The sequence below is a fragment of the Dreissena polymorpha genome, chromosome 5, assembly GCF_020536995.1.
Source record: "Dreissena polymorpha isolate Duluth1 chromosome 5, UMN_Dpol_1.0, whole genome shotgun sequence".
NCBI classification, from domain to species: domain Eukaryota; kingdom Metazoa; phylum Mollusca; class Bivalvia; order Myida; family Dreissenidae; genus Dreissena; species Dreissena polymorpha.
This window is the reverse complement of record NC_068359.1, coordinates 98,021,264-98,309,621: the sequence shown is the minus strand read 5'-3', so window position 1 is coordinate 98,309,621 and position 288,358 is coordinate 98,021,264. Positions and strand designations below refer to the sequence as shown.

Sequence of the window (288,358 nt, the reverse complement as noted above, 5' to 3'; positions counted from 1 at the left end):
TTTCTATGAAACTTTATTTTATAAAAATCGGATCATTATTGACCAAGTTACAGCCGCCTTTCTATAGCGCCGTAACATTTTCGCATAACTTTGCTCGATGATCGTATCCGTTGATACTGGACACGTCGCTATCTTATCGCAATCGTGATACATCGGCTATCTTCGGACTCCTCCGATTGATTTATGGAATCCTAAGTGTTCTTAACAGTTTCTCGACCACGTGACCCCGCCGCGAGATAGCTCGATAAGACGCGAAGTTTCCAATCTGTGTATTCTATAGGTCTTTGGTTAGTTTAAAGAGTACGAGTTCAAATTCCAAAATGATCGGGAATCTAATAAAACAAAATTACTGTGTACGGAGGATGATATTTGACACTGTTACTATCCAAAAACTTTTATATTAACGAAATTAAAGGAAATAACTAACAGAAGGCTAAGTTCACTGATAAACAGGGATGAGGTATTTTTCACTAGATTGATACTCTGCAGCGAGCCATTGAATCGGCGACATAGAATACCGCTGCCTATATGTTAAGAATTAATTGAAGGCAACGATATTGAAAAAATTAAAAGAACATATTATTCTGCAGTCAGTTCATCAGTATGCCAGTACAACCTCCGGCATATGCCAGTGCGTCTGCAAAATAGTAATACATTAACTAAGATAATGATGCATGTACTACAGTCATGTTACTAACGTACAATATTAAATACAATTTTATCGTAATTTGTGTTGCTGTAATAATGTTACAGTTTTATCACATCTTACAACATTTGGCCAATCTTGATAACAGCAGTCCATTTAGCACTGGGAAATCAACAATTGGCTACTCGAGCCAAGAATTATAAGAATTGATTGGGTCAATATTGACCACAATTGACCATTTCGGACAGTACTGACCGCAACTGACAATTATGGAAAATACTGACCACAATTGACCATTTCGGACAATACTAACTAAAAACTTACCATTCTGGTGGAAGTCGACTCAAAGAACCTCGTCGGGTAATCTAAATCTAACCTTGAAGTTTTAGTCATTTTACTTCAAGTTTTCGTTTTTAACATGACTTACAAAGGTGTGCGACATTTATCGTTAATGTTGCGACATATATCGGCAGTTGAAATTTTTGAGACATTTTTCGTTAAAGTTGCGACATATATCGTTAGTAGGATTTGCGACATTTATCGTTCCTTGCGAAATTTATCGTCAACGTTGCGACAAATCTCGTAGCCTGCGACATATAACGGCGATGCGACATTTAACGGCGCTACACCGTGCAAAACCGATGCTATAAATTAACCGATTGTACTAAGCGACCAGTTAATGACCGCATTGGAACATGGTGAGAAGGGTCTCTAAGCTAACGTTGTGAGTGGTAATGACCATTCTGGTAAAAATTCAGCTACGGGTATACCATACTAGTTTTTAAAGACAAGACATCGTCAATCATACAATAAAAGCCGAGCTCTGGCTAACTTCAGAAGTTTGAGATTTCTGAATGGCTTAACACGCTGTTATCTGAATCAACGCCAGCTATGCATCCAACTTGCAAAGTATATGTAAATATGTTACTTTCTACAAAACGTAGCAAAACATGTTTAACATGTAGAAAGTATATACTCTATAGCCCATTGGCCGAAAATACTTGTCCTGCTCTGTACGCCCTAAAAAGGGGGAATAATAAAATTATACTTCGTTGAACATGGCTTTTTCAATGATCTACAAGCGTATATGGTTATACACTAGATGTGCACGTTGATGAAATTCAATGAACAGGTGTTAATATCACAGAACAAACCAGGCATTAAACCTTTATGGATATCGGACAGCTATTCCCTCTCATAACCGACCTCATAACTGACACCTACTGTGGGGACGACCAGAAAATACTCCATAAGCATTAATCTTTCAAAAAACTAGGTCCACCAATGATCAATTGGAGTGTAAGCCAATATTTTAGTAACTATTTGTTTAACAGTCAATTATTCACGCTCAATTGATTTACTATGGTATATTATTAACGAATTACCAAATTCTTAAGTTATACCCTCTATGTGAAAGTTTGGTAAAGATTAAATTAAAAAAAATATAAACGCGTTATATAACATCCACAGCCTTATTGTTGATGGCTTGCGGACGATGGATTCTATGGAATCCGGACAGTAAATGAATCCACGTTTTGTCACATTAAAAATTAAAGAAAACGTACACACTCCCAACAATGCAATAGTTTTCGCATGTTTAACGCTTTCAAATTCTTTTAATTTCAAAAGATGAATACTCCTAATTGAAAAAATATCAGTGTGTCTCTACACGATTAGTTTCGCTTACCGTCGTTTATCGTCTTGGTTATTTACATTGCAGACCTCATTTGAAAGTATTTTACGAACCTAAACAATAAAAGGATTAATAATCCAGATGTTAAATGTTGCAATATGAAATTCAAAATGATATTTATTTTAACAAAACAGATTAACGACTTATGCATAAACAGCTCATCGTCAAATTAACAATATAACAAAACTAAATACATACACATTTGTCAAAATAACAACTATTTCGTTTATTAATTTTTACTAATATATGCTTTTTTAAGAATGTTATATGTAAGAGTAGGCTATTTATTAATTTAAAAAAAAAAGAAAATTGATATTTAAAATCCGTAATTGATTGAAACCAATTAGGAAGTTAGATTAGATATACAAAATTTCAATTCTGGGGAATAATATTCTCTATATATGTTCGGTTCTTAGTTTAAATGCTTACTACAGAAATTAGCAAGACTTATCGGCATAAATTTTCTGGTATCATTCAATAATTGTAAAACAATGAACATACTTGGTCTTCTTCTGTAAACTTAAGGTATATATATTTCTATAATTATCATACAAAGGGCATATCAAAACAAGATGGTACTCATCTTCAATTTCATTAAGTGTACTAATTCACAAATAATTTTATTTCTTGGAATGTTTTAGTGCCTATCAGTTTCTATAAATAGAACAAAACCTGGTTCGTTTAGTCATTTCTTAATGTTATAATGTTTGCTATGTCTTACATTGAGAATAGTCCTGGATAATCAGCTATAGGACAGATGGTCGTTGTTAATGGTTTTCGGACGGACAAATAGCAAGTTAACAATCAATCATAAAGCAACAACCATTCACATATTACAAAGATGATTTCATGTTTTAAAACGTACCAGAATTGACACTAACCATATTCTTATGCCCAATATCAATGCCACAATGAGAGTACGGAATCAATATTAGCTCTTTTCGAAGCATATAAACATATGTCAAACTATGGTCACGTTGGTAATCATTTTGTAGAAAGTGTTAAGGGTTTGGTACATACATAGCTTACTCAAAGCTCACTCTCAAAATTTAATATAAAATCTAAGAATTTGTGCAAGTTGTTCAGGGTAATATGTGTTTCGGCAGTATAATGGTTGAATTATGAGCAAAATCTAAACTACCCACTTTTATGAGATTTTTTTTACATGTTATACTTTAGAAAACATATTGCATACTTCACTGACTGGCTTATCTCTGTTACAATGTCGTAATATCTCCCCGCAAACAATGTTTATCTTGAATTGTATCCGTTTTCCTGTATTATTATGCATTAGTAAAATGTTCAAACAAATATAAAAAATATAAAAGCCACATTACGAACATTTAAAAGATAATACTTGGTATTTGTTTGAACGCCATCGTAATCATGGCATATTAACTTTGGGTGAAGTGTTTTTTTTTAAAGTAATTAATTTTAATATATTTAATGTTTTGTATCAGCAAATCTAATTATCTTGGTACTCGTGTTGAAAAAGTTGTTCGGAGTTTCTGCCATGTTAAAACAAACAGACGCTGAGAACATCAAGTTAGTAATTAATAGTTTTCGAACCTGTTTTGTGTCAAAAAAAGGAACATGTGAATATCGATATTCTAACTCTATTGTTATTTTTTTTTTGCCAACTTGCATGCAGAACAAACAATTATAACGTCTGCAAAAGACGATGCTTTATATTGTGTGTAAGGAATAACAGGTCACAATAAATCGGTTAAACATAACTAACTACAATAGGTTTGATTAGACATTTGCATGGTTCAAACGGGTTTGCTTGTATCTTTATTTGTATATTTCTCCCTACTCAAAAGTATTTCAGTCTTTAAGTACCCGCTGAAGGACATGTATCCGTGTATCGACTTTATTTTTTAAACATATTTGTAAACATACAGGACCGGTGTTAGCAGTGTGTGAGTTCTACTTCCCGTGCTGGGCCTCACCTGGGTGTTCGGTACGTGTGCAGTCAACAAGGACACGGTCGTCTTCCAGTACTTCGCCATCTTCAACAGTTTGCAGGTATATGCGACACAATAAATATCGCGTTCAGTTGAAAGTGCACCTCACATATATTGCAAACTATGAATAGCCATTCAAAGCATTCAAAGGGATTTTTATATGGATGTGTTATGCAAACATCTCTTCTACTGTGTTACCTAGGGGTTGGAGTCGCATGTAGTCATACTGAGCTAAATTTTATCACGAAAAACAAATTGTACCTCAGGATATGAAATGAATCCACATACTAAATTTTTAACTATTTTATATATACTTTATATATAATAAATATATTTTATATTCGTTCACAAAGAATTCGTATTATGTTACAGGGGTTCCTTTTATGGTGCAGTTTATGTTTGAAAAGAAAGTAAGTATCAATAAATAAATATCATCCAGTCTTTGCATGTCCATAATTATGAAAGTTGCTTTAACAATAAAAGGATACTCACGAAATATATAGGCATACCATGAACATCAAATCTAAATGTGTGTTTGATGTTTAATAACCTCACTGTCCCATTTACAGGTACGCAACACTCTCCGACAGAGCAAGGTACCATGGTTCACGACTTCAGTCGTTCCTGCCGGTGACACAATTGTGAATTCCACATAGGTTCTAGAATACGATTCAATAGGTTTTATGTAACTTATTTAGACGACGTTTTAATAGTCAATCTCATCCACATCAGATAACACTGATCTTAGACGACATGGGTAAAAAGGCATTGAAAAGCAAGATACATATATGATTGAAATCCGTGCGCGAAATGCCTTTGCTTAATAGGTTCAATCATTCCATTTTACTTGGATCGATATGTATCCACTATTTTAAATAATTATAAGTGTACGTTTATTTAAATGTGTTTTCGTGTTTGGTTGTTGTTGTTGGTTTTTTTGCATTAATAGAAAACGGCATCTCGCAATATCAGTGCGTCAACATAGAAACCAAACAGTCATCACATAGTCGGAGTACAGGACGGCTGCATTTAGATGACTATGTTCTTTTTTACATCATTTTATTATTGCGAACCTTATTTACATTCAAGCATTATTGTGTGGATGATGTGTGTATTATTGTTGTTTTCGAAATCTTAATTGCATGATGCCAACGATGAAATTGTGTCTACGTAGAAACAAAGCAAACATCATTTAGTATATGACAGCAGAAAAACGTCCAAGTCGTTATAAAGATGTTTTAATAAGCGTTAATATAATTATTGTGCATTATTTGCAACCGCATTAACATTTGCATTGTAAGGCTTATCAGTATATAATATGACTTTAATTGATACCGTATTTCGAAGGAATCTCGACTTGACAAAGCGGTTTATCAGTAGATTATAACCACAAGCGTGTATATAGAATAAACATATTTATTTCTATTACATTAGATACGTGTTAACGTCAGTCGCTGGAACGGTTATGACTAAATAATGTATTTGATTGTTTTATTATTCATTGAATTTTGTACTGTCAAACAAAATAGATGTTTGTTATAAAACACACAAGGATCCGTCATTGTTTGCGAAGTTAACACAAAGTCTTAACCCGTTTACATTCTAGTCAGAACGAACAATTTAAAAGACGCTTTTTTAGTATTACAAACGCAGTCTTGATCAGACATATTTTGTTTCTTATAGATGTGTTACAATTGCGTGAAAATGTCCAAAATTACTGTGTTATACTGTTTCTGTCCGTGATATTAAAATTTATCCTCTTTTTATTCGCTGTATAAATGTGTTATTCAATAATAATAAAAAAAGGTGAACCTGTATCGGTATGCAGAAAGGTAAACACCGTTTTCGAACAAGAAAAGAAATTTCGTTAAAATGTATGTAACTAGGATCTAAACGATCTAACGACATGTGTTCAAGACCAATATAACTTTGAGGGATCAACCTAGAGTACACACCCAGAAGGAATTAAGAGAATTACAAATTAGGTGTGCTATTGACCATTCAAAATCGCATTCACGTAAAAGACGTGTACACTGGTAGGAAATCACCAGTATCCTGAGCAAATATATGCATATCACACATATAAATCTTCGTTTCTGATACAAGTACTGGTGAACGTGTCGCTAGTGGATCGATGTGTTTTATTTTCAACAACATGAATCTTTTGCATGCCATTTAGCCATGCTTGTAGGTGAGATAATACATGGCATAAGGGTTATTGAAGTACGTGTTAATTAGTGGTTCTATTCCACAACCTTACACGTGTATGGGTGTGTACTGTTGATTTCATGTATGCATATGTAAATGTAAGGACTAAATTGCCACATTATACGAAGTGCTTTTGTGTATTGTAAATTCAATGTAAGTTACCAATGACACACTTAAGCCCAGTATGATGGTAATACATAATAAAACTCATTTTGGGGGATTTCGTAAGACATTCATTACATGCATATGCATATTTTCTTTCGTTTCGATTTAGAATAAATAGCAAACGTGCAACTGTTATTTTTACAGTACAGCTCAAGTAGAGCGTGAAATCGCGAAACACTTATTAATAACTTAATTAGTGTTGAGCTAAAGCGCTTAACATCCAAGCGCGTGTTTGTTTATTAATAGCATGCAGACGTCAGTATGCAAATATCTTGTGTATTTGGTTGATACAATAACTGCATTGTGTAATTAAAAAGACGTCAGTATGCAAATATATTGTGTATTTGGTTGAATCAATAACTGAATTGTGTAATTAAAAAGACGTCAGTATGCGAATATCTTGTGTATTTGGTTGATACAATAACTGCTTTGTTTAATTAAAAATATATGTTATCTTATTAAATTTCGTTCATATCAAGTCCTAAAGTTGCATAGTACCATTATTATTGATTTTTACGCTGTATTTGATGTTTCATTTTCCATCACGGACCACGACGCCATTCTGAAAATGTCGGTTAAAATTAGAATTGTTGGTTTTCCACTTAGTGTTTCAGAATCATGAAAATAGTCCGAAACAAACACTCGTTGATAAACGCAGCTGTTTAAGATTCATGCACACTTTCAGTATAATTTAGTATGATATATTTACAATAATATGCATCTTGACACAAAGAAAGAAAGTGTATCACTAAACAGTGCGCTTAAGCAAAACACTTTCTACGGACAAAGGATTCATATAAGATAATTATCGTGTTTCATGTTATTGCGTTTAATCTATTCATACTGCAGTAACATTGGTGGATATAACGCTTAATAGAGAGTACAAAATAAAACGGAAAGGTAGGCTTAATGATATAGATTAGATGTTGCATCTTTAACATGAACCGCTATCGCGTTCACTTAGTTTACGCTTTAGGATTTCACAGTGGTCTATTCATGTTGCGGTGATAATACAATTGTTATAAAATACCTATAAAACAAGGAGAAAGGTACATAATCAATAATTATTTAGCGATGTTGTGTTTTATATTTTGGTAGAGCATGAAGATAATAACACAATATACGACGATGACATGATTTTTTTTTTGTTCATACGTGTTGATCATAATTATGCAATGTGTTTACCGTTTCTTCGGGACATATATAATGGCAACACATACTTGTGGTATTTTTCAACATTCGGATTTTTCTGGGGCTTTCCTTAGTCGTTTGATAAGGTTCTATTGTTTCTAAATTTAAACTGGAACCAATGAATATTTACACTTTTGATGATTCAATATGTTTGTGTTATTCGATTTATGTACGATTAATCACTATACAATTCGGCTTCGTATGCTATGTGCGATTTGGATGGCTTCGATCAATTTGGTGACTCGGGTCACCTCGGATGTTTTTGGGTGACTGAGATGTCTTGTGTGGTTTGGGTCATCTATTGTACCTCGAGTGACTTGGGTAACCAAGTGTGTATTGAATGACTTGGGTCACCTAGGGTGTCTTGAGTGACTTGGATCACCTAGGATGTCTTGAGTGACTTGCGTCACCTATGGTGTCTTGAGTTACTTGGGTCACTAGGGTATCTTGAGTGACTTGGGTCACTTAGGATGTCTAGCACCTAACATTTGAATAAGTCCACACTAGGAAAGAAGCTAGATAACCATACAAGATGACCATGATGGCACAAAGTGTTCTTGTGTTTAAAATCTTAAAGCTGTGACAGGTTTGATATTCGGGGCTTCTGAAAAATACTTTAGCGTTTCCAAGTGGGTTAGAAGCTCTCTTCAATTTTACACACGGGTAAATGTAATGGGGGTATGACTTGGGGAGTGAGGAAGATGTCACAGATTTTGATACATTCAATGTAAATAGCAGAACAAAACGATTGTAATAAATTGTGTGCAAATTGGTCAATGATTTGTTTAGTTATAGTTATATTGCATGTTTGTTAGTGTGGACTTCAAATGATTGCTGCAATTAAGTGATCAAATGTAAAACTAATACATGTGTATCTCGAGATTAATGCAAATACTGTGTCCAAGCAATGTTAAAGAGAACTTTTAACTTTATATAAGATAACTAATGTTGATATTGGATTGCAGATTTTCAATACGATCATTTTACAAAAGTCATTTGTTTTTACATGACCGTCACTCTTGTCATATGTAAGTTGACTTTTTGATGTGTACAGTGTGGAATGATCCCCTAATTTACCATCAATCTTGTAATATGTAAGATGACTTTTTGATGTGTACAGTGTGGAATGATCCCCTAATTTACCATCAATCTTGTCATATGTAAGATGACTTTTTGATGTGTACAGTGTGGAACGATCCCCATAATTTGCCACCAATCTTGTCATATGTAACATGACTTCTTGATGTGTACAGTGCTGAAAGATCCCCTAATTTACAATCAATCTTGTCATATGTAACATGACTTGTTGATGTGTACAGTGTGGAATGATCCCCTAATTTACCAGCAATCTTGTCATATATAACATGACTTCTTGATGTGTACAGTGTGGAATGATCCCCTAATTTACCTTCAATCTTGTCATATGTAACATGACTTCTTGATGTGTACAGTGCTGAATGATCCCCTAATTTACCATCAATCTTGTCATATGTAACATGGCTTCTTGATGTGTACAGCGTGGAATGATCCCCTAATTTACCATCAATCTTGTCATATGTAACATGACTTCTTGATGTGTACAGTGCTGAATGATCTCCTAATATACCATCAATCTTGTCATATGCAACATGACTTTTTGATGTGTACAGTGTGGAATCATCCCCTAATTTACATTCAATCTTGTCATATGTAACATGACTTCTTAATGTGTACAGTGCGGAATGATCCCCTAATTTACCTTCAATCTTGTCATATGTAACGTGACTTTTTGATGTGTACAGTGCTGAATGATCCCCTAATTTACCTTCAATCTTGTCATATGTAACATGACTTCTTGATGTGTACAGTGTGGAATGATCCCCTAATTTACCATCAATCTTGTCATATGCAACATGACTTCATGATGTGTACAGTGTGGAATGATCTCCTAATTTACCATCAATCTTGTCATATGTAAAATGACTTCTTGATGTGAACAGTGTGGAATGATCTCCTAATTTACCTTCAAATCCATCATATGTAACATGACTTCTTGATGTGTTCAGTGCTGAATGATCCCCTAAGTGTGGAATGATCCATTGATTTACCTTCAATCTTGTCATATGTAACATGACTTCTTGATGTGTACAGTGTGGAATGATCCCCTAATTTACATGCAATCTTGTCATATGCAACATGACTTCTTGATGTGTACAGTGCTGAATGATCCCCTAATTTACCTTCAATCTTGTCATATGTGACATAACTTTTTTATGTGTACAGTGCTGAATGATCCCCTAATTTACCATCAATCTGTTCATATGTAACATGACTTCTTGATGTGTACAGTGTGGAATGATCCCCTAAATTACCTTCAATCTTGTCATATGTAACATGGCTTCTTGATGTGTACAGTGTGGAATGATCCCCTATACCATCAATCTTGTCATATATAACATGACTTCTTGATGTGTAAGTGTGGAATGATCCCCTAATTTACCATCAATCTTGTCATATGTAACATGACTTCTTGATGTGTACAGTGCTGAATGATCCCCTAATTTACCTTCAATCTTGTCATATGTGTGTACAGTGTGGTATGATCCCCTAATTTACCTTCAGTCTTGTCATATGTGTGTACAGTGTGGAATGGTCTCCTAATTTACCTTTAATCTTGTCATATGTAACATGACTTCTTGATGTGTACAGTGTGGAATGATCCCCTAATTTACATTCAATCTTGTCATATGTAACATGACTTCTTGATGTGTACAGTGTGAAATGATCCCCTAATTGACCATGAATCCTTTCATATGTGAGTCTTCAGAGGCTGTTAGCAGTAGAGTAACTTTGTGTTTTCAGTGTTAAATATGTTTAATAACTTTTTTCTCTGAGTGTTATTATTTTAATGTAAGCATGACGCGAAATTGGTGTATATATAAGTAAGAAACATTTTTTCCCAATCTGTTTGTATAAAAACATTGGACATATATCATCCGAACAGTTTAAGTTATTTTCACCGATAGTTACTACGCATGGCCACTATAATATAATTTTTCGTATTTTATTCAATGTATACGTTGAGAAAGTGTTTTCGTTAGAATCTCAATACATGTCACCCATGAAAGTTCTCTGACGAACTTTCCTTCAAATCGAGCTAATTGACTCGCACCAATAATCATCGTTTCCTTAACTGTCTTCCAAAATCAGTTTTTCAGGCAGCCGTCTAAAATGTCCTTCTTACAGTAGGTAGCACTATTTGTTAAATGTGTTGTTAGTTCTACCGATTGCACAACGTGCTCTGTATAAAACGAGTGCAGTTGAGTTTCATTCAGTTACATCCGGTTCATAGTGAATGCGAATATCTGTTTGTCTGTCTGTCTGTCTGTCTGTCTGTCTGTATGTAAGTCTGTATGTCTGTCTGTCGATCGGTCGGTCCGTCCGTCCGTCTGTCCGTCCGTTTGTCTGTCTGTCTGTCTGTCTGTCTGTCTGTCTGTCTGTCTGTCTGTCTGTCTGTCTGTCTGTCTGTCTGTCTGTCTGTCTGTCTGTCTGTCTGTCTGTCTGTCTGTCCATCTATCTAATGAGATTTTTATTGTTCAATAGCATACAACTATCTTGGGATGTTATCGCACAATTCCTTCTGAATGTGTATTCCAGGCTGCTATTCATCAACGCTATATTTGTTTTCAACGTAAGTAGTGAGATCAATTAGATCTAAGTTAAATACATTTTAAGGAAATTGTCTTGTTTGAAAACGGTGTCTACGTTGGCAAAACCGATGATCGTTCACCTTTTCATTATTATCGTATAACACATTTATACAGCGAATAAGAAGTGTATCATTTTTAATATAACGGGGAGAAACAATAAAATACATTACACAGTTAATTTGGACATTGTAACGTATTGATAACATTTTTTATGAAACAAAATATGTCAGATAAAAACTGCGTTTGTAATACTGGAAAAATGTCTAGCAAATTTTCGTTCTGAATAGAATGTAAACGGATTAAGGCTTTGATTGCACTTCGCAAACAATGACGGATCCTTGTGTGTTACAATAGGTTCACGTATAATTAATTTATTTAGTATATGTACAAATAAAGTGTACACATTGGTTTAGATAAACGACCGCCTCAATATGTTACTGTACCATTTTTTTAAATAAAAAATGACTTTTATTGCAACACTGAAAGGTTCCACCAAAATTAAATTCATTTTAATCAAATAGGGATATATTCACTCAATGAGTTGTTTTGACATATTTATTAAATATAAGAGAAGATAATTCTAATATAACCAGGGCTGTTGGAAAGAACAATACTATTCATGCAAAACTATATCAGACAATATTAAAAGTAAGTACATTAAATAAGAAAACATTATATTTTATGTAATTTATATGGAATAATAAAATATCAAATACATTATATAGACATTAACGTTCCAATGACTAGCGCTAACACGTATCCAATGTATAAAAAATCAGCATTTTTATTCTAGATACACGCCTATGTTAATAATCTACTGGAAGACAGGTTTGCAAATCTATCGCAGCATTAACAGACAACTTTGTTATGATTGTTATCATACAAATTTGTATACAGCTTGCGTTGTCATGTCGAGCGTCCTACGAAATAATGTGTCAATCAAAGCAATATTATATATTGATAAGCCTTAAAATGCAAATGCCCATGCAGTTGCAAATAATGCACAATGATTATATAAACGCGTATTAAAATATCTATATTACGACTCGAAGCTTTTCTGCAGTCATACATTTAAAGATGTTTGCTTTGTTTCTATGTAGACACACAGTGCCGGATTAAAGCCTAGGCTGACAAGGTTTCAGTTTGGCCAATCGTAGGCCAGTTTCCAAAATTATGATCTTTATTTATTAGGCCATTTGACGACTTCATCGGGATTGCAGAAGAAATTTTGTGTGTGATTTTAACATTTTCCCGATGTATAGCCAATTGTTACTGTGTCGTTCGCTTTTATTTACTGTGCTATAAATTTTCTGTCGGTGTTGTATATCCATTCAGAACCATTAGTTTCTATGTTTATTATACGACTTTCCCGTATGGTCATGACAACATCTGGACCGTTAAGTTCGCTTTAATTTACGGTGCTATCTTGATGCAGCAGTGGCGGGCCTCTTAAGATATGTAGAGCAAAACGCTTCTTCTTTCTGTTGTCGTGCCTCTGATGTATGTCCAATGGTAGAAAAGCCAAATACTGGCTTAAGTATGTTGTTAAAACCGTGTCACGGTTTTCAAGCTCAATTTACCATAAGTTTATAAGATGCACAATTTTGTTCATGTATCATTCCTTAAAGTCAATTGAAGTCTTATCAAGATGACATTGCGGCGTCTTTTGTTGACGAGTTCGTTCAGTTCAAAGCCATCTTAGAAGCGGACCAAGACAGAATCATCACCCACATGAGTGATCTGCTGAAGTTAGATGGAGGTCAACTACAGACAACTTTCTCAAATGTTGCCATCGCTGTACGAACATACTTAACAATGCCAGTTAATAACTGTCAAGGGGAGAGGTTAATTTCAATATTATCACGCGTGGAAAACTATCTGAGGAACACCACGAGTCAGGAAATGTTGACAGCATTAGGCCAACTGTCTATTGAATGTCAAGTCCTCCGAGAACTAGACTTCACACAGCTGATCGATGACTTTGGCCTGCTGAAGTGTTGTAGAAGAGACTTATAGGCTTGAATCTGTTACATGTATCATGTGCGTTAAGTTCAATTAATAAAATATTATATATATATATATATATATATATATATATATATATATATATATATATATATATATATATATATATATATATATATATATATATATATATATATATATATATATATATATATATATATATATATAGGTATATATATATAAATATATATATAAATATATATTGTACCTGTAAAACGTGTACAAATGCAAGTTTTCTGATCTTTGTAGTTGTAAAATCGAGTATGATTTTCAATATACAGAAGGGGACCAGAAGGAAGGGGCCGCGTAACATGTGCTGCCTTGGGCCCCAAAAGCTTAATCCGGCCCTGTACACACAATGCCATCGTTGTCATCGTACAATGTAGATTATTTCAAACGCGTTATATATAACCCTCAATAATACACACATCATACATACGATATTGCTTGAAGATAAATAAAGTTCGCAATAATAAACCGATTAAAAAAACACATAGTCATCTAATATTGTCGTCTACACATAGTCGTCCTGTATTCCGACAATTTGATGACTGTTTGGTTTCTATGTCGAAGCAATGATATTGCGAGATGCCGACTTCTATTAAATAAAAAAATCATGAGTTACACCATCAATTAAACGTACATTTATAAATATTTAAAATAGTGCACAAATATCGATCAAAGTCAATTAGAATTATTGAAATATTAAGCGAAGGACTAAAAGCATGACACGAACGGATTTTTATCATATATGCATCTTGCTTTTCAGCGACTTTTTACCCATGTCGTCTAAGATAAGCGTTCGCTGATGTGGATGTGATTTACTATTAAAACGTTGTCTAAATAAGTAAGATAAACCATAATGAATCATATTCTAGAACCTGCGTGGAATCCACGTTTGTGTCCCCGGTACGAACGACTGGAGTCGTGAACCATGTGACCTTGATCTGTCGTAGAGCGTCGCGTACCTGTAAATGGGACAGTGAGTTTATTAAACATCAAACAGACATCTATATTTAATGTTCATAGTATAACAATATATTTCATAGTGTCCTTTTTATGTGAAAGCAATTTTCATAATAATGGGCATGCAGAGACTGGATGGTGTTATTTTATTGATACTTACTTTCTTATCAAACACACACTGCACCAAAAAGATGAGGAACCCCTGAAAGCAACCTTCATAATAATGGGCATGCAGAGACTTGATGGTGTTATTTTAATGATACTTACTTTCTTATCAAACACACACTGCACCAAAAAGATTAGGAACCCCTGTAACGTAACAAAAAATTATCTGTAAACGAATAAAAAAAAACAATTCGAATAATTAAGTGGTTGGTTTAACATTAAATTATATAGAGAATAGTTAAGGAATCAATATGTGGAATCATTTCATAGCCTAATGTACAATTTAAGTGATAAAACTGAGCCTCAATATGACAACATGCGATTACAACCCCACTAGGTTTCACAGCAAAAGAGATGTTTGCATAACACATCCTAGCGGTGAATACTGATGTTGCATTAAATGGTAAATCATAGTTTGCAAAATATTTGTGCTACACTATCAACCGAAAGCGAAAGTTACTGTGTCGAATATACCTGCACACTGTTGAAGATGGCGAACAAGTACTGGAAGACGAGCGTGTCCTTGTTTACTGCAAAAATACCTAGCACCCAGGTGAGGCCCAGCACGGGAAGTAGAATAAAAACACTCCGCACACCGGCCCTGTTTTTGTACAAATATGTGAAATAAAGTCAAAACGTGCATACATGTCCTTATTCAGTGGGAAATTTTCGACTGAAATACTTTTGAGTAGGGCGCAATTTCAAAATAAAGAAACAAGCACACCACTTTGTTCCATGAAAACGTCTTGGCAAACATATTTGTGTTAGCTATGTTAAACAGATTTATTGTGACGTGTTATTTCTAACACATGTCGTCTTTCACAGACGTTAGAGTTTTCTGTTCTGCATGCAAAATAGAAAAAATAGAGTAACTTGTATATCGATGTTCACATGTTCCTTTATTTGACACAAAAACAGGTTTTATAACCATTTTTTAACTTACTTGATTTTCTCAGCGTCTGTTTTCTTTGACATGGCAGAAACTCCGAACAATTTTTTCAACACGAGTACCAAGATAATCAGGTTTGCCTGATAAATGAAACATTAAATATATTAAAAACATAACACTTCACTCAAAATGAATATGCCGTGAATACGATGTCGTTCAAACAAATACCTAGTATTATCTGTTCAATTTTCGCTCTGTGGCTTATATTTACATGTACTTTATATATTTTGAACATTTTACTAATGCAGAATAATACAACAAACGGATACAATTACAGATTAACATTTTTCGCTCAGAGATAGTATGAAATTGTAACAGAGATAAGTTCGTCAAGGAAATATGCCATATTTTTTCTCAAATATAAAATAAAAAGAAAATCATGTGCGTAATTTTAATTTTGCTCATAATTATTGGAAAATCAACCATACTTGCACAATATTTTGCACAATAGTTAACATGTAATGTTAAATTTCGAGCATTATCTTTGAATAAGCTCTGTATGTACCGCATCCTTAACACTTTCTTCAAAATGATGACCAACGCGATCATGGTTTCGACATATAATTATATGCTTCGCAAAGAGCTTATAGTGATTCCGTACTCACACTGTGGCATTGATCTTGGATATAAGAACAAGCTTCAATTCTGGTACGTTATTAAAACAAGGATCGACATTTAACAAAGAAATGCTCGTTATAATATGTTTATGGTTGTTGCTTTATCATTTTATGTTGACTTTGACTTGCGACGGACAAACTATTCGTCTTTCTACCATGACCACCCGTCCAACAGCTCACCCTCCAGGTCCATTCTCAATAAATGACTTATAAAGGGCATACTTTCAAAACGCATTTATCAATAACACCCATTTATAAACATAAGAAATGACTACACAAACCATGACTATGGCAAGAACTGGTCCTGCAAATGCCCAAAACAGACCTGACTCCACCGTCAACCAACAGCTGCAATATGAGACATACAGTGTGTTTCAATACGACTCAATCCTTGATAATATTATAATTAAACACAAGCTGTATAATTATAGCATTTAATTTAAATTTGCTTAGAGCTTTTAGTTTTACATCCTGTGGCGTATAGCAATGCCGCAAATGCGTGGCAAAGCCTTCTAATGATAAAATCAGAACATTTAAACGTCGCTCACAATCTTTCATTGCCATAACCATCTAACTGTGTCGCGCCCATGGAAATACCAACAATTATGGCTGGAATACCTAAAATAATGCAGATATGGGGTAATAACATTCGCATCAACCAATATATAATAGTACTGTTAAACCTCGCTAAAATGACCACTTGTGGTTTAAATAGCTAGGCGGTCTTAATTCTGAGTTTTCACGAATTTGATATACAGATAATACAAAACCGTAAATATTCCATTCCCTTTAATCTATTGTGCATGCAATATAACATCGATCAATTTATACATTGTACAAAGATAGAATGTCCGGCTGTATTAAGAGATTAACAACATAATGATTTAACGACGTACTTTAAAAATAAAACTTCTGATACTCCTGTTCACCTACCATATGCTCCAGCCAAGAAGTAAGGGATACCATTCCACTTTGCAAGCGGTTTCATAACCATCAACGCAAGATCGCCTCCCTCAGCCAGCATCAAGCAAAAGGCCACGAGATACACGTAGTGAAGCAATACCGCAGTGAATGTACAAGCGCCCTAAACGTAGACTATTTCAGTATCAGTATGGGTAAAGTGTAAGTTTACACGGTTTATAAAAGTGTTGTGATGTTCTTTGACATAAAACATTTCCAGACGTATTGATCATTCTGGGTAAAATTTGCGAGAATCCGTATTCTATAAGTATCTCATCATACTGTTTATATAACTGTAGTTAAACGCACTATAATTTTTAATAAGAATGGACCTATTTTGAGCATTTAATATTTCAAAATGGTTACACTTTGTAATATGCAATACGCGTAGATTTGATTTTTTATAAAGTATACGTTGATATTGTAATAAATTTACAAAAAAGGGAATCCGTGACTCTATTATACAATACCATCGGTTGAGTACGTTTAATTCCAATGAGGAACGCTAGATACGCAAAGAATAGTGCTCCACACAGGTTTAACAGCAAGGTTGCTCTGTTTGACTTAACCATCCTTGATTGCAAAAAAACAACAACAATATGATATAGGTTTTATAAAATTATTAAAACAATGCAATAAGGGATAATACATTACAAATTGTTCTCAATCAGACGAGTGTTATTTACCTTTCTTTGTCAACGGTTGTGTATATAAGAAGGCTTCAGGAGAAGTTAATGCATCTACATGTATGGCAATAATATATTTCTTGTTTAAACGAACATAATCTTCATTACATTCCACTTTTCCACTTAAAGACATGTTGTATATGTGTTTACCTCCAGAAACAAGCGTAAATGACAGCAGTTGTAAATAGACCACCGAGAGACAAACTGCAACCCACCACTGTTATTGCACTAAGAGCCTGATGGTGGATCTGTATTCAAATCATGACGAATAATATAAATACCATGTAAGTACTAAGTATATTGGCTACGGAAACAAATAAAACTATTTAAGTCATTTAATCAAAAATTATGACACCGTTTAAGAAACAGAGAATATACAATCATGTGATACTCCAAACGTTTATAGATACTATTACATGTAGGGACGCACATGAACCAATTAAATGACCAGATAATTATGATTGAAAATACAATATTATTTTTTTATTGTTTAATCGCACAATAGCGTAAGAGGTGGTACTCATTTTTTTAGCACGTACGTTGTTGTCGTTTAGGCCTTGAATGGTTGTAAGCCCTTATTGTAAAAAATATTTTTTTGTTTTGTTTTTTTATTATCAAATATATTACGAATTTATTTTCGTACAACCTATTGGACGAATTATGCTATTGATTCGCAAAGGTTATATTGCACTTATACTATAGTAACAGCGATAATCGTAGATATTATACACAGTGAAATTTCTTTATTTCATAATTGTAAACAAACGACCATAGTAACAGAAAATATGGTGAAACTTTCCTAAGATTTGAACGGCACTCTAAGATCGCATTGGCTATGTACATGGATTGCTTTCATTGTTTCCTAGTAAACCAGATTCACATAATATTGATCATTGGCCATGATTTCTTTTAAACGTACACAATGGCTCGAATTTTCTAATTTGCAAGACACCAGCATAAATATACCATGTTAATGGTAGTCGCTGGACTCATCAGAACAGCAAAGTTTGTGAGATGATTGCATGAGCATGTTACACGTCCCGCCTGGTGGTTATATTCTACCAGTTTGCATCCTTCGCTAGACCAGAATCCTTGATCACTGTAGTAAAGCGCTTTATTTACTTATACAAATATGGACTAATATATTGCAAAAAACAAAAAACCGGCAAGCAGTAGTGCACAAATATCAATACGCTAATGCTGTCTCCCAACTAATCATAATCAAATCGCGTATATTTTATAAACAAATATACCAAACAATCTACTAAGTTGAATAGAGGTATGTTTGTTCTAAATATACTGCGATAGGAACACTCTGCCGGTTCACAACCGTTCTGTGTAAAGCCAGTGAATCGGAAATTAAAATGAAATTGTTACCTAGAATTGTCCTTTTTCCAGAAAGAGCAAGATGGCTTCTCTAAGCAAGTCTGTTGAAATAAAAATGTATAAAAAGGAGCATACAATCACACTGTTTAATAATCTGTTAATAGGAACAAAGAAACCAAAATTTCCCCCCTAAGACCAGTATTGATATAACCAGTTTAAATATTTAAAACCGTTGTTGCAATAACACAATAGTTACGCGTAAACTTACCTTAAATAGCTGGAAGACTAAGGTCATATCTAGCCGTTCAGAACTATCTTTCCTGGACTTGTGGATAGTAAAAGCAAGTACCGGGGCATTGATCTCCACGTGCCTTTGTTGCAGTTGTTGGAGATTTTAAAATATAAAACGGAAAGTTGAAAATGTATTAATTCGATAGAAATATATGTTGGTGGTTCCTAATGGGTACATTTTAGTTTAAGAGTTATCACTGACACCATTAAACATTTTGTGTGTGGAGGTTTTGTATGCTATGACTTCAGCGGAAATCATAGCATCATGGCATCAACATAAGTTAGTTCATTAAGTGTGAGATAGTCATCGTTGTTTGTCGGTTTCGTGCACTATATTATATCAGGACCAGTTTAACATCATATATAATTTTAACACTCAGTGACACAATTATTAACACAATTTTTTCCTGTAAACAACCGAAATAACATACACTAGATAATAATTGCGGCAACTTACGTGGCATTTTCATTTCTTGTTGACATTATGGAAGACAAATTTCTAAAGAGAGAACCACTAAATGTTAGGCCGCCAGCTGAAAATAATTCAAACGTATTATCACTTAATTGAAATATTATCAACTGATTGAAGTTTTTGGTCATCAAAAGGGTCCATCAAACATTATAATAATTAATATTATAATAAAATAATTCGCAAACGCTATGTAATGATAAGTTTTAATAAGCGGATTACTTTCGATACAATTAACTTCAATGCTGGTGTGTCGATTGCTTGTCCAAGATGGAAGGTTCTCATTCTTCTCAGTATCCGGAAACTTGATCATTGAACATTCATTCACAGTGCTTATTTCAATAACTGAAATTACATTCATAGTTTACAAATCCTGATATGGTTTTAATACATGACATGTTGGTGAAGAGTAATATAAGAAACAATCAAATGAAACGTTGATTATGGAAGCTTCGAACTTACGAATGTTTTCTTTTGCAACGGTCAGGTTTTGTTGCGTCACAGATATGTTTTTGGTAACTTTAGATATAAACTCATTTAATACGTTGATCACTGCTGCTGCACCGCCCTGCACAATACAGACATTAATCTACATAATAGTTTATAAAATCGGATAAATAGCATACGTATAATATATGTGTAAAATAGTATACAAAATGTAGCATATGAACGCAAATGTACAAATCATACAAACAGAGAATAATGGGTTAGTGTTTGATTACAAATCAGTTTATATACATGTAGCGGTGATAAGGAAACCTAAATAAATAGGGTGGTCCAGGTTTCTGTACCGAGCACATAAATTTATCTGTATTTGGGACGATATTGTATTGTATTTACCCCATCACTATCGCATGTTTCTTCATTTCATTAGTAAGCAAAGAAAAAGAATAAAATATTATTTAGAAACATCAAATGGAAACACACAAAATGTCGTCGCAATATTGCGCGTGTTTGCTGTTTTCAACAACATTGTAATACACCTTATTGTATGAGATGGGGTTTTATCACCTTAATATGGGTACGATGAAGGGATAAATTAATGATTGCAACCCTTTTCTAGATTACATGCGGCAAATATAATCACCTTGTCCATAAGGGCGCCCCACGATTGAGTGGCTCTCTCGCTTATGAGGATATCCACCACATCAACAAATGACTATAAAAGATAGATCATTATTTATCAAAATAATTTATAAGAACAACCCCGCAGCGAATAGAAAATAATCACTTTAAAGATCAACGGACGACGATTTAAAAACCTTTAATATACCAATTGTATGTGAGCTTATAATGTGTTCATGCATATCCATGCCGTTATTCGATTAAACCCAAAATATTAAACGAGTATACACCCGATAACTATGCCGAAGTTTCGCACTTCGTGATCGAGTCGACATTTTTGTTCAGATCGGAAGTGACGTAGTCGAATACCACTTGCTTGAAATCATTTAAAAGAATCGATATCAGCTGTTGTCATTGTAAAGTTCGACATATATATTGAAGGTTTTCTTAGTACGCACACATGACGGCGTATCTCAAGTGTTTTAAGTATTTAATAATGATTAAATCAGACAATTATAAATGACTCATAATGAACAGATAATATTAGTACCAAAAACTGATCGATGTACGAATGCCAAACCAACCGTTCAAATTTAACACTTCAACAATGTAGTCAAAACAAATAATGTTGATTTGAATTGAATAAATCTTACGTAAATGTTGCGTTATTTAAACCAGAATGGTCTAGACTATTTGTTTCATTTATTTTGCTATTATCCGGACAGGGCCAGTTTGTTAAAAATTTTATCTGATATTTTATATATTAACGATTCGTCTTAACAATAAGCCGTGATTTCATATAAATATGACGAAACTGAATTGTTCTAAACTCTCCACGATTGAGGTGAATGTATATCATAAAGGACAGATACCAGGTCAAAATTTATTTATTTTGCATTTTATTTCATATCTAGTTGTAAAAACTCTCCTGCTAGTGCAGTATGTTAAATATTATGCTACGAAGATAACTGCAGACAGATTATCTGCTTGTTATATTAGTTCCTGTGTCAGATGAAATTGATAACAGCAGATCACTGATAGCATGACTTCAGAAACAAACAGGATCGACTATTATATGACACCAGCGTGGTTAATGGCAGCTGTAAGGTGTTCAACAAATTCTGCCAACTTGGTGCAACTTCCACGCCTTGTTGGTATAGTGATTTGCACCAGTACAGACACTTTAGAGACCAACTTATTTTGTCAAGAAACCACCACATTGAATGAACTTTATAAATGAAATGTAAACATAATACACTGTGTTTTTTTTGCCTTAATAGATAGCAGCTAAAATCAGTATAATTGATAACTAATATTGAACAATATTTACTTCATTTATGAAAACATAATGGAATACTATAAAATCAGGATAGATTTACACTACATGAGGAATAATTGGTAAATGACACATGTTGGCTACTAATTCATATTTATTGAATAAAGCTCATGGACCTTTGGCGACCTATTTTGGGAACATGGCATTTACTAGTGAAATTTAAACATTTAGCTGAATTATTATGTTAACAGTGAAATAGTAGTTTTGTTTGGTTCATACATTTTGAATGGTGTATGGTATTCCTTTATAAACTAGTATTGTTAAGTCTGAGTAATTCTGTTGATCTGTATAAAAAATACATAATAACAAATATTTAATTATTATTTGTAACTTACATCCGTCACATTTTCAATCGTGGAGGTATTAATTTCGATATGATTTACAATGAACTGAATAATCTGTGTCGCTGCTTCGATATCACCAACATGTATGTTCGGATGCTTAGCCGTCGTGTTGTCATTATCTGGGCTGGCCCGCATTGCCGTCCGCAAACCTTCAATTGTTTCGGCAATGGCAGTTGTTTTTATCTGGAACCAATTAATGGCCTTATGCATTTTCGTTAAGTTGCAAACACATCTCTTAACCGCATTAAAATGTAAAAGATTACATTTGAGAATTTTCACATTTAACAGCAGTTATAGCAGTCAAGAAAACAAAATGCTACACAATCCCTACCATTTGCAATAAATCGTGTATTGCCTCCTTTGTGCAGTTGTATACTGGTTGTTCATAAATCCCCCTTGCATTACACTCCCTTGTCACTATACCTGATTATCGAGAAAAAAATCATAAATATTTAAATGACAAAAAAAGACTGTGCATTCATTTTGAATATACGAATTATTTGTAGATATGCCGTATACACCCTTGAAATTCGTACTGTAAATCAGCTACATATAAAACAAGTTACCCTTGTATCCGGTTGAGCAGTTGTGGCTTTCAACAAACTCTGCAGCAACTACCCGCCACGTTTCGTTATTGAAATCAATATCAGATTCGCATTGGAGAAGTGTTGTGCCTGTATATGTATGAAATCAATGATTGCCAAAATTTAAGTTTGAATGTAGTAACTTTGTTAACTAGGACATACCTGCATAATTGTAATGCATATTTGAATTAGTAGTAGTAGAAGTAGTAGTAGTAGCAGTAGTAGTAGTAGTAGTAGTAGTAGTAGTAGTAGTAGTAGTAGTAGTAGTAGTAGTAGTAGTAGTAGTAGTAGTAGTAGTAAGTAGTAGTAGTAGTAGTAGTAGTATAGTTAGTAGTAAGTAGTAGAAGTAGTAGTAGTAGTAGTAGTAGTAGTAGTAGTAATATAGTATAGTAGTAGTAGTGAGTAGTAGTAATAGTAGTATTAGCAGTAGTAGTAGTAGTAGTAATAGTAGTAGTAGTAGTAGTAGTAGTAGTAGAAGTAGAAGTAGTAGTAGTAGTAAGTGTAGTAGTAGTAGTAGTAGTAGTAGTAGTAAGTAGTAGTAGTAGTAGAAGTAGTAGTAGTAGTAGTAGTAGAAGTAGTGGTAGTAGTAGTAGTAGTAGTAGTAGTAGTAGTAGTAGTAGTAGTAGTAGTAGTAGTAGTAGTATAGTAGTAGTAGTAGTAGTAGTAGTATAGTAGTAGTAGTAGTAGTAGTAGTAGTAGTAGTAGTATAGATAGTAGTAGTAGTAGTTAGTAGTAGTAGTAGGTAGTAGTAGTAGTAGTAGTAGTAGTAGTAGTAGTAGTAGTAAGTAGTAGTAGTAGTAGAAGTAGTAGTAGTAGTAGTAGTAGTAGTAGTAGTAGTAGTAGTAGTAGTAGTAGTAGTAGTAGTAGTAGTAGTAGTAGTAGTAGTAGTAGTAGTAGTAGTAGTAGTAGTAGTAGTAGTAGTAGTAGTAGTAGTAGTAGTAGTAGTAGTAGTAGTAGTAGTAGTAGTAGTAGTAGTAGTAGAAGTAGTATTAGTAGCAGTTGTTGTTTTGTTGTTGTTGTTGTCGATTCAATTGTCAATTTATTTAATAAATGTTAACGCCTCAGACGATTATGTTAAATATGTTAAATAATTATTATATTAACAACACGATAATGCGAAACGTTACCATCCTCACTAATACTGAACACTTGGCTTTTCTGGTCGCAGCCTAAACTCCTTTCTTCACGATCAAGTACAAATTTAGGTTATTCAGATGTTAATCCCTGAACTTATTCCGGCAAGCAGTTTAAAGGGAGTTAGGAAGTACAATTTCAGGGACAATATATTCTGTAGCGGAAAACATACAAACTTCTTCTCGTAGCGAAAAACACACGCTTTTTGCGATAATTTACACATTTAGCTAATTCATCTATGGACATTGTGAAATTTTACTAAACTCCGCCGAGCGATTTAAGAGGGCTTATTATCTTTTGAACAATAATTATTATATATTATAATATCTTTTGAGCAATAATTATTATATATTATTATATAATTATTATATAGTTGAAAAAATACATTTAACCTTAATTATTCCAAAACTTGTTGGAACCATTTTTTCTGTACGATTGTCTACAAATTTAGGTCATTCTATCGTGAAAATTACAGAGGTGTCCCCTTGACGTTAATTTAAATTGAGAACCCACGATTTTGTACGGACTTAGGGACGTACGTATGGGCACAGGCAACTATGAAAGTGCATATCAACGGCAATCTCCCCTTTATATAAACATGTTTTGCGACACTACATATTCAGACTTTTTAGCATAAATATATTTATACAGTAACTTATAACGAATATATTCATACAGTAACTTATAACGATATATTGATGAAATCGTTAAGAAAATACATACCATTCCTAACTGATTTTTCCGGTACACACAACCAGGGGTAACGCTTACAAATTCCGTCAACAGTACCTATAACGGGAATTTTAATACATTATATCTCATTAGCAATAATGCGCAAGACATATAGCGTTGTCTCCTATACATTTTATCATAACAATTTTACTTATGATAACTACTGATTTTTCCGCACCCGTTTTAAGTGTTTCAACTTTAAAACGTGTTTATCTTATAAAAGAATCAATATTTAAATGAGCGTTTATGAAAACGAGACAAATGTGTCAAGCAACCATATAACACATACTTTTTACGTTTAATAAAATACCGTATTAACCTTGTATATGACCAGTAGAAGCACTCCACTTTGTGGAAGCATAACAAAAACTATACGACACATTAAAACAAGTTATTATATGTGCCCAATTGATATAATAAGAATAAAAAAGCATATCACACGCGTTCAATCTTATGTGATACAGTAACTCTACCTATTGTAGAATATGAGCCATATGATGATATGCATTATAGTGTTAAAAAGCACAGATGTTCTAGTTTTATGACAAACACAAATAGAACTTCGAACGCAACTTTATATAACGCTTGTCTAGAGAGTGTGCGTTCAAAGATTATGAGGTCTTTGGTTTAAACATATTTATTCATGAATGTGTTTTACAACATAAGTTACAAGCATCTTAAGTTTATAGGATTGGAACGTAAGCTAGGTTTGTAGGGTTCCTTTCCTCAGTAATATTTTTACAAACATATGAGGTCTTCCGTGCCAAAGGCTGCATTATGTCTTGACCCAGAGTGTATCCCAACATTCCTACTTAGTTTTATTACTAGGCTTATAAAAAAGGCATTAAATCAATAGATATATACATAATTTGTTTTTGTTTTTCTTTTGGAGATTACTAAAATGACATATCGAATTACCAATGTGCATAACAATGATCAAATGAAATATATTTTGATAAAAAACAATTAAGAGATTTCTTCAATATACTTACGGCTGCTTGCTTGGCGTCCACATCGTATTGGCTCCCATTCACCATGGGGCATGCATTTTATGCCGCTGTTTGTTGTATTCCCGACGACATCAAATCTCGATTGGCACAATAGTTCACCGTACCGTTCGTGTTCGTACGACTTTGATCCTTTCACTGCAATATTCAATTCCTGTTCTTTCACCTGCTTGGTCAGACAGTCTGAAAGAATTTGCGAAATTATCACACATGTTTTATGAGTGCGGTGTAGTTTATGACATATTTATTGTATTTTAACAATCTTTAGGATGGTTGATCTGTTAATTAGTAATCATTGGGCTCTTTCACGAGAATATTACTTTTTAAACATTTCGAGTAAATTTGCCTTCGATTTGCTAAACGTTATCAATCGCGATAACTTTCCAAATCATGTTTTATTTATTGACTTAATGAATTTGATATAATATAAGACAAATAAATCGCATCAATGAATATTTAATAATTAATTATTCATTTTCTGATCTATATGTAACGATAAAGGTGAAATTTGATTGTGTACTTGTTTGTGTACTGGGACAACTTGTACATTGGCACAGGTGCGAAGAATGCTTAAACCATCTGTGTTTCAAATTTTATGTTAAGAATTGCATACATCATTGTCGGACTTAGGTACAAACTAAGCAGAAAAGGAAAGATATGCAGCAAGACTGGCATTTGTGACACTGTTCGTCCTCAAAACCAATTTCATACCACGTTGTATTTATAATTGTTGTATGTTTAAATGGTTAAACAAGTATTATATGATAAAGTGTTTAAGAGTTATAGCAATACGATAAATAAGTGGTTTGCGTTTAAAGATACAATGTTATTTAAAGGTGTTTTTTTCTAATTTCCTGACCATCACTCAAAGGACATCGTTAAAAAATACTTACCTTTAGGGTTACACACAACACCAACGTCTTGTTCGTGAGTACAATATCCTATAGTTGTACCCCAACCTCGATTGGTACAATTCTCAATAGATAATTCAGCACCACTACACTTGACTTTGTCCAGCCAAATTTTTTCCGAACCTTTCTTGAAATTGAAGTTGTACAAAAAATGGCCTTTGTTCATTCTATAAATCGAAAACATTATATTAGGTTGTAATTTCACGGTGTTAAGTCTCTTTACATGACTTTTTGATTGGTTTATTTATTGCTTTAAAAATTTAACTATAGACAAATAGTTTGTTTTAAAACTATTAAGTGTTTTTGTAGTTTCGTTTGCTTATGTCGATTAAGAAATTATCACAAGAAATTTGATCAAATGTAACTGGAGAGTTATATATCTACTATTAACCATTCAATTTGTATTATCAGTACAACAACTTCATTTGTTTTTGTTTGTAAGAGTTGTTTTTAATCAAATATAAGGTAGCGCATGTCACTGTATTGAACCATTTCGATTTAAATACAGTTATGACTGTCACAATACTTACATCCCAGCAAACACATGACGTCGGGTAGACGTCAGTTTACCGTCGGATTCTCGTTGCGTCGTCGGCGACCAAAAACCCGACGTCTATCCCACGACCTACCCTGACGTAAGTTAGACGTCGGAAAATGTCGTCAGAATGACGTCGGTTTTTTAGTCGGTATTTGCAGATTTTGTATATGCATAATCAATTATAAATAAAACTGGTATAAAACGAAAAATTACTTAGATCATTGACCAGTGCTATTTCAAATTTATGGAAGGTAACTCATCTACCGATTATCATCGCACAATGTTACAGCTCTTAGAATCTTTTTTAAGAATATGTTTGCTCTCGCAAGCGCAGACGTGCGGGATTCCAAACAGGCGGCGACAATGTTTCCAGACATTTTCAAATACAGCTCTTCACAGTTTAAGCAAATACAATATTTATATAGCAAAGTTCCACTATTTCAAATAAGGAACAGGTAAGCCTTAAATGAGATATTGAGTTGTGCTAGCATGAAAAGCTTTAAATGTTTAAACTTAACTTTAACCGCACGTCGATCGATTCCCAAGCATTGTTGTTGTTCCCCACCCATCTAAATAAACAGCGCTCGGCCTTTGTCGAACTATTATATAAAGTTGGCTAAACATTTTAATTATCGTAGAAACTTAAAGCACTTTCCACTTGCAGGGAGTAGAAATGTTTAATGTAGCCATATTAAATTTGGTTATTTGTTATTTTCTGGCAAAAACAAAGTCCATTTGCCACGCTGTGAAAAGAGATGTTAAAAATTAAAATGATAAAAGCAATGGATGGATGTTTATTAATCATGATTTTGAATGAACATGAAACATTGCCCATCGACAGGCTGCTGATGCGGATTTCTATATTTCTTATTCGTATGTACCAGTCAATTCATTGCCCCCCACCCCCCACCCACCCCCACCCACCCCATCCCCTATCCACAGGAAGGGGTTTAAATGGGAAAATTGATTATGGTAAAATATTAAATGTAATCATTTAAGTTAATTGGCAGATTCAACATGTTTCAGGTTGATATGCTGTCAAACGTTGGCGGGGAAAACATAAGGGACATCGTAAAAAAGTTATGGGAAAGTAAGTAAAATATTATGTATATTATTATTTGGGAAACAAATCCTAATCTTGTTAAGTTTTCAAGAGTGCATTTTGCACAATAATGTACTGATGCTGTGTACATGTATTTAATAACTCAAACATACCTACCGACCTTATTGCACTCCTTACTATTAAGACCTTTGTGTGTATTTATGATATGACAATGTATTCGTCATTCTAACCTTTTGCCGAAATAAAGTAAAAGAATCAAGATAATTTTTTTCATTAAGGATTTATAATAATTTATGATATTGGATTGAATTTCCGGGGGACATAGACGCTCATGTAAGGCAGCCATGAAAGCTGGCTTTCAGAAGTTCCGTTGTTCTACCTAGGTGTTCACTCGAGCCTAAAATAATTTCCGAAGGTGTTCTTGTGGTCTAGCTGGGGTCATTTTTAAGCTGTAAAGTAGCCATATAACTACACGGTGCGCGAGATTTAGGCTGTATTCCCGTGAGACATTAAGCCCTTTAAAAAGGAATGGTATTTTTTTTTAATAACTTATATTTTAGATTGATGAAGATTCAATGAACTCTTATTCAAGTTCAATATGATGGGCGCCAAGGACAAAATGATGTTGTTATAGAAACGTTCAGTTAGAATATACTGTGTATCAGGATTCTTTTTAAGATCTTTAAAAATAATGAAAACCCGAGGTTGTCTTTTGTCTATACTGTCAGACAATTTTAACATGCAGTTTCTCGCTCTAAAACCATAGTGCTTCCGCCTACAACTTTGAACCATGTAAAAGCATCTTGAGGAGTTCCACACGCCACACTGGTTGGCACTGTTTTTGCTTCAATTGTATGGCCTAAAGCAAGATTGCATATGACCAAAGTATCGAGTCTTAAATCTGATAAAAAATTAGATATAAATAATTGACAGTAATCTATTACTATTATCACAATTTTTTTAATGGTTTATGTTGGAAGCCATAGTACATGGGTAGAAACTCTTAATATCATATTGATGTACATTTTTACACAATCAGGTACATTTAATTCATTTGAATATTAAGGATTATTACATTGTTTTTCAGCGAGTGTTCTCCAGACACAGAATACGGAGCAGTGTACGGAGCAGAATGTATGCCAGGCTTTTGCTCACTGTCTAAAATATGCCCCTGACATAAGAGGAGGTGGGAGAAGAAAGTGATAAGAAACTTTGATAAACAACTACACACAAACTCTTTTTTACTAGAAAATGTATAATATTATGCTTGATGAAGCTGTTTTCTTCTCATTTTCTGATATATTTGAATTGTTAGTAACTATTTAAGTACATAACAATGGCAAGAATCTACCATTGTTTGCAACTTTTAATACATTTAGTCAATTGAAAAAAATAGTCAGTTTTGCACTTAAAATGATTTCTCACACTAGCAAGGCTTTTTAATTGAAACTCGGCACACTGATGTTATTATCTAGTTATGTTTATTTCGAAAAACAACCCTCTTTTTAAGCATAATTTAGTCGGGCACATGAAATGCTTTCAAGCCCTGAGATAAGTGGAGCTGTTGCTCTCGCTAGGGTCTGCAGCTAAGTTGAAGATGGCATGATTATTGCTACCTTACTGTAGGCACTTTTCATATTTTTTTTCCCCAAAAGTAAATATTCTAGTGCTAAAACTTGCTTAATTATTTAAATTATTGTTTTCCAACACTAGTCAATCAACTGTGTCTTAGAGGCAGTTGTGTTTATTGTTTCTTTATTTAAACATATTGTATTTAAAACACATAACTCCGTTATGAAATGGAGCCCCTTGGTGAATGGAGTTGAATAAGAACTTCTGGTTAATTAAAAGACGAAATTCTAATCTTAGCACTTTAGTGTTTTATGACAAAAAGCCACTCGCTTGGAATATGGCAAGACATTCAAAATATTGACTATTCTGATTTTACAAACATAAAGACATCTGAGTTCAATCTAAGTATTGTGAAGTTTGGACACTGCTGGCTTTTATTACTAGTTTATCCATAGAATTTAATGAATAAACTACATTGAAAATGTTTTTATACGACTGCTTCATGAACAGTTGTTATGGCATGTTACACTTACAGTCTCAAAAAAAATGTGTACATGTTGGATAATTGATAATTAATTATAGAAAATGTTTATGTTGTTGCTCTTTGAATATATTTTTCAACACACACACACAATGCAACAGAGTCTGATACATTATCTTGTTGCTGACTTGAAAACTTGTTAACACTATGTATGTTAATTATGGACCATTAATGCTATATCTATGATTGAATGACAAGTTGAATGCATATGCTTTACCTTATGAGTATGTCCTACTACTGCTTATAAAATGGGCGTCATTTGTCTCTTTGACAAAGTTTGTTTACATGTTTAACTTCAGTATGTAAATTGGTACTTTCAGAAGAAATGTTAAAACCTGTGCTTGTTCATATTGTTAATAAAATTTTCAATGTTATTCTGTACGTTATTTTATTGATTTCAATCACCTTCGTGCTTACGTTTGTATTATTTGGCCCCGTGGAAGCAGGTGACAATTTAAACACACTGACAAAGACTATATGAATGAGCATTGCAGTTGGATTTTTGTTTGAAATGGGTAAAATGGTCATGCATTGGTTGAAAAAACGCCTAATTTTGGGGTAATATTATAGTGAAAAAACTGGTCGTTTTTTGGTCACGATTATGGTCGGGAAAGTTGTTAATTTGGTTGCAAAAGTGGTTGGAAAAATGGTCGGGATTTTGGTCCAAAGTGGTCAGGAAAGTGATTGATTTGATTGGGAAAACGGTCGGGTTTTTATCTGCACAGGTCAGATTTTGTTAGAAAAATGGTCGAAAACCGACGTAGGGATGACGTCGGAAAATGACGTCTAAAAAACTTTCTTTTAGACCATAAGTCTGACGGTCATCCGAAGTCGGAACCCGACGTTAATCTGACGTCTGTCGGACGTCATGTGTCTGCTGGGATGTTGCAATAAACTAGATGTTAATAATTTATCTTCTTGCAAATAATAAAAGTTCAGTCATATTTTGCCACAATATTGCATCCTATTGATGATGAAATAATTATATTTGAAACTACACATTTAAAGACTAATATTTGCATAAAAATAATCATTCAAATATCAACAAATATATTACCCGAGCTGACTGCACAGAACGTCCAGAAAATTGTTGTCAATGTCGTAATCGCACACTGTCCCCCATTGGCCGTCGTGGAAAACTTCTACTCGACCCCAATTAACATTTCCGTCTGCTAGGCGGACGTTACCTTTAAATTTCGCTTTTGACAAATCAAGTCAGCGTGCATTTTTGGACACATTCGACAGACGTGTTCACTCGTAAGCATGTTGCCAGTATATAGTAATAAACTAAATTCAATTTATTTTTTCGTACGTAAAGCGAATCCGATTTTGTGGATGAAACCCGTTGTTTTCTATTAAATTGGTCACATCAAGTAATCTGTGCAATATATTGAAAACTGAAACCTCATTTTTAAAGGATTCTTGTTAAGTCAATAATTTTCACGAAAACAACGGAAACATTCCTAATTGTATCGATACTTGTGCAAATAAAGGCACCTGATAAAAACTAATTTTATTAATTTAAGCTGAAGATTAACACAAGATTCTTAATTACAGATGTTTAAGTTCATAGTTCAATAGAACATCTTTCTATAAATCTTTCAAAGTTACTTTGGTATTCACTCGTCCAGCTGTAAATCCTGTTTTAACTCTTGAAGAAATGTAATCAATACTAAGCGTAATACCTTAACCATAACAAAACAACCCTCAATAATAAAAATGTCATTGAAACGAAATTATAATCAAATTATTTTGAATTAGTTTGCATCGTTGGAAACCACGGTATATATTCCCTTGTCACTACAACAAAAATCGTGCGGGAGAACAACTGGCAAAAATTGCATTTTCAAATATTTTTATGATCCAACTTATGATCAATTAAATAGCGCTAACCCTCTAAATACTGCTCGACAGAAGCAACAATAATTTTAGCGGATAACTGTTATTATAAAATAAAACGCGAACGAATAACGGTCCATTTTAGAAAGCGAACACCGTCTACAGATTCGATTATGGATAATCAAAGATATATCTCATGAATTATTCTTCAATGCGAGATTTTGCTTGGTCAATCAACAATCTAGTAAATTTGAGTGAACGTGAGTTGCGACGTTTATTGTTGTGTAAGCTCTTATTTTTACAACTTTGCTTGACTCTGGAATACATCCGCATTAAACATATTCTTTTGGAAAACGTCGCTTTTGCTTGAACAATATAACTGTGCATTTAGAGTGTATGCTGTGTTATAAACATAAAATATATATGTTATATATCTTAACATATGGTAAAAAAATAATGTTTTCCAAATAATATAAGTGGAAACATAACATTATACCATTTTTAGTGAACCATTATACTTGGAATACTTCGTCAAATAAAAATACTTATTTACTCGTTTCTGTTAAATAGCATTTTAAAATACGGCATGTTGTACTAATTATGCTTGAAATCCGGAAAAATATGTTTGGTTGTTGCGGTCATTCAATTGTTATGCCAACCCGCATTGTTACAATCAATCAACTCATTGTTTCAAACTGCACACACTTAATAAAAAACATGCAATTTGAATGTACGGCTACACTAAAAACAATATTAAAAAGAATGATACTAAGAGCGTCTTAAATAAGTATGTTTTCTTCGCAGAGAAAAAAACAACAACATATTACACAAAACTGTTATATAAAAAACCCGGCTTGCTCTGGTTATACATAAACAAATACAAAAACTACAAAAAGTATACCTGAAATATTGGTCTTCGCAAGTGTAACTGTTAAACAAACAAGAGCATGCATTACTCATTGCTATAGGGGATAATATGATAGGTGCTTGGTATAAATGTATATTGTACATTTGGTTTACCAATTTAGGCCATTCTATTGTGAAAATTACAGAGATATCCCCTTGAAGTTAATTTAAAAGAGCAGTTGAGAACCCACAATTTCGTAAGGACTTAGGGACGTACGTATGGGCACTGGCAACTATGAAAGTGCATGTCAACGGCAATGTCCCCTTTTTATAAACATGTTTTGCGACAATAGATATTCAGACTTTTTATCATAATTATATTTATACAGTAACTTTTAACGATATATTGATGAAATCATTAAGAAAATACATACCATTCCTTATTGATTTTTCCGGTACACACAACCAGGGGTAAAGCTTACAAACTCTGTCAACAGTACCTATAACGAGAATTTTAATACATTATATCTCATTAGCAATAATGCGCAGGACATATAGCGTTGTCTCTAATACATTTTATTCATAACAATTTTACTTATGATAACAACTGATTTTTCCGCACCCGTTTTAAGTGTTTCAACTTTTAAACGTGTTTATCTTATACAAGAATCAATATTTAAATGAGCGTTTATGAAAACGAGACACATGTGTCAAGCAACCATATAACACATACTTTGAACGTTTAATAAAATACCGTATTAACCTTGTATATGACCAGTAGAAGCACTCCACTTTGTGGAAGCATAACAAAACTACACGACACATTAAAACAAGTTATTATATGTGCACAATTGATATAATAAGAATACAAAAGCATATCACACGCGTTCAATCTTATGTGATACAGTAACTCTACCTATTGTATAATATTAGCCATATGTTGATATGCATTATAGTGTTAAAATGCACAGATGTTCTAGTAATATGACAAACATATACACGTATATGTATAAAAACTAAACACAAATAGAACTTCGAACACAACTTTATATAACGCTTATCTAGAGAGTGTGCGTTAGAAGATTATGAGGTCTTTGGTTTAAACATATTTATTCATGAATGTGTTTTACAACATAAGTAACAAGCATCTAAAGTTTATAGGATTGGAACGGTAGCTAGGTTTGTAGGGTTCCTTTCCTCAGTAATAAATTTACAAACAAATGAGGTCTTTCCGCGCCAAAGGATGCATTATATTAAATCAATGTATATATATATATTTTGTTTTTCTTTTGGAGATTACTAAAATGACATATCGAAATACCAATTTGTAAAACAATGATCAAATGAAATACATTTTTGATAAAACAAATTAAGAGATTTCTTCAATATACTAACGGTTGTTTGATCGGCTTAGACATCGTATTGGCTCCCATTCACCATGGGGCATGCATTTTACGCCGCTGTTTGTTGTATTCCCCGAAGACATCAAATCTCGGGTGGCACAATAGTTCACCGTACCGTTCGTACGACGTTGATCCTTTCACTGCAATATTCCCATGTTTTATCACCTGCTTGGTCAGACAGTCTGAAAGAATTTGCGAAATTATCACACATGTTTTATGAGTGCGGTGTTATTAATGACTCATTTATTTTAGATAGGTTAATCTTCATTCTGTTTTTAAACAATCTTAAGGATGATCTGCTTATAAGTAATCATTGGGCTCTTTCACGAGAATATCACTTTTTAAACATTTCGAGTAAATTTGCCTTCGATTTGCATAACGTTATCAATCGCGAAAACTTTCCAAATTATGTTTTATTTATAGACTTAACTAATTTGATATTATATAAGACAAATAAATCGCATAAATTAATATTTAATAATTAATTATTCATTTTCTGATCTATTATGCAACGCTATAGTTGAAATTGGATTGTGTACTTGTTTGTGTACATAGACAACTTGTACATTGGTACAGGTGCGAGAAATGCTTAAACAATCTTTATTTCATATTTTATGTTAAGAATTGCATACATCATTGTCGGACTTAGGTAAAAAGTAAACGGAATAGGAAAGGTATGCAACAAGACTGGAATTTGTGACACTGTTCGTCCTCAAAACCAATTTCATACCACGTTGTATTTTATTATTGGCGTATGATCAAATGGTTAAACAAGCATTATATGATGTAAATAGTATTTAAGAGTTATTCCCATACGATCAATAAGTGGTTTGCGTTTATAGAAACAATGTTATTTTAAAGTGTTTTTCCTAATTTCCTGACCATCACTTAAAGGAATTCGTTAAAAAAATACTTACTTTTAGGGTTGCACATAACACCAACGTCTCGTTTGTGAGTGCAATATCCTTTAGTTTTACCCCAACCTCGATGGGTACAATTCTCAATGGATAATTCAGCACCACTACACTCGACATTGTACAGCCAAATTTTTTCCGAACCTTTCTTGAAATTGAAGTTGTACAAAAACTGGCCTTTGTTCATTCTATAAATCAAAAACATTAAATTTGGTTGTAATTTCACGGTGTTGGGTCTCTTTACATGACTTTTTGATTGGTTAATTTATTGCTTTAAAAAATAACTACATACAAATAGTTTGTTGTAAAAATATTAAGTGTTTTTTGTAGTTTCTTTTGCTTATGTAGATTAAGCCATTATCATAAGAAATCGATCAAAGGTAACTGGAGAGTTGTATATATACTATTAACCATTCAATTTGTATTATCATTACAGCAACTTGATTTTTGTGTTTGTAAGAGTTGTTTTAAATCAAATATAAGGTAACTTGTGTCACGATTCTTACATTTTGCAATAAACTAGATGTTAACAATATATGTTCTTGCAAATATTAAAACTTCAGTAATATTTTTGCCACAATATTGCATCCTATTGATGATGAAATAATTATATTTGAAACTACACAGTTATAGACTTATATTTGCATAAAAATAATCAATCAAATATCAACATAAATATTACCCGAGCTGACTGCACAGAACGTCCAGAAAGTTGTTTTCCATGTCGAAATCACACACTGTCCCCCATTGGCCGTCGTGGAAAACTTCTACTCGACCCCAATTAACATTTCCGTCTGCTAGGCGGACGTTACCTTTAAATTTCGTTGTTGACAAATCAAACCTGCATTCTTGGATACATTCGACTTACGTGTTCACTCGTAAGCATGTTGCCAGTATATAGTAATAAACTAAATTCTATTTATTGTTTCGTATGGTCTTGTTGAAAAGCAAATCCGATTTTGCGGATCTGTGCAATAAATTGAAAACTGTAACCTCATTTTTAAAGGATTCGGGTAAAGTCAATAATTTTCATGAAAACCACGGAAACATTCTTATTTTATCGATACTTATGCAAATTAAAGACGCATGATAAAAAAGTATTTTCTTAATTGCAGATGAAGATTAACACACGGGTCTTAATTACAGATGTTTAAGTTCATAGTTCAATAGAACATCTTTCTATAAATCTTTTAAAGTTACTTTGGTATACACTCGCACAGCTGTAAATCGTGTTATAACTCCTAAAGAATTGTAATTTATACTAATTGTAATATCTTGACCATAACAAAACAACCCTCAATAATAAAATAGCCATTGAAACGAAATTATTGTTAAATTATTTTGAATTAGTTTGCATAGTTGGAAACCGTGGTATATATTCCCTTGTCACTACAACAAAAACCGTGCGGGAGAACAACTGGCAAAAATTGCATTTCAAATATTTTTATGATCCAACTTATGATCAATTAAATAGCGCTAACCCTCTAAATACTGCTCGATAGAAGCAACAATAATTTTAGCGGGGAACTGTTAAACGCGAACGAATAACGGTCAATTTTAAAGAGCGAACACCGTCTGTAGATTCGAATATGGATAATCAAAGATATATCTCATGAATTATTCTTCAATGCGAGATTTTGCTAGGTCAATCAACAATCTAGTAAATTTGAGTGAACGTGGGTTGCGAATTTGATTGTAGTATAAGCTCCTATTTATACAACGTAGTTTTATTTTGGAATATATCCGCCATAAACACTTACTCTGGTAATACATGAACAAATACAGAAACTACAAAAAGTATACCTGAATTATTGGTCTTCGCAAGCACATCTGTTAAACAAACAAGAACATAAAATTACTCACTGCTTTAGGGGATAACATGCCAGGTGTTTGGTATACATGAATATTTTACATTTGGTGTGAACCTGTATATGAATTGATTTCCTGCTGATATTTTTAAGATAATTGTAAATATCCATAATCAGAAAAAAAAACTAAAAGCACATATACTAAACCCGATATTGAGGTGTAAAGAAATTGTTTTGGGTTTTTGTAAGAGGCATGTTACTAATGAAGAATCAAAATGATGCCGGTGTGGTATCCTTGGGAGTTTTGAGAAATCCAAAATGGCATTCAAGATGGCGGCCGTTTTCAGTCTTTTGTTAAAACATATTGTTATGAATTATTTTATGTATTATTATGTCATTTTAAGATTGTTATGGATGCTCAATATAAATGAAGAAGCGCAAACGTGTGTAATATAAACAAAATGAAGCTGCCAGAATCAAGATGACTGTTCAAGGATTGCGCATACAACCAAAATCAAAGTTTCTCATAAGAATAATGAATATGGAAAAAGTATTACAATTAATTAGCAATTAAGTGTTTAATAAGTGTTCCATAAAATGTATTATGAATTTCAAAATTACATATGCAGGTTATAGTATAACAAGAACATATCGACCTTATCATGACGATTGGAGAAACGTTATATTATTTTTGTGTACAGTAAGCAACTCATCAAAGGTATGATTTGTGTTATAAAAATACGCCGGTGTAATATAAGTAATAAAGCACATAACTTATCAATTGAAACACCATAATAGTTATAATTCATCCTTTGTTCATCGAGGTCATGATCAGCTCACATTTTTCAAACGTATTGGTATAAAGTAGTATGTATACAAGTTAAGCTCATGTCTTGAGTTGTTGTCTAGCATATCTTAATTTTTATGTTGATATTAGTTCAGTTCCCTTGATTGTCTTTGATACCGACAATTACATAAAGCGATAAGCTACAATTCTCAATCTTTCCTTTCTCATCGGCTAAGTAAGTTATCTAAGAGGTAAGTTTAGTATGATAATTGTTATATTGTATTATGTCAACCTGAACCTTTTAAAAAGCGCAAACGAATGTTCATGGTAGTTGCACTTGATTACATGAGCACCAAAGCGTTGAACATGGGTAATCGCTTGTTCACCCACATTTTATCAATCAAAGCACATTGAGTGGAGCTACAGCAACATTTGATGCTACTTTAATCGGTAAAAGAATGATTGACGCCTTGTTATTTCGCCAACCATAAGCACATGGATTCATTATGGGGGTTTAATGCGTGTTTGAATATACACGCCTGTATGTGGATACGTTTCACATTTTCATAGAATGCTTCCGTGGTTGGCGGCAAGCTTGTTAGCGATGGCATTGCCTTACCCGACTCGCCTACCCTGGCTGCCGAAAGGAATTGTTTTGCAAGAGACATTTCCTCTGTATCAGGCTTTCCATAGCATGCTGAGACAAATCTGGTAGCTTCCTTTACAACTTCTTTCATACCAGTTTTCATATCGCCTGACAGTCTGATGGAGTTGCCTGCGTTCAGAATCTGAATAACTGTACCCTTACCGATACAAATATATCCAGCCAAAGTGTCGCATCCAGAGATAGCGTGAGTAGCAAGTCGGTCGCTATATTTCTATGATTTTAGGCAGTTTTGCTAATGTCTATAAGCCCTCTTTATTCATTGGTGGTTCCATGATGACCAATAATGAAAGTTTTAGGGCAACATAGTAATGTAACAACAAAACAAACACGTCTGTATCATCAGCTACCAGAGAAATGCCAGTGATTTCTGCTTCTACAGCTTCAACCATTTGCCTTATCAATATAGGCAGCTTCTTCGTATTTTTTAATCAGCTCCATTTGATCATGACACATTTATATATGTCAATGAGCGTTTCATTATCTTCTCTAACGACCAACTTGTGTGTTTGAGTGCACAAGAGGTGAACTTCTTTATCCGTGCATAATAGGCCACGTCCTAATAGGGGTCTCCATGCACACCCCTGGGATTAGTTTTCACCTATACCAAGTTGTTCAGTAACTCAAGTAAATTTTTTTTTTTCACTTGTCCTCAAAGATAAACTCAATTGAAAGTGTTCATATCAACCAGTTTCCATGGCAACCGCGACTCAAAATTGGAAAACGGACCAGGGTTCTATATCACATCATTATTATATTATATCTTATCGTAATACAAACAAATTAGTATTTAAACAAAGGCTACACATTGTGCTTTATTTTAAAGATCAAATTATATATTTCTCTCATTTGCATATTCATGAATATTAATCAGAAACTAACAAAATCGGGAAAAATACTATTTATGACCATAACTATGTAACTATACAATAAAAATTGATGAACTTGGTGTCTATACTTAGGTTTCAAGGGAAAAAAACAACAAAAATGAGCATAAGACATTGTTAAAGGTTAATATAGTACGCACAAATCAAACATGGCGTCAAAAATGGCCGCCAAGATGGCCGCAAAACCTTTTTATGATCCTAACTGTGTAACTTTTCACTCAAATTTGATTATTTTTGTGTCTATACCCAGGTTTCAGGGGGCAAAGAACACATTTATATCATCAGACATTGTTTAAGTTTAATATAGTACAAACAAATCCAACATGGCGTCAAAAATGGCCACCAAGATGGCCACCAAAACCTATTTATAATCATAACTATGTAACTTTCCCCTCAAATTTGATGAATTGTGTGTCTATACCCAGGTTTCAGGGGGCAAAGAACACATTTATATCATCAGACAAAGTGTAAGTTAATTATGTAATACAGAAATCCATAATGTCGTCAAAAATGGCCGCCAAGGTGGCCGCCAAAACCTATTAATGATTATAGCTATGTTACTATCCACTCAAATTTGACGATTTTGGTGTATATACATAGGTTACAGGGGTCAAAGAACACATTAAGATCAGCAGACATTGTTTAAGTTTATTATATTACACACAAATCCAACACAGCATCCAAAATGGCCGCCAAAACCTATTTATGATAATAAAATATAACTATGTAACTATCCACTCGAATTTAATGAGTTTGGTGAATATACCCAGGTTTCAGGGAGAAAAAACATATTAATATCACATTTATATCATCAGACAAAATGTTAGCTTATTATGTTACACAGAAATCCAATACGGCGTCCAAAATGGCCATCGACACAATACGATGGACCACAAGTCCATAACTTGTTTCTCAAACGTTATGGTTGTTATGTAAAACGCCATAGTTTAGGAGACAATGAACATTTTAATCGAATTTAGGTTATCACTAAGCAGTTATATAATCATAAAATCTAATTTACGACATTTGCAAGAGAGAACATGAACTAGCACATGACTTCATGATAGGATCAGGTTTTACTAACTTTTGTAGACTTTTTTACCGTTGCTGAAAATCATTGAAGATTAATTACAGCCTGAATAAGCATGAGTTATTTCAAAAGGTTAATATTATACACTTTGTATTCCTTTGACTATTTCAAAGCGGAAGTAGATGGTGTTATTGTCCCTTTCGGAGTAAAGCAGGATCAAGATGAGCAAATCTGTATCCTCGCCCACCAACGTTGTGGTGCTACGACGGGATCGTTATACTGATAATTTAACAATTTCAACGTCTAAAATCCCTGAAGACAGAACAACATAGCATCCCACTTTAGTCAGAGTTGTGCTGATCAACTAACGGATCATGCCGGCCTTGTTTCTGTCACGAGGCAAAAAGTCTTCCTTTTTTACATGAGCATTCTGTTTCTGTGCTGACACTCACAATATGCTTCACGTTTGTTTCGTCGTCTCCGTTGCGTGTTGTCTTTGTCATAATGACATTCTTCGTAGCCATCGAACCCCACTGGCGCTTGTCCGTAATGCCTTTTTCTGAATCTTCATAAGACTCGGTTATTGCGTTATTTGAGTCGCCCTTCTCCATGGTCAACGATGAAGCAAAGTGCCACCATCATGCATCCGTTTCGTGAATACAGTGTATTACAGCCTCACATGATTTTTCAACAGCATACTCTCAAATTGCCTGAGCGATCTGAGGCTTATCTGCTGTACAAAGTATGTTCTTGGCTTCAAAGAAGGCAGCAGGATGGAAACTCAGTTCATAAGACAATACGACTGCAAGGGAAAGATCTCCAGATTTGGACACCACCAGGAAACGCTGGAACTGAAGAGCAGGATAAAAAGCACGATCAGAAGCGATCTTAAAAGCCAAGGTATTCCCAATAGCTTTGACACTGTATTTTCTCGTAAATTTATAAGCAAAGACTGACTGTCCAATCATATCTCTTATGATCCTTTTCCAAACCGCCTTAATTGCATCAACATTCATATCTGACCCAGCCACAGTCCCATTGACCATGTTTCTCAGAATAGGGTCAGCTGTGTATGGTGAGCAGGTTGTTATCTGTGTCTGCATTTTCTCTAGATCAGAAGAATCCCCTTGGATGCACGCCTCAGTTTAGTCTTTTTGTTGACTTGAAGTATATGTCAGTTCTGTGAAATCCTGCATCGCACTGTTGTGCTCGGATGTTGCAGATAGGGTCCAAGGGGTTTGCATTTCCTCGGTCATTCCACTGTGCGAGTTAGACTACATGAACTCTACAGAAACATCATTAATGTTTACTCAATAACAAGATCACGTCCTAGCCCAGCTCAGCACAGAGTGCTCCTACGAACAACGTGAAAACCAATACCGAAGTTTCGATAAACATCCGGGTGCGTTTTCTCTAGGTTTTTATTTGCTGCAGATACATGTTGTAATAAGCAGATTGCAGGTTATGTAACCAGCTGCAGCAAAGATGGATAGCATATCGGACACCGCCTGCTAATGCATCAGCCAACACACAGTACGATATGCTTAAATTTGTAATCATAAGCTGATAATTCATCCATAATATGCTTGTCTTTGAGGTCATGGCAAGTTCATGTTTTTTCTTCTCTGTAGCCCTCTTGAGTTTGATCAAAATCGCATAACATGCATCATCTGCTAGCGTCGGTTTTCCCCTAAGAAGGGAAGAGTACAAGTGGCATGATCCAGCAGTATCTGAATGTCTGGTTCTTCCTTGGTCATTTCGGCTGTAGGATTGCTATCTATGCGCTTTTAAACAAGAAGATGGTCTCATGAAGCCCTCTGGACAGCTTTTCGTGTCAAAATGTGCACAATTTCTTTTTCTCCATAGACAGCCTGTATGTTTTTGAGAGCAGTTTCTTCCATGAGGGATTCTTTGCTCCCCCCTACTAGTTCATACGTTAATGAAACATCCCAAATTCTGAACAACATTTTAACTACTTTGTGGCGCATCAATGATGATTTCGGCAGCCTTCCAATACAAGGGTTGATCAAACGTTACAATGGTGTGAATGTTGTTGCAAGATTGCAAACTAAGGCTTATGTTGACAGAATGCACGCTTTGTCCCCATTGTACATATTATTCATATGCAAGAATTTGACTGACAGCAACCCAGGGTACAGGCATTTCTAATGCAAGATACGCATCATTCCCAGCCAACTCAGTGATGCATGAAACTGTAAAATATCGATCCTCTTGTCCAAATTCAGAAATCTTGGCAGGTCCAAACGATGGCATTTCACATAACACCCATCAAGTCAAAAGTAATGGACTTGTGGTCCTTCGTATTGTGTCGTTGGACGCCATGTGAGAGTTCTGTGCAACATAATACACTTAAACAATGTCTGACAATCGCAATGTGTTATTTGCCCCTCGAAACCTCGGTTTAGATACCAATATCATTAAATGTGAGTAGATAGTTACATAGTTATGATCATTAATAGGTTTGGGTGGCCATCTTGGCGGCCATTTTGGACGCAATGTTTGATTTGTGTGCTATAAAATAAACTTAAACAATGTCTGATGATCTTAGTGTGTTCTTTGCTCATGAAACCTATGTATAGCTACCATAATAATCAAATTTGAGTGGATATTTACATAGTTATGATCATTAATAGGTTTTGGTGGCCATCTTGGCGGCCATTTTAGACGCCATGTAGGATTCTTGTGTACTATTGTAAACTTAAACAATGTCTGATGATCTGTAAGTGTTCTTTGCCCCTTGAAACCTAGGTATAGACACCAAATTCATCAAATTTGAGTGGATAGTTACATAGTTATGATCATTTATAGGTTTTGGTGGCCATCTTGGCGGCCATTTTGGACGGCATGTTGGATTTGTGTGTAATATAATAAACTTAAACAATGTATGATGTTCTTAATGTGTTCTTTGGCCCTTGAAACCTATGTATGGTCACCAGAAAAATCAAAATTGAGTGGATATTTACATAGTTATGACCATTTATAGGTAAAGATTTTGGACGCCATGTTGGATTTATGTGTCCTATTGTAAACTCAAACAAGTTTTGATGATCATTATGTGTTCTTTGCCCCTTGAAACCTAGGTATAGACACCAAATTCATCAAACTTTGTATAGTTACAAAGTTATGATCATTAATAGTTATTTTACCCGATTTTGTTAGTTTCTCAATAATATTCATGAATATGCAAATGAGACTAATATTAATTATGTCTTTAAAACACTTTCAATTGAGTTTATCTTTGAGGACAAGTAAAACAATTTACTTACTTGAGTTACTGAACAACTTGGTATAGGTGAAAATTAATCCCAGGGGGTTGCATGGAGACCTCTATTAGTGCATGGCCTATAAAGCATTACAAATCAGCAAATCAGAGAGATCAGCTGTTGTTTGTTCTCTGTGACACCTAGTATAACATTCTGTGGTGGTGATTCCATGTCACCCGTTAGTTTGAACACCCTTCAAACATTGAATTGTCTACCTGACCTTGCCATACTCTTGGTGCTGAACTCCATGTATCGGTCAAACACTAAGTAGACATCACATTTATTCAGATTTGTTGATGTCGTATATCAGACTTAAAGTTGTCAATAAAGTCATGTATCTTTCCAAGTAAGAGAAAGTGAATGACCTACATGATAGCACATCCTTCTATTACTGAACATGTGATCTTGTTTTCAATGTGCCGCTCAGAAACGTCTACTTTAAAATGATTCTTTAGCACCGATTTTGGTTTTCTTATTCTGAGTTCCCATGTTTCTGTAAACAAAGCAGTATGTCCTGGAGCCAATTTATGGTAAAGCATATTGTTAATGTGAATTGTCCTAGAACTAGCGAGTTTGCAAATCACTCTTAAATAAATCAGACACTTAGGTGTCTGACACCCTAATGTGCTTTCTAGACACAACCTGTGTTTTATCCTATTTAGATATTGACCTAAAATTGTCCGGCAATGAGTTTACAAATTAAATAACTTGGCTTTAACCAATATATTTCTTTATCAAAATTAGCAGACGCTGGTACTATTGTTCCAGTCATAATGTTCACTAGACTGGGTGGATACTAGCTTGGATCCAACGGATCATTAAATTCTGTCAACTTTCTCCGAATATTTGCTTTTTTCTTAGCATCAGCATTAATCCTTCCCCGTTTTTCGTTTTTGTTTTGTTCATCAGTGTCCACTCAATTGGAACTGCTCATTTCTCTCAGATCTTCTTTCATCCTGACTGCAAATATGCAGACTAAAACCTCAAACATTGAGAATTTCATGTTTAAGTCTCGAATCTATAATTCCTTTCTGGCCATGACAATATCTCATTTAAGTCGTTTTTATGAACATATCGCTCCATATGGCATTCCATAGCCCCGGAATATGTCTCATTACATGAGCACCCTTTAAGAACTTGAATTGTGCGCTTTCAGGCATTCTCTCCATCGACCTTCGATAATATAGGCCGTTTCTCGCGTAGTTTGGATGGGAAGCGGCAAAGAAATATGGTGACAAGAGCTAAACTGATGCCAAGTGCAGCGGCTAATCATCTTCTCTTTCTGCTCGAATATATATCATTAAAAGAAATACTGCCTAAATCAAACAATAAACCCACAATTTAGACGTTGTACTGGCAGATGCTATGTTATTAGCATACATGTCTAAATCATCGATTGTTTGAAAATTCAGTGAATACCTTACGCAACAATTCCTCAGTCACTCTTCGTAATGCCTGCACATTATGTGGATATTTCTTCCCGTTTGGAGACGCCAGCAAATGTTGACTCAAGCATCTCTTCTTGCTGTTTGAAGTAAGCTTCTCCCCCTGACCCCACAAAAGTCACCAGGAACTGCATACCACCGAGGCGTAGTATTGCTTGCCCAGATAATATTCACTGCAACTCTATAAAGATGTAGATCACCTGTAAAAACAGTTATGTCGTTTTCATGTCTGGGTCTGCTTGTTGCATATCTATAAGTTGCAAATAAATACCTTTGTCTTGGGTCTGATTGTATGCCCCTGCTCTCGAAAGAGTCGCGTATTTTATCAATTTTAGTCAGGACATGACTATGTGGTTAGTTTATCTTGAAGAAATCCAGTTTGCTTTGCACGATTCGCAGACACAACCATTTTGGCCAGAAGTTTCAGTGGCAAAACCTGTTTTTGTGTCATTTCTACTGGAATCTGTGGTTTCTGGTCCTAAAAATTTTTTACACAACATTTGCTGAATGAGCTGCAAAAAACATTCATGCATTTATTTTTTCGACTTCAAAATATTTCTACTAAAATAATAATGGTGAAAGCAACAGCAAGGAAAGTATCTTATCTTTAAACACGCTTTACTTATCAAATGGAAGTAACTTGTGTAAACCGTTATTTAATGTATTAGGAACATAATTTAGAATAATAATTATGTTTTGTAGGCCAATCTTACCCGATGTAAATCCAATTGGTGTAAATCATTTGTGCTTAACATAATGTGTACATGATGTGCACACCTAGTGTATTATGCAGTACATTTGTGTGTTAATTATGGGTTCTTAGTTTGCTTGTCTGTAATCTCTTCATATATATGTAAAATAATACATTTAAGGGATTGTAGTGGATAATATTTAATGGTTTTTACAAAATGCCATTCGAAAAACAGTTTGTTTAGTTTGTACGGCATGTAATTCCGATTAAATGTAGTGGAATGGAATACTTATTGCAATTATTTGCATACGCGTCCAGTTTGTAGTCGTCTTGCGTATGATCTGGAATTTGATTTCGATTCATTCAATTCCAAAACATTAACCATAATAAATTATTCCATTTTAGACTGAAAAGATCCAAAATAATGGATAAAGTCATGTCTATATCACCACATACGTTAAATTGCTGAAAACGGCGGTCATCTTGGACGCCATCTTGGATTTTTCAAATCCCCCAAAGATACCAGCACAGCATTATTCTTCATCAGTAACATGTCCCTTAAAGGGGCCTTTTCACAGATTTTGGCATTTTTTTAACCTATTCATTAAATGCTTTATATTGATAAATGTAAACATTGGATCATAAAAGCTCCAGTAAAAAATGAAGAAAAAAATTAAAAAAAGGAAAAGAACATTGCCCGGAGGAGGTTTTGAACCAGTGACCCCTGGAGTCCTGCCAGAGTCCTGAAGTAAAAACGCTTTAGCCTACTGAGCTATTCCGCCGAGTACACATTCTTGACGTATTTTATACCTTATATAAGCAATCTTCGTAGTTTCACAAAATTTAACGACAAAAACAGAACTCTCCAAATTATTCAATCGTTTCGCGTTGCAACGCTTTATAATTTTTAGGTTTTAAAATCGTCAAAAGATGCATATAATGGCTATATTAGAGCATGGTTAATGTTCAGTATTACTGTTTCCTCACAAATATCATAACTAAAACGAAAACTTACGAATCTAAAACAACTTTTTTCAATTTTGTCAATTTACCAAAGCGTGAAAAGATCCCTTTAACAAAAACACTTCAACATTTACTATACACCTCAATATTGGGAATATGGCATTTTCTGCAGGACAAACACAACTTATTTTGTTCTTAGAGTTTGTGGTATCTCCGGGACAATATTGATTAATAAATACGAGGTTCAAATTTAAATTCCGTGTCCATGCCGCTCACCTGTCTTGTCTTACACCTTGGATAAACACATATTCAGGAATTTAAAGGCATCTAAGATGTAATTAACCGTAAGGTTAATCCGTGTAAGATTCTTCATTCATTATTTAAATAATCAAATATCGCAGTAATACAATAATATCAAAATATATCATATCGGCAAAGTATATATGTAAATAAAGTAGCATAAATATAAAGCTATTTCAAGAGTTGGTAATGTGTATATAGTATTCCATCCAAAGGAAGAACCTGAAGTGGACGCTTTGTCTGCATGTCCGAATGCGAAATTCTCTGATTTGCACTTTTTAAAGTAACATTAATATTCAAAATCAACAAAAATTTCGTACAATTGTTCGTAAAATAAACTTAACAAATTAAAACTCGGTGTTCCTTATGGCAATTGTCGAAATTTCAACGCCAGATGTGGTCTGATAAAATAGATGTTTATAGATACAAAATGCTCGTTTTTATTATTGTTTTTCATATCTATTCATACGACACATGAACACTAACACGGTGTTCGTGTGTCGTATGAACAGATATATTCGCGGGAATTAATTGTGGCCACAAATAAATAAAAACGAGCATTTTGTATCTACAAAAATCTAAGTAATCATACCACATTTAGCGTTTAAATTTTGGCTATTGCTATAAGGAACACTGATTGTTAAGGTGTTAACTTTATTTTACGAAATACTTAACGAAATTTTCGTTGATTTTGAGCGTTATATTGACTTTAAGTTGAAGGACTTCCCTAAACAATGTAATAAATAAATATTTATTTTGTAGCTTTTCGTTTAAAAAAATCAATCGATGCTTATATTTTCTCTCAGGAGCCGTTGAAGATGAACAACAAATAAATTACTTGTTCATGATATAAATTTGTTATTTTTAGAGATAAAGAAACAAACATCGGTATCGTTACATCATTATTCTAATAAAACTTAACGGTGTTGAAAACTGTGTGAATTTGCTATTGAAGTGAATAGTTCGTGTGAGGTTCGGAGATATATAAGACCAGTTTTAACGTTAAATGCATTACATTTACACTTCCAAGGCAGTGATCACAGTATTTTATTTGTTTGTGTTTGCTTTGTAATGTTAAGGCATGTCAAGTGTATTTGGTTTTGTGTCATACTGTTTTGCCATTGGTCCTTTGAAATAAAAACGGATCATATACTCAAATAACGTTTCTCGTTCTGTTGCTAAAGTTTTCAGTTCTTCACATATTTATTCTTTTCACGTTGGGCATTTAACTTCAGTGTGTTAATAATGAAGAACATTAATATACTGTCAATAATGATCACGCCAATTTAACGCTGCTTGTGTTTTTGGTATTCCGTGATTTGGGAAGATGCTTATAATTCAGTGATTTAAGTAAATGTCCATGTATATTGGAAAATATATTATTATCATATGACCATTTGTTATGTTTTGAACATGTGTATAGTTTTAAACGAAATGTAAAATGTCTTATTTTTACTGTATAGAAATGAACACGAACAAAAGAATAAAAGAAAAACTTTGTTCTATTAATCAAATTGAAATTTAACAATGAAACCGCAGTCTACCTGGATCTGTGCTTCCAGCACGTGTAACACATAAGCCAAAAAGTATATATCCAAAATAATACATCCTTAACAAGCACATCTACATTTCAAATAAACATCCATCGGAATGTAGAGGAATATTTTATAAGCATCTGTACGCGCATTATTCGTTTTGAAGCGCTAACATGTAGGAATTAGCACTCGACATTTAGTCAGAGTATAAATGTCAGTGAATTAATTTGTGGCAATCAACATTATGTTGATATTTAGGCACGCTCTGTTATATTCATTCCCATAAGTATCCAGAACAATATTTCAAATGCGGATATATATTTGTATTGCCCCCAAATGTAAGTGACCTATATGTTTAATGTTTCCAAATAGCAGATCAAGATAGCAGCCACAGCGCTTTAAGCACTGACTTAACTCGATATTATGCAACACGGACAAAATGCCATCAATAATAAGTTATAGGTTTGGGAAGACTATAAATATGAAATGAAACTGTTGGAACACAATACACTAACAGTCCGTCAGTGAGTGTTCTCTTTATATAAGTGATTTTAAGCTCAAAAGGTAACAAAATAGTTACACTTTTTATTTAATTAATTATGCCACGACGTGTTCAAAGTGTCTCCATATATAAAACAAAGTTACAACCTGTGTATATCCTCACCACCGTGGACATAAGCGAAGAAAACATGATATTCACATATCTCCATCATCCTTGCCTCTATCTAAAACTATAAATAGTTGGATATAATAAACCGTGTATTCACGTGAACAGCTCTCTTCTTAGAATTGTTGCCCCTCTTTTTTTCTACAATATATCCAGCAACATTCGTTATTGCCATTTTAATAATACTATTAAGTTAATATATTCGGACATGAACACAACTGACATGACACATGGTACTTGTATAATCCAATGTGTGAGCATACAAGCTTGATACGAGAACCAATATATCGCATTTTATTTCCCAACGCTGTTAAAAATATTTTTATTACATGCCTATATGTTAAATTGAACATTTTCTACACGTTAAATGTATATTTCAAAATGTAAAGTCTATTAAAAAATACGATCTTCCAAAATCACATCTTGAACAGTTGTATATGTAGTTGAAAAATCGTTTACTCGAGCAATACATCATCCTATGATATCATTAAGAAAAATCTGTAAAGCAGATATTTTAATTTTGGACCTTTAAACAATTTAGCCACGTGGACACAACTCTTAAGTAGTTTTAACATCTAGATTCTATTGATTGTTATTGAAAATACTTCTTGATACGCGTCCAAGACGTTATACAATCCATACACGCGCATCGAATAATAGAAGGCAACCTGTTTCGAATGATGACTTAGGATTTGATGATATAAATAGGGGTAAAATAAAGTTGAATATTCGTACCGATTTCCATCTATTCATTAAACGTATCATTTAATTAAACAAGCATATTGTCTGTACGACTATTCACTAGTAAAACATGCAAAACATTAGACATAGGAAAATGGGAATGAGATAACTAACATAATGAAACGTCTCATTTTCATCACTCAGTTTGCCGTAATTACTAGTTCAAATGATTTTTTAGTCTTAACGATTACCTTTTAAGTCTATCCCAGAAAGAAGTTGCGCCGTTTCCAACACGTTGTTATTAGTCCTCACGACTTACTGAGTATTTACCACATGAAAGTAAACTCGTGGGATCAAGATACTCAACGAGGTAACGGCATAAATAAAAACAATCCATAAGTCATCGACTATGGTATTCAATATCATATGATGGCAACTCTTATTTATATGTATATCTATATAATTGTGTTTTATACCTTGACCGTTTCCAAAATACAACTATCTGAATAAAAATGTGTTTGAAAATAATTTATACAAAACATCAAAACGTACCTTGTAAGATACGATACACACATTTTTTAATAAAGATGATTCTCACCGAACACATGCACATTTGCAAATACAACACATGATTACTTGCAAACAGAAGTGCTATTAAAATGAGTGCTGTAAACTAAAATGTGTTTAGAACTCATAACGCCTTTGTCGAAATGTTATGTATATGCTTCCTCGTTAAGCAGTTATGCTGAAAGGTGCTGAGAAATGGCATTTGGTAAACCTAATTTTGCGATCAGGTTTTAATAATACTGACAATACAGATACATACGACCGATCTAGTATTTGTTTAACATCAGGCAATGATGTTTTACTATACAATGAATGCCTGTGCTGTCACGATAATATATATATATATATATATATATATATATATATATATATATATATATATATATATATATATATGCGGATCGCACATGATTATTAACATTCAAATAATATATATGGTGCATACATGCAGGACAATCTAAATAGGCGTCACGTTTAACCTTCTTTTGATTTTTTTTTAATGTTTTTTTTTCTTACATTATCGCCATGCTTGAACTCTTCAGTCGGATGCTCATTTTTATTGAGGATAGACATTCGAAGGTAGTACTTTTAATATTTTTTATATGAACAAGTTCCTTTAATAAAATATAAACTACACGAATATTGAAACATATGTCCACTCCCTGTTACATAGTTGCTGGTATTTTACGAGGACGATGGATCATTGGACAAAGCTAAGCTGGTTATTATCCGTGTGCACGGTGTACGACATTGTGTCATATTGTAATACGCATTCTCTGAAGTATGTTCAAAGTTTGTATTCAAAGTTGTGTTCTACAGATTATACACGTTTAAATAGGACAAAGTAAGTGGATAGCAGTTTTGGACGGCTATTCAACTTTAGTATGTGATTTATTCTTTTCAATGTATTTCATTAATTTTGTTCGTAACGTAATAACTTCAGATAACGTACAATATAAATGTTGTTTTAAATGTCATTATATTCGCAACGAAACCGTAGTTAAGTCTTAATTTTATGTATATGAAAGTAAGTACCATAATGCTTAGGTAAGCCTTGTAAATTGTATGAATACGAACGTATTTTCTAATAATACCGTTGTTAGATTTCTATTATACGAACGTCGTTTGCAATAATATCGTTGTTAGCCTTCTATTATTTACGTATACGAACTTCTTTTGCAATAATACTATTACCGCATGAAGCCTTTAAAAATATGAACACCAGTGTCTTATGCACTATTTCCGTAGTAAGCTATCTATAATTTATACATACGAACGTATTTTCAACAATATTAGTAGTTAGCCCTCTAGAATGTATCTGTCTTCACTTCGATTAACCAGTAGTCTTTACGACCGTTGGGGGCACCACAGTTGACCTGGCAACCAGCTCTCTCTATTCGTCTCTTATTTGTCCTCTTTGGACAGTCTCAAGGCTTCGCTAAGCCTCAACCCTGTCCATTGCTGACGTGTAATCCTCCCATCGTGTCCTTTGTCTGCCACTCTTCTACCCGTCTTGAACTGTGCTGTATAATATTTCTTTGCAACCCCTGATGGCCGAGAGACATGCCCCGTATCCTAGATTGCAGTTAAAGATGACAGTACTAGTTGCTTTGTAATAGAAGTGTTCATTACTTGGGTAATTATGTCGTTGATGTTGTACAGCCTAATGGTAGCTACATTACTTCATGCCATAACCTGTTGAATGCCTTCTTAAAATGAATGAAGACGTGGTATAGGTCCTCTTGGTGTTGTTGGTACTTCTCGCACAGTATCCTGAGGTTGAAGGCTTGCTCTGTTGTACTGCACCCTTGTCTGAAGCCTGTCTGCTCTTCAGCAACGGCCACATCCGATTGAGTCTTCAATCTTTTTAGCAGAATCTTAAACATGACCTTGCTGAGGTGGCTAATGAGGCTGAAAGTTCAGTAGTTCTCGCACAGCTGTAAGTTGCTTTTCTTAGGGAGGGTGATGATTAGGGATTTGTCCGTGATGCGGGACATCCTCTGTCTGTGTGTCTGTGCCAGATACTGTGCAAATGGCCAGTAAGGCGCTGCCATTTCTTCCCCACCTGCCTGCACCCGCTCTCCTGCGATTTTGGCCTCACCTACTGAATTTGCCTTTTTCAGCGATCATATACCAGCTTCCACTTATTCAGGAAGAAATGGGTGGTCGTCATTATTGGTTGCTTTAGGGACATTCTGGACCTAATGGCATTTTGTGGTTCTATTTAAGAACTCTGTCAATCTCTTTAGGATTTCATGTTCTGTCGTGAGACATCTTTGTCCTGGATTGTTGTTCGCAGCAGGAAATGTGGCTTCTATAATGTATGTCTACGAATATCTTTTACAATTACACCATAGTTAGCATTTGCGTTTCCTGTAAACAAAGGTCTTTTCTGTTTTAACTGCCTGCGTTGTATCGATTCCGGAATTGTCTTTTCCATGTTGAAAAGCTAACTTTCGCAGGTCGGTCTATGATACGGAGGACGCTCCGATTTTGTGTGTGAACGTTTATATTTTAACGACCGTTTATAGGCCCCGGAAAAAGAACCGAAGTATTCCGTCCTCTTGCGGATCTGTGCCCAGTGCAAGGGAGAGCTAACTAGGCGACAGGTGCAGGACCACGACTGGTACATTAAGAACAAAAAAATCGTTAAATTCAACAAGCAAATTAGTTGAATTGATATCACTGAACCATATCAGAGAGAAATCAATATTCAGGGTCAGTTTTAGGTACTTTAAGACATTTTGCCGTATTTGCCTTTAGGCAATTGTTGACAGCATAGTACTGATATAAATAATATTACATGCAAGTTTGTGCATTTTACTTAATCTGTCGAGTTGAAGAAAACGTAACACCGCGAGGCTCCGATCTTTATTCCGATAATTACGTTATTCATAATTTAAGGTTTAACAAATTGCTTTGCAGAAATATTACTCATGGTACGGTGCGTCTAAATTGTGTGCTTACATTGAATAAACAGAGTAAGAAAACAAGCATAGTTGCATGAAATTATATATTTGACACATAGGTCCTACGTCTTATTTTATTTTAGTAACGGAACAAAATAAATAGTATTTGAAAAAATGTTGTAAACGTACATTCCTTACGTTTAAAAAATGCATAGTGTATGTATTGAACAATTCCCATTCACTGTCATATGATTCTAAAAACACATTTGAAATTGATGTGTGTCTTTATCATATTCACACTTTGTGTATTTCTTCGCTCCTGCTAGACGTGGACAGTATTTATGCATTTTACATAAAATTGTATAAGTATGACAAAATAAAATTATCCATGGCTCTAGTAGACTTTGTTAAATATTCTATCAATAAATTGTCTTATTCATGAAAATATTGTCCTGGTAACATTTCACAAATAATTGCTGTAGATTTCGTAAGATATCTGACTTCCGATGAATACTTTTTCTTAATTTTCCCCACTTGAACTAAATGAACATAATGGATCATCAGTAATTTTTCTTGTATTCAAAAGACTATTTGGTCCAAGTATCATTGCAATGAATATGTATTGGAACCTCTGAATATTTACATCATTAATTCTAAAAAGAATAGTTCAAATACATGTATGCAAAACCGTTCTTGTCCATACAGTATAGTATTGGTTTGTATACACCAGGTTGCTTTAACTGGTGGTTGTTCAATATTTCGAATGGTTTAAGACTCTTTGAACCAGATTTTGTTTCAGTATAAGTTGCAATAATGGGGACAAGAAGGTTTTGAGGACAAGATTTATATTTTTTAAATCATATTTTATATAGAGCTATTGTCGCCCCTGTATAATTAATAAAATGTATTATCAAATTGACATTGCGTTATATTCATGAACCGAAATAAAGGGTTCTTTTTAATGCATCACATAAAATAAATTATTTTATCGAATTATGACTCAAAGATTAAACGTTTATTTTCTATCAAAATATCTGGATTGTTAAAACGTGTATAAAACAATCATTCTTCTGCGTTTACTTCTAATTTAACAAGTAAATCTCAGAATCGCAGATTTTATTATCCCCAACCAAAACGGAGGGATATAGTTTTGGCGTTGTCTGTCCGTCAGTCAGTCTGTGTGTGCGTCCGTTTGTCTGTCCCAACACTGTAAGGCCAAATTAAAAAAATTGATTTCAACATGAAACTTTATAGCTGTATAGATAGAAATGAGAAATCACTAGTTTATGGTTCAGCTTTGTTGTGTGAGGAAAATATTACTATTAAATTAATATAATCATTTTGCTATTTACAAAAAAGGTATACTAAGGTGAATTAGTGACTAATTTTACACATACAATTATTACATGCATTTTTTACAATTGTATGGAAAATAAAAATAAATTATTCGAAGAATTGTTGATGTGATTTAATTTCATAGAACGCTCGTTTCAAACAATATTCAACATTAAATTATTGGCAGTAAATGTAATTTAATCAACATTTTATAGACAAACAGACAAACAGACAGATTTTTTATTCAAGACTTATACAAAGTACATCGTCTATATATATATATATACAATCGCACATTTATATTGTCACGTGATTTTATACAAAAAAATAAATAATTTTACAATAAAAATGTTATTAGATAAATTCACTTTAATGATGCTAGAATTATCCGAAACAAATATTCGGAAAAGTTCTAAGTAAACAATTGTAAGAATACGAAAATTCAATGTTTATTATCTTATCTATTTTGTCTGCCAAAATCATACAACTTCCAGGCATGTTTATCGCATTTACACTCAACCTACGCACCGTCTTTTTGATTTGTGGTTTATAAAGTCGATAATAGACACAAATCGTCTATGATAAAACGGCCCAAAATGTTATTTGTTTAATCCGAGCCGCTGGTACCAAATGTAATACCGTTGAGCTACAGTTTCCTTCGAAGGTTCAACAATCTTCAAGTTTGTGTTGTTAAGTATTCTTTAGAGTACAAATTATGATTGATGTTCTAAACATTTATAAACATATTTAAACTTGTATCATACATTGAACTTTGTTTTCTTTTACGCGTTTTAATTTATTTATTTATTTACTTTTTTAACGTTTCTGTTTACGCGGTATTCCTACCCAACTGTATTTCTTAAAAGTGGCATGTATTTAATAAGTATATCAATTTGAACGTGACAAATGAGAATGATATTTTTAAATGTTGTTGGGCATTGCTTGAGCAATCGGTAAAAGAGTATATATAATATGAATTGGGAAAACATGTATTATTAAAAATAGTTGAAGATGTGTAGTTGTACAATATTCCATAATAAATATTCTCTGTTGTTTGCATCATGTTCCTTCTAAAATGTTCTTTATAAATGTAAAATCAATCATGCGTACTTGAATACGATACCCATAGAATTATTCATACTGCGTCCCAGTTTTCGGGTGTATCTTCACACAACCTTCACAAAACTGGTAACATAACTATCGTCAACAAGTGTGCGATATACCTAAATGACCCCAAAACCACTGGATTACTGGATGACACCTGACGAAATGGCAAATCATCCATACACAGTTTTACAACATTAGTTCCTTCTTCTTTCTTGGACCGTACAAATTGTAGGTCACCAAAATATGCGCTCCATTCCTTAATATAGACCACGCTTTCGTCGTACAGAAATTCCACTTCGTCTTCATTCTGTTCAATCGAGTGACAAAAGAAAAGCTTACTTATTGTCATCGGGTTGAAAGAATGGTGATGTTCTGTTTGAAAAATATGTGTTAGATTGGGTGAGAATTTAGGGATGGCTCTACCTTCCTCTGACATCAATCTTTTTATATATTCTGAAAGAGATAAATCAAAATCCATTAACTTTTGTCGGAATGTGAATGACCTACCATCGTTTGAGGCGGTCCATTTTATTTGCAAAAACTCAAGGAGTTTAGGAATTAATTTTGCTGGATCGACCTTTAAGACTGGAACCTCAAAATCTAAAACGAAATAGTTCAGTTTGCCAATATCAATCTTTTTCTCGAAATTTACTCGTGCTTGAACTAATTTCATGGGAATTTTCGAAACGGTAGGGTTAACGTAAAATTTCTTGACACTCAAGAATACATCAAGGTTTTCTTCAGTAACGGTTTGGGGCAATGTCATCGATTCATCAATAGTAACATTAACTGATATTCTGAAGTGATCTGCGATCCACTCTTTGGTTGCGTAATGACAGTGGCCATCGGCGTCGAGAACTTTTCCAACAGGACACAATATGTCTCTGCAATTCTCATTATTCTGAAAAACACACCACAGCGCATGTAATCAACAAGTGCGCCATATACGGTTTCTTAAAAGAACTACTTGGTGTCAAATTATATTTCAAATCAAACCTTTATGTCGATGTCCTTATCTCCGACAATGATTTAAACATTGACACACAATTTCTCTTTTTTCGAGTCTTATAATCATGCAATACGGATTATTATGAAAACATAACTCTTATGAACAACAAGTGGCTCACCTGTATTAACAATCCCTTTATATGACAATCGTTCGTATCAAATCGATTTGTTTTAAATGCATACCAACATGCAAAGCATTTTTCGTTTTGAAGAACACTATTTGGTCCCATGAAATGAATAAAATTGGTTTATCAATATGCGAAAACTGGTATATGTATGAATATTGACATAAAATGCTTCTTACCGTGGTTCCGTTCGGAAGTATCTCGCATGCCTGATCGTATGGTTCCCGGCGACGGGCGACAACACTATCAAAGTCAATCAGCATGGAGAATTTATAGAAGTTAGAGGGTCCTCTACGGATACTTTTTATACATGCGGTATGCTCGTTAGTGTTGAATCCATCCGAGCATATGTAACAAAGCACGTTCTTAGAGTGAATCGCTAGCTTTGTGACAAACTGTGAAATGAATGTGGACTGAAACGAACTATTACATAACAGACCAATCATATGTAAGTCATAAGACATGTCGTTTAGCCACGATAAAACTATGCGATCGGACGGTTTGAAGTAGCAAGGGGAGCATGCCTCTAAAACTGACATGTAGCACTTTTTCTTTGAGACGTAATATAAGTCGTCGTGCATGTATCTGAAGTAAACAAATCCCGAAAACGATGATTGAATGTTGGCATGGAGCATTTCTATGTCGGAAGGCAATGTTCCACGAATGGCAACGGTTGTCTCCCAAGATTTCTCATCCGTAGCCTCATTGCAAATGGCACACATACTGTTGATGTATTTCTTATTCCGGCTCAGCGAGTACAAAGGCAGCATGTGGCCCCATGGGTAGCGAGGGAGGTCAACGCAGTTGGTGGTCTTATTACACATTGTTACCATGTAGAATGACGGGTAGGCCATACTAGACAGTTCAAGAGAGGAGCTGATACATTCTTCTTGTTCTTCATCGTTCGCTGAGACGGAAGGAAGGGCGTTTGGGAAGCAGCAGTGAGTGTACACATCGAAATGGGCAATGCACGAGCAATCTGGAATATAACGATAAAAATATGGTATAAGCGCAACCCAAAACATTTTCATAACAGTGTTTACATAAATGTTTTTATTTTCTTAAAGACTTAAATAACGAATATAAAAAACTGACCTATTTAAGTATCAGTTAAATGTCTCCTAAAATACACTGTCTTTACACAAAATTTATCTTGTTTTAATCGAGCCTTAATTAAGCTTCATGTTTTGTGATTTGCTGCTTTGTAATTTAAAACGGTTTGTTGAAATGTTACATATTGTGATTTTAAGAAACTTTAGTATTAGAAACCGTTTAAAATGGATACTTAAAACTAGGGATGGCATCGAATACCAATATCGGTATTCGAATGTTCGCAAATTCATTCAATCGAATATTCGAATATTCGCATAAAACGGCTGGATTGATTTTTACCTTGTTATGTGTTAATTTACATTGGTTTGTAAGTTATATCCGTTTGCTAAATACGAGGCTGTTTATTTACGTTGTTATCGAATAATTGTATCGCTGTCGACTAATACTATGACCGATACTGTGATCGGGCACAAATAGAATGAAAAACACCGTGTCATAGAATTTTATTTTTTAATGATTCCACAGATTTGTAGCAGACCGCGCATATGTAAAACTAAGTTTACACACATTACACGTTGCGGTCTTCTTATCCACAGACCGTGTAAAGTATTCCATACTGCAGAAGGGGCTGGTGGCATTTTCAGATTTGAATTATGATTCCTTGATGATTGTTTAATTTATATCATCTGTTACTTTTGAGTAATTCACATATTTAAATGTCTGTTCAAACTGTGATCACGTAAACTAAATTATTATTCGCAAGTAAATTGAAGCCCTTTATTGGTACCTAATTGACAAACAACAGTTCGGGCCCTTTCCTATAGTAAGTATATTGCATTGCGCGATTTGAGTAATTCACACATTTTAATGGCTGTACATACTGTGATCACAAAACTTAATTATTATTCGCCAGTCAATTGAAACCGTTAATTGGCACCCCATTGGCAAACAACAGTCGGGGCCTTTCTTAGAGCGTGTATATTGCATTGCGCAATCAACACTGATACGGGCCGCGTTATCAGTTTGACACGAAGAACGTCACGTCAATCATGTTACTCCCAAGTGATTTCGGTTGCTTTTTAGTAAGCGATTCGCAGGTCATTAAATATTAGTGAAATTACGTTTGAAAAAAAAATGCGAATATGCGAATATCATTTTTATTATTCGAATGCTGACCATTCAATCGAATATTCGATTATTCGAATAATTTTGCCATCCCTACTTAAAACCTTACTTTTTGATATAAAATATCCAAAACATTTACAGCAATACAAAATCATAAGCATAGACAAGCATTGAAAATAAGTCCCGATTGAACGGGCATATTTATAAAGACGATGTCCGCCTGGACTGGATTTATGTTTTGAAGAGACTTCCTCTTAACGGAAACTTCCATGAAAGCGTCCTCTCTGATTAACCTTAAGCGTACAGTGGGATGATAATTGACACGCTGGTAATCCGGATACTTGGAAAACGGACGGCACTTCGATAAAAGAGAAAAAAAAGCCACACACAAAATATAAGTTCTTCGTTTGTTTTTAAATTTATATTAGTTTTTGAGACACGGTTCATGGTGGAGTTGATAAATTGTATATCCTTGTTTATAATAAATGAAGAATTTCAAGGAAGAATGATAGATTTTTGCAAAAATATGAGAACGTTCCCTCGGCAAACAGCATAAACTGGATAATCAGTACATATTGCAACAAAATAGACAAACTTAGAAATATTGCAATTCAGTGTTTCCTATTCCAGCATGTAGAATAGGGCTCACACGGGTCACAAATATTCTTCGGGTCGGTTGGACGGGTCAAAATATAAATACCCGAGATAATTCGGGGCGGGTCGGGTCATATAATACATAAGTTAATTAAAATAAAACTACATTAATTGTCATATGATGTTTTAGCGTTCTTAAATATTCAACTGTTTGTCAAGTTTATTGCTTAGATTATTATACTTTTTATTGTTCTGATTTATTTAATCATAAATGAAAAACTGAACTGCATATTACTAGTTATTAGGTTTACACAACGTTGTTGCACTTATTCACCAAATGCTAGTATGTCTTTGAATAGCGATTAAAAGTGCATACATGTATATGAAAAAAAAACCTGTCAAGCAAAAATAAAGTCTGTCTTATTTTCAGGAGAGAAGCCACAATAACTTTCACTATAAGCTTTAGCCGCCTTTTCTACTTTGAAGTCGATATATTTTATAATACATGTTTCGATTTTCTTTACTTGGCCATTTTGGTATGTGAATAACAAATACAACTCGACGTAAATGCTTTTGGTGGGTCACTTCTATTCATTTATGACTATTTGTAATAACAACACTGCTTAAAATGATAAAAGATGTGGTATTAATTCACCTTGTTTCAAAGGGATGATTTGACTACACGTTCAACCTGTAATCTTGTACTTCGTAGCTTGCGACCCGAACCGATATCGAGTACTTTGACTCGGATCCGCGGGTATTTGTTTTGCACTAATATAGAGTAATTACTGTGCTTCATATACTGAAATTTTGATGGTACTCAATGAAATATAAATGAAGATAGAGCATATTTTAATACGCGGTGTGCATGATTTCGTAGAGACTTTGATTGCCGATAAAGAGTACGTCGGATAACGGACACTCAACAAAACTGGGCACTCTGATATCAATGTTTTATCTTCTACTTGAAATGCGTTTGTTTATATTGTTACTATTCTTACCAAGGTGTTTGCTATTCCGGCATGTAGATTAATTCATGTGCTTAAAATACTTAAATGTTGTTCAATGAAATATGAATGAGGACAGAGCATGTTTTAAAAAGTGGTATGCACGATGATTTAGACACTTTGCGTACGGACACGTCTGATAATGGAGACTTTAAACAAATTTGGCACACTGAAATGTTGTAGACCGGTGAGAGTACCGGTGTAGTACCAAAGAAGTAGATATCGAAAGGATTGCATATAAGCTTTAGCGTTACAATCCCAATAAGAAAAAATAATTTAAACTTCGCGCTATAGTGGTCAGATTTTAATCCCCGAGATGTCGTGTCTTAATTAAAAAATGCCACGAAAAACAAAATCGTACTCTTATTCCAAAAGGATGAGAAAAATGAGGCAAATTTTCGGTGATTCGTATTAGTTGTTCGCTTGTGAACAACTAAGGTTGAGAGCAAGTTTTGCAAGCCAGTTTTGATTATTACCATTAACCTGATCACTGCCTGCAACCTGCATACGCGCCGAGAAATAATTCGCGGCGTTGTTTCAGTTATTACTTATTCAACTACAATCATTTACAAATTGAAAATTTACATGAATATCGTGTTAAATGAAATAATTTTGAAAGGATCATTTATATAAAAAGCTATACGTGTAGCGGAAGAGAAAGTTTATGAATGGTTACAATAGTCCACTACGTGCTACGTCAGGCAAGTGGTATTTTTCCGCAGCACAGTTAATTCCAAATCTGAGGCTATTAATAGACGACTTTTGCGAAACCTCTTCGATAGCGCTTGACTGATTTCTGGTAGTACAGCGGGAGGGGGAAAGGGAAATCAGATATTGCTGAGAAATGTTCGGAGGTTCGCAATAGACTGATCCCGCTATTCGCTCGAGATAAAAAAAAACAACACTTATAACCCGGTTCAAACAACACCGATGCATTATATCAACCAATGATGGTTACAGTATACTAAATAATCGTTACAGTATACTAAACAAGGGCTGTTTGTAAAACATGCATGCCCCCCATATGGGCTGTCAATTGCAGTGGCAGCCATTGTGTGAATTCGCATTTTGTCACTGTGACCTTGACCTTTGACCTAGTGACCTGAAAATCAATAGGGGTCATCTGCCAGTCATGATCAATGTTCCTTTGAAGTTTCATGATCCTAGGCGTAAGCATTCTTAAGTTATCAACCGGAAACCATTTTACTGTTTCGAGTCACTGTGACCTGTGACCTTGACCTTTGACCTAGTGACCTGAAAATCAATAGAGGTCATCTGCCAGTAACGATCAATATTCCTATCAAGTTTCATGATCCTAGACGTAAGCATTCTTGAGTTATCATCCAGAAACCATTGTACTATTTCTTGTCACTGTGACCTTGACCTTTGACCTAGTGACCTGAAAATCAATAGGGGTCATCTGCCAGTCATGATCAATGTACCTATTAAGTTTCATGATCCTAGGCCTAAGCGTTCTTGAGTTATCATCCGGAAACCATCTGGTGGACGGACCGACGGACCGACCGACGAACCGACATGTGCAAAACAATATACCCCCTCTTCTTCGAAGGGGGGCATAATAATCGTTTCATGTAGGGCTGTACTCTAAAAACATGGCATAGTTGACATGAAGGCATGTTTTACACTTTAAACTTTTGTTTGGGTTTTATCTTTCGGAGATTATGGTAGGGCATGAATAGCTGTTCACTACTGAATCCCTGAAATATGATATACTTGAAGACTACAGAAAAGCAGTGCACTGAAAAAGGTTACATTCCACTAAGAAACGGCCGAAAAAAAAGTTGCAAAAACAGTCGATTTTGATTTGTGTCAAGTTCTTTCTTGCATTGTAAATGACATATCTTTTATATTGCATAAATCGATTCCGCTTAGAATGGCCTTTAAGAAAAGGTATGGGTATGGGGGTCTCTATGTGCAAAATGTTGCGTTTATTTTCGCTTAAAGTTGTCGCTTTTACATTGAATTATACAGGGAAACTATTTAGTATATTATAACCTGATAGCTTGATTTAAATAATAGCGGTTGATACTGTGTGTGTTTTTATAAGGATTATAAACACACATTCGATTCCTTTTCTGATCAAAGGGAGAAAACCGGACAAACGCAATACCATTTTACTAAGTGATCAATAGAAAAATTATGTAATTGTGTAAAGCAAAACAAATGTTAAAAGGAAAATGTTTTACTGTAATATGCATATAATTTCTCTTTCAGTATGTTTCATGATGATACGTAATACGCTGTTAATTAAGAAAGATCGTGACAATCGGAAATAAATTATCCATATTCGCATTACACACATTTCATGCGGTGATTATGCGACTAACAAGTGACAACAACAACAATTTCAACCTTAATGTTAAACAAAAAAGATTATAAAGAAACTTAATATGGTTTGCTTGAACCCGCACTTTTCTTTCCAATACAATACAATGCTGGTTAATACCAATACATTTATTATAATAATTATGTTGTGGTTCATTCTTTGTTAGACTCAAACTTGAGCGACCGGTTAACTCACGTAGTGAGATACGATAGTAAACATCAAACTTTACACTTAACCTGCATTCGCACACATAAATGGTCAACTTGGTACTACGTTTCCTTTGTTTACTTTGTTTTGGTTATAAATAGACGTTTACAAAGGCTTCATAGAATTTTTTCGAGTAATACGTCTCGCGTATGTGTATATTTTTGTATAATAAAAATACGACGTTATAGTCGCGTGGAGTTCACCAATAGCTCTAGGTATAATATAGACAATGCCAAAAATGCTTTATAGTCGCTTAAAACGAATATAATGAACAGCTAATTATAATAAGAAATATCTTTTAAAAGATATTCGGCGAACATGCTGACTTTGAATTAAAGTTTGAAATGTATGTTTCTAAATAATTAAATTGAAAAAGAAAAATCAAATTAGTGCGTGTATGTTTTTTTTCACTTGTTAGTCGCATATTCACCGCATGAAATGTGTGTTATTATAGTCAAACCATACATTAGTGTCAGTAGATTATGCTACGGTATGCTAAATTATGCTACGGTAGTTCACAATATATGTGTCCTCTCATGGCTTATTGTGAGTTTATTTCTCCACAATCGAAATATATCGCGTGCTAATATGTTACACGCAGTTTTCTTTCGAAACATTCAAATCACACTTTCATAACCGCGTCATGCGAAAACAGGCCTTATGGCGTTATGGCCAACGTAGCTCAAATCCATCCTGTTCATTGGCGTAGTCTGGTCAGAGGCGATGCTTTCCGCTATATGTTTCATCTGACCAGACTGAGACATGCGAAGGCTGGGTGGGCTAAAGCTATGATGGGCGCATATGGCATAAGAACCATTTTTGCATGACGCGGATCTTTTTAAATCTCATTGCGAGTTGTAAATGGTATATTTTAGCACAGTTCATTTCGATATAAAATCGAAATAAAAAAGACAAATACAGCAAACTTACAAAAAATGATAGCCCATTCAGGCCTTCATGATCGATTTTCAGACGTGCTGACCGAGAACAACAAACATTTGTGGTTAGATAATTTAACGATTTTCTTCGTAACATGACACTATTTCGGTAGTGTTTTTTCTCATCTTGAAAGCAAAACTGTGTTTATCGATAGTCAATTATGTCTTCCCCCGACGATTTAGTGGCCGAGTACAGACCATGACATTCTGCGAGATGGATTTAACGCGTAGTTGTAACTGGGCCACAATTTGTGTCCATGTGTCGTTTGAACATGCAGAGAGTAGTCCGGAATTCCGTAGATTGAACAGTGTTACATCATTGACGTTGTGCACAGACACGGTGATGCAGCCAAATTTCAGGGGATTTCTCTCGAATCAGCCTATAACATATTCGAATGTATTAATTCATGCCTGCTGGCATTATGTTTAGGTCATTTAAGGTGAAAAGCTCGGTAAAACAGTTACGCCGAAAAAGCGCATGAGTATTCTATACCGATGTTAGGGTCAGAGACTGGTTGACACCGTGTGAACTACTAGGGTAACAAGTAATGCATAAACAACAAAGTACGGGTCAACAACGCTGTCTTTATGACTACCAAATTCATAAGTAAAAAGTACTGCACGCAGATTTATTTTAAATTTTTAATTTTATCAATTATCTTATTGTTTATTTGAATTGTATATGGTGTCAAAATTTTTGAAAATATTATTCCCATCATGAAATTATATTCTTGGTGTGAAAGGTATTCGATATTCCCACAATATTTATTAAATATAATGGTGATCACAAATTTTATTTTATATTAACTGGTTCTCATGATACCATGTTCATAATATTTTTAATGCTTTCAGAACGTCTAAAAAGAGACATGTTGTTGTTATTTTGGATAAGTTATCTCTAAAGATAAATATGATGAAAAACAGTTTACACACATCTCAACCTGTGCGTTAAGTATTTTTATTTAGCTGAAATATGTACTTATCATCCACTTCATGCTGATTTTCGATGCAATTTTATCGTCTTTTTTCATATAATCTCAACCGTTTTCCGCGAATTTCTTTCTTCGCAATACCAAGTGCTATACCATTAATCGACCAAACAATATTCCGTGTCCGAAAACACAATGAACAGAAAATAAATACGAAGAAGCTGAATAACTCACCTCTCGCGCGGGGCTTTCGTTGTTCTCTGTTATCGAAGTGCTATCCGTTATCAAAGTATCCGCATTACGGGCGTGATAAATGCACGTTCATTTACCCATTTATGCCTAGTGGACTCTCCCATCCTTCTAAATTGGATCAATTTATTCCAAAATTAGTTATGTCTAGTATATTTATTTCTTAAGTATTTTGTTTACAGAAATTCCTTTAAGCACACAGCGCAGACCCTGACGAGACGCCACATCATGCCTTTTTTCTAGACGCTAGGCATAAATGGGTTAAGCACGGTTTTATATAATCATATGTTATTAATTAGTAATTTAAATCATACGTAGGAGATACCATCGTGTAGGGCTAGTTCGATGTGGATAATAAAATGGTTTATTTGTGGTTTAACATTGGAATAAACACAAAAACCTTAGCAATATGAACTTTGTCTAAGAATTTATTTTTAACAGTACACTTTATTTTATTTATTCCCGTATATTTTACCCTTCTATTTTCTATACAATAATAAAGCTGAATTTTGAAAAAGGCAATACGTTTTTTAAACAGGACTGTTTTGCTTCAGTCGCAAACTAATTAAATTCAGTATTATTTAATTATCTTGTGTGTACCCTTTACTTACGTATTGTAGTTTCTCGTGCCTCACAAGGTTTAGATTGTGTTCCTATGGTGTGTATTAACAATCATATAATTTAATTATAATTAAATTTGATTTCACATGTATTGTAATGTTAATTTATTTATGTATTTAGGACGGACATTGCTATCATTAATACAAAACGACCTTATATTGGTTTAATTATTCACTTATGTATTTATTATTTTATCAGATAAACATTTCGCAAAGCTCAACCCCATTGTACGTACTTCGTTCGACACAGCTAGTGTGTGTTGTTTGGTTTGATTGCAGTCTTGCAAACGAATGAGCCCAGTGTGAATACTCTTAACACCGTCCCAAACTTCGCCAACATAATTTCAGAATGTCGATATACGATTTTCAAAATGATTTGCGACTCAAATACATATTGATTAATGTATATACATATTGGTTCATTATAACAATTAAAATTGTCGGTGGAAACACTGATAGAAATATCAAAGAAGGTAAGGGTAATATAATCGCATTGTTCTGTTTGGGTACGTATATTTTTTGTTTATTTCGAATAATATTTTAAAGCAAAATATAAGCGAAAACCCTATGGTGTTAATAATTTTGTATGTAGGACGAAATTCATCTTGGAGACTTTAAAGACTTTTCAATTTTAATAAGTGAAGTTTTTTGACTGTTATAACGATTCTTTGAAAAACTCTTTAAGGGTAAAAGATCAAACATATACTCATAAATTGCCATTGGATTTCCAATTTTTGAAAGCAATACAATTTTGATCTTTTTAATAATTATTATTTTAACATTTTGTACACGTGTGATTTTATATTCCGTTGAAAATAGTGTGTATAAAATACATAACTGAGTTAAGTTAAATAAAAAATAAGCATACTAAATGTTTTTCTTCTAAAATTCTTGTTGGTAAAAGGTTTAACCTTTCCCCCCCATAAGAAGCAAAGTGAAAAAGGCTCTTGCAAGCAGCATAAACTAGAAAAGCCTGCGAGTAACTCGCGGGCTGTTCAGGTTTTATGCTGTTTGCCGCTCATCAATAACTATGGGTTGGAAATGAAGCCTTTAAATCTGGAATTTAGTAAGAAAGATATTTTATTAAATGTAACTTTGTAAGGGACTACAAATGCGTCAAAATACGTATCAAAGTGGTAAAAATTTAACAATCACGTTGAGAAGAACAATTTCAAGGCAACTCATATTTAATGAAACGTATATAAAACAACATTTATAGTCGTACCATTTGTATAACAATGACCTTTTCAACCACTTATAAATACGCATTATTCTAGCCTACCTATTATAATGAAATACATTTATTATGATTTATGGATTTGAACTATCATGTTTAATACTTTTATTTTATGTACTTGTATATATATTTAGTATGTACTCTGTTTTATTTGGTTACTAAGTTTAGTATAGATTATATAGATTCTTTAATTAAGCACCGACTTAAAAAAATCGAACTTAAACAACAAGATAATAAAGAATTCTTTCCAGTACAGCATGGCGTCCCGTTGTCTGATTTTCTGAGATCAATGTCGGACAAACACCCTTCCCTGCCCGGACAAAGCTCCTGTTCGCTAAACCGAAAAAAAAATGACGGAACTGTATCATCAACCGATTTTGAGTTCGTTGCGTTCGTATTTTCACTATAAACGTAACCAAACGCCATTAAAACAAGAAAACATAGCCAACTGGAGGTTTCCATGGTGGTGCGCTATGCTATGAAGCAGACTGTATGCTTTTAATTTTAAATTGTTTATTATTCGTATTTCGCAATCTCGTCTGTTTGTGCGACTCTGACGTACATTGTAACTGGTGAAAGTTTATGTCACCTCCAAGAATACTGATGCTGGCACATTGACCGTCTTGAAAATAATCAAGTATTTAATAGCTGTCTGAGTGAAATATTATGAACATGCCAGCGTCACTGTACGCGATATACTCTCTACAAGTAAGGGAACTCTGTTTAATTGACAGTTTGTTGATATGGTGAAAACGTATTGGTTTTGCGACGCAATGTTAAAACCCTCCTTTTTCTGGAAGCTAATGCTCCTCCCTCTATCAAAATTGGCCTCAAGATTAAAACCAGAAAGGTGAGTTTTTGGTGACCTTATCAGATCGCATCGGTTTTGAAGCGATCTTGAAATAAATTTTTCCCTTCGTATTAATCGTACACTTTTAAGAGCACTAAGAATCAACCAACCGGAAGAAGTACAAGGTAATTTTTCATAATAACTTATCGAATTCAAAGACAAACACTGGGTCAGTTGAATTTATGAAGAGGTCATTATTGGCGATATATAAAGCTTTTAATGAGATTCAATTAATATGTAGAGAGAAGAATTGCTTTATTTTGCACTCCCTCACCTCTGTTGATCTCGTATATGAAATAAAAATATTTTTGTTTTTCTCTAGCTCGGTTCATTTTTGGTTGGTACAGAATCCATCAAACAAATGATTGCATGTAATTTGTTGTGGTCCAATAAAACATGTAATAACGTCTATATAATATCATGTTATGAATTGAAAAAGGGACACAGTGCATAACACACACCATTCATGATTTTATTTAAATATTGAAATAAAGTCTAAACAAAAAAGGTTGATACTTATAAAATACGATCAAAATGTGCTGACCGTTCGATTGCGGTCACCACTTTAATGTTGTATGTTTATTGTCATTTGTGGTATAGCACAACGCAAATTTGCCGAAATGAACACTTAGCTGTTAGCGACCCCCCCCCCGAAAGATCTTATTTCAAGGTAGATCTGAGGTCGAAATCAAAGCATTAACCGTGAATATCGCGCGGGCTGTGAGGTCGAAAATGAATTAAATGGATTCACAGGGGTTTAGCGTGTGGCTAAGATAATTGATAATACTCAGTGATATATATATATATATATATATACGTTTATAACAAGGTATTTAAAATGACCCGACAATAGGGTGCATCGCTTTGAACAGCCATAACTTACTTCATCAATTGTGCAACGATTTCCATGAACTCGGTCTTATTAAACGTAGAAATGAATTTCATTTCTGGAAATGTAAATATCTTGCAATATTTTTACAAATGCTGTGTAAAGTTTTAACAAATAACACGATTCACAACTCGCGTTACCTACTCGTCGACGATCTTACCCAATTCAAGTATGAAATCTTCACTGAGTGTGTTTAAAATGTCGGCCAGTTTAAATATATGTAAACATAGTTTCAAAAGGCGCTGGAAAGTCAGTTTTGATGTATAATGTATCAGCGAGAAAGGTAAAAATGTTTTTCATACGTTTTATTGAAATATGGTACCGAGGTCCGTGAACTTTGCAGGAAAAATGCCCTTTACTCCGTGAAGATTTCCGTCTTGGTTCGGATAAGATCGATGACGAGAAGGTAAAAAGCTTTGTGTATCGTGTTATTTCTTATAATTTGATAAGTTTTCATTCAAAATGATGTTTTCACTAATTAATATCATAGCTACACGCTAACCACTTGTGAATGGAGTCAGTAAACGGGCTGTCGATACAAATCAAGGACTTGATTTCTCAAAATACAACATGTGACAACAGTTTATAAGTTTATAAAGACCCTGAACACATCTGTGAAGTTAAATTGTGATATTTTTATAGTAGATCGAGAGGTGCAAGTACACATTCACCTGAAAAATAAGCATGATAATGTTTGCTACATTAGACGTAAATAATAAAGTTTTGGTTATTGAAAAAAATGAAGACGACCACAAATTGAATTTACATATATTACCTGTAGCGATTAAGAGTTTTCCCATGCAAACCTTAATTTTATGTGTGTGCGGATTATCATAATTGGGAGCAATCGAAATTGTCAATCTATCAGACATATCAGTAAAATCATGTCATTACTTTCATAGATAATGAAGGTCTTATTTAAAATATTTATATGAGAACACAATTCATGTTTCCTATTGCCAGAGACAATTGGTTTAATGTGCACATTGATTAAAAAAAGTTTTTTGAAAAGTGTTCAGCAGAAACATAGAACACAATCAGTTCTGCTTCCTTTCAAAAAGCAGTCAGTTTGGCACATTAAAATGAAATCTAAAATTATTATCACTTCTACAAAATATTGTCTTATCAACATTTGACTCTTCAGAAACCTGCTTAAGTGCATTATTAGCGTTAACTAATGAAAAATCAATCTTTTCAGAATCTTCAGAATTCTCTATGGAAAAGTTAAATTTGAAATCTTCAGTCAACACATCTGCTTGCGAATTTAAAGTGTTTGTATTCTTGGAGTCTGCATTCCCATTGGATGTTGTTGTAATCAGAGACTGGTTATTTTGGTTTCTGTCCACCTGAGCACCAGATGTGGCAAATTTTGAACCCAGTCTGTAAGCACTTTTTCTGTAGAAATGAGACTTTTGGCCACTTGCAGAAAGCTTTACTCTCTTGGCAGCTAAAATAAGCAAATACTTAGTTTAACAGGATCATCAAAATGACGTCAGGAATGAGTCGAACATTCCTTTTCATACTTTGGTCTGGTGAATGTGTCAGAATGCAGAATAATTATGTACGTAGTAATACAATGAATTTTAAAAATATATATATATATTTTTGGTAATTTTTATGAATATTCTACCAGCATTAAAACTTGTCAGACACCTGAGACTAATTGAGACAGGAAAACCGATTCATTAGTTTAAAGCAAAATATTATGATTTGTATTATTTATTGTAAATCTTCTTCACTGGTTTCATATTTTCTTTCAAATTAACTTTAATACTTAACAAAGAAGCAGGTGAAAAAAGAATAAAACAAGAGCACCGCCTTGCGGGTGCAGACCGCTCATCTATTTTCTTTTTAAAGGTGAAGGGACTCTCATTTTCAATCACAAAGGAGGGAGGAGTGGAGTGAAGAAGGGTGTATAGTGTGGGGTTGTGGACATTTATTACATTATCTTCCAAAAAAGCGAAAAAAAAAAAAAAATAAAATCGGGGGGGGGGGGGGGGGGGGGGGGGTTTTGGGTGCGATGGTTGGACGGTATTTCAAACATAACCGTTTTTAAAAAAAAAATGGGGGGGGTATAGTGTGAGGGTGTGGTGATAATTTGTGAGATGATCTTAAAAAAAAAAAAAAAAAAAAAAAAAAAAATCAAAAAAAAAATTGGGGGGGGGGGGGTGGGGGGGGGGTGGGGGGTATAGTGTGAGGGTGTGGTGGTCATTTGTGAGATGATCTTAAAAAAAAAAAAAAAAAAAAAAATAGGGGGGGGGAGGGGGAGGGGGGGGGGGCACGGGGGATGGTTTGGGTGAAGTCTATTGTGGTATGTCAGGTAAGAGTAGTTTCATCAAAGTATCAATCAAATCTAATCATAAATAAAGAAGTTATGGCAATTTTAGCAAAATTTAATAATTTGACCTTGAGAGTCAAGGTCATTCAAAGGTCAAAGTAAAATTCAAGTTGCCAGGTACAGTAACCTCATGATAGCATGTAAGTATTTGAAGTTTGAAAGCAATAGCCTTGATACTTCGAGTGGATCGAAACACAAAATTTAACCATATATTAAAAGTTACTAAGTCAAAAAAGGGCCATAATTCCATAACAATGACAACCAGAGTTATGCAACTTGTCCTTTTACTGTACCCTTATGATAGTTTGTGAGTGTTCCAAGTATGAAAGCAATATCTATGATACTTTAGGGGTAAAGTGGACCAAAACATAAATCTTAACCAAATTTTAAATTTTCTAAGTATAAAGGGCCCATAATTCCGTCCAAATGCCAGTCAGAGCTACATAACTTTGCCTGCACCGTCCCCTTATGATAGTTCATAAATCTTGCAAGTATGAAAGCAATAGCTTTGATACTGTAGGAATAAAGTGGACCTAAACACAAAACTTAATCAAATTTTCAATTTTCTAAGTATAAAAAGGGCACATAATTCTGTCAAAATGCCAGTCAGAGTTACATTACTTTGCCTGCACAGTCCCCTTATGATAGTTAGTAAGTGTTGCAAGTATGAAAGCAATAGCTTTGATGCTTAAGGAATAAAATGGACCTAAACACAAAACTTAACCAAAATTGTCAATTTTCTAAGTATAAAAAGGGCACATAATTCTGTCAAAATGCATGCCAGAGTTATCTAACTTTGCCTGCCCAGTCCCCTCATGATAGTAAGTAAGTGTACCAAGTTTGAATGCAATAGCATTGATACTCACTGAGAAAAGTGGAACTAAACGCAAAACTTAACCAAAATTTTCAATTTTTTAAGTATAAAAAGGGCACATAATTGTGTCAAAATGCACGCCAGAGTTATCTAACTTTGCCTGCCCAGTCCCCTCATGATAGTAAGTAAGTGTACCAAGTTTGAATGCAATAGCATTGATACTTTCTGAGAAAAGTGGACCTAAACGCAAAACTTAACCGGACGCCGACGCCAACGCCAACGCCGACGCCGACGCCAAGGTGATGACAATAGCTCATAATTTTTTTTCAAAAAATAGATGAGCTAAAAATGATTTTTAGTTTGATCACACCAACCATATTTGGCTACAAATTATAAGTACATGTAGATACCGGTATACAGAGTAAACTATGTTGTAAATGAAAAAAGCAAACACAATTCAAGCACTCTTTTCATTCACTCTGAATTGTATGTGTAAAACTTAATTACCACAGGTTCACCATCTGCCGATTAGAGCAAATTCATTTCACTTAATTTTGAACCACGGGAAACTTAAATCATACCTATTTTGAAACAATTATTAATTTAACAAAATTCTATAGAATATTTTCTATGTTTGTTATAGATGTCAAACAAAATTTCTTAGTGGTGGACTTTTATTGAATACTTAAATACGTTTAGGAACAAACAATCAGAGGTTGCATTAATAAGCCAGTACATTGAGGGAAGAGATCTTATAGAAGTAGCAAATTCAACTTACCTGCTGTAGATTTACGCTCAATTTCTTGCATTTTCTTTCTATAATCACCAAAAGCATTGCGCATGGCCTGTCTTTTCTTGATCATTGGAGCCTTGGAACTGACCAGAACCTTCAGGATCTTCATGGCCTCCATAGCTGTCAACAACAAAGATGGCCATGTTATACCGAGCCCAGTATCCTGGACATTATAAATTGTTCAGCTCATCTAAGAAGATAAGATTTGAATTGACATTAACCCTTTACCACTTTGATGCATGTTTTCATGCATTTGTAGTCCCTCAGAAAAATATATTTCATTAAACACCTTTCTTACTAGATTCAAGATTTTAAGGCTTCATCTGCAAACCTTAGATACTGATGAGCATCAAACAGCATAAAACCTCAACAGACTGTGAGTAACTCGCAGGTTGTTCTGGTTTTATGCTTTTTGCACATAGCCACTTTCACTTTGCTTCTGAGTGGGAAAGGGTAAAGCTATCGAGAATGTTGGTCAGCGCATGAACAATCTCAAATCTAAGCTATAAGAATATGTACATATTCTTCCTCACACTCAGGACTGAATAGGGGGCAATACAAAAACTGTTGATACCAAAAAGAGCATGATGATCAAAGTCATCTCAAACATTGCCAAACAATCCAATTTGAGATAGAATAGTGCATTTAAGTATGTTCCTGATATATGTAGGCCATGTGTCGATAGCATTACAATATAAATTTAATCATTGAAAATATATAAAACTGTTCTTTTTTTATTTTAAATAAATATTTATTAAATAAAAACTCGCTGTTTGTATTTCTTAATTAATTTATGGGTTACAAAGTTAATATGAAATTGAATTTTCAGTAAATGTCAGTAAATGATTTTTTATTACCGGTACATAATTTATATTGCCATATTTTGTTCGCAGGAGTTATTAATTGTTTTTGAAATGACAATTCTAGATTCCTGACCCGTCAATAATATCAAACAGCATCTATAGACAGATTGACCTAATTAACAGCTCTTTTAGTTTATCAACTAATTTTTCAAATAGTTTAAACTTTACCTACTTAACTAAATATATAAGTATTACTTTCTTTAAAGAAATTGTCAATATTACAATCTTGACATCCTCCAAACTAAATCTTAATTGTTAAGTTTCTATGTCTTAACTCGTCCAAGATATTATCAGGATGAATCTTCTTACCAAGTTTCATGAAGATCTGACAGTAAATAAGGAAAAATGCCACGCCCCTTGGAAGCCACGTTTTTCAAGCAAACATAATTATTTTCGAACTCATCCAAGATATCATTGAGACCAATCTTCTGACCATATTTCATGAAGATTGGACAATTAATGTGGCATTGAGAGTGTTAACAAGGTGTTACTATAGCTATATAAGGAAAAATGCCCCGCCCCTGGTGGCCATGTTTTTAAAGCAACCAAAACCATTTTCGAACTCATCCAAGATATTATTGGGACAAATCTTCTGACCAAGTTTCATGATGATCGGAAAATAAATGTGACCTCTAGAGTGTTAACAAGGTTTTACAATAGTCATATAAGGAAAAATGTCCCGCCCCGTGGTGGCCATGTTTTTCAACCATCTGGCATCATTTTTGAATTCGTCCAAGATATTATTGAGATCAATCTTCTGACTGAGTTTCCTGAAGATCGGACTATAAATGTGGCCTCTAGAGTGTTAACAAGATTTTACTATAGCCATATAAGGAAAAATGCCCCGCCCCTTGCCAGCCATGTTTTTCAAGCAAACGTAATCATTTTCGAACTCATCCAAGATATTAATAAGAAAAATCTTCTGACCATATTTCATGAAGATTGGACAATAAATGTGGCCTCTAGAGTGTTAACAAGGTTTTACAAAAGTCATATTTAGCCTTATTAGGAAAAATGCCCCACCCTCTGGGGGCTATGTTTTTAAAGAAACCAAAACAATTTTCGAACTCATCTAAGATATCATTGGGACAAATCTTCTGACCAAGTTTCATGAAGATCGGAATATAATTGTGGCCTCTACATTGTTAACAAGGTTTTACTATAGCCATATAATTAAAAATGCCCCGCCCCCTGGCGGCCATGTTTTTTATCCAACTGGCATCATTTTCGAACTCGTCCAAGATATCATTGGGATGAATCTTCTGAACAAGTTTCATGAAGATTGGACAATAAATGTGGCCTCTAGAGTGTTAACAAGATTTTACTATAGCTATATATAGCCATATAAGGAAAAATGCCCCGCCCCTTGGCAGCCATGTTTTTTCAGCAAAGGTTACCATTTTTTAACTCATCCAAAATATCATTGGGACAAATCTTCTGAGCATGTTTCATGAAGATCGGAAAATAAATGTGGCCTCTAGAGTGTGAATGTTCATGTAGAGGCTTCAGTTTGAAAAATGTGGGACCCCTTGCATTGAACTCAAATTTGACTAAACGAAGAGTGCCAGATTGAAAATGTTTACATATTTGCTTAAAAGGATGGTTTTTCTTCAAACTGCTACCAATTTTGTGCAGCAGAGTCTCATACCATCGACAAAATCAATCAAAATACAAAGCGATTTTAACACAAAAATATACATTATTTTCAAAAATCTGAATGATGTTTATTCAACGTATTTCGGCGGAAAATGATATAAGTAGTTAATAATATCAACATTGATGAGGGCAAGTTACGCTTAAATATAAAAAAAAATACATATCTAGAAATATCAAAACTCGAACACATGTCATTTCATGACGATGGGGGCAGCCATTTTTAAATTAATAAAATTGAAAGAAACATGCTAAAAACTCACTCATCGCCTAATTGACATTCCAAACGGTTGACGATGACAAATGCATTGGATTGTAATCTTTCCGTTGATGTGTGCAAACTGCATGATCATAACTCATAAACACTCCAAAAAATAACTTTGTTAGAAGCATTTCACCAATGTTTACAATTGTTGTCGAATCACATGTACTTGTATTATTGCGCACAAAATAGTACGCTTACAGACTGACAGAAAGATCGATACGAAACTCCGTTCAATTCATCACGGTATACTATTTTATTGATAATATATAATAATAATTCGCTTCAACAACCTAAATGTAAAAATAATTCTTTAAAACGAAGTTTTTGATAACGAAAGTGAAAACAACGGAAGTCGGATGGATATTATGTGAGATGCACTTCGGCTCCAGAAAAACAATACAAATACACTAAAAAAAGACGTGTGGGGGAAAATTTTCAGATGGAAAATATTTTAAATGGGGTAAGTGATTATATCTCTGTGTGATCATTTCTGTTATTAAGCGCGATCTCTTCCTGATTAATTTTAACAGTTGTTTTACTAGTCGCGACCCAACTGTCAAAATAATGATGTGTTTTCTCAGGTATGTGTATACAAATACCAGGTTTTCTCACTACTTCACGTGACTTCGACCGATTTGTAATGCACGTTTTTTCTACGGAGCACAGCGAGTGCCACGCTTTCAAAATGGGTAGAAGGAATCGATATACAAATGTATAAAAAGATTCGGTTTGCCAAAAGGAACACATCATTCAAAACGGTACAAGGACAGTAGTTGTTCAGGAAGGAAGAAAGAAAAAACCATGATACCTAGCTGTGTATTTCTATGTAAAACTATGATTTCTAGAGTCGTCTGCACACAACTCATTAAATGATGATTAAATCTTGTTATTGATGAGCAATATCTCCTTTTATCACAATGATTTCTACCCAGCCAAACCTATTTCTTTATATTTATTTACAATTGTATACGTCGTCTGCAATTTCTTTCAATTTGAGATGGTTTAACATTTTCCATTTGGTTATAGCAAAATTATTAAGCCCTTGAAATAGAATGATGACTCTTATTATCCACCATACCTGGATTTTTTAAAAGTAGTTCAGTTTAGTTATTTTTAGAACTTTGTTTAGGAAAATTATCCAAAAAATGCAGTTGAATAATAACTCATTTGTTGTTTTTTGGCAATAATTTTCTGTGAAATGTTGCTAACTTGACCTTGTATATGTATATAGCTTTGTATTTATTCAACTTACTGAAGTGCATATCCCTCCTAACTTTAGATTGAGATTTTGTAAATTAGTGTAAAATGTATTGGTTTTAAACAAAAATATGAATAAAGCAAAAAAATATTGAATGTCAAAAATGTGTTTATGTTATTCTATCCGTCTTTACCTTTAAAATGATATATAGTTTGACCATATTGTACCACATTGAATGAAGAAAAACTGAATCAAAGTTTTAAAGAATTTTATCCCTCCCATGAACCTTAACAAGGTGTTACTAAAGCCAAAAAAGGAAAAATGCCCCGCCCCTGGCGGCCATGTTTTTCAACCAACCAGCATCATTTTCGAACTCGTCCAAGATATTATTGGGATGAATTTTCTGACCAAGTTTCATGAAGATCAGACAATTAATGTGGCCTCTAGAGTGTTAACAAGATTTTACTATAGCCATATAAGGAAAAATGCCCCGCCCCTTCGCAGCCATGTTTTTCAAGCAAATGTAACCATTTTCGAACTCATCCAAGATATCATTGAGACCAATCTTCTGACCAAATTTCATGAAGATTGGACAATAAATGTGGCCTCTAGAGAGTTAACAAGGCAAATGTTGACGGCGCACGATGCACGACATCACAGACAAAAGGCGATCACAAAAGCTCACCACTAACACGTTGTGCTCAGGTGAGCTATAAAGCAATAACTCTTAAAACATAACGCAAGAGATATGTTTCTAGTGAACTGCGTTTACCCAGAAGTTTGACGTTGAAACTTTTGATATTTTTCAAACTGTGCTTCAGACAAGAAAACCTTAAATCTACATGTATAATGACCAAAGACAAAAAAATCTAACAGCAATATACCCCCCCCCCCCCCCCCCCCTCCTTATAACTTGGTTGTGCAGGAATATACTGGTAGTATTTATACCGGAAAAATCACTGATTACCTTGTTTTGAGTTTGGATTCTGGGTTTCTAAGCCCAACTCTAGTTGCTCAACACACCATAACAGCTCACGCTCAAAGTTTTCATCTGTACTCTGTGGAAACAAGAGAACAATTCCTACATATTATTGCAATCAAAATCTTATGTATCACACTCAAAATGCAATTTTTTATACCGGCATCTGTCATTTTGACACATTTATTTAAAATAGAGAAATTGTATAAAATAAAGTATAAGGCTTACATTTAAGCAGAGTTTCTTTTGTAGTAAAAGTAGGGGGTTGGTATCATTCTTGAATATTAAGGTAATATACAAATTCATATCAAAATATTTTCCAACCTCTTACTTCAAAAGATGTGTAGTCACTTAACAGCATAGTTTGCAGGACACACATTTGACTATATCCACTTCTTGATATTAAACCCTGTTTATTCATGGCATTCATTTTTATCAGCCAATTTCCCATCCTTGATGTTAAAGGTGTTTAAAGTTTCTACCATCTGCATTCTGGGATATGTTTCTATTTTGAGATATATGCTGTTATAACAACATGTATAGCATGTTAAAAAAGTGACACACAAATATCATAATATGACTTCTCACTGGAGAAAGAAATGAGCATAAAAATCTGCAGGCATCCATTTCTAGTTTTTTGGTTGCATGAGCTCCAACCTTTTGTGTCTAATACTTTAACTTTTAATTAAAGAACAGGTATCAACACAACACCGCTGACACAGGTCTACTACTTAAATAATACAAAAGGGCAATACTGCGTTGCAGTTTTGATTTACTCCTTTACCAGCAATTACACAATTCCTGACAGCCATGTCTTTAAAACGGTTGTGGCTAGTCATACGGCTCTGTACGTATAGCCTAGTTGCCGCAACTCATTAAAACAGTTTTCACACCAGTGACCTTACTTAGGAACGTCGACTAATTAAATAATCAAATAAGCAACCGTATTACATGAAAGGAAGCCGTAACAGATGAAGAATTTTTAAACTTGTATGAGCTTAAACAAGCTTATTACTGATAAACAGCACTGAATGACAATTCTATATTTTTTAAGCCATACGGCTAGACATTCTCCATAGGAAAGGCTATACGTACAGAGCCGTACGGCTAGCCTCTTGCCTAGCCGTACGGGGCAGTACAGCTAGCCTAGTGTCTAGCTGTACGGGGCTGTACAACTAGCCACTGCCTTTTAAACGAGAGCGCCGATGGCGCTGAAAAGCATAGTTGCAAGATACAGGGAAGTTGCTGCTGAAGTAAATGTTTAGGTCAAAATATACTAAATAGTTTCCTTATATGTTTCGATGTAAAAGCGACAACTTTGAGCAAAAATAAATACAACATTTTGCACATAGAGACCCACATAACCATACCTTTTCTTGACAGGCATTCTTAGCTGAATTGATTTAAGCAATAAAAAAGATATGTCTGGTTCAAACCAAAAAAGAATTCGACTCCAATCAAAATCGACTGTTTTTGCGCCTTTTTTTCGGCCGTTTTCTAGTGAATTGTTACTTTTTGCAGTGCCATTTTTTACTTTAATCTCCAACTTTATCCTATTTCAGGGATTTAGTAGTGAACACCTATGCTTACCCTATCTCCAAACGATAAAACCAGAACAACAGTCTAAAGTGTATAACATGCCTTCGAGGAAAGTATGATGATTTGTTTAGAGAGTACAGCCTTCATGACTCGACCTTAATGACTCGATTATTTAGTATATTGTAACCTTAATGATTGCTGACATCACGAGTCGCCCCCCTTGTTACCAAAATGTTCTATTTTTAGAAACGGGAATTCCAAATAGTGACGAATGTGAATGGTTACAAAATGACATAACTATGAAAATAAATACGTAGAATTACATTATTTCACGCATACCATTATGCAACCATCCGTTTTCTTTTCCGACTTGATACATTTACAGCTTTCCATTTAAAATTTTACAACCACAACACTCGTCCAGAAATCGAGCGAATCCATTAAATCCGATGCCACATTTAAACGGTTAGCTCTACTCGTAACGTTAATTTCTGGCTCAAAGTAAATCATTTTAACTTCAATTAACACATCTCTATTACTTTCAAACTCTACTTCATCAAATCCATAGAAAGGCAGGTCAAAATCTATGTCATAAATCAGAAAACATTCATCGTACTCCGCCATTTTTTACACATTTTCAAAGAATAAAAGTGCTTTATGCCCCACTTCCTGCTGAGAATATGTTTTAATTTCTATTTATAATTAACCGATGAAATGTTACATATCCTTAAACCAGGGCCTTATGATTTCAGTTATGTAAACATTTGACCTCTCACAGAACAGTAAACAAAGGAAATAGAAATTAGGTGTGAGGTCACTATCAACAAGAACAGAATTGTTTTACGAACGAAATGTGTTTTAGTTTCTTAGAAGGTTTTTTCACGTAAAACGGTCTTAGAAAAATTCACTAAAAACAGTGTCAGCAATATTCTTGGAAGAAAACGTTAGAAAAACGTTTCCAAAAAAAAAATTGTAAGAATTACCATATACTAAATTAAATAGATATTTCGTTTGATTTTTGATCAGGTAAGGCTTCATAATGGTCAACCGATTCATGTGGGTTTTTCGAAATGTCGTATATACCTTAAGCATAGCTAAAAACCTTAACGATTTTCAAAATCAGCCGTGATATAATAACAATTGATGCATTGTTTTTAAAATTTTCATTAATCAGAATGTTTTTTGAAAGCATTTCACCCAATTTACATGTGAGCCAATGGTTATAATGTATATCATCATGTGCAGGAAGAATTATTCCTATGATATTAAAAATTACAAATTCTCATATCAGTTTTTAAGAATGTTGATTATTGAGCATGTAAATAAACTATATACACATGAATATCATACAAGAGCTAATTGCAAAATGGGTGAGCAAACAAAGTAAAAGTAACTACAATTGGTGAATCAATAAACATGTGTCTAGGCCCTAGACGAAAAGGCTTCCGAATTCTGATCACGTCCGAGTTTAGACAAGTTCATTTCCTACAAGTATATTTGGGAATAAAAATACATATTTTTCACTCACCATCCGAAACAAAAGTGCTTAATATAGTCAATGTGTTTTATTGGTTTATTATTCATTCAAATAACGTTTACATATGACAATTTTTTGAAATATCTCACCTCCGCTGTCATGTTTGCTTGCTTATTTGTTGTTGTTATTGGTTTTTGACCACACGCAAATTAATTAACCTAAACAAGATTTAGGGTACACAACGAACCCAATATTCGCAAAGAAAAATCTTCTTCCGATACAGCACTACTTCTTTATAGATGATTTTGTGCCGGCAGGGGCGTAGCTGCTATTAGGCACAGCAGGCCCGGGCCTACAATTTTTTGTAAACATGAAAAAATAAAAAGAATGCTTCAACTTCGAAAAACGCATAAAAATGTTGACCCTTAGGGGTTGAGGTTTAAGAAATCTGCATTCCATATTAACATAATCCTCAGACAATGGATTCTGGTTGTGTTCAAAGGACATATCTTCCAATTATCAACTCTACTTCTTTCTATGTGCATAGATTCTAGCTCGCTTCTTTTCACGTGACTTGCTGTTACAAGTTTGCATAGATCTATGTAGATCTACTCGTCTTCCTTTCAACACTACAGTAAGTTGTAATCGATTATCGTTGGATTTAAAAAAAACACATTCCGAATGATGTTTATGACCGCGGAAATTTAAAATGGAGCACTTGCCCCCGTATCCGGATCCATTGACTGAATCCGGGTCGGTTCGGTCCCTTGATGCCAAACAAAAACGTTCGTTGTTGTCCGTGGCTTGGGATGACGCGCATCTTTATAAATTTCCATCTATGTAAGTTGAATGACGTCATAATCTTCATCATCATAGTAAAGTAAAATTTACTTCTCTGACATTGAGATAAAGCAGTAAAATATCAAAATAAAACAGGCCAAAGTCTTATATTTTCTTATCTTATTATTTGTCTAGATATGCTTTAAATCTCACCACAGGCGTTATAGAATTTAAAAACTTTCCAGGGGAGGCCCCCGAACACCCCTTTTTATCGTCATCATAGTACAGTAAAATTTACTTCTCTGACATTGAGATAAAACAGTAAAATATCAAAGAAACACCGGCCAAATTCTTATATTTTCTTATCTTATTATGTGTCTAGATATGCTTTAAATCTCACCACAGGCGTTATAGGATTTAAAAACTTTCCGGGGGAGGACCCCCGGACACCCATTTTTATGTATCATAACCGGGCCTGCAGCTAAAACAATGCTAGCTACGCCCCTGGCCGGCGCCTATTGACACGGGTTGAAAACTGTACAAAGGTGCTCATGCAGTTGGGTCTTAATTTAAAGTTATTGTTCTTGGTATGTGTATGTGTCTAAAGCAATGGTAACTGCTTAGTCTGGACCGGCTGTCGACAGGAAGAAGATGATCAGGAGGAGTGATGGCAACTACATGGTGGATCGATCATTTTATATATTATGATGAGGCGGGATTTCGTTCTTCGTGTCTCAGTGTGTGCCAATTGAGGTTGGCTATCATATAGGTTACTGAACTTGTGTTACGATATTTGTTTGTTACTAATCTTGCTGCACGTCTTTGTATTTGTTTCCAGATTATTTGTTTGAGCTTTTGTTTAAGGGTAGATCAAGACAATCGAGGAGTACTCTAATTTAGACCAAATTATTTAGAAGCATGATCTTAAACTTTTGATGAGTGATTTTTTAGGTTAATTGCTGGGAAGATACCATAGAGCATGGTTTACATTATTAGCTCATCTATTTTTTTTTTTAAATAATGAGCTATTGTCATCACCTTGGCGTCGTCGTCGGCGTCGGCGTTGGCGTCCGGTTAAGTTTTGCGTTTAGGTCCACTTTTCTCAGAAAGTATCAATGCTATTGCATTCAAACTTGGTACACTTACTTACTATCATGAGAGGACTGGGCAGGCAAAGGAAGATAACTCTGGCATGCAATTTGACAGAATTATGTGCCCTTTTTATACTTAGAAAATTGAAAATTTTGGTTAAGTTTTGCGTTTAGGTCCACTTTTCTCAGAAAGTATAAATGCTATTGCATTCAAACTTGGTACACTTACTTACTATCATGAGGGGACTGGGCAGGCAAAGTTAGATAACTCTGGCGTGCATTTTGACAGAATTATGTGCCCTTTTTATACTTAGAAAATTGAAAATTTTGGTTAAGTTTTGTGTTTAGGTCCATTTATTCCGTAAGTATCAAAGCTATTGCTTTCATACTTGCAACACTTACTATCATAAGCGGACTGTGCAGGCAAAGTAATGTAACTCTGACTGGCATTTTGACAGAATTATGTGCCCTTTTTATACTTAGAGAATTTAAAATTTGGTTAAGTTTTGTGTTTAGGTCCACTTTATTCCTACAGTATCAAAGCTATTGCTTTCATACTTGCAACACTTATTAACTATCATAAGGGGACTGTGCAGGCAAAGTTATGTAACTCTGACTGGCATTTGGACGGAATTATGGGTCCTTTATACTTAGAAAATTTGGTCAAGTTTTGTGTTTTGGTCCACTTTACCCCTAAAGTATCATAGATATTGCTTTCATACTTGGAACACTCGCAAATTTTCATAAGGGTACAGAAAAGGACAAGTTGCATAACTCTGGTTGTCATTTTTACGGAATTATGGCCCTTTTTTGACTTAGTAACTTTGAATATATGGTTAAATTTTGTGTTTCGATCCACATTACTTCTTAACTATTAAGGCTATTGCTTTCAAACTTCAAATACTTTCATGCTATCATGAGGTTCCTGTACCTGGCAAGTTGAATTTTACCTTGACCTTTGAATGACCTTGACTCTCAAGGTCAAATTATTAAATATTGCTAAAATTGCCATAACTTCTTTATTTATGATTAGATTTGATTGATACTTTGACAAAACTACTCTTACCTGACATACCACAATAGACTCCACCCAAACCATCCCCCGTGCCCTCACCCCCTATTTTTTTTTTAAGATCATCTCACAAATGACCACCACACCCTCACACTATACCCCCCAACCCCCCAATTTTTTTTTGAAACTGTTAAAACACACAAAGATTTATTTTTATTATTTTATGTTTGAAATACCGTCCAACCATCGCACCGTAGAATCCCCCTCCCCCCTCCCCCCACCCGAATCCCACCCCCCCTAAATTTTTTTTTTAAGATCATCTCACAAATGACCACCACACCCTCACACTATACCCCCCCCCCACCCCACCCTCCCAAATTTCTTTTTTTTTGAAACGGTTAATTAACAAAAAAAAAATATTTTTATTAATTTATGTTTGAACTACCGTCCAACCATCGCACCCAAGAATCCCCACCACCCATCAACCCCTCCCCCCCCCCCCCCCCGATTTATTATTTTTTTCGCATTTTGGTAAAATAATGTAATAAATGTCCTCACCCCCACACTATACACCCCTCTTCACTCCACCCCTCCCTCCTTTGTGATTGAATATGAGAGACCCTTCACCTTTAAAAAGAAAATAGATGAGCGGTCTGCACCCGCAAGGCGGTGCTTTTGTAAGGATTAAGCATGGTTCAAACAAGGGAAACAACTATCGTTTATGCATGTTCTTTTTATTACAGCATTTGCCTCCCTTTAATTCATTTAAAATCTCATTTTACAGCAGAGGTTCCAAATCTGAAGTGTAAATGAGCCCCATATTTACTGCCACCACCACCACCACCACCATCACCACCACCACCACCACCACCACCACCACCACCACCACCACCACCACCACCACCGCCGCCACCGCCGCCGCCGCCACCACTACCACCACCACCACCACCACCACCACCACCACAGTGAAAAAAAACGTATTCACACAATGGCTGCTACTACAACTTATAGCCCATATAGGGGGGCATGCATGTTTTACAAACAGCCCTTGTTTTAGCTCCAATTCATAGAAAGGCAAAGGCTTATTTGAAAGGCTCTTGAGTCCGTTTCCAGGAACAAAATACAGTACTTTTTGTCTCTGGGGGAGTTCTAAAGAATGCTCCCACAGTGGGATACCATAACCACTAGGCCATGGCAACCTGCTATTGCTAAACCCACAGTGGGACACCATAACCACTACGCCATGGCAACCTGCTAAAAACGTCTTGTTTAAAAGCATAACTAGGGCTCAGAAATGTTTGTGTGGATGCACTTAAGTCTCTCCATTCTGTCAAGTTTTGATCTTGGCCAAGATATCATTGCGACTAATGTTCTTACCCAAGTTTCGTGAAGATTGGGATATAAATGCTGCCTCTAGTGCTCACAATTAAAATGTTGACGCTGCATGACCAACACTGCACTACGAAAGCGGAACTATAGCCCTGTTTCGTTAATCATTGGCGAGTTATTTCCTTTTGCGTACTCTCCGATGTAAAGAGAGTAAAAATATACTATCGATATTATTGGAGAGCAAACAATCTACCGGTGCGCTGAAGCGAATCTATGGAGTCCGATGCTTGTCCAAAATCGACAGAAAAAAAGAGACACTACTGCTGCATTTGTTCAAACTATGCTGGAAGGGTTGTTAATCATCGTAGGATAAGTCTACATCGATTTCCAACAAACCAAACCGTAAGACGTTTGTGGCTTCGACGAATAAAGCTTTGTTACGGAAAGTACGTATTCAGCGAAAATGACCGTCTTTGTTCCTACCACTTCCGAGAGGGAATCAAGAAAAACAACGAAATTCCATGTGTTTTCGAGGGCAAAACGTTCAATTCTTCTAACGTAAGAACCGCTATATTTATTCATGTATTATGATAATTCAAAATGCTAAAATAGTCGTTACACAGGTATTTGAATTTTTCTTTGTTCCTAACATAAAGACCAAAAAAAATATTTCCAAGTACCTGTATGTCGTTACGATCTGCAATGTAGACTGTTTCAGTGAATTTCCTTAAACACATGTTAGTTTCTTTTAGTTGACTTGTTTGATGTCATCAGTTCTACATTTTGTAGCTGATCATTTATCTTTCATCACTGTCAAACAACTTTGCAAACGATACTTAAAATGGGTCATAACACATTAATCTGCATCTCCCTGTGAATTTGATTTGAAATAACGTATTTTTTTTACGAAATGACGTCATTATCCCAGCAAAATTCTTTAGTTAAACTATTTAACAATGTAAATAAACTGTGAAATAAAGCATAAAAAATGTGTTGGATTCGGTGGAATATTGATTTTAATTCACTCGTGAAAATAGAAAATAAATTTTTACAATGATCACTTGTGAATTAAAATCAATACTCCACCGAATCCAACAAATATCCTCTATATCTCGTGAACAAAAAGTGACATTTTTACTTGTAAATATTTTCTGGTAAAGAGTTAAATGCATTTTTCAGATTCAAGATGGTGATCTGGAACCTATTACTAGACAAGAAACAAGTGCAGATCTGACCACCCTACCGAGTTTATCAGAGGATGAACACGTTCCTGACCTTGGACCCTCCTTCAAACATGCTGGGCATTCTGCTGTTCAAACTTCAGTCTTCTTGCATGATTATTGTCAAGCTGTCTCCAAAGAAGACATTTCTAATATTCGTAACAAATGTGACCAAACAGATATGGTTGATAAAAAAAGCATAACAACACAGACCTCATCACAAAAGGTGGATTCAGGAACACAAACGGATTTTGTGTATGTCTTCCATGACATCCCTATGCTTGCCACAAAATTAAAAAGAACCTGTGATGTCAGTATACAAACATCCAGACCAGATCTCACTATTGAAGACATTAGCAATTCTGATGAAAAGGTCATGTTTTATACCGGATTACCCAACAGTGGCACATTTTTTGTGTTATTTGATGAAATGGGTGATATTTGTGATGACAATGTTGATGGAAACCGTGGTAGGCGCAGAACACTGAGATTGCAAGATGAGTTTTTCATGGTAATGATGCGTCTTCGCTTAGGGTTGCTAAACGGTTTAAAGTTTCAAAATCCACATGTAGCAAGATTGTTTCACGGTGGATTGACTACATGGATGTGAAACTTAACTTCTTGCTTAATTGGCCTGAAAGAGAAGTGAACAACTTAACAATGCCCAAACAGTTTAGATCTAAATATCCGAATTGCCGTATAATTATTGACTGCACAGAACTTTACACAGAAACTCCACAATCCCTGTCAAATAGATCATTGATGTATTCTTCATACAAATCCCATATGACATACAAGGATCGGAATTAATCCACGTGATGTTATAACATTTGTATCTGACCTTTGGGCAGGGAGGATTAGTGATAAACAGTTGACAAAAAACAGTGGAATTCTTGACCTGTGTGAAGCTGGAGATGCTATTATGGCAGACAAGGGATTTCTCATCAGAGATTTAACAACTCTCAGACGTATAGAATTGATCATACCCCCATTTAAGACAAAATTCAAACGTTTAACAAAGCGAGAGGTTGAGGAAACTCGAAGAATTGCGAATTTAAGAATTCATGTTGAACGTGCCATTGAGCGTGTGAAAAACTTTAGGATTTTGCAGGGTAATATTCCAATTACACTTGCTGGACAGGCATCAAAAGTTTGGAAACTATGCTGCTGATTTTCCAACCTGCAGCCTCCTCTAGTGACTGATAGATAGAAAAGTTTGTTGACTTGGCCACGCGCCCAACACCTGTGAGCAAAACACTGCTGTGTTTACATTTATACAAGCTGATCTATATTTAGGCATAAGCCAAGAAAAGCTGCACTATTATTAGCAGATGTTAGGTTAAGTTCTAGTTCTTATAGCCTGTTTTGTGTTAGTCAGTCATTTAAAGTCTATTTTATGATTTTATAGTAGTAACTGTGCAAGCGTTCCATTATTGTCCACGTACTCTATTGTGCCCCGTTTTCAGTATGTGGTCACAGTGACCAACTTTGGGTCACAGTGACCGATTTCTAGTCACAGGTACAAATGTATATAAAGTGACAAAATTTTGGTCACATAAAGCATTCAACTTAAAATCTTTAAAGGGGCAAGATCTATCACATATTATTCTAAAAAGTAAGTTTAAAGCTAACAATCTTAACATTAGTATTGAACAAATGAATATAATTTAACCATAAAGTAATGACGTGTAACTGTTCATTGAATTATTGAGTTGTTCAGCAACTTTTTACAATTTTGCCTTTCTTAATATTTTTTAAGAGAAGCATAATTTAAATTTTGTGATACAATTTTATTTTCTTGTGTAAAGTCGTTCCATATTGTGAATTAACTTTCAGACTGATTGATCTTAAATTTGTGAATACATATGAGTAGTGTTCTGAGAAAACTGGGCATAATGCATGTGCGTAGATTGTCGTCCCAGATTAGCCTGTGCATTTAAATGAAGTCTCTTCTTAGCAAAAATCCAATTTAGGCGGAAAGTGTTGTCACTGATTAGCCTGTACGGACTGCAAAGGCTAATCTTGAACAACACTTTACGCACATGCATTAAGCCCAGTTTTCTCAGAACGCGACTCATATGAAGTGTGTACTTTTACATCTGTGCAGTGTTTAAAGTGTTGTTTAATGAATTAATAAAACTTGTTGAACTTTTGAGCTAAAGAGTTGCGTTCAATGATTAGAATTTAGACCCAAGTACCGAAGCATAACAATATTGTATAAAAACAGTAATTATCGTCTGCAACCACTTTGCATTTGTGACAGTCCAAAATATGTTGTTTGGTTAAGGACTAAATAAAGTTAAGTTAGAATGTTGATAATCACATGTTAATTTCTTGAAAACAATGGGGTATATAAATATATGAATAAGTCAACACTTTTTTGTTTACCATAATGCTTTCATTAGCAATCCTGATAGGTAAACTATTAAACATACATGAAAGACATGTTATACAACACATTAAGACAACATGTGAAAAAATATTAATATAGTGTAATTGTAGTCCAAAATTCAAATTATACCTTTTACCAAACAATTGCAAGATATTAAAAGCTTTTTCGCAGAAAACTTTATAAATGATTGTGGGAAAAGGAGATATTAACTAATTAATAACATAACTCCTGATACCTGATTCATTAATAATTCTTAGAATTTAGAAATGTCCAAAATGTGTTGTTAGGTAAATGGTTAACTTTTCAGACTAACTTTTCAGATTAATATAATTGCAGTACCCTTTTAACACGCTCTGAAAATAGTTCTGGAATAATTGCCTTCAGATAAAATGAGTTTAACTTATGTAAACACTCCTCCCAAAACTGAATGTCAAATTGGATTCTTTCCAACGCAAATCCCTTTAGTGTCCACACAAAAAAGTCACAATAATTGCGCTGACATATAGCCATCTGTCCTTGAATTTGAAAATAGTAGTTATGGTTCTGCTTGAGTTTTGGTCTTCCATCGTGGATATAACAAGGAAAAAGGGGATCACTGCTGGCTTCCAGAGGGGATTTGAATCTCCATGTAAATGGGCATTTAACCTCGACCAAACCCTCACCACAACATAAACAAGATGTCAATCCATCTGGGCTGGCACCAAGATGCGGATATTTGTTGTTGACACATAATCCACTTTGGCTACATGAGAAAGTGTCATGACATTTTTTTAAATTGTCCTCATAGATACTGAGTGCAGCATGTTCATGAGATCGCCCCCAACAAACACTTGGGCTATCAAACTGATCTGTGTAGTTCATTAATACCTTGACCAAATTCTCTGGCGGCGTTCCTGGTTTCCGTTTGCAAACTACTTCAAAATTTGATGTGGTTAAGCGGCCTTTTCTTGCCATATGCCAGGAACTGTTGTTTGATTGTCCTTTTGTTTCGCTTTTAATTGTTTCACACTCAGCTTCACTCGCACTCAAGGTACTAAAGTAACTGGTAAACTTTGACACACAAGACTGGTCACTTAAATCTTCACTGTCCTTAAACATAAAGTCAACATTGTGAAGCTTAGGTATTTCAATAATAGTTTCTTGTGTGGACTTCGGTAGAGAGAATTTGTGTGTATAAAGCCATGCCGAATGTTTGTTTACACTCATAAGTTTTTCACTAAAGTTTTGAATGTTCACTGGTTTTACTGTCTTTTCGGATTTGTCCTTTATGTTCTCCTTTACTGGCTGAGGTTTAGTGTCATTAAACTTATGTTTTTTAAAAGTCAGGTCTTGAGATCTTCGAGGACTTAGTTTCCTTTTCCTTGATGGCTTAATCCACCAGCAGATCACTAAAGCTCACCTTGAGCATGCTTAGTTTGGGACTAAGGGAATGATGTAAACAAATTTGGTTGAGGTCCACCAAATATTACATAACAAATATCAAAGATATGGGCCTTAAAGTTTCTGAGAAAAAGAATGTTAGAATATATTCATTAGAGTGCATTATAGGGTATCCCCAGGGTTGGACCATTTTTTACCAAAAGGCCAATATGTGAACAAACATGGTAGATGACCACCATACAATATTGCTTGTCACATACAACAGAGGGGGTAATCACGTGATAGTCAATATGGCAACGTCCATGCCGTGGCAGGTATTTTTCACCGTTTAATACCCTTTATTACTTTAATTAATTTTTAAAATGCCGCTCACTTGCTAGCCATAACAGCATTTCAAGCCTTTATTTCGTATTAATATTTGCTCTATATTTCACTTTATTTACTGCAAAATTTCTTATCGGGATGACTTTATTACAGCTAAGAAAGTTTGCGGGGAGAAAATATATCCAAAACCTCTAGGACAGGCAGATGTAGAGAAATCTATAAGATTTCACCGTATACAAGGTAAGCACCTTACCCCAAGGGTAAACAATTTTGACCCAGGGGTCAGATTAGAACAAACTTGGAAGAGGAAAACTGAATGATGTGATATATCTAATACCAAACCTCTGCCCTGTGATTTCTGCCCTGTGGTTTCTGAGATTTTTAATGTGTTCATTATATACAGGGGTGTGTTTGATTTAAGAACCATGCCAGGGGAGGACAATTGCCTACCCCCTTACAAATTTAAACTATACACTTAATTATACCCCCACAAACGAAGTTTAGGGGGGTATATAGGAGTGAACTTGTCAGTCGGTCAGTCGGTCGGTCTGTCGGTCCGTACTAAGTGTCCGCTCTCTAATTCAAGTAGTTTTCATCCGATCGTCACCAAACTTGGTCAGAAGTTGTATTTACATGATATCTAGACCAAGTTCAAACATGGGCCCTACCGGGTCAAAAACTAGGTCACGGGGTCATTTAGTGCGTTTTAAACATTCAGCATGGTGTCCGCTCTCTAATTCAAGTAGTTTTCATCCGATCTTCACCAAACTTGGTCAGAAGTTGTATCTAGATGATCTTAAGGCCAAGTTCGAACATGGGCCTTGCTGGGTCAAAAACTAGGTCACGGGGTCACTTAGTGCGTTTTTTAACATTCAGCATGGTGTCCTCTCTCTTATTCAAGTAGTTTTCATCCGATCTTCACCAAACTTGGTCAGAAGTTTTATCTACATGAGCTGAAGACCAAGTTCGAACATGAACCATGCCAGATCAAAATCTAGGTCACAGGATCACTTAGTACGTTTTACACATTGAGCATGGTGTCCGCTCTCTATTTCAAGTAGTTTAAATCCGATCTTCACCACACTTGGTCAGAAGTTGTAACTAGATGATGTGTAGTTCAAGTTCGAACATGGGCCATTCCGGGTCAAAAACTAGTTCACGGGTTCATTTAGTGTGTTTTAAACCTCACCATGTTGGCCGCTCTCTAATTCAAGTAGTTTTTATCCAATTATCTTCACCAAAATTTGTCAGAAGTTTTATCTTAATAATGTCTAGGGCAAGTGTGAATATGGGTCATGCCGGGTCAAAAACAAGGTCAGGGGGTCACTTAGTGCATTTTAAACATCACAATGTTGTCCGCTCTCTAAGTTTCCATCCAATCTTCACCAAACTTGGTCAGAAGTTGTATCTAGATGATGTCTAGGTCAAGTTTGGATATGGGTCATGCCGGGTCAAAAACTAGGTCACGGGGTATCTTAGTGCGTTTTAAACCTCACCATGTTGTCCGCTCTCTAATTCAAGTAGTTTTCGCGCGAAGTGTCATGCTTATAAACAGCGACATGTATTTTTGTTATCAAATTCATATACAAATGAATTCACAATAAAATAAAGTGTAAATTTTAACTATAAGTTCATTAAAATGACCAGGGACAAAGTGATAATGATGTCGGGATTTGCATCATTTAGCGGAATCCCTGGTGCTTCCAAACTGCAAGAGAGTGCTTACAAAGACGTCTATATTACTAGTTGTTCTAGATGTAACATAAAAATTATACATGGTCGTCGTAACATGCTAGACTATTCTTCTAATTTGGCTTATGTTTACAATAAACTTACTTACTTTCTTGTACAATAAGGGAATTTACCATAGACAAATAAAACATTGTTCAAGTTTAAATATATCTTTGTATGCAGAAATCTGCAAATGCAACCGAGTTCACCAACGGCTATTATTTGTGTCGTGTTCTAAGAAAACTGGGCATAATGCATGTGCGTAAGGCATCGTCCCTGATTAGCTTGTTAAGTTCGCGCAGGCTAATCAGGGATGACACTTTACGCCAAAAAATGATTTTTGCTAAGAAGGGACTTCATTTTAACAAAAAATGTCATATAAGCGGAAAGTGTCGTCCCTGATTAGCCTGTGCGATTTGCACAGGCTAATATGGGATGACACTTTAAGCACATGCATTATGCCCATTTTTCTCAGAACACGACACATTTGATAAACTGCTCCGGTTCATTTTAACAGCAGTAATGTACATAGAGTACATGACGTAGCGAGTGACAAAGAAGAAAGTTGATTGAGTTCTAATTTGAATATAATGATATGATGGCATAAGGTTCTTTATTTAACTATACTAAAATAATTATCAAAGAACCTAGATGCAAACTCGTCAATTATTGAATTAAATGGATTATTTATGGATTTTAAAGGATTATTGAAGGTAAGATAATAGTTCGAACGTGTTTTGTTTTGTGTTTGTACTTTTGTTGTTCCCTGTTCTCGGAGAAATGATTTTAACATGGGCGCCATTGATGCATCGGATCACGCACGGCATACCCATAACAGAATATAAGAAACACGTTCTGTGCATCCTTAAATTCGTTGTCCGAAGTCGGAAATCGTCTTGCCCTGTAAATTAAGTCAAATAAAGGGTCAGTCGCCGCAATTTGTTGTTTACTCGTCGAAATTGTGAAGGTCGTCGATGGTTAGCTTTTATAATGTCGCGGGCCGCGGCGATTATGTGTGAGTTACCTCTCGGTTACTGGTTCTTACCCACCTAGGGAAGCAGGGTATGTTTTAACTGGGTTTTAATCGATCGGTATAACTAACCAAATTTTATACAAACACTTACCGACCAGTAACCAACATGTTACCGACATTTAACCGCCGGTATGTGGTTAACCGCCGGTTTAACTGTTTATACAATCGGATGCTGGATTTAGTGTTGGGCGTTATGAAAACACGCGTAGCACGTCGACTGACCTATTGTATAGCCTGCGGTCTTCAGTGTTTTGACAAAAGGGATTTAAATGTGTGAATACAATTCTGCCGATTTGGTCTATGATTACCGGTTATACATTGTTTTGAATGTCCTTATTTGTATGCCCTCCTTCGAAGAAGAGGGAGTATATTGTTTTGCACATGGCGGTCGGTCCGTCCGTCTGTCGGTCCGTCCACCAGATGGTTTCCGGATGATAACTCAAGAACGCTTAGGCATAGGATCATGAAACTTCATAGGTACATTGATCATGACTGGCAGATTGCCCCTATTAATTTTCAGGTCACTAAGTCAAAGGTCAATGTCACAGTGACTCGAAATAGAAAAATGGTTTCCGGATGATTACTCTAGAATGCTTACTCCTAGGATCATGAAGCTTCTTAGGTACATTGATCATGATTGGCAGATGACCCCTATTGATTTTCAGGTCACTATGTCAAAGGTCAAGGTCACAGTGACTCGAAATAGTAAAATGGTTTCTGGATGATAACTCAAGGATGCTTAAGCCTAGGATCATGAAACGTCAAAGGTAGATTGATCATGACTGGCAGATGACCACTATTGATTTTCAGGTCACTAGGTCAAAGTTCAAGGTCACAGTGACTCGAAACAGTAAAATGGTTTCCTGATGATAACTCAAGAATAATTGGGCCTAGGATCATGAAACTTCATGGGTACATTGATCATGGCTGGCAGATTACCCCTATTGATTTTCAGGTCACTAGGTCAAAGGTCAAGGTCACAGTGACAAAAAACGTTATCACACAATGGCTGCCACTACAACTGACAGTCTTTATGGGGGGCAAAGCCGCATGTATGTTTTACAAACAGCCCTTGTTAATCAATACATTCTTATAAATATAATGGAGAAAATAAATATAGAAAAATGTAAGGTCACTAATGACCGCAATCACTTTGACTAGGCATCTTCAATCTAAAATCAAGCATTAAAAAGAAATCAATTATCATGGATGAACATTTTGAACGCATATTTGGGATTATTTTATCATGAAATATGGGCGACGTTTACGTCAATGCGTCTTATATGTTGACAAGATTCGAAACGTAAAAATTTAAGGGATACGTCGTACATATAACCCGAAAAATACTGAACATATTTGTACATTCATTCATATTACTACATCCATACATATAACTACATTCATACAAATTGTTAAATTCATTTATATCACTACATTCAATTATATAACTACATTCATTCATATAACTGCATTCATACATATAACTACATTCATTCATATAACTGCATTCATACAAATAATTATATTCATACATATGACTGCATTCATACATATTACTGCATTCATACAACCCGTTACTGCATTCTTGCATATTACTGTATTCATTCATATTACTACATTCATTAATAATATTGAATTCTTACATATTACTGTATTCATTCATATTACTACATTCATTAATAATATTGAATTCTTACATATTACTGTATTCATTCATATTACTACATTCATTAATAATATTGAATTCTTACATATTACCGTATTCAGTCATATTACTACATTCATTAATAATATTGAATTCTTACATATTACTGTATTCATTCATATTACTACATTCATTAATAATATTGAATTCTTACATATTACTGTATTCATTCATATTACTACATTCATTAATAATATTGAATTCTTACATATTACTGTATTCATTCATATTACTAAATTCATTAATAATATTGAATTCTTACATATTACTGTATTCATTCATATTACTACATTCATTAATAATATTGAATTCTTACATATTACTGTATTCATTCATATTACTACATTCATTAATAATATTGAATTCTTACATATTACTTCATTCATTCATATTACTACATTCATTAATAATATTGAATTCTTACATATTACTGTATTCATTCATATTACTACATTCATTAATAATATTGAATTCTTACATATTACTGTATTCATTCATATTACTTCATTCATTAATAATATTGAATTCTTACATATTACTGAATTCATTCATATCACTACAGTCATTAATAATATTGAAGAATTCTTACATATTAATGTATTCATTCATATTACTACATTCATTAATAATATTGAATTCTTACATATTACTTCATTCATTCATATTACTACATTCATTTATATAACTGCATTCATTAATATGACTACACATCTTCATCTCATCACCAGATATTTAAAGCAAATCATGTAACACTTCAAAAGCAAAACCATAGTCCTGTTATTACAAAATACACACATAACAGAAAGTTTCTGCAGTATCCCACTACAGGCATTGAACTGCTAGGCTCTCATCCCTATGTGGTGCATGACTGCCTGGGTTCTTGCAGGTTCTTCCCCCCCATATGTCGTCAGTCAAATTTCCCAGTTGATAAAACTTGTAGGAAGAGTTTGACAGAGGTAGGAGGCTGCTCTCTTCCCTAATGTAGGGAGTTCTGTAGTAGTGCAGAAAGACTGAGCTGGTGTTATCTACCACAGGAGAGTCAGGCACTTCACAGTTTGCATTGTAGCCAATATGCATGTTGTAAGTGATTTCGCCGTAAAGTAATCTGAAACGTGATGGCTTGACATAGTGGAAAGTGAAGGCGAATTGGCCAGCATTTGGTGGTTCATCACTGGAGCAGTTTGTTGCCATGGTTACTGTATTTTCATTTTTTTAAAGCATTGGTCCGACTCGCCAGAAATTTTGACTAGGAAGTTTGTGTGGTTTGAATCATAATGGATATTAACTGTTTGTTCAGTCATTGAGTTTTTCAACTTGTAAATTGATAGAAGTCTGATCAAATTTATGTCGTGTGCTGCATAATTTGATTTATAATCTAGATAGGGATGGCTGAAAAAAATGCTGACATTTGTAAAGTACTTGCTGTCATCATTTTTAGCATATAAAGCGTGTGGCACCTGAAATTCTGTACCTCCATGGTTATTTTGCTTAGTCTGTGAGAGGATAAAGAGCACTATAGCAAACGTAAATTGCACCTGCTCTACACATACTCTACAATGAAGCCCTATCATTTTTCTGTGTTTTATTCCTTTCTTTTGTTTAACTCGAATCTTTATGCCGGTGAGCAGAAAACGTATTAAGGCACCAATAACAATCACGATGGCTTTAGCCATCTGGTAATAGGTATTGTCTTTTTCTGTACATATCCTCATCACCGTATTCATCATCATTAGTGGCATGTCTGTAACAATTATTATAGCAGCTCTAAGTCCCGCAAATATATTATCTTTCTTTTTGTCCATTATGATCTCTGCCCAGTCCAAACAAACCTCAGGAAATACTGTAAAAGAACTAATTGCTGTGAATATCAGAAACATTTCTTTTATTATTGTATTATTTTCGTATGGACCAACCACCAGGCCTTCCTCAACCAATGCATAGCTGCAGTATACAAGCCAGTCACTCAAAAGATTGCCAAAGTTGAGGACCAAGAGGATTCCAAATTTTATTCTCTGTCCTAGCCCACTGTTGTTGAAATCGTTTTTCAATTGCTCAATGAAAGGCATCTTTTTTCTTATGTTTTTTTGTGTTTTCAGATATCGCACTTAATTTGAAATGTATAAACAATTATGTTGATCCTGTCAGTATATCTAACATTTGATTCAGGCATTGAAGGGTTTTTCTAGAATCACACGCCCTGCTTCTTTGTATCTTAACCCTTTGCATGCTGGGAAATTTGTCGTCTGCTTAAATGTTGTCTGCTGAGTTTCTAAAATAAGCATTTTCTTCGTGTTTTATTTTTCAAAGAATGCTATCAGAATAGCAAACAGTTTGGATCCTGATGAGACGCCATGTTTTGTTGCGTGTCATCTGGATCCAAACTGTTTGCAAAGACCTTCAAAATTCAGTTCCAGCACTGAAAGAGTTAAATGTTGTTGTTTTTATTATAAGCAACCACTATTTTTTTATATCATATCATTGTCACATCACATTTTTGTAAATTTAAATCCTTTATTACATTAAAAAACAACAACTTTTGTTGTGTTTGATTTACAAATGTATTTGAAAGTTCTATTCAAATTCTACTTACATTCTATTTGAAGTTTCTATTTAATTTCCAAATTTTTATAAAAACTATAATTATAATAGCAACTTTTTGATCGGTTAGAGCTTCAAGTTGTTGTCAGTTTCTTAGTGACATTATTTCATATGACAGAAAGATAACTTTTATGTTACTTGATAAAATTGTGAGCATTTGTTTATCTGGACTATTATTTCAGCTGAATTAGCATTTCAGATAATCATTGACCTGTGCAATTTGAAGTTATTAGGTTTTGAAGTACAGTGTCCATGTGATGTTTATGTGCTCCTGCAGTAATGAAATCTCCCCATTGGTGCAAAAAGGTACAATGTGACATTTAAATTAAACGGCACATGGTACTTTTTGCACCTATGGGGCGTTATCAACATGTAGGACATTGAATTAGATAATTTTATATCATAGTTTAAGTAAAATGTATTTAACATATACATTGTTCACATTAAAGGGAATTTAACAATGATACTTTTTATAGAATCTGAATGTCTTAAAGGTTTCTAGGTCGTTGAATATCATTGTATTACAGTGGGGTGCAAAAACAAGCACTTACATGGCTATATTGTCTCAGAATAAAGTCAGAACAAAACCTATAATTGAAATAAAAGGGCTAAAATTTCCTAACTAAGTCAAGTGAAACAATCGTTTCAAATACACACGTACTTAATTAATATTCTCATATAATTAATGATCTGGGACCACATTCTTAAGGTAGCGCAACTGTAATGGGCACCTTTCCAAATATAATCTAATGTATAATTCTCTTAATCAGCATCATTTCAATGATCTACATGCAAATGTTTAGGTAGGCTTTCCATGCTTTGTAAACAAATATTCTGATCTTTTCAAAACCACCCCATGCTGGGCTTTTGTCCAGTTTATTTGCACCCCTGGGGTATATGAAAGCTCCATAATTATAACCCCACAAACGAAGTTTAGGAGAGAATATAGGAGTGAACTTGTCTGTCGGTCGGTCGGTCTGTCTGTCTGTCAGTCGGTCCGTATTAAGTGTCCACTCTCTAATTCAAGTTGTTTTCATCCGATCTTCACCAAACTTGGTCAGATGTTGTATCTTAATGATGGCTAGGTCAAGTTTGAATATGGGTCGTGCTGGGTCAAAAACTAGGTCACGGGGTCACTTATAAGTGCGTTTTAAACATTTAGCATGGTGCCCGCTCTCTAATTCAAGTAGTTTTCATCAGAGCTTCACCAAACTTGGTCAGAAGTTGTCTAGGCCAAGTTGGAACATGGGTCATGGCAGGTCAAAAACTAGGTCACGGGGTCACTTAAGGCGTTTTAAACATCGAGCATGGTGTCCGCTCTCTAATTCAAGTAGTTTTCATCCAATCTATGCCAAACTTGGTCAGAAGTTGTATCCAGATGATTTCTAGGCCAAGATTGAATTTGGGTCAGGCCGGGTCAAAAACTAGGTCACGGGGTCACTTAGTGCGTTTTAAACATTCAGCATATTGTCTACTCTCTAATTCAAGTAGTTTTCATCCAATATCTTCACCAAACTTGGTCAGAAGTTTTATCTAGATTATCTCTATGCCAAATTTGAACATGGGCCATTCGGGCTAAAAACTATGTCACGGGGGTCACTTAGTGCGTTTTTCGTTACATTTAGCATGGTGTCAGCTCTCTATTTCAAGTAGTTTTCATCCCATCTTCACCAAACTTGGTCAGAAGATTTATCTAGATGATCTTAAGGCCAAGTTCGAACATGTGCCATGCCAGTTCATAAACTAGGTCAAGGGGTCACTAAGTACGTTTTACACATTCAGCATGGTGTCTGCTCCCTATTTTAAGTAGTTTTCATCCGATCTTCACCACACTTGTATCTAGATGATGTGTAGGTCAAGTTCAAACATGGGCCATGCCAGGCCAAAAACTAGGTCAAGGAGTCACTTAGTGCATTTTAAACGTTGAGCATGATGTCCGATGTTTTCGTGAAGACAACATGCACAATATTCTGTGTCAATGCGGCATGTGGGTAATATCACGTCTGTGACAAAGCTCTTGTTCATCCAGATTTCCAAATATGGGCATGAAGTTGGTGTGTACAGATGAAGTAAATGTTTTTAACGTTTAAACAAGATGAAATAAGTATTCTTTTACAGACATTTGTTTTTTACAACATGTTATCTTTGGAAGAGCGCCATAAAATGTAAGTGGTTTCAGCCAAGTAGAAATAGGGTTGGTTAAAAACAAAGTGTCATAAAATTCAAAATAGTATCATTTAAGTAATATTTTGAACTTAGTTTTTTTAGGTACACAATATACAGCAAAAATACAAAGAAATAGACAGATTTACCATTTACTTTTTGAAATATAATAAAAATGCAACATTCATGATTCGTATTTTCAACAGTTAATCACCCAATTTAGCCATAACATTGTTTTAATTTTAAAAATTGAAGAATGTGCATAAAAAATGCAATATATTTCATGTTCAACTAATGAGTATGAATGGAAGCATTATTATTAAGCTATCCAAAGTAATTATTATAAGCATACAAGCATATCTGATTCTATTAACTGTAACTGAAGAGGCTTATATTACAACAGACCCCGAAGTACCAATATTTTCACAATTCAAGCCAATACACTGTAACTCCAATATAACATGGATGACGGGGTCCAAGCCACGCAACAGCGTTATAAACAGATCCGCGTTATAAGTTTTGAGCTCATTTATTGCAGGGGGCTATAAAACAGGAATAGTATAGCCTATAATATAGGTCCTGTGTATTGCCATGCTGTGTTGTCATCCGCAAATACATGCACATAAACCGAATCGTATCGATAACAGAATACATAACGCTTTTCTAATGTGCACATTTATCCGATAATCCAATCAAGTTACAACATCACTTAAAAAAATAATAATCTTGAACATTTATGATGATAAATATGTTTATGAATATCACAAACACAACTATATGCAGATGCCATTTTCAGAATTGTAAAGAGAACAGTGTATTAAGGGGCAGAGCTTTCATAGAAAGAGCGAATTTAAATTTAGATTGAATGCAATACATGTACAAATAAATTTTTTATTGCGTCATTGACCGAAATGCCAAGAACGTGCTTTCCGGGGACTTTCTGATACCGGGAAAAAAATGAAAGTGAATCTCTGTTAACAATTACACTGCGTTAGCATATATAAATCCTCTGGATTATTAAATTAATTTCCAGTCCACGAACTGAAAGATTAAATGACTAAATACTAGAATGATAATGAAATGACAGAAACACTTGTTTTATACTGTGCGCAGTATATTTCCAAGCCGCTCCTTTAATATAGTCAAACTGCAATCATATCAAAGTAAGAATGTTTTTATCGTTTTGAATAACTTTAATTTTATAATTATCCCGTTTGCACTTAACTTATTGAAATTAGCGCACCGAACTTCTCTGATAGGGAATACATGTAATAAACACTGACACGCAAGTTTTTCACACCTTTATTGACATTACACAACAGATTAACACCAATTAAAAGTCGGTGTTGTTTAAGCTATTAAAATCGGTTCAATAAACGGTTAAATAAAGCAATCGAGATGTGATCGACGCCATCTTTGAATTGTCTGAAACTACATGGATTTGCATAACATGGATTTGAATCAGAAATGGAAGGTTGGAGAAAAAACGGGATCCAAGACCCACCCGCGTTATATTGGATTCAGCGTTATAACGGAGAGCGTTATATTGGAGTTACAGTGTATTTATGTACTATCTACTATGACAAAAGCTTCTAATAAAAGCACATATTATAAAGAAGTTTCCTTATGTTAGATATATAGAGGATATATGTTTGTTTTGAGTGAATATGAAACATTAATTTCAATGAGAAGTGAGAAAATTGCAATATTTTTATGAGCGCATGACATGAGTGAAAATATAAAAATTTTGTACTTCGATGCAAAGCTTGGTTTCTACAAGTAGTTATTGCAATTTTTAGCTCACCTGAGCACAACGTGCTCATGGTGAGCTTTTGTGATCGTCTTGTCCGTCCTCCGTTGTGTGTCGTGCGTTATGAATTGTGCGGCGTCAACATTTGCCTTTTTTTACTCTCTAGAGGGCACATTTATTGTCTAATCTTCATGAAATTTGGCCAGAAGATTGGTCTCAATGATATCTTGTATGAGATCGAAAATGGTTACGTTTGCTTCAAAAACATGACTGCCAAGGGGCGGGGAATGTTTCCTAATATGGCAATATATGGCTATAGTAAAATCTTGTTCTAGAGGCCACATTTGTTGTCTGATCTTCATAAAACTTGGTTAGAAGATTCATCCCAGTACTATCTTGGATGAGTTCGAAAATGATGCCGGTTGGTTGAAAAACATGGCCGCCAGGGGGCAGGGCATTTTTCCTTATATGGCTGTAGTAAAACCTTGTTAACACTCTAGAGGCCAAATTTATTGTCCAATCTTCATGAAATTTGGTCAGAAGATTTGTCTTATTGATATTTTGGATGAGTTTGAAACTGGTTACGTTTGATTGAAAAACATGGCTGCAAAGGGGCAGGGCATTTTTCCTTATATGGCTATATATGACTTTAGTAAAATCTTGTTAACACTCTAGATGCCACATGTATAGTCCAATCTTGATGAAACTCGGTCAGAAGATTCATCCCAATAAAATCTTGGACGAGTTAAAAAAGGATGCCTGTTGGTTGAAAAACATGGCAACCACGGGGGCGGGGCATGTTTCCTTATATGGTTCTAGTAAAACCTTGTTAACACTCTAGAGGTCACATTTATTTTCTGATCATCATGAAACTTGGTAAGAAGATTTGTCCCAATGATATCTTGGATGAGTTCAAAAATGGTTTTGGTTGCTTTAAAAACATGGCCACCAGGGGGCGGGCCATTTTTCCTTATATGGCTCTAGTAAAACCTTGTTAACACTCTAGAGGCCACATTTATTGTCCAGTCTTCATGAAGATTGGTCTCAATGATATCTTGGATTAGTTTGAAAATAATTAAGTTTGCTTGAAAAACATGGCTTCCAAGGGGCGGGGCAATTTTCCTTATATGGCTATAGTAAAATCTTGTAAATACTCGAGGCCACATTTACTGTCTGATCTTCATGAAACTTGGTCAGAAGATTCATCCCGATAATATATTGGACGAGTTCAAAAATGATGTCGGTTGGTTGAAAAACATGGCTGCCAGGGGGCGGGGCGTTTTTCCTTATATGGCTATAGTAAAACCTTGTTAACACTCTAGAGGCTACATTTATTTTCTGATCTTCATGAAACGTGGTCAGAAGATTTGTCCAAATAATATCTTGTTATCTCAGGTGAGTGACTTTGGGCCTTTCAGGCCCTCTTGTTTTGTTATTGCTGGAAAACCGGACCACTATTTAACAATAAACATAGCTTATATGCTATATTAAATCAAATTACGTTAGAAAAGAAATAAAACGCGTCGCAAAAAGTATGCATTGTCGGCAGGATTCAAACCTGCGTGGGAAGATCCCAAAAGATTTCTAGTCTATCACCTTAACCACTCGGCCACTACAACTTCACATTAGTACCTGCTTAAATTAGATATCCATAAGTAAACAGATAAAAAGGCTCTTTTAATCTTCAAAGAGATCGCGGGAAATCATTATAGTTGCCCTACCTTAAGCAGGTTCTTTGGCAACCCTAACGTAAGTTACAGAAGAATCAGAATTAGAAGGACAATAGACATTAAAGGTTGTTATTTGCCTGAAAAATATTATTATTTTAAAATGTTAATTATTGCATTCATTCAACATCAAACTATAAAGAATACGATATGAGCTTTACGTTTACATAGTTATTGCATTGTACGTCGCATATATGATGTCACAATGAACATTCCAAACTTGTGCATTTCATCGAAAAAACACCAATTGCAAGCATTTTTAGCTCATCTATTTTTTGAAAAAAAAATGAGCTATTGTCATCACCTTGGCGTCGGCGTTGGCGTCGGCGTCCGGTTAAGTTTTGCGTTTAGGTCCATTTTTTCAGAAAGTATCAATGCTATTGCATTCAAACTTGGTACACTTACATACTATCATGAGGGGACTGGGCAGGCAAAGTTAGATAACTCTGGCGTGCATTTTGACAGAATTATGTGCCCTTTTAATACTTAGAAAATAGAAAAATTTGGTTAAGTTTTGTGTTTAGGTCCATTTTATTCCTTAAGTATCAAAGCTATTGCTTTCATACTTGCAACACTTACTAACTATCGTAAGGGGACTGTGCAGGCAAAGTTATGTAACTCTGACTGGCATTTTGACAAAATTATGTGCCCTTTGTATACTTAGAAAATTGAAAATTTGGTTAAGTTTTGTGTTTAGGTCCACTTTATTCATACAGTATCAAAGCTATTGCTTTCATACTTGCAACACTTATTTATTTATCATAAGGGGACTGTGCAGGCAAAGTTATGTAACTCTGACTGGCATTTGGACGGAATTATGGGCCCTTTATTCTTAGAAAATTGAAAATTTGGTTAAGTTTTGTGTATTGGTCCACTTTACCTCTTAAGTATCATAGATATTGCTTTCATACTTGGAACACTGGCAAACTAGCATAAGGGTACAGTAAAAGGACAAGTTGCATAACTCTGGTTGTTATTTTTACGGAAATATGGCCCTTTTTTGACCTAGTAATTTTGAATATATATGGTTAAATTTTGTGTTTCGATCCACTTTACTTCTAAAGTATCAAGGCTATTGCTTTCAAACTTTAAATACTTTCATGCTATCATGAGGTTACTGTACCTGGCAAGTTGAATTTTACCTTGACCTTTGAATGACCGTGACTCTCAAGGTCAAATTATTGAATTTTGCTAAAATTGCCATAACTTCTTTATTTATGATTAGATTTGATTGATACTTTGACAAAACTACTCTTACCTGACATACCACAATAGACTCCACCCAAACCATCCCCGTGCCCTCCCCCCGTGCCCTCCCCCTCCGAATCCCCCCCCCCTACTAATTTTATTTAAAATCATGTCACAAATGACCACCACACCCTCACACTATATCCCCCACCCCACGGTTAAAAAAACAAATATTTATTTTTATTATTTTATTTTTGAAATACCGTCCAACCATCGCACCCAAGAATCCCCTCCACCCCCCCCCCCCCCCGAATTTTTTTATTTTATTTATTTGCATTTTTTTATAGCATTTTTGGAAGATAATATTATATATATATGTAATAAATGTCCACACCCCCACACTATACACCCCTCTTCACTCCACCCTTCCCTCCTTTGCGATTGAAATTGAGAGTCGCTTCACCTTTAAAAAGAAAATAGATGAGCGGTCTGCACCCGTAAGGCGGTGCTCTTGTTTTTGATTCGAGGTTACTTTGGAGTGTAAAACCCAGATATTAAGCGCATGGGCGTCCGCAGGAATGATCCTAGGGAGGGGGGGGGTCATGCAAGGCTTTTTTCCCCCTAGAACATTTTAAGAATAATCCAGATAATTGTGCATCATGAAGTATCCTCTCGCCGCGTTTATATATTGTTCGGTTCACCGTATTAATATTGTTGTAAATGATCTAAATACAGTTTCTGACGCACGTAATACCATAGGAACTGTGAAAGCAATCATTAAGTATTTCTGAGAGAGCCCTAAGAGAAGACGGCTAGTTCCGAACACACCATTGTTAAGCGAAACAAGGTGGACTGTAAAGTATAAAAGCATACGAATCTTTGCTAACCATTTCATCGAAATACGCCGTCAGTTAAATAGAATTTTTAGCGCAAAACGAGTACGAAAGGACGACAAAGCGCACACCATGCAGCTATGGACGGCAAGTGGAACGGCAACATTTGTGATTACGCTCCACATAATAGCCAAATATTCGTCAATTTTAGAGCCCACACGCAAGCCCTTCAGGCTGTTTAATAAGACATGATCGGTGTAAAAAAAACACGTCGATAATCTGACATCGATGTTCACCGATCATCGAAAAAATGCGGATTCAATATTCGCGGAGGATATATTCGGTCCGGCATTAAAAACAGCCGAAGATATTGGTGTTACAATGACAATACCACGGCAATGTGGCCGCCAAGTACATCGAGCAAATGTTGGTGGAACCAGTGAAGAATACTATCGACGCATAATTTATATTCCCTACATGGACTCACTGACCTAGCCTCTAGGCAGCCAATTTTCAGACTCTAATATGCCTGCGTTTATGCTATATAAACTCCATCAGAACCACATGAAAAATTTCGATCGATCAGACTATTAAGATACAGTCCGAACCATCCACGAATTTTATCAAATCGATAACTTTGAACAAGAAGCAATTTCATGGTACGATATGAACAAAGAGGAATCCATCGAACAGAATGAGACAGAATTTGTTGACTTGTTAAAAAACCGGAGTTGTTTCCAGTCGTGCACGAGGCGTGATCATATTACTAGTCCTGCCCGCCACCTCTTGTACGGTGGAGCGATCATTTAGCAAGCTGAGACGAGTCAAGACATGGCTAAGATCCGACAGGCAATCAGGATTATGCATGATGAGTGTTCACAGGGATCGGATCAACACCGACAAGAATATGTCCATTCAAAAAATTATTGAGAAATTCGGCAGAGACCCACGTCGCCTTCACTACCTTTTCAGGAACTGAATAAATGTTAATTGATTGACTTCTCCCATCGGTTTAACAAGAATGAATATAATGTTTAAAACAATGTTTTGAGAGTAAATAAATTGTGCAATAACCGCATCCATGATTTGTTTACATTTAAATTGGAGCTGAAGTTCGTGTGAAACTAACCAGGGGTCATTCTGCCCCAAATTGTACAATTCAGTAATCATTATTTTACATGTTTAAAACTTTCCATATTTAACTATCTTTTTCGCTAACCGATTTTCCAGGGGTGGGGGGTCAGCTGACCCCATTTGCCCCAATGTGCGGACGCCCATGATTAAGCGTGATTTACGTTTTCAAGGATTTGATCATGTAGTTTGTATCTGAAGATGACATTATTTCTTTTCTGAGTAATTCTGAGAATGTTAAATTTTTAGGGTGGAATTGCATTAACAAGTCCTGCACCAATCAATCAGCAGCTTCAATCTATCTGGAACTCAGCAGCTTCAATATCTATCTGGAGCTCAGCAGCTTCAATATCTATCTGGAGCTCAGCAGCTTCAATATCTATCTGGAGCTTACGGGCGTCGAAGAGAATGTTGATATTTGAGTAGATGGTGCTATCATCTGTAGAAAGTCTTACAGTGCTATGTTTGATATAATCAACAAAATCGTGTTTTGTAGATCAGAAATAAGATCGGCCCAAGACAGTGCCCTGTGGGACTCATGAGGTTTTAAGTACCTTGTCGGATATGATTCCCTCAAGGACAACAGTCTGGTCATATGCTTAGGAAATCAGATATCCAGAAGAAAGCATTTGAATTAATTCCATAGTACTTTAGTTTGTATAAGACGTTCTAGCGGGGTACTTTATCAAATGCCTTAGCAAAATCCATAATTATGATGTCAGTTTGTATACCTTGATTATTTGATTTGATCAAGGTGAGACATGATAGAGCTATCGATGACATGTTCTAGTATTTAAAAGTAAGTTAATATAAATGTAAGTGATATTTACTTATAATTTATAGCATTATGTGTGTATCATTATTTTAGACTGGTCATACAGTTGAATGTTTCCAATTGGTTTGGATTTTTCATCGAGAAAATGATTTTTTTTTTAAGATTAATGTCCGGATTGGAGATATTTCTGTACAATATTCCTTTGGTACTCTTTGGTAAAGTATTTTATCTGGACCTCAGGCTGGACCTCTGGATATTGGCCGATTATTTTAAATAAAATAGAAAAAGATACTTGTATAACCATTATCTATGATTTTGTGTTATAACCTCCAAATAACCAGTATCTATGATGTTGTGTTATAACCCCCAAATAACCATTATCTATGATTTTGTGTTGTAACCCCCAAATATTTCATAGTTCATTTTATTTACATTGGTTTCCTTTTTTTTACTGTCATCCGTGTGCAGTTTTCATTAATGGAACAGAACTGTGTAGGTTTTGAAAAAATCTGCTTCATCTTGTAAGCGTAATTTCATATTTTTCTCAACTTCAAGGAGAGATGATTTTGAACTCATTCTTACGTTACTCATTTACGATAGGGGTTGAGTACACTACAGAACCGCTTTAAAAATCACCTTCTAACTAAGATATTAATAAGCTATTAAAAGTCAATTTAAATGTAAACCCGGAAGTTTAAACGCTGGATAGTGAGCGGGGTTAAAGGTCCATACCAAAGGGTCAATACCACTGGCAAGATACGGGTCAGGCCTGCGGCCTTCTATATGTGGTTCTTAAAAAAACCTGTAAGAGGACTTCATAGTAATGAGACTGGGGTGCTGTGATGGTGCTCCTCATTGATAAGCGGCTGCTTCCTTTATCAAGACTAATTATTACAATTAATAATACGTGTCGCGCTTCTCGCTCTATATAGCGCCTTTATTAGTAACTAGGTGGTTGCTAGGATAGTGGAACAAAGAAGTTGTGTTTTTATACAAAACCAGAAAGTTTGACCGGTTCACGTATTTGCCCAGTCCCTGTGATCTGTTATTATTGCCCAGTCCCTGTGATCAGTTATTAATTAAAAGAATTAGCTTTGCATTATTGGCAATAAATGTTGTAGTAAATGTAATAGGCACAAATGGAGTACTTATTGACACTAATTTACACAAAAAAATCACCACTACGCAAGATATTCTGACCACAAAAATATATACATTGATCCCTAAAATAACTTCTCCTCCCATAAGCGAAAAAAAACGCATTACATACTAGTCGCCGCACTTCAGTGCGACGCCAATAAGCAATACTCGTAGTTTCACAAAATATAACGACAACAACAGAACTCTCCAAGTTATTAATTCGTTTCGCGTTTCAACGCTTATAATTTTCAGGTTTTTAAATCGTAAACGGATGCATATAAACGCTATTTCAGAGCATGGTTAATGTTCAGTATTACTGTTTCCTCACAAATATCATTACTTAAACGAAAATTTGCGAGTCTGAAAGAACTTTTTTTCAATTTTTTCAATTAAATCAAACGTGTAAAGGCTCCTTTAAAGATATGTGCGTTTATGTGTGTTCATTTTTGTTTTATATTCTTAAGGTACCTAAGGAAGTTTTTTATATTAATTTACTTGGTACGTTTTTTGACATAGTATTTTGTAGGTATTCTTTAATTGTGTTCCAAAAAGTGTCTATTTATTTGTCAGCATATGTTTGATTTGCTAATTTTATTAGTGTCGCTTGTAGGTCCCTTTTAATTTTAAGCCAATCTGCTTTTTAGTAGTTTTTAAAATATATTTTTTTGGTTAAGATATGCATCTTCTAAGAGAGGTGGTAAGTTCGAGACAGAGAATATCACAGTGGAACAAAGAAGTTGTGTTTTTATACAAAACCAGAAAGTTTCACCGGTTCACGTATTTGCCCAGTCCCTGTGATCTGTTATTATTGCCCAGTCCCTGTGATCAGTTATTAATTAAAAGAATTAGCTTTGCATTATTGGCATTAAATGTTGTAGTAAATGTAATAGGTACAAATGGAGTACTTATTGACACTAATTTACACAAAAAATCACCACTACCCAAGATATTCTGACCACAAAAATATATACATTGATCCCTAAAATAACTTCTCCTCCCATAAGCGAAAAAAACGCATTACATACTAGTCGCCGCACTTCAGTGCGACGCCAATAAGCAATCCTCGTAGTTTCACAAAATATAACGACAACAACAGAACTCTCCAAGTTATCAATTCGTTTCGCGTTGCAACGCTTTATAATTTTCAGGTTTTTAAATCGTAAACGGATGCATATAAACGCTATTTCAGAGCATGGTTAATGTTCAGTATTACTGTTTCCTCACAAATATCATAACTTAAACGAAAATTTGCGAATCTGAAAGAACTTTTTTTCAATTTTTTCAATTTAATCAAACGTGAAAAGGCTCCTTCAAAGATATGTGCGTTTATGTGTGTTCATTTTTGTTTTTAATTCTTAAGGTACCTAAGGAAGTTTTTTATATTAATTTAGTTGGTACGTTTTTGGCCTGGGGCGAAGCCCCTAGGCCAAAGTACTCAATACCGTTTTTTCAGCTAAGCTGACTTGGCTGGCTGCGAAAACAACCACGAACGAATGAATTTGGAAAAGTACGATTTACCACTTGGCGGTCATTCATGCGCCATCAAAGAAGAGGGACCTATACAAACAAATAGGTCCCTGCAAAGAAGTTCTCAATAACCCGCATTGTAAATACAGAACATCACTATATAACATGACAGTGTCATAAAACGTGTAAAAAATAGTATTGAAGCAAAATTCCTAAGCATTGGGTACGGCATAGTTTTTATTTTTGTTTGCATATTCATGCGAGAATAAGTTCCTCACTTGACGGTCTAGACCGAAAATATACGAGTGTCTACGGAGACAGTACGAAGATTTTTTTCTGATACATTTTTTTAATGTATTAGCACTCTAATGAACTTCGTGCAATATCTCCTTCTTTCATACATATCCGTCAATCTGAACGTTATCCGGGAATGTGCTGAAAACTACGAATATTCTATAAATACTAAATGATCCGCTAAATAAAAAGACAACAAATATGGCCGACATTGTTCTTGACAGATTGGTCGTTTAAAGAAAAAGCAATTTGCTATGTTGAAAGAGAAAGATTAATAAAAGTGTTATTATCGTTCATATTAATGTGACTGGAGTTAATGATAAACGTCAATTACTGCATGGCAGTGTTGATATTTATGGAAAAAAAACGATTCCTGGAAACGCTTGAAAATTTTGACCACTGTGAAGAATAACGTTTAGAACCCGTGTCACTTACAACATTTTATATTGTTGGTGAGAAGTAAAAGGGGATAACGTGGATTTATGCTTGTGTGATGACTGTAGCCATGTGAACGGGTTATCGTACGGCAAAACCCATCACGTAAAGAAGAGTCTTCAACTTTTCAAGAAAGGAATGCATTGTTTTGCTGTCAACACAAAGCTCGGAACAGGAAGGTACATAGATTTTGCTTTTTTTTCAAGTATAACAGTTTCATTATTCATAATTGGAGTAAAGTAGATTTTGTAGGAAAAGTGCACCCTGTCAGTGATTTTTACCACATAATCAGGCTCATATTTGCTTTCACTTTGAAAAAGAAAATGTGGAAACCGGGTCCGTTCGCCCTTATTTCTGTTCGCCCTTAATCCTGTTCCCCCTCTATCCTGTTCGCCCTGGGTCCGTTCGCCCTAAATTTTATTATCAAAGCAGGGAAGCAATAGATATAAAGAAATTTGTTATCTTTTAAACATTTTACTATATAAATGACAACTAAGCTACAAACTTGCTAACATGTGTACAATGTATTTAATGCCCGGGCATAAGGCTGTTCCTTGATACGCTGTTTGACCTATTACAAAACATAAATACGTCTTACGATAATGGTTTACTTGGAATTATGCATGTGCGTAAAGTGTCGTCCCAGATTAGCCTGTGCAGTTCGCACGGGCTAATCTGGGACTACACTTTCCGCCTAAACTTAACTGGAGACATCATTTAAACGAAAAATTCCATAAAAGCTGAAATTGTCGTCCCATGTTTTAATGAATAATTTAAATATGTTAAAACATTACGTTACACCGCCAGAATGTGGAACTCTTGTTAGCATTCTGGAAATATGTGTATTATCTTACATGGCAATCGAGTATAATATAGTTAAGCACATTTTATAAAATTCATAATCATTAATGAAGCGTTCTCGTAAATTGTGTTGCCCATCGATTGTTGGTCAGTGTTGGTGAGTGCTCTTTCATCTTCATCTGCATCGGTGTCGGTGATTTCTGGCCACATAGAGGTCATTTACAGAGCCCCAGATAAGGTTTTGTGAAATTCTTAAATTACTACCAGATTTTCAAAAAGAATTCTTAACTCTGAAATTTTATTCTTAATGTTACTACTAAGTTTTGGAAAATAATTCTTATTTTTTCTAAATGACCTAAAAATAAATAATAATGGTTATTTTCATGCAAAAAAAATCAAAATAAACATACTAGCAACTTTATTTAAATGAGTTCAACAGTGTCTTTTCAGTATTATACAATTTTATTTTTCAAATACCTTCATATGACCAAACTGTGCTAAGATTGCATGCCTTAGATGATTTTTTTTACATATTTCACAATTAAAACGGGCCTCCCCTTCAATCTTTTCAACGATTAGCCACGGGACTTGTCCCTTCCACTCGTTCAATGTTTTGTTTTTCGTTTAAGTTTGGACCCGTCGTGTCGCGTTTTTGTTTAGCTTTTCCGACTGTGTCGGCAACTGAACATACAACATCGTATAAGATCTTTTCTATAATGTCTTTCTAAACATTTAACTTCGGCTCACTTTGCGTACAATATGTTAAAAGCGTGTTTTTGGACGCTTTGCAGTTTTTTAGGACGCTCTCTGGGCGCCGCCATTGTTTTTTGACAGATAGACTGTATACGCCGCTTTTATTGGAAAAAATGCGCTTTGTTAAACAAACCCGATAACCATTCTATATAAGCACCGCAATGATCTTTAATACGCGAAAAGAACTCAATAAAAATCGATACGAACCGATGTAAAAATAATATTCGTAACTTTATTTTGTAATTCTTAATGATACGACAAGATTTTAAAATAAATGCGTAACGGACTTGAAAATAATTCGTAATTACAAAAATACGACTCTTATCTGGAGCTCTGATTTATCATATATATCGGTCTTTTTGGTTTGCTTATACAATAAATGGTCTTTTTAATTTAAAAGGCGGACGAAATCGACTAAGGTTATAATATAAATTGACATTTTACCTGTATCTCTCCGTTTGGAGACCGTTTACATAATTTACGAAATTGGCCTTTAAGTTGCGCTGCTTACCATTTTAATATTTATGCCCCCCTTCGAAGAAGAGGGGGTCTATTGCTTTGCTCATGTCGGTCGGTCGGTCCGTCCGTCCACCAGGTGGTTGTCAGACGATAACTCAAGAACGCTTGGGCCTAGGATCATGAAACTTCATAGGTACATTGATCATGACTTGCAGATGACCCCTATTGATTTTGAGGTCACTAGGTCAAAGGTCAAGGTCACTGTTACCCGAAATAGTAAAATGGTTTCCGGATGATAACTCAAGAACGCTTGGGCCTAGGATCATGAAACTTCATAGGTACATTGATCATGACTCGCAAATGACCCCTATTGATTTTGAGGTCACTTGGTCAAAGTTCAAGGTCACGGTGACCCGAAATAGTAAAATGGTTTCCGGATGATAAATCAAGAACTCTTAGGCCTAGGATCATGAAACTTGATAGGTAGATTGATCATGACTCGCAGATGACCCCTATTGATTTTGAAGTCACTAGGTCAAAGGTCAAGGTCACAGTGACCCGTAATAGTAAAATGGTTTCCGGATGATAACTCAAGAATGCTTAGGCCTAGGATCATGAAACTTGATAGGTAGATTGATCATGACTTGCAGATGACCCCTATTGATTTTCAGGTCACTATGTTAGAGTTCAAGGTCACAGTGACCCGAAATAGTAAAAATGGTTTCTGGATGATAACTCAAGAACACTTACGCCTAGGATCATGAAACTTCATAGGTACATCGATCATGACTCGCAGGTGACCCAAATTGATTTTCAGGTCAAAGTTCAAGGTCACGGTGACCCGAAATAGTAAAATTGTTTCCGGATGATAACTCAAGAACGCTTTTGCCTAGGATCATGACACTTCATAGGTACATTGATCATGACTCGCAGATGACCCCTATTGATTTTCAGGTCACTAGGTCAAAGGTCAAGGTCACAGTGACAAAAAACGTATTCACACAATGGCTGCCACTACAACGGACAGCCCATATGGGGGGCATGCATGTTTTACAAACAGCCCTTGTTATTACCGACTTACAATTTCTCAAACACGATCGAAGCTTTCAACTTCGAAGTCTATGCACTTGTAGAATATCAACACCTTCATCTACTGACAACAGAAGACAACTATTCGTCATCTCGTAAGAGTTATTTCCCTTTTCCGACTTCAATTTCTCAATCATTAAATGCTTTCAACTTGAAATTCAACACTCTTGTAGAATGATTATGTGATGACCTTCTTCTATTGACATGAGGAAACTATTCCTCTTTTTGGATTTGAAACTTAGTCTGTGTCAAGCACTTATATTCCAGCGTCCTTCACCCGTTGGCAGTGCTCTTGTCAACACTTGATACTGCTTGTCCAGAGTATAAATGAGAAGCTTGACATCCGATTAACACTTCAGTTAAAAAAACCTAGCCTTACTTATGAATCTTCCTCTTCATCTCTTGAAAATGTTTGTCTGTTAAATACAACCATAAATCTAATATTTAATTTAAACTTGTTCATACATACATTGTTTTTATGCCCCAAAGGCATGCATATGGTTTCTGAACTGTCTGTCCGAAAAATTATACTTTTACCATAACTTCCATACTACAGAATATTTGTTTCACTTGATATTTGTACACAACTCTTCTTTGATCAACACCTTCCCACGGACATATTTCTTGATAACCTTGGCCCTTGAACTCAAAAGTCAAAGCACCCAATAACTTAACATTCACCATAACTTTGTGGTTCATGATTTGATTTACTTTATTTTTGTCCATAACTCCCCTTTGGACAAGACCTTCCCACTGACCTATTTTATGATGACATTGACCATTGAATGACCTTAGCTTAAAGGTCGAAGTGTTTAAAACTATATAGACATATTGAGCACGATTAACATATTAAACCTTCAACTTCTTACATCAGCATACATGTACACTGTATCTGGCAGCAAAATAGCGTGGATCCGTTTACATTTACTTCAGTTTAGTCGCTACACTTCTTTCCAAGCACCCTAAATCTAGCCCCAGGCCTTCAGTGCCTACGGCGCTTTGATTTGACATAGTATTTTGTAGGTATTCTTTAATTGTGTTCCAAAAAGTGTCTTTATTTGTCAGCATATGTTTGATTTGATAATTTTATTAGTGTCTCTTGTAGGTCCCTTTTAATTTTAAGCCAATCTGCTTTTGAGTAGTTTTTTAAATATATTTTTTGGTTAAGGTATGGTATCTTCTAAGAGAGGTGGTAAGTTCGAGACAGACAATATAAGGGTTAGCTTCATCGATAGCCGTTATTGTTTCGACGTTGTCGAAGGCAGGATAATATGTAAGGTTTTCCTCACAAATCCTCATCTTTTGATCAAGAACTTCATCATCACGTGTGAGTATATGTATGTTTTGTGTGAGAAACTGGTCAGATAATGTGGTAAAAAGTTATTGACTTTGTTTCGTATTTGGTTTTCCTTGGAGGCAGCTTGTGGTTTGTCAAAGTTACCTCGGTTAAAGTCTTCACTTACCATAATAATGATTTTTTACTATTTCAGTTTGCATTTATGATTGGTTTTGAGGTAAAGTGTATAAAAGGCACACGGATTAAGATTTTTTTTTAACTCTTTTAAGACCATGTTTTATGCAAGTCGTAAGGGCGGATCAATGAAGGACTTTTTTCTTTCACAAATAATTTATCTCATACATACTCGGTATATACGTCAAATATCAAACACACTTATTTATTTAACCCATTTATGCCTAGCATCTAGAAAAAGGCCTTTGCAAACAGCGTAGACCCAGATGAGACGCCGCAAACATGCTTACATGAATTTTTGTAAGAAGTATTCTAAATATAGAAATAAATATACTAGATATCCCTAATTTTGGAAATAAACTGAACCAATTTAGAAGGATGGGAGAGTTCACTAGGCATAAATAGGTTAAGTATAAGTATTTATCATTTGACCGACACTGAATAAACGTTTGGTCTTGTGCTGTGCAGGAACCGAAGAAAACCCCACCATTCCCGGTATGATTCATCGACGGAAACCACACCATTCCCGGTATGATTCATCGTCGGAAACCCCACCATTGCCGGCATGGTTCATCGTCGGAAACTCCACCATTCCCGGCATGGTTCATCGTCTGAATCCCCACCATTCCCGGCATGGTTCATCGTCGGAAACCCCACCATTCCCGGCATGGTTCATTGTCGGAAACCCCACCATTGCCGGCATGGTTCATCGACGGAAACCCCACCATTCCCGGCATTGTTCATCGTCGGAAACCCCACCATTCCCGGCATGGTTCATCGATGGAAACTCCACCATTCCCGGCATTGTTCATCGTCGGAAACCCCACCATTCCCGGCATGGTTCATCGATGGAAACCCCACCATTCCCGGCATGGTTCATCGACGGAAACCCCACCATTCCCGGCATGGTTCATCGATGGAAACCCCACCATTCCCGGCATTGTTCATCGTCGGAAACCCCACCATTCCCGGCATGGTTCATCGATGGAAACCCCACCATTCCCGGCATGGTTCATCGTCGGAAACCCCACCATTCCCGGTATGGTTCATCGACGGAAACCCCACCATTCCCGGCATGGTTCATCGACGGAAACCCCACAATTCCCGGTATGGTTCATCGACGGAAACTCCACCATTCCCGGTATGGTTCATCGACGGAAACCCCACCATTCCCGGCATTGTTCATCGTCGGAAACCCCACCATTCCCGGCATGGTTCATCGATGGAAACCCCACCATTCCCGGCATTGTTCATCGTCGGAAACTCCACCATTCCCGGCGTGGTTCATCGACGGAAACCACACCATTCCCGGTATTGTTCATCGTCGGAAACCACACCATTCCCGGTATGGTTCATCGACGGAAACCCCACCATTTCCGGCATTGTTCATCGTCGGAAACCCCACCATTCCCGGCATGGTTCATCGACGGAAACCCCACCATTCCCGGCATTGTTCATGGTCGGAAACCACACCATTCCCGGCATTGTTTATCGTCGGAAACCCAACCATTCCCGGCATGGTTCATCGACGGAAACCCCACCATTCCCGGCATTGTTCATCGTCGGAAACCCCACCATTCCCGGCATTGTTCATCGTCGGAAACCCCACCATTCCCGGCATGGTTTATCGATGGAAACCCCACCATTCCCGGCATGGTTCATCGACGGAAACCACGCCATTCCCGGCATGGTTCATCGACGGAAACCCCACCATTCCCGGCATGGTTCATCGATGGAAACCCCACCATTCCCGGCATGGTTCATCGACGGAAACTCCACCATTCCCGGTATGGTTCATCGACGGAAACTCCACCATTCCCGGCAAGGTTCATCGACGGAAACCCCACAATTCCCGGCATGGTTCATCGACGGAAACCCCACCATTCCCGGCATGGTTCATCGATGGAAACCCCACCATTCCCGGCATGGCTCATCGACGGAAACTCCACCATTCCCGGTATGGTTCATCGACGGAAACCCCACCATTCCCGGCATGTTTCATTGACGGAAACCCCACCATTCCCGGCATGGTTCATATACGGAAACTCCACCATTCCCGGCACGGTTCATCGACGGAAACTCCACCTTTCCCTGCTTGGTTCATCGACGGAAACCCCACCATTCCCGGCATGGTTCATCGTCGGAAACTCCACCATTCCCGGCATGGTTCATCGTCGGAAACTCCACCATTCACGGCATGGTTCATCGTCCGAACCCGCGGTACATGGTCCGATTTCACTTCATTATTAACCCTTTATGCCAAGTAGACTCTCCCATCCTTCTAAATTGGATCAATTTATTTCTAAAATTAGGGATGTCTTGTATATTTGTTTCTATATTTAGAATATTTCTTGCAGAAATCCATTAAGCAAACAGCGCAGACCCTCGTCTGGGTGTACGATGTTTGCCAAGGCCTTTTTTCAAGACGTTAGGCATAAATGGGTTAATATATACGTGGGGGAATTGGCTGGTAAACATTCGGTTTCATAAATTTTGAAAGATCAACTAATGTCATGACTTATTGAATGCAAAATGCGCAGGGTGTTCTCGAGCTACGCTGGTCGCATACGTCATAAAATCATTGTTCGCGTGACGAACCGTTTTAGGTTTATCCTTTTAATGGGCAACACACATTTCTGAAAGAGCAACTGATAATGGTAGAAGAAAATAAAAATTAAATAAAATAAAATATCGTCTTAGAATTTTACTGAATGCCACTAAAGTGAACAATTTAAAATCTTTTTGTTTAAGTTGAGCTCAAATTTGTGTTTACCAATAAGCATATACTAAAATAGATGTATAATATTATATAATAATTATAAGAAGAAACCAATAATATATACCAATAGCAAAAAAAAAATAAACGTTTAAACCAGTCCAATGCTCGATCCAGGTGTCTCCTTGTGAAATAAAATCCTGATGTTCGCCTAATTCAGTATACACATATCAATATTTTCCGAAATGGATGTTGGTGGAAGGCTGGACAAGTTACATTTGACTATCGGTGTCTTCATTTGCAGAGAGTGGTGTTCTCTATGTAAATTTCTGTGAAAACACATAGTCATGTTCACTGATTTGCGAATCAAAAATTGTAAACCATATTCCAACAATAAAGAACCGTGTATAAACCGTGTGCAAAATAACACCACGGACATGGATATTGAAAAAATCTATTAGTTTGTGAGAAATCCTTTGTTTTCATAAGTTGAATATTAATTTACTTTTAATTCTTAACGTTGTTGTCATCCCTTGTTTATAGTTAGTATGTTTCTGTTGCTGTTTTTAATAAATTGACACCATTTTGGTGTTTAAATTGAGGTAAACAAAGACTGGAACTGACCGTTTTCTTATTAGCCCCTTCTTGAAATTGAGCGCGGTATTTCCGAAACTATATGTGTACGTTCTCTATTCCTAGAGGCGGCTAGAACTGTGTGTACGATCGGGGCAGCGCAGAACGTCACCATAACAACACGAATACGACTTTTTCGTTGAATCATCGTTCTTGTATCACATATGTTTTTTGTTCAATTTTAAGGTATGCTATTCATTGAATTAATTTGACATACATGTATTTAATAAATACATTCTTAGTTGTTCGTGTTCATAGGGAACGAACAGAATGTTATTATACGGGTTTTCTAACTGGGGTCAGGTAACAAGATAAAAGGCCATTTACTCCAGAAATATTGAGATTCAATAACTTAACCAGAATACAGCAATGTCGCCAATAACGGATCACTAACTTCATTAGGTCCATTACATTTATTCACAAGTCTTCTTTGAGTGTAACTTGATAGCTATGAATACAAACAGTTTTTCTTGCTCTTTCGCATGCAACAGCTTTTCTTATATAGCACAATATATCTTATAAGGAATTTATGAGAATGTATAATACACATTTATAAAGAGATTAGAGCCCAAAGGAATATTTGTTTCAAAACTATCAGGAATATTGAGAATGACTTGTGTTCTGTATTATTCATAATGTCAGAATGATGGACCCTGTATGTGCTTGGACTCTTAATAAACCCATTTATGCCTAGTGGACTCTCCAAAATTATGGATGTCTAGTATATTTATGTCTATATTTAACATATATTTTACAGAAATTCATTTAAGTAAACAGCGCAGACCCTGATGAGACGCCGCATCATGCGGCGTCTCATCTGGGTCTACGCTGTTTGCCAAGGTCTTTTTCTAGACGCTAGGCATACATGGGTTAACACAACAAACTTTTTCTTTATGGGTTTGTTTGGGACACAAAACTCATTATTCATCTGAATTCGCATACTTGTAAAGGCAATTAGTTTATGAGTGTATAACAATAATACGATATATCCACAACCAAATCAGATCTAGACTGCATATTTGGATCTAGTCATACACTTTGCATACACGTGTTTGTAAACGAACCCCAACTATAATGAATTGAAAGTACAGTGGCTCATTATTATTAATATTTTACGTCTATCACATATGCGCTCTAATGGTATTATAGAAATTTTTTGACCTGTTGAACCGCTATTATTAACGGACAATGAATCTAATTTCATAGCGATTTCTCGATGGAAATGTTAAAAGACCGCATATTAAGTTTATTGAATTTATCTGAGTACACTTCTGTTTAATGTAAGATTTAACGTTAATGCGTTTGTGTGCATATCATATTCTGACGTAAAACGCAAATTAGATCTGTTCAATCGTGCTTATGATTGAAAGCTTAATCTGACACCCAACCATTAACAGAAAAAGATACTTTTTGAAGAATTATTTTCTGACCCATACGTTCGTTTGAAAGCTCGGATTACAATTTATAAAATGACAAAGTAATATTTTAATATAAGTACGCGGCAATAAAAATATTATTCATTATCCATTATTTTGATTCGCTTTTGGGTAATGTTTACCCTTCGGCGACTAGACTGTACAGACTTTTTGTTAGTTAATACATCTCGTACTACGGTGGCATACGCAAATAGACAGCATATGTGAAATATTTTATAAAGCGGCATCTATAACTTGCGTATGCGATAGCTATTATATTAGCCTGCGATATTACGTGTGTCATGGACGTACTGCGCACACAATAAACACACGATACATATCGTGAATGCATGTAAAATATCTATACCACTATAAATTCAGTATTTTATGTGCCCCCCCCCCCCCGGGTGTGCCCCCTTCATGTGCCCCCGGGTGTTCCCCCTTCATGTGACCCCCCCCCACGGGTGTGCCCCCTTCATGTGCCCCCGGGTGTGCCCCCTTCATGCCATCGTTCATCGCAGATGTTTGTGCAAAATGTAGTATAAATACAGTGCAAAATAAAACTGAAGAAGTTATGTCAAAATATTTACATTATCTTCAGAGCATGATGTTCGACAGAAGGGGCCTTTACACATATTTTGGCATATTTTGAAGTTTGTCATTAAATGCTTTATATTTATAAATGTAAACATTGGATCTTAAAAGCTCCAGTAAAAAAAACAAGAATAAAATTAAAAAAAGGAAAAAAAGTAGCCGGTACCATGGCTCGAACCAGTGACCCCTGGAATCCTGGAGTAAGTCTGAAGTAAAAACGGCTTGGCCCTCTCGGCTATTCCGCCGCGTATACACAGTTGATGTATTTTATACTTTATATAAGCAATCTTCGTAGTTTCGTAAATTGAAACGACAACAGAACTCTCCAAATTATTTAATCGTTTCGCGTTGCAACGCTTTATAATTTTTAGGTTTTCAAATCGTCAAAAGATACATATAATGGCTATAGTGGACTATGGTAAATGTTCAGTAATACTGTTTCCTCACAAATATCATAACTAAAACGAAAATTTACGAATCTGAAACAACTTTTTTCAATTTTGTCAATTTACCAAACCGTGAAAAGATCCCTTTAACATCATTTGTGAGGACGTTAACATTTCACAGAACACTCACTAGCCTGTTTAGTGTGTACAAAATGTACACATCCTGGTAAATATACTTGGAAAGAAAATGGTTAAAATCGAGACTCACTATTGATCATGAAATTTATAGAAATCACTGCGCCAAAATGACCAAAATGTTGAAAAAATCACGCGTAGATTTTTATTCAGATAAAGTAACATCCTGTGGCCGTGATCAAAAGAGCATGCACAAAATCACAAAACACTTACTAGATGGCCCATCTGAAATAGCTCTCCCGTCTGGCAAAACATCCGATGAGTTAGCACAAGATTTCAATAATTTTTTCATAAATAAAGTTGAAGGTATCAGAAAAGATATACTGTATATTAATTATTATGGAATCTTGTTTTGATATGAAGTTCCCATTTAAATTACATGTTTTGTGTTAATTGTTAAAAACATGCATTTAATACTCCTTCTGTGAAATAAAATATATCAAACACTTCAACTAGCTTGTATTACTGATCACTGATATTAACATCTGGCATAGAGCACAGTGAGAGGGTAATTAAGTACCTAGGAATCATGATTCTGTCAGTCTGTGGTTATTATCCATTTGTTCAGGGCAACTCATGCCAGTTTTCTAACTGTATCAGACACTACCTTTGCTAACAAAGCTGAGTGGTAAAAAGTTACACACTGCAATGATCAATATCTGCAGGAAATTTCTCAAAGATGGCTTATCAGTAATAGTTCCCATTATAGATTTATTTGCTACAAACTGATAACAAATGTTACAAAACAATAAGTACAGATTTACACAATAAATTACAACTTAGCCAAAAATGTCATTATACTAGAAAAATATGCATTTTGAAGTATTTACCCTTTAAGTGTTTTGAAACCAAGGGGTCTAACAAATTCTAGAGCAGAAGTAACAAGAAATATCTTTAAAAAATATATACGGCGTTGATTGTGGTCGATGTTTATGAACGATCAAAAGTTATCTCTATGAGATAAAAAATAGCGGATGCCGTTTTTCTGCGCAGTTCTTAGCTCCATCACAAGCTAATCAATTACGGGGTGTTGCGCCAGATTTCGTGGCTTATTTTGCTTTATGTGATATTATTACTCAGATATCTATATTTACAGAATAGAAAAACACAAGAAACATGAAAATAAACGAGTGCATATAGGTCAGCCGGCAATACTCGAATCTTATTTAATTGCATAATTATAGTATAGTGAATTATTGTCCTCATGCTTAATAAACTGGTCTAAATGGATAAATATTTCAAATTAATTTTATCAAAATTGGTCCTAATCATGCAAATGTTGAAAACATATTAAAAATCGATGATTGACATACCACAATAATATCGCCGAATATCTTATTTAGTATCTTTCTGATCAAAACAGACTTCAAGTGCACAAAGTCTACGAGACGGCGTTTATATAAAGATTTCTGCAACTGACCGCAAACTGACCTTGATACCTTGCGGATTGGAATGCAATGCATTAAAGTTAGGTAACATTTCTGCTGCTGAAACGACGGCTTGTTTACGCCAACTGTACACGACCAAGGCAACAGCTGTGCCTAAAAAATTGATATATCGACAAAGCGACTAAACGAACTATTTACTCCATCAGACAAAAATAGCATAGATTCCAATTTTTTCCTTCAATGAAAAGATCGCAACCCCTTCTGCGAACTCCGGTGATGAACTGTATATAAACTCTGACTTTCACACACTGGCCGCGAATTGACCCGAAACCTCGCGGGTTGAAATGCAATGCAAGTAAGTACTAAATATGAGAATATTAGTATAAACGCTTTTGCGCTGGTAATTCTCTGAAAATAAAAGGTGAACGCACAAACTGTATTTATGTCGAAAATTGATTGTAAAACTGTTCTATCTATTGAGCCTTTTCATTAGAGATAAAATTGTTTCATGCAGTAAAACAGTGTTACAAAGACGCGGATATGTTTCGAATGTTCTGGTGTTATACTCAAATCAGCCAATGGAATAAATGAAGTGTATTCATTCGTACCTAGCCGCGGGAAATTTTATTTGAATATTATTGGACACTTACAAAGGTCAAGCCAGGGTGAAAAGCTGGCTTAATACAGCTTACGCCGAAAAATAGATTGCGAAACATGACTCAGCAGGTTAAACAAGGGAGATAGATACTGCAAAATTGTGTACATGTTGTCTTTCTTTCAGCTATCTCTTAGTTGTTAGGCTTACCATAAGTAATAATGACTTAAACAGTTATGTTAATTATGAAAATTCTGTGTTATGAAAAATTAACTAATACAGTTAATGGTACATAAATAATGACATAATAAAACCAAACTTTACTACAACGGAAACAAATGTTCTGACCAAAGTTCATGAAGATTGTGCAACTGAATTAAATAAATAATTTTAAAGAGGTTATGAATTAAAGGTGTTCTTTAATTGTAAGAATCTATAGATTATTGCAAGTTTAATATGCACAATAGGAAGGATATTAACTTAACATTGTCATTCATTTTAATAATACATTAAAGCAGCACTTTATAACATAACTATAGTGTTAACAAGGTTTTCCTATAGTCAGTAGCTGCCATGTTTTTCAACCAACCGGCATCATTTTCAAACTCGTCCAAGATATCATTGGGATGAGTGTTCTGACCAAGTTTCATGAAGATCGGACAATAAATTTGGCCTCTAGAGTGTTAGCAAGATTTTAATATAGCCATATATAGCCATATAAGGAAAAATGCCCCGCCCCTTGGCAGCCATGTTTTTCCAACAAAGGATACCATTTATTGAACTCATCCAAGATATCATTGGGACAAATCATCTGAGCAAGTTTCATGAAAATTGGACAATAAATGTGGCCTCTAGAGTGTTAACAAGGTTTTACTATAGCCATAAAAGGAAAAATGCCCCGCCCCCTGGCGGCCATGTGTTTCAACCCACCGGCATCATTTTCGATCTCGTCCAAGATATTATTAGGATTAATCTTCTGACCAAATTTCAAGAAGATTGTGCAATAAATGTGGTCTCTAGAGTGTTAACAAGATTTTACTATAGCCATATAAGGAAAAATGCCCCGCCCCTTGGCAGCCATGTTTTTCAAGTAAACGTAACCATTTTCGAACTCAACCAAGATATCATTAAGACCAATCTTCTGACCAAATTTCGTGAAGATTGGAAATAAATGTGGGCTCTAGAGAGTGAACAAGCCAAATGTTGACGTCGCACAACGGACGACGGACAACGGACGACGGACAACAGGCGATCACAAAATCTCACCATGAGGACGTTGTGCTCAGGTGAGCTAAAAAGCAGTATGTTTTGTTTGTACAATTCGATACAAAAGAGTGTCATTATCACAAACCACACCATTGTAAGTAAAGAATAGATAACAATGAGGAAACAAACTAATATTTAATAGAGCTGCAGGATTTCTGCACTTAAAAAGCACATTCTGCCCTCTTAGCTTGGAGATTTAGGTTCATTTATCAGCAAAATCTTGCAAACTTATAAGCAAGCACCAAATTTTCCATGAATGTACCTTAACACGTGCTCTTTCCAAAAAACCCGTTGGCCACCAAAAAATAATAACATGGCGGCCTTTTTTCCAAAATGGCGGCTGCATAATTGTGTATACAATTTTTATTTAAAATCAAGGTATTTGCACTCAGAGACTAATGAAAACAAACATTATTCAGGTTGCTTTGTTGTTAAGAATGTTTAAAAGATACAATTTATTCTTCTTTGACATTTAGATGTAAAATATTGCACATTTGTATCGAAATTGTCGCAATTTGCACAATAATTGTGAATCACATTTGTACGTATATATCAAAACAAAGACCTATATATAACATGTATTCTATAGGTCTTTGATCAAAATAAAGTTATAATATAAAGACAATACACACACATGTATGGCACACATAAACATCTGTGATAAAACATGTTGAATAAATAAGTATATATAGCATTTAAAAAGAAAACTATTTATACCCAGGGGTGCGCTTATTATGGATTTAGTGGTATCAATTGTTGGACAGTACCTTCCAAACAATAAAAATAACACAATACAGACCACAATCATTATCTTTGTCATAAAGACTAGTTTTAACTTGATTATTAATAATAGTTGAATTAAAATCTAGAGGTGCAACATCATTACTTGAAGACTTATATTTATTGACTCTAAGTTATGTATGATCAATCTTGTTTACTCACAGACTTTTAATTGAGTTTGAAGTACTAGCAGGGTTGTTCAGAACTTCTCTCCTTATCATGTATATGAACTTTCTTTATTCACATATATTGTTTAAGGATCGTTGGTGTTTTACTATGGTATGATTAAACGTATGATCTTATTAAGACATTTACTGGCACTTTATTGTCATTGGTACTGTTTACATACGCCCGAAAATCAATTCAGAGTATGAAAACTCATAGTCCGAAGTTTGCTTTATATTGAATATGTAACTTGGCTGATAAAATGGCAATCTATATTGCATCTATCTTAGTTTGAGATAAATAAATGATGTAAACACTCGTCAATAGACTGTATCAAGATAAATACGGATAAAACCCCAAACACGTGTTGTTGACGTCCTAGCATTTAACCTGTATGAATATTAGGTGATTTTGCAACATGCGATCATTCATGTGACGAGGTGACCTAAACATAAGATAATTCAAATAGTATCTGTGTTTTAGATATTCAATTTATAGAACGCGGGATGATAAAATCAAGGTGTCATTTTCTATAACATGTGATATTCAGATAAAGGTTTCAAGTTATTAGCCAAGTCAGCATTTAATGTTGTGCATGGATATTCAATTGTTTCATTGATTTGCAGTATACAAATGACACGCTGACCCCAAAATATAAAACCTAGTGAAAAAGTTAAAAATAACGTTACGACTCAATTTTCATGAACTCGCAGTAGGGATTGTTACGTTACTTTTCAGACAAGGTCTAGTATGCGAAAACAAAACCATATTGTTCAAAACTAAACATATTTTAATCAATCGATGTAAGCAAGAGTTTATTTAAATTTATTGACCTTGGATATAGTGTCCTCAAATGTGTCAATCGTATCTTGTGAGTGATAGGTGACACGCGTGATTCAATCATCACTGGATAATTCTAGGTAGCAATTAGCTGCTGATAATATCAGCTTGAAATACAGAAAACATACCTATGATACTGAAGATTCGTGTATTTCAATACATTTAACTACACACGTGTTGTAACGTTTAGTTGTATAGCCAAAGGAAATACCATATAAATGATTCTTATATTACTATGCCCTCCTTCGAAGAAGAGGGGGTATATTGTTTTGCTCATGTCGGTCTGTCCGTATGTATGTCCGTCCACCAGATGGTTTCCGGATGATAACTCAAGAACGCTTAGGCCTAGGATCATGAAACTTCATAGGTACATTGATCATGACTCGCAGATGACCCCTATTGGTTTTGAGGTCATTAGGTCAAAGGTCAAGGTCACGGTGACCCGAAATAGTAAAATGGTTTCCGGATGATAACTCAAGAACGCTTAGGCCTAGGATCATGAAACTTCATATGTACATTGATCATGACTCCAAATGACCGCTAATGATTTTCAGGTCACTAGGTCAAAGGTCAAGGTCACGGTGACCCGAAAAAGTAAAATGGTTTCCGGATGATAACTCAAGAACGCTTAGGCCTAGGATCATGAAACTTCATCGGTACATTTATCATGACTTTCAGATGACCCCTATTGATTTTCAGGTCACTAGGTCAAAGGTCGAGGTCACAGTGACAAAAAAGTATTCACACAATGGCTGCCACTACAACTGACAGCCCATATGGGGGGCATGCATGTTTTATAAACAGCCCTTGTTTATTGTTTCATTAATTGTCTTATAGCTATACACATAGGGTAGTTTTATAGTGTCTTGATGATCTTTCTAATCTAGGGTTACTGTGCATGTTTTTACGTAGTCCTTATAGAGTGTTTTTATAGTATAATTAACCAGTCGCCAAAGTATCGATCGCTCCGCCCACATTCTTCGATCAGCCAATCAGATATCGATTTTTCACACACCCCTCAGCAACGCTTATCTGGCCGCCATTTTGTCCGACAAACAAAGCGAATCGTACATATGGACTGGACGTAATTTTTAAGAGTTTACACAGATTTTATATCAAATGCATGATCATTACTGTTCGATCATTATTCAAAATTGTAGGTGCTATACATACTTTATAAAAGGTTGTTATTTTATCTTTATTTCTTGAACATATGAACGAGTAATGAAAAAACAAACACAATAAATAGTTTAACCACACCAGTTATGTGTTCTATAAAACGTGTTATACCGTTTGATGCACAATATTATGAAGCAATTTGGGCAACATAATAATTGCCACACGTGCTTATTAATCTCAGCGTAATTGTTGATGATTAATAAATGACAGTATGTTGCGTCGATCTCAGAATGAATTAACATTAAGGCATTGTTAGGTACTGTACACAAGAAAAGATATATTTAATTACTTAAATGATTTCCAACTATATATTTATTTTCTGTGGATCATAAACAATGGAAATCATTATAAATTGTTAACTTAAATATTGTTTTAACTAAAGTTAAAACAACAAAAGTTAAAACAACAAAAGGTGATTTTAACGCGGCTTAGCTAGCTTAAAGCGACTTCAAGTGTCTTATGTAAGGCTTATAATACAACAACAACAATACAACATATATTGATACGGGGAAAAATGTGAAAATTGCAATTAAAATATAAGGGCCATCTTGCTATAAATAAACAAATGTATAATATGCTAAATGGATTCAATTCGAATGTTCGTGAACAGCACCGTAATACCAAAATTTCATTTTTCGTAAGTGAAATGTAGCAGGTTCCCATTCAACATAAATGAAATAAAATGCATATTAGATCTGTTAATAAAACCACGAAATTAGGCCTGTATTATATTATGGTTACAATCAAAATTTAATTTATATCTAAATTAAAAAATCGGTGTCTTTAAAAATAACACAATAAAACAAAGATCTAAACATTTTTAATAAACAAAAAACCCATCATGATATGGATGTGTCATTTGCATTTAATTACAATATTTTCAAAATTATATATGAATAGCAACCGGATTCACTGCCAGACGGTTTTAATACAAGTTCAAAATCAATATGAAATAAATGCTCATTTTTACCAAAGACCTATAGAATACATGTTTTCTATAGGTCTTTGTTTTTACCACTGAGTTTTCATCAACTTCCTATAATATGTATAAGAAACGTTTCTGATAGTTAACTCATTAATTTTGATTACGCCTTTTTTCTCTAAAGCATTTATGATTGTATTAAAGCTGTACAAAGCAGTTTAGTTTAGTGTGCGGCTTTAATAAAAAGAGCATGATACATCGTTACAAGTATAGTATTTCACTCACGTAATGCGCTATAGATCTGCTTGTCGGAGTTTTCTAATCACTAGACCACGTCACTATGTGGGCAGAGCGATCGATAATTTGGAGACTGGTCAATTGACATGACGCCTTATCTTTGATCGCTCCGCCCACTAGAATTGATCCACCAATCAGCGATCGATAAATCGGGCGCACTCGTTAGCAACGACCTGTCCGCCATTTTCTAGACAAGCTACATGTTTAGGTTCACTTTTATTCCAACCAGTTTCTTTTTTTTTGCCTCTTTAAGAAAACGATTAAAAATGGTTAAACGGTGTCAATGGGGATTATGTAACTCGGACAATCGATATCCTGAAAGATTAGTTGGTGACATTGAATTTATATCGTTTCCAAAGCCGAAAAGATATCTTGAGAAGTGTAAGAGATGTATAAATGCATGCGGTTGTCACCACGAACAACTGAACGTCAACACTGTCAAAGACAATTATAATATATTTTTATCGGATATACTAGCGGGTTTAAATAGTTTATGTAATCGATCTGATTATCACATAATATTTCACGTTTAAAAAAATAGTTTTATCAGTTACTAGGTCATTTATATACAGAAGCGAAGTTCATCTGCATTACTTAAAGAAAAATAATAACCCAGCATGAAGCCTAATTCGTGCTGTGTCTTATTACTCTGATAGTAATGCACTTAATTGACATCATACATGTTATTTGAAGGTGACATGTGATATATTATCTTATTAACGGTATCTACACATTTGCAGTCATGTGGTGTCACCAATAAACGCTTTTAATCCACACTAGGAGCTCGAATGCCTAGATCTCATTTGTTAAACGAGTTTCGTTTATTTTGTTCGGATTAAAAAACGGAAATGAAATATGGCAAAAACGGTGTAAAAAGGGTTAATGTAATTTTGACATTTGGTATCCAGAAAGATAAGTTAGATGGATTAAATGTATACCATTTCCAACGCGGCAATGCGGTCTTGACCACAGGTGGTTAGCGTGTGGCTATGATATTAATTAGTGAAAACATCATTTTGAATGATAAATAATCATATTATAACGAAAAATTAACTTTTCTGAAAAAAAAATATTTCACTATCAAATATATATATAACAAGGTATGCAACTCAAAATCAGCCCAAAACGGGGTGCATCGCTTTGAACAGCCATATCTTCATAAATTTTGCAGCGATTTTCACGATCTCGGTCTTATTCAACGCAGAAATGAATTTCCTTTCTGGAAATGTATATGTCTTGCAATATTTTTACAAATGCTGGGTCAACTTTTAAGAAATAACACGATACACAACACGCATGACCCAGTTGACAGTGATCATGCTGTCTTTAAGACTGAAATCTTCACGGAGTAAAGGGCAACTTCCCTACAAAGTTCATGTAGTTCGATACCATAATTCAATAAAACGTATGAAAAAACATTATTACCGTTCTTGTCGTTACATTCTGCATCAAGACTAACTGTCCAGCGCCGTTTGAAACCTTTGTTTACATACATTTCAACTAACTGACATTTTAAACATACGAGTGATTTCATTGGTCCAATGCGGAGGTGTGTCTTTACAACTGGAGATTTCATTCATAAAGAATACATGATCACTGTCAACTGGGTCATGCGTGTTGTGTATCGTGTTATTTCTTAAAAGTTGACCCAGCATTTGTAAAAATATTGCAAGACATATACATTTCCAGAAAGGAAATTCATTTCTGCGTTGAATAAGACCGAGATCGTGAAAATCGCTGCACAATTGATGAAGATATGGCTGTTCAAAGCGATGCACCCCGTTTTGGGGTGATTTTGAGTTGCATACCTTGTTATATATATATTTGATAGTGAAATTTTTTTTTTCAGAAAAGTTAATTTTTCGTTATAATATGATTATTTATCATTCAAAATGATGTTTTCACTAATTAATATCATAGCCACACGCTAACCACCTGTGGTCTTGACAAGAGCGAGTGGAAGCTTCAAGAATTACCGAGATCCCCTTTATAGAACATTAATTTATTTCACAAACTTGAAATGTCATATAAGCAATAACTAAGCATTTATTAAGTATGTATTATGTCACGTGTGCATGTAAAATAATTGAGAATTTTGGTACCCAATTCGTGTAACTTTACGAAATCCCCGTTAAAAATCGCGTTTCTGTGTGTGTCAGAAACAAGTGAAAACCATTTTGTTATTATTTTAATAAAGACGTATCGATAAATGCTATTGTAAAAGAGTTATTATAACTGATATTAGTTAACCAATAAATGCGGTTACTTCGGGGAAGTCGGTACCTGCGCGAGCGTCTGATATTGGTCGCCTTATTAATTTATAATAGCCTGACTGTATTCCATTTCGTACAACGCTAATTTATATCAGACAATGTCCAAACTTACTGTGTTGTTTTTGCGCTTTAAATTATAGTGATTGGTAAATGTCCATTAAACAATGTTTAAAGCGGGTATATACGATTTTTTATATGTGTTTAATTGTAATATATTGATAAAATATATTATAATAACACAAAATAGGCAAGAAAAATTATACATTAAAGCCGAATTTCATAAAATGCAGCAAAGACAAATTAGCGCCCCGAGCCGATTGTGACGTACATATTTTCCTACAATAACCGAAGTATTCGTCTTTGTATTAGGATCGGAGTTAGTGTTCGTGTGTCGTATGAATAGATATCGTTGCAGGAATTCAAATAAACCGTTAAACTAAGTTTAGATTCACATCGTACATGTATGGTATACATGCTGGCGAATTCGGCTGTACAGCCGTTTTCAATTTCAGAATTAAATATCTTGCTTATTTCGCATTTTTCGACACATGTTCTTCTTAACTTTTATTTTAATTTATATTGAAATATATATATATAAGTTTTTTACACATTTTATATAAATTCATAAATATTTGACAAAATCGTATATACCCGCTTTAATATGATTAATATCACTTTTATACGCAATAACATGTGCGATTGAGGTACCCAACCGGCGTCAGAAAGCGCGTAAAACTTCACCGAATTCCCAGTTATATAAAACGCTATTTCGTGTCAAATACACGGGTAGGATGGAATGTTTCGGTAATAATTTTGTAAATAACACGGGTAAATACCGGTGAAGTGTTAATTTATTGCAAATACCACCATTACACGTAATAACGGGTTCGATTTCGGTAAGCGCTCAAGCGTTTGAGAGCGTGTTTAATGTACCAATTTACCCGTTATAAATAGCTGATGTTCTCTTTAATCGTATATTTTTTGCATTTGCAGAATAACTAAATGGCATCAACCTCTTTACAAGTGTAATATGGTGTTAAACAAGTCCATAAAATCATCCGGAATATCGCGTAAATCTTTATGCAGTCTATATGCAGTCTATAGGCAAAGAAGCCATTTTGGTGTTAGCTTGTCTAGGTTTTCTTCCCGCTGAGCCACGTGATTAAGTGGGCGGAGCGATCACTGATAAGGCGTCATGTCAATTGAGTAGTTTGGATCGATCTTTGAAACAGTGTTGCAAAATGTATTCGTATCTGCGATACGTCAAATGTTCTTATGTAAAGCGCCTTTGAACGTGCACTCTTGCATGTAAAGGGCGCTATATCAATCCGGTATAATAATAATAATAAATATCCATCGAACGTTAATTATCTGAACTTTAAGTGCATTTCGTGTAATAAGCTGGAAAAAATATTTGGGCTCGTCCGGGATTTGAACCCGGGACCTCTCGCACCCTAAGCGAGAATCATACCCCTAGACCAACGAGCCGTTCTATAAACTGTGCATAACTTACCGGTAATATATGACCGAATTTTTGTTGCATCGTACGTCATGTCATTTGACTCACGAGCGTTTTGTGGACTATGAACATAAGAGGAAGTTAGCCAGTTTCACATTGCTTTTCAATGAATTAATTTCAAATACACGAACGAAACGTTGTTGATATTATCTGGTAAAGTATAGTTATATTTTAAAAGTTTGAAAATTACACGTTATGCTAAAATAACTTTGTTAACATTAAATTGTCTTTACATGTAGCAGTCGATGTCATCATTGTGACTAAGACGCTTATGAAAGTTAATTGGGAAGTAAGCCTTCAAAACATTAACAAAATTATTATCAGAGGCGTAGATATAATGTTATCTGTGTGACGTCTCTGTTATTATACAGCCAGGTCGCTAATAACGGAAAACGACTACTGTTCGTCTGATTTATTTATATTAACAAACTTGTGTTACTTTAGTTTAACTCAAAATCAAATACATGTATGAATAGAAAGTTTTTCTTGCCTTTTCACATGCACTAAAATTGTATCAGGCCTTTTTCTGTATATTTTTGGAAAAAGTATCTAGCGAAAATTGGGATTTTTCAAGTCGTGAAATCTTTGAAATTGGGAAGAATTTTCATCTACAAAAGCATTACCGTATATACACGAATATAATACACACTTTTTTACCTGCCAAATTTTTCTTCAAGTAGGGGGTGCGTATACGAATGAAGAGCAGAACAAAATTGTTCCTGTGAAAATTTTCAACTTAATCGTTGCTATTCGCTGTTTGTCAGCCATTTTGAATTACACCATCACATAATGTGCTCACGGTAATTGTCATGGCCCATCGTATCTTACCATACATGCTAAATAAACCAACCATCGGTATTAATAATAATACTTCATATTTCATTATGCCCCCCTTGGAAGAAGAGGGGGTATATTGTTTTGCACGTCGGTCGGTCCGTCCGCCCACCAAATGGTTTCCGGATGTGACTCAAGAACGCTTAGGCCTATGCAAATTCATAAGTACATTGATCATGACTGGCAGATAACCCTTATTGATTTTCAGGTCACTAGGTCAAAGGTCAAGGTCACAGTGACTCGAAACAGTAAAATGGTGTCTGGATGATAACTCAACAATGCTTAAGCATACATGCCATAATTTTTCAGACCAATTCCGGGACATTCAGTTAAATTGTCCAGGACTTTTGCCGATTTTCCGGGACATGTATAAAATGTAGCGATATTTATAGACATATGCATTTTTAATACGTTTGTTTTTTGTTTCGCATCGTTAATTGCAACAGTTCGAAAGCCTATCCGAAATACACTTGATCTATTAACGTCAAATTAAACATTACTACTTCCGTTACTAGATACAAGCCACGTGTTTTCAGTGTAAGCGTTCTTAACATAGATGGTGACGTCACTGCGTTATTGTTATTAAGACCGGTGTGTAACGCGTAGTTGTTGATACGCCTTTATTCATTTATATTATAAAAAATACAACAATACAGTACTGTTAGATCGTCAACTCAAATCAATTCACAATACATACAACCAATCACAATAAAACAAATACAACAAAACAGTACCGGTCGTCAACTTAAAATCCGGACAGTCACACATTAGTTACACACTTGGTTCGCTGCTACACACATTTTACTCGTGATCTTAAGTGTCGAAGCACTTCAGATGTGTGAACAACTATCATTTGCCCTTACGCAGTGGGAAATAATGACGTAGTAAATTAAAGTCAATTAACAACCACATTAAACAATGCCGCCTTTTTGGTTTGACCGCGAACGTGAGACAATCGATATGATAACAGGACCCCTGTTAATTGATAGATTTTGACACGTAGCGTAGTCTGCCTATTCGGGTAGGCATTGTCATGGAGACGCTGCAGATATACACAGATTCGAGGTGCAGTTAAGCCTAAGATAAGGTACATGTATATATGGAGTTTGTAAATTCCGGGACATTTGACAGATTTCCGGGACAGCAGGACAAGTTCTTCATTTCCGTGACTGTCCCGGACAATCCGGGACGTATGGCATGTACGGCTTAAGCCTAGGATCATGAAACTTCATAGGTACATTGATCATGACTGGCAGATGACCTCTGTTGATTTTCAGGTCAAAGGTCCAGGTCACAGTGACTCAAAACAGTAAAATGGTTCCCGGATGATAACTCAAGAATGCTTAGGCCTAGGATCATGAAACTTCATAGGTGCATTGATCATGACCGGCAGATGACCCTCTATTGATTTTCAGGTCACTAGGTCAAAGGTCAAGGTCACTGTGACTTGAAACAGTATAATGGTTTCTAACGTATTCACACAATAGCTGCAACTACAACTGACAGCCTATTTGGGGGGCATGTGTGTTTTACAAACAGCCCTTCAGAGCTCCAGATAAGGTTTTGTGAAATTCTTAAATAACTACCAGATTTTCAAAAAGAATTCTTAACTCTGAAATTTTATTCTAAACGTTACTACTAAGTTTTGGAAAATAATTCTTTTTTTTTCTAAATGACCTAAAACAAAATAATAATACTTATTTTCATGCAAAAAAAAATCAAAATAAACATACTAGCAACTTTATTAATACGAGTTCAACAGTGTCTTTTCTGTATAATACAATTTTATTTTTCCAATACCTTCATATGCCCAAACTGTGTTTAGATTGCATGCCTTAGATGAATTTTTTTCATATTTCACATTTAAAACGGGTCTCCCCTTCAATCTTTTCAACGATTAGCCATGGGACTTGTCGCTTCCACTCTTTCAATGTTTTTTTTGTGTTTAAGTTTGTACCCGTCATGTGGCGTTTTTGTTTAGCTTTTCCGGCTGTGTCGGCAACTAAACATACAACATCGTATAAGATCTTTTCTATAATGCCTTTCTAAACATTTAACTTCGGCTCACTTTGCGTACAATATATTAAAAGCGTGTTTTTGGACGCTTTGCAGTTTTTTAGGACGCTCTCTGGGCGCCGCCATTGTATTTTGATAGAAAGACTGTATACGCCCCTTTTATTGGAAAAAATGTGCTTTGTTAAACAAACCCAATAACCATTCTATATAAGCACCGCAAAGATCTTTAATACGCGAAAAGAACTCAATAAAAATCGATACAACCGATGTAAAAATAATTTCGTAACTTGATTTTGTAATTCTTAATGGTACGACAAGATTTTAAAATAAATACGTAACGGACTTGAAAATAATTCGTAATTACGAAAATACGACCCTTATCTGGAGCTCTGGCCCTTGTTATTATAATTAATATTGTTCTGCATATTGTCAAATGGAATAAAATTGTTTCTAACAGAGTAAAGTTTCACGCATGGAAAGCGTGCGTGTCAAAACAGACCATGTGCCGTAACTAAATATAGATTTGCAACTCGGTACATGTAGTATTTTTAAATGTAAAAATACACTGGATTTAATGGACCCACTGAGATAGTATTGACCCATTGAAACTATAGAAAATAATACCTTAATTACAAAACATAAATTAAATGAAAGTGGCTCATTGATGGGTTGTCATCACCAAATATGAACAGTGCTAGATGCTCGCACATCAAGTCACTTGATTTACACATGTTCAATGGGAATTATCCCATCCAAAAATTCATTTGTCTTAGAAAGAATTGTCTTAAAATTGTCACATTGGTATCAAATCAACCATATGTTTGTGTAAATAAAACAATCAACGGTAATATAAACAATAGACATTTAGATAGATATTTATTATGCAACTGTCATGACAACGGTCCAAATTACACATCATGATCAATGAACCGGGGTATTACTGTGAAGCAGATGGTTGATAACGCAAAATCGATTTGCTATTTTCACAACACAAAAATATATTGACACATTTTTTCGGAAATGACAGTGTAATGGCTTATTTTGGACACTGATTTTTTTAGAGCGTATTTTACTCGATTTTCAATTTTTACCAATAAATGTGGACCAAACTCGGGAGTGCGTATTATACAAGAGGGCGTATTATATTCGTGTATTTACGGTATTGGGGAAATTATTTTTCTTAATTTTTCTTATTAAATCTAATGTTTTCATACATAAGGTATTGCCCTAAAATGCTAAGAAAAGTATGAAAATGTTTTTTCCATGCAACAGTCATTGTCGATTGTTAGCGTAAGTATGTGTATGATAAAAATACAGACTTTATTAATGTAATGCTTGAAGTTCAAATAAAATACATAGCTCAATATGTCATTTAGGATTTTTTTATGAATATTCACAGTCAAAGTCCTGTGTTCAACGTATAATTATTCAAAATTCAAATTGCCAAATGTCTGAAGGCAACCATTTTTTGAAACCCACTAACGTTGAAAGTGAAACCAGTCCACATTTCTCTACCTCAGACCATCGATATCGATTCTCAAACAATTTACAATAATTAATATGTACACATGTACATTACCTGATAATTCTGAATAATCCAGCACTTCAATATTTGAAAGCAAATTCTGACCGAAAATATGTCTTAAGAATTGCATAAACACAACCGTCCGCCATTTGTCTTAAGTATCAAGGTCGCAAAAATTGCATTATGGAACACTCAATATGATTACTTTTTACGGGTATTCGCATTGGCACTCTAAAACAAGCACACGGTTATTTAAAACACAGTAACTATTGGGAAACACATTTTTGGGCTTCGGTCATTTTGGGAAAAAATTGCATATTTGGCATTGGGAATGGGTCCTACTATCAGACCCGTGAGATAGGCAGAAAAAGGCCTGTTTTATTCAAAATAACATAGGGCGGCTTTATAATGAGAAATTGGCTTAAAATTTGGTAGCCTATTTCCTCAGACCAAAATTTTTTTTCCAGTAATTAAGCACATGACATAATGGCCTGGGCTCACCACCAATTTCCATCCTTGTCATGTTTGTAAAAAAAAATAAAATAATTTGTATATTTGTACCTAATAAAAAAGCTAGTTGGAGATGTTTCAGCATGTTTTTCAGATGTGTTCATTGAGTTGATTTCTTCTTGAAGCCTGAAGAAATGTGCCCCGGGCGTGCAATGCCACGCCATGTGCTGTTGGCGGTTGTGATGGTTGTAACTGGCTCAATTAACACCTTGTCAACGAAGTAAGATTTGCATCTTATTGTGCTTAGGGATCTTGCTGTAATATATTGTGTCTTTTACAAACCAACATTTAATAATATACTGTGTTTATTTATTATACAGTCGCCTTTCAGTGGCTCGATCCTGCTTGTCTCAATATTTCTGTTTGGCTTATGTAGGAAAGTGCTACATATAAAAATGTGCTGATTAATTTAAATAATTGTTGTATGTAAGTGTGTCAAAACTGTAAGTACTGTAGTTTTCGGACACTAAGTTTTCGGACACCCCCTTTTTTAGCCAAAATTATTATTTTTCGTGACTCTATATTTTCAGACATACGGGTTTTCGTCCAAAATTAATGACTCCTTTTTTCGGACAGTATATTTTACAGTGCTTTTTGACTAGATTTCTGCCCAGTTTTGCTTATCTGGGACCCTTTGGTCATGGAGTTTTACAACCGGATTGAGGTCATAAATGTAGATTTGAATCTTTTGCTGACTATCGAAACATATCAAGTTGGATCATAGAGCTTGAAGTTTTAATAGCTTGATTTTTTGTCTCAGTCTCCGGGACTACTAGCCATCTGGAGTCGACTGTAAATTTGACTTACCGGTACTATTATTATGATAATGTATGTTTTCAATAGTTAATGTTAATCCTGTCATTGTTGGTGCATGATTTTAAAAATTAATTTAACCCCTTGCATGCTGGGAAATTTGTCATCTGCTAAAATGTGGTCTGCTGAATTTGTAAAATTAGCAATTTTTTTTATTTTTTCAAAGAATACTATAAGAATAGCAAACAGTTTGGATCCAGATGAGACGCCTCGTTATGTGGCGTCTCATCTTGATCCAAACTGTTTGCAAAGGCCATCAAAATTTGGTTCCAGCGCTGAAAGGGTTAAGATAATCTTGTCAATAAAAATGATGAAATGGATATCTTTCAAAGCATTTTTTTAGCTCACCTGATTGCTCAGGTGAGCTTTTGTGACGGGTCTTTGTCCGTCTGTCCGTCCGTTAACAATTGCTCGTAAACACTCTAGAGGCCACATTTCCTGTCCCATCTTCATGAAACTTGGTCAGAAGCTGTGTCCCAATGAAATCTCGGCTGAGTTCGAAACTGGGTTGTGCCGGGTCAAAAACTAGGTCAAAAAAAGAAAAACCTTGTAAACACTGTAGAAGTCACATTTCATGCTCAATCTTCATGTAACTTGTCAAAATGTTTGTCTTAATAATATCTTGGTTGAGTTCAAGAGTGGTTCCGATCCGTTAAAAAACATGGCCGCCAGTGGGCGGGGCAGTTTTCCATATTTGGCTATAGAGAAACCTTGTAAACACTCTAAAAGTCACAATTTTTGCCCAATCATCATGAAAGTTGGTCAAAACATTGGTTCAACTGATGTCTCGGACCAGTTCGAAAATGGTCGAGATCGGTGAAAAAACATGGCCGCCAGTGGGCGGGGCATTTTTCTCTATATGTATATTGTGGCAGTTTTCCCAATTTGTCTATAGAGAAACCTTGTAAACACTCTAGAAAGCACAATTTTTTTTCCCAATCATCATGAAAGTTGGTCAAAACATTGTTTTTTTTTTATATCTCGGACAAGTTTAAAAATAGTTGTGATCAGTGAAAAAACATGGCCGCCAGTGGGCGGGGCATTTTTCTCTATATGTATATAGTGAAAACATGTGAACACAGTAGAAGTCACATTTTTTGCCCAATTTTCATGAAACTTGCTCAGAATATGTGTTTCCTTGATACAAGAGTTGAGTTCAAAAATGGTTCCGGTCAGTTGAATAACATGGCTGCTGGGAGGGGGGCAGTTTTCTCATTATGCCCCCCCCCTTACGAAGGAGAGGGGTATATTGTTTTGCTCATGTCGGTCCGTCCGTCCACCAGATGGTTTCCGGATGATAACTCAAGAGCGCTTATGCCAAGGAGCATGAAACTTCATAGGTACATTGATCATGACTCGCAGATGACTCCTATTGACTTTCAGGTCACTAGGTCAAAGGTCAAGGTCACGATGACCCGAAATAGTTAAATGGTTTCCAGATGATAACTCAAGAACACTTATGCCTAGGATCATGAAACTTCATAGATACATTGATCATGACTCGCAGATGACCCCTATTGATTTTCAGGTCACTAGGTCAAAGGTCAATGTCACGGTGACCCAAAGCAGTAAAATGGTTTCCAGATGATAACTCAAGAAAGCTTATGCCTAGGATCATGAAACTTCATAGATACATTGATCATGACTTGCCGATAACCCCTATTGATTTTCAGGTCACTAGGTCAAAGGTCAAGGTCACGATGACCCGAAATAGTAAAATGGTTTCCGGATGATAACTCAAGAACGCTTAGGCCTAGGATCATGAAACTTCCTAGGTACATTGATCATGACTCGTAGATGACCCCTTTTGATTTTCAGGTCACTAGATCAAAGGTCATGGTCAAGATGACCCGAAATAGTATAATGGTTTCTGGATGATAACTCAAGAACGCTTAGGCCTAGGATCATGAAACTTCATAGGTACATTGATCATGACTCGTAGATGACCCCTATTGCTTTTCAGGTCACTAGGTCAAAGGTCAAGGTCACGGTGACCCGAAATAGTAAAATGGTTTCCAGATGATAACTCAAGAACTCTTAGGCCTAGGATCATGAAACTTCATAGGTACATTGATAATGACTCGAAGATGTCCCATATTGATTTTCAGGTCACTAGGTCAAAGGTCAAGGTCACGGTGACCTGAAATAGTAAAATGGTTTCTGGATGATAACTCAAGAATGTTTATGCCTAGGATCATGAAACTTCATAGGTCCAATGATCATGACTCGCAGATGACCCCTATAGATTTTCAGGTCACTAGGTCAAAGGTCAAGGTTATCGTGATCTGAAATAATAAAATGGTTTCTGGATGATAACTCAAGAGCGCTTATGCCTAGGTTCATGAAACTTCATAGGTTTATTGATCATGACTTGCAGATGAACCCCTATTGATTATCAGGTCACTAGGTCAAAGGTCAAGGTAACAGTGCCAAAAAACGTATTCACACAATGGATGTTAAGGTCACGGTGACTCAATTTAGAAAAATGGTTTTGGGATGATAACTCAAGAATGCTTACGCCTAGGATCATGAAACTTCATAGGTACATTGATCATGACTCGCAGATGAAATAATGATGAAACTTGACCAGGATGTTTGTCTGGACAATATCTAGGTCAAGTTTGACATTTGGTAAAGATTGAATGATCCGACTCCTCTCAGGTGAGCGAACTAGGGCCATCTTGGCCCTCTTGTTTTCAAAATATATGTGTGAACATTATGCATTTATATAAAAAATTCCAACATTGTGCCAAATGATAAGATCATAATTGACTGTTGTGGTGTTTATTGTCAAAAAATATTAATGTGTTTAAATCCTGTGCATTAATTGAAATAAAATTTCCCGAAACACTTAATTTCTGACCCAAAAAAGGTAATCTGCATGAAATTAGCTTCTAGATATTTCTGTTAGCTGTATGCATTTTCTCCCACTTATTATGCCACCCTTCGAAGGAAAGGGGGTATATTGTTTTGCACATGTCGGTCAGTCGGTCAGTCAGTCCACCAGATTGTTTCCGGATGATAACTCAAGAACGCTTAGGCCTAGGATCATGAAACTTTATAGATACATTGATCATGACTGGCAGATTACCCCTATTGATTTTCAGGTCAGTAGGTCAAAGGTCAAGGTCACAGTGACTCGCAATAGTAAAATGGTTTCCGGATGACAACTCAAGAATGCTTATGTCTGGGATCATGAAATTTCATAGGTAGATTGATCATGACTGGCAGATGACCTCTAGTAATTTTCAGGTCACTAGGTCAAAGGTCAAGGTCACAGTTTTTCGAAACAGTAAAATTGTTTCTGGATGATAACTCAAGAATAATTTGGCCTAGGATCATGAAACTTCAAAGGTACATTGATCATGACTGGCAGGTGACCCCTATTGATTTTCAGGTCACTTGGTCAAATGTCAAGGTCACAGTGACAAAAAACGTATTCATACAATGGCTGCCACTACAACTGACAGCCCATATGGGGGCCATGCATGTTTTACAAACAGCCCTTGTTAAGGATTTGTTATTTATTAAAAATGCCTCTCTATTGTACTAATAATCATAATCATAATAAAAGTGATATATATTGTTATTGTACACAACGTTATAACAGCTTGACTTTTTTTTTCCAAGTAGACACTTTCATTGTAGCATTGAAATTCAATGGAAAATAATATAATTAAGTTATTTTAAAATATAGTTACTAGTTAACCCTTCACCACTCAGATACTTTTACATATTTTGACACATTTGTAGTGCCTTAGGAAGTTAGTCACATTTAATAAAAGGAATTTCTTACTAGATTCAACTTGTCAAGGCTTCATTTCCAACCCTTAGATACTGATGAGCAGCAAACAGCATACAACCTGAACAGACTGTGAGTTACTTGCAGGCTGTTCTGGTTGTTAGCTGTTTGCACATAGCCATTCGCACTTTGCTTCTGAGTGGGAAAGGGTTAAAATACATGAATGACTGATTATTAAAGGCTTTTGTTTACTGAAGATTTTGTCTAGTCTTTCATTATTTGGGGAATAATATTTGTACAAAATCTGAAAAAAGGGATATTAGAAATTTATATTATCTTAAAAGTTGGGGAAAATAGCACCATTATTTTTTTTAGTTAGGAATCGGCCAATTTACAGCCACATCTAAAAAAGGAAAAAAAGCCCTGAAATAATTATGGGGTTAAAAAATGGCTTTTTTAATAACATTAAACTTGAATGTTCAGTGGTTTTAAGAAGTGAATTCAATAAAAAAAACACATTCAATGAAACTGAATTCACATGACTTTTTATAACAGGTGGGCAGATAGCAGTGAAGCTGTAAATTTGGATGGACAAAAGCAACCATTTAATCATCCTTTCCTGCAGGTGAGTTTTCAGCAACTCTATATCAGTGTCAGTTTAAAAGAATCAAACACATTGCAATGTCAAAATCTTAATAAATAAAAAGTCACAAAATCTAGTATAAGGCAATAGAAAATAAATACTTAGATTCTCATCCAAATTTTGGGGAAAATTGGGGCGGTGGGTGGGTTTTATTTTTTATTTTTCATTTTATGTGTCGGACCTGTATATAAGTAATGAAATGTCCACGGATTTGTTGGTTTATATGCCTAATACCTATATGTATGTATGTATGTATGTATGTAAAGTTATATAGAATAAAAGAAATACATTATAAAAATTTGACTATTGTGTTTTATTTTACCCTTTTAATATCATGATAAACATATTCTGACATTCAATAAAACATTGACTAGACAAAGTATTAAAGAAAATACAAATCTGTAACAGAACATAATAAAATTTCCTAGGCAGCCAACAGCTTGACTTACTGTAACATCGGGTGACACTTTTGTCAATTCTTATTTATTTCGGCCAACGAAGGCACAGACGATTTTTGTTGGTCAAGCTGGGACTTGATCATACAAACCACAAATGAACTGACATCGAACAGGTCCGAGAGAGTTAAAGTTTCTGCACATTTTGACACCCAGTACCATGTTATCACGGTTGTAACGCCGTTTTTACACCTCAAAATAAGAAACATTTTGTTGCTGTTCGCACTCAATCACTAAAATTCAGACGACGCTCCTGCGCCGTTAAAAATCAATAAGCGTCTCGGAGACATTGAGTTGCTGATTCGCACTTCATTATTTTCAATCTCAGCTGTTTCGCCCTCAGTATTTTGCGGCTCGAATTTTTTAGGGATTTTTTTTTCAAATGAAAAACGTTCGGTTGGGACGATTTTCAAGGGGGGGGGGCGGGGATGAGAATCTAGGAATTTATTTTCTATGGCCTAATGTTAACACAAAAAGCACATAATGCCCCGTTTACACATTTTATTAATAGTTGTAAATATTTGTAATATTCAACAGTTTGAAAATCATGGCTTTGTAATTTTAAAGCAGTTTGGAAATCATGGCTTTTATATTGGGGTATGCACTTGCAGGCAGGCATTCTGTGCCAAACAGGTTGTTTTGGGTCCGTAACTTGTTTGAATTGTCCTTGTGTAATGTAAATTGCTATAGTGCAAACTTGGAGACCTAGGGTGTCGCTTATTTTTTAGACAAGCAATTACTCATATCAAAGGCCATTATGGGACAGAAAGTATTAGTACTGATGGCCTTTATTGCTTAAACAAGCGCATATTGATTCTCCATAAGAAACTTTGTGACTACCCTTTCATTTGTAAGTAGCTAGCTCAAAGTGACTGTAAGACTGTTAGTGTAGTTGTAATTAATACAGAAAAAAACACACTTTTTTCTTACTCATTTCAAATAAACAATTTGATTGATTATTATTAATAATGAATTCAATGCTTTCATGTCTTTGTCCATCTTTCAGGCAGTGGGTATGTTCATGGGAGAGTTATTGTGCCTCTTTGTGTTTGGCATCAGAAAATGCATGAGACGCAATCACGAGGTGGCCAATGCAGATGATGCACATGCACCTCGCAACTATAATCCACTGATTTTCCTTCCGGCTGCAATCTGTGACATGCTTGGAACGTCTATCATGTATATAGGACTCAATCTGACGTACGCTTCGAGTTTTCAGATGTTGAGAGGTTTGATTTGTCTAATTGTATCATACAAATTATAATTCATACAGAAGTCCCCAATCATATGAATTTGTTACATTTCTAAAATAGCGATCAAAGAAGAAAATATGCAAAAAGGACTCCAGAGTACACTTATGACTTCAGTACAGTTTCTAGTTTTAAGTGGTTTTGTTCTTAAATCTTCTGTAAACAAAACACACAATGGTAAGAACATTAAAAAAGCCATACCTTACAGTACATTTTATGACTTAATTCCTTGAGGAAAAGAGAAAAAGTGATGATTTGTAAAATACATGTATTGATAAAGCTAGCATCACACCTGATGCAATATGAATGAACATATTTAAAGTGTCCATTCAAAAGAGGTATATTGGCACTAACTACATGTACCTAAGGGATAAAACCGCAGACAATTTTGTTAAAGGTTGTGCATTGATTTTTGGATCAAGTATTTTGAGTCGGTCGATTTAGATTTACCGGTAACATAAATCATATGTCAATATTAACTCTCAGTTGCTTATTTAATATCAACCAGACTATTCAAAATACGCCTTGAACATTGTTCAGGAGCTGTAAGGGTTTCATTTTTTAGGAATGTTAATCTCTTTTAAAGATTTTTAAAAAATTTGTATTAGCTGTTGTACTTTTGCAGGGGCTGTTATCATATTCACGGCTCTACTGTCAGTGGCATTCTTGGGCCGAGTCATCCAGAGGCACATGTGGGTGGGCATGCTGACCGTGCTTACGGGCTTGTTATTGGTTGGGCTCTCTGATATTCTCTTCAAGGATTCAGGCTCGAGTAACAGCAATACAAACACAAACGGGGTTATTGCAGGTAATTTATTCTATAGTCAGTTCATAGATTTAAAAGTTACAATGTCATTTCGTTTTAAAATTATAAGACATATATATGCGTGTAATAAGTTGTTTTTTTTTCATCAGTAATTGGAACATGACCTTAACCCATGGGACTATTAATTTGTCTATATATGCTTTACTTGTAAAAAAGAATGTGGTTGATTTGTAACATTTTAAAAATTGTTTGTATAACTTAAAGACATATAATCCTGAAAAAGTGATTCTGTAAAATGGTGATTATAACTTTAACAGTCTGTATCTACATTTGTTAATGTAACACGGAACTATGGAAATTGATTTTTGTGTATTATATAATTTCTAGAAATTACTTGAAGAGTCCCTTTTTATTTTATTTTTACAAGAAAGGTGAATTATGTCTTAAATCAATTTTTAATTTTAGACAATGAATTTTAATAAAATCCCCTGATGACATGTCAATAACCACAATTATTTGTTCTGTATGATTAGTTATGGAATTGTTGCTCTTTAATCAATCATTTTAAGCCTATTTGTCCCACTAAATTTTGCAGGAGACCTGCTAATCATCTTGGCCCAGATTATAGTGGCAGTGCAGATGGTATATGAGGAAAGGTTCGTCACCAGATACAATGTGCACCCACTGGCAGCTGTCGGATGGGAAGGTAAAAAAGTGATCCAAGGCTGTTTTTCAGAACATCCATTATAGGGGCAAAAATTTATTTTATACTTTCCAAAAGTACAACATGCAAACTTGAATGCATTGTTTTTTTTATAATATTTAGTGGCATTTGTGCAATACATATTCTCCTGTGATAAAACTTGCAAATGTTATGCCCCTTTTTCAACTCAGAATTGTATTGCTTGCACTTCTTACATATTACGCAATATGACAACTGGGATGAGGGGAAGAGTGCCCCTCACTGTTTTTTAAATCATTATCATGTTGTTTTTTCACCATTTTTTCCCTTTAAACTGGAAAAAATCATTTTGACTAAAATTGTTTATTTTGCTAAGAAATACTTTAAAGTTGAGAATAAAAGTGTTCAACATTATATATTTTGTAAGGTTTATTTAATAAAGCTGGAGATAATGATGAACTTGTGATTAATGGATTAAATGATTATTATTATTTATTTTATTAACAATATACTTTTTGAGTTTTGGAGTTGGCTTATTTTCCCACCGAAAAAACACTGCTTTAGTTATCTTTTTCAGGTCTATGGGGATTCCTTTGCTTAGGCCTACTGCTGATCCCATTCTACTACATCAAGGTGGGCAACTTCAGCCAAACTGCTGGGCACCGACTAGAGAACGTGCCTGATGCCTTTGAGCAGATGAAGAACAACAGGCACATCATCCTGGCGATCGTAGGTAATGTCATACTGAAGATTGAAGATGCTTATCTTGCACCCCCCCCCCCTCTTTGAAGAAGCAGGGGTAGCCGGGATATAGTGCTTTTCAACTTTGGGTTGTTTGGCTGGTCGTTTGTTCAGAATTGGAACATATGAGCCTTGTTTTGAGAAAAATGGGCTTAATGCATGTGCGTAAAGTGTTGTCCCAGATTAGCCTGTACAGTGTGCACAGGCTAATCAGGGATGACACTTTACGCATATTATAAATAAGTGTCTGCTCTGAATGTTGGGAACACTTTTACTTAAATTATCAACATTGGTAGACTGGTTACTTGTAGAAAAAAATAAGACACCTTTGAATTTTTTAGATAAATAGTTTAGAGGTAAAGATCTTGATGTAGGGAGACATGCTTAAAAAACACCTCTGGGCCATGCTCTGTGAAAAGGGGGTTTAATGCATGTGCATGAAGTGTCATCCCTAATGAGCTTGTGCAGTCTGCACAGCAGTGCTCACGCTGCTGCCAGACATTGTCGCCAATGGCGATTATTTTATCCAACTGGCTATTATTTCATAAAATTGTCTAGAAAAAATGGCGATTATTTTATCCGCCTACATCAAACAAAAATTGCCTCTAAAAGTTGTCCGGCGAGTGCGAAACGCCTGTAAATCAGGCTATCAAGCAGGAAAAATCGATAACGAGATTAACCTACCTGTGTACACACTGGACCCTGTGTATTGTCATAAACGCGTCAATAACTTCTGCGACATCGTGGCCTAGAGCGTGTTTCTCAGTGTCCGACAGCAGTGATATATTTCGTAAAAAACGTCTTTAATCTCCCCGTGCTTTACCAATTATCGGTAACTGTTAGATCTATTAATTTTTCGCCAATTATAATTTGTCATTATTGAAAATCGCCGCGAATATTTTCGGCTGATTTTGTTTTTCACGCCGTTGAAAATTGCTTGATGAAATAATTATTAAATCGCCATCAACGCATTATCCCCGTAATTACCGCTGTTTGTCGTCTGCTTTAACATTTCTTGATGTGTGATAAATTGATAATGATTTCAATTTTTAACCAGTTAAAAATAATACTGAAAAACACTTCTTTTCTCCATTTGAAGCATTTTTAGCAAAACAGCAACAACACAAATCCCCCAATTTTAGTCAAAACGCTGCGAATTTTTCCCAATTCAAAGGGACCCGGCATATGCCATGGCCAGATAATTTTAACGAAACACGTGTTTGGAATTACACTTAGGTGGTGTATTTTAAATCACGCTCTGTGACGTTATTTGATGTAAACATGATCGACATTGCGAAAGTGTTATTGTTGGAATAAATCATTGACATTTGATATTGGCCTCTGTCTACAATATAGCGGCTGATGGCAAACGTCGTAATAAGACATAAAGCAATCGAACAATATGCACCTTTTATCCCATCATCAGATGTGCATTGTCGAAATAACCACTGTGGAATAAATTTTCCTCTATTTCGGCAGTGCTGAAATATAACTGTCACGCGCTGCGGAGAATGGTCATAATACTCGGAATCAACTATAAAGTAATCATTTTTAGTAAAATCGAATCAGATTCAACAAAACAAACAATTTGATACCAAGATGTAATATATTTTTAACACATAATGCAACTCCAAAAGCAAAAAAAACATTATTTACAAAAATTAAGTGCGCGTACTCGTGACGTCATTATTAACACGTCATACGATACAATGCATGTTATTTCACGCTAAAGCTGCAGTTGTTTAGTGGATTTTTTTTCATTGTTTATTAAAAATAGGGGACGTCGAGGTATGATAAACAGAAAAACAGGCTAGTTACTGATCTTTTTGTAATGTATTAGGCTCGGCACGATTAAAATAATGAAACAATGTTTTCTTAAAATAACTTGGGGATTTTCCGTGTAGTTCGATTTTCCTATTCTATTTTTTAAGAAATATTTTACGACTAAGAAAATTGATGGGATGAATCGAATACTAGGTCGGTGCCGAATAAAGCAAAGTTTATTTTGCTCGGCACGAAAATCTGAACCACTCGCCAAGGCTCGTGGTTCAGATTTTCTAAGTCTCGCAAAATAAACTTTGCTTTATTCGGCACCGACCTAGTATTCTCTATTTATTTAATCATTAATGTGAAAAACGCGTACAAGTTTTCGGATTGCCGTTTTCGGATACTGTATTTTTGTCGTCGATTATGATTTATTTTCGAAGTTCTTAATAGAAAAAAAATAGAATTACGAATACACATACCGTGATACGGAAGGTGTTGTTTATAATATTTCGAATTGTATGTAACTGTAGCTGATATCTGGTTTGTTAAGTGACACCCAAACCTTGATTGTATTTATGGTAAAGCCATGATAAATATTTTATAAGAATGACACGCTGATATTATTCTTGTTTTATATATAACAGTATCTGTTTTGGCTATTATTTTTTTAAGGAAAAAAATGTTGGCTATTATTTTCTGAAGGCCAGTGTGAGCACTTGCACAGGCTAATCAGGGATGACACTTTCTGCCAAAACTTGAATTTTGCTAGAAAGAGACTTTCTGTAAACCAAACATATCACAAAAGCGGAAAATGTCGTCCCTGATTATAGCCTTTGTAGACTTCACAGGCTAATCTGGGACAACACTTTATGCACATGCATGAAACCCCCTTTTCACACAGCATGGCTCATATTTTGAATTGGTGCTCTTTAGGGTTTGTACTCACCAAGCTCTTGGCACCCACAAAAAATGCCCCAGTTACTCATTTGAGTAATCATAGATTTCTCCTTTTTGTGCAAAGAAAGCCTTTTTGTAACTTATAAAAAAACACATTTATATTCTATTATTTTGTGATATTTTTTATTTATGTTTTCCCACTTGTTTTCAAACATCGCATCTTTCATGTGCCTTAAATTAATCATTGAATAGCATGTCAAGTATTTCATTGGTCTATATTCATTTTTCTATGACAACGAATTAAACAAATATTTGGAAATTAACAAAACGCATCCAATACCATCCATTAATCCATTTACGTATAATAAAAACACATTTATTCAGCCTTAATGCTTTCCTTGATCTTTTACACAGTTCACAGTGTTTGTATTTGATAAATAATTTTATCCCACTTTTACAGTGAAGTCAGTTGATTAAAGCCCCGTTTATTAAATTTCTCCTATAATCAACGGCACGTGCTACGTTGTTAGGCTACGTTGTAAAAACAAATGTAGTTCCTTGTATATAACAACTAAGTGTTATATTGATGTAAAAAACTTTTAGATTTGCAATTCAATATGAATAAAATTGTAATTAATAATGCACGACTCTTTGTCACAGAACAGTATTCTGATTTTAAAAATGATTATTTGATCGGCAGTTATTTTTGGAAAGTGGAGTAATACCCTGACCTTGGTTACACTACAGTTCTTATCAAAGTACGACAAACACTCATGAAAACTAATTTTGTTTAGATAAAAAGGTTTACTGAATAAACAGTGGGATAAATAAAATAATAGGTTAGTGCTGATTATTTATCAGGTTTATCATGCTCGGCATGAAAACGAACAAGCACTCGCCAAGGCTCTTGCTTTTTGTTTTCTAAGCCTCACATGATAAACCTGATCTATACTCAACACTAACCTACTATTCTCTATGTAAATACGTACATGTAGATTAGATAACCTGCTTTCATTGTACTTCTTGGACATAATTTTGTATATTTTAATAACTTGGCTAATTGCATGTGCGTAAAGTGTCATTCCAGATAAGCCTGTGCAGTTCATACAGGCTAATCTGGGACAAAAATTTCTGCCTAGACTTGATATTTGTTTCGAAGAGACTCCTTTTAGCCAAAAAATTTCATACAAGAGGAAAGAGGTGTCCCTTATAAGCATTTGAAGTCCTCACAGGCTAATGTGGGACAAGAATTTTCGCCTAGACTTGATATTTATTTAGAAGATACTCCTTTTGATCCAAAAAATCCAAAGAAGAGAAAAAAGGCGTCCCTTATAAGCCTGTGCAAACTGCACAGGCTAATCTGGGACAACAATTGAAACACATGTAGTAAGTCAGGATTTCTCCTGCCGCAGCTTATATCCTCTGATTGGTTCAGGCAACATTGTTAGTATAGCCTTCTTCAACCTCTGTTTCAGGCAACATTGTTAGTATAGCCTTCTTTAACCTCTGTTCCAGGCAACATTGTTAGTATAGCCTTCTTCAACCTCTATTTGCTTCAGGCAACATTGTTAGTATAGCCTTCTTCAACCTCTGTTCCAGGCAACATTGTTAGTATAGCCTTCTTCAACCTCTGTTTCCAGCAACATTGTTAGTATAGCGTCTTTCAACCTCTGTGTGTTTCAGGCAACATCGTTAGAATAGCCTTCTTCAACCTCTGTTTGTTTCAGGCAACATCGTTAGTATAGCCTTCTTCAACCTCTATTTGCTTCAGGCAACATTGTTAGTAAAGCCTTCTTCAACCTCTGTTTGTTTTAGGCAACATAGTTAGTATAGCCTTCTTCAACCTCTGTTTGTTTTAGGCAACATCGTTAGTATAGCCTTCTTTAACCTCTATTTGCTTCAGGCAACAGTGTTAGTATAGCCTTCTTCAACCTCTGTTTCCATCAACATTGTCAGTAAAAGCCTTCTTCAAACTCTGTTTGTTTTAGGCAACATTGTTAGTATAGCCTTCTTCAACCTCTATTTTCTTCAGGCAACAGTGATAGTATAGCCTTCTTCAACCTCTGTTTGTTTCAGGCAACATTGTTAGTATAGCCTTCTTCAACCTCTGTTTGTTTCAAGCAACATTGTAAGTATAGCCTACTTCAACCTCTGTTTGTTTCAGGAAACATCATTAGTATAGCCTTCTTCAACCTCTGTGTGTTTCAGGCAACATTGTTAGTATAGCCTTCTTCAACCTCTGTTCCAGGCAACATTGTTAGTATAGCCTTCTTCAACCTCTGTTTGTTTCAGGCAACATTGTAAGTATAGCCTTCTTTGACCTCTGTTTGTTTCAGGCAACATTGTTAGTATAGCCTTCTTCAACCTCTGTTTGTTTCAGGAAACATCATTAGTATAGCCTTCTTCAACCTCTATTTGCTTCAGGCAACAGTGTTAGTTTAGCCTTCTTCAACCTCTGTTTCCGGCAACATTGTTAGTATAGCCTTCTTCAACCTATGTGTGTTTCAGGCAACATTGTTGGTATAGCCTTCTTCAACCTCTGTTTGTTTCAGGCAGCATCGTTAGTATAGCCTTCTTCAACCTCTGTTTGTTTCAGGCAACATCATTAGTATAGCCTTCTTCAACCTCTATTTGCTTCAGGCAACAGTGTTAGTATAGCCTTTTTCAACCTCTGTTTCCATCAACATTGTAAGTAAGAGCCTTCTTCAACCTCTATTTGCTTCAGGCAACAGTGTTAGTATAGCCTTCTTCAACCTCTGTGTGTTTCAGGCAACATTGTTAGTATAGCCTTCTTCAACCTCTGTTTGTTTCAGGCAACATTGTTAGTATAGTCTCTTCAACCTCTGTTTGTTTCAGGAAACATCATTAGTATAGCCTTCTTCAACCTCTATTTTCTTCAGGCAACAGTGTTAGTATAGCCTTCTTCAACCTCTGTTTCAGGCAACATTGTTAGTATAGCCTTCTTCAACCTCTGTGTGTTTCAGGCAACATTGTTGGTATAGCCTTCTTCAACCCCTGTTTGTTTCAGGCAGCATCCTTAGTATAGCCTTTTTCAACCTCTGTTTGTTTCAGGCAACATCATTAGTATAGCCTTCTTCAACCTCTACTTGCTTCAGGCAACAGTGTTAGTATAGCCTTTTTCAACCTCTGTTTCCATCAACATTGTAAGTAATAGCCTTCTTCAACCTCTATTTGCTTCAGGCAACATTGTTAGATTATCCTTCTTCAACCTCTATTTGCTCCAGGCAACATTGTAAGTATAGCCTTCTTCAACCTCTGTTTGTTTTAGGCACGTTGTTAGTATAGCCTTCTTCAACCTCTATTTGCTTCAGGCAACAGTGTTAGTATAGCCTTCTTAAACCTCTGTTTGTTTCAGGCAACATTGTTAGTATAGCCTTCTTCAACCTCTGTTTGTTTCAGGCAACATTGTTAGTATAGCCTTCTTCAACCTCTGTTTGTTTCAGGCAACATTGTTAGTATAGCCTTCTTCAACCTCTGTTCCAGGACACATTGTTAGTATAGCCTTCTTCAACCTCTGTTTGTTTCAGGCAACATTGTTGGTATAGCCTTCTTCAACCTCTGTTTGTTTCAGGCAGCATCGTTAGTATAGCCTTCTTCAACCTCTGTTTGTTTCAGGCAACATCATTAGTATAGCCTTCTTCAACCTCTATTTGCTTCAGGCAACAGTGTTAGTATAGCCTTTTTCAACCTCTGTTTCCATCAACATTGTAAGTAATAGCCTTCTTCAACCTCTATTTGCTTCAGGCAACATTGTTAGTATAGCCTTCTTCAACCTCTGTGTGTTTCAGGCAACATTGTTAGTATAGTCTTCTTCAACCTCTGTTTGTTTCAGGAAACATCATAAGTATAGCCTTCTTCAATCTCTATTTGCTTCAGGCAACAGTGTTAGTATAGCCTTCTTCAACCTCTGTTTCCGGCAACATTGTTAGTATAGCCTTCTTCAACCTCTGTGTGTTTCAGGCAACATCATTAGTATAGCCTTCTTCAACCTCTACTTGCTTCAGGCAACAGTGTTAGTATAGCCTTTTTAACCAGGTTTTCCGAAGGAAAAAACTGGTTATTAGATTGGCGAATGCGGGCGGGCTGGCTGGCTGGCGGGCTGGCTGGCTGGCGGGCTGGCGGAATAATCTTGTCCGGGCCATAACTATGTCGTTCATTGTCAGATTTTAAAATCATTTGGCACATTTGTTCACCATCATTGGACGGTGTGTCGCGCGAAATAATTACGTCGATATCTCCAAGGTCAAGGTCACACTTTGAGTTCAAAGGTCAAAAATGGCCATAAATGAGCTTGTCCGAGCCATAACTATGTCGTTCATCGTCAGATTTTAAAATCATTTGGCACATTTGTTCACCATCATTGGACGGTGTGTCGCGCGAAATAATTACGTCGATATCTCCAAGGTCAAGGTCACACTTTGAGTTCAAAGGTCAAAAATGGCCATAAATGAGCTTGTCCTGGCCATAACTATGTCATTCATTGTGAGATTTTAAAATCATTTGGCACATTTGTTCACCATCATGGGACGGTGTGTCCCACGAAAGAATTACGTCAATATCTCCAATGTCAAGGTCGCCACGACTAAAAATAGATTTAAAAAAAAAAAAAAATTACAAAGGGGGTTAATTTTTTTTGGTCATTTCAAAAGTTCAGTTTGAGTTTTCTCCCTTTATCAGATTTTTTTTTCACAATAAAAACCTGGTTTTGTGACAATTTTGTCCCTTGTTCAACCTCTGTTTGTTTCAGGCAACATTGTTAGTATAGCCTTCTTCAACCTCTGTTCCAGGACACATTGTTAGTATAGCCTTCTTCAACCTCTGTTTGTTTCAGGCAACATTGTTAGTAAAGCCTTCTTCAACCTCTGTTTGTTTCAGACAACATTGTTAGTATAGCCTTCTTCAACCTCTGTTTGTTTCAGGAAACATCATTAGTATAGCCTTCTTCAACCTCTATTTGCTTCAGGCAACAGTGTTAGTATAGCCTTCTTCAACCTCTGTTTCCGGCAACATTGTTAGTATAGCCTTCTTCAACCTTTGTGTGTTTCAGGCAACATTGTTGGTATAGCCTTCTTCAACCTCTGTTTGTTTCAGGCAGCATCGTTAGTATAGCCTTCTTCAACCTGTGTTTAAGGCAACATTGTTAGTACATGTATAGCCTTCTTCAACCTCTGTTTGTTTCAGGCAACATTGTTAGTATAGCCTTCTTCAACCTCTATTTGCTTCAGGCAACATTGTAAGTATAGCCTTCTTCAGCCTCTGTTTGTTTTAGGCAACATTGTTAGTATAGCCTTCTTCAACCTCTATTTGCTTCAGGCAACAGTGTTAGTATAGCCTTCTTAAACCTCTGTTTGTTTCAGGCAACATTGTTAGTATAGCCTTCTTCAACCTCTGTTTGTTTCAGGCAACATTGTTAGTATAGCCTTCTTCAACCTCTGTTCCAGGACACATTGTTAGTATAGCCTTCTTCAACCTCTGTTTGTTTTAGGCAACATTGTTAGTAAAGCCTTCTTCAACCTCTGTTTGTTTCAGACAACATTGTTAGTATAGCCTTCTTCAACCTCTGTTTGTTTCAGGAAACATCATTAGTATAGCCTTCTTCAACCTCTATTTGCTTCAGGCAACAGTGTTAGTATAGCCTTCTTCAACCTCTGTTTCCGGCAACATTGTTAGTATAGCCTTCTTCAACCTTTGTGTGTTTCAGGCAATATTGTTGGTATAGCCTTCTTCAACCTCTGTTTGTTTCAGGCAGCATCGTTAGTATAGCCTTCTTCAACCTGTGTTTAAGGCAACATTGTTAGTACATGTATAGCCTTCTTAAACCTCTGTTTGTTTCAGGCAACATTGTTAGTATAGCCTTCTTCAACCTCTGTGTGTTTCAGGCAACATTTTTAGTATAGCCCTTCAACCTCTGTTTAAGGCAACATTGTTAGTATAGCCTTCTTCAACCTCTGTTTGTTTCAGGCAACATTGTTAGTATAGCCCTTCAACCTCTGTTTAAGGCAACATTGTTAGTACATGTATAGCCTTCTTTAACCTCTGTTTGTTTCAGGCAACATTGTTAGTATAGCCTTCTTCAAACTCTGTGTGTTTCAGGCAACATTTTTAGTATAGCCTTCTTCAACCTCTATTTGCTTCAGGCAACATCATTAGTATAGCCTTCTTCAACCTCTGTGTGTTTCAGGACACAGTGTTAGTATAGCCTTCTTCAACCTCTGTTTCCGGCAACATTGTTAGTATAGCCTTCTTCAACGTCTGTTTGTTTCAGGCAACATTGTTATTATTGCCTTTTTCAACCTCTGTTTGTTTCAGGCAACATTGTGAGTATAGCCTTCTTCAACCTCTGTTTGTTTCAGGCAACATTGTAGAATAGCCTTCTTCAACCTCTGTGTGTTTCAGGCAACAGTCCTAGTATAGCCTTCTTTAACCTCTGTTTGTTTCAGGCAACATCGTTAGTATAGCCTTCTTCAACCTCTGTGTGTTTCAGGCAACAGTGCTAGTATAGCCTTCTTCAACCTCTGTTCCAGGCAACATTGTTAGTATAGCCTTCTTCAACCTCTGTTTGCTTCAGGCAACATCGTTAGTATAGCCTTCTTAAACCTCTGTTTGTTTCAGGCAACATTGTTAGTATAGCCTTCTTCAACATCTGTTCCAGGCAACATTGTTAGTATAGCCTTCTTAAACCTCTGTTTGTTCCAGGCAACATTGTTAGTATAGCCTTCTTCAACCTCTATTTGCTTCAGGCAACATTGTAAGTATAGCCTTCTTCAACCTCTGTTTGTTTTAGGCAACATCATTAGTATAGCCTTCTTCAACTTTGCTGGCATCAGTGTGACTGTTGAGCTCAGTGCGACCACACGTATGGTCCTGGACAGTGTGCGGACCCTCGTCATCTGGGTATTCTCACTGATCATTGGCTGGCAGAAATTCCAGTGGTTACAGGTGAGCAAGTGATTAAAAATATTTTATGCCATAATTATCTTGAAGGGGCCTTTTCAGGATTTGGTAAATTAAAAAAATTGTATCAGATTCGCAAATTTTCGTTGTAGTTATGATATTTGAGAGGAAACACTTATACTGAACATTTACCATGCTCTAAAATAAACATTATATGCATCCGTTGATGATTTAAAAATCTCAAAATTTTAAAGTGTTGCAAGATTGAATAATTTGGAGAGTTCTGTTGTTGTCATATTAAGTGACACTACTAGGATTGCTTATATAAAGTATAAAATACATCATTCATTGTATGAGCGTGGATGGCTGAGTGGTCTAAGTGTTAGACTTATACTACAGGTGTCAGTGGTTCGCGCCCAGTTGAGGGTTACTTTTTTTCTTTCTTTTAATTTTTATTCTTGCTTTTTACTGGAGCTTTTTAGATCCAGTTTTTACATTTATCAATATAAAGCATTTAATGACAAACTTCTATATCTGCCAAAATCTGTGAAAAGGCCACTTGAAGGATAAAAAAATAATTGTTGACAAATATTGGGGCTTTTGAACTAGAATTAGCTGTGATTACAACATTATATTTTATCAAAAAGAGTTATGATTGACTACTGAAAACTGAAGGACTAATTCGTGAAAGTAGAGTAAGGCATCTTATCAATAGAATTTTTTTGTTTCAGATAGACTTTGTTCACATTATTAAGTATTAGAGAGTTTTTCATATTATAATGTTCAACAGGGTGCAGTTATCTTCCGTTTCTTACAATAGTTCAGTAGTGGTCAAATATCAAGAAAAATGGTCATAACAAGTTATTTTTCTGTATTGTCTTAAGTAAGGTACAGTTATAATTTTCTGTTCGTTTCTGTTGGTAATTTATATTGACTGTGAACATTAAAAGCATGTGAAAATAACTGTCTATAACATGTTTTGATTTGGCTTTGAGTGCATGTAAATGTGATGCATAGTGTAGATAACACAGGGGTACCTGTACATTGATGCCCGTTGGTTAATGAGAATGCACATGTACATTATTGACTTGCAATATGCTTGAAAAAGACAATAAGCATTCATGTAATCATAATAATTTTTGTATGAGACTCACCAATCATTACTGAGAGATTGTGCTCTGCCTGCCATTCAGATCGTTAGATTTGAGAAACGATGATACTTCTTTTGCAAGTTCTATTATGATTGAATAATGGCTATATTATAAATTTAGCCAATTGAGTCGCGTTCTCGGAAAACTGGGCTTAATCCATGTTTGTTAACTGTCTTCCGAGAGTAGACTTTGCCTTTTCCGTTTAAAGGAAGTCTTTTGTTAGCAAAATCCAGTTCAGGTGGAAAGTTTGGTCCTTGATTAGCCTATGTGGACTGGAAAGGGTAATCTGGGACGACACTTGCCACACATGCATTAAGCCCAGCATTCTCAGAACACGGCAAAATAAAAAAGGATTGCTGTAGACTGTAGAAAAATGTTCTTCATTTTCGATGGTTGGTTTGGCTTTTTGCCAGTGCTAATTTGACTGAATGAAGGTTATAAAATTTGCCACTTAAAAAACCTTGATATAGACTGAACTTAAATGTTTTACATTTCAGATTATTGGACTAAATTCTACATTGCATGTTGGTTTCCATGTTTTATATTGCAGATTGTTGGTTTACATGCTCTATATTATGGATTGTAGGTTCCCATGTTTTCCATTGCAGATTGTTGGTTTCCAGGTTCTACATCGCAGATTGTTGGTTTCCATGTTCTACATTGCGGATTGTTGGTGTCTACATTGCAGATTTTAGGTTCCCATGTTCTAGATTGCATATTATTGGTTTCCTGTTTTTGGTGGTGGGTGAAAGTGATGTCCTTGAAATGCATGTGCCGACTGCACGGGCATATCCAAGACGGTACTTTACGCACATGCATTAAGCCCAGTTTTCACAGAATTACTACAATTTAGATTGTTGGTTCCCTAAATTGCAGATTGTTGGTTTCACTGTTCTGCACTGCAGATTATTGGTTTCCTACATTGCAGATTGTTGGTTTCCTGTTCCTGGTTGTGGGAATGTCCCTGTACAATGATCTCATTATCATGCCTGCTTGGCGCCGCTGGAGGGCGGGGCGCGAGCTGAGGGAACCGGGCCGACCAGAATTGGGTCTGGACGAGGAGCGCCGCAGACTTCTTGGTAATATTTAAGCTATTTAGAATATAATTGCAAACACCCATGCAACAGTATGAAATGCGCAACTTTGTTTTTCTTTGCTAACCTGAGCATGAGTTGAGCCTTCAAAGCAAATTCAAAAATAAATCTGAACAATTTTCATTTCTATGATTACATGTCAGTGTGATAGCTTCGTGTCCCAAATGATAAATTGGCCATGTTTAAAACTTGGCGATGTTTTAGAAAAAAGGCTTTTTTTGTAAAATAAATTTAAAGAAAAAGCATGGGAAGATTCTACATTAAAATTGTGTGCATGTTTATAGGAGTACTTTCACAAACATTCCTGTAATCAAGAGCTTTGCTGGACTCGAGATCGGGTTTTCTGTTTCATGGTTTGTTTGGTTCATGTAGTTTCATAAAGGTTATTTTGTCCTTAATTTTCAGAAAAATAATTTACATGTAGGCTCAGGGCTTTCCTTTGACCCGAGCTCTTGGGTTTTAACGCTTGAAAATTACAGAAGACCCTAGTTTGAATCGTGAGAAAATTACGTCTTCGGCACATTTGACCCGGGGGAATGTACCGACTTGCGTCAAAGACATAAAAAGTTGTTAAGACTAATCGATAATTGGCTTGGAGCGGAGTATCTTTTGGAAGACGCTAACCGTTATTGCCCGTTTCCAATCATTGAAGCACAAGTCCGCCCAGTAGGCGGAGTTTGGCCCATTGAGAAATCTAGTAATGACCAATTAAAACACTGCTGCTTCGATGACGCGTGTATCAACGTTTCATTATTTATCTGAGCGTTTGTAATCAGCTGTTTGCAGATATGACATTATTAAACCCACCAAAACAGAATGGACTCACCCGCGTCAGTTTTAATAATATCCAATTATAACATCCATATCCACCTTGTTTTGAGAAATACTATATTTCATTCGCAAACGACGTATCTCGACCTGTTTTCGGACAGTGGTTTTCGGATACGGTATGGTTTGTTGATTTTAGTTTATTTCCAACGATCTTTATAACATTTTTTATAGAATGACGAATACACGTGCAGTGTTACGGATGGTCTGATTGATAAAATTTCGCATTGTACTCACAAGAAATTGCACATAGAAAGAAAATAAAGAATAGCAATGAGCTACGGCTCGAAGGGCTCTGTCCTCTATTCCCCTTATCCTACGGTCTCTGAATCTCTGCTTAATTATCCGTATTTCGAATTTGGGACAATTGACACCCCTGATATATATTATGTCACTACAAGTGCGAGTCTTTTTTCATATTGATTTCACTATGCTCACAATTTTGGTCACAATGTATGTTTGCATTGTCTCTTTTATTGACTGGAATATAAGAAATAAATGTTTGGTCCCAAGAGTCATTGACTCTTGAGATTTGAGGGCTCAGGAAAGCCCTGATGTAGTACACGTGTTTGGTATCCAATACTTGGTATAATGGATGACAGCTGTAATGACTGATTTGTGTCCTTGTTAAATATATTGCAGGAAATGCAGTTCAATGAACACCTTGCAAGATTGGGAAATTTTCACATTGGTCCCAATGGTAACAGACACCTTTACAGAGGATATAGAGAAGCTCTGACCAAGTCATACCTTTTCAACTAGGTGTTTTATTTGCAATAGCTGTTAGAAACATAATAGCAACAGTTGACTTGATACAGACATTATACATTTGTATTATATGTGTAAATTGTTTCAGTAAAAAATGTTATGACTGCTGAGAGAAGTTGGAACGTTTGCTTTGATATAAGGATTATTTTTATTTACCCTTTTTAATGTAGCTGTTTTCTTGTATGCATATGTGTCAGAACATTATATATATATATATTGGCACAATAATACATTATTGAATATTAACCTGTTGATAAATTAAATCCACAACATAGTTGAAAAAAAAGTTGGACTATGGAATGACATAATTGTACATAAAAAACAACATTTCAGAATAAATAATTATGATTGAAGTAAAAATGTATATTTATTAATGTCTATATTACAGATACACTGTGTACTGGGAATAATTCCGCTGTAAAAAATAACTGGTCCATATTACTTTTTCCATATATTGTGCCATTTTTAGTAAAAAGTACAGTGGAACCCATTTAAACTTTAACAATTTTATGCACATGTACAATTTTATCAACAATTTGGGAGACAACTGATATATTTTTTGATTTTGTAGCACATTTGTTTTTGTGAAAAAAAAGCAAGCAACATTTAAGCCTTTTTGATGATTGTGATTTCCAATTTTAGTAATGTAAGTTTTCATCTGTATTTATATATCTGACAAGAATAGCATTGATGTATGTAGTAAGCTACCTCACACTCTTGATTTTGTATGCCCCCCACCCCCCGACTCACTTGGAGGTAAAAAGTCAACTTTGGCCATATAACAGCTTGATTTTGATATATTTGTTCAAGGAAAAAATTGATTGCAGGGGCATCTGTGCCCTATGGACAAATGTCTTGTTTTGTTTCTAGTCCCAAAGTAAATTGTGAATCAACAGAAGATAACAAATATATTGTCTTTACAGTAAAGATTAAATGCCGGTACTTTGTCTCTATTGGTTACTTATTGGTTTTAAAAAGGGTCTGTTTAAGTCACATGATTGTACATTGAGTATACAAAAATTTAGAACTGTGTTTTAGATAAAAGTTACTTAATAATATTTACTTTCATTGGTTCTGTGACAAACTGTTTCTTAAATCAAACATACAAAATGTATAATAGTTAAGTTTTAATGACACTTTTCAAAGAAGGCAGCATACCAGTATATTAAATTATTTCTGCAGTGTGTAAGAGGTTGTCTGGTTGTCCTTCCAATAATTTCTGTCTCAGCCATTAGTTTGATTGATTTTCAGAGAGCATTTCACAAATGTAAACAAATATAAGAAAATGTGTCCTGGCTTTTGCCTATCTCCCGACCACAATGGTTAAGGTCAGACTCTTGGTGAAAAGTCAAATTTTACCATTAAACAAGTTGTTTTATTACATTAGTGGAATTTTGAGTGTAAAGTGGGGGTATCTGTGCCCTATGGACACATGTCTCGTTTCTTTTTATTACCCGAAGGAGGGCATATAGTTATCGGACCGTCCGTCCGTCTGTCCTTCCGTCACAATTTGCGTTAAGGTTTCGCGTTTAGGTTTCGAATAATGCTCATAACTTCTATGTCCCTTCACATAGCATTTTGATATTTGGCATGCATGTTTATCACATGGAGTTGCACATTTTGAGTGGTGAAAGGTGAAGGTCATCCCTGAAGGTCAAAGGTAAAAAAACGTATCAAAGCGGAGCAGTAGGGGGCATTGTGTTTCTGACAAACACATCTCTGTTAATGTGTCATAATTTGTTTGCTATTGTAGAGGTTTGTGTTTTTTAAGTTATTTAAGTGATTTATGTTGAGCATTTATGTATGTATGTGTATCTTGTAGTGATAACAAAGTAATCCAAAATGGGATCAATAGCATGTCCTTGTTCCATTTGAAATGGGCATGTTTGTATGTATTTTTATGCTAAAAAAGCAGTAGTTATACCCCCACAAACGAAGTTTAGGGGTGTATAAAGGAGTGAACTTGTCGGTCGGTCGGTCTGTCAGTCCGTATTAAGTGTCCGCTCTCTAATTCAAGTAGTTTTCATCAGATCTTCACCAAACTTGGTCAAAAGTTGTATCTACATGATGTCTTGGCCAAGTTCGAACATGGGCCTTGCCGGGTCAAAAACTAGGTCACGCGGTCACTAAGTGCGCTTTAAACATTAAGCATGTTGTCCGCTCTCTAATTCAAGTAGTTTTCATCAGAGCTTCACAAAACTTGGTCAGAAGTTGTATCTAGATGATCTTAAGGCCAAGTTTGAACATGGGCCTTGCCGGGTCAAAAATAGGTCAAGGGGTCACTTAGTGCGTTTTTTAACATTCAGCATGGTGTCCTCTCTCTTATTCAAGTAGTTTTCATCCGATCTTCACCAAACTTGGTCAGAAGTTTTATCTAGATGATCTGAATGCCAAGTTCGAAGATGGGACATGCCAGATCAAAAACTAGGTCACAGGGTCACTTAGTTTGTTTTACACATTGAGCATGGTGTCCGCTCATTATTTCAAGTAGTTTAAATCTGATCTTCACCACACTTGGTCAGAAGTTGTAACTAGATGATGTGTAGGTCAAGTTCGAACATGGGCCATGCCGGGTCAAAAACTAGGTCACGGGGTCACTTAGTGTGTTTTAAACCTTACCATGTTGTCCGCTGTCTAATTCAAGTAGTTTTTATCCAATCTTCACCGAAATTGGTGGCTAAATATTCATATTTATTCATATTTAATCTGTCAATAAGTGTACCAATGTATGATGACTGGTAAGTATTTGTTATTGCATGTGAATGTATTTCATTCATGTTTGTGTCTGTTAGAGTGAATTTAAGGTAAAGCATATGTTATAAACCCAGGTGGTATTATTTTGTGAAGTGTGCTGATATCTGCATACATAATTTGTATAATGTATTGTGTACCGGTTACATTTGGCACTGTCCAGTCGAATTCTTTTCATGTAATTTTTTTTTTGCCATTGGAAATAATCAGTTTTTTTCCAAGGTTGTTAGAATACTTAGTGTTGAATTAATTGGGGAACTTTAAAAAGTGGAATTATTATTCTGGTACATGATATCTGACAAAACGTCTAAACATTTTTAATTACTGTTGTATTACCTAACATTCTTCACTTAATATTAAATGTTATGTTAGATAACTAATTATACAAGGGTCTTTGACCTTCAGGGATTTTGCCTTGGATAGTAAACCAAATGATTTTGCTTTGGATAGTAAACAGAATAGAATAATGAACGCAATTATAGCAATTAATTCAGTTTCTTTGTATCAGTTTTGTACTTAAATTTACATCTTTATAAAATTACATTATGCCTAAGAAAAAGTTACTACTAACTAGTTTGTCCTAGTATAGTTTTTTGGGCGCAAAATGTAAAAAATTCAGTGTCTATAATGGTGTTAGTTTTCCTAAATTTGAATGATGTAAATAAAATTTAATCAAGCAAACTGTTAGTGCTTGTTTTACGATGTTTTTATCTTATTACAAATTCAACATTGCAAAAAACCGCATGAATCTTGAAATGACTTTAGCATTATTTTCATGTCCCAAACTCCATGAATCCCAAAATGTTGTTTTTAATTTGGTTTATGGTATTGTAGGGTTGAATAGAAGACTTGTCACAGTACATGCTCTTTCTTGTATGTGTTTGAATGTTATATTTTATATATTTAAATCAGATGTCCTTTGAAATCATTTTTTTGCTTTTTTGTTAGCTCTCCTGAGCACCACATGCTCATAGTGAGCTTTTGTGATCGCCTTTTGTCTGTTGTGCACCATCAGTTGTCAGTCGTCACAATTTACCTTGTAAACACTTTAGATGCAGCTATTATTGTCCAATCTTCATGACACTTGGTCAGAATATGTGTCCCAATGAAATCTTGGCTGAGATTGAAACTGGGTCATGTTAGATCAAAAACTAGGTCACTATGTCTAGTAAAAACAAACAAACATGTTAATACTCTAGAAGTCAATTTTGGTCGAATCTTCATGGTGAGCGATGTAGGGCTCTGTAGTTTACATATTTCTGGATTGCTTCTTTAATTCTTACTTAGAAGTGTATTTGTTCGTTTAGTTTCACAAAATTGAAAAAGTTTTGGTTTACTTCTTACAAACGCCAGATCATTGGGAATTTGTTTTTGCTTTTAGTTTGTTCCTTAGGTTATACTAAATGTGCATTCATACTTGGTTTTGTTAATTGTTTGTGCAATATCTTTAAATATCATTAATGCTATAGCTTACATATTATTGAAAGTTGAACAATAATATACACTTGTATACTATTCTCGTCAATAAGACTAATTAAATTTTGTATTTATTCATTACAAATAAAAATATTTTTCCACTTATGTTATTTGTTTTGAATTGTACGTGTTATTAATCAAAACAACACTTTCTTTGCTTAGTTGAATACAATGCCTTGAAGAAGCAATAAGCAATCTTCCAAAAACAGGTTGGACTATTTTAGTTGAGTATTTGGTTGAATATTATGGTATCAAAAATCTTTACCCTATATCTTATTATATCCTTATACCCCCACTAAACGAAGTTAAGGGGGGTATATAGGAGTGAGCTTGTCTGTCGGTCCGTGTCCGCTCTCTATTTCAAGTACTTTACATCTGATCTTCACCAAACTTGGTCAGAAGTTGTATCTAGATGATGTCTAGGCCAAGTTAGAACATGGGCCTTGCCTGGTCAAAAACTAGGTCATGGGATCACTTAGTGCGTTCTAAATATTGAGCATGTTGTCCGCTCTCTAATTCATGTAGTTTTCATCAGAGCTTCACCAAACTTGGTCAGAAGTTGTATCTAGATGATGTCTAGGCCAAGTTCGAACATGGATCATGGCAGGTCCAAAATTAGGTCACGGGGCCACTTAGTGCGTTTTAATCATTGAGCATGGTGTCCGCTCTCTAATTCAAGTAGTTTTCATTTAATCTTCACTAAACTTGGTCAGAAGTTGTATCTAGATGGAGTCTAGGTCAAGTTCGAATATGGGTCATGCGGGGTCAAAAAATAGGTCACTGGGTCACGCAGTACGTTTTGCACATTCAGCATGGTGTCTGATCTCTAATTCAAGTAGTTTTCATCCGATCTTCACCACACTTGGTCAGAAGTTTATCTAGATGATGTGTAGGTCAGTTTCGAACATGTGCCATGCAGGGTAAAAAACCAGGTCACGGGGTCACTTAGTGCGCTTTAAACATTGAGCATGGTGTCCGCTATTTTTTGTGAAGACAACATGCAAAATATTCTGTGTCAATGCAGCATGTGGGGGTATTCGTTACGTCTGTGACCAAGCTCTAGTGTACATTAATTAGCATGACAATTAATAATACTCCGACTATAACAAAGCAAAGGAATTATTCTTGGTACAGTAATATATTCCACTAGTTAAATTTTCAGTTTTACTGGCAAGTGGCATTCATAAGGGAGCTGGCACTAAACAATGCACTACTTATATCATTATAATTTTGAGTGCTCCTTATGATCTACTGATTGATCGGCGAGTGCATCTGTCCTTCCTTCCGTGTGTACTCAAAATTATATGTTTCATTTAACATCAGTACATGTATTGATTCATATAAAGATGTAATACTTTCAACAAATCCACACCACCCTTACCTCATTTTGCCACGTACTTTCATTGACCTGGATCTTTTTTAATCACAAATGAAATGTTTCTTCTCACATCAATAATTCTTGTTTCAAAGCTTTGATACTTAAATAGCTGTTATCTATGAGCAGTTGAGCACTCAATACACCAACTTCAACTGACCTCATTTTGGCCTTGACACTGACCTTCCTTTTGCATTGAATGAGTTCCCCAACCTTGTTGAGTCCAAATTGACAGCTTTTACAACTTTTTTTACCAGAAAACTTTGATATATCCTGTCAAAAATCAACACACTCGCATCACCTGTCATAATTTTCAACTTGACATACAGTTTTTAGGTTAAAATTATTCAAATGGGTAAATAAACAATTATGTAGCACATGTCTCTCCTTTAATACCAAGATGGCCCGAATAAATACCATAGTCATCGTTATCTTGGCCGCTGATTAGACACTGTTCAAAATGGCGACTCGATTGGCAGCCGATTTTCTCAATGATTGGAAAAACGAAGTAAATCCTGACTTGCAGAAGGAAAGGGACACTTGCACATTTAATATAGAAGAAGTTACACACATTCTCGATGGCGGAAGAGATGAAACCAAGAAACGTAAAAAACTTGGTAAGTTTTCAAGGTTTAACCTCTTGCCGTCTTGGAAAAAGCCTTTTTAAAAGGTTACACATAACTAGAAAATGCAAACAGAATGTTGATAACTAGACTACAGTCTTTAAGCTTTTGAAGCTATATATTTATATATTTTTAAATATACAAAACTAAATTTCTTATGATGTTCACCTTTAATAATTAATTATGATGTAAAGTGAAAAATACTGAGCTTTAACAGGGGATTGAACAAGCGCCCTCCAGTCCAGAGTGGTAGACTAGTTCTCTGGATCTGGATCTGGATATGTACGTCGCAGGACCTTTCGGTGTAGGCGCGACGGAAGAGAGGGTGGTTTAGTCCCACTGTAGGACAGTTGACCTGAATATGTCAACTGTGTCCGCGCGAACAACACTTTCTTCAAGATTGTTCCACTCTATTAATGTCTTAGGGAAAAATGAGTTTTTGTATAATTGGGTTTTGCACTGGATTGGTGTGAAACACTTAGAGTTATTTACTGAATATTGTTCAACGATATTGTTTACTTTGAAGTCTTTGAAATGTTTAGGGGTAATTTTACGCTTTGATTGCCGGACTGGAGTAAGGAAGTCTTGGCTAGGCATTGCTGGCACCAGCCCCTCAACCACCTTGAAGAAGAAGATAAGTCTATTGGCCTTCCTTCTTTCCTGGAGAGGTGGGATCTTCATACTCTTCAGCATGTTTGTCACGCAGCCTGGTGTTTTGGTGTAGTAGTCGCCGGTTATGAACCTCGCTGATTGTTTTTGGATCTTTTCAATTTTATCGATGTCTTTTTGAAGGAGTGGGTCCCAGACAATGGAGCTATATTCTAGAGTTGTTCTAATTAAGGCGAAGTATGCTGTTTTACGGCAGGATTCGGGGCAGTGTTTCAGGTTGCGTCTTAGGAAGCCGAGTGTAGAGTTTGCTTTTTTGGTGATTTTATTTATGTGTGAGCTCCAAGTTAGGTCTTCTGATATTGTCACTCCAAGGTATGGGTTTTCTGGGACTTGTTGAAGGATGTGGTTTTCGAGTTGGTAAAATTTTGAGGTTTTCTGGTTTATGGTTAGGATGTAGCATTTTTTGGCGTTGAATCGCATGCCCCATGTGTTAGCCCAGGTTTCTAGTTTGTTCAGGTCTTGTTGTAAAATTTCATGGTCATGGCGACTTCTGATGGGTCGATAAAGTAGGCAGTCGTCTGCAAATAGGCGGACCGATGACTTAACTGAATCGGGTAGATCATTAATGTGGCAGAGGAAAAGCAGAGGGCCAAGGACTGTGCCCTGTGGAACACCGGAGTCGACAGTTACCGGGTTTGATTTCTCTCCCTCCACAACAACATTCATGCTCCTGTCTGTAAGGAAGTCCTCGAGCCAGTGATTTATGCTACCAGTGACGCCATACTGCTTCAGTTTATGCAGGAGCTTTTTATGTGGAACCGTATCGAAGGCCTTGCTGAAATCCAGGATAGCCATATCTATCTGCGTGCCAGAGTCATAGTTGGAGAGAAGGTCATGGACAGTGGTCAGTAGTTGTGTTTCACAGGAAAATCCGGTTCGAAAGCCATGGTTAAGTTTAGTTAAGATGTTGTTATTTTCCAGATGGTTTAGGATATGTTTGCATATGATATGTTCTAGAAGCTTGCATGTAACACAGGTTAGGGAGACGGGTCTATAATTTTCAGCTAGGTGGACGTCGCCTTTCTTGAAAACGGGTGAGACAAAAGCATCTTTCCAATCTCGAGGGAGTTTACCGGAGTCTATAGATATTTGGAATAGTGTTGATAAAGCAGGTGCTAACTGGCTGGCGCAGGTCTTCAATACTAAGTTCGGTATCATGTCTGGCCCTTGAGCTTTGGCAGGGTTGATGTTACGGAGGAGCTTCTCAACGCCTATTGTGGTGATACTGAGTGGGGGTATTTGTGTACGACATCTCTTTGTGGTGTCTGGGAGATGTGTATCTCCTGTATCCTTGGTGAAAGCAGATTTGAACTGGTCGATAAGCAGCTGGGCTTTCTCCTTACTGTCGCTCACAAGTCCACCCATCTTTTTCAGGGGAGCAACGCCGGAGCCATCTTGTCTGCGTGATTTTACGTAACTCCAGAAGGGTTTGGTGTTCTTTTCATCGAGGCCTTTTTGTATTGTGTTGTTGATGTGATTGATTTCGGCTTTCTTAAATGCCTTTTTACATTCTTTTTGGAAGGATTTGAAGGTGTTCCATTGTTTACTTTTTTTAGCGTGTTTGTAGAGTCTTGATTTACGTCTGATCATTCTTTTCAGGTTTTTGTTAAGCCATGGTAGAGACTTGAGCTTCTTGCTCATTTTAGATGGTACGTGTTTATTAATTGACTTTTCAATGCCTGCTTTTAGAGTGTCCCATAGTGACTGAATGGTTGAATCTTTGCTTTCTGCTTCAGTAACGACTGTGGCTGAGAGATGCTGCATGTCCTCGTTGATGCTATCCCAGTTTGCTTTGGAGAAAATGAAAATCTTTCGAGGCTTTTGTTTAATCTTCTGGGGGATGATATCTATGTCAGTAACCACCATGGCATGGTCGCTTATACCAGGGACTGATGATGAAGTTTTAACTAGAGAAGGGTTATTTGTGAATACGAGATCGAGAATGTTGTTGTTCCTAGTAGTTGCAAACCATTCCAAGCTATTGAGCCTCCGGATGCTCATTGCTGGGAGTTGCAACTGGTAACGCATACATGCCATAATTTTTTAGGTCCAAAGCGGGACATTCCATAAAAAATTGTCGGGAAATTTGACCCAAAAGCGGGACACCTAAAACGATTTATCATTCCACCTTTACTGTAGTCAGTATAGTACTAACAAATACTCGTGAGTAACTTTTATTCAAGACATAAAACATCTGATATGAAGCATGGAATCATAAACATAACAATAACAGTTTTATAAAATAAGACAATAGCAAACAACGAGGATAATATTCATCTGTTTAGAGTACAAAATCTAGAACATTACGACAACAATACTCATTATATTAATTGCAATGGCAAACATTAACGCAGGGGAGGCTATCCAGTACACTGAAAGTACTGGTTACAGTAAACTATCTACCGAACATTTACATCAGTTACACACGGAATGCGCGGCCGTACACATTTCAGAGGTAGGTTTTTGGTGGAAGTAAACTGTCTTTGTGTTCATTTTAACTCTCAACAACGCCTCAATCGTATTTACACCAACAAAAACAAAAGGACAAAAGAAGTCTATGGATGCTTTACTCGAATTATTTTTCTCTAATGTTAATAATCATATTTTGTTTTCTTCTTATATAACATATTAAACTGAATTGTGAATTGTCAGGCGCTGTATTGGGGTAGTGTCAAACTGTCATGAATAACAACACGTTGTTTTTATTAAAATAACACAAGATAAGATGGGTACCACTTTTACTGTTTGTTGCGATGTTTTTTAAGCATGTATCCATGCGCAGTTTGTTACTTGTCAATTGTCGCGGCTTAATTGGAGTAGGGTCAAACTGTCATGCATAGCACCTCGTGGTTTTTAGCTTTATTGGAGTAGGGTCAAACTGTCATGCATAGCACCTCGTTGTTTTTATTACAATTACACCCAATTACACTAGACAGGATGGGTATCACTTATTGGACTGTTTGTTGCGATTTTGGTATATTTCACATTCGGATTATCCCGCTATTTATGAACTAAACATTGAATGTAAAAGACTCATTAATGACGTAGAGTTAATTTTACAAAACAATTGTTTTGTAAACCGTTTCAAACAAATACAAAAATAAACAAATTTTCAACATTTATTTCATTATAATACAACTATCGATAGCAATAAGCGACCACTATCTTGAAGACCACCATGGTGTGAATGCCTGATGAAATCAATAATTAGCCGATAAATCGCTGATAAGGTGTCATAAACAACACTGGTACACACGATAAGTAGAATCGGATTGTTAATTGGGGGCAATAAAGGGATTAGCGGAGGTAAGTGTTAGCGAAACAGAGCTTGAATAGCGAATTTTATTGGGAACCTATAGACCTTACATCGTTTTTTACGAATGTCGGGACAAATCGCCTCATATCGGGACGGCGGGACAAAGGGCCCAAAAGCGGGACTGTCCCGCCGAGATCGGGACGTATGGCGTGTATGGGTAACGAGATTTTTCATTTCAAGTCTACCCCCTGGAATCCAGGTCACAGGCACTTTTATAGGTCAAATGAGAAACATTTGATATTTCCTCATAAATTCCTGGCTTAAATAAACACATAGTCATAGTTGCAATAATTGACCTTATCGCGATGACGTCACAAAAGGGGCAGTCCCTTAGCGACGGTGAAAACAATGCCCTAGATACGGTCAATTTACTACGCTGATTGAGCACCTCTGCTGATATTTCGTCAATTGCATTTCTACTGGGAAGTCGATAGGTAATTAAATGTCCTGTAATTGGTGTTTAAAATGTCTTTTGACTATTATGAAGGGTTAGATTGCACTTCAAAAGTCCGATATGATCAGAAAATAAAACTAATTGGACTTAATGAATGTCCGTACAAATTGCAAGCTGGATGTTGGAAAAATGAGCCGACCAAGTGGCCGATGATCGAGTACGGCGACATTCATGATTAACTTTCTCACCGAGACACCGGGTAATAATGGGAGTATCCTTGTAGATGTTGATGTAATGAGTAATGTCGTTCTTTTCAGGGTTCATTCATCTTCGAACATTAATATTATATTTCTCCTATGTCAATTTATCATGCTAATGTGAAGCTGTAAAATACGTAGGGGCATCTGGTACATGACTTACTGAAAGCCTTAGTTGTGTTCATTGTAATGAGTACGAGTGACAAATATTAAAATTAACACACATATATCTGTATAAATATTTGTTTTTCAAACATTATTTACCCCCGTTGCTGTCAAACGTAATTTCTTTTTTATGATGTCGATCGTTTATTGTCGTAACATTAAATCTTAATACGGAATGACGTCTTTTTAATTAACTGATACACGCTAAATACGTAACTTGTTTTTTTACGTAAATTTTTTGATTATTAAATACTTAAATAAATTTATCGGGCTAGTATCTTTACGGTGTACATTTCTGATAATCTAAATTGGACATGACTTTATATTTGACCATATGTCACATATCTAATTCAAGCAAATGTTATGTACATCGGCGTTAATATTCATCCAAATGACTGCTTAATACTACCAGAAAGAGGAGACATGGTGGCATCAATCGTGTTAAATGACACTGTCTGGGCCACCCAGTGTGGTTTATGACACCTTTTTGTCAGTTAAGTTTGGACAATATTTGATCAAAACGAGATATTCGGATTATGCTAAACAAAGGGGCAATTAAACACCAGAATACAAAAGCTTACACGATTATAATACTGATGCAAACAATCAAATTAAAAATATTGCATTTAATTTAATTAAATTTTTATTTAAGGTGTCAACGTGTTTTATAAAGCAACCGTATATTCAATTATTTCGGCATTAAAAATTTGGTTTAAATGACTGCTCAGTATGACAAGAGATGACTTAGAGGTATCATAAATTGTGTTTAATGACCACATGTGGTTTATGCAGAGGCCCAAGTATAGGTCCCCAGCTGGCTTTATGACACCGTGTTTTCTTTGTCTGGACAGTATCCGAACATAACGAGATAATCGGTTTGTGATGAAGAAAGGGGCATTCAAATATCTAACATGCGGAAACAAAAAGTGTCGAAATTGGTGTGAATTAAATAAAAACAATAACATTTATCATGAGAATTTATTTAATACGTAACAAGGTAATAAGATAACAAATATAGAAGTTCAAATCAGCTACTATATGTTGCATATATTTAAAATTTATTGGTTGTTTGTTTTCATCCTTATTTGTGTTCGTTCATTAAATTAAATTTATTATGAAAGAATTTCTATTTCTGGGTATTATTTTTTTTCTAAAAAATGATCGCGAAGATGTGCCTTAACTTAAGAAAATTGCGAACAGTGTTAAATATTTCAATGCAAATAAAATGGCGACAGCGCTTTTGTTTTCACCCTCGTCAAGGGGCATGTAACTCTAACTGACGCAAGTGCCCGGATGTTGCGATAAGGTCAATACAACTCCCAGCTATTGACCCTCCGGATCGCTGGGAGTTGCAACTGACAATCCAATTTTCCATAGAAACTCGCTGCCCAGAATCCGGCAGTTTAATTGGGAATATAAGCCACATAAACTTTTTTCTGGTATAAATAAACACACATTGATCGTAAATATATCCATAATGCACAAATTAAAACAACTTACATGATATGTTATGCTCGCATAATATTGATATTAATCCCAAAGTTTCAAACACGTCAACAGTTCTTTTAAATGTATATGTTTTGGCAATGGACAAAGCCGAGTATTCAGAGTAATTCCGAATTCGAAAGTACGCTATAGAATATCTCTCTAATCCTCAGCGAGATAGATCTCATGTGTTATCTACCAATCGTAATATACAGACTATATCTGAAACATCCGTAAGATAGATCGAATCGTCGATTCAAAACTTCGGCTTTCGGTTCGATTACGGTTTTGTATACAGTTTTTGTTTTGAGTATTAAATTTCTCCACAATTCACTCGCAAATTGATATCAGTAATAACAGATATTGTGTTCGTAACTATGTATTAGATTGATTGAACTCAATTTTATAGACATATGTGAGACATAATTTTTTTACATTAAAAATGGGTTATCAAGAAGAACTCTTGAGCTGTACATTTAAAAGCTCAGAGCATTCAAGAGGAACTATAACAGGTCATAAATTTATCCTTAATGCTCAAATTAAAACAACTTACTTGATGCGGTATGTGTGCTCGCATAATATTGATGTTAGTGCAAGTTTCAAACATGTAAACGGTTCATGAAAATGTAGTTTTTTTTCAATGAAAAATTGAAAATATGCTTATGCATACATCGACTATCTTTGGAACACTTGGCAAGATAGATCTTGTGTCTAATCAACTAATAGGCTTAACCGACTTATCTTTTTTTTGGAACCCATGTAAAATAGATTTAATTGTCAATTCAAAACTTCAGCTTTCAGTTTGATTACAACAACTTTTTGTGTGAGCATTTATCAACAAAACATGAACATTGATGTCGATGGTCATAGTTACATGTATTGGGTTTGTGACAACATATGAGATTGATTGAATTCAATTTTATAGACGAACTTGAGACTTAATTTTTTGACAACAGTGTTTTTAGCTCGACTATTATATTATGAAATATATAAAGTGGAGCTTTCCTCCTCACCTCAGCGTCAGCGTTTCCGTTTCTGTACAAATGATTTCATTTTTTCGTACTACCCCAATTATTTTCATTGTCCCTTGACATATTGCTTTCATTTTTTGCATACTTGTTTACCAACATGACCCCAACCTGTAAACAAGAGCAGACAACTCTATCAAGCATTCTGTCATAATTATGGCCCCTTTTCCACTTAGAATATGCAGCAAATGTTTAAGTTTGCGTACTACCCCACATATTTTCAATGTCCCTTGACATATTGCTTTCATATTTTGCATACTTGTTTACCATCATGACCCCAACCTATAAACAAGAGCATACAACTGTATCAAGCATTTTGACAGAATTATTGCCCCTTTTATACTTAGAATATGCATATTATTGATAAATCTATGTTAAACTTTGCGTACTACCCCAAATATTTCCTATATCCTTTGACATATTGCTTTTATATTTTGCATACTTGTTTACCAACATGACCCCGACCTATAAACAAGAGCAGACCACTGTATCAAGCATTTTGACAAAATTATGGCCCCTTTTACACTTAGATAATTGAAAATTTTGCTTAAATTGCCATAACTTCTTTATTTATGATCACATTTTATTATAACTTTGACAAAACAACACTTACCTGAATACCACAATGTATTCCACCCAAACAATACCCCACGCCCCTACCCAGAATCCCTCCCCCCCTAACCCCCCCCAATATTTTTTTTTTAACATCATCTTATAAATTACCTCACCCCACATTATATCCCCCTCTCATCCCCCCTACCCCCTCATTTTTTTGTTTCCTTTTTATATTTTTGAAAGATTGTCTAATAAATGACCACACACCACATTATACCCCCTCTCAACCCCCCCCCAAACAAACATAATTTTATTTCTCCTTTTTTTTGTTGAAAGATTGTCTAATAAATTATTGAATATGAACAATTTCCCCATGATGGCTTAAGTTAAACTGTCAGGCACTCGAATAGTCGAGTGCGCTGTCCTCTGACAGTTCTTGTTATGCCCCCAGTAGGGTGGCATATAGGAGTTGAACTGTCCGTCAGTCAGTATGTCAGTCTGTCCGTCCGAAAACTTTCAGGGCCCTCACACTACTTTGGGGGAAGGGGTCCGCAGCCCTTAGGAGGGGGAATTTTTGCGGCGTTTCCCTTTTTGGGGGATTTTTTTTACTTACTCTCTCATTATTTCATTTGTACATGTTTCCACTCTATCCATTGCATTTTTCATCATTTAGTATGTTTGAAAAGATTAAATTGAAATAGAATTGAGATACAATAATCATGAGACACATCTTTCTATTCCAAAAAAAAAAAAAATTTTTTTTTTTTTTTTTTTTTTAAGGGGAATTTTTCCCCCCAAAAGGGGAAAAAAGTATACTTTTCAGGTGGGGGACTGCCACCGAAATTCGGCGGCAGATTTGATAGATTGAGGGCCCTGACTTTAATGGTCATAACTTTTTCAATATTGAAGATAACAACTTGATTTTTGGCATGCATGTGCATCTCATGGAGCTGCACATTTTGAGTGGTGAAAGGTCAAGGTCATCCTTCAAGGTCAAATGTCTAATAAATCGCGTCTGTCCGTCCGTCCGAAATCTTTAACATTGGCCATAACTTTTTCAATATTGAAGATAGCAACTTGATATTTGGCATGCATCTCATGGAGCTGCACATTTTGAGTGGTGAAAGATGAAGGTCGAGGTCATCCTTCAAGGTCAAATGTCAAATATATGGCGTCTGTCCGTCTGTCCGAAAACTTAAACATTGGCCATAACTTTTTCAATATTGAAGATAGCAACTTGTTATTTGGCATGCATGTGTATCTCATGGAGCTGCACATTTTGAGTGGTGAAAAGTGAAGGTCAAGGTCATCCTTCAAAGTCATATGTCACATATATGGCGTCTGTTTGTCCGTCCAAAATCTTTAACATTGGCCATAACTTTTTCAATATTGAAGATAGCAAATTGATATTTGGCATGCATGTGTATCTCATCTAGCTGCACAGTTTGAAAGGTGAAAGGTCAAGGTCATCCTTCAAGGTCAAAGGTCAAATATATGGCATCCGTCCGTCCGTCCGAAAACTAACTTTCGCCATAACTTTTTTATGCCCAAAAGGGTGGAATATAGTTTTTGAACTGTCTGTCAGTCCGTCCGTCTGTCTATTGGTCAGTCATTCTGTCTGTCCGTCCATCCGAAAACTTACACATTGCCCATAACTTTTGCAATATTGAAAATAGCAACTTGATATTTGGCATGCATGTGTATCTCACGGAGCTGCAAATTTTGAGTGGTTAAAGGTCAAGGTCAAGGTCATCCTTCAAGGTCAAAGATCAAATATTGCAATATTGAAAATAGCAACACAATATTTGCCATTCATGCATATCTCAAGGAGCTGCACATTTTGAGTGGTGAAGGGTCAAGGTCAAATTTTGTAATATTGAAGATAGCAACTCGATATTTGGCATGCATGCGTATCTCATGGAGCTGCACATTTTGAGTGCTGAAATGTCAAAGTCAAGGTCATCCTTCAAGGTCAAATGTCAAAATTGTTCAATATTGAAGATAGCAACTTGATATTTGGCATGCATGTGTATCTCATGGACCTGCACATTTTGAGTGGTAAAAGGTCATGGTCATCCGTCAAGGTCAAAGGTCAAATATTGCAATATTGAAGATAGCATCTCCATATTTGTCATGCATGCCTATCTCATGAAGCTGCACATATTGAGTGGTGAAAGGTCAAGGTCATCCTTCAAGGTCAAGGTCAAATTTTGCAATATTGAAGATAGTAACTCGATATTTGGCACGCATGTGTATCTCATGGAGCTGCACATTTTGAGTGGTTAAATGTCAAGGTCATCCTTCAAGGTCAAAGGTCAAATATATAATGACTTCAAAGCGGCGCAGTAGGGGGCATTGTGTTTCACGAACACAGCTCTTGTTTTCATTAAAAATTGGGTCCTGTAATCGGCCCCATTCCCAATGGAAAAAAGTTAAAAAAATTTCCAAATGGAAGCTAAAAATTCCCAATTGAAAGTTTCCAAAAAAGAAATAATATTCTGTTTTTTAGATCTCAATATTTTGTTTATCTCTCATCCATATAAGTTCAACCTTAGTAAAAATAATACTGAAAACACTTGTATTCTCAATTTTGAAGCATTATTTAGCAAATCAACAACAACACTAATTTCCCAATTTATGTAAAAATGCTGCACATTTTTCCAATTGCGTATCCAAAGGGACCCTTCTCAAAAAATAATACTGGACATGGAATTTTGTTTTATCCAGTGCTCCAGCTAGGATTTGAAAAGGGCAGGGGGGCTTTTTTGTCAAAAGGGCACTTTCAACGCGCAGTATATTGTCAAAAGGGCACTTTCGACAAGCATTATTTTGTGAAAAGGGCACATTCGAGCGCGCGGGTGTTTCTGGAATGCTTCCTATTGCATGTTAATGTATATGTAATAAATAATTGTATTATTCCCATTATTATTAAACCATTCAAATATAATGTCTACAATGAGGATTAAAATAATTACAATGAAATAAGAGATTTAATAAGAGATTTATGAATTATCAGGGGGGGGGCAGGGCGGGGGTTTGGGGGAGGGGGGGGATCTCCAACTTTGTATCACTAAAAAAAAAAACTCACATAAACACTGCTTTTGAAGTCTCATTTTGGAACTAGGAGCGCTTGCTAACCTAGATAGTAGAATTTAGCCAATGTTTGTAAACATTCATTTGTTTGAAGAAGAAATCATTATTTTAATGAACAAACATAAAAAATTCAGTTTCTGAACAGAATTGTGCACTTTTTCTGTACCAGCCTTACAATTTAGAAGTGTGATGGTACTAATGTTGTGAGTCGGAACTGGTTGACTAACTGTATAAAATTGTATTAATTTGTATTTATCATCATGATAGAGTTTTGCATGAGCCCATGGCCCCTAAGATGTGGGCCTGTCCCCTAGATTTACCCTGAAAAGCCTAGCTAGCTGGTTGACAATCATCAGCAACTTTTAATTTGTCTCACAAGCCTTATGGCTCAACTTTCTCATAAATTGTGTTAGGTTTTCCTTCATTTCACATTTTGCATACCTAGAAATGTGAGCATGGGTTTAACATTTAGAATGATGATTTTTAGCATATATGTGTTTTTTTAATTGTGAAGATGCTCCTTTTCTAGTTTAATTATTTTTTAAATATTTTACAGATAATATTTAGGATGTATTAACATATTAAACCAATACACTGCAACTCCAATATATCACGGTCCATTATATCGCGTTGTCCAATGTATCGCGAATCGGCTATGGCTCCCAAAAATCTGAGGAGCATAATCCCTAAATAACGTACATGTTTTAAAATCTGACAATTTGCTGAGTTAAAATCCGTTTCAAAGTTGTATTTTACCCTTTTTTTCACCCACCTTAATTTCTGTTGAATCCGACATTCATAATCCAGTTTTAACCAGATTGTTTGCTCTCATTGTACACCACTATAGCACCTGTGTACTGCGATAAACAATAACACAACTTGCCTGTCACAGGTCATTTGGGTGTTACCATTCTCTATTGAATTTGCTTTTAACTGCCGAAATGCACCAGTAAACACATGAAGGTGTATGAAATTATAACTGTAAATGTCACAAGTCAATACTGACCTATCTCAACAATCTTTGCGCGTTAGATTCAGTGTAAATAGACTTATCTCGGAAAAGCACGAGTTTAGAAAAACCCACTAATCACCCCGTTACAAACAACACTGGTCCATTATATCAACCAATGATAGCTTACAGCTTACTTTAACGGTTGATACAGTGTGTGATTTTGAAAGGATCATAAATGGGTCAGCTTTATTTGTACCAGCAGATTAGTGGGTTTTTCAAAAAAAAAAAAAATTCCGGGATACATGTATTTCTTGCTTTTAATTGAGAGGGGAATCATGTCCCTGATCAGTTTGTCAAACTGCCCATGCTTTCCATTAAGTAAATGGCGTCATTTTGTACATGGGTCTAATTTGTGCATGCTTTCTTGAACAATAATACTTGACAATGGTTTTTGGATTATAAATTTAATTATACGCATTTGAAAATACTTACATGGAATAATGTTTTGTGTTAAACCAATGAATTACATATGGATATTACACATAATTCAATATGGTATGTAAATAGTGTGTTTTGAGCAAACTATGCTTATGCATACATATACATGCATGAATAACTTTGACAATTTATATCACGCGCCGGATATATCCCGGTCGCTATCTTTGGATCCCTTCAACCGTGATATATTGGAGTTGCAGTGTACATACATGCATATTTGTGGAATCTCAATAGGGTCTAAATTTGAACCTGTGTTGGAAAGCTTCTTTAAAATTGTGAATAAAAGCACTTTTAATATTACATTTATTAAGTTGCAACTTATAGGGCTGGATATGGCCATGAATACAATTTTGCAATTCAAAAAGGAAAAAAAGGAAACCTTCAGAAGGCAAATTTACACAGTCTTTTGTAAAAAAAATCATGTACTTTTTGAGATTGGGAACCCATGCAATTACACATGATGTGATGATTATCTTTTTTTCAGAGCAACTGTTCTTCACCAAGTATGTTGATCTGTTTTCCTTCAAGAAAAGGCCATTCTTGTCCAAATCAGAGACCTATGAAGCGTCTGTGGCCAAATCAGTGAAAGTGTTTGAATTGATGAGGGAGCATAACTGGTCAGAAGCAGACATGGATCTCATTTCAAAGTAATCATTTTAATTTGGTGACCTTGAGTCTTTCAGTGTCTGCTAAACATGGCCAGACCGACGGACATGTCCTACTGTACAATTTTGTAAGGTCTGGCCTGTCGGTCTAATTAACAGTAGTGGGGACCAATCGTCTGGTACCAAAAATGAGAGCTAATTTGTTGGTTCGTCATCTTTGTTTATGGCTCTGTTAGTTTCACACGTTGTAAAAATATCGATAATGTCTTTATACCAGGGCTCAGCTATGAGGGAGATGTGGGAGATAACTTCTCCATGGACACATTAACTTTTCCCTCTAGTTACATGAAGTAGAAGTGACTTCTCCTCATTTTGATATTTACTTTGATCCAGAAATTGACTGATAATTAAATATATCAATTAAGTTCAGTTAAATACAACAATAACACACCATTAACACGTAAATATGTTTGTTAATATTTGTTAAAATTTCCCGCCACACTCTTAACTGCCAAATGTGAGTTGTATACTGATGATGGACATGGTGTGATGAGGGGAATAAAATTAGTGAAAAGTTTATTAATCGCTTAACAGAAACCACTTCCCTTTAACTTGCCTCACTTCTCCCTAATTTTGGCTGAAGGAGAAATCATTTCTCACTCAAATTTGAACATAGGCTGTGCCCTGTTATACACATGCTTTTCTGTACCAACGCTCTTTCTTCTGAAGCAATTTTTCTAAGGGCACTATTTAATGTTACGTTTCACACATGTCGCAAACGTGATTTCATTATGGCAGATAATCAGCAAGAAATTACATAGCTCAGCGAATGAACGAAAACAATAATATCATTAGGGTTTATTTATGAAAAGCGTGTGTCATTCAACAATGGAGAAAACGTTTTGGAAACATATTTTTCTTAGAAATTTCTGTATTGAATGTCATAGAACTATAGTGTTTGTAAATTTAAGTCTACTCGCAAAGAAAAAAACTAACAAAATTTTTGTTTTCGAAAAAAGAAAAAGACAAACATGGTTTATATTTTCGTGGATCTGTGTAAAAGGCCATCCTTAAAAATTCTTTTGTTTGGCATAACCCAACCGACCCACTAAAATGGCCCGACTGAATTTTTTTGTCACTTTCCCCAAATAAATTTTTTTTGCACGCCTAAAATTATTTCCGCTTAATTTTGCCTTTCCGCTTTTTATCCTTTCCGGTTATTTGCGTCATTTAATTGAATGCTCTTTCAAGGGTATCTAGAATAGCAATGAACAAAACGCGTACCGGTATTAATTTGAGTCGCCTATTTATTTGACATATGCATATGCGATTAATTAAACTATAAATACAATTAAAGGGCTCCGGTTTTTCTCGTATCCCTTTAATTAAAATACGCTGCTGTCGTTCAGGATAGTTTGGGAGTAAAAACAAATTGATTAATTATCACGGTTCAATTTAATTCAGCAATCGGCAGAGATGTGTAATATTATCGCCATATAACTAATTATTTTATTATCACCTTTAATTCAGATTGGTAAATATTCGAAAGAAAGATGAAGTGGTGAGCTTAGAAATATTTATTGACCGGTATTGTCACGTTTTTGTTTCATTTGTTTATCTCTAGTGACCGCCCGCTATTTTGAAGGCAGACTGCAATATTAAATGTGTATTCAAATTATACAACATCTGCGCATTAATGACCCAATATTATCCGATAGCTCCACCCTTTCTCATGTTTCATTCGACAACGTCATGTGATGTGAAAGCGAGCTCAATTTTCATTGGCCAGCTACCGTGTGCGCTTCAAAAAAATAAGGTCAGGTCAAGCGATGTCTAATCGGGTACAGACCGGGTTTTGTTAATAATGTTAGAATTGCGAACACTTTCATTGAAACAAAGAGACAAATGGCAGATGTTTTCAACGAAATTTTACTAGATTTTTTAATTTTCGCAATTTAGATTTATCTTGAGCCAAATTCTCAATATTTTTGCAAATGGCGCAGATGGCTCAAATGGCGAACAACAGCACGAGCATTGCGAACGTGTTATTATTGGAATAAATGCTCACTATTACAGGGCTCGCGCTGTCGTTCGCCATTTGCAAAAAAATAGCAAATTTGGCTCAAGAAAAATATAATATGCTAAAAATCTTGTTAAATTTCATTGAAAACATCCGCCATTTTAATCCGGATTGTTTCTTCAAACTATTTTTTTTCTTTTTGTTTCCATGAACATTTTGAAGCGCATATGTTAGCTGGCCAATCAACATTGAGTTCGCTATGGGGTATTATTGGGTAATTCATGCGCCGATAATGGAATACACAGTTGAAATTGTCGTCTGCCTGCAATATAATGGCCGATGGCAAAAGTCATATAAAAAATAAGCAAATGAGAATAATTGTAACACTCAATAAATTATTTTAAGCTGATCACTTAACAACTTTCTACCATCTATCCATTTGAATTAAAGTATGATAATTAAATAATTAGTTACATGTCAAAGATGTTACACCTTTCAGTTCTTGATTGAAATTAAAATGTTATGATTACTTTGTTGCTTTTTACTCACAAACTATGCTATTGTAAAGTAATATGTCAACCAAATAGTATATTTATTTCATGTGCTAAATGCGTACAATTTTTCAAACTCTCGTTTTCGGATAAAGTATTTTTTGTCGATTATAATAATTATATTTTCGATGTTCTTTATAAAAAAATATAGACTTACGAATACACGTGCGGTGATACGGACGATGCAGAAAAATATTCATCAATTTCCTTTAATGAGGCAGATCTAGAAGACTTGGAGCTTTATTTGATAATTACCTTTCAGTTTGGTATATGTCGGAGTTCAATTTCAGAAACAAATAATACTAAAAAAATAAATAAAATCCCTACCTACCTACCCACCCAAATTTACCTGGGTCGGGTTATGCCAAACAAACTATTTTTAGCTCATCTATTTTTTGAAAAAAAATTATGAGCTATTGTCATCACCTTGGCGTCGGCGTCGGCGTCCGGTTAAGTTTTGCGTTTAGGTCCACTTTTCTCAGAAAGTATCAATGCTATTGCATTCAAACTTGGTACACTTACTTACTATCATGAGGGGACTGGGCAGGCAAAGTTAGATAACTCTGGCGTGCCTTTGACTGAATTATGTGCCCTTTTTATACTTAGAAAATTGAAAATTTTGGTTAAGTTTTGCGTTTAGGTCCACTTTTTTCAGAAAGCATCAATGCTATTGCATTCAAACTTGGTACACTTACTTACTATCATGAGGGGACTGGGCAGGCAAAGTTAGATAACTCTGGCGTGCATTTTGACAGAATTATGTGAAAATTGAAAATTTTGGTCAAGTTTTGTGTTTAGGTCCATTTTATTCCTTAAGTATCAAAGCTATTGCTTTCATACTTGTAACACTTACTAACTACACTGTAACTCCAATATAAAGCGCTCCGTTATAACGCTGAATCCAATATAACGCGGGGGGTGCTTGGATCCCATTTTTTCTCCAACCTTCCATTTGATTTCTGATTCAAATCCGTATTATGCAACTTCGTGTATTTTCAGACAATTCAATGATGGCCGCAATCACATGTTGATTGCTTTATTCAACCGTCCGTTGAACCGATTATAATAATGTATATAATAATACACTGTAACTCCAATATAGCGCGGTCAATGGGGTCCAAGCCGCGAAACAGCGTTATAACGGATCCGCGTTATAAGTTCTGAGCTCATTTACTGCAGGGCGCTATAAAAGAAACAGGTATAGAATAGCCTATAATATAGGTCATGTATATTGCCATGCTGTGTTGACGCAAATACATGCATATAAACCGAATCGTATCGATAACAGTATACATACCGCTTTTCTTATGTGCACATTTATCCGATAATCCAATAAAATTGCAACATCACTTAAAAAATTATAATCTTGAACATTAATGACGATATATGTTTAAGAAATTCGTAAACACAACCGTACGCATAAATGCCATTTTCAGTAGTGTTAAGAGTACAGTGCATTATGGGGCAGAGCTTTCATTGGACGAGCGACTTTAAATTTAGATTGAATGCGATACGACACGCGAGTTTTTCACACCTTTATTGACATTACACAACAGATTAACACCAATTAGCTGTCGGTGTTGTTTAACCTCGAGGCGATTATAATCGGTTCAACGAATGGTTGAATTAAGCAATCAACATGTGATTGCCGCCATCTTTGAATTGTCTGAAAATACATGAAGTTGCATAATACGGATTTGAATCAGAAATCAAATGGAAGGTTGGAAAAAAAATGGGATCCAAGCACCCCCGCGTTATATTGGATTCAGCGTTATAACGGAGCGCGTTATATTGGAGTTACAGTGTATAAATAAATATTCTGACAATTCTGGAGCCGGTAGGGGACATATATTGCTTGGCAATAGTCTTGTTTTTAGCTCACCTGTCATGAAGTGACATGGTGAGCTTATGTGACCATGTGATGTCAGGCGTCAGTATGTGCGTGAGTGTGTGCGTGCATGTGTGTGTGCGTGTGTCCGTCAACAATTTGTTTGTCTAGACAGTAGAGGTCACAGTTTTCATCCAATCTCTATGAAATTTGGTTAGAATGTTTATCTTTATGAAATCTGGGTTGGGATTGTATTTGGGTCATCTGGGGTAAAAAACTAGGTCACTAGGTCAAATAATAGAAAAACCTTGTGTAGACAATAGACGTCACAGCTTTCATCCAATCTTTATGAAATTTAGTCAGAATGTTTATCTTGATGAAATCTGGGTTGGGATTGTATTTGGGTCATCTGGGGTCAAAAACTAGGTCACTAGGTCAAATAATAGAAAAACCTTGTGTAGACAGTAGAGGTCACAGTTTTTATCCAATCGTTATGAAATTTGGTCAGAATGTTTATCTTGAACAAATCTGGGTTGGGATTGTATTTGGGTCATATGGGATCAAAAACAAGGTCAAATAATAAAAAAAAACTTGTGTAGACAATAGAGGTCACAGTTTCCATCCAATCTTTATGAAATTTGGTCAAAATGTTTATTATGATGAAATCTGGGTTGGGATTGTATTTGGCCTTGGGTCACCTGGGTCAAAAACTAAGCCACTAGGTCAATTCATAGAAAAACCTTGTGTAGACAATAGAGGTCATAGTTTTTATCTGATCTTAATTAAATATGGTCAGAATGTTTATCTTGATAATATCTGATTTTGGATCGTATATGGGTCATCTGGGGTCAAAAATTAGGTCAGTGGGCCAATTCTAGTAAAACCTTGTGTAGATGAAAGAGGTTACAGTTTTCATCACGTCTTACTGAAATTTTGTCAAAATGTATTAATTAATGAAATCTGGCTGGGGATTGTATATAGGTCTGATAGAATTTAAGTTGATGTAGCAAGGTTAGTCAGATGAGCGATTCAGGGCCATCATGGCCTTCTTGTTAATATTTTATTCTGAAGCCAGTAGGTAGTGTAATAAAAGAGGAGGTCCTGTAATTTTTTCCAAGTTGACAGGACATACTATCGTGTAAAATTTGACTGGTTTGGATTTGACTGGTCTGGCCTTTTGGTTACAGCTGAAATAAGCTATAAAGGCAAGGGATCTCAAATTATTTTCATTTCTATAGAATATTTTGTTCGATTGGTCTGACATGTTTAACATAAACATTAACATTTTTACTACTAAAGGTTTTTCAGTTACTCGGTTAATAACTGGTTATGGCAAAAGGTTAACCGGTTAATGTTTTTTGTCATCGTCGGATACCCACGGCTGCTGATTATGCTCCGCTCATACATCATTTAGGAATGGAGAGTAAAGTAATGAATAGACCAGGGGTGTCCGACAATGTTTAGGAATGGAGAGTAATGTAATGAATAGACCGGGGGTGTCAGACGATGGTTTTTTGTGTGTGACCTGTTGCATCCCTAGTAATTCCCAATGCCCCACCATTAAAGATCAGTATTTTTCACTGAACTTAGATTTTAAAACAAAATAAAGTTTATCATTATATTTAAATGCAATACAGGAAATGCTACAGTTAGATAACACTATAAAAATCTATCCTTTAAAAAGGATTGGTACCTTCTAAGTCAGTATTAAACTTATAATTAACCTTCTTTTCTCAAGGTTTGTATAAAGTGCACATCCACTTTGCACAATGAAATCATTTTAAACCTACTCTTCTTTCTGTTTTCACTGTAATGAACACTGATAGACTGTGGATTGCAACAAAAACAGTTTAAGCTTTTATCAAGATATTAGCACAGTTTCCAAAAATCTTGTCCTGCATGAACATTTTTCATGTTCAGGTTATTTATCCTTGATTTACTAATACTATTTTTATGCCGCCCAATAGGGTGGCATATAGCATTTGAACTGTCTGTCAGTCAGTATGTCTGTCTGTCCGAAACATTTAACATTAGCCTTTACTTTTGCAATATTGAAGATAGCAACTTGATATTTGGCATGCATGTGTATCTCATGGAGCTGCACATTTTGAGTGGTGAAAGGTTAATGTCATCTTTCAAGGTCAAAGGTCAAAAGAACAAATCCATGAGAAGTAACAAGCTTTAAAGGGAGATCATTTCTATTTATCATTTGGCAGGTACAGATAATTTTAACAAGGAAAGTAATATTTTTTAAAGAGATGTGATCACTGACAAAAACAAAATTAAATATATCAAACCGGCGCAGTAGGGGGCATTGTGTTTCTGACAAACACATCTCTTGTTTTCTTCGTATTTACAGTGTTTTTTTTACTGAGTATAAGAATGTTATTAGGCTATGCACAAAACATGCAACTGAATACGAATTTAATCATGTAGAGCCAGGGCCCTAGCTACACTATAGGAGATTGGGGCCAGGGCCCTTAGAGGCGGGAATTTCGCGTTGTTTGGGCGAAAAGGGGAATTTTAGAAGATCTTTTCACCAACCATTCAACACTTAAAATTGCTATATTTTAATGTTATTTACATAAATATACATTTAATCAAAGGTTAATAGCATGATACCAGCTGGCAACATATTAGGTATATAAGTTTAAAAAAAAATCTGGAGGGGGGAATTTTGAGCTGAAAAAGGGGGAAAAGTATACTATTTTAAGGGGGGATTGGGGCTGAATTTCGGCCCCAAAAACGGCCAAACAAGGGCCTTGAGAGCAATTCACTCATAGCCTAAGTGGCCAGATCTCTCCCCAACTGTATTGAATGAAAGACAAACAGGGAATCTCACTGTGTAATTGCATCCTCAAATGCTGGGTTCACTACCATTCCCTTAATTAGCCAATGCCTTGACATTGACCCATGTGGTATTAAGGAAAATTCTATTTGACTTCAACTTTGTCTTCATAAAACCCCCATAAAATGACCAAAATTACACACATGCAATAATGAGGAAAATTTTGTTGAAGACATTTTGAGGCAAAGATAATTTTCATTTTGAGGTATTAAAGATTCTGAAATTTCAACAAAAATATGTCTTCATTTATTTATTTCATTGTAGATTATATGAAAAATAAAACAGTAATGGCATATTTATGGAGTTATTATGTTTGATATTGATTATAATTATTACTTAATGGCATTAAAAAACAGAATTATGTACAATCATGTATAAAACAAAATTACTGTAACTAGCACATTGTTTTACTTGAATGTTATCATTCGGCTACTGTTTGAACTTTCCATGCTTTATGAACCGACACTGTGATACATTCTAACCTTTACTAACTGTCCCATTTTGCTGCACAGGCAGTGTGATACATTTTTACCTTTACTGACTGTCCCATCTTTCTGAACCAACAGAGTGATGTACTGTATTTTAACCTTTATAAGCTGTCCTTTTGACACACTTGTTTTGTCACTGTTATTCTTTGTAAATGATAATAGTGATAGAGAATCTGATAATACTGGTAATGAATTGTTCATCCTGTTTATTCATCTGATATTAATCATGTAATTTTTGTTTGTTAGCCATTTAAGATAACAAATATAAGGTATTTGTCAACTTGCACTTGCAATACAAGTAAATCAAATAGAGATAATACATGCTCATTACAAAATGCAGATTTAATGCAGACAAGGCAGCAGTGAATAGTCATTTCTACACAAAAATGTATCTGATTTTGGGGAAAGGGCCTGGCCTTTTTTTAGAGGGAAAAAAAATCGTGTGAAATGTCGGATTTTGGGGAAAAATAAAGAAAGTCTTAAATAATCAATTTAACATACATGTATGGTACTGTTTTAAAAACAAACTCAAGGCAACAGATAATTTAATTATGCAATATTTTTCTATTTTCTATTCTGGATCAGGTTAACTTATATAATTTAAGATTTCAAATTTTTTTTTTAGATATAATTGTTTTGAGGAAAATATCTGTAAGAGGGGAAAAATACGTCTTTGTGAAAGGGACGAAATTCGGCCCCTCTCAAAGAAGGAAAAAAGCCCTGTAATGGCTTGAGTCTTATATGACCATGCAAATTTATTTATTTTAAGGATAATACTAAACACAATAATTGCCCAAAAGTTTGCATCTTTTAGTCTAAGAAATTATTAATGCCACACGCCAATGATTTGGAGAACATTGATTTAATATGTAACTTAAATCGTAAATACTTGTTTAGCATATGAATTTCATAACAAGCACTTTATAAATTATACATGAAGATATTTAATCTAGGTCAGAAATTTAAGATTTTTAATTTGGAATAAGCGGAAAAAACACTGGGTCTGGATTACGACTCGATAATAACCGTTGAATGTATGGACCAATCACAACGTGTTTAAATCTCGTATTTTAGGTTAACTTAAACGAAGTTCTTTTGTAAATCTTCGCGAAGTACCCAGTAGCTTGTTAGTAAAAAGACTTTTGTGCAAAGCATCTATCATAAACAGACTAGGGTTATACATGGATTTAAGTCCATGACTCATGATTTTTCAGAATTCTGAACTACGACTTTGCTCTGAGTCTTCACCATACAATGTTCATCCCAGGCATAGAGAGGTTGGGCACAGATGAACAGAAGGCCAAGTGGCTGCCTCTTGCTCAGTCCTACCAGATTGTGGGAACCTACGCTCAGACCGAGCTGGGGCATGGTAAGGCCAGAAGGAAGGAGCTGTTAGTATATACTTATCAAGAAAAATAGGAGCAGGTCTGCCAAACTTTTTTATGCCCCTGGATCGAAAGATCGGGGGTATGTTGTTTTTGGCCTGTCTGTCTGTTATTGTGTCATTGTGTGTGTCCCAAAACTTTAACCTTGGTTTAAGTTTGATAACTTTTAATATTGAAGAAAGCAACTTGATATTTGGCATGCATGTGTATCTCATGGAGCTGCACATTTTGAATGGTTGAAAGTCAAGGTCAAGGTCATCTTAAAATAGTGCTGCAACAATATACCGGTATATCGGTATATATCGCAATACGCATTCCGCATATTGTATTGCGATACGATTTTCATCATACCGGTACGAAAATTTTACAAAAATTCATTCACATTTTGTCCAGAAAAGCCATCCGAAATAATGATATCAAGGTAAACAAAGCAGAGCGGTGTAAATAAATTTATTAGTAAAAATTGCATTCTAAAAAGTGTATTATACGGGGTAGCTTTGTTACATGGGAGCATCCGTTCGATGCTTTTGAACAGATTATCGTTAAATTAATTGGGCACAACTGTAAATGTTTCGTTCAATTCTGAATTGAGCATTTTTAATTTGTAATCCGAATTTCGGAAACACGCTTCCAAATTTTAATGCTTACGCCACTATAAAAAAATAGCGTCAAATAAAAAGTGCTTTATTGTTTGTCTCAATAAAAAGCGAGCGAAAATTATGCAGACATTGAGAACGTCGCATGGAAAGTATGGGTGTATTTTGTGGAAAACGGGAACATCACGTCAGGCGAATTACGCGTGTTCAGTGAAACAAGAACGTCCCGGTTGGACGTTATTTCATCACATCTTTAAATAGTAACATATGCCATAATGTTTTTGATACTTAAGAAAATTTGCGAATGTTTGTGTTTCTTGTTATTCTTGAGCACATTTTTAGTAAATATATACCAGAAATTTGCTTTAAAACTGGAATATACGGGATTATGGGGTAATTGGTGAGTTATAATTCTGGTACAAGTTAGCAATATATTGCGATATATTGCAATATGGGTTTTTGAACTGACAATATATTGCAATACGGTTTTTGGCGTATTGTTGCAGCACTATCTTAAAAGGTAAAAGGTTAAAAATCATTGTATTTTTCTTTCCTAAAACTTTAACCTTCGTTAAAGTTTGGTCATAACGTTTTGAATATTGAAGATAGCAACTTGATATTTGGCATGCACGTGCATCTCATGGAGCTGCACATTTTGAGTGGTGAAAGGTCAAAGGTGAAATTTATGGCTTCAAAGCGGCACAATAGGGGGCATTGTGTTTCTGAGTAACACATCTCTTGTTAAATTATTTTTTGCTCTTCAAAAGTTTTTCCCACTTCATTCATTTAAATGTGTGCAATCACAAAATTCTTTATGTGACTTTATGTGCCAACCCTATAACATTAATTGTATTCCAGATTGTGTTTATCACATTTGCTGAAATTTACTCCTCATATTGTAAGAGTAAATTTTATTTATGTGATAAAAAACTCAACCATAAATAAATGTCAAGAGTTAGGGCAAAACTCTAAGGTTGGTTGGATTAGTGGAGAAAAATGAGCCAAATGCGGTATGTAGTTTACATAAGGACAAAGCTGAGAAATTGACAAAATTTATTGGAATAGTAGCCCTTGTGGTAAAATGTGCAAGTCAAGTACATTGTTGTTTTATCTGGCAAGTAATTTGAAGCATTTGCAAGTAGAAGTGAAAGGATTTGAACCAGTAAATCAATGAAGCATTAATTATTATTTTGATTATATATAACAGAATTACTATTGTTCTTAGTTGCATGTTTGACTGCAATAATCTAATTTATTATAGATTCTTAAATATACAATTTCCACATAGCCTATTTCAATGTATTTAAGTTAATACAGTAAATAACTTTTTATTGATTACCATATGGGGAACATTAACAAATATTAACAAACACACTACCTCTTCTTTCTGTGTTAATGATGTATTAAATGGAGTTAAATGAAGACAATAATTATGTATAATGTTATCTTTCACCCTTACACACTTGAGCACTTTTATTTTATCTTCTAATCAGTGTCTAAATGTTGCTTTACTTATACCAAAACATTTTGAAAGGAGCTTGGACCCTTAATTATGTGAAATTTTGAAGAACTAGCCTACAGCATATGTTATTAACTTTTGAGTATAAGCTCACTTTGTGAAATCAGAAAAATCCATCCATATAATTATCTGGTTACATTAGCAAACTAAAAATTAAGTCAGTTGTCATTCAGTGAACACTTGACAAGCTCTGTTGGCACTCGTTCTCTGTAATTATTGCTCTTTAACATTTATAATCTGTTAGTGTTTATTGTGAAAATGTGGCAATTTTTGGGAAATTTTGGTCAGATTAAAAAAAAACTGTTGCCTTTTGCAATTGGGAAACAGCCGAATATTGGCGGTAATTTCGGGCAAAAAAAACTGGAACTGCAATATACAGTGTTCTTAATTCAAAATAAGACAGGCTTCTGGTATTTGATACCTATATCCCCCCATGTGATCCATGTACCAACCTGCCTGGGTTTGATACCCATATCCCCCCATGTGTTCTAGGTACCAACCTGCTGGGTTTGGAGACCACAGCAACCTATGACAGAGACAGTGATGAGTTTGTGCTGAATACACCACGCCTCTCCTCCATGAAATGGTGGCCTGGGGGACGTAAGGGATTTTATGTTCTCGTTTTTATACTGTAGTGTTTCTTTAACATTTTTCATGCAATGGGTCCTGTCCTGTTTTCTCTACGTTAATAAATCAATGAGTCCCAAAGTTTGAACATGAATTTTTTTTTAATTGCAATGAATGCGTTCGCATTCAATTGTATGAGTATAGGACCCGGGATGTGCCCCAAAATAAAACACTGGTACCTAACCTTAAAATTGAAATTTAAACAAAATTTTGTATTTGTATGTTTTATTTATATATTTTTTAAATGGTAAATGTTTACAAGTTATATTTCTACATATTATACTTGTGTTACAATACGATATCTAAGAATGGTAAGTTTGTATAGATTTGTTAAGAGCGCATTTAAGCATGAGCATTTTACTGTACTATGTTTTATCATTCTTCGTAACTTTTTTTTAAACCAGGAGGCTTTGTCATTCATGATGTAAACCTTCATTTCCTCCATTATCTATAGACAACAAGCAGCGTGTTGTGTAAGATTATAATATGTGTCTTGTTCTCAGAAAACTGGGCTTAATTCATGTGCGTAAAGTGTCATCCCAGATTAGCCTTACAGTGCAGTCCGCACAGGCTAATCAGGGACGACACTTTCCCCTTTTATGGTATTTTTAGTTTTGAGGATGTTATTCCTTACAGAAAATCAAGTTTAGGCGGAAAGTGTCGTCCCTGATTAGCCTGTGCGGACTGCACAGGCTAATTTGGGATGACACTTTATGCACATGAATTAAACCCAGTTTTCTCAGAACATATATACAATGTATGAGCCACAATCTGGAAAAACTTGGCTTTATGCGTCATGTGTCTTAACAGATATGCGGCCAACTCAGGGATGACGCTTTCTGCTTTTATGGAACTTTTTGATTAAAGGAAGTTTGTTCTAAACAAACATCCAGTTATATAAGGCTGACAGTGTCGTCCCTGAGGGAACTTTTTTCACAGGCTAATCTGGAACAACACTTTCCGTATATGGATTAAGCACAGTTTTCCCAAAACGAGGCTCATAATGGCTGACATTTTCCTGTTTAATCCCCATAGTGGGCAAGTCCAGTACCCACGCTATCATCCTTGCCCATCTAGTGATAGATGGAGAGAAGTATGGCATGCATGGCTTCATGGTGCAGCTGAGAAGTCTCGAGGACCACATGCCTATGCCTGGTATGCAAATGTGAAGATATTGTTCAAAATTACCATCAAGTTGTCGAAGAATATAACCTGTTATATTTAACTCACCTTTGTAATTTTTAGCTCATCTGATTGCTCAGGTGAGCTTTTCTTACTGGTCTTTGTCCGTCGTACGTCCATCCGTCTGTCCGTCCATCCGTCAACATTTGCTTGTAAACTTTCTAGAGGCCACATTTGTTGTCCCATCTTTATGAAACTTGGTCAGAAGCTTTGCCCCAATAAAATCTCGGCCGAGTTCGAAACTGGGTTGTGCCTGGTCAAAAACTAGGTCACTAGGTCAAAAAAAGAAAAACCTTGTTAACACTGTAGAAGTCACATTTTATGTTCAATCTTCATGTAAATTTGTCAAAATGTTTGTCTTAATGATATCTCGATTGAGTTCAAAAGTGGTCCTGGTCTGTTGAAAAACATGGCCGCCAGTTGGCGGGGCAGTTTTCATTATTTGGCTATAGAGAAACCTTGTAAACACTGTAGAAGCCACAATTTTTGCCCAATCATCATGAAAGGTGGTCAAAACATTTATTTAATTGATATCTCGGACGAATTGGAAAATGGTCCAGATTTTCGCCTAGGATCATGAAACTTCATAGGTACATTGATCATAACTGGCAGATGACCCCTAGTAATTTTCTGGTCACTAGGTCAAAGGTTAAAGTCACAGTGACTCGAAACAGTAAAATTGTTTCCTGATGATAACTCAAGAATAATTAGGCCTAGGATCATGAAACTTCATAGGCACATTGATCATGACTGGCAGATGACCCCTATAGATTTTCAGGTCACTAGGTCAAAGGTCAAGGTCACAGTGATTAAAAACGTATTCACACAATGGCTGCCACTACAACTGAGAGCCCATATGGGGGGGCATGCATGTTTTATAATATATTTTTAATTTTTAATATTTATTTTTCTAAGCAAAGTTTGATGTTTGGTAAGGGGGGTCAACTCAAAATATAGGCCACCAGGTCAAATCTTACAAAAACAAAATCACTCCATATGCCAGAGTTTTGGTTCAATAATGATGAAACTTGACCAGGACAATATCTAGGTAAAGTTTGATGTTTGGTAAAGATTGAATGAACTGACTCCTCTCAGGTGAGCGAACTAGGGCCATCTTGGCCCTCTTGTTATATTTCTCACTTACAGGATAGTTTCTGTGTTGCTGTTGCACTTTCTTTTTGTCTGAATTTTGGTCCAAAACTTCTGGTCTAAACAATAACATGCCATAATTGATGTCAATGTGTTGCATGTAACAACTGTATAATTGCTGCTTCAAAGGTCAAGGTCACATTTAGAGTTCAAAGGTCAAACATAGCCATAAAACAGCTTAAATTTTTCCTTTCTAAGCTAGGGATTAAAACTAACTTTTTACTATTGGTTGCCCGCACAGGCAACCATCTTTAGTATTTTGGTTGCCCAGATAAAGAATAACGAGCCCAGAAATATGTACATGTTTATATTATACATTCTTTTAATAAAATAATAGATAATTAAATAAAATTGCTGACATTACACATGTTCAATGCATGATGTATTATTATGAGCCTGAATTGAATCATTTCATATTTCTAAATAATTAATATTATTTAACTAGTATTGATCCAATGTGGTCAATTGTTATTCAATTTTTACTGCACTGAATTGTTTTAAGCTTTAAAAAAATACAAGTTCCTCTGCCAGACTACCAACTTTTGAAATTGAGTTGCCCAGGCCAAAATCTATCCCTGTAAGCCTTAAATTTGGCATACACAGATGGATTTTATGATTACTGACATAATTATAAGACATCAAAAGTTGACATTTTGCATGTAAAATCCGTCTTGGTCACAGAATAAATGGAAAATGAAAATACGTAACTGAAGTAAATTATAGTCATATTCAAATTTTCCAATGAAGAATGCCTAAATTGATTAGTTGTTGGTTAAGGTCCGAATTGTGTTTATCACCATTGAAAACAGTTGATCAATAAACTATCAGGCAATTGATGAATTTGCACACTGCTCACATATATTAAGCCTGGTTTTTCCAGCATACAGCTCATGCTTTGATTTGTCTGGTACAGGTCTGAAGATGGGAGATATTGGACCCAAACTGGGAGCAAACAACGTAGACAATGGCTTTCTTATACTCAACAAAGTGCGAATACCTCGGGACAACATGCTGATGCGAAACGCACGGGTTTGTATTTCAAACTTGCCAGAGCACAATGACCTTTTGTAATTTCTTTTTGTCCATGGCTCGTTGTTTGTCTTCTTTTGTTTACAGTGTGAACAATCTAGGGCCCACATTTATTGTCCACACATGAAAATTGCTCAGAATATTTACCTTAAGTTGAAGATTAGGTCAACCCATGTGGGTTGAAAACTAGAGTAAGATCAAAGTAAATAAAATTGTGTGGACACTCTGAGAGTTATAGTGTACTCACCATGAAACTTTTATTCTAGTGATTCAAATTTACAAAGCCTTTCCCACATCATCTCCACGCCCTAAAAATTTTATGAAAGTTTCAGCAAACTTGAAAATTACCTTGATCCAGCGTGACTCATTCCTTCTAAACATTGTTTAAATAACCTAAACATTGTAGCTGAATTTCATAAAGACTCTGAATACAGTTTTATATCAATATCCTCTGGAAGAAACAGATATGCTGGTATGCAGTAGTTGTATGCATTTGTAAATTTGAATTATGAAGTAAACATTGGAGCATAATTGAACTGAATGGCAGGTCAGAGTTAAGGAACTTAGTTACAATCCGCACAAGCTAGTCAGGGACGACATTTTCTGCCTAAACTGAACTTTTGCTAAGAAAAGACTTTCTTTAAACAGATAATATGATATCTGTGATCGACAGACCCACAGTGGGAACAATCTTTAGATCCCCCAAAGACACCAAGCAGGGTTGCTGCCCAGGAAATGGACTCAATAGTTTTAATAACCCTTAGACTTTTGATTTAATAAAGCTCAAATGAATAGGTTTAAACTAAATGACAACTATGTTTTCCTCACATATCAACTCTCAGTGTTCTAGATAAGCTGTGTATCAGCGTAATATACACATTATAAATATCAAGATACGCTCAATTTATCATTTTCTTGAGTACATTTAAGCAAGCCAATCTGGACTTTTCTGCGTACAACCTAAATTCTCTGTAAATTCTCTGCGTACAACCTAAACAAAAATATCAACAGCTGATTGTCTTTTGCCAAAATATGAGACTGGTTATCGTACAAATTAGAGCTAATTTGTGCACTGGATTGTACAAATAGTTAGCCAGTCGGTATGTATACTCTGTATCATCTAGATGCATGGTAAATTAAGTATTGATTTTTTTTAACAAACAGTCAATCGCATATGTGTTTATTTACATGAAGAGGTCAGCATGGCTTCTTCAAAGATTACTTCTCAAAGTAAAATTGATTCATTTTATACGGCAAAAGTTGTATCGAGTAAAAACATTGTACTGCCAATAGTGAATGATTGAATTTCCTCTGTTTTCAAATCAAAAAGGACACACTTAAACGCTAATAAAACAACTGTTGAAAGTTGGCAAAATGTTTTCCTTGGCTCACGGGCCTATAAACCAAGAACAGTTAAAAAAAAAAAAACACTTTAAGAAGCCTACTACTATGAAGAAATACACATAGGTAATGGTTTATTGTGTTAAACATGATTAAAGTAGTGTGTCTGTACCCCGGCTATATTCTTGTTTTTCTTTTAGCAAATTACCCTTCAAGCAAGGCAAAATTTGACCATTTACCCCCATGCTGTGGAAAGTGGGGGTATTTACCCTCATGGGTCAAAAATTATCTATAACGCTGAACTCTCATCTTTCATGAATCCACAGGTGACACGGGGTGGGAAGTTCCAGCAGCTTTCCACCAGCAAGGCCAACTATGCCACCATGGTGCTTGTGCGAGTGAAGATCATTGGCTGGTCCACAGACACCCTCAGACAGGCCTCCTGCGTTGCCGTGAGATACAGTGCCACTAGGAGACAGACCACTCTTAAACCGGGGTACTGAAATATTTTAGGCATGCTGTTTGAAAATGGGACTTAATACATGTGCATAAATTTTCATTACAGATTAGCTTGTGCTGTCGAAACTGGTTTAATGCATGTGCAGAATGTGTTGCCGCGATTTGTCTGTGCAGTCTGTACAGTTAAGCACGGAAGACACTTTCCGATTTTATGGTATTTTACTTTTACAGGAAGTCACTTTTTGGCCAAAATCTAGTTAAAGCGGAAAGTGTCGTCCCTGATTAGCCTGTGCAGACTGCACAGGCTAATCTGGTACGGCACTTTATGCACAAGCATTAAGCCCAGTTTTCTTAGAACAAGACACATTTGATGATTTCCTTTCATTTTATCTGATGGTGTTCTGCTTTTTAAAAGTTAGTTTGATAATTATAAGGGGTTTTTCCTTGTATGTGTCACCTTAGAAGGCAACTATAGGTGTAATCAATAGTCACGCTTATAAATTTTGTAGGGTGTTACCGCATTGAAAAGCACATGAACCACGCTCAGGGACAACTGGGCTTTATGGATGTGTGTAAAGTGTTGTCCCAGATTAGCCTGAGAAGTCTGCACAGGCTAATCAGGGACGAGACTACGCCTTTACGCCCTCTAGCTTAGTGGAAAAGTGAAGCTTAATGCACATTCATAAAGCCCCGTTTTCCCAGTGCAAGGTTTAAAGGGGCCTTTTCACGTTTAGGTGAATTGACAAAATTGAAAAAAAATTAGGTCAGATTCGCAAATGTTCATTGTAGGTATGATATTTGTGAGGAAACAGTAAAACTGAACATTTACCATGCTCTTAAATATGCATTAAATGCATATTTTGACGTTTTTAAAAACCTTAACATTATAAAGCGTTGCAGCAAAATACGATTTAATAATTTGGAGAGTTCGGTTGTTGTCCTAAATTTTGTGTGATGCTACGAGGACTGCTTATATAAAGTATAAAACACACCTCTTATTGTATTAGCACAGTTGGCTAAGTAGTCTAAGCGATAGACTTTTACTCGAGGGGTCAGTGGTTGGAACCCAGTTAAGGGTGACTTTTTTTTCTTTTTTTAATTTTATTCTTGTTTTTTTACTGGAGCTTTTTAGATCAAATGTTTACATTTATCAATATGAATCATTTAATGACGAACTTCAAAATATGCCAAAATCTATGAAAGGTCCCTTTAAATGCATTTCCTCTGACTTTCATAGTACCCCAGAGCAGCAGGTTCTAGACTTCCAGACCCAGCAGTTCAAGGTGACCCCGAGTGTGGCAGCAGCCTATGCCTGCAGCTTCCTGGCCCAGTCCATGTTGACTCTGTACAAGCGGGTGTTTGCTGAGATTGTCAAGGGGAACAACTCTAACCTTGCTGAGGTAGAGCTCTTGTTTTAAATCTGTTATTAAATTGAGTAGTTAACCCTTTTACACTCAGATACACACTTTGAAGTCTCTTTGTATACCCTCAGAAAATTAGATAACATTTAATACCTTTCAAACATGATTCAATATTTAAAGACTTCATTTGAAACTCTTTTTAGGTGCAAACAGTAATAAAACCTAAAGAGCCAGCGAGTTAATCGCAGGCTGGTCTGGTGTTATGCTGGTTTTAAGCCATTTTCACTTAACTTCTGAGGAGGAAAGGGTTAAAAGCAATTGAAAACTTTGCTTCTGTGCAGGGAAGGGTTAACTCTGGAAATTAATTTAGAAGTTAAGAAAAGGCCCTGTGCAATAGGTGTCCATGCTGGCATACGTTTTCAGTAATATCTTAAGGCTTTAGCTCAAGAAATTTGCTGGTATGGAGTACCGTCATGGGCAGATGTAGCATGCAAGGTTTTAATTTTTAGAATTTAATAATTATATATTTTGTAATGATAAAAACTTTATAAATACAGCATAATATATTGGGCCAGCATAACACTAGACCAGTCTGCAAATCTGCATGATTTTGTCGGAGCTATGCTGATCGCAAATGAGACCATGAAACTTTGTGTGACTTTAAAGAGGACAGAGTAGCTCATTACCAGATTTGGGCAGTATGGTCTGGACAGGGCTGTGTTTTTTATGCCCCCGGATTGAAAGATCGGGGGTATATTGTTTTTTAACTGTCTCTCTGTCTGTTATTGTGTTAGTCAGTCATTGTATGTGTGTGTCCTAAAACTTAAACCTTGGTTAAAGTTTTATAACTTTTGCAATATTGAAGATAGCAACTTCATATTTGGCATGCATGTGTATCTCACGGAGCTGCACATTGGAGTGGTGAAAATTCAAGGTCAAGGTTATCCTTCAAGGTCAAAGGTCAAATATTATTGTATTTGTCTTTCCTTAAACTTTAACCTTCGTTAAAGTTTGGTCATAACTTTTTATGTCCCCCACTAAAGTAGTGGGGGACATATTGTTTTTGCCCTGTCTGTCTGTTGGTCTGTTGGTCTGTCTGTCTGTTTGCGCCAACTTTAACATTTTGCAATAACTTTTGCTATATTGAAGATAGCAACTTCATATTTGGCATGCATGTGTATCTCATGAAGCTGCACATTTTGAGTGGTGAAAGGTCAAGGTCAAGGTCATCCTTCAAGGTCAGAGGTCAAATATATGTGGCTAAAATCGCTCATTTTATGAATACTCTTGCAATACTGAAGATAGCAACTTGATATTTGGCATGCATGTGTATCTCATGGAGCTGCACATTTTGAGTGGTGAAAGGTCAAGGTCATCCTTCAAGGTCAGAGGTCAATTATATGTGACCAAAATCGCTCATTTTATGAATACTTTTGCAATATTGAAGATAGCAACTTGATATTTGGCATGCATGTGCATCTCATGGAGCTGCTCATTTTGAGTGTGAAAGGTCAAGGTCAAGGTCATCCTTCAAGGTCAGAGGTCAAATATATGTGGCCCAAATCGCTTATTTTATGAATACTTTTGCAATATTGAAGATAGCAATTTGATATTTGGCATGCATGTGTATCTCATGGAGCTGCACATTTTGAGTGGTGAAAGGTCAAGGTCAAGGTCATCCTTCACAAGGTCAAGGTCATCCTTCAATGTCAAACATCATATAGGGGGACATTGTGTTTCACAAACACATCTTGTTGAATATTGAAGATAGCAACTTGATATTTGGCATGCATGTGTATCTCACAGAGCTGCACATTTTGAGTGGTGAAAGGTCAAGGTCATCCTTCAAGGTCAAAGGTCAAATGTATGGCTTCAAAGTGGCGTAATAAGGGGCATTGTGTTTCTGACAAACACATCTCATGTTCCTCATTTCAGCTGGATTCCTCTGTTTCATTGTCAAACTAATTAACAAATAGTTATCAACTTTGCTGTATTTAGTTCATTTCTGTAAGGTGGGTAGGGCATTTTTCTCCACTGTGTTGGTTCTAAAATCACACCCCTGTCTGGATTTACGCTGGCCGTTGAATGATGTGACTTGTATGTCATCTCTGTATCATTGTCCAGCTGCATGCCCAGTCTGCAGGCTTGAAGGCATTCCTCACAGACATGGCCACTGGGATGGTGGAGGTGTGTAGGAGGTCCTGTGGGGGTCACGGCTACCTTGTGTCATCTGGGGTGGCAGAGAACATGGTGGGATCTTTGGCCATGGTCACTGTGGAGGGAGAGAACACAGTCCTGTATCTGCAGACTGCACGGTAAGAACATGGTGGGATCTCTGGCCATGGTCACTGTGGAGGGAGAGTACACTGTCCTGTATCTGCAGACTGCACGTTAAGAACATGTTGGGATCTCTGGCCATGGTCACTGTGGAGGGAGAGAACACAGTCCTGTATCTGCAGACTGCACTGTAAGAACATGGTGGGATCTCTGGCCAGGGTCACTGTGGAGGGAGAGAACACAGTCCTGTATCTGCAGACTGCACGGTAAGAACATGGTGGTATCTCTGGCCATCCATGGTCACTGTGGAGGGAGAAAACACGGTCCAGTATCTGCTGACTGCATGGTAAGAACATGTTGGGATCGCTGGCCATGGTCACTGTGGAGGGAGAGAACACGGTCCTGTATCTGCTGACTGCATGGTAAGAACATGGTGGGATCTCTGGCCATGGTCACTGTGGAGGGAGAGAACACAGTCCTGTATCTGCTGACTGCATGGTAAGAACATGGTGGGATCTCTGGCCATGGTCGCTGTGGAGGGAGAGAACACGGTCCTGTATCTGCAGACTGCATGGTAAGAACATGGTGGGATCTCTGGCCTTGGTCACTGTGGAGAGAGAGAACACGGTCCTGTATCTGCTGACTGCACGGTATGAACATGGTGGGATCTCTGGCCATGGTCAATGTGGAGGGAGAGAACACACTTCTGTATCTGCAGACTGCATGGTAAGAATATGTTGGGATCTCTGGCCATGGTCACTGTGGAGGGAGAGAACACAGTCCTGTATCTGCAGACTGCATGGTAAGAACATGTTCGGATCTCTGGCCTTGGTCACTGTGGAGGGAGAGAACACGGTCCTGTATCTGCAGACTGCACAGTAAGAACATGGTGGGATCTCTGGCCATGGTCACTGTGGAGGGAGAGAACACAGTCCTGTATATGCTGACTGCATGGTAAGAACATGGTGGGATCTCTGGCCATGGTCACTGTGGAGGGAGAGAACACAGTCCTGTATCTGCTGACTGCATGGTAAGAACATGGTGGAATCACTGGCCATTGTCACTGTGGAGGGAGAGAACACAGTACTGTATCTGCTGACTGCATGGTAAGAACATGATGGGATCTCTGGCCTTGGTCACTGTGGAGAGAGAAAACACAGTCCTGTATCTGCAGACTGCACGGTAAGAACATGGTGGGATCTCTGGCCAGGGTCACTGTGGAGGGAGAGAACACAGTCCTGTATCTGCAGACTGCATGGTAAGAACATAGTGGGATCTCTGGCCATGGTCACTGTGGAGGTAGAGAACAATGTCCTGTATCTGCTGACTGCACAGTAAGAACATGGTGGGATCTCTGGCCTTGGTCACTGTGGAGAGAGAAAACACAGTCCTGTATCTGCAGACTGCATGGTAAGAACATGGTGGGATCTCTGGCCATGGTCACTGTGGAGGGAGAGAACACAGTCCTGTATCTGCTGACTGCATAGTAAGAACATGTTGGGATCTCTGGCCATTGTCATTGTGGAGGGAGAGAACACAGTCCTGTATCTGCAGACTGCATGGTTAGAACATGGTGGGATCTCTGGCCAGGGTCACTGTGGAGGGAGAGAACACAGTCCTGTATCTGCAGACTGCACGGTAAGAACATGGTGGGATCTCTGGCCATGGTCAATGTGGAGGGAGAGAACACGGTCCTGTATCTGCAGACTGCATGGTAAGAACATGGTTGGATCTCTGGCCATGGTCCTTGTGGAGGTAGAGAACACAGTCCTGTATCTGCAGACTGCACGGTAAGAACATGGTAGGATCTCTGGCCATGGTCACTGTGGTAGGAGAGAACACAGTCCTGTATCTGCTGACTGCACGGTAAGAACATGGTGGGATCTCTGGCTTTGGTCAATGTGGAGGGAGAGAACACAGTCCTGTATCTGCTGACTGCACGGTAAGAACATGGTGGGATCTCTGGCCAGGGTTACTGTGGAGGGAGAGAACACAGTCCTGTATCTGCAGACTGCACGGTAAGAACATGGTTGTATCTCTGGCCATCCATGGTCACTGTGGAGGGAGAGAACACGGTCCTGTATCTGCTGACTGCATGGTAAGAACATGGTGGGATCTCTGGCCATGGTCACTGTGGAGGGAGAGAACACAGTCCTGTATCTGCTGACTGCATGGTAAGAACATGGTGGGATCTCTGGCCATGGTCACTGTGGAGAGAGAGAACACGGTCCTGTATCTGCAGACTGCATGGTAAGAACATGGTGGGATCTCTGGCCTTGGTCACTGTGGAGAGAGAGAACACAGTCCTGTATCTGCTGACTGCATGGTATGAACATGGTGGGATCTCTGGCCATGGTCAATGTGGAGGGAGAGAACACAGTCCTGTATCTGCATACTGCATGGTAAGAACATGGTGAGATCACTGGCCATGGTCACTGTGGAGGGAGAGAACACAGTCCTGTATCTGCTGACTGCATGGTAAGAACATGGTGGGATCTCTGGCCATGGTCACTGTGGAGGGAGAGAACACGGTCCTGTATCTGCAGACTGCAGGGTAAGAACATGGTGGGATCTCTGGCCATGGTCACTCTGGAGGGAGAGAACACAGTTCTGTATCTGCAGACTGCATGGTAAGAACATGTTCGGATCTCTGTCCATGGTCACTGTGGAGGGAGAGAACACAGTCCTGTATCTTCTGACTGCACGGTAAGAACATGGTGGGATCACTGGCCGTGGTCACTGTTGAGGGAGAGAACACAGTCCTGTATCTGCAGATTGCATGGTAAGAAAATGGTGGGATCTCTGGCCATGGTCACTATGGAGGGAGAGAACACAGTCCTGTATTTGCAAACTGCATGGTTTGAGATAGGATTACTCTCTAAGGAAATTATATTCATTTGCAGGAAATTACGTTATTTTATATGCATTTAATAGTGAATGACATGATAATCTTTATATAGATGAACAGAACATGGCCATATTTGAGCAAGAAATTATAACGTGGTTCAATTATCACGGCGGTTCATCATCTGCCTTATATAAGAAGTACAGTGTACATACACAAAATGACACAAAATCAGTTTTTTAATTTCTTGGATTCTTTTCCTTTCTACAGATACCTGATGAAACAAATATCGCAAGCGGTATCTGGAACAAAGACAAAGGGCAGTACTGCTTACATGAACAGGGACATGTCAGCCTATGTGTGTCCACTAGATCACCCAGCTGACTGCAGGGACCCCCATAAACTCAGGGAGCTGTATGTTCAGCGGGCCCACAGGTGGGGGACCTAATATTACCCATAAAGATATGAGCCTTGTTCTGGGAAAACCGGGCGTAATGCATGTGCCTTAAGTGTTGTCCCAGATGAGCTTACGCATTCTGCAAAGGCTAATCAGGGACAACTCTTCCCTTCTTAACATGATTTTTGGAGTAGAAGAGACACTCTCTTTTAAAGAAATAATTCTATAAAGGCGGAAAGTGCTTTCTCTGATAAGCCTGTGCAAACTGCATAGGCTACTCTAGGATGACACTTTATGCGCATGCCTTAAGTTCCGTTTTAGCCTTCTTTATATTACTACACAAATCATGTCTATTTTATCCCAGTATACTGGCAACCAGTTGTGTTCTTTACTCATGGTGCTAAAGGTTTCTTGTTTTTAGCTCAATGGTGAGCTTTTGTTATCACCTTTTTAGCTCACCTGATTGCTCAGGGGAGCTTTTGTGACCGGTGCTTGTCCATCGTCCGTCCATTGTCCGTCCGTCCACATTTGTTTGTAAACACTCTAGAGGCCACATTTATTGTCCGATCTTCATGAAACTTGGTCAGAAGATTTGTCCCAATGATATCTCGATCGAGTTCGAAACTGGGTCATGCTGGGTCAAAATCTAGGTCACTAGTTAAAAAAATAATAAAAAGCTTGTAAACACTGTAGAAGTCACATATAATGCCCAATCTTCATGTTACTTTGTCTAAATGTCTGTCTTTATGATATGTTGGTTGAGTTCAAAAGTGGTTCTGGTCCGTTGAAAAACATGGCCGCCAGTGGGCGGGGCAGTTTTCATTATTTGGCTAAAGAGAAACCTTGTTAACTCTCTAGAAGTCACAATTTTGGCCCAATCATCATGAAAGTTAATCAAAACATTGGTTTTATTTATATGTCGGACGAGTTCGAAAATGGTCCAGATTGGTGAAAAAACATGGCCGCAGTGGGCGGGTCATTGACTATATAGAGAGAAACCTTGTGATCGAACACTATGGAAGTCACATATTTTGCCTAATCATCGTGAAACTTAGTCAATACATTGGTTTTATTAATTTCTTGGACAAGTTGGGAAATGGCTCAGATCTGTGAAATACACTTTTTAGCTCACCTGATTGCTCAGGTGAGGTTTTAGGATTGGTCTTTGTCCACTGTCTGTCCATCCACATTTGGTTTGTAAACACTCTAGAATTCACATTTCTCAAGCATTCTTTATCAAAGTTGCTAAAAGATCTCAGTCAAGTTTTATGATAATTCACCATTTCAAATCTTACAAAAACAAAAACACTCCCTACGCCAGAGTTTTGGTTCAATGATGATGAAACTTGACCAGGATGTTTGTCTGGTCAATATCTAGGTCAAGTTTGACATTAGGTAAAGATTGAATGAACCGACTCCTCTCAAGTGAGCGAACTAGGGCCATCTTGGCCCTCTTGTTCTGTGTGTCGTCTGTCATCAACATTTGCCTTGTTAACACTCTAGTGGCCACATTTATGGTCAGATCTTCATGGAACTTGGTCAAAAGATTTGTCCCAATTATATCTTAGATGAGTCAGAAAATGGTTTCATTTGGTTGAAAAACATAGCCGCAAGGGGTTGGAGCAATTTTTATGCCCCCGGTAGGGTGGCATATAGCAGTTGAACTGTCCGTCAGTCAGTATGTCAGTATGTGTGTATGTCAGTCTGTCCGTCCATCCGAAAAAAACTTTGACACTGGCCATAACTTTTTTACTATTGAAGATAGCAACTTGATATTTGACATGCATGTGCATCTCATGGAGCTAAACATTTTAAGTGGTGAAAGGTGAAGGTCAAGGTCATTCTTCAAGGTCATATGTCAAATATATGGCGTCTCTGTCCGAAAACTTTTACATTGGCCATTACTTTTTTAATATTGAAGATAGCAACTTGATATTTGGCATGCATGTGTATCTCATGAAGCTGCACATTTTGAGTGGTGGAAGTTCAAGGTTAAGGTCATCCTTCAAGGTCAAGGTCATCCTTCAAGGTCAAAGGTAAAAAAATAATCATCAAATCAAAGCGGCATTGTCATGAAGCTGCACATTTTGAGTGGTGGAAGTTCAAGGTCATCCTTCAAGGTCAAGGTCATCCTTCAAGGTCAAAGGTAAAAAAAAAAAAAAAAATAAAAGCAGTGTTATCATGAAGATGCACATTTTGAGTGGTGGAAGTTCAAGGTCAAGGTCATTCTTCAAGGTCATTCTTCAAGGTCAAGGTCATCCTTCAAGGTCAAAGGTAAAAAAATTAAATAATTCAAAACGGCGTTCTCATGAAGCTGCACATTTAGAGTGGTGGAAGGTCAAGGTCATCCTTCAAGGTCAAAGGTTAAAAATTTTTTTTTTTTTTTCAAAGCGGCGCAATAGGGGGCATTGTGATTCTGACGAACACATCTTTTGTTGCTTATTAGGCTAGTAAAACATCATTAACACTCTAGAGGCAACATTCATTGTCCAATCATCATGAAACTTGATCAGTAGAATTTTCCCATAGATATCGTTGACAAGTTCAAGATGGTTTTGGGTGATTGAAAAACATGGCCACCAGGGGGTGGGCATTTTAACATATATGGCTATACAAGGCTATAGAAAAAACTTGTTAACTAGGTAGAGGTCACATTTATTGTCTGATCTTCATGAAACTAGGTCAGAAGATTTGTCTTAATGATATCGTGGACGAAGTCGAAAATGGGTCTTATTGGTTGAAAATCAGGGCCGCCAGAGGGCGGGTCATTTTTATGCCCCCCTTCGAAGAAGAGGGGGTATATTGCTTTGCACATGTCGGTCTGTTGGTATGTCGGTCTGTCGGTCGGTCCACCAGGTGGTTTCCGGATGATAACTCAAGTACGCTTGGGGCTATGATCATGAAACTTCATAGGTACATTGATCATGACTCGCAGATGACCCCTATTGATTTTGAGGTCACTAGGTCAAAGGTCAAGGTCACGGTGACCTGAAATTGTAAAATGGTTTCCAGATGATAACTCAAGAACTCTTAGGCCTAGGATCATGAAACTTGATAGGTAGATTGATCATGACTTGCAGTTGACCCCTATTGATTTTCAGGTCACTAGGTCAAAGGTCAAGGTCACAGTAACCCCAAAAAGTAAAAATGGTTTCCGGATGATAACTCAAGAACGCTTAGGCCTAGGATCATGAAACTTGATAGGTAGATTGATCATGACTCTCAGATGACCCCTATTGATTTTCAGGTCACTAGGTCAAAGGTCAAGGTCACAGTGACCCGAAATAGTAAAATGGTTTCCGGATGATAACTCAAGAACTCTTATGCCTAGGATCATGAAACTTCATAGGTAGATTGATAATGGTTGGCAGATGACCCCAATTTATTTTCAGATCACTAGGTCAAAGGTCAAGGTCACGGTGACCCGAAATAGTAAAATGGTTTTCGGATGATAACTCAAGAACGCTTATGCCTAGGATCATGAAACTTCATATGTACATTGATCATGACTCGCAGATGACCCCTATTGATTTTCAGGTCACTAGGTCAAAAGTCAAGGTCACGGTGACCCGAAATAGTAAAATGGTTTCCAGATGATAACTCAAGAACGCTTATTCCTAGGATCATGAAACTTGATAGGTAGATTGATCATGACTCGCAGATGACCCCTATTGATTTTCAGGTCACTAGGTCAAAGGTCAAGGTCAAGATGACCCGAAATAGGAAAATGGTTTCCGGAGGATAACTCAAGAACGCTTATGGCTAGGATCATGAAACTTCATAGGTACATTGATCATGACTGTGAGATGGCCCCTATTGATTTTCAGGTCACTAGGTCAAAGGTCAAGGTCACAGTGACCCGAAATAGTAAAATGGTTTCCGGATGATAACTCAAGAACTCTTATGCCTAGGATCATGAAACTTCATAGGTAGATTGATAATGGTTGGCAGATGACCCCAATTTATTTTCAGATCACTAGGTCAAAGGTCAAGGTCACGGTGACCCGAAATAGTAAAATGGTTTTCGGATGATAACTCAAGAACGCTTATGCCTAGGATCATGAAACTTCATATGTACATTGATCATGACTCGCAGATGACCCCTATTGATTTTCAGGTCACTAGGTCAAAAGTCAAGGTCACGGTGACCCGAAATAGTAAAATGGTTTCCAGATGATAACTCAAGAACGCTTATTCCTAGGATCATGAAACTTGATAGGTAGATTGATCATGACTTGCAGATGACCCCTATTGATTTTCAGGTCACTAGGTCAAAGGTCAAGGTCAAGATGACCCGAAATAGGAAAATGGTTTCCGGAGGATAACTCAAGAACGCTTATGGCTAGGATCATGAAACTTCATAGGTACATTGATCATGACTGTGAGATGGCCCCTATTGATTTTCAGGTCACTAGGTCAAAGGTCAAGGTCACAGTGACAAAAAAACATATTCACACAATGGCTGTCACTACAACGGAGAGCCCATATGGGGGGCATGCATGTTTTACAATCAGCCCTTGTTCCTTATATGGGTAAAGTAAAAACTTGTTAAGAATTTTAAAGTCACATTTATGGTCCAATCTTCATGAAACTTGGCCAGAACATTTTTTATAATTATATCTTGGAATAGTTATGCCCCCTTTGAAGAAGAGGGGGTATATTGCTTTGCTCATGTTGGTCGGTCGGTCGGTCCGTCCACCAGGTGGTTGTCAGACGATAACTCAAGAACGCTTGGGCCTTGGATCATGAAACTTCATAGGTAAATTGATCATGACTTGCAGATGACCCCTATTGATTTTGAGGTCACTAGGTCAAAGGTCAAGGTCACGGTGACCCGAAATAGTAAAATGGTTTCCGGATGATAACTCAAGAACGCATACGCCTATGATCATGAAACTTCATGGGTAGATTGATCATGACTCGCAGATGACCCCTATTGATTTTGAGGTCACTAGGTCAAAGGTCAAGGTCACGGTGACCCGAAATAGTAAAATAGTTTCCGGATGATAACTCAAGAACACATACGCCTAGGATCATGAAACTTCATGGGTAGATTGATCATGACTCGCAGATGACCCTTATTGATTTTGAGGTCACTAGGTCAAAGGTCAAGGTCACGGTGACCCGAAATAGTAAAATGATTTTCGGATGATAATGCAAGAACGCATATGCCTAGGATCATGAAACTTTATAGGTAGATTGATCATGACTCGCAGATGACCCCTATTGATTTTCAGGTCACTAGGTCAAAGGTCAAGGTCACAGTGACCCGAAATAGTAAAATGGTTTTTGGATGTTAACTCAAGAATGCATATGCCTAGGATCATGAAACTTCATAGGTAGATTGATCATGACTCACAGATGACCCCTATTGATTTTGAGGTCACAAGGTCAAAGGTCAAGGTCACGGTGACCCGAAATAGTAAAATGATTTTCGGATGATAACTCAAGAACGCTTTTGCCTAGGATCATGACACTTCATAGGTACATTGATTGTGACTTGCAGATGACCCCTATTGATTTTCAGGTCACTAGGTCAAAGGTCAAGGTCACAGTGACAAAAGTCGTATTCACACTATGGCTGCCAGTACAACGGACAGCCCATATGGGGGGCATGCATGTTTTACAAACAGCCCTTGTTCCAAAATGGTTCGGGTTTATTGAAGAACATGGCCACCAGGTGGCAGGGCATTTATCCTTAAAGGGCTATAGTTAAACTTTGTTAACATTCTAGAGGCCACATTTATTGTTGGATTTTCACGAAAAGATTTTTCTCAAATATATTTTGGAAGAGTCAAAAATTGGTTCTAGTTGGTTGAAAAGCATGGCCACCAGGGGGCGAGGCAGTTTTTTTATATGGCTAAAGTAAAACCTTTTGACCACTCTAGGAGACTGACTCATTCATTGTCCAATCTTCATGAAACTTGGTCAGAACATTTGTTTTAATGATATCTTGCATGAGTTTTAAAATGGTTCCGGTTGGTTGAAAAACATGGCAAAGAGGGAGCGGGGCATGTAGTAAAAACGTGTGAACACTCATAAAGTCACATTTTTAGGTCAATCTTCATAAAACTTGATCATATCTTGGGTGCTCAGAACAGGTCAGTTCCTTTGTATCTCAGGTGAGCGACTTTAGGTCTTTAAGGCCTTCTTGTGATTTTTTAGCGAGGCTGTTTTCGGAAAAAACCCGAGCTATTGTCATAGCCAGCTCCTCGTCTGCCGTCCGCCGTAGGCGTTGTGCTAAAACCATAACATGGGCCATATCTTTTTAAATATTGAAGATAGCATCTTGATATTTGGCATGTATGTGTATCTCATGGAGCTGCACATTTTGAGTGGTAAAATTTCAAAGTGAACATCATCCTTCAAGGTCTAGGGTGCAAAAAACAAAGTCAAGGGAAGTAATAAGCTTTAAATGGACACAGTTATCTGACCTGCCTTGTGAACACTCTAGAGGCCACATTTATTGTCTGATCTTCATGAAATTTGGTCAGAACATTTGTCCCATTGATACCTCAACTGAGTTCGAAGCTGGGTCATGCTGGGTCAAAAACTAGGTCACTAGGTCAAGAAAAAGAAAACCTTGTGAACACTGTAGAAGTCACATTTGATGCCCAATCTTCATGTAACTTTGTAAAAATGTTTGTCTATATGATATGTTGGTTGAGTTCAAAAATGGTTCCGGTCCGTTGAAAAACATGGCCGCCAGGGGGCGGGGCAGTATTCCTGACATGTATATGGCTATAGAGAAACCTTGTGAACACTCTTGAAGTCACAATTTTTGCCCAATCATCATGAAACTTGGTCAAAACATTGGTTTCATTGATATCTCGGACTAGAAAGAAAATGGTTCAAATCGGTGAAAAAACATTGCCGCCAGGGGGCGGGGCAGTTTTCCTTATATGGCTATAGTAAAACCTTGTTAACACTCTAGAGGCCACATTTATTGTCCAATCTTCATGAAATTTGGTTGGAAGATTGGTCTCAATAATATCTTGGATGAGTTCGAAAATGGTTACGTTTGCTTGAAAAACATGGCTGCCAAGGGGCGGGGCATTTTTCCTTATATGGCTATATATGGCTATAGTAAAACCTTGTGAACACTCTAGAGGCCACATTTATGTCTAATCTTCATGAAATTTGGTCAGAAGATTGGTCTCAATGATATCTTGGATGAGTTCGAAAATGGTTACGTTTGCTTGAAAAACATGGCTGCCAAGGGGCGGGGCATTTTTTCTTATATGGCTATATATGGCTATAGTAAAATCTTGTTAACACTCTAGAGGCCACATTTATTGTCCGATCTTCATGATACTTGGTCAGAAGATACACCCTAATTATATCTTGGACAAGTTCAAAAATGATGCTGGTTGGTTGAAAAACATGGCTGCCAGGGGGCGGGGCGTTTTTCCTTATATGGCTATAGTAAAACCTTGTTAACACTCTAGAGGCCACATTTATTTTCTGATCGTCATGAAACTTGGTCAGAAGATTTGTCCTAATGATATCTTGCATGAGTTCGAAAATGGTTTCAGTTTCTTAAAAAACATGGCCACCAGGGGGCGGGGCATTTTTCCTAATATGGCTATATATCATGCTTCAGTAAAACCTTGTTAACACTCTAGAGGCCACATTTATTGTCCAATCATCATTAAACTTGGTCAGATGATTTGTCCCAATGATATCTTGGATGAGTTCAAAAATGGTTCCGGTTGGTGGAAAAACATGGCCACCAAGAGGGCGTGGCATTTTTCCTTATATACCTATAGTTAAACCTTGTATACACTCTAGAAGCCATATTCATTGTACGATCATCATGAAACTTTGTCAGAAGATTTGTCCCAATTATATTTTTTAAAGTGGTTCCAGTTGCTTGAAAAACATGGCCACCAGTGGGCAGGGCATTTTTCCTTATATGGACTTATGAATCTTCATGAAACTTTGTCAGTATATTTGTTTAAATGATATCTTGGATGTGTATGAAAATGGTTCTGGTCTTTTGAAAAAGGTGGCTGCCAGGGTGTTCACTAGTCATGAAAGTTGGTAAGAACACATTGTTCTTACGACATCTTGGGCTATAGTTAAACCTTGTTAACACTCTAGAAGCCGTATTTATTGTACGTTCATCATGAAACTTTGTCAGAAGATTTGTCCCAATGATATTTTGGACACGTTCGAAAATGGTTCCAGTTGCTTGAAAAACATGGCCACCAGTGGGCTGGGCATTTTTCCTTATATGGACTTATGAATCTTCATGAAACTTTGTCAGTATATTTGTTTAAATGATATCTTGGATGTGTATGAAAATGGTTCTGGTCTGTTGAAAAAGGTGGCTGCCAGGGTGTTCACTAGTCATGAAAGTTGGTAAGAACATTTTGTTCTAATGACATCTTGGGCTGCACAGAACAGGTCAGTTCCTTTGAATCTCAGGTGAGCGACTTTGGGCCTTTCAGACCCTCTTGTTGTAAAATAAATCAAAGCGGCGCAGTAGGCGGCATTGTGTTTCTGACAAACACATTGTGGTAAAAGGTCAAGGTCATCCTTTACGGTCTTCAGTAAAAAATACAGATTTAAGGGAAGTAATAAGCTTTAAAAAGGGAGAAAGTTATTCAATATTGGACATAGCCACTTATATTTGGCATGCATGTGTATCTCATGGAGCTGCACATTTTGAGTGGTGAATCTACAGTCACAGTAGTGGCTTTTAATTATTTGCTACTAAAAATAGAGATTTGTTACAGACAACTATTTTCAAGGGAAGTAATTTATATAATTATAAATCTCATATATTTCCTTACCAAGAAATGAAGTTCTTTTCACAGTTACTGTACAGATTTATTATTTTGATTATTTATAGCCCAAATGATTGATTTTTCAAAGTTTTTTTTAGCTCACCTGATTGCTCAGGTGAGCTTTTGTGACCGGTCTTTGTCCGTCGTATGTCCGTCCGTCCGTAAACATCTGCTCGTTAACACTCTAGAGGCCACATTTCTTGTCCCATCTTCATGAAACTTGGTCAGAAGCTTTCTCCCAATGAAATCTCGGCCGAGTTTGAAGCTGGGTTGTGCCGGGTCAAAAACTAGGTCACTAGGTCAAAATAAAGAAAAACCTTGTAAACACTCTGGAAGTCACTTTTTATGCCCAATCTTCATGTTACTTTGTCAAAATGTTTGTCTTAATGATATCTTGGTTGAGTTCAAAAGTGGTTCCGATCCGTTGAAAAACATGGCCGCCAGATGATTTTTGCCCAATCATCATGAAAGTTGGTCAAAAAATTGGTCTTATTGATATCTCGGACGAGTTTGAAAATGGTCGGGAATCGGTGAAAAAACATGGCCGCCAGTGGGCGGGGCATTTTTCTCTATATGTATATAGTGAAAACATGTGAACACAGTAGAAGTCACATTTTTGGCCCAATTTTCATGAAATTTGCTCAGAACATTTGTTTCCTTGATACGAGAGTTGAGTTAAAAAATGGTTCTGGTCAGTTGAATAACATGGCTGCTGGGAGGGGGGCAGTTTTCTCATTATGCCCCCCCCCCTTTCGAAGAAGAGGGGGTATATTGTTTTGCTCATGTCGGTCCGTCCATCCACAAGATGGTTTCCGGATGATAACTCAAGAGCGCTTATGCCAAGGATCATGAAACTTCATAGGTACATTGATCATGACTCACAGATGACTCCTATTGATTTTCAGGTCTCTAGGTCAAGGTCACGATGACCCGAAATAGTAAAATGGTCCAGATGATAACTCAAGAACACTTATGCCTAGGATCATGAAACTTCATAGATACATTTATCATTACTTGCAGATGACCCCTATTGATTTTCAGGTCACTAGGTCAAGGTCAAGGTCAGTGTGACCCAAAACAGTAAAATGATTTCGGGATGATAACTCAAGAACGCTTATGACTAGGATCATGAAACTTCATAGATACATTGATCATGACTCGCAGATAACCCCTATTGATTTTCAGGTCACTAGGTCAAAGGTCAAGGTCAAGATGACCCGAAATAGGAAAATGGTTTCCGGATGATAATTCAAGAACACTAAGGCCTAGGATCATGAAACTTCATAGGTACATTGATCTTAACTCGTAGATGATCCCTATTGATTTTCAGGTCACTAGGTCAAAGGTCAAGGTCACGATGACCTGAAATAGTAAAATGGTTTCCGGATGATAGCTCAAGAACACTTTGGCCTAGGATCATGAAACTTCATAGGTACATTGATCATGACTCGTAGATGACCCCTATTGATTTTCATGTCACTTGGTCAGAGGTCAAGGTCACGGTGACCTGAAATAGTAAAATGGTTTCTGGATGATAACTCAAGAATGCTTACGCCTCAGATCATGAAACTTCGTAGGTACATTGATCATGACTTGCAGATGAAATAATGATGAAACTTGACCAGGATGTTTGTCTAGACAATATCTAGGTCAAGTTTGACATTTGGTAAAGATTGATTGAACCGACTCCTCTCAGGTGAGCGAACTAGGGCCATCTTGGCCCTCTTGTTTAATTGATATAATTATAATTTCTTTGATGTTCATTACATACCTGTGGACTCATGTCCATAGATACATGATCAACTCTGGCTATGATCTCTTTTAAACCACAGGCCTTGGTTGTCAGTGATGTCTGACATGGACATAATTGACTGTGAGACCCTCCCCCCCCCCCCCCCCCCTCCGTTGGATTGGACAAAATTCAAGGGAAGTAATAACTTTTAAAGGGAGATGATTTCTATACCTGCCAAATGATAAATACAAATTTTATTTCAATGCGGCGCAGTAGGGGGCATTGTGTTTCTGACAAACACATCTCTTGTTGGGTCACTAGGTCAAAGGTCAAGGTCACTGTGACCTTAAAAAAAAATAATCTGACAAGCTCTGCAGCCGAGCGTGGCAACCGTTATGCGGTGCTCTTGTTATTCTAGACAAGATGCTGTTGATGAAACATTACCATTTGTATGGTATATCTTGATCCTTGATAAATCATGGATAAAGTCCTTAAAGTAAAACTGAATTTTTAACATTTTCTGGATGTTTACTTTGAATGAATTATATAATTCATACAAAACCTAATTTTATTTTCATTATCAGATCTTGGTTACACTCTATCTACCTAGTGGAAAATTAAGCTCACCTAGTATATACACATGCATTTTGTGGCATTCATGCATATTAACTGTACATAATTTATTTTGAGGCTTAGTCTGCAAAACAAATAAAAACAACTTTGACTCCATGTTTTAATGTGATACCCTTAAAGCAGTAACACACATAACTATTTTGTCTCTGATTTAAACCTTTACTACCTAGATAGGTATTTTGACGCATGTGTGGTTCATTAGAAATTTTAATTAAAGATCTTTCTTACTAGATTCAAGTTTTAAAGGCTTCAATTCTAACCTTAAGATACTGATGAGCAGCAAACAGAATAAAGCCTGAACAGACTGTGAGTTACTCACAGGCTGTTCTGGTTTTATGCTAGTTGCAAAAGCCATTTTAACTTTAATTCTTATGGGGGAAACCATTATAATAGTAAGCTGAGGGGGCATACATGTTTCACCAACATCTATTGGTTTCTGAATGCCTTAGTAAGAAAAATGTACATTTCTGTTGTGTTAAAGGGTTGTGATTATGGTGGCCCGGAAGTTACAGCTAGACATGGAGGCAGGTCATCCACAGGAGGTGGTGTTTAACAATAACATGGTGTCCCTTGTCAGGGCTGCCAAGGTGAGTGGTATGTAACCTTGGTGCACATATGGTGGAGTTTTACCTTCCTCCTTATGATAGAGTGTAACCTTGCCTCAACATTCATTGCTTCTCAACCTAGGTAAGGGCAAACAGCGGTGCAAGGAACATGGGAAACATTGTTCCGTAAAGTGTGTTAACTTTACATAAATTCAATTAGTTATTGATGCACATTATATAGGACATTGATCTTTGAAATTCATTATTTTAAGTCTGTTAATTCTGTCATACAGAAGCATGATATATACCAACCATGTGCAATCATTTTTACCATTGGAATATAACTGCTTGATTGGTCCATTCATTTATATCCAAGTATCTATGAGTCAATTCTATACATTTTTATTCTGTACATATGTGTGTCACTTGGTACATGTTGGGCTGTCTTGTTTCAGGCACATCTTCATCTGACCACGATAGATACGTTCCTGTCTAGGGTAGACTACCTGTGTGAGACCTGTAGTGCCCCAGTTGCCCGAGTCTTGACGGAGTTGTGTACCTTCTTTGTGCTCTTCGGCATTGATCAGGAAGCAGGAGAGTTCTTGGAGGTAAGAACCCTTGCATTATGGGCCCAGTATTATTAACACTTTCTTGTATGGCTCCCTTTAAAGAAGAGGGGATGTATTGTCTGTCTGTCTGTCTGTCTGTCGGTCGGTCAGTAGACCAGTTTGTTTCTGATCAATAAGTCGTCAATGAATTGATCGATTGGCTTGATACTTCACATGTGCAATTGCCTTGGACAGTAGAAGATTCCTTTTGAAATTGTGGTCACTAGTTTGCCCTGTTTGGGGAGCATATGTCTCCGACCACGGAACTCTTGTTATTTTGCTCAACTGAGAAGATGGGATTAAAGTATCCACTCACCTGATTATTGAGAATGTAGGTCAGATCACAAGCAATATCAAATCTCAGCTACGAAAATATTTAAATATTCCGCTACAAACTTCTTGTTGAATCAGACTTAACACTAGAAAGATTTTCAATCACCTGGGTGAATGGGTGGATGGGTGGATAGGTGGATGGGTGGATGGATGGATGGATGGATGGATGATAGATAGATAAGAGATACATTGAGAATCTCAAAATATAAATATATATATATAATACTAGGTTAGCGTTGAATACAGAGAAGTTCATGTTGCGAGGCATAAAACGCCGGGATCGCGAGCCTTGGAGCATTTGATTTTTTATGCCCCTGGTAGGGTGGCATATAGCAGTTGAACTGTCTGTCAGTCAGTATGTCAGTATGTGTGTATGTCAGTATGTGTGTGTCAGTATGTGTGTATGTCAGTCTGTCCGTCCGTCTGGAAAAAAAACTTTAACGTTGGTCATAACTTTTGCATTATTGAAGATAGAAACTTGATATTTGGCATGCATGTGCATCTCACAGAGCTGCACATATTGAGTGGTGAAAGGTGAAGGTGAAGGTCATCCTTCAAGGTCAAATGTGTAATAAATGGCGTCTGTCCGTCCAAAAACTTTAACATTTGCCATAATTTTTTCACTATTGAAGATGACAACTTGATATTTGGCATGCATGTGTATCTCATGGAGCTGAACATTTTGAGTGGTGAAAGATAAAGGTCATCCTTCAAGGTCAAATGTCAAATATATGGCATCTGTCCGTCTGAAAACTTTAACATTGACCATAACTTTTTCAATATTGAAGATAGCAACTTGATATTTGGCATGCATGTGTATCTCATGGAGCTGAACATTTTGAGTGGTGAAAGGTGAAGGTCAAGGTCATCCTTCAAGGTCAAATATCAAATATATGATGTCTGTCCGTCCGAAAACTTTAACACTGGCCATAACTTTTTCAATATGGAAGATAGCAACTTGATATTTGGCATGCATATGTATCTCATGAAGCTGCACATTTTGAGTGGTGGAAGTTCAAGGTCAAGGTCATCCTTGAAGGTCAAAGTTCTTTTTTTTGTTAATTTCAAAGCGGCGTTCTCATGAAGCTGCACATTGTGAGTGGTGGAAGCTCAAGGTCAAGGTCATCCTTCAAGGTCAAAGGTAAAAAAAAAAAAAAAAAAAAATTAAAGTGGCGTTCTTATGAAGCTGCACACATTTTGAGTGGTGGAAGTTCAAGGTCAGGGTCATCCTTCAAGATCAAAGGTCAATTTTTTTATTATTTCAAATCGGCACAATAGGGCCTGGGGGCATTGTGTTTCTGACGAACACCTCTCTTGTTCAACTTGACAATAAACATAAAGAAATCTTAAAACCTTAACAATAATTGTAATTCATTCTTAAAAGCGCTTAAAATCTAATGAATGTAATCATGCGTAGTAGGGCTGCAACGGGTACCAGAAATATTCGATGATATCGGATCCAACTTCAGATTCGCGGGTACGGATCCACCCCTGAAAATTTCGGTTCCGGATATTTATTTTCATAGTTGTATGTAACCTATTGCTGTTTTCACAAGTATTGTTTTTTATACAGACTGGTTCTGTTCAAAAGATAAATCGTGTTATAGTCGATATTTATTGACGAGAGACAGTCAAATAGCAGATCATTCGAGATCCTTGGGCGTGAATTATGGAGGTTTCGGCGTAAACTGGTCCCCCGTTGAATATAACCGTTGACTCTGTTGACTATAATATACAACAGGTACAGGCTAATGTATCGGCGATTTTAATTGGATAACGCGAAGACCAATCGGGAGCGCTGACGTTAGAATGTTATGGTTCGCACGTGGGGTTTCCCAGATAATGTTGTTTTAATCTCTCTATCATTCCGTTGATAACTAGATCAAATACAAAGATTCACATGGTCACAAATCAAGAATTTCCACTTTTAAGTAACGCGAGGACATTATGTATCATGCAGTATTCAAGTTGCATAATGTATTATGAATCTTATTTGACTAGAACGAGCTTTTATTCTTACCTGTCAGCTGTCAAAAAGTTCGGGAAAATAAACCGGAAATGGTACACGGATTACTTCCCCAGAACATGTTTCTAAAAATAACCGGTCCAATTTTTGACCGGTAAAATTAGCCTGTACCGATCCCTATATAGAGAGTATGCGATAGATAAGGGGAGGTAACCAATCTAGTTTTGGCGAAACCCCAGTTCGGCGAATTGATTATAAATAGTACGTGTTAAACCGGTTCGGCGAAATGATTTATAGTTGATTACGCCTTTACATAACTCATACATGCCATACGTCCCGGATTGTCCTGGACAGTCCCGGAAATGAAGAACTTGTCCCGCTGTCCCGGAAATCTGTCAAATGTCCCGGAATATACAAAATCCATATATACATGTACCTTATCTTAATAGGCTTAACTGCACCTCGAATCTGTGTATATCTGCAGCGTCTCCATGACAATGCCTACCCAAATAGGCAGACTACGCTACGTGTCAAAATCGATCAATTAACAGGGGTCCTGTTATCATATCGATTGTCTCACGTTCGCGGTCAAACCGGAAAGGCGGCATTGTTTAATGTGGTTGTTAATTGACTTTAATCTACTACGTCATTATTTCCCGCTGCGTAAGGGCAAAGGATAGTTGTTCACACATCTGAAGTCCAACATCGCTGAGTAAAACATTAAAAGCAGTTTATGATCGCACGTTTAACCGACAAAGAAGTTGAGTAAAAAAGTAAGCATATAAAAACGTCATCCTCACTAGGTTTATTATTGTCTTGTTCTAAACCCCCAGTAAACATACGTTAAAAATAATAAGTGAATTTGAATTGCGTTCGCCATGTTGTATCAACAACTACGCGTTACACACCGGTCTTAATAACAATAACGCAGTGACGTCACCATCTATGTTTAGAACGCTTACACTGAAAACACGTGGCTTGTATCTAGTAACGGAAGTAGTAATGTTTAATTTGACGTTAATAGATCAAGTGTATTTCGGATAGGCTTTCGAACTTTTGCAATTAACGATACGAAACAAAAAAAAACGTACCAAAAATGCATATGTCTATAAATATCGCTACATTTTATACATGTCCCGGAAAATCGGCAAAAGTCCCGGACGATTTAACTCAATGTCCCGGAATTGGTCTTAAAAATTATGGCATGTATGCATAACTACTTAATAGGTGTGAATAGATTGATGTACGGCATTGCTAATTGTATATTTTAATTAGCGATATTGTTTTCATACTTATTATAAAGAACGCTTGGCTCAAGTGAGGCTGTCAAATTTCATCACCCGAAAACAGCTCACAGTATTGTCATTGGACATTCAGGGGCAGTCTACAGTTTTTCTTGAAAATCCCTAGGCTGACAACCACTGGTCTGCAAAACACTATCAAAACAAGGCCTTCAGTCACAACCTGAAAATAGATTCAGACAATTTTCAGTGCAGCTCATCAACAGCTTGCAAATAAAGCACAAAACCATTCAGAAAATGCACTTTATACTGATATCTGGGGTAAAATAGACCTTTTCAGAGGTCTCTGAACTTGACCGTAAAAACCCCATTTTCAGATAAACCCGGCAATCACTTTTATCTTTCCGGGTAACAATACACACACAGTGGACAACTTGCTTTGCACCATCACAGCAAATGCTTTCAAACTGAGCCAAACAAAATGGGTCATTACCGTTTACTTTTTTTGCACTGTTTACTTATTTTAACCCACCATTGAAATCTGTCAAATGCCGGCTGCTTCAAGCAGGAAGTACATGTGTTTACTTCTCACTCAGCATGTTGTTGTTGTTGACTAAATTCCAGGTCACTTAGTTTCGAATTACTGAAAACAAGTGAAAGTGCTAGAATATTGACCATTTATACTTACATTTAAGCTCCTGGAGTCAAAAAACAATTTTGTTTAGGCCATATACCTTAAGTTCAGGAAATTGACCGGGGCCAATGCGCAAATATGGCTACAAAACTGTAGACTGCCTCCTTAACCGTAATGAGCCCCAAAAGCAAAACTAATTCAAAATCATGGAGGATCTACAAATTACAAATGCAATTCCTAATGGCAATAAGTAAGGTTTCAATCCTTATTGTCTTTCTGAGTTGTATTAAAAACAACGGTAGTGGATCCAGTGCGGGTAGAAGGTGATTCAGGTAAATTTTGCATAATTTCGCGACCTGTAAAATTGTGTTCCTGCATAATGTATTGTCTTGAAAGCATATTTAGTCATATACTAAGTTTAAATGCTATCTTGTGATGCAAGGAACCTCAGTGCCCAGTGAGAGAATCTTCTCCACAGCAGAAGATCCTGTAAGTGCTCATAGGGCTTGCCTGAACACAGGCAATGTTGATATGTTAATTTTTGTGTAAACAAACATCAAACTTATGAACAATGAAAAGTGTATTTTAACGAGCAAACTATTAAGTGAATAAGTGTTAAGGTTTCGTTTGTGGATCGCTACAATGTTAAACGAGAAATGTGTTTTGTTTTTTGTTAATAAATGTTTAATGTTTTTTAGTCAAATTTCTAATTTTCTCTCATCTGAGGGATCCGGATCCGAAAAACTACAAGAAACCATATTTGGATTGGATTCAGATCCTAACAAATTTTTTGGATTCGTTGCAGCCCAAATGCGTAGTGATATAAATGTATTTGTTCTGGTACGCAAAAAAGTCTTTAAAAATTCACACAAACTGTAAAAGGAGTAAAAATATCACCATATGCCTCGATTCAATTTTACACAGCTTGCGAATTGTAACACATTAGGACCGCGAAAAGAAGATTTTACTTTACTATAATTCATTTTACTTTCGAAAGAAAATGATCAGATTCCAATATGGCGGCGATTGCTCCTGATAAATGATGTCGATGTCAACATACATGTACACCATTGACGACCTTGACAATTTCGACGAGTAAACAGACAATTGCAGCGACTGACACTTTATTTGACTTAAAATACAGGGCAATACGTTTTCCAACTTCGGACGACGAATTTAAGGACGCGCAGAACGTGTTTTTTATATAATGTTATGGGTATGCAGTGTGTTATCCGATGCATCAATGGCGCCCATGTTAAAATCATTTCCCCGAGAACAGGGAACGACAAAAGTACAAACAAAAACCAAAACACGTTCAAACTAGTATCTTACCTTTAATTATCCTTTAAAAGCCATCTAATAATCCATTTAACTCAATAATTGACGATTTTGAATCTAGGGTCTTTTATAATTATTTTAGCATAGTTAAATAAAGACCCTCATGCCATCATATCACTATATTCAAATGATAACTCAATAAACTTTCTTCTTCGTCACACGCTATGTCATGTACTCTATGTACATTACTGCTGTTAAAATGAACCGGACCAGTTTATCAAATAATAGCAGTTGGTAAACTCGGTTGCATTTGCACATTTCTGCATACGAACATAATTATGTTTAAACTTGCACAATGTTTCATTTGTCTATGGTAAATGGGCTTATTGTACAAAAAAAAAAATTAATATATAAATACAGAAAGAATGGAAAACATTCCATTACACAACAGATAAATGAGTGGATAAAACCCGTGTACAAAATGGGACATTCCGAATTCCAGTGTGGTGCTATTTTATCCATCCTTTACTTTACACAGCTCCATGCCTAACATGAATTAAATCGGAAAGCAAATATTGCAGATTATTTATGAATTGTGCGATATTTGTATGGCTTGTTGTACATTCTTAAATGTCAAAAGTACATGCATGGATTGTAAACAATGCACATTACACGAAATAAGGAAAATGTGATGAATTGACAATTCAAATATGTGGATATACAGTACATGTACATGTGAAATAAGTCGCGTTTATAATAAATCGTCAACATTTTTTTGGGGAAAATGACGCAATAAGTATGTCATTTTATGACGCCATCAATCAGCTGATTCATTATACGGATGGCGAACAATTATGTCAGATGACTAGATTTAAAAGTTGAAGGTCGTATAATTTTGAAGCTAAAGTTTTCTCGACTTTATTTCTTATGAAAAATCATTCAGTAGTAAAGTAAAAAGTAGTTTGTGCACGCGACAGGTATATCCCACAAGGTTGAATACCGGCTAGTATTTTCCATAAGGTGTTATACCGTCAATGTCGTGTTGAAAATGGGATAAAAGGCCCTTTCTAATAATTAAAAAAAAACCTGGTTTAATAAAAAGTGATGATAAGTTCGCTACATTCTTGAAGATTTTCAAATGACCTTTTTAAAAAAAAAATACATTGACATACTGGTTTTTACTTCTGTGAATTTGAGCCATGTGGTTTGATTTTGTTTGCTTCTGAACACATATTCAATTTCTATTGACCACTGATGGAAATGGCTGCTCAGTTGTTACAGCTGTGAAATAACAATTTTTTTTCTATACATTGTGTATGTGTTTGTTCCCATCCATGACCAGCATAATTTGGGTTGTGATTAGTCATACAATTATCCCCTGCCACTCTCCCATTACCTGTTATTTAATGAGGATAGGTGTCAGTTCTCATGTGCAAATAATTTTTTTCAAGCACAACAATGCTCTGCCTTTAGGCAACCTTTAGTTAGGACTGTTATGTAAAATTTTACATTTTGATGACAGACCGTAAATCTGTTCTCCAAATTTTTGGCAATGTCAATATAGCTCTGAATTAAAAAAACTGGAAATTGAGCAGGCAAATGTTCGCGGACACAAGCTCAAGATGTGCCTGATCTTTGGAAATAGGTGCCAATTGCGCAATCACGCTATTTTGAATGGACACTGATATAGGAAAGTGTGAGTTGGTTTAATGAGCGCTGTTGTATGACTGAAATACGGTTAAACATGTAAATATAAAAAAAATACTAATGAAAGTGCCTATGGGACCAGTATGTGATTGTCTTAAATAATTGATTGATGCCTCATTGGCTTCAGTTACTATTTATTGTACTTGTTTTCTAGGCGGAGACATTGGGCCTTCAACAGATGGAGTGGGTCAGACATGAGATGCTGAATCATCTCGCTGTTCTCAGGTGAGCTTGCATTATTATGATATTCATGATAAAGTTCATCAAGAAGAATTAACTGACAGACACTAAACTCTGCAAGACCACACACAATTTATTATGGCAACTTAAGCATGGAAGAATATCAGCCATTATTTTTTATTTGTAAATCAATACAGCATTCGGTCTGCCCTAATAATGATACATTTTATTATTCAGTAACTCATTCCATGATTAACAAAATTATATTTTTGCAACCAGAGGTTGAATTATCAACGTTGAGTTCACTTAAAACATTATATGATGAAAGAGTTAATGCATGTGCATAAACAATCGTTCCAGGTAAGCCTGTGCAGTTTTCACAGGCTTATCATGGACAACTCTTTACGCCTTAACTAGATATTTGTTCAGAATAGACTTTCTTTAAACAAAACATACAATAAAAGCAGTAAGTCACTTCTGATTAACCTTATGTGGCTGCAAAGGCTTATCTGGGACAAGACTTTAGGCACATGCATTATTTGATCATGTTTTTGTTCCTTATCTTCAAAGACCAAATCTTGTTGGTCTGGTGGATGCCTATGACATGCATGACGAGACAGTGGCCTCCACACTAGGCCAGTATGATGGGAACGCCTACCAGCACCTCTACCAGTCAACACAGTATGAACCCATGAACCAGACTGAGGTAGGCAGTAGAGCCCGTTTGAGGTAGATAGTATATTCAGTCTGTGGTAGAAAGTAGAACTAGTCTGTTGTAGAAAGTAGAACCAGTTTGTTGTAGACAGTAGAACCAGTATGTGGTAAGCATTAGAACCAGTCTGTTATAGACAGTATAACCAGTCTGCAGTAGGCAGTAAGACCAGTCTTTGGTAGGCAGTAGAACCAGTCTGAGGTAGAGAGTAGAGCTAGTCTGTGGTAGACAATAAAACCAGTCTGAGGTAGACAGTAGAACCAGTTTGTGGTAGACAGTAGAACCAGTCTGTGGTAGACAGTAAAACCAGTCTGTGGTATACAGTACATTAAGTCTGTGGTAGACAGTAGAACCAGTCTGTGGTAGACAGTAGAGCCAGTCTGAGGTAGACAGTAGAACCAGTCTGAGGTAGGCAGTAGAACCAGTAAGAGGTAGACAGTAGAATCAGTCTGTGGTAGAAAGTGGCACCAGTCTGAGGTAGAAAGTAGAACCAGTCCAGGGTTTTTTCTGCCAATTTAGGGAAAAGGAGTCTGACTAAATTGGGAATTTTTTATCGACAAAATTGTCCATTTTGGGAATTTTTGCTTCGATGAAACTGCTCATTTGGGAAAAAATTGTGAATTCATCATGCTTAAATAATTCAGTGGTTTAACAAATAAATTTGTTTTTATTTGTTATTTTGTCTTCTTTATATAAACAGATGCAATATTTGGCATGTTCAACGTTTATTCAAGTACTGCAGTTTTGTTTTTCAGTTACAGTTACACTCTGAGATAAGAACTGTACAGTCAAAACCTTATAGCAGATATTTTTGACCAAAACAAACACTGGTTAGTCACACAAGTTATAAGACACTTCATTTTTTGGGGAAATTGGGATTTTTTTTATAATTTCGGTTTGGGATCGGGTCCGTTTGCTTTGGGAGTGCCTCCGTTTCCCAGAGGCACAGACAGTGCTGAAAATCCCCTGCAGTCTGTGGTAGACAGTAGAACCAGTCTGTGGTAGACAGTAGAACCAGTCTGAGGTAGGCAGTAGAACCAGTCTGTGGAAGACAGTAGAACCAGTCTGTGGTAGATAGTAGAACCAATCTGTGGAAGACAGTAGAACCAGACTGAAGTAGACAGTAGAACCAGTCTGAGCTAGACAGTAGAACCATTCTGTGGTAGGCAGTAGAACTAGCCTGTGGCAGACAGTAGAACCAGTCTGAGGTAGACAGTAGAACCAGCCTGTGGTAGACAGAACCAGTCTGAGGTAGGCAGTAGAACCAGTCTGAGGTAGACAGTAGAACCAGTCTGAGCTAGACAGAAGAACCATTCTGTGGTAGGCAGTAGGGATGGCAACGAATATCGATTTCGGTATTCGAATATTCGGTCACCCTTCCGAACGAATATTCGGATATTCGGTCAACATCTGTTGGAAAAAAGTCAACTTTGTTTACCGTACCATTACTCCATGAATTCTACTTTCGTTTTTACCGGAAGTTCGCCGGAAGTGACTAAATATTGACACAGCGTTGCCGTCGCTAATTCGAAGCTGAATTTGTTGATTACTTTTTATTGTTAAAATTAAATGACAAAAACTGTTTTTAAACTATTAATATCGTACATCAACAATAGAACGAGAACATAATATTACATGACGACAAAATAATTACATGACAAAACAGTTAGATCTACATATAATTAAAGCTGAACTTAAACGAATTATGTACATAGCCACAACACACTTTGAACCTGTTTATCAGACGAAACATTTAGTCTTTTAAAGTTGCCACGTTTAAAAGACATTTGGATCGGCGACTTCTTATCGGATGATGTCGTGAAATACTTCCAAGCAGCGGAAGGCGTAGATGGCATTTTGCTTGGACAGATATTTACTTTATGCGTGTAGCAATTATAATATTTTCAATTAAATGAGGGTTCAATACCAAAAACATTTCTTTAAGTATAATACCTGATTGAATATTGAGTAATTAATTAATTTTTGGACCATACGATACGCAAATACTCATAAGAGGTTGAGTAAATTATTTTCTAAAAGCTTTTTTGATTGGACAACGTGATTATAATCATACGATCTGTTTTGTTTTTCACACCTTTCTTTACTCATTTAATCTTTGATCATTTTAAATGTAATTCGAGTTATTAGTTCAAGATGGGTCGGTGTTTTAATTGCCATACGGTCTTATTTGATTTTTACACAAAGTTGGCTTTTTCTTTACTCATTTAATCTTTGATAATTTTAAATGTAATTCGAGTCATTGGATCAAGTGCAGGTCGGTGTTTTGATTGCCGACGCGATTTGCACCTATCATAATTTTGACACAAAGTGTCTGGCTTTGTTAGCGGCATTTATGACCGGTTTACTGTCATCACCATAGCGACGCATTATCGCGCCAACCGGAATAAACATTATGACACGAGGAACAACTTTTTTGGCAATGTTTGAAGCAAATTTTACGAATACAAAGTCTTTGAAATTACTCGCTTTTTTTTCTTTTTTTTTTCTTCCGAATATTCGATTCGGAAAACAGTATCCGAATATTCGGTCCGGGACCGAATATTCGGATATTCGGATATTCGTTGACATCCCTAGTAGGCAGTAGAACCAGTCTGTGGTAGACAGTAGAACCAGTCTGAGGTAGACAGTAGAACCAGCCTGTGGTAGACAGAACCAGTCTGAGGTAGGCAGTAGAACCAGTTTGAGGTGACAGTAGAACCAGTCTAAGGTAGACAGTAGAACCAGTCTGCAGTAGACAGTAGAACCAGACTGAGGTAACCATTGGAATTGGAACCAGTCTCTGGTAGACAGTAGAACCAGTCTGTGGTAGACAGTAGAACCAGTCTGTAGTAGGCAGTGGAACCAGCCTGTGGTAGGCAGTGGAACCAGTCTGTGGTAGACAGTGGAACCAGTCTGTGTTTGGCAGTAGAACCAGTATGTGGTAGACACTAGAACCAGTCTGAGGTAGACAGTAGAACCAATCAGATGTATATAGTACAACATACTGTCTTTAACTATGATTAGGATTATTGTATGGGTATGGGACTTGAGGGCCCATAATCACAAACCCATTGTTAAACTTAATGAATATGTTCTGATAAAAGAAAACAAGCGTAATAGTTTGAATAAATTTCCAGGCTTAAATTATTTTTATATGATCAACACATCATTCTGAACTAAGAATAATGTAATACTATTTGTAAACTGCTTTGCTAGACCTAGCTTTCGAGTAGATCATTTAGAATATTCATTATTTTTAAACTTAACTCTAAGAATTGTTTGGTGAATACATGCCCTCAGAACAGTAAGAATTGCACCTGTCCGTATATGTCAGTTGCATTAATCCATTCCATCTTTGACAAACTACCAAGTTTCCTTAAGTTTAAAAAAAGCATTCCACAAATGATCCCTTTGCAAAGCTTACATGTCCTGTTCATTAACTGTCTCTTGTAAAAAGGACAAGGTTACATTAAGATGATGAAGATTAAACATGGCAAATGTGGATCTCAATTCAAAAAATATAGTTCACAAATGAACACTTTAGACCAAATGATAAAGCAAGGCCGTGTCACTCAAAAGTTAAGGAAACGCAAGTTAGAGGTCTATGTCAAATTTGGAAACAATGCATGTCAAGCTGTCTTGTGTTATGTTAAGCTTTCTTCTGTACACCGTTGTGTTACGGGGTAATCTCTTTCTACATCTTTGTGTATGTTACATTACTAATGGTAGTTACATATTGCATTAAAAAATCCTCATTTTGTGATATTTTTCTTTCAGGTTCACCCATCCTACTACAAACATCTCCGTGGCTTGCTGAAAGGTGCCCCACAGGCAAAATTGTAGTGACCGTTTTAAACATTAGTTTGTCATCAACATAATTCCAACATTTTAGTATACTCTTATGTAAAGAAACCCTACTGGAACTCATGAACAATAAAAAATAAGACTGTGCTTGTGATTTGAGGTAGTGGACAGTGATCCTAGATAAAAATATGTTTTTCACTTAAATTTATGTAACAATAGGCAGTGGCTTTTGAGACAGTATATATATCAGTTTCAGAATAAACAAGCAAATTCATTGAATTGATATCCCCCGCCAATATGCTTCTGGACACAAAATGTGTTATATTTGACACTAAAAAAAGCATTTTTTCGAGATACAAAGGGCCATAACTATGTTATTATCAGATGGTGTACAATGCCATTTGGCGTGCATCATCCTTTTATCCATATATATACTCATACCAAGTTTCCATGAAATCCGCCAAAGCACTTCCAAGATATGGCTCTGGATGGACGGACGGAAAGACGGACGGAAGGACGGACAACGCCAAAACAATATGGCGGGGGATAAAAACTGTAAGATGGTTGTGAGATATTGTGAATTCTAATGAAACTGGCTTCTTTGGTATAAGATTGAAAAGAACGTGATTAATGGTATAAGTTTGGGTTGTGACAGGTGATTTTTTTTTTTAGTTTTGGTGCTTTAATCATTGCCAAGGTAATACAAGGCTTACAATATTTTTCATTGGGAAATGTTTTTTATGCTCCCCCAAAATTTATTTTGGGGGGAGCATATAGTCGCCACTTTGTCTGTCTGTGTGTGCGTCTGTCTGTCTGTCCGTCCTTGCACAATTTTTGTCTGGGCTATTTCTCAGCAACTAATGACCGGAATTCAATGAAACTTTATGGGAAGCTTCACTACCAAGAGCAGATGTGCATATTATCAGCGGGTTCTGGTCGGATGATTTTTCACAGAGTTATGGCCTTTTGAAATTTTTTAATTTTTCCATTTACTGTACATATAGTGCAATTCTTGTCCGGGCTGTTTCTCAGCAACTAATGACGGGAATTCAATGAAACTTTATGGGAAGCTTCACTACCAGGAGAAGATGTGCATATTATCAGTGGGTTCTGGTCGGATGATTTTTCACAGAGTTATGGCCCTTTGTAATTTTCTATAAAAAAATTATGATTGTAGGACATAAGCCCCCCAGGACAAAACCCCCCCAATGAAAAAATGAACATTTGGACAATTGCCCCCCAGTAGAAATGACGGGTAGGATATAAGCCCCCCAGTGCTTATTTTGCATCTGGATATTTGCCCCCCAATGCTCATTTTAGAAGTGGACATTAGCCCCCCAGTGCTAATATCATATGTTGTTTCCATTAGACTAGTATATCTCTGTATTTGGATTCAGTATTATTTCATGTCTCCTAAATATATAATCATAGAAACTTGGATCATTATAATTCGAAATAAAAAAGGTCCAGAAACTCACTTCAATTGCCTAATCTTAGGTAAAACAAACATCTTAAAGAATTTGAATTGTTTTTTAATTAATCAATCAAAAGGATTATCAGCTTGTTAAAGGTGTGACATGTGGCTTTGAAAATATACTTGTTAATGAAAATTAAAGGCTTCTGTATTTAATCAATAAAAAGGATTAAAAGGTGGTGATAACTGGACATGATTATCTGCTCAATCGAGTAATGTCATTTAGAATTAGGCACTGGGGGGCAAATGTCCACGTCTAAAATAAGCACTGGGGGGCAAATGTCCAGATGCAAAATAAGCACTGGGGGGCTTATATTCTACCTGTCATTTCTATTGGGGGGGCAATTGTCCAAATGTTCATTTTTTCATTGGGGGGGTTTTGTCCTGGGGGGCTTATGTCTGGATCCCAAAAATTATTGTCCCCCCAACTACTGTGCCCTCAAGACGTTTCCTTTTATCTGAATATATAGTGCAATATTGTGACAAAAAAACCTTTGGGGAGCATCACCCGTCTCCGACGGTTTCTTGTTTTCAATGGCATTACAAATATGATTGTTGTACTCTCCCAACATCTTAATGTTCATACATGTTACTGGTAATGGACAATATTTTTGTATTGACAATTTTACCGCTTAAAGGTTTTTATAGAATATTTGATTTTAAGTTGTTATAATTACATTTACATCAAATCATGTGGCTATATTATGCATACAATTAATACAAAATTCAATTGTTATTAATACAAATGCTTTTAACTGATTGCGTTCTGTTGCAGATGTTGTTATTGTAGTGATTGTTACATTTATATGGATCAAATTTGTTAATGGAATATAAATAAATTTATTTTGTTATATTTCTTAACTTTTTCATATACAGTCATTACATTGAGAATGACATCTCTTGTACACCGCATTCTAAGTTCACGTTTTAATGTCGCTGAGCAAATACTCGATACATTGTGAAAAATACAACAAAAGTGAAATTATTATAGAAGTGTATGTAAGAACGTTATCAACGTGGATCGAGCTTCATCAGCGTACAAAAGCCTCATGTCAATAAACTTAGTGCATTTCTGTGGCTTAACAAATACACAAATAGCAGCAAAGACGCAAACATGAATAAAACTTTGGTCAGCACCTTTAAACGATTAGTACAAAACTTGCGTTTTCAAATGGTTTTAAAGAGCTCCATACCTTAATTTGCCCGATAGTTCACAAAATCTGTCTGTCTGACGGACGTCCGTCCGTCCGTCCGTCCTTCCATCCATCCATCCATCCATCCATCCATCCATCCATCCATCCATCCATCCATCCATCCATCCATCCATCCATCCAGCTATCTATCATTATGTGTGGCGCTGATTTGCTTTGAAAGGGGCAGAGAGGCGCTTCAAAAAAGCGGCGTGGCGCCGCGCCACGCTAAAACGGCCTGGATAAAACACTAATATCATTGCCTTAAAATTAATTTTATTTTAGTCTGAAGGTATATACTGTTAACATAGCTGACCGTTACAGTTTTTTAGCAACCAGGCTTAGACATGAGCGGAATTTGTTAATGTGTGAGTGACGTAGTGTCACGCATAAGGAGCGTTGCCATGGACACCAATTATTTTTAATGAAGCCACAGCGACGCGGTAAAGGTAGCATATATTTTGACGTAGCTGTTTAACCCAGACTTTCATCTTAGCTGACCTTTGTAAGTGCCCAATTAATTTGAATATAAATATAAAATTTCCCGCGGTATGCCAGGCACTTTTCGAAACAGAATTAGTTCAATCTACAAACTGTTGTCCCATTTACGTAAATAGTTAATTCAATCGACTTTCTTTTTGTTGTGAAGTATATGGTATGAAAAGGGATACTACAGTGCGTTTTGAAACGATGTTAACTGCTTGTTCAGCATGAAATAATTTTATCTAACGAAAAGGCTTGAGCGATAGAACATGATAATCCATAGTTTTGATTAATTTAACCCATTTATGCCTAGTGGACTCTCCCATCCTTCTAAACTGGATCAATTTATTTCCAAAATTAGGGGTGTCTAGTATATTTATTTCTATATTTAGAATATTACTTACTGAAATTCCTTTTAAGCAAACAGCGCAGACCCAGATGAGACGCCGCATCATGCAAAGTCCTTTTTTCAGGACGCTAGGCATACATGGGTTAATTTAATAAGACTTCACCATTTTGACCAATTTATTAAGGATTTACGATACTATTTACAATAACAATTTCCGACAAACCACTAAAACTGGTCTGTTTGAAGAATGCGCTTATACATATTTGAAATATGTAAGGATGATTCGGTTGACGTACAAGTTTTTATTTCATTTGCTTTCTCCTTGTGTTTTTCGGTTCTGTATATTAAGAGAAAATGCGACACAAGCCAGCAAATCTGGCGCTACACCCTGCGTATGATTTGCATGTGATCTAATTGATATTAGTCTTTATCTATCATCAAAACCAACCACAATCTATGCCATATATCTTTTAAAATATATTTCTTGTTGATTATAAGCTTGCAAACAAATATGATTTAATTATAGAACAGACCATCATCGTTTATTTCGACAAATCATATATACTGGTCATCTTCATAAACATACATATGCAATATCAGCATGCATTTAAATACAAAACATACACACTTTCGAAAAAGATCAATTTAAAAATGAATGAAATAAATTATGTTTTCGTGAGAACGTTTAATATTTTGTTAGGCGACAAACGTAATTTAGCAATTTAACGTTTTTATGTTTTTTATTTTCTACAATATCAGCAGTTAGTGATTTACTGGTCTCGATATCTGTTTTTAAGTAATGGGGTTAATTGATTAGAGTTCATAGATTCGGGGAGAAGCCATACATCGTTTAAGGCTAATTAGGGAAATCACAGTATATATATTGAAACAAGTGCAATGTAATCTATCGTTGGCTCCTCTCTTTCACCTCTTGTTCGAAATGCATTTTTTATTGGAACATTTCAAAAAGGAAACATGTTTAAAAACACGACTCTCGCAAAAGTGCATAGATCTGTTACAAAATGTGTGTGTCTTGCTTCAATTGTTCGTTCGTTTGTATGCTAAGATTAAATACACACACGCACACACTCGACCTAGTAAATATCGTGACGTCGTTATCAAATTCATGTCTGTGCGCCGATCCATTTAGAGACTAATTGTGATTGTTCTAAAATCAGACAATGACGCGACGGTATTGTTTGTATCAGTATTACGTACATGATATGTGTAGAATGTATACAAATAGAATATTCTCACATTTTAGACATACTCAGTAGATAACTAGCCTCATACCAGGCCACAAAAAAAGAATTTTCGGCGCAGAATAAAATTATATTTGAAACCTGACTGTTAATGATGAAACACTTACAGATCAATAACACTAGCATCACTCATGATTATAGAAGTCTAATTTGTTTATCTTTAAAACCTGCTTATAATAATTTGAGGGGTTAATTGTTAAAACGTTCACCTTATATTAAGTCCAGAAACCTACAACTTTGTGATACCTTGATGCTTAAACGAACAAACTGTTAAAGGGAACATTTCCCAGATTTTGGCATGTTTTGAAGTTTGTCATTAGATGCTTTATATGGATAAATGTAAACATTGGATATAAAAAGCTCCAGTAAAAAATCAAGAATAAAATTTAAAAAAAGGAAAAAAGTAGCCCGCAGCAGGGCTCGAACCAATGACCCCCGGAGTCCTGGAGTAAAAACCAATTAGACCGCTCGGCCATCCTGCCAAACATGTAGGTTGCTCGTATTTTATACTTTATATAAGCAATCTTCGTAGTTTCACAAAATTAAACGACAACAGAACTCTCCAAATTATTCAATCTTTTCGCGTTGCAACGCTTTATAATTGTCAGGTTTTTAAATCGTCAAAAGATGCATATAATGACTATATTAGACCATGATAAATGTTCAGTATTACTGTTTCCTCACAAAAATCATTGACTATATTAGACCATGATTAATGTTCAGTATTACTGTTTCCTCACAAAAATCATAACTAAAACGAAAATTTGCGAATCTGAAACAACTTTTTTCAATTTTGTCAATTTACCAAAACGTGAAAAGATCCCTTTAAGTACCTATAGTTTACTCCTCCTTTATTCGAAACCAAATATCGTGAATATGAACCCATATCTATTGAGTCCCGGAAGACACCAATGTGGTGTTGGTCTACATTTCCATCGATTCATTTGCTTCGGAGAAAAAAGTAGCACCGTAAGCCTAGAAAAACATGGCAAACTGCGTCAAGGAGTTAATGGTTTACCAGTCTTCAGTGTGAGGGGACTTTCACATGCATCCCGAGGAGCGGCCTCGCATTTGTTCAACTCTTACTAATGATTCAATATGATTATACATGTCTTATGTTAGCTCTTAAACAGGTATTGCTTGTTATTTATTGGAAATCTTAGTAATTCTACGGTGTTATTTATCTTGTGTCCGTGCACTGAAGGCCGTTTTCGATAGCACGAAGGAAAAACTTTATTTACAACTACCGTTGGGACCTTCATAACTGCGTCAATAGAGCTCATGGAACCATGGCAACGATATCTTGATGCAATAACATTAAACAAACCTGGATACTGAAACCGAAAACTTCCTCAATCGTCGAGTTGTCCGTGAGTACTATAGACCAAATGTAGAAATTACCATGACCCCGTCTTGGTTTTAGGCCGTTATTAGACAAACGTGACATCTGACGGAGATATCAAATGTAGTCCCTATTTCGAATATATAGAAACACTCTCTATACACACCACTAGACGTGTCTTTTACAGTGCTAAAAACCGCTCATCAACACCACACCATGAAGGCCGTTTTGGTGATTTGTTTTTTAATTGGTGAGTATTTTGGAGTTTATATTTCTTACGCTCTACATAAAATAACTATTTTTTAACAAACAAGTTACTTTTGTATATTAAAATTTCTTAAATACTAAACTTGTTTCGGTCTTAGCTTTTATTAGTAGTATCATTTAAAGGTTTCCTGAAATATGATATTCAAATTGATACACATTTCCCACCACCAATGTCTCAGTAAATATAATTTATCCGAAGAAAAAAAATTCACTTCACATATGATTTATGTAATTGTTTACTACGCTCTAATTGAATTGATAACGATTGGACTTTTAAAAATATGTAATTAAGCATTGTTGAAACGGTAAAAATACAACTATTGGTTTCATGCAAACGTTTTCTTAAGCTTAAAAACATTAAAAAAGAAATATGTGTAATTACAATTTAAGAAATAATTTTTAGTTTTCTCTTTTTTGTTTAGGAATAACATTATTTCTATTTGTACATGAACTCAAATGTGTTTGCTTATAAAAATTGGAACTAAATTATATCCCGATGCACTTGTGTCCACGTATCGCTTGAAAACATCTGCTCGAAACACACACATTTCTTAAGTTCGTTCTTGGAATTTCGACAAAACATTATGTTTATGTAGGGTATCTATACACGTGTTTTCAGAATTAATATTCGTCTGTAAACAACTATAAAAAATGGATTAGATTGTGCATAGAAATTGTTATGGTGCAATCCCTAGAACAGTTTAATAAAGCTTTCTTAAGTTAGGCACGACTGTTATGAAAACCTTGCTAAATCGTGAGGTCTTATCTAGGCTTTGGGAAAACATTGAAAATTAACCAATCGTCAAAAAGGTCGTATTGACGTCAAATTGATATATTTGACCTTCCTAGTGCAAAGGGGGTATCGATAGTATTTGTTGCTATTAAATGCACCATTCGTCATCCCAGTTTTCTTCGTTTTTGTCTTATTCTTTGGAAAACTTGCATAATGAGGACAATCTTTCTGTGTTGCTGCCTAATTGGTATGCCTTTTCATTGACCTTTCTGCTAGTGAAATAACAAACAAAACTAAAACAGGAAATAAAAACTTAAGTAAAATTAAAGTTCAATCATAGTATGTGCGTGTGATTATATCTATGTAAGTCAACCATAGACACTATTTTCATGAACGTAATGTACGATGTTTGATTTGAAATAAACATAACGGAGTAAGCTACAAATAAACAGGACGATTGATTGATTTATAATATGAAATATCAATATATATATATATATATATATATATATAGATATATATATATATATATATATATATATATATATATATATATATATATATATATATATATATATATATATATATATATATATATATATATATATATATCTGATATCTATATTTTAACAATCAATAAATCTAATACTTTTTTTTAATTCATTGAACTGTAAACCGCATAAATATCAAGTATAAAGAAGCAGGCGATAACCAAATAACGTTCGCAAAAATATGCTATTTTATAAATATGTTTTGTATACTTGATACATAATATTGTCCTAAAATTTAAAAGGTTAAAATGATCCATAATCAAATATCTAACTCCGTGATGTTCATCATTATATTTAACTTAAACGGTTTACTTAATAATCTATGTCAAATTGTTCAAAACTAACTGCAAACGCCTTTATGTATATGCATCACTTAAACAGCTTTTACACACAACTCAAGTTATATTTCGTGAGGTTGTAATCAAACTCGTGACAAAGGACTGTACGTCAGTCAATATAGAACCCGATAACGACTGTTCTAAAATCAAAGTAATGCGGCGACAATGTTGTTAAGTTAAAATATCGGTGCATAAATGTAAACCTGAATTGCAACTGACGTGTATTATTAAATTGAAACGCTTTGCGAACAACTGGGTATTGGGTTGTAAACTATTTTACAACATCGCAAAAGTTGTCTCACTTGCCAATAGTATACTTACACTGACATCCATTCATTCATATACTAGCCATTTCCCACTTAGATACGCATTTTTACGCATTTGTAGTCCGCTAGAAACTTACATTTAATTAAAGACCTTTCTTACTAGATTAAAGATGGAAAGGCTTCGTTTTCAACCCTTAGATTCTGATGAGCAGCAAACCGCATACAATCAGAACAGATTGCGGGTTACTCACAGGCTGTTCTGGTTTTATGCTGTTTGCACATAGCCATTTTCACTTTGCTTCTGATCAGGTCCCACTAATTACAAACATAGCTAACAGTAAAACTGCAGGAACTTTATCAGGAGAGAAATTCATACTCATGTCCACTCATTTTATAACTGAGAACCCCAACTATAAACATAACACGATAATCCATTTGATAAGCGCCTTGCAACGGTCAATGCAGAACATGAGTTTGGTGTCGCTAAACGAGAAAGATGATGGATAACATATAATTTAGAAATAATGAAGTTGACGAACTTTAACTTTATGTACGCGACAGCCTTTTTGGCAGCGTTACTGATTACCAATACACTACAGGGCAAAACTAATTAAAATACAAGTACACTTATATAGCGCAAAAACTATTGGACAATATTCAATTGCGCTTTACACTAAAATGCTAATGTGTCATAAAACACGCAAAACAAATGCGTTTTACTTTAAGCTTTAAACTGCAATTCGCTCTGAGTGCATTGTAAGTATTTTGGAAGAGAATCCCACATCTTGGGTCCTATAACTGCTTTCCATCTATGATCGAGTTTCTTGGGATGTTGAAGTTATTATCATCAATTTTAATAAAAAAAATGACCTTCACCAGTTGAGAACAGCTCTTTGATGTACACTGATGTACTTGTTACATTAAACACTTTCTTAAACATGAAAAGGATTATAGCTGGGTGTCCGTATTTGGACTACAATAGTTCTTTCATGTATATGTCATAACGAAACGCCGAACAAATCATGTTAACCTATCTCATGAATGTGAGTCTAATCCTGACTAATATTCGTTTTTGTAAGTTCGCAGTGCACTTTGTACTTCTAATTCGTTGTTGTAAAGCTCGCAGCGAATCCATAATGAACAAGGAAATAGACGGCCTTTATATAATAATACGAACCTTAACTAACTAAAACAACACGTGTAGTTAAAATGAAATAAGACCAATTCCTTTTTGAAGGTCACATTTGAAGTGAATATTGAAAGGTGAAATATATATCCTTTATTAAAGATTCAATATTTTATTACCATAAATTTATAGTGACCGTTTACAAACACTATAAACAAATGATTATTATGAGTTCTTATTCTGAAATAAGAGTATACACATATCTTCGCAGGGCTCGCAATGGGCGAATATTGCAGCACAGCAAGGGACTGCAGGAATGAACAATGCAACAATGGCACCACTGTCATCTGTCCCGATGACAATATTTGCACTTGCGGAACTGTGCAAGTTGAGACTAGTAAGTGCATATACAGACTTTATGTGCGAGAAATATATGTGTCCTCAAACATTGATATGAAGGTCGCTTTTGCGAAGTAGATTTGGTGTCTGCCTAGCGATCAAAAAGGAGGGGATAAAATAGCATTAGTACTGGTTCTATCAATTAGCCGCAATGGAATGTTTCTAAATAAGCAAAAGGCTTTCCCTGCAATCAATATAACATAGGTCTTCACACAATTTAAATGATACGAATCATTTATAACATACTACGAATAGACAAGTGTCTACATATATTGTCTCTTAAGGTGTCCAAATAATTGAATGTAACATAATTTAAACTGTAGAGTTTACAAACTTCATTAGGAATATTTAGGCACTCTCGAATGCGTTCGTATAATCTCATGCAATTAAAATTTAGATTGTGAACACTTTTTACATATTTTGGGGGGAAATATGTGCACTACTAAATGACAGTTGCATGCAATTTTGTAAAATAGATTTTGTTTTAAAATATGTTATAGCAAAAAACTAGTATAACATATTCTTGTTAACTTTTGGATGAAATATTGTAGCAAATTAAATATTACAAATTATATGATGCGAATATTGTAAACAAAACGGTATACTCAAATAATTTGCGACGCTGTGATACGAACTGTTATTAATTGTTCTATTTTTTTATTGATGTCAAGATTTTACAGGATGTAAGCTTAAATTGACAATATATACATATTTGGCGATCAGGATCTTGTCATGTAATTTTAAAGTGACATAGCTCTGAAACTTTCCTTTGTTTCCACACATTGTTTCCTCAAGAAACATGACTCTTAAAGTTGTATACGATTTGACAAATTGAGCTTTTAAGCAACCAAATTCTAAACATTTTTGTCGTTTCTACATATTATGTCATAAAGTAAGCAAGACTTAAACGTTTTATTCGTCTCTACACACGTTTCCCTGAAGAGAGCTTGTCCTGAGCGTTTTCATCGTTTATATAAGTTGTGTCCTCAAGCAACCTAGCCCTGAACTTAATCGGCGTTTCTACATGTTGATCGCTCAAAACTACATGGACGCTTTCGTCATTTCTACAAATTGTTTCGGCATGGCACCCCGCCCTGAACATTGTTTTCTTTTCTACACTTTCTTTCATCAAGAAACCTTACCCTGAACGTTTTCGTCCCTTCAACACACGGTTTCCTCAAGAAACCTAGCCTTTAAAGATTTCGTGGATTCGACATATTATTTCATCAAGCGACATATCCCTGAATGGTTTCGTATTTTGTTTATGGTGTTTCCTCATTGCAGTTTGCCGTCAGAAGTCTGATTGTGACACATACTTCAATACACCGGGGCATCCGTGTTCTAACAGTCGACGACATTGCGTGGACGGAAAATGTGTTTGCTATTAGTAAACTTATCGAGTATGATCCCATTGAGTTGTTATTGACTTAGAGCTTTTGTGCTGCATAATATGGTTTTGCAATACAATAATACGAATACCCTGCTGGCGCGTACATGCAATTTGTTTATATTTAAGTTATTTTTTTACGATGTGAACATCATTACAAATAACATAAACAATGTATGTTAAGTTGGACAAAACGAACACGCGCTATACAATGACGTCAAGACGCTGATTATCCTGATCTAATTATTTACGCAATGTTTATATTGTATTTTCTTTATTTAGACACATTTTGTAATTCCATCATACACACATAGTAACTACCACCATTGAAACGAAAATACCGTCGAAAGTTTTTCGCTAATCCCCTTTTAACAAAAGCTCGACTGGGTTTCGGTGTAAACCGTCCACATAGTTTCTAATCAATTTTCGGTATGTCGCTAGTACCTGAAAGTGAGCTGCTAAGTGATGAAACTTATCTATCATATTAACATGTTCTAATCTTAAAACATCGACAATTTTGTTCGTAGTTTTTCGGCATTAAAGTATACCTTTTTATAATGGTAAATGCACTTCTGTACTTGTGGCGCGCGTAAGGCAAATGGTATCCTGTCAGAGGACCGAAAGATTAAACACAGACCAGCGCGTGAATATTTCCATCTCCAAATTTCGGCACGGATGTTTCGACATAACATCAATTATGAATCTTATTTATACAAAAACTATATTAGCTTGTGTCGATTGTAATTGATTGAAAACATGTTATTCCTAGGCAGATGAAACTTCCAAAAAAGCACCATTCAGCGCGTTAACTTGCGCATATTTGTATATGAGTTAGGATGATTTCGATGAAACCAGAGTTTTGGTCGCCTTTAAATGTCTTGTGAACTTGTTTCGCGCCGTGTTAATAAAATATTGTTTCCAGATGGCCGAACATGTACAAATCAAAGAAACCATATTGTTAACCGACTCACTTTCATATAATTTTGATCGATCTATTTAACATAACCTAAGTTTATTCGTAGTGAGCACCAACTCACAATAACTTACTTTGTGATATGGTCAACGCAAACGATAACTAGAAGTGGGGCGTATCCCCACGCCGCATAGATGTTATATTAAAAGGCAATTTTGGGTGGCCTTTGTTGGTGGGCCACGGGGTGGATCATGTGAGCATTGATGGTCAATAAAGACCGTGTTGTCATAAGAGATGTTCAGTATTAATTTGAAGTCATTTGGTAACTAAATGAAGAAGTTATGTCAAATCAAAATTTTGGGTAAGAAAACACTTTGGGTACGAATATTTTTGGAATGAAAAAAATATGCCTAAAAAACAAGTTTGGAGACGAATAAAAATGTGGGTAGGAAAAAATGTGGCTTCGAAAAAAATGCAGGTACGAATACAAATGTGGGAACGGAAGCAAATTTGGGTACGAAAAAAATGTGGGTACGAAAAATATTCGGTACGAACAAATTTGGGTACCAAAAAACTTTTATTATGAAAAAATTATGCCAAACAAAATTTGGGTACGATATAAAATTTAGGTACGAAAAAAATTTGGGTACGAAATAAATTAAGTACGATACACAATTTGGGCACGAAAAGGTTTGGGTACGAAACAATTTGGGGAATAAAATAATGTGGGTTCGGAAAAAATGGTTAGGAAAAAAAATTAGGGTACGAAAAAATTTGGTGACAAAAAAATTTTGGGTGCGAAAAAACATTTGGTTATGAAACAAAATTAAGGTTCAAAAAACAAATTGGGTACTCAAAATAAATTGGGTACGAAAACATTTGGTACGAAAAAAATAGGTACGAACAATTTTGGGTACGACAAAAAATTTGGGAACCAAAAAATATGGGTACGTACACATTTTTGGGCACGAAACTAATTTAGGGTACAAACAGATTAGGGGAAATAAACCAATTTGGGTTCGGAAAAAAATGGGTACCAAAAAAAATTAGCATACAAAATTATTTTTGGTACGAAAAATTATGCCCTAAAATATTTGGATACGAAATAAAATTTAGGCACGAACAAAATTTTGGGTACGAAAACACATGTAAAGGAAAATAAGTTGGTACGAACAAATTTGGGTAAGAAAAAAATGGGTACGAAACAATAATTTGGGTACGAACAAATTGGGTATGAATTTTTTTTTGATTGCGAACAAAAATTTGGGTACAAAACAAAATTTGGGTACGAAGTACAAAAATAAAATGGGTACGAAAACATTGGGTACGAAAAAAATGGGTACAACACATTTTGGGTACGATTACAATTTTAGGTACGACAAAATTTGAGTACGAAAAAAAATTGGGTAAAAAAATGTGTACGAAAAAAAGTTAGGGAACGAACAAATTTGGGTATGAATTTTTTTTTGGGTACACACAAACATATGGTACGAAAACAAATTTGGGTACGAAAAAAAATTGGTTTAAAAAATGTGTACGAAATTTTTTTGTTGATACGAATAAAAAATTGGGTAAGAAACAAAATGGTTACGAAAAAAAAATGGGTACGAACAATTTGGGTACGAAAAAAGACTGGGTACAAACAACTTTGGATACGAAACAAATCTGGGTGAACGGGGAAATCGAACGCTTGGACATCTCGATAAATTTGAAAAAGGAAGGGAACCAAGCTGCCTTTACCTTTATCAATGGCCCTAGGGTCGGATATGTGGACAGGGATGGTCGTGATAGACCGTGTTGACGTAAGATGTTCAGTATTAATTTGAAGTCAATTGGTGAATAAATGAGGAAGATATGTTAAAACAAAATTTTGGGTGGGCGTTGTCGGCCACTATCTACTCCTACACTATTAGCACTAGAACCTTGAAACGTAAACACATGGTAGCTATGAGCATATGTGCAGCGGTGCACTATTTGGAATTTTGATCTGACTCCTGGGTCAAAAGTCTTGGGTCAAAAGATTTTATCATTTGCGTCGCATGTTGTTAGTAAAATGAGTTTTTGTAATACCCATTTTACACATTTATTTACCCATAACTTCTGACTCAGGGGTCATATCGAAATTCCGTCGTCTTCACCGTCGCAAATATGCTCGTAGCTAACATGTGTGTAAGTTTCAAGGTTCTAGTGCTAATAGTGTAGGAGGAGATAGTGGCCGAACGGACGGACAGAAAGATGGAGACCAATACAATATCCACTCGCTTTTTAAAAGCTTTGGGATAATGATTATAAAGGGGTTTTACGTTTAACACCATATAAACCGCCGTTTGAGCACGCGCGCCTTCATAGTTTTGTTAAGTGTTGTCGAGTTTAATAAGTAGAATTTTCCGACAACAGCGGGGTGTAGGAGAATCCATAAAGTACAGGAAAGTCCTGCCATTTTTAGAATTTGGCTTACGAACAACTAAGTTTAACACTTTAATCTCCATATATGTAACATAAAAAAGGAAGGTACACTAAAATACCTAATATCACATATCGTTACTATAAATAGTAACGAAATGACGTCGCGAAAGGGCCGTTATTCGTATCAAGCGGGCCAATATAAATTATATCAGCCCGCTGAGCCGGGCCGATGTTTCATACCAGAAAAGAATGGGATCGCGCGGCTTTTACTGAACAAAATTGCGTCCACATACAGTCTTAGCCAACGGTGATCAATAAAATTAAGCCACAACTCAACGAAAGAATCGAAAATTTGGATAATGCAAATATCGATTGAAACTGAAACTCATTTGTACAGTAAATTGATGTCTGTAGTTGTGCTTTAACTTAAGTTTAACAAGATTCGTCAAACACTGAAACAGCAAAATTTATAGAAAAAAGACAGACATACCTCGATGACAACCTAAATCCGGTTCTTATAATAATAAAATAAAAAGATTTGTAATTCCATTTTTTGTTATTTCATCCGTTTAACAATTTTGAATTTAAAACACACTTTTTAAAACGATTGCATCGAAAGATTATCACTGTCCATAAACACGATTTACGAAATCGAATGTCGAAGCGATTAGATCTACAATACATTTGTACTTTTATTTCTATCGAAGCTCCCGATTATGCATGACAAACACAAAATCCGTAATACGTTTTGAAATCGTTCGATGCTTAAAAATATTTAACTGTTAAATAAAAACCATCCACGTCCGAATTGTTTTCCTAAAATCCAGAAAGTCTATGTAGTTTCGTCATTGAAATTACGTCACATGAGGTACGTCATAAATTGCGTAATCAATTGAATGAAAATAAAAGTACGGAAAGCTGGTTCCGTATAAATTTTAGCGAGGGACCAAAATTGTATGATATGTGATATAAACGATAACACAGGGCAGAGCTGGGCCGGACGTCTTAAATCGGCCCTAGCCGCATAATGGCCCTCGGGCCGTTATGTCGGCAGCGGGCCGATTATAGACGTCCGGCCCAGCTCTGTCGTGTGTTATTGTCTAATTATCTTCATGCAGGTAATTTATTAAGGATGGTAATTTGTGATTAACGAGCGCACGCATTTGATGACTAGAATTTCAAAATTATAATTTAAATACACAAACCATAAGTAGTGATATATTCATATTCAAACTTTTTGTAGAATATTTACATCATATCGCACACGCTAGCATAAGACACTAGTAGTTTATTTACTTATTTATAATATATTGGTTTTATTTGAAACATCTATTTTATTATTATTATATATTTTTTTTTTTGGGGGGGGGGGTTGGTCACGCAAATCCATTTGAAATTCACATACCATATCTTACATATATCTCATCATTTGAAGAAATTGAAGTAAACAACCATTGGTTGCGAGACGTCGATTAAATCGGTGTATATGATCATAATAATATTCTTGCTAAACACATATCGAATTGATTTTTAATGCAATACATCTCTTTATATCGACGAATGTATGCCGTTATTAGAACACGTATACGAATGACAAAACAGTTACTCGAACAACAGAGAGCAACGACACTATTTCTTGAAGGCCAGTTAGTGACTGCATGCTACGTATAGGGTTACGTTAACTGTATTATATGAACATGGATTTATGTACTCAAAGCTTTTGTGCAAGTACCAGGCATGTTTTGTATTTTGTAGCTATTATAAGTGTGTCTGTATGAGTTTGTAATGAAAGTCGTGATTTGCTTGCTTTTACAAGAATAACATGTACAACATATATTGATTAAATTATGTTATACATAATTATTCCATTGCAAATTCAATTCATGCATTATATTTTAAACATGTTACAGAAAAATCTAATTGAGATCATAAGCATGTAAGCATATCAACAGCATAATGTTTACAAATAATACTGGCATTCGTATATTATATTTAAAACAAATGCATTCATAAAATTATAATGGCATGAATAGCTAGCATTCAAGTGCTGACAAGAAAGCATGTCTCATTTAAGACGCAAGTATTAATCTTATTTTATTCATATTTAACAACTGAGTAAATTGACTGCTCAGTGCGTTATAATTTTTATACTACATATCTCACATTTCCATCTTACTTGCGGTGTCTCGTTCAATGGGATAGGGCATGAAATTAAACTATGAAAACTTTATAAAGAGAAAAGTTCTTGTTGTCATCTCCTACCTTTATAACAAATCACACACAATAACCATACACTTATTTAAATAGGTTCACCACACTGGAACGATCAATGAAAGCATTTGAGGATGAAATCAGTTTGAGTGTGAACCGAACCTTGCACTTACCAAAGAATCCATCACAAAAAACGCACGTCTAAAACATCATGGTGTAACATACAAAGAGTTTCAGAAACCGAACAAAATTACGATCACGAACAACAATTCTGTTTTTAAAGAAAAGCTAATAAAATGTTGTACATTCATTAAGCATTTTTTGTTCGGGCAAATATCTCAAAGCAAGAAACGTTTCGACAGTATGTTTCATACAATTAGGGGCATGTACCAGGTACGATATAGTTCTTGAGAACAGAAAACTAGACGTATGCTTGTGCATTAAAGGTGGTTTTAAGCTAAATCGAATATTTTGTTTACTACAGTGTCGTGTATATCAAATGCCAGGTTAGTTCGGATAACTTTGACTAAAGTCATTACTTCCTTGTTTTGAATCACGCGAGGCGTTTCTTTATGTGCATACAAAACGTTTCTCTATCTAATGATAAAGATGGCGTAAATAACAATTTAAATTGCATTAAAAAATTGTCCTGATGATTATTCATAAAGCAACAATGTGTTATTGGGAAAGATTGCGCTTTGTGTTTTTGTGTCCATCGGAATTTTCACTGGTAAGTGATTTAGTAAAAGGTTTGAAGTAAATCGAATAATGTAACATAAATTATAAAATATTTATGGAAGTCCATACTGTTCCGAAGTGTTATTTTCCTCCAACCCTTGAATACAGGGGAGGGGATACATTTGGCTTCTACTTTGAACTTAACAGATTACAGCCAAGCAAGCAAGAACTTTTTCATTCATAACTTTAACAAACAAGGACGCTTGTGCTATAAAAAGACTTATAGTGATTATTTTTATTGTAGCGAATTATTGAACAAGCTTATAACATGATCGTGGATGTTGTTTTTTTACCCAAAATAAATGTTACTCCCAATCTAGTGAGGCATTGGTTATAGAAAAGTATTTAAGGATACTCTTTCACAACGGTTATTCAACTATTTGTGGATGCTTTATGTTGTATGCTAATGATTTAGAAATTTAAAGTCTCTATAACGCTCAAAATCAACGAACATTTTGTAAAGTATTTCATAAAATAAAGTTAACACCTAAACAATCAGTGATCCTTATAGCAATAGCTACAATTTCAACGCTAGATGTCGTATGATTACATAGATTTTTGTAGATACAAAATGCAAAATGCTCGTTTTTATTTATTTTTGACACAATGAATTTCATTTTAATTTCCCGCGAATATATCTATAATGAACACATGAACACTCACATGTTATTCGTGTGACGTATGAATAGATTCTATTCATACGTCACACGAATACCATGTAAGTGTTAATGTGTCGTATGAATAGATATCGTTGCGGGAAATTAAAATGGAAAAACCGTGAGCATTTTGTTTTGACAAACATCTATTTGACCAGACCACATTTGTCGTTGAAATTTCGGCAATTGTCATAAGGAACACTGATTTTTAATTGGTTAAGTTTATTTTACGAAATATTGTACGAAATTGTCGTTGATTTTGAGTAGTAATGCTATTTTAAGATTTTAGTGGCGTGCCTAAATCCGCTATCCACTTCAACTAAGCATTTATAATTGTGATTATGTTTGTTATATAAATACAGAGGAGTAAAGTAACAACACTGATTTGTATTTGTATTGCGATTAATAAAATCTTTAATTATTTGTATACATGTGAACGCTTACGTGTAAATATATAACACGGGCGGAATGTACGTTGTACGTTGTTCGATGCTCCGATTACGATTAGAAAAGGTCAGCGTGCTAATTGTTTTTATGGTTCTTGCGTGCGAAGACATTATCCCGTTGGCATGTTTTTAATAGTCGTGTGTTATATATGTTTGTATTTCATAATACGATTGCTCTTAAACACCAATAAGGGTGTGCCCAAGATATAGTAATATGTTTCAAAATTAAAGTTATATTTAAGTAGGAAGTATTAATTTTACTTACGGAATTTTCGGAGACTTTACAATGTGTATGAAATGACCCATTTAAGCAGAATTTCATATATTATACACTTGAACCACAGTTTCCAAATTTTGTTTTTCATTTTACTTCTGTCTAGGAGATATTCAATTATATTAACTAGTAACTCAGTCAAATACGGTGCGGGGCTATACAAATAGGTATATTTTTTGAAGACTGAAATGGATACACCTGTGTTAAATATTTTTAAAGTTAGTTTATGAAAAGCATTTTATGCAATTCGTGTCTCTGCCATTCTATCTGGTTACATTATCAGATCTGTTATTTAATAATTTATGAGGAAATTTGTTACATATAGTACGATTAATTGTCAACATATGTTTATTTTGTGTCACATGCAAACACATGTCTCAAAAGTCCGGATCACAGTTAGAGGTAAAAAGGATATAATTGCCGTTGTGTATCACTAAAATCCGGATATTTAAATACTTTCAAGAAACAATCATGGTTGAGAGACACATTATCGAAGTCAGTCCCTTGATCACAACATCAAAGATTAACGTTAACAACTCGGGTCCAAAGTTTAATTATTGTTTCTTCAAATGTTTAATGTTAATCATGTATGCTTAAATTAAATGATTACATGATCGCTAGTGTGAGTCTTTAAATTTACGGTTAAGATAAAATGTACATCGACTAAAGGTAAAATAGATGCATGATAGAGTCTGTTCTTTATTCAAACCAGTTCCTTTTTCCTTTTTCCTTTTTCAATCCGAATAAGGAACTAACATTAATTGCCGTACATCTCTTCTAAATCTCATTTAATGATGTTTATACCCAACCTATATTAGCTATGATTTTCATTGATTTATTGGTCTCTTTGGTTTATTTTAATATTTTGTTTAGCATGAAAATGCAAGTTTTATATTCAATTATAATAAGGAATACGGAACCAGTTTCTTAATCCTTTTTCAATCCGAATAAGGAACAACTGTACAGTAGGTTATTATTAAATGAAATTTAGTAGAGATGTGCTGCAATTGATGCTTTTGATACCCAACCTACATTTACAATGATTTTCATTGATTGTTTGGTCCCTTAGGTTCATTTATATATTTTATAATGTTAAGTATGAAAATGCCACTTCCTTATTCGAATTGAATAGGGAATAAGGAACTAGTTCCTTATTCCTTATTCGCACTGAATAAGGAACTGTGTTATTGTTAAATAATACTAGGTAGAAATATATTGCAATAAATATTTTCAATTTCGAACCTACATAAACCATGATTTTCATAGACTTTACTATTATTTTGTAAATTTCAATTTATGTTCGAGTAAGGCAATAGCATTTCCTTATTATCGTCTTCATAATACGTGTTTTCAGCGTATATCGTCACATAGAATATAACAAGAAATGTGACAGAATACGTCCATATAACTTTACCATGCTAAAATAACCCACACACCATCTAAAATATAACATATCCGAAAGTGATTGTCCGAAATACAGGCTTCCGAAAAAGGAACGCCAAATTCCTTATTCAGAGGCCATAATTTCGGAAACTTAAATTCGGATCATTCTAGACAAGAAATATCTTTAAAAAAGATATACGGCGTAAATAGTTTAATGAATGAGATCAAGGATAGCGAATGTCTTTTTCTGTGCAGTTCTTAGCTGCATCACACGCAGTACGGGATGTTACGGGGAGTTTTCGCGGCTTATTTTACATTATAACATATTGCTGGTCATAAACCTATAGATACAAAACAGAAAACCAAAAGAAGAATGGAAGTGAAATTTAAACATATGAGTCAACCGGCCACACGAGAACAAACCTGTTTTAGTGGTCTGTCGGGCATTGCTATTTGATTCGATTATTAACAGTATCGAGAATCATCGTGCTCATGCTTAAAGTGATATTATGGGCATTTTGCACTGTTGAATTGAGCTGAAAAGAATTAACAGGTCAAAATAGTTAGTTAAAATGTGGTTACTGATCAATTATCTGCAACTCACCTTGCTACCAGTTGTTTATAAAAATATATTTTATATTCGATATTCTTACGTGACCCACCCAGTCCTGTAAGCCGAAATGATCCGTAAAACAATATTGTGTCTTTGTGTCGTATGAACAAATCTGCACTAAAACTAAATTTAGGTTCAACTCGTAAACGCATGATCAGTTGTCAAACGAAAGTACGGTTGATATTCAAATGCATTATTTTTCTCTTTCTGGTATATTGTTTTAGTATGTTGATGTTGCATTAATTACTATAAGTGTTTATGAAGTAGAAACATTAAAAATAATTAACGGTTGCGATAGACACCTATAAACTGTTACATGCTCATAATATCACTTTAGTACATTAGGCAATATGGTGGAATAATTATTGTTAAATTTATTAAAAATAATATTTATCATTGTATTGTTGAAAACACATTAAGAATCTATTATTGACATACCATAATTATATTGCTGAATATCTTCTTTTAACATATTTCTGGTCTAAAGAAAATTTCAGGTCACCTAGTTCACGGATAGCGTCTTTATTATATAACGATTATTTTACTGACCGCGAACTCCGGTGATGACCTGTATATAAACTCTGAATGTCCGCGACTTGACCCGAAACCTCGCGGGTTGAAATGCAATTCTTTAAAGTGAGGCCTCGCTTCCACTGCTCTTTATACTTTTACATGTTAACATGTTGACAGGAATATGGAAGTAAGTACTAAATATGAGAACATAGCCTTTTAAGTATAAACGCTTTTGCGCTGGTAATACTCTGAAAATAAAAGGTGTACGCACAAACTGTATTGATGTCGAGAATTGAGTGTAAAACTGTTCTATCTATTAAGCCTTTTCATTAGAGATAAAATTGTTTCATACAGTAAAACAGTGTTACAAAGACGCGGATATGTTTCCAATGTTCTGGTGGTATACTCAAATCAGCCAATGGAATAAATGAAGTGTATTCATTCGTACCTAGCCGCGGGAAATTTTATTCGAATTTTATTGGACACTTACAAAGGTCAAGTCAGGGTGAAAAGCTGGCTTAATGCAGCTTACGCCGAAAAAGCACAGCTGTATGTTGGTTATCATTGGCAATGTTTAGTGAAATATTTTTAATTTATATCTCTGGTACAGTTCTTGACGTCTTTTATCTGACCCCGAACTTCGGTCAAGACTATATGATAGCTGAAAACTAAACATGTTTTAGATTATCTTGTTCCGTTTTTACGAAAATTGTTGCGAAGGGATATGATTAAGAATGAACAATGATTTCAACACGTCTCCATAAAAGGAAGACTGCATCGGAAGCAGCGGTCCAAGTGCCTCTAGAAGACTGAAAAGTTTCATAGAATTGCCTCAATCCTTTATTTAATAATTTAAACCAAAAAGCGCTCATCCTAGCTTTAAAAGTGTTTTCGTCTTAAATATTTTTAGTGCGAATACGCGTTTTTTTCGCTCATACAGACCAACGGTACATTCGGCGACTTTCAACCTCGGCACATGACGAATTAAATGTTCCGGAGAGCATTGTCATCAGTGCGACGTCAATGATGTCACATTAAAGTGAGACTGAAGCGGAAGCAGCGGCCAAGGTGCCTCTATAAGACTGGAAAGTTTTTATCGAAATGCCTATGTATTTTTGTTGCTGTAACTTTTTTCAATAAAAAATGAAACTTACATAGCTCTAATTGGGTGGTTTTATTTCAATAGATTTCTCGCGTTTCCTCGCTCTATGATGCTTACGTTACATCCGGCGACCTTCAACATTGGCGCACTATTAAAAGGCATGGGTACCGACAAAATTGCACTGTTCTCGGTAGTTATAGGTGATATTTTTAGATATTGCAGCTGGTTGCACTTTCCTTATTCAGCCGCGAAAACGGCACTATGTCATCATTATAAAAGAATATTAAACAGAAATGTAGTGTAATAAATACATTTTTTTGTATTCCCAACCTACATTAACAATGATTTTCCTTGATTTATGCGTCTCTTCATTCATATTAATTTATTGGTTAAGTAAGAAAATGCCAGAACTTGTACCATATTCCGTATTCAAATCGAATAAGGAACTATGTGATAATAAAATACACATAAGTAGAAATGCACGGCAATTAATATTTTTATACCCTTCCTACATTAACAATAATTTTCGTTGATTTATTCGTCTCATTGGTTCATTTTGATTTATAATTTATAGAAAGAACATGCAAGTTCTATATTCGATTTGAATGAGGAATAAGGAAGCAGTTCCTTATTCAAACTGAATAAGGAACTTGATTATCATTACTTAAAACTAAGTAGAAATGTATTGCAATTAGTATTTTGAAAAGTACAACCTATACATAACGATGTTCATTTATATGTGGTTAAATTTGGATAAGTTTCGTTCATGTAAAAGTAAGAAAATGCCAGTTCCTTATTCGGCTTGAATTAGGAATAGGACATTGTTCCTTTTTACGTATTTAGCCGCGAAAAAGGAACTGGATTATAAATAAAAACAGACATGTTGAACTGTACAAGATTGCACTTTTATTTCACATACATATTAAATAAAGTTATATGCTTTAGGAGTTTGGATGTGAAGTTGGTATTGTAATTAGGAAAATATCGGTTCGCTTTAAACAAGAAATCCTATGCAATCGCGAGAAAGAAACATGAACATGTATCGTAATACTTAAAGTAAATATTTCCGAGTTATTTTGTTTTGATTTAGCTTAAGAATTGTATGCATTATTATTTTTAACCCTATATCAAATATGTTAAGCTTGAATAAGGAATAAGGAATAGTTTCTTATTCCTTATTCGACTAACGAATAAGGAACTAGTAAAAAGGAACCAACTTACTTGCCATAGGAAATGATTCAATTTTGGCTCACAACAAGACATGATGCATTTACAAGTCTGTCATATTGGCAAAATCGTTGCTCAATAATTTAAAGACAATAAGTCATGTATTAGATACATAGAACACAACATGATTCTAGGTGTGTTATTCTTTAGCAAGGCAACCACAATTCTGAAGATGGTTTCCAGTGCAGCAACCAATTGCGAAAACAATAATAGTGTTTTTATTTTGTATCAGTTATCTCTATAACATAAATATGAGGATAAACAGTGCACCCATATCTCGACCTATGCTTCAAGACACACTCTGTATAAATTTGAATGGGTTGTGTTCATTTCAAAATTACGATATAAAAAGCAATAACATAATTTTTAAAAATATGTTGCGTCTAACATTATGCAACAGCGCACAACTTTAGTGCCTTCAGCGCTTTGATTGATCTCATTCATATAACTTTTCATATTTAATCAACAATAACCACAATGTCTAAAATAAGAGACTTATAACACAGTGTATAAACCTATAAATTAACCACATGGCGATAGCGGATTCATGCGCGGCCAGAGTGAAAATGTGTGTGGCGAAAAGAGGCAATAACAAGCAAATTCGTTGAATTGATACCACCCGCCAAACAAGACCTTTGTCACAGACGTGATGTATACCAATACATGCTGAATTGACACAGAATATTTTGCATACTGTCTCAACAAGAAAAATTTATGGCGATTTTTAAGAATAATGCCATTATCATTTACGGTCATTTTGACCTTTGATCTCTTGAATTCTTTGGCATGACATGCCGTCCTATGACTGTAAACAAAATTAATGTACAGATTCATTTTACAATATCATAATGAATTACATAGTTATGACCCGGACAATCTCATTTATGGCCATTTTTGACTTTTGACCTCAATGTGTGACCGTGACCTAAGCCCCTACAGACAATACCAAACTTGTTGTCAGACATTCGGTCCGATAAATTGACAAATTCCGGACGAATGGTTGTCAGACAAAACAAAAAGGGAGAAAACACAAAATGAAATGACGGTTACACATAGTATTTATTTATATCATTATGACATATAACAACCTTTTCAAGTATGTTACTATCTAGTAACATCATATAACAAGTATGTTACTATCTATTACAAGATATTATCAGACATCCGAACTCACATAAATTTCCATTTATTCAAGTTACAAAAGTGCTGGCATTTTCTACATTTTTCAAACCTTGTCTTAACCCCCTATTTGTGCCATAAAATGCAAAACACGATGTGCACTTCATTTTCCCATGATAATTGTCAGAGTCTGTCTCAGCATAAACAAGCCAGGACCTTCCAGTTTTCCATGCATCCTGGAAATTGCGGGCTGGTCGTTTTTCCTCATGCTTTTTATGTCCCCCGCCACTATAGTGGGGGACATATTGTTTTTGCCCTGTCTGTGTCTGTTGGTTGGTTTGTTGGTTGGTTCGTGTGTTTGTGCAAACTTTAACATTTGCATTAACTTTTGCAATATCGAAGATAGCAACTTCATATTTGGCATGCATGCGTATCTCATAGAGCTGCAAATTTTAAGTGGTGAAAGGTCAAGGTCAAGGTTATTCTTCAAGGTCAAAAGTCAAATATATGGGTCAAAATCGCTAATTAAATGTACACTTTTGCAGTATTGAAGATAGCAGCTTGATATTTGGCATGCATGGGTATCTCATGGAGCTGTACATTGTGAGTGTTGAAAGGTCAAGGTAATCATTCAAGGTCAAAGGTCAAATATATGGGGACATAGTGTTTCACAAACACATCGCATGTTCCATTTAGGATTGGTGGGCGTGGTGTCATTTGCCTCGTATTTACGTTTAACCCCTTGACCTTTGTTATTGGCTGTGGTAAGAAACCATAGCATATCAGGCAAATCTCGCAATGCTAAGTATAAAGACAATACAATTAGTAGTGAAATAATCATTTGGAAAGAAGACAACAATATTATGTAAACGAAATCACCTGACAACAGTTATACATACACTTTAGTTTCGCTTCGCAATGCTGTTTACATCGAAGACCATTGACCTCTAACGTATGCGATCGCCTTGCTGCATGGTCCCGGCTCTCGCATTTTGCGAAATGACATGCGCATATAAGCGTGAAACTAGTACTTCATAAAAAAGCTGTCACGGAATATAACGTGTTGCAACAGTTCGTATTTCCGATAAATCGGAACACACTTGGCAAATTACGTCTTTACGAAAATAGTCTCGTGTGATCCGTGTGATTCCGGAAAATAACGCGTAAAAGCGAACATGTGTGAGCTATTCTTATCGGAGGACACACATAGATCGGAAACATAAAAACGACACTGGTATTTACGTATTTAGTTCTACATGTTTTGATAAAAAATATTGGAATCCCACGGAGCATCAGACGATGATAAATAGGATATTATGATATTTTTTTACGAGTCGAACATGTTGGTCCGACGGAATTGCAAAATCGATCGGACCTTTCCATAGCCTTAGGGTACCAATTCTCGAAAGGAACCAATACTCGAACGATTTTTATAAATTTTACAATTTACTCACGGTGGATTCGTTGAATTTTAAATCGGGTCCTATTTTAAGTAAGTCCAATATGAATACATTCTATTGGCAAACTTTCAAGTTGACAGCCTCTTTTTCGTAAACGCAACTGCAGACGGAGATTCATTGAACCAAATAAAATTGTAATATTTGACCAGGTTAATATGTTGTTAATTCAGTTAGATCATTATAAGTCATCAACATGTTTTTTTTTAAATAAGATTCCAACAATACGAGCGATGTTTTCATTCTCCTTTAAGGCTTTTTACCACCTTTCACTTTGTTTAAAACTGTCACAGGACCATAGCCAGGGTTGTGAAATGGGGGGTGCGAATTTTTGCCTTCGACGATTTTTTTTAAGCATTGAAGTGGCAAAGGGGGTATGTGGGAGAGGGGATGTTCCTCCTGCAATCGGGGGCTTTGGAGGTTCTCCCCCTAGAGAATTTTGAAAATGAAACTCCTGCATTCTGGTCACTTTTTATCTGCATTTAAAGACTGAAGTTATATAGCATTTTTATATGAAATTCCAGTTTCATTGACCACACTCAGTGACTGATCGACATGAATATGATATTACATACATGTTTTCCCCACCACGTTTTTCAATAACCACCTTTTTCGATCAGTCACGGAAATACATAATTTTATACAGTGTTTAACACGAAATTAGTATGCAACAGCACATTTATAGAATGTAAAATCAACAATAAGAACGGTATAAAATATCCTTATTTATTGGAATCTTGTAATCTTGATAAAATTGGTGTGTTTTACCATGTCGACATTCTACCATTCATAAATCCAGCAAATTAAATGGAAATATTTGACTTTTTTTCAAAACAATTGTTTGTCTGCTAATATGGATAGTACCAGAGGCATAGCAGTGCTCTAAACGTGCTAATAGTGAATCGTACAACAAACACTGATTAACAAAATTAGGTCTTCTCTAATGTGTATCAATACTAAAAAGAAATCAAAATCGTATAACTGGTTATTTTTTAAAACTATTTTTAGCAAATTGGTTATCTTTTTGTAAACGAGATCCGTCACAGTTGATGAAAATTAAACGTTAACGTCCACCTGATCATATGTTATGACGTTTTAAATTCATCATAACAATTGTTTGAGAATAGGACATTCTTAGTGTCGAGTTTGACATAATTAAAACATTGTGGAAAGTTATGTATGTGGAGAAGAACAGATGCCATTACGTGTTGGTAAACTACAAAAGAAAGCTTCATTGCTTAATAACAATGATTTGTTTTCTTGTCATTCAAAAAAAACTATCATGACTTGATCATAGCTGATATTTTTTGCTGGAATACCCTTGAGGGGATCCGAAAATGGTTGTACGGGGATATAACAAAAAGACAACTCAGTCTGTCGAAAATGCTGTGCAAAATGTGTTCTTGTTATAAATCGTGGTATAATGCAAAGTTATTAACCAGTGCCCATTAGTCTTCGGCAATAGTCGAAGGATGTCCTTTGATTTCAGTATTTTCGGAAGCTGACATAACATTCCGTTAATTATCATCTAAAATATATTTTCTTTTTTATAAGAATAAAGATAATTTATTTATTAAAGTTAATCAAATTGTTTTTCCAGCCATTTAGAAAACTGTTGAAAAAAGCTTATTGTACTGGGATTTCAACCCACAATAAGTAGGCTTCAACATTTTGTTATGATATCTATTACAGTTATAGACATTAATAACGATGACAAAGGTTACAAAACAATCGTTTAGTATCAAATATCTATACTTAAGTATCGATTTTATACGGATTAGAGTGTCAGGTTAATAATTTAGCGTTATACAGAAAACAAATATCTATTTGTAACAAAGATTCTAATTCCGTTTTGCGGGGACCGGCTTCTTAGATCTTCTCAAATTTTGCTGTCACAACCTCTGTTGGTTTCAACAATTCTACGGTTAAAACTTGTAAATAAAAATCACGCGCTATCTTGGAAATGACTTAATCGAGAAATTCATTATATGGTGACCTGTCGGTTGCATATTGAATGCAGCATTATTTTAACGCTTAAATACGAAGACTCACTGGGTTCCTGGAAAAAATAAATAACCGTTTTTGCGTCAAATAAATGCAACTTATAGTACAATTTTTTACTCGTCTAAAAACATTGGGTGCAAACGCACCCAACGCATCTCCCCTGGCTACGGGTATGTGTAAAAATAAGCGATTACATTTTTGACATTGCCCTGTTTTCTATTTTTATTTTAATCGATGAGGTTGCAAACAACTACGTTGTTTTATGGTCATTTCGTACTGAAGCCCACTCGTAACTCAGAACATTCAACCACATTTATTGAGAAAATCATTTTATCCATTAATATAATACATCTATTAAGATTTTCTTTTTCTTTCTTTTAGATAAATGACACGAAAAAATCAAATAAATACCCAGTCTGTGCTCTACAGGCAGCAGTTAGAGAAGTCTAAAGAGGAAAATGTTTTCCCAAAGTTTCAAGAATACCAAAATCCACACTGCACGATCACAGTCGGGGAAAGTTAGAAGGGGTAATTAAAAAGCCAGGGATCTTCATTTAATGAAGCCGAAGAGCAGGCCCTTATTAACTATATGAAGTACATCGCATCAAGGGGAATGTCTATTACCCTTTCTATCATGAGAATTTTTGCACGTGTCATAGTCAAACGTGGCGACCGACCAACCCGTATGAATCTTGTACATGTTCCCAGTAAGAAATGGTGTCGCAAGTTCGTTGCCCGCAACCCGCAATAGGAGAAAAGAAGGCCAAACCGTGCTGATTCAGGCAGGATGAATTTAAGCGCCAAGGCAGTTTCTAATTATTTAAAATTACTGTCCAGTACAATCGAGTTTCTCGGTCTTCAGAAACATCCTGATCAGATTTTCAATTGTGATGAAACTGGTGTTGATGGAAACTGATGTCGAAGGAAAAGGTGATTGCTGTTGGTAATCAACACCCGTACCAAAGGCAAATGTTATCATCAATTGGCAATGTCACTCTCCACCTTGCAATTTCAGGCGATGGAAGGTACCTGCCACCAATGATCATATTTTCTAAAATTCTTCCCCGAGATCTTCAACCTGTTCCTGAATCCTGGACTGTTGTTATATCCCCTAAAGGCTTGTACGCCCGTTTACAGGTTGGTTAATTGATCTGCAAACGATACATACATGTGTTATACAAAAGGTGGCACATAATATAATGAATACAACAAGAAATCTGGCAACATTATGAAACCAAGTAATCAAAGTTTTACACATGGCTCAATCTAATTTAAATAATTTTGAGCAATCTCAATTTAGATCTAAAAAAGTATTCAGTTACAATAATACATAACTGGTAAATTTAATCCCAAATATTTTTTATGATTAGTGCTGAGTCAGTTTATCGTCAGGGAAAGACGGAATGTCTGAATATTATTAAACGAATGTTGATTACGCAGTAATGCTTTCAAATTATATAAAACGAATTTTAGGCAAATGCATGAATTAAAACCTTTCGGTAAACGCCACTTGTATTGCATTGGGAGACAAAACTGCCGAAATTGTTAAGTGTCCATGATAGAAGGGCAATCGTTTAATTATCTAGCCACACACGTGTAACGTACTTCGTCATTCTGTTTGAAAATCTGTCCTGTAGCCAGTATAGGCTACGGACATTTGCCATAAACAACATAGTGTGACTTTATTTTATGATAGGAAAATATCGTGGTCAGGTGTTCCATTTACATGTCGCAATGAGATTTTAAAAGCCCGCGTCATGCTTAAATGGGACATGCCATATAATGGCATCCGTAGCTCCAGTCGAGCCAGTGCATCCGCGCAATCTTGTAAGAATATGCATATTGAGGAGGAAACTCAGGAGATACAATGAAATCTTCTTTGTTTGTTTTATAGCGGAAACCGTACCGCCTGATCAGAATGTTTCGATGACGAAGAAATTAATGTATTATAAGCCACGTGAGGACACATATGACAAGTGCGAACACTATTATGTAGTTTAATATACATGCACTTCATGATGTGGATATGAGACTTGTAAGTGAAAACAATAACACATCAATACTATAACCTATTTTTAATTTAAAGGGAGATTATACGATTTTAAGTGGAATTAGTAATTTTTCATAGTTATAATTGTGCCTGTATATGGATTGCATAATAGGTTTTTAGAGTTGCACAATATGAAAACCTGCTAACACGGAAAAAGTGTCTGCTCTACAAAATGATAATTGCATGCAAACTTGTAAAATATATTTTGTTTTTAAATATGTTATAGTTTAAAACTAGTCTAATTTATTCTTGTTTACTTCTGGATGAAATCTTGTAGCAAATTTAATTTTACAATGCGAATATTTTTTTTCTAATTATTTGCAAGGGTGTGATACGAAGGGTTATTAATTGTTATGTTTTTTAATTGATGTAAAGAATTTACAGGCTGTACGCTTAAATTGACAATATATGTTTTTGGCGATCAGGACCTTGACATTTAATTATAAAGTGACATCGCCCTGAAACTTCCCTTTCCACACATTGTTCTTCAAGAAAAACATAACGCTTAAAGTTGTATTTGATTTGACTAATTGACCCTTTAAGCAACCAAACTCTAAACGTTTTTGTCGTTTCTACATATTTTGCATTTAAGTAAGCAAGACTTTAACGTTTTATTAATCTCTACACACGTTTGCCTGAAGAGAGCTTGTCCTGAGCGTTTTCATCGTTTATATACATTGTGTCCTCAAGCAACCTAGCCGTGAACTTAATCGGCGTTTCTACATGTTGATCGCTCAAAACTACATGAACGCTTTCGTCATTTCTACAAATTGTTTCGACATGGCACCCCGCCCTGAACTGTTTTCTTTTCTACACTTTGTTTCATCGAAAAACCTTACCCTGAACGTTTTCGTCGCTTCAACGCATGGTTTCCTCAAGAAACCTAGCCCTTAACGTTTTCGTGGATTCGACATATTATTTCATCAAGCGACATATCCTTGAATGGTTTCGTATTTTGTTTATGGTGTTTCCTCATTGCAGTGTGCCGTCAGAAGTCTGATTGTGACGCATACTTCAATGCACCTGGGCATCCGTGTTCTAACAGACATCGACATTGCGTGGACGGAAAATGTGTTTGCTATTAATACACTTATTTAGTATGATCCTCTTGAGTTGTAATTGACTTAGAGCTTGTGTGCTGCGTAATATGGTTTTGCAATACAATATTACGAATACCCTTCTGGCGCGTACATGCAATGTGTTTATATTTAAGTTATTCTTCTACGATGTGAACATCATTACAAATAACATAAACAATGTATGTAAAGTTTGACAAAACGAACACGCACTATACAATGAAGTCAAGACGCTGGTTTTCCTGATCTAATTATTTTCGCAATGTTTATATTTTTATTTTATTTTTTTAGACACATTTTGTAATTCCATCATACATACATAGTCACTACCACCATCGAAACGATAATACCGTCGAAACCCTATTAACAAAAGCTCGACTGATTTTCGGTGTAAACCGTCCACAAAGTTTCTAATCAATTTTCGGTATGTCGCTAGTACCTAAAAGTGAGCTGATAAGTGATGAAACTTATCTATCATATTAACATGTTGTAAACTTAAAACATCTGCAATTTGGTTCGTAGTTTTTCGGCATTTAAGTTAACCTTTTTATAAAGGTAAATGCACTTCTGTGCTTGTGGCAAATGGTATCCTGTCAGAGGACCAAAAGATTAAACACGTACCTGCGTGTGAAAATTTTTATCTCCAAATTTCGGCACGGATGTTTCGACATAACCTCAATTATGAATCTTATTTATACAAAATATTTATTGGCTTGTGTCGAGCGTAAGTGATTGAAAACATGTTATTCCTAGGCAGATGAAACTTCCAAAAACCCACATGAATCAGCGCGTTAACTTGCGCATATTTGTATGTAAGTTCGGATGATTTCGACTGAAACCAGAGTTTTGGTCGCCTTAAAATGTCTTTCGAACTTGTTTCGCGCCGTGTTTATAAAATATTGTTTTCAGAAATGTACAAGCTCAGTTGAATTATCCGAAGGGATATTAAATAATTATAACTCTCTGATTATACTCCTTTAATTGACGTTTCGGCATAATGCCTTTATCAAAACAATGGAAATAATATGTTAACTACATTTTTACGTCTTTTGACTGCACAATTTAAATAACAAAGAAAAATGTTTTTAAACGTCAAATGACGTTGTACATGATGACGTCATAAATGGCGTTATATAAAAAGGCGCCAAAAAATGTAAAAATTCGCCAAAAATGAAATGACGTTAAACACTTACATATTGTGTCTTAATCTTATGTTAAATGTGTGCTTTATATATTTAAGAAATTGATATTTTACATAAAAACAATCATCATCATATGGAATTATAATCTACCTAAACTTATTATCATAAATTAAATAGGGTAAACTTATTTAATGACTAATTATTTAAATCCATATCTATTTAAAATATTATAATGATATTTGATTCAATAATCATACATACTTGCTATTCTATATATCATATACACATTATGGACAAGATAAATTGCATAAAGTACTATTATTTTTACATTCATTTATGTTGATGATTAATATAAAATGTTTTTCACATATATTTTTTACAAGATAGTTTCCCGTAGCAGGACATCAAGTTGATTTTTTGTATTTAGTCCATTTGGTGATTGCGTTTGAAACTTCTTTATGAATTCCAATTCTTTAATAAGTCTGTTATAATGGGAACTGTCTCTTATTTGTGTTAACACTGATACACCCATATCCTGCTCTCTGTGGCCCGCACTATTGAAATGTTCTGAGATTGACATTTTATATTAAAATCTTACCAAAGAATCGATCACAAAAAAACGCACGTCTAAAACATCATGGTGTAACATACGAAGAGTTTTAGGTATCGAACAAAATTACAATCTTTTCACGAACAACAATTGTTTTTAAAGAAAAGCTTATAAAATGCTGTACATTCATTAGGCATTTTTTTCGGGCAACTATCGGAAAACAAGAAACGTTTCGACAGTATGTTTCATACAATAACGGACATGTACCAGGTATGATATTGTTCTTAAAAACAGAATAATAGACGTATGTTTGTGCATTAACAGTGGTTTTAAGCTGAATCGAATATTTTGTTTACTACACTGTCGTGTATATCAAATGTTAGGTTAGTTCGGATAACTTTGACTTAAGTCATTACTTCCTTGTTTTGTATCACGCTAGGCGTTTCTTTATGTGCATATAAAACGTTTCACTATCTGATGATAAAGTTGGCGTAAATAACAACTTAAATTGCATTCAAAAATTGTCGTGATGATCATTCATAAAACAATAATGTGTTATTGGGAATTATTGCGCCTTGTTTGTTTCGTGTCTATTGAAATTTACACTGGTAAGTGATTAAGTAAAAGGTTTAAAGTAAATCGACTCATGTAACATAAATTGTCAACTATTTATGGAAGTCGTTACTGGTACAAAGTGTTATTTTCCTTCGACCCTTGAATACAGGGGCGTTGATACATTTGGCTTCTATATTGAACTTAATCGATAACAGCCAAGCAAACAAACACGTTTTTCATTAACAGCTTAAACAAACAGGGACGTTCATGATTTATAGTGATTACATGTATTTTTATTGTAGCGGATTATTGAAAAAGTTTGTTACATAATCGTTTATGTTACCCCCAATACACTAGTTGTAAAGTTATAAAATGATAATCTTTCGCAACGTTTATTGCACTATTTGCGGATGCTGGTATTATGTTTATTGCTGATGATTAAGACATTTAAGATTCTGGTGCAATGCCTAAATCGGCTACCCACTTCAAATTTGCATTTATAAGTGTGATTATTATTAAATTTGACTACAGAGGAGTAAAGTAACAACACTGATTCGTATGTTTATGGCGATAAATCAATCTTTAATTATTTGTATATAGGTGAACCATTGCGTGTAAATATATGACACGGGCGGAATTTACGTTGCTCGTTGCTGCGATTACAATGTGAAATGTACAGGGTGCTTATTTTTGAAAATGGTTCTTGAGCGTTCGGAGACATTATTTTTTTGGCATGTTTTCAATATTTGTGTTATATATGTTTGTATTTCATATTACGATTGCTCTGCAATAGCAATAAGGGTGTGTCCAAGATACATTAATATATTTCAAAATTAACATTTTATTTAAGTGGTAAGCATCTATACCCACTGTTGATATTGACAATGCAGAACAAATATCAATTTTACTTAAGGCATTTTCGGAGATTTAACAATTTGTACCAAAGACAAAATACTATTTGGTCATGAATAGAGTGTACCCTGGCAGGTGAAGTCACGTTTAAATGTGTCTGCAGTTTAAGTGTTCTATTATGGATTTATTCTGAGAATACGCTGTTATACTGAAATAATAAGAATGAGATGATCTAGCAGTTTGTGTTAATTTAGTTACGAAATAATGATTGATAAACTTAAAATTTGAAGATAATTTAAATATCACCTGTGTATCTTTGTCATTGGACTTATACCTCGGATTAAATTATCGGACACTATCGGACATTCCATTGTGATGGTCATTGTTATGAGGGGCAATGGCTATTGTTTCTATTGTGTGGAGGAATAATAAGCGGTTTAGCTGAGAGCTACACTACTGTATGTACTGTGTTTATTTTGCTTGTTAATCAACGGGAACAATTGCATTTATTGCACTCAACCATGGGCGTAGACATAAATACATATCGTGCTCGCGTTGGTAGTTTCGCTTCGAGTTTGAGAGTTTGATTTCGAGCAAAGAAAATCATTAAATACCAGAGCCATCACAATCGGACAGACATACACTTACAAACATTAGTCACGAGCATGTTTCTATTATCTGCATTCGGTGCATTATATTGTGTTATGACCTCTGTGCGATATGTAGAGGACACTTTTGGTGCCAATTATTATTATGTCTGTCACTACACCACCTATATATCGCCTCAAGAGACTAAAATGTCTATTTGTACATATACAAGCACACATGCAGGTTACTTTGCTAGAATCCTGCTTTTGTCGTCAGATGTCGAGTTAAACCCAGGCCCTGTTACTGATGTTTCGACTGAAAATATGGAGACAATTTTGTCAGCTATCCATACCACAAATAATGAAATTCGACAGGTTAGGTCGGAAGTCCACAGTGTTAAGACCGAAATTATTGGGTTAAAATCTGAAATTTCTATTATTCGTTCGAAGGTTAATTGCGTGGAAGAAGCACACAATAAATCTGATAACAGGTTGGGTAAACTGGGGGAACGAGTAGGAGATATATCGAAAATGTCTGATGTTCTGCATATGGTTCTGCAAGAATTATCTATTAACGATGAATGTAACGAGCGGCGAATAACGCACATTGAGACCCAATTAAATATCATCGAATCTGATCGGTTAAAATGTTCATTGAGATTATTTGGACTAAAGGAAACGGAAACGAAAGAACAAGAATTGCTTGCACTTGTAGCGAATGAGGTTCTAGACGTCACTGAGGAAAGTGATTCCATCGATATAAAATCAATAGTTTCGGTTCGGCGAATTGGGAAAAAGGGAGAAAGACAAGCGAGAGAAGATGGCGATGATGAGCGTGAACACGACGATACGCGCATGGTACTCGTGCAGTTTTCACGAAGCAATGACAAATTTAAACTGTTTAAATACAAGGACAGTCTTAGGGTCAAGGGAATTAGAATATCAAACGACCTCTCGTACTTACAACGACTGCAACTTAAGGAAGTAAAAAAGAAAGGTCTCATTGGTTATTTAAAAATGGTCAATTGTGCACTCAACGCAAAAGTGATGACAGCCGTATTTATCGTCGGGCAGTACGTCGGTTTGATTTGAATGAGCAGTCAGATGGTGTTGTCATGGTCATTGGTAACCCAAATGAAGTGACTCACATATAGGGGTGCTGCCAAGGCTCAAGTGCCGGAACGAGTATTTTCCGAATATTGACTTGGAATATTGAAGGTCTAAAAGCCAAATTGTGTAATTTTGATATTTGTATGCGATTAGAAAAATATGTTATTGTACAAATCATATACTATATTTTTGTAAAGCAAAAATGTCTTTAGTCGGCGAAAGATCAATGGGTGCAGTAGTCGTTGGAGTTAAACTGAATATCGCAAAATATATTACTCGTATTGTAGACAATTTTGAGCACGGTGTTATACTAAAAATTGACAAATCATTATTTGACCTTCATAAAGATGTTATATTGATGAATTTGTATATACCCCCGGAGTCGCCAACCCTTTATGAACGGTGTGATAACCATAGGTCAATTCTGCAACAAATCGAAGATATTATAAGTGAGATAAATTTAACAAATGCAGAATACATTATATGCGGAGGTCTCAACGCACGTACATCGGATATATTAGACTACATAGTTTGCAATAGCAATATTCCATTTTTTCAGGATCTTGATACTATTCTTGATGATGACATTGGTATTATAAGCGTAAACCGCGACTCCGTAGTTAATAGATACGGGAGAGAACTGATTGACTTTTATAAAGCAACTGGGTGTTATATTGTAAACGGTCAATTTGGACCCGCAAGTTCTGATTACACGTTTATAAATTCGAACGGGCGAAGTACACTTGACTATTTCATTGTGTCACAAAGTCTGTTTAGTTATATAGACAGCTTTCTTCTTTTAGACTATCCAGATAGTTGTCATTTACCATTGTCATTGCGTGTAAAATGTACGTATACGTCAAATTACAAAAGGGAGATTAATAAATACCATATAAACGATGAAAATGCAGAGTGTTATGTGCAGGGGCTTACAGAAGCAATTTTGAGTGAAAATTTTTGTCCATTGGAAAATAATCTGGACGATGTGAACGAAGATATAAATGTTATCATCAGTGAGTTTGAGGGTGTTATTGTTAAATGTAGTGTACGTTTTAAGAGAGTAAAACGAATTTTGTAAATAGGGAATCCGTGGTTTGATGCGGCATGTGATGTGGCCAAACGTGACTGTAGGAAATTGTTATAACGTTTTAGATGTAGTCGAACAGATAACGATTTAGAAATGTATCTCAATGCTAAACAATATTTCAAACAGTTGTGTAAGAGAAAACGCTGTTTATATAATAAGCGGACAATAAGCAAGCTAGAATCGACATATAACCGAGACTTCTGGGCGTATATAAGGCGAATGACGGGCAAGCCACGCAGCAAACCAAATATTACACTGGAGGAGTGGTACGAACATTTTAAGGGTGTTTTAACTCTGCCCAATTATGACTCACCGGCAGAGTTAGGCGACAAACAAGTCATTATCGACGATATCGAAGACGTTTTATTTAATTCATGTATAACTTATGAAGAAATATATGCTTCTGTTATAAGTCTTAATGTTAAGAAGGCTGTCAGTGGTAATGTTATACCGCAGCAACTTATCTATGGTAAATCTGTGTTATTGCCATTTCTAAGTAAATTGTTCAATAGATTATATATGACAGGTGAATTCCCAGAGAGTTTGACTAAGTGTATCATTGTACCTTTGCATAAGAAAGGAAATATTAATTCTACAAATAACTATAGAGGTATCTCATTACTCGATGTTGTTAGTAAACTGTATATACCGATTATTACAACGAGACTAACATTTTATGCTGGATCGTACGACAGGTTATACGAGTCTCAAAGAGGTTTTAGGGTGGCGCACTCAACCATTGATAATGCATATGTGTTACATGGAATTATACAGAAACATTTTTGTTTGAAGAAAAAAGCTGTTCATGTGGCATTTGTTGATTTCCAGAAAGCCTTCGATTCTGTAAATCGTCCTATTCTGTATGATATTTTACAAAAGCAAGGTATAAAGGATAAATTATTTGATGTTGACAATCAATTTATGTCTCTGTTAAATCATGTGTTAGAACATTTAGGTTTAAGCCAAAGTTTTTCGTGTCTTTTAGGATTACGTTAGGGCTGTAAGCTCAGTCCGATTTTGTTCGTTCTGTTTATTGATGAATTACATACATTATTAGTTGAAAACAATATTCGCGGGATACAACTGTTTCCAGATATAATAGAAATATTTCGACTCATGTTTTGTCAGATACAGTCATTGGTCTAAAAAAGCAACTGAATGTCTTGTAAACGTTTTGTTCTAACAATAAGTTAAGTGTTAATATTGAGAAAACAAAGATATTATGTTTTAAGAGAGGCGGACTTCCTTCTAGAAATGAGAGATGGTCTTATGCAAATTTACCAATTGAGATAGTAAATGGTTTTACATATGTTGGAGTATATTTTAGTTTTAAATTATCAATGTATCAAATGGCATAGGCGATGTCCCTGAAAGCTAAAAAAGCTGTTTAATGTATTTTTTCTCTCCAACAGTTTCAGTGTTTACCTTATAGAACTTTCTTTAAAGCGGGTATATACGATCTTATCAAATATTTAGTAATAAATATAAAATGTGTAAAAAACTTATTATACATATATTTCAATATAAACTAAAATAAAAGTTAAGAAGAACATGTGTCGAAAAATGCTAAATAAGCCAGATATTTAATTCTGAAATCGAAAAAGGCTGTACAGCCGAATTCGCCAGCATGTATATCATGCATGTACGATGTGAATCTAAATTTAGTTTAACGGTTCATTTGAAATTCCTGCAGCGATATCGATTCATACGACACATGAACACTTACAAAAAAGACGAATGCATCGGTTATTGTAGGAAAATTATTACGAATTATCTTCGTCACAATCGGCTCGGTGCGCTTATTTGTATTTGCTGTATTTTATGAAATTCGTCTTAAATGTATCATTTTTCTTGCAAATTGTGTGTTATTATAACATATTTGTATCAATATTTTACAATTCAGCACATATAAAATCGTATATACCCGCTTTAAGCTGTTTGATAGGTAAGTTGCGACAATATTATTGTATGGTTCCGAATTATGGGGCCTTAAAACTATGCCTGCAGTAGAAACAGTACATATGTATGCATGTAAACGCTTCCTAGGTTCCCATAAATCTGCATGCATGTACTTGGTGATTTGGGGAGATATCCAATGTATATATCATCAGCGAAAAGGTGTATACAATACTGGGTTAGGTTGTTGTGTATGCCAAATGATAGATTCCCACGCCTTACATATATTATGTTAATGTATTATGATAGTTTAGGTTATTGTAACTGGGTAACTGATGTTAGAAACTCATTGTATTCCAATGGCTTTGGTGATGTATGGGAGGCACAGACAGTTGTAAATGACAAGCTGTTTTTAGATAAAGGTTAAGGTAAAGGCATGCTTTATTAGTCTGATTACTCACCATGATTCAATCGACTTAGGCATTTCCCCCCCCCCATCACTGGGATTTAAGTCGTCCGTTTACATATGACGCACAAGGCAGCCACGGCACATTGACTTATTTACCTCACAGGTACCCATTCATACACCTTGGTGGAGAGGAGCAGATGTGGGATAAATTTCTTGCTCAAGGAAATTCCAGTGGTCAGGGCGGGATTCGAACCCGGAACCTCTCGATCCCTAAGCCAGCGTCTTTCCATTAGATTGTTTTGTTAGAGAGCTGAAATATCAAAGTATTGTAAATTGGAGAGCACGGTGTGTTGAAAATAGTAAATTGTATCTTTATTTATTGTATCAATTACAAAGGTGAATTTGGTACTGAACAGTATGTTAATGCTATTGATATACATAAATTCAGGAAATGCCTCGCAAACTTTAGGCAATGCTCACATAACCTTAGATTGAGAAAGGTAGATATTTTAACTTGGAACGTGAATATAGAACGTGTGTTTATTGTGACGTCTGTGTTGAGGATGAGTATCATGTTGTTATGTCTATATATGACAATATTTTCTGTAAAGTTTTTGTCTATATTTATATGAATAGTACAATAGCGGATTGTTTAATTTGTTGACCATTTTTCGATAGCATACGGTATATATATCAAACATGATGTTTGTGATGTTCCTTTTGATAGCTACATAATTGCTTGTGCCTTGAGACTGCCTACTATTTCGTTTCGAATAGGTAGTCTAGATTAAGGCAAAATGACGAGCATTTCTTTTTGTTTAATCTTTAATTAATTTGACATATTGTCTGTCACAGTTCAGAATTTTTTGCGGGTAGGCGACTTGTGTTAAGGTTATAAGCGAATCTTATGGACGAGTCTGATAAACTATGACAGCAATGATAAAAAACGTCATATTTGTTATCACATGCCTTTAATATAGCAAATACTTCGTACACATTCATAATGTCATTGGAACAGTGCAAATTGTATTTTGTGTATGATAACGTAAATGTCGGTAAAAGAATATGTAATACAAGAGCTAATTGTTAAGAAATATTATTACTCTTGTCAGGTTCACATAACTGCTGCTATGCATTTAGATTACATATTGGTTTTGGGCCGGTGGCCACATATGTACAATAAATGAATGAATGAATGACCCGATGAAGCAGAATTTCACATATTAGACACTTTAACCACAGTTTCCAAATTTTGTTTTTCATTTTACGTCTGTGTAATAGATATTCAATTAAATTTACTAGTAACACAGTCATATACGGTGCGGGGCTATGCAAAACAAGTATATAATTTGAAGACTGAAATGTATACACTTGTGCTAAGTATTTATAAACTGAGTTTATGGAAAACATTTTATGCTAAGCGTGTCTCTGTCATTCTATCTAGTTACATTATCAGGATTTTTATTTTAAAACTAATATGTTACATAAAGTATGATTCATTTTCAACATGTGTTTATTTTGTGCCTCATGCAAACAAAGTCAGGATCACAGTTAGAGGTCAAAAGGTTAAAATGGCCGACGTGTAATTTTATAAGTATAATCTGGAAATTAAAATACGTTCAAGGAAAAATCATGGTTAGGAGACACAATATCGGAGTCAGTCCCTTGATCACAGCACCAAAGATTTAAGTTAACAACTCGGGTCCAAAGTTTAATAATTGCTTCCTTAAATGTTCACTGTTAATCATGCTTGCTTAAATTAAAAGAAAACCAGCTCGCGATTGTGAGTCTTAAATTTACGGTTAAGATAAAACTTGCATCGAGTAAAAGGTAAAATAGTTGAACGATTCAGATTTTCTTTGCTTTTAGATATAAACTAATGTCATTTATGTTCACCTTAAATTTATGTTTGCATACTCTGTGTATGTAGGCAAACATATATATTGGGTGTATCCGTGGCCATGGCACATTTATTTCATAATTTCATGCATTTTTTACTAGATTGAGCAGCTTCGTGGTTTGATATTGAAGCAATAATAGGCGTGTTCAATTTAAAATATTTAAAATAAAAGTGTGTGCATAATTTTAAGTTTTGTACACCATGGTATGTAAAGCATCGAAACACACAGCGAGTTCTTAGCAAGAGCATGTGGTATTGTTAACATACATAGTTTATAGACCAATGTAAATATATAGTTATGTTACTAGACAGTACACAATTATATATTTTCATACGCTGTAAGTGATCAAAGGCGTGTTTTAGTATACATTTGTCAGAATGTTGATGTCTGCTGAGTGTTCATTATGAATAGTTCAGTTACGTTATGCTCTGAATAATTGAGGGAATGGGCAATAGCTTTTATTTTCTTTATCATAAATAATTGCATGTGAAGACTGAATATTTCTGCGTAAGTCAATTTTAATAATAACATATGTTATATGGGTTGCGTGTTGTACATTCGAAAACACGTAACTTCGAAAATCCCAGTCGAAAGTCAGTCAATCGAATCTAGGAAGGGTCATGTAACTAAGCGGATGACAGTCAGTTTATGTTTTCTTATTGCGTCAGTGTTGAGGTAATTATATAAAGGGCAAAACACTTAAAACCATCAAACTCATTTATTTTATTTCTAGTAAAATGTATTTTTATTTTAAATTGATTTGTGTTTGTTTGGGCCAAAAATCATTTTAAACTATCAGCGCTTTTCTTAATGTTACTGCTTATGCTTTTCTGTCGCATGAGTCGTCAAGTAAAACCTAAATATGTACGGAATTTGGAATAAGTTTAGAAGTTATAGTATATCTTTTTATTGCGTCTGAGCTCTTAAAAACATCTGCAAATCGGTCTTAAATGTAAGCTTTAACGTTTTAGAAACTCGCAGTCCTTCGTCCACCGCCCGTTGTCTGCCATTCGTCTTGAACCTGTATCCATTTCTTCATTTCTTCAAGCTACGTGTCTCTGACACTTGTTTATGGATTTTGTTTGCAATTCGCTTGTTAATAGCAGCTTATTACTTTTACTACGACTAATAAGGAATGTACTATTTGAGTGTTCCGAGTCACTTGTATATTTCGATGTGAGAGAACTGCTATTGAACCTTGTTGCACTTAACTGCAAATAGGAAAAACGGACACCTAAGACTAATTGGAGTTTTATTCGATATTTATTTTATGGTGGTCTTCAACCATAGTGTCCACACAGGTTCTACATTTTCTATCTGTGCTTTGAAAATTTGTCTTCGAAACTAATGTCAAATCCTTAATTTAATGGAATCACAATCAATGACGTAGAATGCATATTGTTTCAACATGCCGGTGGCATTTCTATAGCCCTAGCTGACTCTGCCGAATCTCTCATGAAAACTTTAGATGTATTGTCACACTGTTCAGGGTTTAACGCTTATTTCAACAAATCGAGAGACGTTTGGAAAGGCAAACATAAGTTAAGCTCCGAAAGCATTAAAATAAGATGTAGATTAAATTGCAACCAACCGTTGTTTACATGTTAGGCTTGATTTTTCTAATTTACCTGAAACAAATTAAAGAACTTAGTAACGTTGACAAAATAATAAAATTCAAGCCTTATTAATAATAATTTTGAAAGATTTTAACTCCGAAAGTGAGACTAACAGTTATTATAACCTTATCTTTATCGATGAGAGATCATCTATCTTTTCTTTGACAAATCCACATCATCTGTAAACAGAGATTAATAGACTGTAACAGGCTTATTATTTGTTCTCTCCCTAACCACCTGATATCCAGGTTAAATTACACTTGTAATATAAAACAAAAACAAATACCATTATATGCAGTTTATTTGAAAGTACATGCCAAATACAACACTAAAGCACACATCTATAGACTAAATGTTTTAATTGACTAATTGGAGAAGAGAACGGAATAAATATTAATTTACACTAATAGACCATAAATGATTTTAACTAACTTTTTAAGAATAATAAAACTGACTCAAAACAATAATCTAAACCAAAAATGTCTAACTGACTTGTTCCCTTGAACGTAGGCAGGAGTTGCCTTGTGTGTTCGTGTGAGAAGAAGCAAAGTTGCATAAAAATCACTGGCTTATATACACTAACAGGCAATAAAACAATGGAGGCCCTGCCCTAACTTGAAATACAAAGTCACAATAATCAAAGGTTTAATAAATTAGGTTCAACATAAACAAAAAGAGATGTCTAGCCTCCTCTTATTGATGTAACTAAACACCATGAAGTCCATGAGGAATAAATGGTCAGCAATTTAAGTACACTAGAAAGACTAGTTACATGATAAAATTAGACTGGAGACTTGATTGTAAAATAGACTTCTTAATGTAAAATAATCATTCCCGCTACATTTCCCTCCCCTTAAAACCTAAATTATAAATGCAATGTTAATTTAGTTCAACACAAAAACAGCAGGAATGATAAACATGACGAGTAAAATCTCAATCATTTCAATATACACATATTTAGAACTCTTACAAAATCATGTAACAGTGTTATTTAATGAAATTAGAACATCAGTAGTTGCAAATAAATGCAACACAAAACAAAATAAACGTTGAACACCGACAAAATTGTCTTTGGAAAGTTAAAAAAATTCATCCCTACAGTCCGCTCGCTCGGTTGTCAGGGACACACTGTTCTCTTCAGCCTCACTTACACGTGTCTGGCTCAACCTGGCTCTGTGGTCCAGCCTGTATGGAGGGGTCCCCTTTGGATCAACGAACTGCTTGTTGTCCAATTCCCTCTGGATTGGCGTTGTCAGCAAATGGTGGATCTTTCTTTGGTGGCCCACCAAATCCGTTTTCCGCCCATACTTCTTATTACATGATGAGCAGAAAAAGAGCGTAAATGTGGGCTCATGTTTTGCTGACCAATGACGCTGGTAGCTGTGGAAGCTGTTATATCCATGGCTTCCGCATATATTACACTCCGTTGGCTGGAAAGGCCAAGAAGGCTTTTCAAGGTTCTGAAAGACTTCAATCTCTTGGCTAATGCCCTTCAAACTCTCAATAGATTCCATTCCGAACTGAAAATATACGCAGGACAAACATTAAAATTTATTAATACAAATTAATGTCTTTATTAATTTGAGCCAAGAAAAATGTAGTATTTTGGTAAATTAAATTCATTATCGTATTAAATGTTATCGAAAGCAACAATAGTATTCTGGTCTGAGAAAATGTAGATATCCAGAATTATCTCCATTGTAGGTAATCATATTATATAATTCCTAGGCAATCAAGTCACATATGTATACTAGAATGAACCTGTGATGAATGAAGCGCAAACAGTAAATATGCATGATGAAATCTTCTCGCACTAAGGTTAACCCAGGTAACATTCAATACTATAATAATAACTTTATCGATTAAATTGAAGGAACTATATATCGACAAATATTGGTTTAGGAATATAAGTATTCCTTTTTATTTAAGCAAATGTTTCGTTAATCATGTCTTATTAAATTTAAATGAAAATAAATAAGCATCCTGGTCTGGATGCGCATAACTTTCCAGCATAACTCCCATCGAAGGTAATTTACAAAATAATTGTAATTCCTAGGCATTTTTTAACTGGAATACTATTTATGCGTCTCAAATCATACAGATTTGATATATTCAAAAGCAAAAACAGACTCCACAGTAATATGATGGCATCCGTACTCATCCATTAACACTAAAATTCAACAAAACCTGATTTAAAACAAATGTTAGTTTTAAATCTAGCAATAGATAACTCAAATTTAGATTTTATAGAGAAACGGTATTTACAATATTTGATATTTTCCGCAAAATAATGGTCTCATTATATATTATATTAAACATGCATATAATGGGTTTATGTATGTTTAAGTAAACACAAATTTGCTGCATTTAAGAGGACTTCTACCTCTTTGCATGCAACATGCAGCCAAAGTATTTCTTTACCCCCCTAAGACCGGGTGCCCATTAAACATACAAATTTGTCTTATAAATAATCCTAATAAGACACCAATTTGATTTAATGGCATATTTTATCATGATGAAATGAAACAGTTACATCAAACATGATGTAATTATAATTAATTATCTTAGTTATTTATTTACACAGGAAGACCATTTAGATGAGATGATCAATATTAGATAATACACCATCGTATTATTCCAATTAGTCGATTTGATCACATCAACGAAAACAGCTATGCTTTACAAACAACCATTATGTTAATATAATTTACAAAAAACCCTTCTATTTGACACCATTTTTAAATATGGGATCAGAATTGAAATATAGCCAATATAATATTTACATTTCAGTAATACACTATGTGATCAGAATGAAACAATTGTACTGAGCATTTAAACTTAAGTCAATATTTTGTGTGATCACAATAAAACGTCGATGTATGTACATTTACAGCAAGATAATAGTGTATATATATATGCATAAATGCTTCGTTTTATCACAATGCAACTACATCATTATGGATTTGTACGTACACCACTACGTTATTTAACCGCAATTAAGTATCATAATTACCTATTTACACTAATAGCACTGCATCATGTAATTGCAATGATACGTCAGTATTATATATTTACATTAACAGCAGTTCTTTTGCGATCACCTACAAACAGCATCTCTTCTTACTTAATTTACAGTTCGTTAGGATAAAAAATAAAAAAAATAAAATTGAAACATCATCAATATAATATTTACACTAACCAAACTACCCTATGTGCTCATAAATCTTCAAATCACAAAGATCGAATAAAATTGAAGATCATCACTATGATATTTACACTATCCGAACTACCTTATGTGATAATAAATTTACAAATCACTAGTATCGAATATCTGCTTTGGCTTAACCGTGCGTCCAACTCGTGTACGGTATGGTTGTCCGTTTGATACGGGATCTGGTACTGTTTCACATGCAGTGTCAGAATCTAGAAAATTTGCAGTTTCTATATCCGTTTCGCGTACGATTTCAGTATTTTGTGAAACTGACTTGTCACCTACACATAACAAATGAGAATGACATTTTTTTAAATGGTCTACATGTACAACTAAACTTTGTTTGAGCTTTGATGCTCAATTTTATAGGTTACAGATGTAACCTTTTTTAGCACCTTATATGGTCCTATCCAGGCCAGACCCAACTTCTGATTTGCAGTAGGTGGATAACATCGCCAAACCATCTCACCTTCGCTAAAAGTTCTAGGTTTCAAGCCTTTAGAATAATATTTCTTTTGTCTCAACGCAGCTATTTTAAATGAGCGCTAACCTGATTTAAAGACATAGCCATAAACAATTTGAGCCATTCAACATACTCTGAAGGACATAAATATATAAAATAAATAAATATATATAAACATAATACTGTTCCTGGGATTTTTCCTAACATGACGTCAACAGGGAGTGTTATTTCCCTTCCAAATAAAAGTAAATTAGGACTACATTTTGTACTTTCGTGACACGATGCTCTGTAAGCCATCATAATAAATGGTAAATGGTCATCCCAATCATCTCTGTTATCGTTTACATATATGGCCAGCATTGCTTGTATTGTGCGATTATGCCTCTCCACTAAACCATCTGAACGGGGATTGTTAAGAACAGTTCTAGTTTTTTTTGTATTCCTTAAAGGAGGCACATGTGCTGAAAAAGTCGGGATTCAAATTCGGGACCTTGATCAGAAGGTATAATTGTGGGAACGCCATATTTACAAATGAACTGAGTAACAAGTGTATCAGCAACAGTAAGTGCTGTATGGTCTTTGAGAGCGAACTCTTCTGTCAATTTTGTGTAATAATCTGAGATCACAATAATATACTGATTCTCATTACTTGTTATTGGTAATGTTCCTAAAATGTCCAATGCTATGCGATCAAGAGGTTGATAGAGATATCTTGCTTTAGTTCTGATTTGCCACAACCTGGACCAGGTTTCCTGCGTGAACACATTTCACATGAACTAACCCATCGCCTTATATCACTACAGTAGTTTGGCCAATAGAATCGTATCTTGATAGAAGCTAATGTTTTGTCTCTACCTAAATGTCCAGCCAATCTGTTTTCATGCAACTGTTTAAAAATTTCAGACCTTAAGGTTGATGGAAGTACAAGTCTTAAGCCGTTTTGACCTGTTCTCCATAACAAATTGTCCTTTACAGTCAGTGTTTCCCATAAACTCCACAAGATTCTTACATTTTTGCTATATTCATTGACCACAGACTTTGATGTATTTTTCACAAGAAACGGACTGGAACTGTAATAAAGTTTTAATGTCAGAATCACTTCTTTGCATCTCCTTAAACTGTTCTTGTGACCAATTTTCAATCCAGTTGGAACACAACACAGTATTTTTGTCTACTTTATTCTGCTTGGAATTATGTATACTATTCTCAGGAGACTACATCGAAGAACATTGAACATCACCCGCACGTGCCTGTGCACTGAGTGCTTCAGGCATCAGTATGCCTTTTTGACTACTGGAATGACAAGGATTTAAAGCATGAAGTTCTGGACACCCATCACTACAATCATCTGGGCTGAATAAAGTACAAATGCTAGATTCTGGAGCTAATGTTCCAGGCAAAGTGTTGTCTTTTGACCTAAAATTATAGCAATCAATACAATTTCTACATTTACACCGACGGCTTCCACCTTTCCTATATTCAACTGTAAAGGCGTAGGTGTCTAACAAGGTTAACCATCGAGCGATCATGTCCTCTGGTTCTTTAAAGTTTTGTAACCATGTTAGTGAAGCATGATCCGTGCGAACAAGAAACTTCCTTCCCCATAAGTAATGCCTAAATTGTTTTACAGAATTTACTACAGCTACAAGCTCAATCATTGTAGTACAATACTTCTTTTGAGACTTATTAAGTGACCTACTGGCATACGCTATCACTCTTTCATCACCATCCTGGACTTGTGAAACAACTGCACCAATTCCTGTTTGTGACCCATCTGTGTCAAGTATGAACATCCCAGTATTTTGTGGAAAGCCTAACATTGGAGGGGATATCAGCTTTTTTTAGCTGTTCAAAATTTGATTGGCATTCTTGAGACCAAAAGAACCGTTTTTTTCTGAGTTAATTCGGTCAATGGAAAAGCAATCTGTGCAAAATCGGGAATAAATTTTCTGCAGCAATTCAAAAGACACAGGAAGCTTTTAATATCAGTCTTATTTTGGGGCACAGGCCATGATTGAACTGCCTCGATTTTTGAAGGGTTACACGAAATTCCTTCTTCTGAAACATGTGACCTAGATATTCAACTTGCTCTTTGAACAAATGACATTTCTTTGGTTTGAGAGATAACTTTGCAGCACGGAATCTAGAGGAAACCTCAGATATATTGACAAACGTTGTTTCAAATGTATTTCCAAACACAATGATATCATCTAGATAGCAAAGACACTGTTTCCATTGCATGCCACGCAGAACTAATTCTACCAGCCGTTCAAATGTTGCGGGTGCATTGCATAGGCCAAAGGGCATGACCTTGAATTGATATAACCCACAATATGAGGTAAATGCGGTCATATGCTTATGTTTATCGGCCATCTTAACCTGCCAATATCCACCAGTCAGATCTAGTGTACAGAAGTATTTTGCACCTGCAAGAGTATCAAGGGCATCATTTATTTTAGGTAAAGGATATGCATCTTTCCTCGTTAATGCGTTTAGTTTGCGATAGTCAATGCACAATCGACAGTGTTATCTTTTTCAAGCATCTTTTGAATTTCAGTTTCAACAATACCTTTCTGAGCCAGAGGAACGCGTCTTGGTGAAATTTTTAGTGGTTTTGCGTTTCCAACATCAATTGTATGCTCTACTGGGTCTGTCTGCGAGACCTTTCCAGAGTTGTCGTCAAATATGTCACTATACTCATTCAGGAGGCTTTTAAGCTTATTTTGTTGGTCAGTATTAAGATTTTAGCAAGTATTAGCTAATAATAGCTGAATATTAGTAGGCAAGGTTATTGAGTCTTTAAATTGTATGATCGTGCTCATTTAACTCATTCACCGATAAAATTGGCTGCAAGCTGGCAACTGTCAAATTTCTGTCAATTTTGATACTTCTGTTAGTCAAGTTTATAAAAGTAACTGGAATTTCGGCCCGGTTAGCATCAATAACTGTTTTTGCCATAAGTAAGCCTCTATTTTGTACTAGTTTGTATGGTTCAACTATACCTTGTTGCTAAAAAAATAATCCATCTATATTTGCATTGATTGTCATTTCTGAGTCAGCGGGAATTGTACATGTATTTCCTAGCCGAATGCGTGCTACGTTTGAGCTTTCATGCCTAATTAGCCTGGTTTTGTGCTTACCGATTTGCATTAAAGATTTGCCAAACTTTAACTGAACGTCAAAATCTTCAAAAAAATCATTACCTGTTGGTCCAAAACTGTGGAATGACCTACCATCAAGCATTCGGGCTTCTGTCTCAATAGACATTTTCAAAAGGAACTTGACAACTTTTCTCTTCAGAGACTTTTACAACCTATTTTAATTTGAATACCTGTGATTTCAAAACAAATCGAGGCTCAGTTGTATCGGCTTATTTGTCCAACAAATTTAAGAATTGTGCGGGCTTCTTTGCTCGAAAAGGATATTTATTGTACAAGTGACCGGTAACCAAAAATCATTAGGGCTTCTCTGCTCAATGATTGAATGACATCATCCAGCGGTCATTTAGTCACGCTTAGCCCCTTTAATTGTGTCGTATAGTCACACTGAAATTTTAATCTTCAAGTTGTGTCTTGTAGTCACACTTGGTCAGTCTTTTTGTGACTTGTAATCACAATAGTTCAAATACGGTTAAAACCCAAAAGAAGTGTCCGTAAGGGTGACAGGCGACCGGTAGCTGTGGGATCCGACAACCAGAGTGCAAAAATATCCTTTCACGTATCCTTTTAGTTAATGATAAAACAGTATCTTTATGTTGCCAAACATTTGCTCATAATATCATTATAAGTATTGTCTTAACCCTAGTTATATCAATTTATTACATAATATTTTATTTTTCCTGTGTATTAATATCAGAGCCTGTATTGTTTTATTGCTTAAGTGTCTTACAGCATTTTTATTTATATCACACATTTTTAGATTATTAATCCTTTAATTAATGCTGCATAAAAGTATCAATCAATCTTATTTTTTATCAATTGCATGTATATTTATATGTTTTGTACAACGCCATTGAATATAATTATATAAATAGGCGTTTCATCAAATTAGCAAGTTTCAAGTTTCAAGTTAATATAATTAATTTTGCAAACAAGCGTGACCTTTTGATAGAGTTAATCACAATGTGTTGTTGGCCTGGATGTGAACAGACTGATTGATCGGGCGCAACATCAATCTTAGCTTGTTTTCCTTATCTCTACTTGGACAATTAGGAGCAATATGTCCCTTTTCATGACATTTGAAGCATTCCCTCTCAGACATGTTTGTGCGTTCACGACTATTTGACCTACTTCTAACTTTCAAAGTTTGAGTGAGGTTTTTCAATAAATCTGCTATGTCCTTCAGTGTTACTTCTTGTTGGTTCTGCTTCATTTGATTACAAGACTCATTTTCATAATCAAACCGTGGTTTTCGCATTATTCCTTGTGAACCATCAAACGCTTCAAATTATGTTGCTAGTGCAATAGCAGCATCTATTGTACTAGGATGTATATATTGAACATGACTTCGCAGTTCTGGTCTAGTGAGACCATGCACAAATTGATCGATTACATACATCTCCCTAGCATTAGATTGAACATTCGGATAAGCCTTCGTACTCAATTTTTGAAGAGCATAACCAAATTCTGTTGCTGATTCAGACCTATTTTGTCTCCTATTTCGAAATTCACACCTAAATGCAGTTTCCCTTTCAACTGGATTGAACCTTCTATTCAAAACTTGAACAATATAATCATAGTTGTCCAAATATATGGGATTGAACTCACTGAGTAACCGTTGTGCATTACCCTTTAAACTCATTACTAGTTGTTGGGCTTTTTCAATGTTTGACCAATTGTTCCAACGAGCTACATTCTCAAAATGAACAAAATAATCTTGCCAATCTGTGGATTGCCCATCAAATTTTTCTGGTTCCTTAGCTTTTCGCATGCTGCGATATGTTTGCTTTTACATGCGATCTTGATCTTGTGTGCTGTGGTTTTGAGGTAAAGACAAGATTTGGGGATGTGCAATAGGTGTTGATTCATGCGCATGATTGTTCAGCATAGCTGTTGTATAAGTAGGACCACAGTCACTCATAGTAGGATTTAATCTACTGTATTGAGTATGTGACATATGGTCAATGTCTGTGTCCATGTGTAAGCAATGTGCGTTCCTGGGGTGAATCGTTCCAAATGTCATATTATCAGACACCGTGTTGCTTTGTATGAGAGGTGTTTGCCCACTGCGTTGTGTGTGATAGATTGGGTGAAGTTGTGTTTCTGCGTGTGTTTCCGCATGCGATTGTCTACTGCGTTGTGTGTGAATACAAAAACAACACTGCTTGATTGATTAGTAAAAGTGAGAGTATACTAATTGAGAGTACCAATTGAAACTAGTAAATAGACATAGCTATACACGTGTATAATAATTAAATTTATACACTCTTTGTATTCACAAAAGATCTATAACAGATGCTACGCTTCACTTGTATATTACACAGAACAAGACTGCTCGGTGAATATATGAATGCACTAACCCGCCTGTAGCGTGTATCCATATGTAAACCTACATATACCTCCAATTAAACAAAAAGTTTTATGACAATATAGTTTATTTGTTTTAGAAAGGACGAGCCCCCAAAATGTAACAGGCTTATTATTTGTTCTCTCCCTAACCACCTGTTATCCCAGGTTAAATTACACTTGTAATATAAAACATAAAACAAATGCCACTATATGCAGTTTATTTGAAAGTACATGCCAGATACTACACTAAAGCACACATCTTAAGACTAATTTTTTAATTGACTAATTGGAGAAGAGAATGGAATAATTATTAATTTAACATACCATAAATGATTTTAACTAACTTTTTAAGAATAATAAAACTGACTCAATGCAATAATCTTAACCAATAAAATGTCTAACTGACTTGTTCACTTGAACGTAGGCAGGAGTTGCCTTGAGTGTTCGTGTGAGAAGAAGCAAAGTTGCATAAAAATCACTGGCTTATATACCCCAACGGGCAATAACACAACGGAGGCCCTGCCCTAACTTGAAAAACAAAGTTACAATAATCAAAGGTTTAATGCATTAGTTTCAACATAAACAAAAAGAGATGCCTGACCTCGTCTTATTTATGTAACTAAACACCATGAAGTCCATGAGGAATAAATGGTCAGCAATTTAAGCACACTAGAAAGACTGGTTACATGATAAAATAAGACTGGAGACTTGATTGTAAAATAGACTTCTAAATGTAAAATAATCATTCCCGCTACAAGACTATGATTTTTATTTTTCGTGTAATTGTTAACCCAGAATTAGCAAAACTTCTTTACTAAAAGAATAAACACACAGAGGTTTGAAGATGAATGGTGTGTTATCTTTCGTCAGTTCTCTGAAATGCTTATTTGAAAAAGGCGTTTATTATGTTGGTGACTTGATGCAGAACAATGAACACTGAACGTTTGACCTTGTATTATGTTATAATTATTTGTTTTTATCTCACTGCAAAGCATACTTATTTTTTTTAAGAATTCTCAAAGACAGTAGATCTTGCGAAACATGCTTTATGAAGTATTTTACTCTCATCAGCCTATTATCCATTATATTGAACACAGAGTGTCTTCGCCAGTGTGCATAGATTAATTGTCTAATCTGTTTAACTATATTGAAACATAATAATGGCGGTTTATTTTTGATATCCCTTTTCATATTACATGCGAAACTTATTTACAGTTGTTCCAAGACAGATTAATACAGTGAGTCATAGGAACAACCTTCTAATTTAAAATTGCATTTTACATCTCGACCAACTGCACTTTTTGTCAAACTGAATGTGAAAAAATCATTTATTTTGGAAATTTAAATTGTTTATTTTTTATTGTAATAGCTACTGGTGGTAAATGTATAAAATATATCGCAATACGGATATGTTGCTTGTGAACGGCGAGGAGTGACATGTCATCGAATCTTACACACCTATTCGGAATGCATTGTATTTAATGGATTTGTTCTCACTAAGACTCAAAACTTCAAATTCCCAGAGGACCATATAGTATATTAACATACACAAAAGACAAAATACAATTCTTTAAAATATGTGCTGCTGGGCTCAGAGGTTTGATTGTTGGATCTAATATCATGTAGTTGTAGTCTACCAAATGTACTCAAATATTGACAATGTTGTTGATAGTCACTCCGCCGTATCGTTTACTTGTTTTACTGACTGTGTATAGCAAACTGTAAATACTGCTCTCCTAACTAAGGTCAATCTAGTATCACAATGCGAATTTAAGGATTCTTTAGAAGCTGTGTTATTCAAGTCTTTGCACAATAGTTGCACTTAAAATAACCTCGTGATGAGCCTAAACTTTTAAATTAGCCTATGGTCTCAACCAAGTTTTCATGTACCTGTTAACTTGTTGTGAATATTATCTTAACGTTCAATACTTAACGTGTTGTTACTGACATATCTAAATATATGTGTTGGGAAAATAACAATTTGCAAAATGAAAAATACATTTTTACCCTAACTGTATAAATATATATTTTTGCTACTCTCATGTTGAAATCAGTTTATTTTAGTCGTCCCGCTTCTAGCTCATATTGCAGCGCAGATGTGTATTCTTATACTATCAGACTTTCAAGTACTGTACTTGTTCTCGTGTATAGCTGCTGCCTATAGAGTCATCATGGCTCCGTCTCCCGTGGCAACAGTAGTCGAGGGACACAATCTTACTCTTACGTGCTCCCACACCGGTTCAACTGAGATGTGGTCTTTGGCAACATGGACTGCAAATGGAATCACTATTTGTACGATATTGAGGCCAACTTGTGTGTGTGCTGAAAATATTACCACAGCTATCTACAAACCAGTCTGCAGTAATTTTAATGTTTCATTGACTTTGCTTGCTGTGAACCGCAGCAAGAATAATGACGTATAGAAATGTGAGAGGAAGATCGGGACCATCAATTTTGCAAGCGGACCAACACAGCTAGCAGTTCAAGGCAATTACATGTTTATTTTGATAACGGTATTAGTGCACGTTAGATGTGGCAAATTTGAATTCTTGATACAAAAACTTGCATACAAATGTATACTAGGTATACAATCTTATTTTAAAAACAATTTATTTAAGTATTATTAAAGGGCAATCGTATATTATTTCTTCCCTAGCAGAGTGCTGTTCCCGGGGTCTATATGTTAATTAATGCAGAGCCCTTATATGAAAAATTGTTCCGTTGTGAGTGCATGCTTGTGTACAGGTGCATGCTTGTGGCGACGTTCAACTCGCTTTTGGAAATGGATTTGTAATTTCAAATGGTTCAATTACATCTAATTCACGACTAGAGTTTAATACAGCTGAGTACTATGAATCATAGTCACTTTGTTGATGCATAATGCGGGAGTAAATCAAACGGTTAAACTCCCTGCATTTGATTGAGAAATTCCGTTTGACAATGATCTTTTGATTCGTATCAGTTCAACGAGAAAGGTATTTCAATTCAATTGAAAAGCTTTCAAAACACTTTAATTATATAATAGGAACTATGTGCAGGTCACGTATTATATTGCCCAAATCCATAAAACATGTTCATATTCCGAAAACGAACATCCATTCTTTACTCTTTGTATCGTAGATTTGTATCGCTTGTTTAATAAATAAGCTTTTTTGAACGTACTAGTTGTATTCCGCATCACAACACTCTGGACAAAAATGTTAAACAACCGACCCATTTTATGAATCGACGACATTTGAATAAAAAAAAACGTTGAGACGGTATGTCATTTTGAACGGATTATTGATAAACGAGTGAGGCTTATTGGTACCGGCAGATTATTTTCTTTGCTGCCCCAAAATCAGGCCCATGCCGGAGTATGTTGCATTTAAAGTTAACGTAAATTTCAATATAATTGCCCGCAATATAATTTATTTGCATATTGAAATTAGATTTATCTTTATATTTGCATTTTAATTACACATTGAGTTGAGAGCTAAATGTTGTTCTAATGTCTAGCTTATGAACATCATACTCGTTTTTTTTGCAGTTGCTATCACCGGCGTAAGTCTGAGTCAAGTAGGTATAGTCAGGATAATAGCTGACACTACAGGCACACTTGTGTGTACGACCTCGGATGGATTTCCCATTGCTACTGTAACATGGTTTAGATAGACAACTATTGGGAATGTAAACATTACGTCTATGTCGGCTAGTATTTCATCTATGGTAAATGGACTGTCCGTGGTTACAAGTAGCCTGACTCTGAGACCTGCAATTAACGACAGCTCATTTATGATTTATTGCAGTGCAAACAACATTGGGACGACCGTGCTATCGGAATTAGTTACAATAGACGTATTGTGTGAGTATGAATACAACGTGGCATTCCTTCTAAATTATTATCATATTGTTCATCTTCGATGTGTTATTTCAGTTATTTAGATTTTTATGACGAAATAAGTTTGTTATACAATTTGCACAGAAATCAATCAATTGTAAACAGACTTTAGACCATCAGAATTCTTGTATTTACAGATAGTCCCATTGCACCTTCATGTACGTATCGCGGATCTGCAGTTACAGGAGCTATCAAGATACGTGAATACGATGATTTGCATTTTACCTGCGCATGTACCGGTAACCCGCCAAATATAGCATACAGATGGATCTCGCCAAACAACAGCACTCAAAATGGTTCTCAGTTGATACATAGGGACATCAGATTCTCTGAGCGCGGGAAGTACATACTGCAGGTTTCGAACACCATGATACCAACAGAGGGCGCAGTGAAGAAAGGAACAAATATTTTCACAGTTTGGGTAGAGTAATCAATAGATTTATATACTTTTATAGATGATATGATTAAAGGCTTGTATAAATTATGTTTACATATTGGAATGTTGAATACAATGTTAAGTATGAATTAAGTTGTTATATTTATTATGGTTAATCCGTTTTATAATAGCACATATTTTACATTAAAGACGTAATAAAGCTGATGTTGATATGATGTGTTAGTAAGGTAACCGTAAATTATGCAAGTTCCATAAACGACCCATTACGCGATACAACGTTTCACGCGAAATACAGGGCTAACCGGTGTATACAACAATGCAAATGCATTACCACTAGACCGATTGGATAGTTTGTCTAAACCTTTACATCTACTTTAATACTAGTTGGCCCAAAACAGCCTACATTGCGGATCGGCAATATCACCGTATTCGGTACAGTCAGGGTATTCACGGGCAGCAACATAACAATTAGTTGTTCCAGTCATGGCAATCCTCCTCCAACATACGTTTGGGCAGTTTGGACGTTTGATGCTCGTCCTCACACATACGTTGGGCTCTCTGTTGAAGCTACTAACAGCACTGATCTAGTACTGGGTAACGTGCGATATCCAGAAACTAATTGTCCTTATATATGCCCTGTTAAAAATCGTATGACACCGACAAGTCATGAACCTCTAATCGGTTTTGCGGATTCCAGTAATCAAGTAGAAGTTCTTTGTAAGTACGTGTCTATGTGCTTGTTTTAATGACATCAAATAACATTAAATGTATACAAAATCAAATATGTATCAGTACAGAACACAACAGTATATATAGAGTAGATGAGATGTCATCAGTCAATAAAAATAAATAATTATTCGTATGCATATCTGTCCTATAAACAAAAGTATGTAAATTGATTCAGTTCTACCAGAAACTTCTAAAATACATATTTGAAATATACATGGGCACGAAGTGATTGGAGGGAAATTGGTCGTTGTGATTGGTGCAACTATATCGCTCGACTGTCATTCCGACTCCAATCCGCCTCCCTACTATACTTGGAGCAATTATTGGCCTAATCAGAAGGTTGGACAGGGACAATGCAATGAAATATCACACTTTCCTGCATAGTGTCTAACACTATGAACTCTACATTTCACGCACCAGTGTCTGCAAGTAACGTGACAACTATAACATTGTATGTGATATGTAAGTACACTTTATCAAGTTATTTAACGATTTTTGTTAAAGAAAATAACCATTTATTTATAACTCTGCATTGTGAAATTACATTACTTATATGCATCCGAATAACCTATACAGTCATTCACTGCATTTGACCATTACCAAATCTCGCTAACGCCGATAAGTGTTAATCCTCGCACAACACGTCTTATTGGTGCAGCTGTTCTAAATGCATAGATGAACCTGAACAGCCTGCCTACTAACATGCCATAAATGACACGATCTGCGAAACAACAGCGACTGTAACATGGCTTCCTGTATTCAACGGAGGTATTCCACAGTATTATCAACTCCAATATCGTGCGTCCTCATTTGATGCGTGGGCCATACGCACGTTCAACGAGTCGTCCTCGAGTATTTTGAAACCGATGTTTGCAGTGATAAACAATCTTCACAGTGGAACAGAATATCACGTGGGTTTTTTCGCGATTAATGCAAACGGTCAGTCCAAACCTCGCAGTGATTCATTCAAAACAAGGACGAAACATGACAACGGTTAGTAGCTTTTATTAATATAAGTTTTATACAAGTCCGACATTGCTTCAATTTAGTATATCACCATGATCACTGAGATGCTTTCAAATTTAACCACATAAAACATACGTTTCGAATTAAGGCCTTTGGCTTTTATATGTATGCTACCTGAACACTATTTTACTTTGGACATCCGTATTTTGAGGGAATTCGTAAACGATACCTTATTGATTTTGTAGAAAATCGAACTCAACGTGATAACGTAGGTCTTTTAGTATGTGGTTTGAATATTATTATTTTATATTTTAGAAATACTTACGTAGTTTTAACATCATTTATAATTCGGAATTATGCATGTTGTCATTATTAAATAATCCATAATATTTTCCATGATTTAGTAATCGAAAAAAATCCTAAACACTAACTTCAATTCGTACAATTACGTTTTATATTACGCATTGATTAAAAAAAAACAACAAAGGTGAATGACATTTTGCTGGCTAGATCGCGTGCAATGCAGAAAAAAACAACAAGAAACAGAAAGCTTGAAAGGAAGAGGCGATTGCATTATATTGGCCTTTTTCATTTGCTACATATTGACTTGTCATGCTAGTTATTAGACCAATCCGATAAAGTGTTCTTTTTACCGTGCATTTTAACGTAATGGAGCAACTAAATGTTCACATTAGATAGTTGGGATTGCAGATAGATGCACTGTTGGTCTTGTTATACATTTTTGTGTCTTCGTTTTCAATCGCAAAAGAATCACGAGCAAACGATCACGAAGCATAATAAAGGCTACAGCCCTATCACACATGCCCCGGGATAATAGTTTTCACGAGTTGTAAAACCCAGACGTGTTATGAATTCTCATTAAGTCTTATCGACTAATAAGCCTGCATGTAGCGGAATCTAGCAAATGAAAACATAGTTAGACGGTGAATTTTCTTTCAGATTGCCCGAAGCTCGACGCAAAATCACCTACACCGATAGGAGCTATCGTCGGAGGAATCATTGCAGGAATTGTAGCTGTAGTCATTATCGCAATTGTTGTTTGCACGTGACGAAAATATGGACTTAATTGTCCATTTGTACGTAAGAGGTAAATAACAAACCTGTAAGTATTAAAATACAAATTACTCTAATGGATGTTTTTATTGTTTCATGCGTTTTGTTTTGGAATTAAGTTGCCTTTATTTGTAATAATATTTGTAGCTTACATTTGTAGCCCAGAAACAACAGCTCGAGATACAGATGGATACATGGTGCCAATGCATGAAGCACTCGACGATATCGGCCACCATTATAGCGCGCTTATAATGGTATCCAAGCACAAAATTGAACATAGTAATCCGATCGACGTAACAGAATAGTACCAGTATGAAATTACGCTTGTTAAAAACTTTGTTTGTATGGACGGGTAAGTTTTCTTTTGTTATCTAAGTATATCGCCATTTTGAACTAATTGTAACAATCTTCAAATTAACGATCTGTGTTAATTATATATTTTAAAACGTTACGTGACTCTTGTTATCAATAGTGTTTCGTGCTTCTTCAAAGAACTTAAAAAACTTAAAACTTCCAAAAGTACTGGTTTAGATGAAATCCCTGCCGGATTTGTGAAGGATTCTGCTAGTTTTCTAAAACTACCTGTTACATTTCTTATTAATATGTCTATTTCTGAAAATTGTGTTCCTGATGATATGAAAGAAGCTAGAGTGAAACCATTGTTAAAGAAAGTTAGTAATCTTGATGTTGGAAACTATAGACCTGTTAGTATCTTAAGTATCATATCCAAAATCTTAGAGAGAGCAGTTTATACACAACTGGAGAAATATTTACTATATAATAATTTATTGTATGAACTCCAGTCTGGGTTTAGAAACTCATATTCTACTGATTAGTCCACTTAATGGATCATATTAGAAATAATAATTCTAAAGGACTCTATACTGGCATGGTAATGTTAACCTGCAGAAAGCGTTCGATACAGTGGATCATAATATACTATGTGGTAAAATAAAATTGATGGGTATGGATAATACTGATTGGATTAAGTCTTACTTATCTGGTAGAAAACAAACTGTATGTGTCAACAACATCTTCTCAGATTTTAAACCTTTGACTTGTGGGGTACCCCAAGGAAGTATTTTGGGACCCCTTCTATTTTTATGCTATGTTAATGACATGTCTATAAGTATTGATCCCGACTGTAAATTGATCCTTTATGCTGATGATAGCGCTATTCTGTATGCACACAATGATCCACATGTTATATCTGAAAAAATTAAGCAGGGTCATGGATTCATGTTCAAACTGGTTAGTTGACAATAAATTATCCCTTCATTTGGGGAAGACTGCATGTATTGTATATGGATCAAAGAGAAAGTTAAAACAACTAAAAACTTTTAATATTGAATGTAATGGGCATAACATCGAACCCTCAACTGCTGTTAAATATCTTGGTGTTAGTATTGATAACACATTATCTGGTGAAAACATTGTAAACAACATTGTTAGCAAAGTAAACTCTCGTCTTAAATTTATGTATAGAAATGCTAAGTCTTTAGATACAATGACTAGAAAATACTTATGTTCTG

General features: G+C 35.5%; 6 protein-coding genes, 2 long non-coding RNA genes and 1 other non-coding gene across 14 annotated transcripts; 3 read left to right on the top strand and 6 right to left on the bottom strand.

The window, feature by feature from the left end:
• Window positions 1–13,800: 13,800 nt before the first annotated feature.
• Window positions 13,801–20,358, bottom strand: LOC127831884 (adhesion G-protein coupled receptor D1-like). Its single transcript, XM_052356959.1, has 13 exons — window positions 20,236–20,358; window positions 19,522–20,077; window positions 19,305–19,354; window positions 18,894–19,026; window positions 17,928–18,175; window positions 17,215–17,814; window positions 16,830–16,899; window positions 16,563–16,629; window positions 15,659–15,744; window positions 15,190–15,316; window positions 14,711–14,752; window positions 14,466–14,552; window positions 13,801–14,182 (listed from the first exon to the last, which is right to left on the bottom strand). The coding sequence occupies exons 6-13, from the start codon at window positions 17,303–17,305 to the stop codon at window positions 14,147–14,149; spliced, it is 606 nt and encodes a 201-aa protein (XP_052212919.1). The 5' UTR covers window positions 17,306–17,814; window positions 17,928–18,175; window positions 18,894–19,026; window positions 19,305–19,354; window positions 19,522–20,077; window positions 20,236–20,358; the 3' UTR covers window positions 13,801–14,146.
• On the bottom strand, window positions 18,986–23,427 carry LOC127831500 (uncharacterized). Its single transcript, XM_052356484.1, has 6 exons — window positions 23,325–23,427; window positions 23,090–23,181; window positions 22,750–22,941; window positions 21,101–21,172; window positions 20,476–20,581; window positions 18,986–19,026 (listed from the first exon to the last, which is right to left on the bottom strand). The coding sequence occupies exons 2-6, from the start codon at window positions 23,090–23,092 to the stop codon at window positions 18,986–18,988; spliced, it is 414 nt and encodes a 137-aa protein (XP_052212444.1). The 5' UTR covers window positions 23,093–23,181; window positions 23,325–23,427.
• A 32,904-nt stretch (window positions 23,428–56,331) lies between these two features.
• LOC127880648 (uncharacterized) lies at window positions 56,332–57,919 on the bottom strand. The gene is made up of 2 exons (XM_052427968.1): window positions 57,815–57,919; window positions 56,332–57,403 (listed from the first exon to the last, which is right to left on the bottom strand). The coding sequence occupies exons 1-2, from the start codon at window positions 57,896–57,898 to the stop codon at window positions 56,573–56,575; spliced, it is 915 nt and encodes a 304-aa protein (XP_052283928.1). The 5' UTR covers window positions 57,899–57,919; the 3' UTR covers window positions 56,332–56,572.
• A 12,328-nt stretch (window positions 57,920–70,247) lies between these two features.
• On the bottom strand, window positions 70,248–81,901 carry LOC127831923 (UPF0488 protein C8orf33 homolog). Its single transcript, XM_052357006.1, has 4 exons — window positions 81,749–81,901; window positions 78,572–78,662; window positions 73,611–73,745; window positions 70,248–71,127 (listed from the first exon to the last, which is right to left on the bottom strand). The coding sequence occupies exons 1-4, from the start codon at window positions 81,758–81,760 to the stop codon at window positions 70,745–70,747; spliced, it is 621 nt and encodes a 206-aa protein (XP_052212966.1). The 5' UTR covers window positions 81,761–81,901; the 3' UTR covers window positions 70,248–70,744.
• A 13,215-nt stretch (window positions 81,902–95,116) lies between these two features.
• On the bottom strand, window positions 95,117–98,322 carry LOC127882305 (uncharacterized). Its single transcript, XR_008050479.1, has 2 exons — window positions 98,187–98,322; window positions 95,117–97,436 (listed from the first exon to the last, which is right to left on the bottom strand). It is a non-coding gene; the product is annotated as an uncharacterized LOC127882305 (long non-coding RNA).
• A 34,408-nt stretch (window positions 98,323–132,730) lies between these two features.
• Trnap-agg (transfer RNA proline (anticodon AGG)) lies at window positions 132,731–132,802 on the bottom strand. The gene has a single exon. It is a non-coding gene; the product is annotated as a tRNA-Pro (tRNA).
• Window positions 132,803–132,843: 41 nt separating this feature from the next.
• On the top strand, window positions 132,844–165,411 carry LOC127881433 (solute carrier family 35 member F6-like). 6 transcript variants are annotated; one of them, XR_008050044.1, is made up of 11 exons: window positions 132,844–132,986; window positions 137,844–137,938; window positions 142,829–142,898; window positions 144,378–144,600; window positions 145,247–145,429; window positions 145,983–146,093; window positions 146,647–146,802; window positions 156,280–156,434; window positions 158,469–158,619; window positions 160,105–162,500; window positions 165,390–165,411. XR_008050044.1 is itself a non-coding variant. In XM_052429319.1 (10 exons), exons 2-10 carry the CDS (start codon window positions 137,853–137,855, stop codon window positions 160,119–160,121), a joined length of 1,152 nt encoding a protein of 383 aa, XP_052285279.1. In that variant the 5' UTR covers window positions 132,844–132,986; window positions 137,844–137,852; the 3' UTR covers window positions 160,122–164,560. The 6 variants fall into 6 exon arrangements, 5 of the variants coding, with proteins under 5 accessions (XP_052285279.1, XP_052285280.1, XP_052285284.1 ...); XM_052429319.1 differs by lacking the exon at window positions 165,390–165,411 and having other exon boundaries at window positions 160,105–164,560; XM_052429320.1 differs by lacking the exon at window positions 165,390–165,411 and having other exon boundaries at window positions 137,813–137,938; window positions 160,105–164,560.
• An 849-nt stretch (window positions 165,412–166,260) lies between these two features.
• Window positions 166,261–227,818, top strand: LOC127882046 (peroxisomal acyl-coenzyme A oxidase 1-like). The gene is made up of 15 exons (XM_052430435.1): window positions 166,261–166,449; window positions 179,352–179,514; window positions 188,422–188,576; window positions 191,200–191,307; window positions 192,370–192,489; window positions 194,579–194,694; window positions 196,362–196,531; window positions 197,732–197,894; window positions 199,980–200,170; window positions 203,248–203,412; window positions 215,013–215,118; window positions 215,532–215,684; window positions 222,998–223,068; window positions 223,594–223,729; window positions 227,513–227,818. Exons 1-15 carry the CDS (start codon window positions 166,293–166,295, stop codon window positions 227,576–227,578), a joined length of 2,040 nt encoding a protein of 679 aa, XP_052286395.1. The 5' UTR covers window positions 166,261–166,292; the 3' UTR covers window positions 227,579–227,818.
• Window positions 227,819–233,722: 5,904 nt separating this feature from the next.
• Window positions 233,723–238,725, top strand: LOC127832047 (uncharacterized). The gene is made up of 3 exons (XR_008026651.1): window positions 233,723–233,889; window positions 237,192–237,317; window positions 238,604–238,725. It is a non-coding gene; the product is annotated as an uncharacterized LOC127832047 (long non-coding RNA).
• Window positions 238,726–288,358: the final 49,633 nt, after the last annotated feature.

Excerpts from the sequence above, each read along its gene's own strand:
- LOC127831884 (XM_052356959.1), bottom strand. The coding sequence starts at position 17,305 with ATGCTGGCTGAGGGAGGCGATCTTGCGTTGATGGTTATGAAACCGCTT. Across the intron at positions 16,900-17,214 it reads CTTCTTGGCTGGAGCATATG|GTATTCCAGCCATAATTGTT; the intron begins GTAGGTGAACAG and ends GCATTATTTTAG. Across the intron at positions 14,753-15,189 it reads CCATCTTCAACAGTGTGCAG|GGGTTCCTCATCTTTTTGGT; the intron begins GTATATTCGACA and ends GGTTGCTTTCAG.
- LOC127831500 (XM_052356484.1), bottom strand. Across the intron at positions 21,173-22,749 it reads CGATTGAAAATGTGACGGAT|TCATTTGTTGATGTGGTGGA; the intron begins GTAAGTTACAAA and ends TATCTTTTATAG. Across the intron at positions 19,027-20,475 it reads CGTTGCAAAAGAAAACATTC|TGATCAAGGATTCTGGTCTA; the intron begins GTAAGTTCGAAG and ends GCTTTACTACAG.
- LOC127880648 (XM_052427968.1), bottom strand. The coding sequence starts at position 57,898 with ATGCTGATTGACTTTGATAGTGTTGTCGCCCGTCGCCGGGAACCATAC. Across the intron at positions 57,404-57,814 it reads TACTTCCGAACGGAACCACG|AATAATGAGAATTGCAGAGA; the intron begins GTAAGAAGCATT and ends TGTGTTTTTCAG.
- LOC127831923 (XM_052357006.1), bottom strand. Across the intron at positions 73,746-78,571 it reads GAATCCAAACTCAAAACAAG|CTATGGAGGCCATGAAGATC; the intron begins GTAATCAGTGAT and ends TGTTGTTGACAG. Across the intron at positions 71,128-73,610 it reads TGAGCGTAAATCTACAGCAG|CTGCCAAGAGAGTAAAGCTT; the intron begins GTAAGTTGAATT and ends TGCTTATTTTAG.
- LOC127881433 (XM_052429319.1), top strand. The coding sequence starts at position 137,853 with ATGTGCCCCGGGCGTGCAATGCCACGCCATGTGCTGTTGGCGGTTGTG. Across the intron at positions 146,094-146,646 it reads GGCAGCTGTCGGATGGGAAG|GTCTATGGGGATTCCTTTGC; the intron begins GTAAAAAAGTGA and ends TATCTTTTTCAG. Across the intron at positions 156,435-158,468 it reads AGAAATTCCAGTGGTTACAG|ATTGTTGGTTTCCTGTTCCT; the intron begins GTGAGCAAGTGA and ends CCTACATTGCAG.
- LOC127882046 (XM_052430435.1), top strand. The coding sequence starts at position 166,293 with ATGGCGACTCGATTGGCAGCCGATTTTCTCAATGATTGGAAAAACGAA. Across the intron at positions 179,515-188,421 it reads GACATGGATCTCATTTCAAA|AATTCTGAACTACGACTTTG; the intron begins GTAATCATTTTA and ends ATGATTTTTCAG. Across the intron at positions 194,695-196,361 it reads TGCTGATGCGAAACGCACGG|GTGACACGGGGTGGGAAGTT; the intron begins GTTTGTATTTCA and ends ATGAATCCACAG.